General features: G+C 44.2%; 2 protein-coding genes across 23 annotated transcripts; both read left to right on the top strand.

Moving 5' to 3' along the window:
- The first annotated feature begins 14,479 nt into the window (after positions 1–14,479).
- Positions 14,480–228,874, top strand: Trerf1 (transcriptional regulating factor 1). 20 transcript variants are annotated; one of them, XM_040282664.2, is made up of 19 exons: positions 14,480–14,620; positions 15,470–15,554; positions 18,054–18,186; positions 100,810–100,892; positions 159,853–159,964; positions 186,928–188,670; positions 190,085–190,131; positions 191,093–191,243; positions 192,343–192,645; positions 196,291–196,672; positions 197,503–197,569; positions 198,969–199,108; positions 199,239–199,342; positions 201,012–201,087; positions 210,050–210,138; positions 212,673–212,786; positions 218,307–218,510; positions 221,556–221,803; positions 225,567–228,874. In XM_040282664.2, exons 6-19 carry the CDS (start codon positions 187,186–187,188, stop codon positions 225,889–225,891), a joined length of 3,735 nt encoding a protein of 1,244 aa, XP_040138598.2. In that variant the 5' UTR covers positions 14,480–14,620; positions 15,470–15,554; positions 18,054–18,186; positions 100,810–100,892; positions 159,853–159,964; positions 186,928–187,185; the 3' UTR covers positions 225,892–228,874. The 20 variants fall into 20 exon arrangements, with proteins under 20 accessions (XP_040138598.2, XP_077876136.1, XP_040138592.2 ...); XM_078020010.1 differs by lacking the exon at positions 18,054–18,186 and adding an exon at positions 95,287–95,397; XM_040282660.2 differs by lacking the exon at positions 18,054–18,186 and adding an exon at positions 14,792–14,844 and having other exon boundaries at positions 14,507–14,620.
- A 3,569-nt stretch (positions 228,875–232,443) lies between these two features.
- On the top strand, positions 232,444–241,595 carry Mrps10 (mitochondrial ribosomal protein S10). 3 transcript variants are annotated; one of them, XM_005318690.5, is made up of 7 exons: positions 232,444–232,553; positions 235,295–235,359; positions 235,452–235,524; positions 238,010–238,146; positions 239,098–239,206; positions 240,767–240,856; positions 241,315–241,595. In XM_005318690.5, exons 1-7 carry the CDS (start codon positions 232,506–232,508, stop codon positions 241,396–241,398), a joined length of 606 nt encoding a protein of 201 aa, XP_005318747.1. In that variant the 5' UTR covers positions 232,444–232,505; the 3' UTR covers positions 241,399–241,595. The 3 variants fall into 3 exon arrangements, with proteins under 3 accessions (XP_005318747.1, XP_021577586.1, XP_021577587.1); XM_021721911.3 differs by having other exon boundaries at positions 235,455–235,524; XM_021721912.3 differs by lacking the exon at positions 235,295–235,359 and having other exon boundaries at positions 232,456–232,553.
- Positions 241,596–244,740: the final 3,145 nt, after the last annotated feature.

The following is a 244,740-nucleotide window of genomic DNA, read 5'->3' on the forward strand; positions in this document are numbered from 1 at the left end:
AAACTTAAGGGAGATCAGTAAAAGAGAGGAAAGGGACCTGAGGGAGGAAGGGAGGGAAAGAGGAGGTACTGGGGAACACAATTGACGATATTATCAAATTACATTGTTTTATTGTGCGCATGTACAAATAAATACGTAACAAGGAAGTCCACTATTATATATGATTATAATGTACTAATAAAAATTTTAAAAATAAATGAGACTTTGGATTTCAGCTTTACAATTGATGCTAGAGTGAGTTCAGACTTTTGGGCTACTGGGATAGAATACATGCATGTGAAAAGGACATGAATTTTCAGGGTCCAGGGAAAAATGCTGTGGTTTAAATGTATGTGTACCTCCAAAATTCATTTTTTGAGATTATACCCCAAGATGAAGATATCAACAACAGGTGGGGCATTTGGGAGGTGATTAGGCAAGAGGGTTCTGACCTCATGGATGAATTAGTGTCCTTATAAAGAGCTTGAGGATGCAAGTTCATTCCTTTTCCCTTTTTGTCCCTCTTCCATGTGAAGACATGGCAAGCAGCCGTTCTCTTGCCATCTTGTAAGCAGACAGCAAGCCCTTTCTAGACACCAAATCTGCTGGCACCTTGATTTTGGACTTCCCAGTCTGCAGAATATGAGACATAAGTTTCTATATTTTATGAATTATTCAGTCTAAGTTTTTTTTTAAATAGCAGTAGGAACAGATTAAGCTAAGTGCTTAAAAGGAAATTTATAGTATTAAAATGTTCATAATAGAAAAAAGAATGGTCTAAATCAATAAATTCAGCTTCTACCTTAAGAAAGTAAGGGAAAAAAAAGGGACTTGGGGTTGTGGCTCAGCGGTACAGTTCTCACCTAGCATGTGCGAAGCCCTGGGTTCAACCCTCAGCACCACATAAAAATAAATAAATAAAATAAAGATATTGTGTCCAACTACAACTAAAAATTAAATATTAAAAAAAAAGAAAGTAAGAAAAAGAAGAGCAAAACAAATCCAGTGCTAGTATGTGGAAGGAAATCACAAAGAACAGAAATTGATAACATTGAAAGCAGAAAATGATAAAGAAAATCAATGAAATAAAAAGATCTCAAGCCTCAGATAATTTCAGTGGTGAAAATCTTTCTTTTCTTTTCTTTTCTTTTTTTTTTTTTTTTGTCCTAGGGATTGGACCCAGAGCTGCTTTACTGCTGAGCTACCTCCTCACCTTTTTATTTTTTGAGACAAGTTCTTGCTAACTTGCTGAGGCTGGCCTTGAATTTGCAATCCTCCTGCCTCAGTCTCCCAAGACACTGGGATTACAGGCATGTGCCAACCGTGCCCTACTCATGGGGTATTTCTATCAAACCATTAAAGAAAAATAGCACCAATTCTGCACAATCTCTTTGTGAAAACAGAAGAAAAATGAACTCTTCCCAATTTTCTTTTATGATGCTAGGTTTACCTTAATACCCAAACATGACAAAAACAATACAAGAAAACTGCAATTTAATATCCATACTGAATGGTACACAAAAATCTTCATTAAAGTATTGTGAAATCAAATCCAGCAATATATAAAGAGAATAACAGTCTGGATGTGATGGTGTATGCCTGTAATTCCAGCCACTTGGGAGACTGAGGCCGGAGGATTGCAACTTCTAGGCTAGTCTGGGCAAGTTAGTGAGATCCTTTCTCAAAATTTATGAAAAAGGGCTTAGAAAGCTTGCCTAGCATACATGAGGCCCTGGATTCAATTCCCAGTATTGGGGTGGGTGGAAGGAAGAAAGAAGAAGAAGGAGGAGGAGGGTAGGGGTGGGGAGGAGGGAGGAAGAGGGAAGAAGGAAGAAGACTACTACCAAGTGAGGTTTATCCTAGTTATGTAAGTAAGGCTGATTCCCTATTTCAGAAGACTAGTCATTATAATTGACCATATTAAAAAACTAGAGAGGGGCTAGGGTTGTGGCTCAGTCATCGAGTGCTTGCCTAGCACATGAGGCACTGGGTTCTATCCTCCTCACCACATAAAATAAATAAATAAAATGAAGGTATTATGTCTACTTACCAATAAAAACATATTTAAAAAAATACTAGAGAAAGGCTGGGGTTGTAGTTCAGTGGTTCAAATTACTAGCCTTGAATACTTAAGGTCCTGGGCATGATACCAAGAAACTAAAACTAATACACACACACACACACACACACACACACACACACACACTGCTATTTAAACAACTAGAGAGTGAAAATGAGAACATATCAAATCATACAGAAAAAGCATTTGGAAAAAACCCAGACCCATTCATGATAAAAACTCAGAGCAATCTAGAAATAGAAGAAACTTCCTGAATTTGCTAAAGGACATTTACAAAGTACCTACAGCTAAAATCATACTTAATGATCAGAGACTGAATGCTTTTCCCTCGATTGAGAACAGGGCAAAAATGTCCACTTTTACCATTCCTATTCAATATAGTACTGGAAGTCTGAGCCAGTACAATGAGGCAGAGGAAGGAAGCAAAAGGCCTATAGATTAGAAAGAAAAAAAATACTGTTCCTTTTTGCAGCCAACATGATTTTTTATGTAGATAATGCCAAGGAATCTTTTGAAAAGTCCTACATTAATAGATGAGTTAGGTATAGTCACAGGATATAAGTCAACTAAGAAAATTTTTCATATGTATATATACTTAACAAACAAATTAGAAAACAAAAAATTAAATAATACCATTTAAATTTTTCAAATGAGAAATATTTAGGTATGAATTTAGTAGAACTTGTGCAGAATCTATAACACTAACAATAACGAACGCAGATGAAAAAATCAAAGAAGACACGAGTAAATGGAGAGGGAGACTCTGTTTGTGGGTTGGAAGACTTAATTTAGCTAAAAATGTCAATTCTGCCCAAACTAATCTGTAGATTTAATGCAATTCCAATAAAAATTCTAACAGGATTTTGTTGATATAGGCAAAATTTATTTGGAAGAGTAAAGGGACCAGAGGAGCCAAAACAATTTTGAAAAAGAAAAATAAAGTAGGAAGACTCAGTCTACCTGACTTCAAGACTTACTATAAAGCAACTGTGATCAGGACCATGTGCTATTGGTAGAGGGATAGATGCAGTGATCAATTAACCAGGATAGAATGTCCAAAAATTTATTTACACAAATGTGGGTTGTTGAAAAAGGCAAAAGGGGGGCTGGGGATGTGGCTTAAGCAGTAGCACGCTCACCTGGCATATGTGCAGCCCGGGTTCGATCCTCAGCACCACATACAAACAAAGATGTTGTGTCCGCCGAGAACTAAAAAATAAATATTAAAAAAATTCTCTCTCTCTCTCTCCTCTCTCACTCTCTCTTTAAAAACAAAAAGAAAGAAAAAGAAAAAGGCAAAAGGGGGACTGGGATAGATCAATGGAACAGCCCTTGACTAGCATGCCTGGGTCCCTGGGTTCAACGATCAGTACCACAAGAAAATAAATAAATAAATAAATAAATAAATAAATAAATAAATAGCAAATAAATATAAAAGACAAATGAAAAAGGATGACTTTTGAACATATGGTGTTGGAAAAGTTGGTCATTTCTATGCAAAAACAATCCACAAAAGAGGGCTGGGGATGTGGCTCTGCTGTAGAGCGCTCGCTTAACACATGCAAGGTGCTGGGTTTGATCCTCAGCACCACATAAAAATAAATGAATAAAATAAAGGCATTGTGTCCAACTACAACTAAAAATATATTTTAAAAAACCCACAAAAGAATTAGAACAAAAAATCTTGACCTTAATCTAACATCTTACACACACAAAAAAAATTAATTAAAAAATGGGTCATATCATCTGGATATAGTAATCCCAGTTCCTCAGGAGGCTGAGGCAAGAGAATCACCAGTTTAAAACCACCCTGGCCTGTCTCTAAATAAATAAATAAATAAAAGACTGGGGATGTAGCTCAGTGGTGGAATGCTTGCCCCAGTGTGACTGAGGCCCCAGGTTGTATCCCCAGCACCACCAAAAAAGGTTTATAGATGTCAAAATTAAATATAAAACTTCTAGAAGAAAAGAGAGTAGAGATGTTTATGGTTTGGAATTAAAGAAAATGTCTTAGACCTGATATAAAAGCACAACTCATAAAAGAAAAAAATCAATATATTGGACCACTAAAATTGAAAACCTTGGTTTGGTGAAAGATAGTGTTAAGAAAATGAAAGCTATAGACTAGAGGAAAATATTGTACTTGCAATCACATATCCAACAAAGAACTTCTAGGAAGAAAAATTCAAAATTCAACAGTAGGAAAACAAACCAATTTAAAAATCACGACAATATGTTGTTATAGTTTAATTCTTATAATTCTTAAAAAATGTTGTCTATCATGTTGTCATACCAATGGCTTTTGTTTTCCACGCCTATTAAAAAACAGTATTTTTGGGGAAATTTATATCACTGTCCATGGTAATATAAGTAATTCAACTTTAAAAATTTATTTCTGGGCTGGGATTGTGGCTCAGCGGTAGAGCACTCGCCTAGCACAGGTGGGACCTGGGTTCGATTCTCAGCACCACATAAAAATAAAGGCATTGTGTTGTGTCCATCTACAAAAAAGATTCTCTCTCTCTCTCTCTCTCTCTCTCTCTCTCTCTCTCTCTCTCTCTCTCTCTCCTCCCCCATTTAAAAAAATTATTTCTGAGCCAGATGCCATGGTGCATTGGTAATCCCATTGATTCTGGAGGCTGAGGCAGAAGAATTTAATTTTGAGATCAGCCTAGGCAACTTAGCCAGACCCTGTCTCAAATAAAAATTGAAAAGGGATGGGGATGTAGTTTAGTGGCAAAGCACCTCTGGGTTCAATCCCCAAGGGAGAAACATTTTATACCTATAGTGTGGAGAAAGTATAAGTTAGGTATTTTCTTTGCTCTAGTTTAATTCAAGTGATCAGCTCTCCCAGAAAGCTTGCCTTGACCCTCCAGTCTGATTTCAGTGAACCTCCATTGAGCTTTGCTGGGTTCACTCAGTCTTTATCAAGCACCTTCCTTATCTCTCTGCATTAACCTGCCCATCTCATAGGGTAACTTTCACTTCAGTCACAAACCCTGGCATGGTAACTGACACATAGTAATGACTCAATGTGTTTGTTGAACAATTAAAGCCTTGTAAAGAACAGATTAAAAAAAATGACTGATGAAATAAATGACAACAAAATACATTTGATGACATTATGATGGGTGCCTGGTACAAAACAAGCACTCAATAAATGTTACCTCATTCATTCAACCAATATAGTTGGACATATATTATGTGTGAAACCATGTTATACATGACAGGACATTGTAGGGTATAGGTGTTTTAGGTTGTATTTGTTAGAACAATAAACAATACAAACCAAAATTCCTGCTTCCCCTCACAGAATTTATATTGTATTTTATTTTTGGATTGGGGGTTAAATCCAAGGATGCTCTACTACATTCCCAGCGGTTTTTTTTTTTCTTTTTCTTTTTTTGAGACAGAGTTTCATTAAGTTGCCAGGCTGGACTTGAATTTATGATTCTCCTGTCTCGGCCTCCCAAATCCCTGGGATTATAGCCTACTGCCACACCTGGCTAGAACTTACATTTTAACAGAGGGAAGACAGACAAAAAGCAAAATAAATAAGTAAATGTGTAGTTTTGTTTATTTAGTACTGGGGACCAAAGTGGGCACTTTAGTGCCCAGTTGGCACTTTACCACTGAGCCATATCTCTAGCCCTCATATTTTGAGATAGGGTCTCACTAAATTGCCCAGGCTGACCTCAAATTTTTGATCCTCCTACCTCAGCCTCTCTAGTTGCTGGGATTTCTGGTGTGTGCCACCATACCTGGCAAATATGTAGTCTTTAAATAGCAAAAAGAGGAGAGGTAACAAAAGATTTAGACCCTTCATCAAAGAAGACAGAGATAGAAAACAGCACATGAAAAGATTCTCAACACCATTAGCTATTAGGAAAATGAAAATTAGAATCACGATGAGATACTACTACCCACTTATTAAAATGGAAATAAACATAAACCAAAGTCTGACAGTACCTACTGTTTCCCAGTGAGCTTTTGGAGCAACTACTACTATTCTTTATTGCTGGTAGGAATATAAAATGATACAACCGTTCAGAAAAATCATCTAGTAGTTTCTTGCAAAGTTAAAAATATACTTATCATCACGATAGCCCGCTCGCCTGGCATGCGTGAGGCCCGAGTTCAATCCTCAGCACCACATACAAACAAAGATGTTGTGTCCGCTGAAAACTAAAAATTAAATATAAAAAAAAATTTCTCTATCTCTCTTAAAAAAAAAAAAAATATATATATATATATATATATATATATATACACCCATATGGGAGAGGGTTTGGGGGTAAATATAATACTCATTTCTCTAAGGCAATTCCTTGGAGTGAGATTACTGGGTTTATCATATGACCCAGTAATAAGAGAGAGAGAGAGAGAGAGGGAATTTTAATATCTATTTTTTAGTTTTTGGCAGACACAACATCTTTGTTTGTATGTGGTGCTGAGGATCGAACCCGGGCCGCACGCATGCCAGGCGAGCGCGCTACCGCTTGAGCCACATCCCCAGCCCTCCCATATGTTTATAACAGCTTTATTTGTAACTATCAGCAAACAATCAAATATTCATCAGTGAGTGAATGGAGAAACATTCACATGTATGCTATTCAGCACTAAAAAGGAAAGAACTATTGTTAACACATGCAGCAACATGAATGGATCTCAGGGAGCCAAAGAAGCCAATCTCCAAAGGTTCCATGCTGTATGATTTACCTAACATCCAGAGCAAATGGGGAGATCCCTGGAGAAGAGTTGGTGAGTTGCCAGGAGCTGGGGGGCAGGGAGTGGGGTGAGGGGGCAAAGAGTGTCACTCTTAAGAGGTAGGACAGGGATTCTGGGCAGGGTGATAGCATTGTCTGCATCCTGACTGTGATGATGCTTACATGTAGCACTTTTACACATGGCCACACATCCGAAAGTCAGTTTTTCCATTGGTTACTTTAAAATAAGAAAGACAAGACAGGACATACTTAGGCAGAGCCATTGAATCCTTCTGAAAAATACTTTGCCAAAATTTTGTGTTCCCTATTCAATTCCAAAGAAGAAAATGCATATTTTAAAGTCAAACAGATAAATAAACAAATAATGACAAGGAGAAAATAAACTAAGACCACCTTTCTATATGCAGATAACACAATGTCAGAGGTAACTTGGAAGGTAGATATTATTCTACATAATTACAAAATGTTGCTTTGAATTTTTAGAGTGGCAGAATTGAAAAAAAACTAGATGGAGCTGCTTTCTAACTTGAAATTGCTACTCTTCAAAATTTGCTGTATTCTTTTCTTTCATTGACTTAATTTCATTTTCTATTTCAGGCTAGCTCTATTGAGTACTCTGACTCCATTTTTGTTTAAAAATATGCATATCAGCTTCACAGTGAATTCAAAGTGATGTGTATATTCTTCTTTTTACATCTCAGTGTTTAAAAAGTGTCCCTAACAAGCATGTTACTTTTACAATTTTTTTTTTTGTAGTTGTAGTTGGACACGTTACCTTTACTTTATTTATTTATTTTTATGTGGTGCTGAGGATTGAACCCAGGGCCTCGCACTTGTGAGGTGGTCACTCTACCGATGAGCCACAACCCCACCCCAGGTAAATAAATTTTAAGAACTTAAGTCAATATCTAACTAGAATTATGTTTTAAATAACTTTTGTTTTTTTTTTCTTTTCGGTTCTGGGGATTGACTCCAAGGGTGCTTTACCACTGAACTACATCCCCAGTTCTTTTTATTTTTTATTCTGAGACCCGGTCTCTCTAAATTGCTTAGGCCTTGCTAAATTGCTAGACTAGCCTTGAACTTGTGATCCTCTTGTCTCAGGCTCCTGAGTTGCTGGCATTACAGGCATGTACCACCACCAGGGTCACATATAAAAAAATATTTTTTAAAATTCTTTTTTTGTAATTAAGAATGAGCTTAGTAGCCTAGGTATGACATGAATTGATTGTTAGTGCTTCTTAAAGGGTTTCAAACAGTGAGGTCCCTTCAAAAGATTACATGTAGTTTGACAGTTTTTCAAAAAATTAGACATAGCATTATCATATAGCACAGTAATTTCACTAGCTATATACCCTTCAAAATTGAAACCAGGTCTTCAAACAAAAACTTGTACATGAGGGCTGGGGTTGTAGTTCAGTGATAGAGCACTTGCCTAGCATATGTGAGGCACAGTTTTTAATCCTCAGAACCCTTTATTTATAAAAAATAAATAAATAAAGTAATGGTTTTGTGTCCATCTACAACTATTTTTTTTAAATTTAAAAATAATATTATATATAAAAACAACTAGTACATGACTGTTCAGAGTAGCATTATTCACAATTGCCAAAAGATGTCAACAACTTTTTGTTTTGTCCATCAACTGACAAATATTTTATATCCATACTGATAAATATCATATCCATACAGTGGAATATTATTCAGCCATAAAAGAATAAGTACAGATTCATGCTATAAGATGGCTGAACCTTTAAAATATTATACTAAAAGGCTGGGGTTAGAGCTCAGTGGCAGAGTGCTTGCCTAGCACATGTGAGGCACTGGGTTTGATCCTCAGCACCACATAAAAAAATATATATATATATAAAATAAAGGTCTTGTGTCCATCTACAACTAAAAAAAATTAAAAAAAGAAAAATATTATGCTAGGTGAAATAATCAGATATAAAAATTCACATATTGTGATATTCCATTTGTATGAAATATCTTCATTAGATAAATCCACTAGAAAGTAACAAATTAGTTTTTACAAGGGGCTGAGGTAGAGGGGAGAATGGGTATGCTACTTAATGTTTTTTCCTTTAGCATATGAAAATGTTTTTAGCAGTGATTTAGACCAGTTAGTCTATTTTTATTTTTGTATGGGATACAGAATCTACTAAAATATTTGTATGTGTGTGTGTGTGTGTGTGTGTGTGTGTGTGTGTGTGTGTGTGTGTAAAATATGACTTAAACCAAGAACCTTCTCATAGCCTGGAACTGATCTTCTCTCTGGCTAGAAACTTGCCTGAGATAGAGATAGTAATCTCTTGGTATTACTAAACATTCACCAGTTAGTCCTGTCTTGAGTAAGGCCAGCTCTCTCAACACTATCCGTAACAGACTTGGGGGTTGACAGGATTATCAGTAAATTATGTTGCCTTATTTATTTGAAAAGGGCAGTTCCATAAACTTTTCTGAGCTGTATTTTATTTTCAAGGATGGCAAAGAAATAAGAATTTGAGAAACATCCTAAAGCCTTCTTGTCTCATTGACTTCTTTCACTTGCCACTGACTCATTTGCACTCTGATCACCAAGCTTGTTTCAACTGCATTCATGATATTCATCAGGGGCTCCTAGTGCACACACTGGACCACTTCTTTCCCCTTGCTTTGGACCTGTTGCTCTCCCAGACTTCCTTCTGTGGCAGCAGATAGAGCTGAAGTAGAAGTGGTGCTTTTCACTCCATGCTCTTCTCTCCCTGAATCGCCATGCCTCCAGTTTCTCCTGCATTTAAGAAGCTCCATTTTTAATAAAAAGAAAAGCATTATAGGGGCCAGGGCTAGGTGTAGCTCAGTGGTAGCGTGCTGGTCTAGCATGTGTGAGGCCCTGGGTTCCATTCCCAGCACCACATCTCTCAGTCTCTTTGTCTTTATCTCTCTCTCTCTCTCACACACACACCATATATGTATTGCCCACCCCCTCCAAGCAAATTTTATTTCAAAAAAGATAAACTTGCATTTCAAATTGGGGTCATATATAAAAATAACTCCAGCTGTTTGAATCCAGAGGACAGGAAAAACTACCCCTAAAACAATACCCAAATGCTCACTGGGCCTAAAACATTTCCTTTGGCTGTGAATTGGATACATTTCCATTTCCATTGAGTTCTGATCTGTTCCCGAGATAGGCAAATAAGCAGTGTGGTCTCAGAAAGGTCCCTCTCTTGGAAAAGTCAAGGATTCTGGACAGTCTGAAAAGTGAGAGGCGCCAGAGAGTGTTTCTATCCAAGCTACAAATGAAGGAACTCAGAATCACAGTTCTGGACAGCTGGGGCACAACTGGTAAGCGCAGAGTTGAGAATTTCATTCAGTGCATCTGATTTTTAGTCTATTCGATTTGCAAGTAGCACTCCTTTTGTTGCAGCCTACTAGACTTTTTCCTGTGTTGCAGAGAGGAGTATTTAAGAGAGAGGACTTGGGTTTAGGGTGATCTAGTTGTAAATTGGTACAAGTTATGTAATCTTTCTGATCATCTATTTTTTTTCTTTCCTTTTTTGTAGTTTTGGGGATTGAACCCAGGGCCTTGAACATGCTGGGCAAACGCTCTGCTACTGAGCTACACTCCCAGTCCTTCTTTTTTTAAAAAAAAAAATAAATTATTTTTTAAGTTGTAGTTGGACACAATACCTTTATTCCATTTATTTATTTTTATGTGATGCTGAGGATCGAACCCAGGGCCCCGCACATGCTAGGCGAGTGCTCTACCACTGAACCACAATTCCAGCCCCCAGTCCTTCTTTAAGCTTTCAAAAATTTGAGATACGGTTTCCCTAAGTTCCCAGACTGGCCTCAAACTCACAATCCTCTTACCTCAGCCTACTGAATAGCTAGGATTATAAGTGTGTACTACCACGTCTGGTTCCGAGCCTCCATTTCTGTCTGTATTTGTAAAGTAAGAATAACAGTGGTGATATGGGGCAAATTAAACAAGATAATGCACATCTAGTATTTAGCACAGTGCCTGCAACATACAAAGTTATCAATAAATGTTAGTGATTGTTAGTGATTATTAGTGTAGAGGAGGAGAAAGAACCATAAAGTACTTAATCATTTGCTTTTGTCATTAATCAGGTGGTTTATCATTGTTAATAGAACCTGTTTAGGGTTGAGGCTGAAAGGGTGAGAATGATAGAGGTGGGACAGGAGTAGGATGATGGTTCTGACTATGATGGAGAAAAGACCTTTGGACATAATCTTTTAGTAAGCCTCATCTGGAAAACAGTTAAACATGTCTTTTGACTGCTAACCTTGGTTGACTCCACAGAATGAGAACAGGATGAGTGGTAGTTAAGGTGGAAGGAAAACTTCTTGCTGTTTTACTTATAAAAAAAATAGGCATTAAGCCTTTTTTTTTTTTAAAGGGTTACATTTAAAAAGTCTTTTATCATGGGGGGATGAGTGCCAAGAATGAGAAAATTAAGATCTAATGACAATAATGATAATCCCCGCCCCTTTTGTGCAGCCTGGGGAGGTTCTCATTCACACAGGGCAGATTTTGCATCAGGATGGGGACTACTGCAGGCTGACTTTGATTTCAAAGATCCAAGATAATATTTTAATATCAGTCATCCCTCCTCTAACACTAATTCTAAAATCTTCATGGATTTGGATTACTTGATTTATGGATTGCCTTCAAGAGTTGACCATGGATTTTATTGACTAAATTAGGTCTTTGTTTATACTCTGTGTATCTGCCCATGCTTTCCCAGTATTTTAGGTGCTAGATAATTTTTGCTTAAATCATTTAAGACTCAGGACCTAATTTTCTAGAGTGCTTGGGGAGGGGAAGAGGGCACATAACACCACTATCAACAACAACAACAACAACAAAATGCCTAGGTAACTGTAAAATATCATTCATTTAAACCTTACAATAATGCTACACTATAGGTACCATCATTCCCATTTTACAGGCAAAGAAACTAAACCAAGTGAGGTTAAGTAACTAGCTCAAGGTCAGAGTCTGTCTGCATGGCTAATCATCTGGCATACTGCCTCTCTTTGGGCAATAAACTCAGAGGGGGTGGCTTTGAAGGTGGCAAAGTGTCTTTGGCCTTAGAACCAGAACCAAATCTTAAATCCTCTGCAGCTTCAGGTTTAGGGACTCTAAAGACCAGGATGTAAATTTCTGCATTCACCCTGGGCAATTTACTTACTTTCTTGAGTCTCGGGTTCCTTATCTGCCCCAGGGAGGAGCTTTAGATTAAAAGACCTCTCCTCGAATTGTGTGGGTGTGTGCTGGGGTAGAGGTGGAGGGGCTGAGGTTTCTGGGCGGTGCGTGCTTTTCCCAGGTGTCTTGAGGAAACAGGGCGTCTGGAGGCTCTTTCTGTCCCAGCCAACTCCCTCTCAGGAGGTCAGGCCTCTGGGTGGTGGTGCTCAAGCTTGGCTGTTGCTCCTCTGCTTGGAAAAGGGCCGCCACTGGAGACAGCTCTGGCGACAGCCCGGCTGCCTGGAAGTCTAGGGTAGGTCTTTTTCACCCTAAGGGAGTTAGAGGTGAGCGTGTATACTCTCAGGAAGGCTTCTTGGAGGTCAGGATTGTTGAGCCATACCCTGAAGATCTAGCAGGAGTTATCAAGAGGTGGCAGGGGCGGGGGTAAGGATACCCCACCCTTCGAACAAAGAAAGCATGACGGGGCATACTGTGAACGAGGAAGAGCTGTGGAGAGGTCTGCAGAGGCGAAACACGCAGGGGCTTCGGGACGTGCTTTATTCTAAGGGCAGTGGGGAGGGGCTTGCTTGGTTTAAAGGAGTGTAATCACGAGTGTTAGAAAGACTCTAGTCGCTTGGAAAGAATTGTCGGAGGGACCGGGAAGCTGTCGCAGCAAGCAGTCCAGCTGGAAGATGACCAAAGACTGGGGAAAGAGGGGTTCGGCCATCTGAAGCTTTCCCAGTCCCGGCGACACTGTGCGCTGTCCCTCAGCTTTCTTTGCTTATGTGTAATGTCTCCATAAAGGGCTGGGTACCAGCCAGATGCTGATTAAACGACATAGAACAGAGCCCCCTCTTCTTTCGGGGACTCTCTGGTCCAGGTGCCTTAGAATTGGTAGTATTAGGCAGGAAGACTTCCCACTGCTGAAGATGGAGAACCGTTACCCCTCAAAAAAACACAAAAACCTCGGCTGCTTTTGGCCTCAGCCTCCTCCGCCCATGACCTCATGCTTTAAGCTCCCATATAGCCTTCCCCCGCCCTGTCCACACCCAGAGCCCGAGTGGGGGTGGGGCGGGGGGGACACAGTGTCGAAGGCATGGAGAGCGGGAGAAGCTGACTTATCCTGAGCGAGATTTGGGGGAAGGGCGCAACGATTCCCCGACACTGAAAAAAGAATGGTGTAACTTTCCCTCGTGCAAAAATACTCGCTGTCTTGAGGACCCTAGGAGAGATCGATACCTCGAACCCGGCGCGAGGTACTCTGTTTGGCTGAACTATCTTTGGCTTACGTTTCCTAGGACCAGAAAAGAAATGCTGGGTCACCGTCTAGGATCCTGGCACCTGGACTTAACCGCTGCAGTCCTTCGCGGGACCGGGTCTCGCTCTCGCCCCCTGCCCTGGGCCGCCGAGGTTTGAACCCTTGGCTCGCCTTTCAGCTCGCGCCCTGCCCCCTGCTCGCAGCTGCTCTCGGTTTGGGTGCAGCGGTTTCCCCCGCAGAAGAGGAGGAGGAGACAGCGCGAGGGAGCGACTCGGGGCTCGGGTTTCCGCACCAATGCCGAGCAGCCCCGGGCGGCCCCCGGCGGCCGTCCCTCCTCCCCGGCACCACGTTCCACAGTCATGGCGCGCGAGGAGGGGCGAGCGCCGCGGCCGCACCCGCGCCCCCTCCCCTGCGATCCCTCCCCTCCGCCGCCGGCCCCGGCCCCTCTCCTAGGCAACCTCCCCCCCAGCCTGCTGCGCCGCGGAGTGGAGCCCCCTCCCCTGAGAGCTGCATTTCCAGCGCCGTCTGCAGCACCCCTCCCCGCCCCCATCGGGGCGGAGGGATGGAGCCGCGCGCCTCGAGAACCTCCAGCCCCCTTCCCCGGAGCCCCAGGCCCTCTCCCGGCCCCACCGAGGCCCGGGTGAGGTGGGGGAAGGCGCAGACCGTCAACACCCAGCCCGCCCAGACCTTGGCATCTATGCAAACCCTCACAAAAAATAAACAAAACCCCCTAACCCAGTCGTTAAGATTGCAACGCGCGTTACAATAACCGGGACGGCTACGCAGGAAGCAATCCTGCACAGGTCCGGGTCTAAGGCAGCAGCTTCCCGGCCACGCTGCCTTCTCCCGGGCCTCGATTTTCCGGCCAAGCCGGAGAGTCGGCTGCACCCCGGGACTGACAGGTCCCGCGCGGGGCCGCAACTGGGCCCATGTCCCATCCTTGTCCAGAGACTCTCACGCCTACAAAAGGTGCAACCTCACGCACACGCAGAGCGCACAAATAAAGTCAGCACTGCACCGCCGAGAAGGTTGCGAACAATGCGCCCGGCGGCCCGCGCCCGCCGGAGCACGGCGCCCCGGGGGACAGGGGACGCGGGCGGGGGCCGCGGCGGAGGACCCGCCGGCCGCGGCGCTGGACACCTTACTTCCTGCTTCCCCGCCCGCGGCCAGACCCAGCTCTGCGGAGGGATATCTCTCCCCTCCTCTGTCCCTCTCCCTCCCTCCCCCCTCCTCCCCCCTTTTTGCTTCTGCTCCCCCCCACCCCACCCCGCCTTTCTCCTTTTGCAAGAAAATAATTTGACAGTCGATTTGCTGACAGGGGAGGAATTTGCATCCTGGATTTTAAAAAAAGGCCGAGAGGAGCTTGGGAACGGTTGCTAGGGGTGGGTAATGGGTGAAAAAGGGGGGTGCTGGAGAGAAGATAAGGAGGGCTAAGGGAGGGGGCGAGGGTGGGGAGCAATGCAAAAGGTAAGGCCAGGTTACCGCGGTTCGGCCCCGAGTGGGCTGCGGCCGGGGGAGGGGCGAGAGATACATATGTATTTCTGTCTCCCCAGCACACCCCCTTCCCTCTAAGCGATGGCTGAGAGGCGGTGCCTGCAGATGGGGAGTAAGTTTCCTGAAGGGGAGGGTGGATGCACGCGCGCAGCCCGGCGCTGCAAATTTCCACCGGGGAGGGAGAGTGGCTGGATGCGGAGAGTTTGGAGTTGCTTGCGGCGGAGGGCAGAAAGGAGAGCAGGGCCGGGAAAGGGGGCTGGCGGGCGCTATATCTGGGAATAAGTTTCCAGGATCAGAAGAGCCTGCACGCTTGCTTGCTAGTAAGTTTCTGGCCAGGGAGGGCGCGTGGGGAGGAGAAGAGGGAGGGGTGCATGTATATAGAAGGGGGAGGGGGGAGCAGATTTCCTGCGGGGAGGCTGAATGCATATGGAGAGTAGATTTCCTGGAGGGAGGGTGGAGGCGTAGACGGACCGAGTAAGTTTCTTGCTGGGGTGGTGGCGAAGGTGGTGGCTTGGTGCTTTGGAAACCCCGAGCTTCCTCCTGGGAGTGGGGGAGCACGCTGTTTGCTGGGGGGTGGGGGCGAGGGGCCAGGTTCCTTGCTGGGGAGAGGGGCTTGCATCTGGGGAGTATGTTTCCTGGCGGAGCGATATTTGTTTACAGGCTGAGGGCAGTACTGTAAGTGAGTAGCGCTGCGAGAAGGCGGCTGACATAAATTAATATTGAAATTACTCCATCAGCTCTGCTAGCCCCCCATTCTACCCCCCAAGCGGAGACTGGTCTTCCTGTCGGATTGCCCATGCACTTGTTGCAGAAACAGCCAAGGTAAGCAAGAGGCTTATTAAGTTTCATTTTTAAAAAATTAGTTGGGGGATGCTCCGTGAGAAGACGGGGGTGGGGTGGGAAGGGAAGAGTGGTGGAACAGAGGACAAGTCTCCTGCCGCCCCTTTACTTTCAGTATGTAAGCAGGGCCTTCTCCCTGCTTCCCTTCCTCCCTATTCCCTCTCTGGGCTGCACAGCATCCCAGCAAAGGGGGAGGGGTGAGGTGGGCGCTATAATTGGCAATCCTGGCTTAAAGGGTGAAGGTGGTGGGCTTGCAACGGAAGGTTGTGATGTTATAAAGCCTTCATTCTTCCAGCCAAGAAACCGCAGGACCCTGGGGATGTGCCTTTTGGGGTTTTTGACATGATGCATATGTGTATGTATGTGATCCTACGGGCTCTGTGGGGGCTGGGTACTCCCCAGAAGTTAGTGTGGCCACCCAGATGCTAGAAATGTGTAAAGGGGAGAACTTGCCCCTTCACTCCCCAACTTCAGTTTGGGAGACCGGGAAGTTACTGCTGGTGGTCTGAAGAAGCAGATATTACAAACAAAACAAAACCACCCATTCACCGGTGAAGGCAGAGAGCACCTGGCCTGCAGCCTCTGGCCAGCACTGGGCTGGATGGAGCATGTGCGCCTGCCATCCTTGGGTTAGAAGAAAACGCCTCTGGTTCCTCTGTGTGCTTTCTACCGGCCTGTTAGAACCAGCTTCGTGGAAACTCTTCCCCAGATGAGAGAGAGCTGCTTGGCAAGTGAACGTGTTGTAGAGGTTGCTAACTGTGTGGCCTGGGGCCGTCTTGTGAAGTGCGTGGAAGTCGTGCTTAGGAATGACCGGTCCAGGCATGGCCCTAGAGTTCATTAAAACCTGCCTTCCGAGAGAGAGCCGGTGTGGGTGCACCTCTCGGCAGGCCATGGAGACGAGCTTTAGAAAAGGAGTTTTAAGTTGTCTCCATTAGTCCCAATCTTCTGCATCATTCACCCTTTCAAGAAAGGAGTTTGGTGGTAGAAAATGTTGCTTTGATGACCTCTAGAAGGATAACAAGCAGGAGTACTCAGTTCTTAACTAGTTAACCAGCAGTCTTTGCCTTTCCTTGCCTCTGTTTTCTTGGCCCAAAGCCCACTGATTTCTGCAGAAGAGTTGTAGGTCTTCGCTGTCAGGTACCTTGATGGTGCTGGGAAATTAACTTTGCCAGGATAATTTTAGCACTAGGGGATACAGCCCGGAGATGTTCAGTAGGCTTAAATATTCAGTGGGGTTAACTGAAGTTGGTTTAGCCTTCCCCAATTCTTAAGACAGGCTCAGTTCTAGCAGGGGAAAAAAATGGGTTAAAAAAAAAATCTCTCTACACATTACTGATGGACAGTGTTTTTTTTTTTCCTTCCTTCCTGTCATTAAATTTCCAGATTGAGGGTTTGATATTTGGCAGTTGAGAGTTAGTTGGGAAATAAAATTATTGCTACTTATCAAATGTTCCTAACTAGGCATCAGTTAAACAAATTAGCTTTATTTTTATGCAGTGAAAATCTTGAGTCTAGTTAATGTATATGGTGGGAGGGTAAACAAAATCTTTATGTGTGTTTATTGCTGGGTGGAATTATTTACATGCCCAACCTCAAAGCCAAGACTACTCATTCAGTTTTCTTTCCTTATATTTATGAGATTTGTTTTATTGTCTTGCTTTAGCCATTAATCAAGTCACAGTTGCTTTTTTTCTCTTCTACTGAGAATGTTCTTGTGGTAATAAATGTTTGAAGGCCCATGAATCATAAGTCATTCTTTTTAAAATATTGTGGTGATTGTCAGGATTTGATTTATAGGAATTGATACCCAGAGTGACACACCTCTTTGGGCCCCGCCCTTTTAGGCATGTCCATTTTTGCCAATGGATTGTTAGAAGCCAGCTTGACATCTCAAAAAGAGTGTGTCCCTTATGCTTTATCAGCATTGAGAAGATTAATTTTGCAGGTTTCATGGTGAACATGGGTCTTTTCACAGCTTGGTAAGCAGGCTTCCACATAGCAGGCATGTGTTAATATCACATAGCGTTTATGTGAGCTTGCTGTGAAAACAGTTGTTCTGTGAATTGTGTAGAAAGTACTCAGTTTTGCCTCCTTTAACCCACTTGGGCTTGTGGTTTTTGTTGAGTTAGAAGCTTAAATTGGAAAGAAGAGTCTGAGTGTAGTGTTCTTTGCTGCTTATGTAATAAAATGTGTGGTCACAAAAACAAAGCTTATTTATAATTTCCTTTTCCTTCTTTTTTGATGGATGGGTTGGTCATAATAATCAGAGCATTGGTTTGGGGGAAAGTATAATGATTCTCCATAAAGTTGATTAGGAAGGAAGTGTTAAAATTGTTTCGCATTCGGTAGTTGGCCCAGGTTTACAGTATTTATAAAGCGACAAAGAACTTTTAAGACAGTTTGATGCTCAAGGCAGGGGGAAACTGTCACCAGAAAGAAAAATGGGGAGGGTACCAATTTCTATCCATTTCTGGGCTTCAGATTTTTTGTCTTAAAAATGCATGGTTGGATCCGTGAGCTCCCTTCTGGCTCTGAAGTTCTGTCTTGTGGAGAGAGGTCCCGGAGGTCTCCAGTGTCTTCCTGGGCCAATGGCCAAATTGCTTCATGGACTTGGGTGAGTTGATTAACTTCTGTTTTTGTCTTCTCATGGAGAAAGTGGATTTGTACCTTAGCATTCCAAATAGGCACTTGAGCGGCCTGAGAATCTTGACTATCCTATTCAAGCAGTTACTTATGAAAGTCTGTTCCTGTCTTGGACAAAAAAATTCCCAATTATGCATGCTGATAGAGAGGGGGCATGTAATCCTGGCATCAAAAGTAATTTTAGTTCATCTTAGAAGTTTCCCCTCCAGCCAGCTGGCTCACTGGTCTAATGCTTAGTCAAGTCTAAGGTTAATTGAGCTGTTATTCCCAGGCAGCAGGTAGCTTTGGGGAGGAAAGAAGGACCCAAAAGGCCAGTGTGGCCTTGCCCACCTTTTGTGGAGAGTTCACATGTGGGTAATTGGGATTTGGTTGAATAGTTGTGATAGTGTTTGATAATGATATTTGTCACTGTATATTTAACAATGGACATTTTGGGGAAAAGTTCTATTTTTATTAACTTTGAACACTGATATGAAAAGTAAGGATTCAGATGATTGGCCCAGACCCTAGGCTGCTCCAAGGACAGTTGGATTCATCTCATTTTTCTTCTGACCTCATGAAACCTGTGACTGAGAGGGCAGAGAAGATTGGAATCTGCTAGGATCTTGTGGATTAACCATATTTCTGGATTTTGACCTAGGAGGGAAACCAATGAAATAAAGGAGAATCTAAAACATAGTTGATTTCTTTTACGAGGAGAGGGAGATGATAGCAGCTTAGATTGCAATTACTGGCATGCTTTTTGATGAGGGTGTTGTGGCATTTTTAATGAATAGAATAATCTTCATAGCATTAGTTACCCCATAGCTCTCAGTAAATCATTTCTTCTGGGTTAAAGAAAATGCACAACAAAGGCCTTGCAGGTATTATCTAAGAATTTTAAATTCTCAGAGTAGTAACTTGTAGTTACTACTTGTAGTAACTTGGGTTTATGGAAGAAATAAAGTTTTTTTTTTCCCCTCATGGAGGACAGTAAGCTAGGAATGAGGTGGGATATATTGAGCTATTTGGGCTGTTGGTATATCAACCTTAATTTTTTTTTAATAATGGAGGAAGAGAATAAAGAATCTGTGTGCTTAAATGGCAGTGATAATTCTGGGCCTATAGGATGAGGTAATAGTCCTTTTCATGCCTCAAGAAACCGTGGTTTATTGATTTATACATTCAGTAGGAACTTATTGAGCACCTACTATTTGCTAGGCACTATATTAAGGGTCTGGGAATCTGTTGATAACTGAGATATAGTCATCTCTCTGCCCACCCCCACACTTCAGTCCGGAGCAAGCATGTAAAGAAATATACATTGCAATTTGTGATAAGTGCTCTGGTGAAGACCACAAGGAACAATTACTTCAACAGAGTAGCGTGCAAAGCTCTCTCTTAGGAGTGGGGGTGGGAGAAGACCCATGGAGCTAGGCAAAGGAGGGCCTATTCAGAATAATTTTGGCTTTTATAGGGGGCATGGGGTGGGGGGGCTAAAAGAGGCATAAAGACAAGGGGGTGGGAGAGAGGACATCGTGAGATAATCATGCAGCCCTCTGTGGGCCTTGAAAAGGTTTGGATTTCTTTTATAGCATAATGGGAAGCCATTGAAAGTTCATAGTGGAAGTGTCCATTGGAGGCAGAATGGACAGACTTGACATTGGATTTGAGGGTATGGGGAGAAGGAATGTAGGGTAAATGACATTTCTGGCTTGAGCATTTGGGTAGATGGTGGTTCTCTTGCTGAGATGGGGAAGATTGGGAGAGCGAACACAAGCAAGATTTTTCTTTTCTTTTTTTCTTTTTGGTACCAGGGATTGAACCCAGGGCACTTAACGACTGAGCTACATCCTCAGCCCTTTTTAATTTTTTATTTTGAGACAGGGTCTTGCTAAATTGCTTAGGGCCTCACTAAGTTTCTGAGGCTGGTTTGAACTTGAGATCCTCCTGCCTCAGCTGATATTTCCATTTGGGTACCACTAAGTTTGAGATGGCTCTTAGACTTGAAGTGGAGATGTTCACCAAGTACACAGTCTGATGTAGTACCCAGTGTCAAAAAAGCCCAATCGTCAGGCAAGAGATAAAAGTTCAGGAGCCATTATCAAAGAGATGGAATCTAAATCTAGTGGATGAGATGACTATATATAGAGAAGTGGAGGTTTGTATAGAGAGAGTGGAGACAGACAGACAGACAGACAGACACACACACACACACACACACACACACACACACACACAGTGTTAAGTGGTTCATGAAGTTGATAAGGCCACAAAAGAAACCACTGGACTCGTCAAGTAGAGTCCATTGGTGATCTTGGGAAAAACAGGTTTGGTAGAGTGAAGGATTGAGCAGGACAGACATTGGAGAAGGTTGGGTGGGAATGTGAGGGGAGGAACTTCCAATAGCATGTGTAGTCAACTTCTTGGCAAAGATTGACCATGTGTGGCAGGGAGAGCAGAGAATGGATTGGGAGCTGGAAGGACATGTATATAAAAGAAAGGGCTTGTTTTCTTTCTTTCTCTCTCTCTCTCTCTCTCTCTCTCTCTCTCTCTCTCTCTCTGGAGTGGTATATCTATGTGCTGATGGGAAAAATGGTGGAGAGGTAGTGATTGATCAAGAGAAACGGGTTGGGTCAGTTAAAAAAAGCCTGAGGGGAAGAGCTGGCCTTTGCTGGGGGAGGGACGCTGCCTCCATCCTCATGGGAGGGAACAGCCTAGAAGAGGGAGGATGCAGGTGAGTGGGCAGGCAAGGGAGTTCTTGGAGGCCTGCAGTGCTCTGCCTCTCCAGGCTGAGGCTGCACCATCTTTGGGAAGTGGTTTGGACTCTGGGCTTGACATCAACCGGAGAAGACAAGGGTTAAGACTGCATCAGAAATTATACTGCGTTTTTCTGTACATTTGACTGCATTACTGAGCTGCACAGAGGAAAGAGCAGATTCTTTTGCTTGGGAAAAAGAGTCTTCAGTTAAAGTAGTTTGGACCTCAACATTAGATTTATTTGCAAACTATGATTGGAAAAAGACTTCTGTGATTTTTTTCAGTCCTGTTCAAAAGTTGGTAAGCACTGTGTTATATGCTTTGAGCAAGAAGCTTAGGGAAAAAAAAAAAAAAAAAAAAGGAAAAGAGCCTCCTCTCCTTTCACAAAAATATCCCCAGCTGTGTCAGCCTTAGTGACCTCCAACCATGGAGTCTGCCTGGGAGGTGGGAAGATCTAGGTTGAGGTCCAGCTCTGCTCCAAGGCTCTAGACAAGTCAGTCTCTGAACCTGTCTTGTGTCTATAACAAGAGGGTGATATCATCTGTCACCTCCCCTCTTAGAGTTGTATGATAATATACAGATAGTGCTATGTAAACTGTAAGAAGTGTTGTACACAGGCAGCAGCGAGGTGACTTGATCTTCAACCCATCTCATTTTCAGATATAAAATCTGACAATCATTGAAACACTTCCCTTAACTTCCCAAAGCATCTCCTAACATCCTGTTTACTGTATCCCCTCCCACTGCTGTTCCCTCCTTGTGGCCACTTTCTGTTTGAGGTTTTCAAGTTCTCTGAGATCAGGTTAGTGAACCTGCTCGCACTGTCAGAAGGCTGCCATCAGAAATGCTAGCTGAGAAATGGCTAGTCAAGATAGGCTCAAGCCCAAGCCAGGTGTGGTGGCAAACGCCTGTAATCCCAGGGGCTCAGGAGGCTGAGGCAAGTGGATCAATAGTTCAAAGCCAGCCTCAGCAAAGATGAGGCACTAAGCAACTTAGTGAGACTCTGTCTCTAAATAAAATACAAAAAGGGCTGGGGAGGTGGCTCAGTGGTCGAGTGGCCCTGGCTGGGTTCAATCCCTGGTACAAAAAAAAAAAAAGGCTCAAACCTAGATTCTATGTGCAGAATTTTTGAGACTGTCCACCTAAAGAACCAAGCAAAGTTGGTTTGCTATCCCCCCTGAAGAACTTTGTGAACTAGGTTTAGGGGAATCTTTAACCCACCCAAGAAACCCTGCCTTAGTCCCCTGATCTTAGCAGTCTATATCTACATTCAGCATTGGTTTTGCAAATGAGGATTGTGTTATAAAGCTGAGTCTCCATAAAAGCAGTCAGTAGCCCTGTGGATGCTGGAAAATAGTTTCAAATTTTGAAAAATATCCATTGTTTTTCATTAATCAGACTCCTATCTTCTGTGTAAAAGGGTGAGGCTTGATTTATTTCTTTTAACATTATTTCCAGAGTGAAAAAATTTTTTTTAACCATATACAAAAGCAGATAGATTCGTATGATGAACTTCCCTGTACTCATTACCTAGATTCAGAGTTGGTGAGATTTTGCCACACCCATGAATAAGACTTCTTCCTGTATTTGTGTAATAAATACACGTTGTCAGTTTTGAAACAGCAGTGGAATCGATATCAGTTTGATTTCACAGAGAGGGAAAATAATCAAAGAAAAATCTAAGAGAGAGAGGGAGAAAATGGATGCCACGCTGATATGACTAGCGTTCACCTAGTATTTGTAGTTCTGAAGGCTCTTTGGCATGCCTTATTTATGTCTTCCAATAGCCGTAGGAAATATACGGAGTCTCATTTTACAGCTGAGGAAACCCAGGCACAAGATGTAGAATTGAAAAAATAAATAAAAACCTTGTTTTAATGCCAGAATTTGCATGGTGTCCAGATTTTGTTCACTCTTTTTTTTTAAATTGTTTTGGGACTTTTTTTTTTTTTTAAGATGTGGACAGAACTTTATTTTATTCATTTATATGTGGTGCTGAGAATCGAACCCAGTGCCTCATGCATGTTAGCAAGCACTCTACCACTGAGCTACAACCTCAGACCCAAATTATTATTGATTTTATGAGTATCATCATACCCTATGCTGGTATTTTTTTTATTACCAGTTTTTCACAGAAGCACAGTGTCTATGTGTGTGTGTGCATGTGTGGTGCTGGGGACTGAACCCAGGGCCTTGTGCATGCCAGGCAACCTCTCTACCAACTGAGCTGTTGTTCCCCGGCTGTCCGCTCTTGAATAGATAATGCTCTGCAGTATTAAATAATGTGTTACAAAATATGTGCCAAAGATCACAGAAAAGTTCACCTGAGTATCTTGAACTTACCCGTCTGATGATAGTTAAAAACAGATGATTTAAGCATGTTTTGAGCATTACATGTTTTAAAACTTGAATTATCCGGCTCTGTTGTTCTGGAGCACTGGGCTTACTGGCTGCCTGATAACCAAGGCCAGCATCTGAATTTAATAGACAGGCAGCCAGCTCTTTTGCATTCTACTGTCATCCGTGTGCCTTCTGTGGGGCCCCTCAGTGGAGGTACCTGAGCAGTGCCGAGGTCATTCCTAGGTGGTATGGCTTCTGGCCTCTGGGCTCCTGAACAGGTTGCTACCTGGGATAGAATCCCTCTTGAGAACTTCTGGGGGTCTTTGCTGTAACAGAAGCTGCTTTTCCTGGGTCTCTGGAGAACTGCCCCCAATCTATCTCCTTTGAAAGACTTTTTTAGAAAGGAAAAGAAAAAGATAAAGTTGATGCCCAGGGAGATTTAATAGAAGTGTCCTTTGGGTTCTCCTGTTGTCATTATCACAGGAGATACCAAACTGTCTTCAAATTCATCCCAAGGATAGGAGGAATGAGGCTGATTTTGAACTACTGGGGCTGGTTCTCTCTTTTTTTCATTGGGTGGGTACCTGCCAGTCAGGAGTTTGCAGATGCCCACTCCTTTAGTCTTTTTTCTGTGGCTCAGGGTGCCTGGTCCTGGGATGGGGCTGTGGGGTGGGCTGGAGAAAGAGAAATGTTCTTGGGTGGTTCTTGCCACCCAAGAACCCCTGGCTGATAGGGCTGTCCTGGGCATACTTACTCTGGGCGTGTCTTTCACCCCTTTTGCTTGGGGATAGCAGAACTGGGTCACTTCTCATTTGTGTACCCCCAGCATCTAGCACAGAACCTGGCAGTAGTTAGTGTTGTATAAATGCTTACTTATATAAGAATCAGCTCGCTTTTTTTTTTTAATTGTTTTTGTTTTGTTGCTGTTTTTTCCGCTGTTCTTGATGGAGGGAGAAATCCAAGCCTCTCTGCTACCAGGCCCAGCTCTTGCCATCCCTGAAGGAGACCAAACCAGAGAAATATTTCCTTCCCCCCTTGCCTTGCTGTGGCCTTGCAGCCTTTAGCTGGGGTGTTTTAACTGAGCTCTCGAATGCAAATGCTGTCCCATCCCCCATCCCCTTTAATAAGTGACATTTTGTTAAATCAGTTATTCAAGGCCTTATCTATATTTCTGTCTGTGCTGGCTTAGTCAAAATAGGAAAGAGAGGGAATATTAGATTTCTTCACCCGCCCCCCTCCTCCTTCCCCTTTGAGCAACTCTACGTAAGATTTCTGATCGGGGAGGGGTGCTGTGTCCTTGAAGAAGTAAATGCTGTGTGCAGAAAAAAAAATGTGGAGGGCTTTGACTTGTAGCGAATGCTGTTTTTCAGCAGCTGTGATTTTTCCATTTTTCTTTTTCTTTCTGTTTTGATTAGTGGAACTCATTGTGCTCCAGGGTTGGGATTGCGATGGGGGAGGGAGCCCAGGGAACAACATTTCCGGGGAGAGCTGGAGTTGGGGAGGGGCAAGGAGAGAAGGGATTTATTGAAAATATATGTCTACTTCTGCTATGATAAAGCGGCAGGCATGTAAAAATGCAACAGGGAAATCATTATTGTGGTAATGTAGGCAGAGCTCCGCTTTCTCATTAACAGAGCTCAGCCCACGTGGAGGAGGGGGCGGCCAGGCTGCTTTGAGAGTTGGGGTATTCAATAATAGCAGAAACTCAGGGGATTGTCTCCATCTCCCCCCTCCGCACCCCCTCCAGCTGCCTTCGCCTTTCTTTCTCCAATCAGTTTGTAACCTTTTAAAAGCTGCTTGTTGGATTTTATGGTTTCCTTCCTCACTCCTGCCACCCCAAAAAATGCAGTAAGGACTGTGTGATTTTTAAAGTTAGAGGGAATTAAAATAAATTTTCTCTTGGGAACTGGAGGAGAATTTTGGCAACATATTGTGAGTCAGAGATTGGATTATATTCCTTGCATCCAAGAGAACATGCCGAAGGGCCTGGATCGGGGTGCAGGAATTTGCAGTGTGTCTTGGGGGTATCAGGATTAGGGGTCTAGGTCATTTTAATGGTGTAGCTGCTGTTGGGGAGAACTTACTATGTGCCTGGCCTTGTGAGACATTTTAATTCTTTCATCCTCTTACTATGGATGCTCACTTACTATGTGATGCTCACTTTCTGTTTGGGGAAACTGAGGCTTGGGGTATTTCAGCAACTTGTTTAAGGACATTCAGGTGCTAATTTGTGTAGCTGATATTCAAACCCAGGACTAACCCCAAAGACTAGATCCTAATTAGGCTATGCTGCCTTTAAAAATTGACCAGAGGCACTTAGTACAGACCTCTAGATTCAAAGAACTAGAAAAATATCTAGAAACACTCTTTATAAGGGCTTCTGTTGGCAGTTATGGGTAGGGAGCTCAAGATGTTTAAGAGAATCTTTCCCCAGCTGCTGGAGTGAGCTGTCATTCTAAGAAAAATCAAAGCTGGGGTCACACATCCTCATTAGAAAAGGCAAATGCTCTGTTCCCATCCCTGCCAGCCTGCGATGACTGGTGACAACTTGTTTATCAAGCACTTATTGAGTACCTATCATGTAACATATGATTGTTACATGATAGGTAACTACCAGGAAACTACCAGGACGAATGAGAGAAGAAGCTCACGACTGTCAGGTGAACATAGAAGTATGAGACACAGTGACATCTTCCTGGAAAAAGACATCATTTCAGAAGAAGTAGTAGGTAGGAGAGATTGTCTAGAGCAGTCAGGGACATCTTCAGAGAAGCAGTACATGAATGGGCTTGTGCAGGGTCAGCTGGGGTTTGCCAGGTCAACAAGGGGAAAGGCCACAGCAGATTGCAGTGTCTGGCCTAATGAAAGCATCATGCATAACTTCAAGGCTCACCGTCTTAGCCCTTTTAAGCAGTGGTAACAAAAAATATGCCGTAGACCCAGTGGTTCAAACAACAGGCATTCATTCCTCACGGTTCTGGAGGTTGGGAAGTGTAAGAACAAGGTGTGGGCGGATTCAGTGTCTGTCCACGGCCTGCTTCCTGGTTCATAGATGGCTATCTTCTCTCTGTGCCCTCACATGATGGAACAGGCAAGAATCCTGTTCACGAGGCCTCACCCTCATGACCCAGTCACCCCTAAAGACACCACCCCCCTTGATACCATCACACAGAGGGTTAGGATTTCAACCTATGAATTCGTGGGACACAGCCCTTCAGCCTATAGCGCTATCTTACTTCATTTTCCATCACCTTCAGCTTAATGTTCTAGAACAGCACTGTCTAATACAGCAGCCACATGGCAATTTGATTTAATATTGACTTAAAAAATGAAAAAAGTTAAAAATCCCCCAATTAAAATGGCCACTTCAAGTGCTCAGTGACCACATAGGGTGGTGGCTATCCTATCAGGCAAGACAGAATATTTACGTTAATGCAGAAAGTCCTGCTAGCCAGTGCTACTCTAGGACTTGGCAGTTTCTTTTGCATGGAGTGTTTCCTCCTCTGTTTTTGGCCTGCTTCACCCCCACTTCCTCCAGAGCCCTTCCTGAAAGCCCAGTTGGATTTCCATCCCACTGTCCATCTGAATGGCAGCAGTCCCTTAAGATGTCTGTCTCCCCAACTGGACCACCACCTTCCTAAGGCCAGTGAGCCATGTCTTGCTTATCATCATGTCCCCAACACTGAGCCTGGGGTCTGGTATATACAAAGTCTGAGTAAGAGTTGCCAGGTGATGAGCCTAGAGACATAATCAGGAATTAGGCGGGGAGGACCAGATGTCATGTTTTGGAGATTGGTCTTGACCCTGTGGGCAGTATGGAAGTAACCAAAGGATTTGGAGGAGGGATGTGTGGCAGCATGGGACCAAGTCAGATTTATGTATGAGAAAATTCACTCTGAGAGATAAAGAGAACAGACTGGAGGGGGCTGTGTTGGCTGGCTTCTCATCACTATAGTAATTAACTGAGATAATCAACTTATTAAGAGAAAAAGATATATTTTGGCTCACAGTTTGGAAGGTTTCAGTTCATGGTTAATTGTCCCTCTTGGGTGAGGTGTCACATCATGGGCAGGACACATGCTCAGCAAAACCATTCACTTCGTGGCTGGGTCTCAAAAGAGAAGAAGAGGAAGGGGCTGGGTCCTAGCATCCCCTTGAAGTGCACGCCCCCCCTAATAACCTGAATACCTCCCACTAGGCTCCACCTCTTAAAGTTCCACAGCCTCCCAATAGCATCTGTTTGGGGATGAAGCCTTTAACATATGGACCTTCAGGAGACATTCCAGGTCCAGACTGTAGCAGAAGCTGAGCCTGTATGGCAATAGATGAGTTAGGAAGGTACTGGAAACACAGGGACAAGAGGGCTCAGGCCCTTTACTTAGGTGTAGCCGTGATGTGGTGAGAGAGGAGGGCATCACTGTCGGAGAGGATGCAGTCTCCTGCTGCTTTTCTCCATGGTGGAGGTCCTTTCAGCTTCTGAGGGGAACTGCTGAAGGGGATTCCCTTCCACTTCTGTGTCCCTCACTCCCTTTCCTCTTGGAGGCCCCCAGCCTCTGTCTACTCTTCTCTTGTTGGCAGGAGGCCCTCCACGCCCCTCACCTCCTTGCTCACTGTTAATTTCCCTTTGGGAGGTGTATCTTACATCCTTCTGATGCAGTCTGGGCAGAAGCTCAGAACTCAGGTGCTGGGTTGCAGCCTTCTGACTTCTTCAGTGCATATCAGGTCCTCTGTGAGGACGCTTTTGGAGACTTGAATTTAAAAGCTTTCATAGTTTTGGAAAGGCATCTTGGAAGTAATTGAGATCAACATAATAGTCTTTTTTTTTTTTTGAAGTAGTTCCTCTTAACTACTTCTTAAGTTGGCATAAGAGAATTCTTTATATTAGGAAGGTGAGACAGTGTACTCTGGTCACGATGTGAGGACTTTATGCACCTTTGGGGTCAGGATACCTTTCAGAATATAATAGTAACCTTCTAAAATAGTGCATGCTGTCACTTTGGGCACCTCATTTAACCCTCAGAGCATTTAACCCTTTATAACACCAGTGGGGAAAAGGGCAGCCCAAAGGGATTAAGAAGCTTGCTCAAGGTCACATGTAGCTAGTAAATAGCGAGGCAGACATTCGAACACAGGAACCAGACCTGGGCAACTGTAAAAGCAGGTGCTTTCCCCCCTTCCTTATCCTGTCTCCCATTAACTTTACCAGTCAGTGTGGCCTGAGTTTTGTTCAGAGGACTACTATAATATGGTGGAATGGACATCATACTGGCTCTCTTGGACTCTTCTTGGACAGCAGTCTCTCTCCTAGTTCCTTATTTTCCTTATGCTTAGCACCTTTGCTTCCTGCCAGAAAAGTTTTATTTTGAGAGTCAAATGAGATAAAAGACACAAAGTGCTTTGAGAACTATGAAGCTATACTTTCTCCTCTTCTGCATAATTCTAAAGTCTCTAAGGATGTTGGCTCCCTGCACTGTCCCAGGGCTTTGGGCATGATGTGCGTGTGAGCCCCATGATGCTTTGCTTCCTTGTTAACTCCCAGGAGCACTTGGGCCTCTGTGGTCCACCTGATTGGTTGGTGTGATTTAGGGGAATCTGGGGGCTGGGCTGCAAGTGGGAGGACCTTCCACTGGAGCAGGAGTGCTCCATTTGACCTTGGGAAAGTCATTTCATCTTCCTAACTTCCATTTCCTGAGATAGTCAAATCTACTTGGATAGAGTATTGGTAAGATTAACTAACTAGCTGCTGAATAGGTGTAAAATCAGCACCTTGTAAGTCTAAGGGTGATCACATATTTGTGAAATGAAAGTCTTGGTCATCATAGTCTCTGAATAAAACATTTTCACTGAAATTATTTAAATGGTGAATGAAAGTAGTGTAAACTTTTTATTTTTATTTTTTTTTGGTAGAAGGAGACTATAAATTATACATGGTGCTTATAGAGTACGAGGGAAATAATGACAGGAATAAGACAGAAAATAAAAATTGTCTTTAATTCCTTCAGGGTAAATTTGATTTCTTTTCAGTATTTCCAGGCAGTGGATGATGTGGGTGATTAAAAGAATTTAAACTCTGGAGTCAAACTACCTGGATTTGAATCCAGGATCCTTCATTCACTGGAAATAACAAATGACCTATAAGGTCTGAGTGAGATCAATTGAGTGAGATCACTGTGAAAATACCTGAAATCTCACCTTAATGCTTTGGTGTGTAAACTTTTGTAACTATGCCTTGCAGGTAGTAAGTTAATAAATACAAGCTATGGTGCTGTGTTTTAAAAATAGTATGAGGGTTATTTTCAATGTGATTTAATATCTTAATCATTAAATATTCTTTGGAAAATTTTTTTCTAAAATACTTAATATCCTTTGATACGGATTCTATGTCCAACCAATATTAATGAAGCACTTACTGTGTACTGGACTCTGAGTTCCATAATTTACTTAATTATTCCCTGTTATTGGCAATATAGCTTATTAATCATATTTAGCTACTATAAATAATATTTTGACAAACATCCTTGTATATAAATCTTTGAGCCCAACTCAAATTATTTTTTCAGGACAGATTCGTGGTAATAAAAATTACTGTGTGTTAAAAACAGTGGACATTTTAAATGTATTGATCATATTTCCTTATTCTTCAGACAGTTTTTTATTAATTTTCTTTTTTACTAACCACATTTGAGAATACCCACCTAATTTCATCAGCTTTAATGTTATTATTATTTTTTTAAGAAATGGGAATTCTCAGGCAGCGTGGCTTTCCCTCTAAACAATATCCATTGCTTCTCTGGGGCTCAATTTTTTTCTTGCTGCAGGGAGCAGTATAAACATCTAGTGAGCTTTCTGCTGCTTATTAATTTAGCAAGGTCTGTTGTGTAAAGACTATGCAAATGACCTGAATCATTATCCAAAGTGATGCTTTCTGCCTAGTTAGGCTTTTGGAGTGCTGCTTCTCATGGAGTGGGTGAGCAGACCTTCCCTGGCCAGAGTTCAGATTGTGTTGGGCATCTGGTGTGTTTGAACAGATGGATATCATTCTTGTAGGAATTAATGTTGCTAATAATTAGCTAAGGAGCTATAGGGTCTCTGTCCAACTTTGAAGGAATTTGTTCTTTCAAGCTTTGCAAGAAATGAAAGCTACTACATTTTTTGCAAGTATGTAAAAATACTATATTAGTTTTGTATAAAATAAAATATTGAGAAAAAAATTTGCCCTATCAGGCTGGGATTGTGGCTCAGTGGTGGAGCATTTGCCTAGCACGTGCTTTTACTATGCATGGTTCTCTTACTATGATATGCATAGGTGAGTTTGATTCTCAGCACCACATAAAAATAAATAAATAAAATAAAGGTATTGTATCCATCTGCATCTAAAAAATATTCTCAAAAAATGTGTCCTCCCCAAAATGCTGAAGAGTATTGAGAAAATAACGGCCAGTTATCATTCTGTCATCTAGATAGAACCTCTGTAATAAAAAATGACGTTTCCTTCTAGTATATTTTTAATACATATATCTTTGCATAGTTGAATCTTTGTATTAAGGTTTATATCCCTTTTTTTTAGCACCTGCCATAAATTAATATTTTTACCATTTTCTGGACAACACAGCCTACTTACAACACTTAAGCTTCTTTTACCTCCTTTATACCTTTTGATTTTGATTCTCTCTTTATATATTAAGACATTTTTTAAACAGTTAATGATAATCTAGGCTAATCATATATTAAGTTCTTTTGATGTTATTTCTTCCTGTATTACTGTGCTTCTCTGTGATGTTAATTTTTCTCTGTCTGAAGAACTTCCTTAGAGAGAGAGAGAAAGGAGAGAGAGAGAGAAAGGAGAGAGCATTGAAGAATGATGGCTTGTGTCACAATTCTGTCAGTGTATATTTATCTGAAGATGTCTTTTATTCGTCTTCATACGTAGAGGATATTCACTGGGTATAGAATTCTAGCTTATATTTTTGATAGAGGTGTGATTCCATTTCTTCCAGCTTCTTCATTTCTGTTAAAAAAGTCATCTGTCAATGTGATTGTGATTCCATGAAAGTAACATTGCTTTTTTCTTTGGCATTATTATTATTATTATTTTAAATATTTATTTTTTAGTTGTACACAATACCTTTATTTTTTTTATTTTTATTTTTTATTATTATTATTATTTTTTTTTTACTTTATTGTTGGTCGTTCAAAACATTACACAGTTCTTAATACATCATCTTTCACAGTTTGATTCAAGTGGGTTATGAACTCCCAACTTTACCCCGTATACAAATTGCTGTATCACATCAGTTACCCTTCCATTGATTGACATATTGCCTTTTTAGTGTCTGATGTATTACAATACCTTTATTTTGTTTATTTATTTTTATGTGGTGCTGAGGATTGAACCCAGGGCCTTGCACATGCTAGGCGGAGGGCTCTTCTGCTGAGCCACAACCCCAGCACTTTATTGTTTTTTTTTAAACAATTTTACTATGATGTGCATAGGGGTGGTTCTCTTAGTATGTATCCCTCATGGAATTTGGAGAGCTTATAGAAGTCATGGCCTGAGGTTTGGAATCAGTTTTAGAAAATTCTTGATGTGTTCTCTTCAGCTATTGCTCTTGCCCTATTTTCTCCTCTCCATCGCTCCCTCTCCACACGTGTTATCTCACAAGTGTCTGAAGCTCATTTCTTTGTATTCTGTGCTTCACTATGAATATTTTTCTACTGGCCTATCTATTTTCCAGGTTAACAGCCATTTCTTCTTCTCCTCCTTTATGCTGTCAAATCCATTTATTCAGTTCTTGATTTAGCTACTGTATTTCAGTTGTAGTATTTGTTGAGAATAATTTTTTGGGGGGTAATTAATATTTTTTATTTGTTCTTTTTAGATATACAGGACAGAGTGTATTTTGACATATTATACCACATATTATAATAGGGAGAATAATTTTTTAAATTTCTTTGTTGAAATTCTCTAAAAGTGCCTTTATTTTCTTGAGCATGGTTATTTTAAAGTTTTGTCTGGTAACTCCAATGTTTTTGTCCCTTCTGGGATTTGTTTTTATTGATTGTATTCTGCTTTTGGTTTGATTTTATTCCATGGCATGCCTGATGATTTTTGTTTGCATGTTAGACATTTTACACTGATAATGTAGAACTTTGAGGTGTTGTATCACCTTGGTTCACTTAAGGCTGATTGTTTTCCGACTTGCTCTTATTTTCAGGCTGGGTGCTTATTAGGGACCTCTTCCTCTGTAAGTCCTTTTCTCTGGTTTGTCTGCCACTGTGAAAATACCGGAAATCTCAGCTTAATGCTTTGGTGTTTTAATAGCTTCTTTGTGCTAGACTCCTGGGTTCTAGCTCTGTACACACATGACTTAGGTGCCAGCAAATGTCTTGAGGGGAAATTGCTTGAAACCTAGACTTGCTTCTGTGTGGTTCCCTCTTCTCTAAGATCTTGGCCTCTCAAATCTCTGATGTCATCAGAATGCTAGACAACAGTTTTTAATTTTCTCGGACCAAGGAAGAAACTGTTGCAAGCTTTAATTTGCAGTTTTCTGTTTTACTTCCACTTCCTGCACCAAACTGGCAAATATCCTGATGGGAAACAGTCACTATTAAAATATGGTGTGTCCCCCTGTGCTTCCCTTAGCTCTAGAAGTTTGGTTCTTCAAGTCCTAGCTGCTCTTGTACTTCCACATCCTCAAATAGTTACTAATATTATTATTTGGTGTTTTATCTGCCTGTTGTAGTTGTTCTGCACTTGAAGGTTTAATATCAACTATGCCATAATAGCTGACAGAGAAGTCTAATTTTGTATGCTTTATTATTTGACATTACAATTATTTTCCATGTCTTCGAAAATTCTTCATTAGGTGATTTTTAATATTTGCACAAAACTCCCTGTTATGGCTTTTAGAATCTATTTAGCCGTTCTTCTATTGTCAGATACTTAGATCATTTTCCATAATTTGCTTTTAGAAATAATACTACAATAAATATCTTGGTGTATCATTGCCAAAGCATGTTTTTCTTCATATTTTAAAAATACAGGATAGAAATGATCAGAGTTAAAAATATTAATTAATAGTGATTGTTCTATACATCTTTCATATAAAAAATAAAACTGTAAGCCATTTCACTCTTAGATGGTTCAGAGAGAAACTTTCTTGTTTTTTTTAAAGTGTTTTTATTTCTTTAAAAAATATTCATGTAATACTTATCAAATGTGTCAGACATTCTTTTATATGCTGTATAATATTGACTTTAATTCTCCTAAGAATGCTAGGACATAGATATAATTAATCATCCTGTTCTTGAAGAGCGGGAATTTATAGTTGTTCTGAGGCATGAGAGGGTAGGTCACTTGGCCAAGGTCACACAGCTCATCAGTGTCAGAGCTGAGCCATCCGTGCTTTCTGGTTCTGGAGCTTGTGCTTTTAACCCTACACCAGTCTTAGCTGCTTGTTCCGGTTCAGTATTACTTTCTTTCCACTGATCTGCGCTGATTTCAGGGCAGCCTTACTCGTCTCTTAATTGGGTATGGCTTTTTTTTTTTTCCCTCTGCAGTGTGGTTGTTGGAGGATGGATATGAAGATGGGGACAGTTTGGGGAAGGAGGTCCCATTGACAGCAGTTGATGTTGGGACAGAGGCTCAGATGTGGCAGCTGATGTTAGAGTATCAGGGTGGCCACAGGACAGTTGGTGCTTTGGACCTAATGAACTGCAGCGAGGGAGGGAAGAATGGGGACCCTCAGGCCCCGCTGAACTCCAGCTCCCTTGTCTTTCCGCCCCTTTCTGTACTTCCTGTGTCTCCTTCCTTGTTCCTCTCTGTCTGCCATTCTGTTTTCCTGGTACCCATGCCCCTCTTTTTTTTCTTCCTACCCCTTCCCCTTTTTCCTCCACCTCTCTCTTTCCTCCTTTCTCTTAACTGCTGATGATGCAGACTCTAAGTATACTGTATTGGAAGATGATATTCTATCAACTGAATAAACTTTATGTTCTGCATTGAATCTAAAACCAGGCTTGTAAAATGTTACTGCTTCAAGAAAAAAAAATCTGTTGAATGAAATGACTCTTTCTTTGCTTTTAGCTATTAATTAAAACTTCCTATTTCTTCTTTGGGTTGGAGGTTTTTCACAGAAAAAAAAGAGATTCTTCTGTTCCTTGCTTCTTGTAGTGAGGAAAGGGAGTCTCATACTGATTTTGGGGAGCAGTGAGCATGGGGCTTGGTGGTTTTCTTAGGGCTGTTTGAGTTCCTAATTTGTTGTGATTCATCAGAGCTGGGAGAGGGTTTGGTAAAAGAGAACTTTGAGCCACATTTTAAAAATGATATCAAAGGACGTTACCAGGAAAAATGATGGGGTGGCAGGGAATTGAAGGGCAGCTTGCCTCCCCCTGATTACAACACTTCAATGAAAGTCAAAATCTGTACAATGGTGCCCCCACCTTTGCCTCTGGGACACTGTCTTCCATCCCCCCCCCCCCCCATCTCTCTAGCCACTCTGGTCTCTTGGCTCTTCCTGGAACATACGCAGAATGTTTTTGCCTCAGGGCCTTTGCACAGCCCACCTTTGCGCTTCGATTGCTCTTCTGGGCCTTGATACCTGACTGTTGCTCACTCCCAGTCCACCTGCAAGTCTGCTCAGATGTGTTTTAGTCTCCGTGAGGCTTTCCTCTGTTTCCTGCCACACCTGCCATTTGCCTGAGTTACCCATCCCTTTCCCTGCTCTTGTATCCCCCAAATTCTAACCTGCTAGCATCCTAGTGTATGTTCTCGTGATCTTTATTGTGTGACTCCCGCTCCAAAAACTTGATGTCCACTGCAGCATCTCAAGTGCTCTGAAGAGTGCCGGGCACATAGTAGGCACGCCCTAAACGCACATTGGATGCTGTGTACCTGGGGGCTTGGAAGGGTCCCCAGCTTCAGAGACTTTTATCTCATCTTAAGATCTGGAAAATCTCTTTTGCCTGTAGGAATTTTTTTTTAATTAAGATTTTTATCATTGTCCTCCCCTTCCCCCTTCTAGTTCATTTAAGACTGTTATGAAACAAAACTCATTATGCTTCAAAATCTGACAGAGCTAAGGCCCCGGGGAAAGAGAGAGGAGGAGGCAGCGGCCAGTGCTCCCTTCCATTTCCCCTCCCTGGCTGTCAGGAGGCTGGCTCACTGAGGATGGCCTGCAGCCCTCTGGTTGAGATGAGCAGGGGCCGGGCCTCACAGGGCACAGCGGGCAGCAGGGGGAATCTGCTGTCCCTCAGAGAGGGGGATGTTACCTCCCTGCAGTAAAGGGTGTCCCCAGTCCTCAATGCTCAGGGTGGTAGATAAAACAGAAAGTAGGCTGGAGAGAGGACCAGAGAGAGAAGCCAGGGGACACTGACAGGGTTCCATGGGAGGAATGATGTCACAAGCGAAATTAGGGGTGTGATCCTTCTTAGGAGTGAATTTTAGTTTTCACTTAAAATAATGAGTATTTTCCTTCATTTGTTCAAGAGCATTTATGTAGTGCCTGCTGCGTACAGAGGGCTTGGAGGGCCTGTGGACCTGGGGATGGAGTTGGATCTCTAGCCACTGCTTAGCTGACTGCAGAGGGGACTTTTTCAGGGGACCCGAGCAGGACCCTGTGGCTCAGAGTCAGCACGTAGGACCTCTCTGTCGGTGGGTTCCCTGGAAGTGGGCAGCCTGCTGGGAGTGATTAATGTGTGTGGAAGGGAGGGAGGAGGAGGCCGGCTGGCGAGGAAGTGGCTTAGCCTCCTCCCAGTTTTCTTTTCTAAACATTCCTTAAATGAATCCATCTTCAGGCTTTTCAGACTCAGGGCAGACTGTCCTTGACTCTGACTCCAGCCCAAGGTTTGTTCTAGGCCTCGGAGCTTCAACTCTTTGAGCTGTGGTTTTCCTACATGAACAAAGGAAGGGACCTGGGTAATACTCCTGGGTCATTACAGCAATCGGCCAGCTGAACAAAATTATTGTATTGGTCCACTATCAATAGACAGTGGTGTGAGATGTGGGAACCTGATAACGGATGCCTGAGGAGTGCCTCAGCCCTAAAGATTGGGGTTTCACCCTCTACCCACCCTGCACCCCAATCTTCATGTCTCATCTGCTACCTTGACTAACAAGGCCAACTGATTTGAGTTTCACCTTCTTTCATTTCCTCTCTCTTGTCTTCTGGTACTGGGGGTATAATGAGTTTCAAAAAGCCACCAGCTGAATGATCAGCCCTGAATAGACAAGTCTGCAGAACTAAGAACATGAGTTACATTACAATGCAGATGTACGGATAAATTGAGGGGGAAAGAGTGGAGACTGCAGTTGTTTACTGATGCATTGTCCCGACCAGAAGGTGCATGGAAAATAAGTTCATCCTGGTTGATTCTGGGCCTGGAGCTTAATTGTTCCACATAGAAGGCCCAACTCCTGTTTTGAGGCCCAGTTGATAATTATTACAACATCTTGACCAGTAATTCAAACTTCTGCTTCTGGCCCCAGAAGGTGCGCCAAACTCTTACCAAGTGACTCCCACTGCAAGTCAGTGGCTCCAGGATATGATGACTCTACAGGGTGCCTAGGTGTAATCCTCTCCACCATGGAAGCAGCTAGCTACTCAAGACATACCTGGTCTCCACTGATAGTGTCAGGGCTTGGACTTTAAACACATGCACACACACAGATATGTGTAAAAGACCATATTTCTCATTTGCTAAGCATTTGTTATTAAATGTCCTGGGTAAATAAGGTCTTTGTTCTTATATATGACTTTGGTTTAGGTTTATTGAAAGTAAATAAACCAATAAACTTATGTAGGTGTTAAATTTATATCATAAGTTTATAACCTGAATTTATTAATTCAGTATTAATTTATTAATTCACTATATTCTGTATATCAAGCTAAGCATTAGATCAACTTTCTATAGAAAGCCCCAGAGTACATATTTTCAGCAATGTGGGCCGTGCCTCTGTTCTAACTACTAAACTTTCCCTTGTTGCACAAGGACGGCCATAGACCACGTGTACATGAGTATGCAGCGTTCCCACCCAAACTTTTTTTGGGGGGCAGGGATTAAATACAGAAGCTCTTAACTACTGAGCCACACCCCCAGCCGCTTTTTAATATTTTGAGATAGGGTCTCACTAAATTGCTTTTAGGGCCTCACTAAGTCGCTGAGGCTGGCTTTGAACTTGTGATCCTCCTGCCTCAGCCTCTCAAGCCACTGGGATTATGCACCTGGCTCCATCCAACTTTTTTCTTTTTTCTTTTTTTTTGCAGGCAGGCCATAGTTGTCTATCTCAGGTCGACTCCTTGAACCCTCCATTAGAGATACAGCTGTGAACAGGGATGCTCATGATCTTCGTGGAGTTTTCATTCTTGCTGAGAATAATTCTTTGCTACTATTAGTTGCATTGCTTTGAAATCACAGTTTTGTCCGTGTTGGGGTTTGAATCCAGGGTCTCACATCTGCTAAACATACACTGTCTCCACTGAGCAACACCCCCAGTTCCCCATACTTATTATGAACAGTTGACCAGTAGCTTTTGGGGGGGCATTGGAGCCTAAGTAACATTTTGAAAGAAAGATTCTGCTGAAAACAGCTCTATTTATATTACCTATTGGCACCTGGGGGTAGTGTTTAGGTACAGTGTGTGCTTATCTTTGGCCTGTAGGTATTATTTTTAAGTTTATTTTTTCCTATTTCACAGACTTTCACAGGCATTGGTCTTCATTGTATAATTTTCATGGCTACATAGTATTTCTTGCTGAGTCAAGGTGAGCTAGTCTTGTGCCTCAGGTGGGAGGGAGCATTTGATAGTGTTTGTTTCTAGTTCTAAGAAGCCAGTGGGAGAGCTACTGGTTTCTGCAGAACCCTCCAGATGCAAATGACTGACTTGGGAGCATCTAGGAGAGCTGGGCGTGGGTGATGTCCCCTTGCCAACCTGCTGAGTGACACCAGGGATCTTCCAGGTAAGTGTGTTGTCAGTGCCAGCATCAGGGACAGAGAGCAGTGCTTCCCCAGTGTAGGGGCTGAGAGCTTTTGTGGGTGGTGGAGAAGTTTGGAGTCTGAGGAGCTGTGTGGGAGAAGGCAGCCCGGGGCAGGGAGAGAAGATGCTCCGGGCGGGTGTAGTCGGGTGTGTGGGAAGGGCATGGACCCTGGAGCCAGACTGACTTTGAACTTGCTTCTTCGATGCTGTGTGATGCTGGCATTTTTCTTAGCCTGTCTTAGCCTCAGTGTTCTTGCCTGCAAAATGAGGTTGTTGTATCCATTTCATAGAGATTTTGTGAGAATTGGGTGAATAATCCAGTAAGCAAGGGCATGCTATGTAATGATAGTTGTGATTAGTTAGGGTGAAGTAAGTGGCCCAGGTTTGACTTGCAATCCACTACAGTGGTTGTTGTTTTATTATTATTGCTATTAGGGAGATACCACTAACTGCTCTGTTCCAAGGCTGAACTTTGGCACTGTCCTCATGGGCCCTGCCCTCTCTTCAGTCCAGCTGCAGAGCTTCTACCTCATCATATCCATCCTACCTGGGCCCATAACTCAATTGGGGGGGGACAGACCCTGACTTGGGAGCCCAGGCTTCTCATAAAATCAGGTCAGAGCCTGAGACTAACTGCACTGGCTCATTTCCTCAGTGATTCTGCATTCATTCCCTCAACACACCCAGGCCCGCCCTGTGCCAGTGGTGGAGGAGGCAGAAAGAGCAGAGGCGTGACTCACATAGTCCCACCGCGAAAGAAAAGTATAAGGAGTTGGGTTGGGAGAGAATGTCTCTTTTTATCACAAGACGGTTTCACTAGTAACCAGGGAATACAAATCGCAATGGGATTCTCTTTCATCCTATATGATGAGAAAACATAAAGAAATTCTGCGAGCTGGGCACAGTGGTGCCCCCCCTGCAGTCCCAGCAGCTCTGGAGGCTGAAGCAGGAGGATCATGAGTTCAAAGCCAGCCTCAGCAAAAGCAAGTGCTAAGCAACTCAGTGAGACCCTGTCTCTAAATAAAATACAAAATAGGGCTGGGGATGGGGCTCAGTGGTTAAGTGCCCCTGAGTTCAATCCTTGGTACCAAAAAAAGAAAGAAAAAGATAAAAGAAACTGCACTAGCAAGCATCGGAGAGGATATAGGTCAGGAAGGTCTCTCATGGGCCACCAGAAGGGTGTACATTGATACTAATGTCCCCTTGCCAACCTGCTGAGTGACATCCAGCTTGGGGAAACCGTTTGGCATTATCTTGTGAAGTTGTATGCTCACATATTGTATGACCTAGCATTTCTCCTTCTAGGTGTGTAATGATCATGAGAAACCTGTTTGTATGGGACCAGGAGACGTATACCAAGAATGTTTCTATTAGCACAATAGCAGTGCCCTGTTGTTATGAACCAGATGCCCATCAGGTGGAGAATGGGTAAATACCTTGAGGTCACATGATAGATTCTTGTCCAGCAGCAGCATGCGTGGACATCTGTGTGTGAAGGTAGGAGTACATCTTAGTGATCTAATGTCAAAGCTGAGAAGTCAAGATCCTGAATACTTCATACAGCATGGTGCCTTTTTATTCAATTTTAAAATCGGCTGGCTATGGGGGTGCATGCCTGTAATCCCAGCAGCTCCGGAGGCTGAGGTAGGAGGATTGTGAGTTCAAAGCCAGCCTCAGCAACAGTGAGGCGCTAAGCAACTCAATGAGACCCTGTCTCTAAATAAAATACAAAAAAAAGGTTGGGGATGTGGCTCAGTGGTTGAGTGCCCCTGAGTTCAATCTCGGGTACCCTCTCCTCCAAAACAAAACATTAAAATTAAATTTTAAAGTACCCAAACCCCAAAGTGGATGAAAATTATGTATAGTGGCGCCCTAAGTGTTGGATGGTAGGTAAGGTACTGTCTGTGGGATCATCTTTCTTGAATGAGTTTGTGATGAGGACCCCAGTGCTGGTATACAGGTGGCAGCCAGTAAATTCCACTCTGGTTTTTTTTTTTTTTTTTTATTGATTGTTCAAAACATTACAGAGCTCAAGACATATCATCTTTCATACATTCGACTCAATTGGGTTTTGAACTCCCCAAATACATAATACAGACTCACTTCTGTTACATACTCACATTTTTACATAATGGCATATTAGTGACTGTTGTATTCTGCTACCTTTCCTATCCCCTACTATCCCCCTCCCCTCCCCTTCCCTCCCATCTTCCCTCTCTACCTCCTCTGCTTTTGTTCAATTCTCTCCCCCTTTTTCCCCCCACCCCCTTGCCCCTCATAACCTCTTATTATTTTGTGTATCACTGAAGGTCTCCTACCATTTCCATATGTTTTCCCTTCTCTCTTCCTTTCTCTCCCCCCATTCGTCTTAGTTTACTGTTAGTCTTTTCCTCATGCTCTTCCTTCCTGTTCTATTCTTAGTGGCTCTCTTTATATCAAAGAAGACATTTGACATTTGTTTTTTAGGGCTTGGCTAGCTTCACTTAGCATAATCTGCTCTAATGCCATCCATTTCCCTGCAAATTCTATGATTTTGTCGTTTCTTAGTGCTGCATAATACTCCATTGTGTATAGCTGCCACAATTTTTTTATCCACTCATCTATTGAAGGGCATCTAGGTTGGTTCCACAGTCTAGCTATTGTGAATTGTGCTGCTATAATCATTGATGTGGCCGTATCCGTATAGTGTGCTCTTTTAAGGTCCTCAGGGAATAGTCCAAGAAGGGCAATAGCTGGGTCAAATGGTGGATCCATTCCCAGCTTTCCCAGGAATCTCCATACTGCTTTCCAAATTGGCCTCACCATTTTGCAGTCCCACCAGCAGTGAACAAGTGTGCCCTTTTCCCCACATCCTCGCCAACACTTATTGTTGTTTGACTTCATAATGGCTGCCAATCTTACAGGAGTGAAATGGTATCTTAGGGTGGTTTTGATTTGCATTTCTCTGATTGCTAGAGATGGTGAGCATTTTCTCATGTGCTTGTGGATTGATTGTATGTCCTCCTCTGAGAAGTATCTGTTCAGGTCCTTGGCCCATTTGTTGATTGGATTATTTGTTATCTTATTGTTTAATTTTTTGAGTTCTTTGTACATTCTGGATATTAGGGCTCTATCTGAGGTGTGAGGGGTAAAAATTTGTTCCCAGGATGTAGGCTCTCTAGTTACCTCTTTTACTGTTTCTCTTGCTGAGAAAAAACTTTTTAGTTTAAGTAGGTCCCATTTGTTTATTCTTGTTATTAACTCTTGGGCTACGGGCGTTCTATTAAGGAATTTGGAGCCCGACCCCACAATATGTAGATCATAGCCAACTTTTTCTTCTATCAGACGCAGTGTCTCTGTTTTTATATCTAGCTCCTTGATCCATTTTGAGTTAACTTTTGTGGCTGGCGAGAGAAAGGGATTCAATTTCATTTTGTTGCATATGGATTTCCAATTTTCCCAACACCATTTGTTGAAGATGCTATCCTTCCTCCATTGCATGTTTTTAGCCCCTTTATCAAATATAAGATAGTTGTAACTTTGTGGATTAGTCTCTGTGTCCTCTATTCTGTACCATTGTCCACTCTGGTTTTGAAGGAAGAATATATATATTTAATAACTTTGGAAACTTTTTTTTTAAAAACCCAGATTACAAAGTGTAACCCATCAGAGTAATGACACTAGTGTATGTGTGAATTTAATTTTTTGATTACCACAAGTGCATTTTTTGATGACCACAAACGCAGATAGGATATGGGAAACTGTGGCAGTATTTGATATCTATCATTTCCTGCCCAAGCAAGGTGGTGCTGGGAGATCTCAGCTCTGACAGCTGTGTTTGCAGCCAGGTGTGAGATTCCTTGTTGCAGGACTGCTTTTACCACTGAGGGACACAGATGCAACTGGGCAAGGAGGCCTACTTGGTGTGGTCCCAGAGTTGGCAGACAGAGCTTGTTCAGAGATGAGTAAGAAGGGGACACTTTCTGGTTGTAGATTTTGGCTCACATTTGCATAGCGAAACTCTTCCTCACTTTCGCTCTTCTTAATTTGATGTCTTGGGGCGTCCTAATTGTGCAAGGACAGAGAAGGAAGCAGACCTTTGTAATGAAAGTTTTAGTTTTCAGAGAGGAGTTAGGGATGGACTGGAAGAAATCAAGTGAGTTTGTCCGGGTACAGATAAAGCATCCAATGTGAAGTTTCAAAAAATAACTCAGGTCAGGCTGCTTGACCTGGGGCCGCACAGGAGCCACGAAATGCACAGTTGGCTGCTCAATGAGTGTGGCCCTCCTGGGTGTCAGCGATGGTGGGGGGGGGTGTCAAAGTGTAAGGAGGAAGAAAGGAATCCAGAAGAGAGGGATGAAGGGACAGAAGGGTATTGGGAAGCCAGGTTACATGCAGCAACTGCTTGAGAGACCAGGAATGCTTCAAATGCAAAAGTCTAACATGGAAGATGGAGTGGAGATATTTTTGTTGTTGTTCCAGAAAGTAAGGCTAGAATTGAGAGGTGGAAGCTATAGAAGGAGATAATAATTCAGTCTTAATATAAGTCAGTGTTTTTCAAACCGCAATCTGCAGTCCATTAGTAGGTTGTGTAATCTATCTAATGATCAAGCTCGGCAATTTAAAAAAATGAAATAGAATAGAAAGGAAGGAGTAGAATGGGGGGAAATTGAGTGGATCAGCATTGTTTCTTGGAAATATTTGTTCAGTTTAATGTATTTATAGGTATATATGGATATATATATATATATATATATATATGTGTGTGTGTGTGTGTGTGTGTGTGTGTGTACTGGGTTGTGATGTAAAGGATAATTTCTTGGTGGGATAAAGGTGAGAAAGCTTGAAAGCTTTCATTACAAGCCACCATTAATAGCAATACTTGCTGTTTATTGAACACTTAACACTGTGCTTGGCACTCTAGATACATTTGCTCTTTGGAATCACATGATGACCGGATGAAGCATCTTGGAGATGAGAGGGGTTTATGTTCAAAGAGGCTAAGTGACTTGCCCGGGGCCGGGGCCATGTAAGAGGCTGAGCCTGAAATTGAACGTAAGTCAGGCTAAGAAAAGTGTTCACATTAAGACTCCCCTCTACTGTAGGAAGAACCATTGATGGAGCCATCCCCCTGAGGTCCAGACTGTCTGGAAAAGGGCTGGTAAAGTGGGAAGTATTGGAGTGGAGTCAAAGCTGGGTGGCCACCTGATGGGGACAACAGGGACAGGGCTCCTGACTGTCTCCTCTCTGCTTCTGCCCTAGTGGGAGGCTGGATTGGATCACACTGTTCTCCCCTGACATTAGTGGCATAGCCTAGAGCTCAACTGGTGCAGTCACTGGAAGGTCAGTTCCAATCTTGGAGTTTCTTTGATTCTTGATTGGAATGTGATTTAATTAATAAATAGATTTAGATTTATTTACAAGTGGGATTTTCTTTTAATGAGTTTCCTGATTTCTCTGTAACAAAAGCACATTTTTATGATTTAAGAAAGTTATTAAAAAGGAAGCATTTTTAATTATCTGTAGTGAACATGAGTTCATTTTATAATTTATGTAATTTTAAAAAGTCATTGAAAATAAAATAATTCTGCAATGTAACAAAAAACTTTAATCAAGAATTCTTCCTGGCAAGTTTTCGAGAAGACAGCTGGAAGCTGGCTCTTCTTCCTCTTGTGTGGGCTGGGGAAGCTCAGTGCAGACCACGGGATGTGATTGGTGGGTAGGTTCTTCGTGGACTGCAGCCTCTTATCAGTTTCCTGGACCAGCCCATCCTCCCTGCACAGAGCAGGATGAGAGAGGGGCCATGGCGTGGGGGAGCCTCTTTTCTCTCCATTGATTCTATTGAAAGGTGGAAAGATCTTAGAAATCGTCCCCACAAACCACTTCATTTTAGGCTAGAGTCCTGAAGAGGGAGATGACTCTGCTTTGCTCTTGACTCATCTCACAGAGAGCAGAAGTAGGACCTGCTCTCAGGTGGGTTAAACTGTGTTGCTTCCCCAAAAGAAAAAGGGTACTGCAGCTAGGTGGAGATTGTGATGCAATAAAGAGCAAAGAAGTAGCACTTTCTAATTCTAATTTCAAAGAGGAGGTCCAAAGTGATGTGAAAGGAGTGAGGTTTATTTGAAAGAACCTATATTGGATGGTGGGGGACCTGAGTTCTGGTCTCAGCTTTAAAACCTGCTGTGAGATTTTGGGTGTATAACTTACCCATGGCGTTTGGAGGATGGATTGTTCTTGTTCCTCATGTATTGCTTAGTCCACAGATGCAAGAGTGCTTACCCCCAGCATAGCATGTCCTCCACCTGGTGTCCATCCAAACTAACGGCCTATTTTGCACCAACCAGTTGTCACTAGTTATGTTCTGTAGAACTTTTGGCCACTGGTATAGGAAATTCTCCAGATTGGTGGATGTGGGTGTGAGCCATTAGCAAACCAAAGTCTGGTTACTGCAAGAGCATGAGGGATATATCTTCTCTTCCACCAGTTCAGAAATAGGTCTTTCGAAACTCTAAAGCATGTAGAAGTGTGCTGGGGTGCTGCAAACATTAACTATGCATCATTGATTTGTTGGCACGTGTGGTTTAGTTTTGTGGGTCATGTGGAGTTGGCGCTTGGGTCTGCCTTTGAACATGTTTTGTGATTGTTTTGTTGACCTACCCCTTGTCTCATCACCATAGGACACATGCATGAAGCTCAGAACACAGGCCATCTCATTTTGGAATTAAGCAGGTTGCTTTGAAGTGGATCACTCTGTGCCTTAAGCAAGTGACTTGAGGGGAGAGGCTCTCTACTGAAGGCTTGGGGAGAAGGAGAAGCCTCTTCCAGTTTCCAAATAACTAAGGAGACAGGGACAGGAAAAAAGCTGCTGGAATCTTATCATGTCATTATCAGTTTCCAGAATCTTCTTGGATGGTTCATTAAGAGAGCTGATAAATTTCTCTGGAGTAGCTCTTCCTATGTGTGGGATTCTCATTGATGAAGCGCAGTTTTCCTTGACCTGGGGTGTGACAAATGTGGGTTTGACTGAGGACCTTAGCTGGGAGGAAGGCAGATGGATGTTGTTGCAGGTTTGTCTTCTGTTCTGTTATCAAGGCTAATAATAAGACACTTTAAGCCTGTATGACTTGATTAGTGGCATCAACACTTCAAAGACCTGGCTTAGGGCTTCTGTGAGAGGTTATGTGAAAGTAATTAGATGGTAGTTGTGAAATGCAGGGGGCGGGGCCCATTTACTAATGGCTTTAAGGCAGCCCTGCCTGCTACTGACCCAGCACCATGAATAGCAGCAAATGAGTTGGTTTGTGTGAGAGCTCTGCTGAGGACCCTAGGCAGCCTCCAGTTTTCTTTCTTCCTGTGGCTAATGCCCTCAATCTCGCTGTCTGTGAGCCCTCAAGAGCCTCAGAATCATTTAGTCCTTGGCTACCAAGGGCTTCATTCCTCGACCTGCAGCAGCAACTGCCACCTTAGGAACTGTTCAGAAATAAATGCAGAAGCTGGGCACTGTGGCTTTGGCTTGTAATCCCAATTATTTGGGAGGCTGAGGCAGGAGGATCACAAGTGTGAAGCTGGCCTGAGCAATGTAGCAAGACTGTGTCTCAAAATTAAAAGTAAACAAAAAGACTGGGGATGTAACTCAGTGGTAAAGTGCTCTGGGCTCAAACCTCAGTACCAAAAAAAAAAAAAAAAAAGCTGAATGTCAGGTCCCACTTACTGTTGTAGAATCAAAATCTGCATTTTTGACAAGACCTTCAGGTGATCAGATGCACACAGATTTTGAGAAGTGCTGGGCCAGTGCCGATGCCCCCTAGGTTGGAGATTTGTGGCAATGTGGTTTATATTGTGAAGTGCAAATAACAGTATGATTCCAGTCATCTCCGGTCTGTCATTAAAGCCTGGAATTGTGTATGTGTGTATGTGTGAATGTGTGTATGTGTGTGTGTTTCCATTTTACTTGTGGCATTAGCTTAGGGTTGTGGTTTACACACCCCCAGCTCCCCAAGTTCTTGGCACAGCTAGTCATTTCTTTGAATGGGAGTCTGGCATCATAGAATGTAGGGGGTGTGACCAAAACACCACTTTCTTCCTGTGCAGGAGCCCATGCCTGCTGTGTCATGCCTACACCTCTCCCTGGGGTTCCAGGGCCCATGAGTTCCATTGCTTTGTCCCCTCCCCCCACTTCCCCTTTCCCCCTGGACAGGCAGATGCCAGCCTTCAACCCCAGATGGCCACTGGCTTGAGGTGTCTTCCCCCATTGCTTTCCTCTCTATATTCATGCGACATTTCTCTGCTCGCTAGTTAGTACCTGGCCTTTCTGGGATGTTTGTTGGGGGCTTTTTTTCTTGTGGACAGGTCTAACAGGTGGACATACATTTAGGGAGCAGGATCCTTGTAATGCTAGGAAACTCTGTCTCTGGCAGGTGCTAGGTGAACAAACACCTGTGGGTTCCATGGTCCTGTGCATCAGGAGCAGAGGATTTGGAGGGAGAGGAGTGGGGTGGGCTGCTTCAGACATGGGGAAGGGCTAGGAAAGAAGCCTGGAAAAAATCAGAAGGGCCTCCTGCAGGGGGCAGGAGGGACTGGGCTTTTGACTGTAGAAGAGAATGTGAGCTGATCCTGAGCTGATCCCAGCAGTCCCTCTCTGATGGGGCGGAGGTGGAGGGCAGTGGCAGCCCCCAGCTTGCTTTGGAGTGTTTCTGGTTTGCTGCGAACCCGCCTGTCTTCTCTTTAAGGGAATCTGGTAGTGAGAAAGTGGAGGCCTTCAGAGGGGGTGACAGGGAGGGATGCGAACGTCAAGGAAGGAGGCCCTGACTAGGGCGTTGTCCTTGTAAAGTTTGGGGTGGTGACTGTAAAGTTTGCTTCTTATAGTGAGGCTGGAAGGATCTTTTTCTATGTTTAGAAATCGTTTATGTAATATGAAAGTATGTGTTCTTTAACAAATTTTTTTTAAAAGACACCAGAATAGAATACAATGTAAACAGACCAATTACCATAGAAGACATTGAGAAAGTTATCAAAGAACTGTTCCTTAAAATAGTCCTAGGACCAGATGGCTTCACAGATACCTTTTTTTCAAATATTGATGGTACAGGTGATTCTAATGCAAATTAAATTCTCTTAAAAAAGAGAAAGAAAGAACTGTTCTTTTTTTTCTTTCTTTTCTTTTTTTTTTTCCTTTCTTTCTTTATTTTTTTTTCCAGAACTGGGATTGAACCCAGGGCTAGGCAAGCACGCTACCACCAGCTCTGCCCACGCTGGACTCAAACTTGCCATCCTCCTGCCTCAACCTCCTGAGTAGCTGGGATTGCAGGCAGGTGCTACCATGCCCAGTTACTTAAATTTATTTTTCATAAAGCTAGTGTGACAAGGTGTGACAAGAGAACAGTGCTAGCACACCAGCCCACAAAGTGAGCTCAGTTTTTGAGAAGATGCAAAGTCCTAATCACATAATCAGCAAATAGATTCCAGCAGCCCCTCAAAAGAACTCCACAGTCACATGATTTTCAGAATGGGAATGCAGGATATGTTAATTTTAGGATTTCTATTAATAAAAATGTGCCATATTAAAGGATTTAAGGAGAAAATAAGATGCTGAAAATCTTTATGAAAAATTAAACATCTGTTTCTAATGAAAACTTCTATGGAAATAATCAGATACCTCCTTAACATGGGAAAGTACATCCTTGTCAAGACAGTGGCCAAATTTCGCTCAGTATTGAAACGGTGGGCACTAAATCCTTGTCCATTAAGATCACAAGTAAGGACCATAATCATATAATCTTTGTCTGGAGGGGGGGATAAACTGACATAATCAGATAGGAGAAAGAAATAAGAGAAATAAAAACTAGAAGGAGGAGACAAAACTAAAAGACAGACAAAAGAATTCAGTAAGGTAGTTGGATGCTTATTAATGCACAGAAGTCAGTGATTTTCTCACATAAATATCCAGCTTTAAAACCTAATGGAAGAAAAAAAATCCCACTTAGGTAAAAGACAAAAGAGATAAAATGCCTAGTTATAAGCTTCATAAAATTATAATAACATCAATACTGCAAAAGGATGTAAAAGACTTAGAAAGAAAATATCACCTTGGCTCAAGTCAGGGTTATAAAAATGTCACTTTTCCTATACATTCAAAATTTGATCACAATGAAATTACCAATTGGATTATTTGGAGAGTAGGAAAGCTGATTTCAAGTTCACATGGAAAAATTGGTGTGCAGGAAGAATATGAAAAACAAGGGAAGGGGTCCAGCTCTAGCAGATATTAAACATTTAAAAACTAGCATAATTAAGACTATTTGGTATTGATTGGCTGAACAAGCAGTGGAACAGAATAGAGAACCTTGATATAAATTTGTGATAAAAATAGTGTTTCCAACTTGGAGAAATATAGGGTCTTTACAACTAGATAGCTATCTGGGGAAAAAAAGAAAAGAGCAAAATCCCTAATTTGTACTTTAGATCAAAATAAGTCTATCAAAGATACATCAAAGATTTAAATAAAGAATAAGAGTAAAAAAGCACTAAGAGAGTTTTTCTAATGTCTTGGAGTTAGAGACCTTTCTAAATTTGTCACAAATCCCAGAAGCCAAAAAATAAAAGACTGATAAATTTGACAGCATGAAAATGAGAGCCACTGCCTGAGAAAAACACTATAAACAAAATCAAAAGATGCATCATAATCTGAGAAAAAATATTTGCAATGCATAATGATGAAAGAAGCTAATTCTTTTCATATACAAAGAGTTCTTAGAAATAAAGAAAAAGGGTCATTAACTTAATTAAAAATTGAGCAAAGAACAGGAGCAAGTATAAATGATTTAAATACATGAAAAGATGCACACACTATCTTATGATAAAAATGCAACTCAGAACTGTAATAAGAGGGCATTCATAACCTATCAGATCAGAATAGATCAAAACATATGACAATACACTGATTTGTTAAGTGTGTAAAGAAAATATTTCACACATTGCTGATGAGTGCAAATGGATACAATTGTTTTGGAAGGCAATTGGTGATATTTATTTAAATTACCAACAGTTCCACTCTTCCCTAGGAAAAACTTGTGAGTGTGCATGGTGTACATGGGACATCATTGTAATAGTAAAAAGCAGGAGATAATGATACAAATGTCTATCCGTAGAAGAAAGGCAAAATAAAACCTAGAATGTTTGATCATTAGTGAGTCAATAAATTCACTTAGTGGATTAGGATATGGTGTGAAATAAAGAATAGGGAATCAGAGTGACTTGCACATGGTGTGGGTAAACATTGGAGCTTTCCTTTTCTTTTGTATATGTGTGAGTACAGAGAGTATCTCTTAAAATGAGACTCAATCAAAAAGTCAGAAAAACACTGGAAGGAAAATTAAAAGGGATATTTTCAGTTGATACTTAAGCATAAAAATAGATCTCTGAAAGGTAATGTTGAGTGAAAAAAAAAATAAAGTTGTGGAGTTATATGTACAATGTGACACCATTGTACATTTATATTGCAAACCATAACACCCAAAATGGTGTCATATTTTTGGCAGTATCATGTTTTTGGTGGAATCATTCGTTCATATAAAAGAGGCTTTGAAAGACATGCACAGGCTTCATATCATATAGATTCTCTCTGGGGACTGGGGTGGTATTGAGAGAATCCTAGGCTTATTTATGGTCCATGCTTTAATTTGCATAAAAGAAAGTGTGAATGTTTGGCTGGGATAGTTCAGTGATTAAAAAATGTTCATACAGGATTGAAAGACTCTACAAGGATGCTATGTCAGGTGCTTTCAGCTTGGATGTTTTTGGCTTATCCTGATTCATTTTCTATAGTCGCACAGCTTAAATGTCTTTCCTTTTGCTTTGAGAATCTTATGAATTTGTGAGTATCATTCTGTTAACTGTTTTACAAAGTTGCTGATTTAAGATTGCATTTACAATTCTTTAAACATATCAATGACTTATTTTTAAAAAAATATTTATTTTTTAGTTGTAGTTGTCAATACCTTTATTTAGTTTATTTATTTATTTTCATGTGGCGCTGAGGATTGAACCCAGGGCCTTGCACTCACTAGGCAAGCGCTCTACCGCTGAGCCACAACCCCAGCCTCCCTCGATGACTTCTTTTGGACCTTTATGTTTCTTTTCTAACTTTTTCAGTTTATTCTTTTTTTTCTTCCTTTCAATTCACTTTATTTATTTATTTATTTTTTAAAAATGCTTTTCTAGTTTATTCTTTCGAAATCAATTGGGCCCATGGGTTATTAAATTTATTAGATTTCTCTTCCCAAAGACTCAACTTTCTCTTCCTTGACATTAGTTCACATTCTTTGGTTCCATTTTCACTTGTAATTTTCCTTTTAACCTTAATTTTTTTCTTGCATGAATTCCTATCAACACAACTGAGAATTGCTTTTCAAATTTCCTTGAGTCTGAAGATCTTTTTCTTTTTCTTTCTTTTTTTTAAAGCCTTTTCTTGGGGCTGGGGATGTGGCTCCAGTGGTAGCATGTTCGCCTAGCATGCAGGAGGCACTGGGTTCGGTTCTCAGCACCATGTGAAAATAAAATAAAGATATTGTGTCCACTTAAAACTAAAAAATAAATATATTTTTTTAAAAAGTCTTTTCTCTTTATAAGCTGATTATCTCAAGTATTTGTTACATACTCTCCCCACTGTAGAAAACCTGAACTTTTTTTAAATTAGTTTATTTATAGTAGAATAACATTTTGACATATAGTACACACATGAAGCACAAGGGCCTAAAGATCTTGTTAAAATGCAGATTCTAGCCTGGCGTGGTGGCACACACCTGTAATCCCATCAGCTGGGGAGGTGAGGCAGGAGGATCTTGAGTTCAAAGCCAGCCTCAACAATTTAGCAAGGCCTTAAGCAACTTAGTGAGACCCTGGCTCTCAAGAAAACATAAAAAGGGCTAGGTATGTGGAGGTATGTGGCTCCGTGGTTAAGTGCCCGTGGTACAAAAAAAAAAAAAAAAAAAAAGCTAGCTGCAGGTGGAGCCAACCTCTAAGGAGCAAGAAAGTTGAGGTAATATCACCTGCTCTTCCTCCAGCTCTTTTTTTTTTTTTTTGTACTGGGGATTGAACCTAGGGGTGCTTAACCACTGAGACACAACACCAGCCCTTTTCAATTTTATTTAGAGACCAAGTCTCACTGAGTTCCTTAGGGCTGTGCTAAATTGCTGAGGCTGGCTTTGAACTCTCTCAATTCTTGAGTACCTAAGTGTCCAGTGTCTAATGAATCCGTCACCTGTAATAAAGATTATGCTTCTAACTATTGGAATAAAAGACATCCTATTTTCCTTTGAAGTAGCAAAGATGGGGTACCCTGTCTCATTTAATTACTTGTTTTGGCTTCATTGGTGACCACGCACTTTCCAGAAGGCCCAAGAGGGTAGAAGAGCATCTGTGGCTGCAGAATTTCTTCAGACAGATTTGGTTGGTTGAGTCGCTGCCTCGGCCCAGCACCCCTGTGCAGCCTTTGCTGGGTTCACTGGACGTTTAGGTCCCTTTGAATGAGTTGCTCTTAGCCTTTTTGGTGGCTCATGGACCCCTTTGGGAATCTGAGAGAAGCCACGGACTTTCCGTTCAGATGCACATCCTCACCCCCATTTGTGCACAATGAAACCTCCAGTTTTTCTTTGGCCTGGGTGGACTTCAAGCCTCCTGAAGCCTCTTTGTAGACCACAGCACCCCTGACTTAAGGGTGCTGTCAAGGCACAGAATCCCAAACCGAGGAGCGGAACCCATGGTGCCTGCAGAAGCCATCTGCTCCAGCCCTGTTCACTTACAGACAAGGAAACCCAGTGCCAAGATCCTCCACGTGCTGGGGCCTCCCTTCCAGTCCGAGCACAAGTGGCTGTGGTGGTGGCTGTGGCTGTGGGAAGCCTGCTGGCCTAGATGTCGGTTCCCCTTGGGAGTCTGCCAGTCTGAGAGATGCCCGCCCACCCAGACCCAGCCTGCAGCATCTCTGATGAGAGCAGCTACATGGGGTACTTCCTTCAACTCTGTCCTGCCCTCAGCTCTATAGTCATGTCTGTCCTGAGGATGTGGAGGCTCATATCCCTTTCCAGCCAGGATTCGGGCTCAGACACCATTCTGGCTTTGACAGGGCAGGGCCTCCTGCTTTGTTCCTGGGTCCTGTTTCCTTTTCTAAGTCTCAGTTCTCTTGTGAGGCTTCTGCGTTGGTTCCTCTTCTGCTGATGTGCTTGGTCTCCAAGCTCTGTCTTGGGACCAAGGCTCTCTACCCTGTCCCTCTATCAGTCAGGGATAGCATGGTGTGGTGAGAGGACATCAGGTTGGACCCCAGCTGGCCACACAACTCTGAGTATATAACCTAAGTGGGCCTCAGTTTCTTTACACATGTGAAGGGAACAATAGAATATGCTTTAGGGGATGATTGGAAAGATAGTTGGTGGCTCATGGACCCCCTTTGGGTCTAGGAGACAGCTTTACAAGTCCTACTCCCAGGAATTGGTCATGTCTTATCAAGCCAGGAGGGAGGGTCTGCCTTCCATATGTGGTCTTATGCCTGTGTAACTGAGAATCACCCTTCTGGCCTTCCCCATCACAGGGTTTTGGCCACTAGTTGGAACTATTCACAACTTAATCCTAAATTGTCCTCTTCCCTGAGGTCTCCGTGAGCCCAACCTCCAGCTGTAGATGGCCATTATGTCCCAGACAGGAGGCCGGCCCACCTCACCACAGCTTCTGTGGATGTGCTTGGAACTGGCCTGGCTTGTCCATGTCCTGCTCGCCTTGGAAGAAATTACAGATCAACTTCATGTACAAACATTGGCTGCACAGATGATCAATGAAATAAATCAATAGGCGAATGACCTAACTTCTTTGGGAAAGAGCCATTGAGCATCTACTATCCCCTAGCCATGGTGCTAGAGGACAGTAGCACTGGAGTCCCGAGGGGATCAGGCACGTGAGGCATGTGACTGCTTGATTGTTGTATAGTCCCCTTGAGTAATGTGATGAAGGGAGGGGACCCATGGCAGCCCAGAGGAAGGAACCCTGAACTTTGCTCTAGGAAGGTAAGGGTTAGGAAGGCTTCCCAGAGAAGGTGACCTTTGGACAGTCTTAAAGGTGGATCTCAGTATTCTGGTGTATTACTTTTCCCAAATGAATTGTAAAGTCACCTAAGAAGCTCTTAAACAAATGAGTTGAGAAGTTACCAAACAAGGCTCATCCCAGGAATGTAAGTCTGGTTCAACATGAAGAGACTTAATATCACCAAAAAGAAGCTGTAAAAATATGAACAGCCAGTATTTAGCACAGTGCCAGGATTATAGCTGGCACTCAACAACTTTTGATGAATAAATAAATTTGGTCTCAGATGTATAAAAATACTGGAAATAATTATATATTATAAGACATCATACAACTAAAAATAGGTGTGTCCGAGGACTTACTGTTAAATGTTATAGAGAGGGGCTGCAGATACAAAGTGGAGAAATATTAGAAGCGTGCCCTGAAAAACAGGAACTAAACCCAAATGCTCCTTATCTCGACTCTTATTTAACAAAGTTTAACAGATGCTGTCATAACAATGTAGGAACAAAAGAAACTGGAGGGATTGGTATAGGGAAGGAAGAGATAAAAATATCGCTGTTTGCAGATGACACAATTTCTATTCAAAGAAAATTACAAAATCCTACGTGGCTGTTTCTGAACAGAAGTTAAAGTGTTAAGGAGTCAATACTACAAAGTTTATGTCTTGATTTCATGCCCTGGCAGGGAAAATTCCAATGAAATACTTTATAAAGCCTGAAAAACCATACTAATAACACAAATCAGTAAAAATTGGTGGGCAAGCCTACCAGGGGATGTTTTGAAAAAATCTTTCAGCAATAGGGTTCTTCTAAGCCAAGGAGGCAGGTCAGTAGAAGTTATTAAAACTTTGCAGCATTAAGATAAAGCAGGAAAGTGGGAGATTGTATAATAAAATAGATCTAAGTAAATGGAAGACTTTACTTTAGAGGGTAAATTTGGAGACAGACAATAAGGAAAGAAATAATTTTAAAGTAAATGGCTCTTGGGGAAAACTAGGTGACAATGTGGAGCAAATGATCTCAGATTTATGTCTCACATTGTATGTTCAGTTCTAGATGTATTAAAAAGTTAGTCTCAAGAACTCTTGAAGCTCAGAAGGCAGATGGAACATTTATCCTTGCTGTGGAGAGCAAATGCGTTTGAACATTTTAGAAAAAAATGATCACTAATGGAGTGGGAGGTGTTCTACTGTAAAGGAATAAAAACCGTAAGATAAAAGTAATGAAGTTGTTATGTTAAAGGGGAAGGTGAATGAAGAGGGAAACAGTTGTGATAAACGGATGGATAAGGACACGTCAGAATCATGCACAGTATTTGCCTTGAAGCGAAACATTCGAATGTGTTGGTGAAGAGTTGTAGCATGAGAATAGATAATTTCATAGGAAGTCCAGATAATATACAGAGATGTGGGAAAGGGTCTGGCTTCCTAAATACAAAAGATATGTACGTTAAAATGGCTCCAAGGTAGCACTTCAGTAATATCGGCCACAAGTGGGTCAAATGTGTGAAAGCTGTTGCTGAGGCCTGTGGGAAAGAAAATAGGGTACTACTAGCTACTGAGGGGTGAAGGATCTTTTTTTTTTTCTGATTTAAGTGAGATAATGTTTGTCTTGGACCACAAGAATAACCAAACTGTTCATTCCCCCTCACCAGCATTTTTACTTTTGGGAATAAGTCCCACAAAAATAATCCCAAAGAGGAAGAACTCCAACTTTCAAAAATGGAACAAAACAAAACAGGAAGTAACCTCAGTGTAGGTAATTAGGGAATGTTAGGTAAAGGCAGTGACAGCACAGAAGCCAGTTGACAAGGTAGACGGAATAATTTCAGGTGGAGTGAGAGGACCCTGGGCTGGCTCTCTGTGGACAGCTTACCTTTGCTGTGCACGCACATTGATGAGAATCTGGAAAAGTACCGGGCTTATTTGATATGCTTTGGATTAGATTTTTTTTTTTCCCTGTAAAATTGTTAATACGTTAGGTAATGCAGGTTTTTGGAAGAAAAGAGGGGGAAATTCTGATAGTAAAAAGAGGAATCATGGGCAATGAGTTGTGGTGGAGAGATAGCCCTGGGCAAGTCATCCGCAGGGGCTGGATTTGAGTCACTGAGTTGCCATGTGGTTGTGGGCAAATCATCTCTGTCTTCTCCAGCCCCCTTGCCTTGCCTCCACCCTGAAAGGAGGTAATGTTAATGCCCACAAATGAGATCAGAGGAGTTCTTGGATTTTGAGCAGACACTTTTTTTTTTTTGTAGCAGGTAAACTACTACAAAAAAGAACTTGAACTATACAGCAGGTTAATTTATTAAGTCATTAACATGTTAACTCCATTTTATTTTCCCCCTTTTACTATTCTGAAAAGGTGGCCAGGCTTTCACATTCTCCTTTTTTTCTTTCATTTTAAAAAAAACCTCTAATTTGTTATATATAATGGCAGAATGCATTACAATTCGTAGTACACATACAGAACACAATTTTTCATATCTCTGGTTTTCACAAAGTAGAGTCACACCATTCATGTTTTCATAAATGTACTTAGGGTAATGATGTCTGTCTCATTCCACTATCTTTTTTGCCCCCATGCCCCCTTCCTTCCCCTCCCACCCCTTTGCCCTATCTAGAGTTCTTCTAATCCTCCCATGCTCCTCCACCACTAGTCCTCCCCCCCCACCCCTGCGCCAACCCCTTTATGAATCAGCCTCCTTATATCAGAGAAAACATTCAGCGTTTGGTTTTTTGGGATTGGCTGACTTCACTTAGCCTTATATTCTCCAACTCTATCCATTTACCTGCAAATGCTATGATTCTATTCTCTTTTATTGCTGAGTAATATTCCATTGGGTATATACACCACATTTTCTTTATCCATTCATCTACTGAAGGGCATCTAGGTTGCTTCCACAGTTTAGCTGTTGTGAATTATGCTGTTGAGCAGACACTTTTCCATAAGCCAGTTTTGCAGAGTTTTGGAGGCCCTTGATGTCCCTCATTTCATTGCCATCTGCAAACTGTCTGTAGCTCAGTGGCAGATCTACTGCTCGTGTGACAGCAGAGACAGAAAAAGTACATTTTGTTGAGCAGACTCAAGATTTACCATGAAGAAGCAGCTCAGGAGGCTGATGCAGGAGGGTCATGAGTTCAAAGCCAACCTCAGGAACTTAGGGAGCCCTAAGCGATTCAGCGAGACCCTATCTCTAAATAAAGTATGAAAAGGTCTGGGATTGTGGGTTGGTGGTTAGGTGCCCCTGGGTTCGATCCCTGGTCCCCCCCCCCCCAAAAAAAAAACAACAACCATGAATTGAATCTTTTTAAAAGTCTGGTTTATGGGCAAGGCCAGGAAAGCTGCTCACCTGGTGTGCTTCAGACACTTTGAGGCCTGACAAAGTCTAGTATGAAGCTCCTCCAATGGGGATCCAGATGACCCTGAACTTTTTAACCCAAGTCATCGTTGTGAAGTAGGGATATCCTCCCTGTCTCACTAGTTCATTGTGAGTCTCACGTGTTCTTGTGTGAATGAGGTAAGACGTTGCACATAAATATTCTTAGTGCTTTCAGTTACGATTTGCCAAGGTTTGCTCTGGATGCATGCCAAAACAGACCCGAGGCTGGATCCACAGGGATATGGAGCTGTCTGGAGTATCATCTCTGTCTTTGGGGATCTTGTACAGCCTAGAGCGGGCAGTTAGATCCCTATAAAGAGGTAATCTTCTCGAGAAGGCAGCCTGTCAGGCAGGGAAAGGGGCTAGTGGCTAGTCAAGGTGCATCAGTAGGGATCAGGTGAGAAGTGGTTGATTGGGGGAAGGTTCCAGAAAACCTGAGGTGGATTTGCACAGCTCTGTAGGATGTGCTACACACACAAGTCTGTTAGTCCTGTAAGCCTGATAATAGACGGTGAGCTGAGGGGTCTGAGGTTTGCAGGGACTGAGGAGTGTAATCTCCCTGGCTGACTTGGGCCCAGGGCAGAGGGTGCTCCCGAGAAGAGGATGAAGCACAGGAATATATTGAGATGAAGAGCGAAGCTGAAGGTCATGAAGGGAGTCTGGCTGAGTCTCTGGAGGCAGTGATTGGATGTCACCTGAGGATCAGGTCCCAGCTTTACAGATGCCAGCCTCCCTGACCATGACCAAGTCAGTCAACTTTCCCAAGCCTCAGTTTCCCTCTTGGCCACGGGATGACTAACCAGCTTACCTCCCAGGGCTGTGAGGAGGAATGGAAAGTGGTGGAATTTTTTTAAGTCTTCCATTCAAACTTGCTGCTGCTCTTATCATTTTCTGCTATCACAAAGGATTCTGTGCCTCTTGGGTACAATGGTGGCTTTGTGTCCTCTGCTGCCTTGTGGTCAGTAACCCTTTCCTTGTAACTGGGTAGCTGGATGCTTCTCTCTGCCTGCTTCTTTCTGACTGTCTCACACTTCCTCTGCCCTCTCTACTTTTTTTCCCTTTGGAGGAGGGGGTCGCTGGCTGGGGATGGAACTGGGGCCTCGTGTAATGCCTATGTTCTGCCACTGAGCCCCGGAACCCTCCTGTTTTCAGTTTAAAGCTGCTCACCTTTGATGTGTCAGACATTTTTGCCCCGATATTTTACATACATTATCTCACTTAAATCCAGTGACTCTTCCAAGGCAAGGTTAATTATTCTGATTTGGATGAGGACATGGAAGCTTAGAGAGTCCCACAGGAGGGGATTCAAACCCTCTGTCCCTAGTACACATCAGTGGGTTGCTATATGCTTGGGCCTTGAATCTTAGGGCTGCGTGAATCAAATTTTCTGTTCCTACTGAGGGCTACAGCTGGGAGAGATCCTTGATCTCTGCCTTTTCCCTTCCTAAGGGAAAGATTGAATCATGGTACCCAAAGCCTGGTGCCTGCATTTCCTCTGGAAATGGTGCTGAGGACAGCACTTACTTGGTAGGGTTACCATGATGGTGACACAAGGGGACACCCATAGCTTTGGAGCACAGCTGTAAGTGTGGCTGCTGTTTCCGGTGGCAGGCTCTACCCATCCCCCAGGGGACCTGTTTGCTGACTTAAGCCTGGGGGTGGGAACATGAGCCTCCACTAAGAATGTAAAAAATGAAAAGTGTTAGTGACCCTGGGCCCACCTGTCTATGCCCTAAGGCCAGAGGAGTTCTAACCCTGTGAGTGGGAACTGGTCTCCACTCTTTTATTTGTATTTGTTCTTTTTAGATTCGCTGTTAGCATATTATACAACATGGAGTATAACTTTTTCTAAGGAGGATCCCATTCTTGTGGCTATACATGATGTGGAGTTTCACTGGTGGTGTGTTCATGTATGAGCATAGGAAAGTTATGTCTGATTCATTCCACTGTCTTTCCTGTTCCCACCCCCCCTTCCCTTCATTCCCCTTTGTCTAATCCAGTGGACTTCTCTTCTCCTCTCCCTCCCTTGTTGGTAAATGGACGGAACTGGAGACTATCCTGCTAAGTGAAATAAGCCAATCCCAAAAACCCAAATGCTGAGTGTTCTCTCTGGTCTCCACTCTTGATGAATGGTCTTGGAGCCAGAGGATGGAATCACAGGCAGAAGGAGAGAATTTTGGGGCAGGGGAAGACCGGGAAATGGGGTTGGGAAGGGCCTGTACCCCCACAAAGGCCTGTGAATCACCAGAGCCCGTAAGCTGGGTGCAGTGGGACTGGAGGTGGCTTTTCTGAAGGTGCTCTTGGATCTAGTTGTGTCTGCTGTGCTCAAAGTGGCTGGATTGGGGTGCAGATGCAGGGAGGAAAGAGGGAGTCCTTCTAGAGAGAGACGAAAACTCATGCTGCCATCCAAGAGGGAGATGATTACAGTTCTTCTGGGGAATGGGGCTGGAATGGGGAGACAAATTGATCATTCCCTGAGTGTGGAGGGGGCAGGAAAACCTAGGGTGACACTTCACTTCTCAGTCAGTGACCGGATGTTTGATGGCCCCATTGACAGGAAGGAACCCAACAAGAACAAAGCAGAGAGAAAGGATGTTCAGCATAGCTTACCTTTAGGCAGGTTGAGTCTGAGAAGCCCGCACTGCAGGTAGAAGTGTCTGGCAGGAACATCCTGGCTGAGGTCAGGCACCATCTGCAAACAGATGTACTGTTTAGTGCTTGAAGCCATAAAAGTGGATCCGCCCAACAGGAATGTGGGCGGGAAAAGCAGATGGACAGTGGAGCCCTGGAGGATACTAACGGTTATAGGACTGGAGTTCACAGATTGGAAGGCTGTGAGCTCCAGTTAAAAACACACTCTGGAACGTATGCCACTCTGTCGCTCAGAATCTGGCCCACGGCCTGCAGGGTGGAGTCCAAACTCTGTAGCACAACTATATGGCTGTCCAGAGCAGGCCTTAGATTAGCTCTGGAGGGCCTCCCTAACAAAGCCAAACCACTTGAACAACAATTTGTCCTCTCATGGTTCTGGAGGCTAGTTCTAGAAGTTTGCAGTCAAGGTACTGGCAAGATTGGCTCCTCCCAGAGGTGCTGAGCCTGTTCTGGGCCTCCCTTGGTCCTGAAGTCCTTGGTGATCCTTGGCTTGAAGGTGTATCACTGCAATTTCCGCCCAGGGTGTGGGGTGTGTGTGTGTGTGTGTGTGTGTGTGTGTGTGTGTTGCTGTTTTCTTATAAGGGCGCCAGTCACTGGTAATAGATGAGCTCAAGATGACTGTAATCTTTTGTTAACTAATTATATCTGAAATACTCTAGTTCTAAATAAGATCACATTCTGTAATATTTTCCCCTCCCCAATGGCCTCCTTTTGGGAACATGTCCAAGATCTGTGCCTGCTGAGGTTCACTGTCTGAATCTTATGAGCTTCACCCCAATACTCTCCTCCTTATTGTGCATGTCCTGTCTAGTCTCGAGCCCCCTGAGAACAGGCCTAGGCCTTGCCCCTCTCTGCTTGCACGAACTGGTGATTGAGAGTCCCAAGCTTCCCAGAGTGCTGTGAAAGTGGGTGTGAGTCCTGGCTCACCACTTAATTAGCTGTGTGACTCTCAGTGACTATCTTAACCTCTCTTTGCCTCAGTTTCCTCCTCTGTAAGATGGAGTTGTTAAATGAGAATTTAATAAGTTAAATGAGAAAAAATATTTAGAGCAACTGGTCTGGGACAGTCTTCACGAAGCTTTGTTTATTTTGTTTGCCAATAGTAGGTTAAGGGGTTGCCTGGGGAGACTTGGCTTCATGAGAAACGACGACACTTGTGTGTTTATGGATGCAGCCTTTCTTTAGAAGCCCCCCTGCCTTTGGTCCTCTCTGGGTAATTACAGTTTGGGTTTCAGCTAGATGCTGACAAGTGGCGGTGCTCAGGGGTCTCAGTTTGAGTCACACACACAGCCCCAGCACCCAGAGCTTCTCTTTCATGTGGATGGAACAAACTGGCTTATTACATTAGCAGTACCTATAGTGGCTGCAATAGATGAGTCACCATTTACTGTAAAGCTTTCAGATGCCCGGCAGACACACACCAGTCAGGAGGACCAGGGTCCTCTGCAAGACCAGCAGCTCAGCCTCTGGTGTCTAGCAAGCGACATAGAGCACTTCTTGTGTTCCGGTGTAGTAGGAAGGTCTTGGGTGAGGGTGTGCAACCTTCTTGGCTCTCTCCATCCCACTGGAAGTTTGTTTGACCTATATACAGTTGTGGGCACATTCTGAAGTCAGTTAGATGTCTGTGCACATTGGTGTTTGCTTGATTTTAGACTAAAAGCTTATGCTTATGTCTGCCTTTGTTTTTGCATAAACTAATATTAATTTTTCATGAAAAGAACTCACTTTTGTTTCTTTTTATTTTTTTGAGAATTTTAAAATATTTATTTATTTATTTTTTAGTTTTTGGGGGACACAACATCTTTGTATGTGGTGCTGAGGATCGAACCCGGGCTGCACGCATGCCAGGCGAGCGCGCTACCGCTTGAGCCACATCCCCAGCCCCTCACTTTTGTTTCTTAATTATGGGCCACTGACAGCGATGCTTCAAGGCCAGAACCAGAGACCATCTTTGCTTTCAGGTAGACGTGTCTTTGACTTTTTGCTGGCAGGTGATGGTTTTACTTTCCTTTTGAGATGAACCTGTGAGATTCCATTTGGTCTCCCAATGGAGACCAAATGGGCCTGGGTAGTTTAGTCTTTGGGGATGAACTTGGTAAAAATTGGAAAAGAAAAGACTCCCAAGCACAGAGTGTTCCCTCTTGCAGGGGAGTCATGGGGGACAGGATATGGGGGTACAGTGAGTGACTAGAGAGGTATCCTTAGAGTGCCCCGTATATGCCTGGCACTAGATGGGTGCTAGGTTCCCTGACGGTGGGCTCTGTGACAGGCCTGGGGTACTCATGAGATGTAAAATCTAGTTGGTCAGGTAGGACATTTTTGAGCATGTCTGTGTGCATATCTGATAGGAGACTTGGGTAAGTTATATGACCTCTCAGACTAGGTTTCCTCATCTGTAAAATGGGGATGGCAGTTTTCTTCAGTTGAGTGGTTTTAAGGCTTTGATGAGATTTAAGTTACCTAGTACAGGCCTAGCATGTAGCAGGAATCAAAAAGTAATCATTGTGTTTACAAGAAGTGCTGTGGATCTTGTGTTTTGAGGACATGGATGGTGGAGGGAGCCCTTTGGTGTGCAGAGTATGGAGGAGTTGCTTCCTGGTAACCAGAGGTCAGCGCGCTGTTTTCCGGTGGTCATGAATTCAGCTTCTTCAGTTGGCCTCTGTATTCAGTTGACTAGTTTCTGCCTCTTCACCTTGGCATTTGCTGTTGGCCCATGTGGAACCCCTCCTGGCTCGTAGTTTCCTCTGGGGGCTTCTTCTGTGACCGGCCCCAGCTCTTTTGACCGAGCCAAGCTTTTCCTGTGTGTCTGGAGCACAGCCACCGGTCCCTGCAGTTGAGTTCACAGCCTCCCTTCTGGGATAGAAGAGGGGGTAAGATTTACCTTTTCCAAGGCCCCAGTCAGCATCCGGGTCTTCCAGAGACTTGTGTATGTACGCTAGAAGCAAGACACTGTCAAGGACATCTATTTGGGATTCTAACATTTGACGCTGTCTGAAACACAGAGGGACAATGGTGACAGACTATTTGAAATTGGGACTTTTGGGGACCTTCAGGATAATGATTGCCATGGCTGGACGCTATCTTCATGAAGGTCCAGGAAACCAAGAGGACTTCTTTCCTTCTGCCTCCTCATTGTTGGAGTCTTCTCCAACAATGTCCCCAGCTTTCAGGGGAGGAGGTTATTTTGCTAGGGTGGAGCAGCCTTGCTTGAATTCACCCCACACTGGTATTGTGGCTTCTCTGGCCTGGTGCCCACTGCCCTCCTAGAGGGTATGGTCCTTGATGGCGGGGAGGGGGAGTGGAGGGACTCTTTGCAGTTGTATCCCCAGGCAGCCCCACAGGAAGCCAGTGTCCAGTCAGTGCAAATGCATGCAGTGCCAAATGAAAGCCCCTCAGGGTGAGGCAGGGTGAAGCTGCTGTCCCCCACCCACCGCCACAGGAAGCGAGTTATCCTTTGTTATTGTTTAGCCGCATTATTCTTTCTTCTGTGCCTGTGTTTGTGTGCTGAGCTGTGTAGCTGTTATTTGAGTTGTACATGTCGAGTGTGCAAGACCTTGGTGTAGAAATGGTGCAGGGTTCAGGGTGTGGCCAGCTGGGGCGAAGAGTAGAGTCTGTGACCGGGACCAGGAATAATTTTCTCCCCACAAAAGAGTCACAGCTCCTGTGACTTTTGTCTCAGAGAGGACTGGATCCAGTAGGGGAAAGAAAGTCCACTCAGGTCAGGATTGTTCAATTGAGTAACCTCTTGTATATTCTGATGAGGATTCTAACAGTTCTGACTCCAAAATAAATGTTCTTTCCATGACATCACACGGATTCCTGGGATACTAGAAGCTCCAACACTGGTATTCCATCCACTGTGCTTCCTATGAGAACACAAGGAGCGTAGATAAGCGGTGACATCAAAAGTCACTTTCTGTGTTCACTGCCATAATGGAGTGGATCTGACCGTGAGGGCTGGGTGGGAATTAGAAATCAGGTCAGAGAAGCTGGACCCCATTCCCAGAGTCCTCTGTACCAAACACATCCGGACTCTGCTGTTGTACCCTTCTGTTTGTCCTCTTTGTCAAGTTCTAGTCACTTCACAGCAGCATGAGCCCTGGCGTAGACTACATCAGTGCGTGTTACTGTTTTGAAAGCCTTAAATCTGAAAGAACTCTCTTGTCCCAGTGTTTTTGATATAAAGCTACATCAGGAGAGCATTTGCCAGAAGCCCCAGTGCAGGAGCCACTCTGAAGGTGTGGGTTCCTCTCTGGTTGTGCGTTGGCATTGGGAACAGCTTCAACAGTGTCCCCTCCCTTCTGTCCATGCAAGAAGGTGCTGAGGAAACCCAGAACCTCCATTTGTTAGGGGGGAAGATAAGACCTCGCTGTCGGGGAGCTGTGGGGTGGAATTGACTTTCTCTTTGGTGACATGCTCTTGTTGGTAATGGAAATCATAACATAAGTTGATTACTAAAATTTGACTATGGGTTTAATGAGAAAACTATGAGAGGGACCCACTTCCTCTTCATTTTTGTTTTATTTTTTAAAAATTCTGTACGTTCTGTTTCATTTCTCTTCCTGTGGACTTTTTTTTTTTTTTTTTTAAATTCTCCAAACATTCTACTATCAAAACCAAAACCATCTAGAAAATAAAACTAGACCATAGAATACACAGAGTGCTTTCTCTAGGCCGACCCTTCCTTCTTTCCATCTGGCTGATTCTCTGAGCATCTAATGGAACCAGTAGGGGTTGAATTGGAGACACTGGGACCCATTGAGGGGATGGGAGAGATTGGAGTCCACACTGGACTTGTGTATAAGTGAGACCATGTTGTATTTGTCTTTTTGTGTCTGGTTTATTTCATTTAACATAATATTCTTTAGATTTCTCCAGATTGTGAATGCCAGCATTTCCTATTTTTTAAGGTCAAATAAAAAACATTACACCACATTTTTAAAATGTAGTAATCCATTGATGGACACTTAAGATGGTTTCTGTATCTTGTCTGTTGTGAATACTACTGCCACAAACACTGGAGTGTAGACATCTCTTCATCATAACTGATTTCAATCCCTTTGGGCATATATCCAGTAGTGGGTTTGCCAGATCATATGTATGTTCTGATTTTACTGTTTTGAGGAATGGCCATAATGTTTTCCAAAATAGCTATACTCATTTACAGTACCACCAACAGTGCATAAGGGTTCCTTTTTCTCCATATCCTCCCCAAAACTTGTTATATTTCATCTTTTTAATATTAGCTAATCAAACAGGTGTGTGGTGATATGTCACTGTAACTTTAATTTGTATTTCTCTGTTAGAGGTGTTGAATTTTTTTTTTCATATTTCTGTTGGCCACTGTATATCTTCTTTTGAAGAATGTATATTCATGTCCTTGGCCTATTTAAAAAAAATTTTTTTTTAGTTGTAGGTGGACATAGTTTATTTATTTATTTATTTATTTCTAGGTGGTGCTGAAGATCAAACCCAGTGCCTTACATGTGCCAGTTGAGCGCTCTACCACTGAGCCACAACCCTAGCCCCTGGGCTCATTTTTAAATTTTTAAAATCTTTCATTTGTTTTTAATTTTTAAATTTGTTCTAATTAGTTATACATGACAGTAGAATGCATTTTGACACATTGCACACAAATGGAACACAAATTCTCCTTCCTCTGAGTGAACATGGTGCAGAGTCACACCAGTACTATAATCATACATGATTATAGGGGAAGTAATGTCTGTCTCATTCCACCATCCTTCCCATCCCCACACCCCCCCCTGCACAGTTCAAAGTTCCCATCTCCCTACCCCCATTATGGCTTATATCCACTTATCAGAGAAAACATTTGGCCTTTGGTTTTGGGGTTTGGCTTATTTCACTTAGCATGATATTCTCCAGCTCTATCCATTTACTTGCAAATGCTGTAATTTCATTCTTCTTTAAGGTTGAGTAATAGTCCATTGTGTATCTGTACCACATTTTCTTTGTTCATTCATCTGTTGAAGGGCCTCCATACTTTAGGTATTGTGAATTGAGCTATAAACATTGATGTGGCTGCATCACTATACTATGCTGATTTTAAGTCCTTTGGGTATTATCTGAGGAGTGGGATAACTGGGTCAAATGGTGATTCCATTTCAATTTTTCTAGAAATCTCCATTCTGCTTTCCAGATTGATTATACCAGTTTGCAGTCCTACCAGCAATCTATGAGTGTATCCCACATCCTCACCAATACTTATCGTTGCTTGTATTCTTGATAATTGCTATTCTGACTGGCAAGAGATGGAATCTTAAAGTAGTTTTTATTTGCATTTCTCTAATCACTAAGATGATGAACATTTTTTTATATGTTTGTAGATGGCTTGTATTTCTTCTTCTGTGAAGTGTTGTTCAGTTCCTTAGTCCATTTATTGATTGGGTTATTTGTTTTTTTGGTGTTAAGTTTTTTAGGTTCTTTATATATCCTGGAGATTAGGGCTGTATCTTGAGGGTGTGGTAAAGATTTTCTCTCATTTTGTAGGCTCTCTCTTCATATTATTGATTATTTCCTTTGCAGAGAAGAAGCTTTTTAGATGGATAGCATGCCTCTATTTTATTTATTTTTTTATGTGGTGCTGAGGATCGAACCCAGGGCCTCACAAGTGCTAGGCAAGTGCTCTGCCACTAAGCTACAGCCCCAGCCCCCATTTATTGATTCTTGATTTTACTTCTTGGACTTTAGGAGTCTGTTGAAGGAAGTCAGTTCCTAAGTTGACATAGTGGAGGTTTGGTCCTATTTTTTCTTCTATTAGGCTTAGGGTCTGTGTTCTAGTGCCTAAATCTTTGAGCCTCTTTGATTTTTGTGCAGGGTGAGAAATAGGGGTCTAATTTTATTTAGCTACATATGGACTTCCAGTTTTCCCAGCACCATTTGTTGAAGAGGCTATCTTTTCTCCAATGTATGTTTTTGGCACCTTTGTGTAGTATGAGATAACTGTATGTATGTGGGTTTGTCTCTGTGTCTTCTATTCTGTACCATTGATCTACATGTCTATTTTGGTGCCAATACCATGCTGTTTTTGTTACTATTGGTCTATTTTCTGACAACACGATCGTATATTTAGAAGATTCAAAAAATTCCACCAGAAAACTCCTAGAGCTAATAAATGAATTCAGCAAAGTAGCAAGATGTAAAATCAACACCTATAAATCAAATGCATTTCTATACATCAGTGATGAATCCTCTGAAAGAGGAAATAGGAAAACTACCCCATTTGTAATAGCCTCAAAAAACAAAAAACAAAACAAAACAAAACAAAAACCTTCGGAATCAATCTAACAAAATAGGTAAAAGACCTCTACAATGAAAACTACAGAACACTAAAGAAAGAAAAAAGAAGACCTAAGTTAAAAGATGGAAAGATTTCCCATGTTCTTGGGTAGGCAGAATTAATATTGTCAAAATGGCCATACTGCCAAAACTGTTATACAGATTTAATGCAATTCTTATTAAAATACCATTGACATTCTTCATAGTACTAGGAAAAGCAATCATGAAATTCATTTGGAAAAATAAGAGACCCAGAATAGCCAAAGCAATCCTTAGCAAGAGGAGTGAAGCAGGAGGCATCACAATACCAGACCTTAAACTATACTACAGAGCAGTATTAAGAAAAATTGGCCCATTGTCCTCTTGTTCTTGACTAGTTTGAATTTTTGTATATTTTGGATATTAGTCCCTTATCTGTTGTATGATTTGCAGATATTTCCTCCCAATGCATGGGTTGGCTCTTTATTAATTGCTTCCTTTGCAGTGCAGAAGCTTTATATTTTGATGGAATCCCATTTGTCTATTTTTGTTTTCATTTCCTGTGGTATTGGGGTCATATCCTTGAAATCTCTTCCCAGGCCAATGTTGTAAAGCTTTTCTCCTATTTTAAAATCTAGTAGTCTTATACTTTTGGGTCTTACATTTAGGTCTTCAGTGAATTTTGAGTTGATTTTTGCATAAAAGGAGAGATAAAGGTTTATTTTTCCTCTTCTGTATGTGGATATCCAATTTTACCAACACCATTTACTGCAGAGATTGTCCTTTCCCCATTGTGTGCTCTTGGCATCTTGGTCAAAAATCAGTTGATGTAGCAATAGGATCTCTATCAGGCTGGGACTGTGGCTCAGGGGTAGAGTGCTTGCCTCACATGTGTGAGGCACTGGGTTCAATCCTCAGCACCACATAAATAAAATAAAGGTATTGTGTCCATCTACAAACAAAAAAATCTAAATAAATAAATAAAATACAAAATAGGGCTGAGGAAGTGACTCAGTGATTGAGTTTAATCCCTGGTGCCAAAAATAAAAAAAAAGCATCTCTATCCTATTTCATTGGTCAGTGTCTGTTTGGATGTTAATACCATGCTAGTTTGATTACTATGGCTTTATGATATATTTTGAGCTCTAGTAGTATGATACCTTCAGCCCTGTTCTTTTTGGTCAACACTGCTTTGACTATTTGGTGTCTTTGGTCATTCTATGTGAATTTTAGGATGGTTTTTCCTTTTTGTGTGAAGAATGACACTGGAATTTTGATAGAGATGGCATTAATCTGTAATCACTTTGGGTACTATGGACATTTAAATAATATTAATTCTTCTAATCTAGGAACCTGGTATATCTTTCCCTATTTGTATCATTTTCAATTGCTTTCATCAGTGTTTTACAATTTTCACTATAGGAAACTTTCACTTCCTTGGTTAAATTTACTCCCAAGTATTTTATTTTTTTAATGCCATTTCAAATGATATTATTTTCTTAATATCCTTTGCAGATAATTTATTATTAGTGTATAGAAACACTACTCTTATAAATTGGTTTTGTGTCCTTCAAATGTACTGAATTTGTTTATCAGCTCTAACAGTTTTTTGGTGGATTCTTTGGGATATAATATATATGATCATTTGTCAGCAAACAGAGACAATTTAATTTCATCCTTTCCTATTTGGATGCCTTTTATTTCTTTCTCTTGCCTAATTGCTCTGGCTAGAAGCTGGACTTTGAAGGCTGAATAAATTTTAGTACTCAGAAAACTATGAAAAGGCACTTGGGGAGGGGGGGAGAGATAAGGACCAAGAGCATGTTATGACCACACACTTTGTTTCTTAATATGGCCTGAGAGCATCCCTAATCTGAAAATTTGAAATTCACAGTGCTGCAAATCTAAAACTTTTTTTTGGAAGGTTACGAAATATCCTTTAAAATGTTTTTAAATTAACACATATTAATTGTACAAATTAATGGAATTCACTCTGATATTTCCATACATGCATATAGTATGCAGGGATTATGTTCATCCTCCCTTTTGCCCCCTCCTACTCTGTTCTTAATCCCCCCTCCCTCTTTTTTTTTTTTTTTTTTTTAGTTTCCACCATATATGAGAGAGAACACACTATTCTTGTCTTTCTGTGGCTTATTTTGCTTAACATGATGACCTCTAATTCCATCCATTTTCCTGATAGTGACAGGATTTCATTCATTATGACCATTGTATACGTATACTATATATTTCTTATTCATTCATCTGTTGATGGGCACTTAGACTGATTTTGCATCTGGGCTATTATGAATAGTGTTGCAATAAACATGGGCATGCAAGTATCTCTTTTTAGTGCTGACTTCATTTCCTTTGGAAAATTCAAAACTTTGTGTGTCATATTGTCACTTAAAATGTTTTGGGTTTCAGAGCCTTTCAGATTTTAGGTTTTTGGATTAGTGATGCTTAACTGATAAAGTCTATGTAAATATTCCCAAACTTGAAAATTTAAAACATTTCTGGTCCCAAGCATTTTGGATAAGGGATATTCATCTTATACCACACTGCACAAACATAGAGGTGATCATATCCTGGGTTTAGTTGGCACTTGCCCAAATATGGTTTTTGCAAAATGTTTGGACCTGCTTCAATTCAGGGTTAGAGTTGGAGGTAGAAGGATGGGATTAGGAGAAGGTGGATACTCGTTGAGTATTTATGTACATTTATCCAATCAGCATACATCGCCTAGTCAAGAACACATAGCCAGCAAGTGCAGGGGCTAGGACCTGAACGCAGGATTCTGATCCTAGGGCCCTTGCTTTGCCCCTCCAACTGCCTTAGCACCTTCTCTTGGGAGGTTCTTGGATGATAAATAGTGATTCCCCCAAATAGAATTCAGGCTACAGAATAGAGTTGGTTCCTGACCAAAAGGAATGTTTGTGAACATATATCATTGTCTTAACTTACGTCACTCAAACTTTCTTTAGTGAGTTGAAGGAATATTGCCATTTTGGTCATTCTTTCCAGAGGACCCTCTGTGGTGCCAACTCTTTTATCATGCTATGCTGTAACTGGTTTATTAGATGAATGCTGCATATAATATTTCCTAGAGGAGCAGCTATCTTCTGACTTAACTAAGACTTGCCCAGTCTGGTAAGTCATGTGCTCTGCTTAAATTGGTTTCCTAATGAAGACAAGCTTTTGAGCTGGCAGAATTGGCTGGATTCCCTCCGTTTGGTGGGGTGGAGTTTTTAATTGGACAAAAGAATGATATCCATGAAATCCAAAAGGAAGAACAATGAATAGGAGGTAGCACTTCCTAGGCAAGGGCAGTAGATTAAGCATTGGGCATTTTGGATCTGTTGTTATCTCATGAGATGTCTTGGGACACATGGGATATATGAGATAGGTGAATGCCACCAGGAGGGTAGGCTGTGTGTCCAAATTCTACTAAATATCTGGTAGTAGTGGTATAATATTGTGATTCTGGAGTCTATCTCTAGTTGCCTCTGTCTTGTCACTTGGTCTCCCTGACAAGGGATTCGTAGAGTGAATACTGTCTGGAGAAGGTGCCCGAGGCTGTCAGTTTTGTCACATAAGTGAGGTGTAGTCCCCATGAGGTCCAAACTCTGTTTCGCGTCCAATTTCTTGTCGCCGTTCTCCTCTAGTGATGCCCTCTGCCTCCTTCTTCCCCCTTCTTCATTGCAATGTTATTTTAGTTTGTAAGATTCTTCCAGGGCTGCAGATGGGTTAATCTTAGAATGGAAGAGCGTCTTGCCTTTTATCTGTGTTCATTATGTTGGGGGTCTGTGATTCTACTGCCAAAAATTAATAAATAAATAAAACCCGGATGCCTAGAGCATTTCTGCAGTGTTCATTGTTTGCAAAGGTGGCCCATGACTGTGGGTAGGGGCCATAGCTCCTGCTGCACGTGGTGTAAACAGGATCCTTGGAAGCGGGAGGGGACTGAAGCGCCCTGTTGCTCTCCACTCTGCTTCCAAAGTCTGGGTCCTTCTAGTTCTGGGAAGACTCAGAATTCTTTGTCATTTCAGGCTGCTGAGGAAAACAATTTGTGGGTTTCATTGTGGAAATTAAGAAATAAACTCCAAGTGATATGTGCTCTCTCCTGTGACTGGCACTTCACAGAGGGCTTGAATAACTTGCCTGAGGTCACATAACGAGTAGGTGAAAGGGCCTAGATTTGAATCCAGATCTGATTTCAGAGTTTCTGTCTGCACCAGACGTGCTTTTACCTACAGTCAAAAGTACTCACTACTTCCTATCGTTTTCCCTCTTTGGGACACAGGCTGGATAATTTAGCACTTTACAGAGTGGTGTAATATGTGTTTCTCATTTTTATTCATCTTGAAAGTACTGCTGTTGGAGCGTTGGGCATTTGGGGCTTTGATGACTGGCATGATTGGCCTGCTGGGGGTCAGGTGGGCCCTCAGGCTCAAGGTTCTTGTGTCAGTTAGAGTCAAGTGAGAGGGAAGCCTGGGAGGTTTAGCTCCCTGCTCCTGAAGCTCAGAAGTCAAGTCACATATGTTTGCGTCTCAAAGCCGGAGGCCGTTGGTTTCCTTCTAAACTTCTTTCTCTGGTTTTCCTTCCGCTGGACTGCTGAGAGCATAGCTCAGCACATGAGAGACCAGGATGGAACCTGCCTGGATGATTCCAGGTGGGCAGAGGATGCAGGGCCTGAGGAGGCTGGAATTGCAGGCTTGAGTGCACACGCACATGTGCTTGTGAAGTGACCTCTGATAGATCCCGTTGCCTGACCAGTGATGGCAGGGATTGGGGCCACAGGCTGGATCAACCGTGTGGTTGAACCGTGGATCTCAGTGAGCAGAGTAGTTTGGTGTGTCTCTAATGTGGAACCGTGTGTAGGCATCTGTTTAGGCCATGTTTCTCCTTGAGTTGTTAATAGTAATTTTATTCTCTTTTGCCAGGGTGTCCCACACCTCTGCTTGAGGGGTGGACACAGACCTCTTATAAGGGTGAGATACACTCAGGAGACACTGGAAGGAAACCTTGAACCAGGCTACTGATAGAAATAGAAAAAATCCGGCCATCTTGCAGGTTCCTGATGCCCTGGATTCATCCAGGAAACCATGGAGAGTTTTCATTAGCCAGTCACATCCCTCTTGTCTGGTGGGCTCACACTTTAAAAAGTCAGGTGTAGTGGGGTGGGAAGTAGCTCAGTGCCAATGCATTTGCCTAGCATGCATGAGGCCCTGGGTTCAATTCCCAGGGGAGAGGGAGTCAGATGTGCGTGAGGAAGAAGGTATTAGGGACTCAGGGTTAACTGAGTCCAGCAGTAAAATCCCTCCAGGTGTTGCCTAGATAGGAGTAGAGGGCAGCTGCAGGGCTCTCCCTCCTGTTACCAAATACTTACCAAGATCTGGGTACCTCAGAGCCAGAGCCTAAGAACGACAGTGGCTCCAAGGCCTGCCAACTCCCTGGGTCCAGATCGCCCTGCATCACAGGTTGCTGTTCATTCTCTGGGTGCTGGGTTGGGGGCATTGCCATCAGGCTACTCCTGTGCACTCCAGGGTCCTAGGAGCCCTCGACCTGTGCCTTTAGATGGGCCTTGGTGATGGCTTTAGACAGTCCTGATGTTGTAGAGTGTTGGCTGAGGCCCAGAGAGGGCTTGTTGGCCGCCACAGACTCACCCAGCTCCAGGTGGCTGAGCCAGGCCACCAAAGTGGCTCTTGGTGAAGGGCCTTTCCTGCGGCCCGAGGAGAAAGTGCTGGAGTTACAGATGAGGACTTCATGACTTCATCTCAGAGACTGCGGCTGGGTACAGTTTGCCTGGTGGTTGCCTAAATTTAAACGAAGTGGGCTGGGGTGGGTGGGAGTGAAGAAGATTGGCTTGGTGCTTTCATTAAAGCACAATGTGTTGGGGGAAGGTTCGGTTTTTTATTTTTACTTCACTGAATGAGGGTTGAGCACAGAGCTGAGGGTTTTTCCCCCCCACCTTTCCTTTTCTTACTTTCTTTTTTTAATGATTAAGTATCTATATTTTTATATTCTCAAATGAGGACTGGTGGTGTGTTTCACTTTCAGCCCTAGTGTGAATTAAAATAGGTTGTATTGGGACGTTATTGTTTTGCATTATCATTACTATTTTGCATTTTGTGAGGGCAAGCTCAGTTGTTGGGCAGGCCTCCTGAGCTGTCTAGAGACAGTTCGAGTCAGACTTGGTTTAGTCCCATTCCAGGCATTCATTAGCTGTGTGACTCGGGATATCATTTTTTTTAATTAATTTTTTTAAAAATTGTAGACAGACACCCTACTTTTGTCTTATTTTTATTTATTTTTATGGGGAGCTGAGGATTGAACCCGGTGCCTCACACGTGCCAGGCAAGCACTCTACCATTGAACCACAACCCCAGCCCCTGGATATCATGTTTGGACTTCCTTTTCCTTCTCTCTGAAATGTTGATAGCAATACCCATCTTAGAATTGATGTATGTCTGCAGTCACTTTTGTGAAATCCCCAGGATGCTGCACTGCACAGAAAGGGTATTCATGAATTCCTGGTTGTCCTTCTCTACTGTGCCTCTCATGCCTTGTCCCCACCCAGCTGGGGGCAGATCCAGGCATGAGGTCGAGATGATGACCTGCTGAAGGAGCAGGCAGGGGGTGGCATGGAGGTGTGTCCTCCAGCTAACATGTGTTGTATGCATGCATGTGCTTGTGTGTGCAGGGGAGATGGAGTTTGTGGGGGCACCTGGCTTGTCTCTGGGAGCAAAAGGGAAAGTATTAGAGACTTGAGCACTTGGTTCTCACCCACGGGAACTGTCCCCTGGGGGGTCCACCTCACTGATTTTTTGTCATTAGTCTTCTCAGTCTTTGAAAATCCAGATTAAGGAAAAAAATCCAGTCTATTGTTTTATGGTACTAAAAGCAAGATGAAGTTGAAGAATAAAGAAAATCATAGAGAAGAAAGTCAGCATAGCCATAATTCTACCCTTCTAGAAGCAATGAGTGTGAAGAGTTTGAAGTCCATGTCCCCAGCCTTTTTTCTGTGCATATACACATTGGGAGTTGGCCTGCCAGTTCCTTTTTACAGAACTGGAATTATACTGTACATATTGTTATGTAACATGCTTTTAAAACCGTATATTGTGAGTCTTTGCTACTTGTTAACTGTTCTTCTAAAATATGAGCTTCTGTGCTGGTGTAGCATTGGATCATGTGGGGTATTCCATAACTTATTTAACCAACCCCCTTTGGTCAGTCATTTAAATTGCTTTCTTTTTCTTGGGCTCCCTTAATGAAGCAGTGGATTTGGGGATGCAGGTATTCAGAGTTAGGTCACTGGTGGAGCAGTCTGGACTATGTGGTTTCCTAAGTTTCAAGGTGCAGGATGCCCTGTGTGCTCCTGAGACCTTTGTGCTCTGCAGAGAATTCACCATCCAGGTGAACCCTTCACCTGCCCTACTTCTTCCTGCCCCTCACCTACTACACATCATCCTTCGGCTGCTTCTTCAGGAAAACTTCGTTCATTCTCAGGGGCTAGAGTACCATGAGAGTTCACTGCTGCCCTGGAAAAGCCTGGTTCAAGCCCTGATGATGCAGAATGACAAGGGAAAATTGGTAGTATTGTTTTTGACACTCATTTTCCCTATCCGCAAAATGGGGGTAATGAGACCTTTCTGACCAGAAGGTGAAGGTGAAATTCAGTCATGGGCTTGGATGTGCATTGCCACCTGAAGTGCCATAAAGATGTTAGTGGGCATTGACCGCTTAGCTCATGGCCCTTGACTTCTCTGAGAAATGTGGTGAGTGGGAGCTGCCTTGCACCATCCTGGGAGAATCAATTGTGCACAGCTCTCCCCAGCTCCATGTTCAGAGCCCTCACATTGGCAGCTTGAAATTGGCCAGGGCGGAAATTGAGACATGCTACAACTGGATTTGTTTTTTTTTTTTTTTTTTTTTTGAGAGTTGATTGTCATATGCTTGCCATTTACCAATACTTACAGGACTAATCTTGAGTGCTCTTATTCAACATTTGCTATATGTTGAGTTTGAATTTATTGTTCTGCTTCATAGATTAATGCCTCGTTTCCCCCAACTGGACTGTAAGGTCTTAGGGCAGGAATTAGGAATTTGAAGACTGTCATTGCTTGTGTCATGTCTGTGATGGAGACCTGCAAAGCAGCATTTAGGCAAACGAGCTCATGACTTCACATGGAAAATTCTACACTAAGACAAGCTCTGAGAGACCATCATAGCTATGCAGATCCCTGGCCCAGTGCTCTCTTAATGATTCTTTATAGATGGGTCTCACACATACAGAATTGTGATTTAGCCTAAAAACTGCCCAGGGTATAATAAAGGGGCTTTATTTCCCTGTGTTTCCATCAGTGACTATAATAAGGGGGGACAAGTAATAGTTCATATTCTGCCAGGTATGTCCTAAATGCTTTTACAGTTAATTTTTTGTTTATTCCTTGCTTAAGTCATGTAAAGAAGATGCTATTATTATCCTTTTAATCTTTTAATTAATAAAGAAAATGTGAGGGGCTGGGATTGTGGCTCAGTGGTAGAGCGCTCGCCTAGCACTGTTGGGACCCGGGTTTGATCCAAAGCACCACATAAAAATGAAGGCATTGTGTTGTGTCCATCTACACCTAAAAAATAAATATTAAAAAAATAAAGAAAATGTGAAACTTAGAGACATTAAATAACTTGGTCTCAATGGGGGGACATCCAGGATTGATGGCTCATTTCTTCGTTCATCATTCAGTGGACAGGAAAGCCCTGCCCTGTTCTGTGTGCCCTGGCTGCCAATATGTATGCCAGCAGCCCTTACCCAGTGAGGGAGACAGTGACATAAACATACTGCAGCACTGGGCATTGGTGAGGTCAGTGAAGATAGTTTGGGGAAAGAGGTGGCGACTGAGGGGGCGAGGTTGGCCTTTGACTGTTCAGATCCCACTCCGGATGTTCATCTCAGAGCCCACCCTGTACACAGCCGAGATTTTGCACACAGCTGGTCCCTGTCGTGTTGTCAATTTTATTTTATTTGGGGAGCACAGCTTTATTCCATTGGGAAGATCTGGGAAAGCACACTGAGGGATCCCAGTGAACTCAAATCAGGTCCAGATCTACATGGAACCTCCAGGGTGCTGATCCACACTCTGAGGGCTGGCAGATGGGCCAGGCAGGCAGAGCAAGCGGGAGGCCTGGACGGTGAGGGTGGGAGGAGGAAAAATGAGCTCTGTGGTGGTCGAGGTGGAAGAGGATGAGGTTCACAATCAGAGATGCTCAGGGGAGCAGCCTGCTGGAGATCAGTGTTCTCATGGCACCCATGGGTGCAGGAAGGCACAGAGAGTTGCATGACTCCCCAAGGCCACCTGTGAGACTGTGTTCACGGAAATGGGAGCTCAGCTTTCCATTCCCAGTTCTGTGCCTTGAGCTAACCTCCCTGTCTCCCAGGTTTGACTTTCTTTCCCCTCTGACCCGGGAGGCCTTGCAGAGGGGGTGCAGCAAGCTAGTCTGGGCAGCTGTGGAAGGGTAGTCTGTAATCCTCAGCATTCAGAGCCAGAGTGGGTTGTGCGGACAGGCTGCTCTGTCTTCCATCCCAAACATACTTCTAGAAGATGTGATCTTCTTGTCAAAGGTCAGACAAAAAGCATTTTTTTAAAAAAGTATTTTCTTAGTTGTAGATGGACACAAAACTTTTTATTTATTTCTTTATTATTTTTTAATGGGGTGCTAAGGATTGAACCCAGTGCCTCACACATGTGAGCCCGACAAAAAGCATTTTTAAGGATTGGCCTCTCTGCTGTCCATGTCTTGGGGGACCAGCCAGTGTCCATGGTGGCTGAGCCAACATTTATTATACGTAAGATCTTAAAAAGTCCTACCCTGGGAGATGAGAGGACTGGAATCTAGTACCTGCCCTATGGTTAATAGGTGAGCTCTGTGATGCAGGTCTTGGCCTCAGTTTCCTTCTCTGTAACTGGAGCAGGCTTGCCACATGGTGTCCCTTTTTATGTTCCTTTTTGCTCTGACCTTTATTCTAAGTTGGAGGATAGACCAAGTTCTACTCACAAAGCATTTAAATCATTCAGTTCCTCCTCCGAGTGGCAATCATCTCCCAGAGTTCAGGGTTTGGTTAAAGATCAGGAAGGGCTTGAATAACCCAGAGATCTGGAATGCGTCTGCTCTGGGGTGTTTCTTGGTCTGTGGGTGCTGTGTATTTTTTCCCCTGGGCTCCCAGTTCTAAGCCACCTGGTATTAGCTAGTGGTTAAGTGGCCATTGCCCACACAGGATGCTACCCACAAAGTAAAGCTCACCCACAAGTGTTTTCCTAGCACCCCCACTGTTGACGGGAGGCTGTGAAATTTTGGGTGTACTTTCCTGATGGTCGGGCAGTTGTGATTTCTGTCTTTGGTACAGTCCTGTGTCTCAGAACAGTACTGAGCCTCATCCTGGTCCCTCCAGCGGCCTCCCACTGAAACCTTACAGTGATACCGATGCGAACACATAGGCTTCAAAAATAAAAAGTTATGAGGTGAGGAAGCAACAGGAAGTGGGGAAGCGAGCAGAACAAAGCTTACGATATGTGCTCAGAACGATGAGGACCTTTTTTTTTTTTCTTTTTTTTCTTTTTAAAATCATGTCACTCTTAACGTTGGGGTAGACACTCTTGTTTGTTTTCAATGGCTTGGCCTCTTAGAGTCCTGTGCAAGGAGCTAGGGGTGAGCAAGTTTAGGGAAGATGTATATCCCTGCCCCCACCCCCACCCCCCAACTCAGCAAAATTGACCCCAGTTCTTATCAGGGGCTGTGGATCCTCCTCTCTCCTTTTCTTGACTGAGGGATGGACAGAGCTGTTAGGGCTGCTCTTCTTGTGGACCTTCCTGTGCAGGACTAGATTGAGCTCTCCTTGGACACGGGGAAGGTAGGGAGTGGGATTCTGTCCCCTGTCCTTTCTCTACTTCTGTCTCAGTCTCTCCTTTCCCACTGATGATGACTGATAAAGGAGAGAGAACCAATTCAAAAATCAGTTTCCAGGATGGTGAAGGCCCCATGTGGACTTGAACAAGACCCTGTCAAACCCAGTGAGAACTGTCTGTCACTGCCTGAAACGACACCTTCCAGCCAGGGCACATTCACGTGTCCAGGGGCAAATTGCTGGCCAGCAGGTGGAGAGAGGGATTGTTAGTTGAGACAACCAGCTCTTGATTTGAAGAGCAGACGTGGTCCTGAGGAAGGAAGCTCCTGATAGGTGTTGCTTCTGCTATTTCAGCCACATTAGCTGGGCTTAGAGAGGGTTCGTGCTCACCTTAACCGAGCTCTTGATAAGAACTATGTGTTTGTACAAGTGTCACCTGCATGGCCTCATTCCTGTCAAGCTTTTGAAGATGGGAGGTAGGAACTTTGGGGCGCCTCATCAATGGTGGCTGGATAATATTAATAATAAAATAATGTAATCAAGAATGATTTTGCTGGGGACGTTCCTTGGGTCCAAAGCCCCCAGTGCTAGGTCACAGGTATTATCTTAATTAATGCTGAGGAACAGCAATGGAGAGATTGCCAATGGAGACCTAGAGCAGTTGGTTCAATGGCTCAAAATGGTGGAGGAGGTGTCTTCTGTCACTTTTGTCCAGCCTGTGCCTTTCATGTTATCCTCTGTTGACTGACATCCACTTCTGGGATGGCTGGGCTTGGGTATGCCTGCATCCTGAGAGGATGACTCTCTGGGGGCAGCTCGCCTGTCCAGGGAACCTCCTGACCATACCTCTATTAGCATTACTGCTGGATAGGCAGTGTGGCCTCTGATCCACAAGATGTGGCCTCAAGAGCCGCATCTTGATTCCCAGAATACAGCCTGTATACTATTGGAAATGCACCCAGGACAGCCTGTTTTAAAGTACAGTTAAAGATTTTCACGTCTTTTTCTTTCTTAAGCCACCCTGTCTCCCCGACTCTGCGTTATGTCCATCCGTGGTGTTCTGGCTTTGCCATTCTCTGGTGTGTTCAAGGCCTGCTCAGAGTGCTGGAGTCCAGGTCTTGGAGGATGGCTTTGTGACAGAGGTTTGCAGGACCTCCAGGCCACAGTCAGCTCGGGTGTGCTGTGGCCTGTGACTTAGGTACCTTGCTGCCTCTGGGGTCTTCTTTTCTGTCTTGTTTTGTGTTTGCTCTAATCTTGTTTGGTGCAAGGCTTACCCTGGACTCTTAGCTAATTCGGTGAAGTTGTGTGTGATGAATGGAGCAGATAGGCCACAAGAAAAATCGTTTTTAAAAAAAAACCAAGCAGGATTGTCTCCAGGCACCATTTGACATTCATGGATTACTTTGGGGGAGTTCTAAACACCTTCCTAGCAGAACCCCCACATCCCCGAGGAGCCCAAGTCTTGAAGGTCTCTTCCTCTGGCAGTGCCACATGCTGTCTAAAGGTGTGCTGGTTGGTGATAGCAGTTAGCTGGTATTTTTTGAATGAATGAAACTTGTGAAAGTTAAAAGCTTTAAGGAAAATCTCACAGCAGTCTGGTTTTTAGGGTTTGGGTTTTTTTTAATCAAAAATTCAGAGAAGTCGGTTTGCATGATTGGAAATTGTACCTGCTAGAATGTGGTCAGTGGCCACTGTGTAGACTTGGTGCAAGGCCAGCCAGTGCTGGGCTGCGTAGGTGGCCCGTGCAACCTTTCTCCTACTCATCTGCTTTTGGGGGTTGGACACCATCTCACTGCTTGATAAAGAGACGAGGATGAATAGATAAAAAAAAATAATAATAATTCTGGGCTGGGGTTGTAGTTCAGAGGTAGAGCACTCGCGTAGCATGTGTGAGGCCCTGGGTTCGATCCTCAGCACTACATAAAAATAAATAAATAAAATAAAGGTATTGTGTCCAACTACAACTAAAAAATAAATGTAAAAAAAAATAATAATTCTAAACCAGCTTTGTTTTCATATTTTCCATCCTATTCTAAAACTGCCTTAGTAAGGTTGCTAGTTTTTTTTTTAACTCTATAATGAAATCAAAGCTGAAACTTTTAACAGCATTATTTGAGTCCAGCCCAGATTGTATTATCTCCCAATGGGTTTAAATGCCTTGATAGCTTGGCAGGTCGCTGCGTGGAATCTCACTGGTCTCACATAGCATCTTGGTCTGCAGTGGGAGGTATGGCACCAGATGTGCATGTATGAACTTGGGCTTTAAATTTTTTTTTCCAAATTAAAAAGTGGTTCACTATTTTTGATTATGTAAGTATTGTAAGGAGTTCAGTGTTCAGCACTGGGGAGGAGTTTCCTCCCCAACTCGCCCACGAACAGGGAGAGTGCCTTAGAACATAAAATTAATAGTGTTTGTGGCTCGGAAACCCACCTTGTCATTAACCACCAGTGCATGCCAGCCTGAAGCATGTTCTTGTGCCCAAGTAAACCACAAGGTTGTGGAAAAACGTAAAGGAAATGGGGGGTGACTTCGTAATGAAAGGTGAAGCCTGGTGGGTGGGGGACATGTGGGAGGGGGCTGCAGAACAGAGAAGGGAGGCAAAGTCTGCAAGTTCCTCCATGGCTCATGGGCAGACCTGGACTTCCCTAGTGAGGGAAGGTTGGCGGCGTGGGGACCAGTACTGATGCTCAAGTGTCTGCATTTCCTTCTGTTTATGTTTTGAAACTTCAGAGAAAAGGCAGCACAAAGGGAACAGATGACACTTGTTGGGTGGAATGGGTTTGCCTCCAGCTGCTCACCTTAGTTAAGTGAGACTTAACTCATCCAAGGGCAGCAGTTCTCAGATGCACCTGAACTTGGCTGCTGAAGACATATTTGGTCTGGAGACATTGTTGGCTGTCATGATTGGGGGTAGCGGTGGTGGGGTCAGTACTAGTAACTAATAGACAGAGGTCAGCGATGCTGCTAAACATTCTCCGTGACAGGAGGCAACCCTCAGCAGAGCATTATCAGCCTGTGGTGTCCACAGTGCCGAGGTGGAGTAACCTTGATCTCAGGGCTGGGTTGTTGCTCCTCTTGTCCTAAAAGAGACATGTTTGGGCTCAGGCTGTGAGAAGAACAGACTTCTGCTGATGTGCCACCACCAGGTCTGGAGAGCTCCCTGCTCCAGGGACCTGAAAGGACCCCAGGCGTTGACTTCTTCACCTGGCTGTCATCATTTTGCAGCTGAGAGACATTTTTAACCCTTTGCTTGAAACAGTTCTTCATCTTGTCTGGTTGTTCCCGGGTCCTGTCTCCTGACGTGATTCTTCTCTCCATGTGTTAGGATTTGCCTCTTTCTTGCTTGCCTCTCTGTATCACTCATCAGAGGGCTCTTTGGTCCTCTTTGGAGAATCTGCTTTTCTCTACCCCAAATTAGATGCTAATGAATCTTTGAATTGCTCTTCTGCATAGGATGTGTTTTTTTTTATGCCATTTCCCCATAAGAGAATTAAAAAATATGAACTATTTAATAAACTATAGACTTAATGTCAGTCAACTGTAAAACACATGCCTCTTCCAGGCCACTTTTTGACAAGTTTTCAGGTAAGAATGATAGCATATTAAATTATTAGGCAGTTTTATGACTATGCAGGGAAGATTTATCCTTTGATGAATAAATATTGCTGTAGCCCAATTTAGAACTTGACAAATGCTGATTTACAGCTTAAAATATAAGGGTTATTTTATGATGAAGTGGCAGTGGTGGTGGGGTGGGTTTAAAGTGGTGTCGGTGGCACCTTTGAGTAATACGCCATTAAAACATTGCCGCAGGCAGAGCTGCATTGCGGATCCTTGGTGGCTACTGGGGGTTCCCGCCACTTCTGATAGGTGTTGGGGTTCAGGTCACTTTGTGATGCACAGTTATAGCCCAGAGTAATTTGAGGCACTATTGAAAGTGTGGGTGCCCCCAGGTCCCTGGCTGTGGATCCTGAAGTGCACCTTCTAAAGGATTCTGCTTGCCTATCCTTGTAGCTCCAGGGTGATGGTGGCACTTGGTGTCAGTGACTGTGGTTTTTCAGAGGAGGGAAAGATAATTTTGAGGATGAACGCTTTCAAAACCTTGTTGAGGAAGGAAGCTGGTGTTCTGAATGCGCTGGTCACCCTACTTTTGGATCAAAAAACCAGGGACAGTAAAACTGACGAGTATGGGGGCTGGGGATGTGGCTCAAGCGGTAGCTTGCTCGCCTGGCATGCTTGGGGTGATAGGTTCGATCCTCAGCACCACATAAAAATAAAATAAAGATATTGTGTCCACCTAAAACTAAAAAAAAACAAAACAAACAAACAAAAAACCAACCCAAAACTGACAAGTATGGTTACTTGGAGGATTAGAAGATTTAAAATGGATACTGACCTGTAATGTCTGTCACGTGCCTATGCCCCCAATGATGTGCCACCACCAGATCAATGACTTGTAGTCTTTTCCTCTGTGCTTGCTTGTTATTTATTGACTGATGAATTGATTGAATAGTGCACCTGGTATAAAGTATGCATGTTATAAAGTGTCTAAAGTGGGGTAAATAATCCTGCCCCTTGCTGACCAGTTCTCTTCTCTAGAGATAGCTACAGTTATTAGCTTTTTGGGTGATTATGCAAAGACATCTTCTCATATGTGAGTAGATGGTATTTCCCAACAACTGTTGTTCTACTGTTCATGTCTTCATTGCCTTTCCTGTTTTACCCTACCACATGTCTTGAAAATTATTCCCAGATCATGGAGAGAGTGCCTTCATTCTTTTGTATGGTTGCATAGCTTTCCATTTTGAAAAAGAATCATGATTTATTGAAGCACTCCCCCAAAGGTGGATATGAGGCTATTGGCAATCTTTTTTTCATTACAGATCAGACCATGATGGGTAGGTATCCTGGAGTACACACCATTTTGCCATATGTAGGAGAAATCCTGTTGGATAAGATCCCAGAAATGGAAGTGCTGGCATAGGCATGTAAACATTTGTGATGTTGGTAGACGTGCATGTGTACCTTTTCAAGGAGGTTGTAGTGTTTTATACCATCAGTGAATGAGGCACCCTCGCCAACTCAGTGAGTTATCATAGGTTTTGATCTTTGCCAATCTGATGGATGAAAACCAGCGTCTCAGTTAGTTTTAATTTGCATTTCTTTTATGAGTGTGGTTGAGCATCTTTTCACAAGTTCAAGATCCATTTGTGTTTCCTTTTCTTGCGATTCATGCTCTGCCCATTTATCTGTTGGGTTGTTGGTCTTTCACAGACTTAGATTCGGTTTTCTTTTTGACCTATTTTCGGATTTGGCGTAGTTCACTCTGAGGCAAGCTGTGTGTTCAGATGAGGCTTTGGGGAGTATAATGGATCAACCACACTGGAGATTAACACGGGTCCCTTTTCTTGGGTGTGGCCACTGCTGCCTCTGAGGCTGCTGGAGTCCCCGAGCCTAGTGTTCTCTGGCTCTCACCCCTGCAGCACTCGGTCAGAGCTGACAGTTACCCACCCAGGTGGATAGCTAGTGCCTGATGGCGTGTTGAGCACGTGAGGACGGGTTGGTTCCAAGCATGAATGTGACTGAGTGGGAAGGCTGGGGCTGGAAGTGGGGATAGCATGGGAATCTGGGGCACTTGTATTTAGACACATTCACTGGAAGGAACCATGGCAGCTACCTGGAGAGTTTTCAAATTCATGGCGTCCAAGGAGTCAGGAAAAAATTGGATATGCTTATTTTTAAACAGTTTGTGGATTGTGTTTTCAATGCTTTGTTCAATACAGTGGTTCTCAGCTGGAAACCATTTTGCCCCCCTCCAAGGGCACCTGTCAGTCAATGTCTGGAGACATTTTTGTTGTCACATTTCAGTGAAGGGGAGGGGGACAAGGCCAGGGATGCTGCTGAGCATCCCATGTGGAGGACAGCCCCCAGGTCAGCCCAAAATGCCAAGTGTTCGTATGTGAAGCACCCTGCAAATGGCAGGTCCAGTTGTTCATCTGAAAAAGAGTCTGAGGAAGCCACTATTTATTTCCTTCGGTTTCCAGACGTCATGGAGACTCTTGGTGTCACAGTGGGACTCACTGATGTACATGTAGATGAACTTTTCCTAAAAAGATGTGAAGCCTGAAGAAAAACACAGGGGGGAGTTTTAGTTGAAAATGTAACTAACACACTGTTTAGAAATGATCAAGGGCTGGGGCTCTGGCTCAGCGGGGAGCACTTGCCTAGCATGTGCAAGGCAGGGATTTGAACCCTTGCACCAAAAAGAAAAAAAAAGTTTATATTATTTTGGACAGTGAGAGCTGAGACGTGTTGGGGGCCACTTTTTCCTCCTTCCACACTCCTCTCTTTTAAAGCTTTCTTTATTTTTTTGCAGGGGGTACCAGGGATTGAACTCAGGAGTGTTTAACCACTGAGCCACATCCCCAGTCCTTTTGGGTCTCGCTGAGTTGCTTAGTGCCTCACTCTTGCTGAGGCTGGCTTTGAACTCACAATTCTCCTGCCTCGGCCTCTCAAGCTGCTGGGATTACAGGTGTGCACCATTATGCCTGGATTTTTTTTTTTTCAAATAATCATGACTTTTGTGGGAGTTTTTCTAAAAGGATCACTCTTTCCCTAAGGATACTTAAAATAAATTATATATATATATGGAGAGAGAGAGAGAGAGAGAGAGAGAGAGAGAGAGAGAGAGAGAGAGAGAGAGATAGTAGATGGACACAGTACCTTTATTTATTTTTATGTGGTGCTGTGGATGGAACCCAGTGCCTCCTATGTGCTAGGTGAGTGCTCTATCACTGAGCCACAACTCTAGACCCTCTAAGAGGGACACAGGAAAGTAGGAATTTTCTAACCTGAGGCTCCTGAAAGGATGTCATAAAGGGTCAGGGTGGCATTTTCAGTGTACCCAAGCTTTTGATGCAGTGCGACTATGCTGGGTTCCACCTAAGTTTCCCAGGCTCTCAGGATGTGGTGGCTGGGTGGCTTTCCACAGTTCCACCTTGGAGTTCTGGGGAACCAGTGGAACTAGCAGAGGCAGTGCCCTTAGGCTTTGGAGAGGGAGGCAGCCGAGAGCACATGTTGGGAACCATATTCCTGCTTCATTCCTCCCCATGAGTGACCTTGGACAGGCCTCTGTTGCCTGGTCTTTAGGAGGGCAGTGGTATTGCATGACTGGCGGATTGGCGTGTGGGAAGGACCTAGAACAGTCCCTATGTTAGTGGAGCCTACGATGGGGTGATCGCCTTCAGCCATTGCAAGTTCCAGCCTTCCTGTCCCTTCTCTGCACGTCTGCGGAAACCCTTTGCCAACGTGAGCCAGCACACTGCATGCCAGGGGAGCTTCCAGCAGCTTCCCCGAGTCCCCATGTGTGCAAAGGTCCCTCCTTGGTGTCTCTGCTTGCCCTGTGAGGTGCGGAGCTTCTGCCGAGCCAGGCCCATGCCTGCTGTCCACCCTCACCTCCTCTGCTGTCCACCCTGCCCCTGAGATGAGTCTCCTCCCCATCCTGGAAGCTGAGGGTGCGGCTGATCCAGAGCCTGCTTAGGAGCCCGCTTGGATTCTGGGCTCCCTGTCCTCAGGTGCATTCCAGCTGGGCCAGAGCCTTAGTCACCAGCAAGGGCTGTTTAAATGGGGACAGCCTTTGGGCAGAGCCTGTAAACAGTCTCGGAGAAGTTGTGGGGGGGACAGTGACTTTGAAGATTTGTCTGCTCCTTCTGCCTGGAGGTTCATATGCAGGGAGTTTTCCAGCTACAAGGTGCAGGGGTGGGTGGCTTGGCCCTGGACAGCATGTTGTTTTAAGAAACCACTAGATAGGGCTGGGGCTGGGGCTCAGTGGTAGAGCACTTGCCTAGCATGCATGAGGCACTAGGTTCGATTCTCAGCACCACATACAAATAAATAAAATGAAAAATTTCATCAACAACTAATAAAAATATTAAGAAACAAAAAAAGAAACCACTAAATATAGGGCTGGGGTTGTGGCTCTGTGGTAGAGCACTTGCCTTGCGTGTGTGAGGCGCTGGCTTCCATCCTCAGTACCACATATGAGTAAATAAAGGTATTGTGTCCATCTACGACGAAAAAAAAATTTTAAAAAAGAAACCACTCAATATATTGAGACGCTTGTGGGATTCCGTGTGGTGGCAGAATCAAAGGGCACGTGAACCCTGAATTCAGATAGCTTCTAGTCCAATGGGGCTGGTGCCACCCCTGCCATCAGGGACTCCTGGGAAGACACAGTCTCTGCCTCCAGGAGCTCCCAGTCTGGGTGGAAAGACACAGTGGGGAGCCCCGATCTGATGGGGAAGGCGGAGGAGGAGGCATAGGATGAGCACCCCCATCTGTTAGGTGGTAGAGCCCATCTTCGCATGGAGCTCCCAGTCTGATGGTGGAGAGAAGAGCCCTGCTCACGCAGCCTGGTGGGGGAGGCTGTGTCTTGCTTCCTGACCCTCCAAGAGGTGGATGGGGTGGAGCCATTGTGTTTTGTTTGGCAGTGCTGAGATGGAACCCAGGGCCTCGTGCGTGCCAGGCAGCGCTCAACCACCGAGCCATTTTGCCAGCCCTGGAGCAATTCTTACACCCAGAACTTTGTCCCACCCAGAGGGTAGATGCAGGTGGCAAGAGAAACCCAAGAGACTGGCAGCCCTGGCAGAAGCTGACTTAGGAGCTCCCTGCTGGTTTGGCCCCTGCTGGCTGCGCCCCACTAACATGTGTGGGGGCTGCGCTATCTTTAGTGGTTGCTCTTTATAATCGGTGGAGGACGTTGCTGACGTGGCTGTTTCCTGGGCTGGACCTTTCTCCCTAGAGAGCTGTGCCTTTGGGGCAGTGAGAGTTTGCTTTGGGGTGGGGTAGGCAGTGGGGAATAGTTGGGGGCTTCCAGAGACTAAGACCGGAAGGGCAGTCAGTCGGTATGAGGGTCAGAAAATTAAGAATTTCTGTAGAAAGGACACTAGACATCTTCTAGTATGACCTTCCCATTTCACAGAGGTGAATGTGGAGGCCCGGAGAAGGGAAATGTGTTCTCAGTGTCATACAGGATTTAGAGGCTGTGCTGGGCTCCGGGCCTGGTTCCTGAATCTGGTCCCCTCATAGATGTGCCTACCATAGGTTGCTTGGTAATGACAGTGGTTAGGAAGGTCATGTGACAGGCTATGGCAGATCAATTACTGCTGCTCAGAACATGCATACTACTGTCTCACTAGGAGAAAAGCCCAAAGGGTTTGCTGTAACTTCAGGACCTGCTTGCTCCAGCTCCCTCCTCTCCCCACACCCCTCTCTGCATCTCTAACCTGCCCTTCTCCTCATCACTCACACCATGCTGGAGTCTTGGTTGTTCTTGACATTCCTACCCTGGGGCCTTTGCATTTGCTGATCCTTTGGCCTAGAATATCTTCCCTCGATATCCATTTGGCTCCCTCCTCTCCTCCCTCCAGAGACCCCTGTCCTGACTCTCCTAGATAAAATAACTTCATTCCCTGCCATTTCCTATCCCTTTTATTCTGCTTTATTTTATCCAAAGCATTTGATGCCCTCTGACATGGTACACAATTCATTTCTTTTAACTCTTTGTTTCCGCCCTTTAGAATGTAAACACCAAAACTTGTTCTGTTTTGTTCACTGTAATAGACCCAGCAGATAGAATATGCCCAGCATCTAATAAGTGCTCACTGTTGATTTCATTCAAGGGAAAAGGTGAGGAAAAGCAGAAGAAACACAAATTAAACTAAAGGAATCCAGGTGGGTGTTGAGGAAGGTTTGATTTAGATAGTGTGCTTTATAGAAAAGGGACAAAATATGATGGGAGCTAGAACCTCCACCGCATCCCAGGGGCCACCTGGATCCCTCTCTGGTGCAATGGACGGCCAGCCTTTCCTGTCTGCCCTGAGCTCTTTCCCCCTTGTGTGGCCCTCACCTATCCCTGGAAAAACTAGGGTGAGACTTCAGTTTTCCCAGGAAAGGCCAAGTTGGTCAATGCCCTGGACCCAGGAAGCCCCAGGACTCTCCTGGAGCTCCTTGGCCCTTTGCCAGGTTGTGGGACAGGGCTGGGGGTTGGGGGCAGGCAGGTGCATCTTCTGCATCAGGCTTTAGGAGTCTTAAATCTAACCAGACTCCTTTTTCTGAGGACCACAGGTGCTGGAAGACTTGAGCTGAGGATCCAGGGAAGTTTGGCAGCATGTGGGTGTGAATTTGGGTTGTTCTCCTGAAATTGGGAGGTGGGGAGGGAAGCTAAAGGCTTCCGGGTTCTGGTCCTGCCCCTTTCTGTGGGTAACCTTGGTCAGTTACTTCCCCTCTCCTGCCTCAGCTTCCTCATCTAAAAAGTAAGAATTGGAGTAGATCGGGGTGTGGGGTCTAAGCTTTAGGGATCCCTGCAGATGAACTTCAGGGGGCTCTTGCCATAAAGGGACAAGAGCCAGTGACTTAGGTTGTTCCTCAGACCCCTGCCTCTCTGTGGCTATCTGCCTTGAAAACTCACCTTGTGCTCTCTTTGGATCAAGTACCAAGTTTTTGGTGAAACGATGAACTTCTCTGATATACTGGAAATAAAGGTGACAGTTGAAAAAAATAAAGCAAATGTTTAACAAGTTTTCTCAGTGCCGGTTACTTGAGTTAATGTGGGTTTCTTCTTGCTTTCTTTCCTCTTCTTGCTCTTAACCTGTAAGTGAACACTAGATCAAACAAGTTTCGGTTTGAGTGCCCCCCGCTTTACAGTCTAGGCCTGTATCTTCTCCCCTTATCACGTGGACTTTCAGCCAGTCTGTTTCAGGGAGCCCTTATCAGCCAACTGCTCAGCCTTGGGGTAGGAAGATGTGGTCTCAGGCAGTTTGAGAGCTGGGTTTTCAGCATCAGCGTAGCCCTGGTACCCTGCCTTGGCCCACCGGCCCGGCCCAGTGAGTGGTAGCAACAGTTCCACCAGCTTTGGGAAGATTCGAGTCCTTCCCTTCCCCACACCCTGGCCTCTTGCTCAGAACCAGCTTCATAATTGTGGGGCCCAGTGCCAATGAAAATGTGGGGCCCCTTGTTTTAAAATTATTAAGACTTTCAAGACAGCGACGTAGTGCATTTAATCAAGCATGGGGCCCTGAGAGAGCTCGTGCCTGTGAAGCCAGTACTGCTCTTCCTGCTTCCATCTTTCCCTACCAGGACCCTGGAGATGTGGGGAACACATTTTCAGAGACTTTAAGAATTCACTTGGCAATCCTAGGAGCTCGGGAGGCTAAGGCAGGAGGATTGCAAAATCAAAGCCAGCCTCAGCAACTTGATGAAGTCCTAAGTAACTTAGTGAAAACTTGTCTCATTAAAACAAACAAACAAACAAACAAACAACAACAACAACAACAAAACCCGGAGTTGTTCCCATCATGGCCTGATTGATTTGGGGCTGCTGGCCTGAGCCAGTGTGTGTTTGGAAAGTCAGTGACTGGGAAGGGAGGGTTTGTGCCCTGTGGAAGGAGCAGAGGAGGATGATACGTATGTGATTGTGCTGCCCAAGCATCCCCAAGGACACTGGAGGAAGTTTTCTTTGGGAGCATCTTGCCCTTTAAAATGTCTTCTGATGGATAAATAAAATGTGGTATATCCATATAATCCAATATAATTTAGCCATTAAAAGGAGTTTGGTACTGATGCATATAGTACAAGTGGGTGAACCTTGAAAGCATTAGACTAAGTGAAAGAAGCCAGACTCCAAAATCTATGTATTATTGATTCCATTTATTTGAAACGGCCAGGATGGGCAAATCCGTGGAGAGAGTCCGTGGTTGCCCGGGGAGGAGGGGCACGGCATGAGGAGGGCCTGCTAATGGGGGCAGGTTTTCTTTGGGAAGATGAAAGTGTTCTGAGAGTAGATCGTGATGATGTTGTGCCATCTTGTGAATATGCTAAAAATCAGTGAATTGTGCATTTTGAAAGGGCAAGTTTTACGGTATGTGAATTGGATCTCGGTTTTGTAGCAAGAGCAGTGGGGCAGGGGCAGTCTCAAAGGGCTCTGTCTTTAGCCCTTCCCTCTGCCCTGGTTGGGTGCTGCTGATTGGGTGCAGAAGTCCCCTCCTTCCTTCCTTCCTCCTCTTCCTCCTCTTCCTAACTCCCCTCTAATCCCAGGTCATCTCCCAAGCATCCCTTAAGCAAAGCCTGTTTCCCAGGAAAGGTCTCTGGAAGTCTTCTCGCCAAGCCATAGGTGGCTGCTGTGATGTAGCCTCTCCCAGGACATTTGCATATCAGCATAGAAAAGGAAAAAGCTTTGAGGTGAGAGGAATGAATGTCTAATTTTAGAATTCCAAGTAAGAGCAGGCGTGCTTGGAGGGGTTTTTATTTTTTCTGGGGTGGGCGTGGATCTCCGTGGAGACCTGGGGCGGCTAGGTCCCTCTCCACATGGGGATTCCACCCACTGCCAGACCCTCAAGACCAAGGGGGTGATGGTGAGTGTCAGGCTGAGACACCCCCCTGAGGACAAGCACTTTGCCTCCCCCCCGCCACTGCCTTTTAACCCCTTCTGAAAGTGGGGGCGTTTGGACTTTGGAGGCTGCTGGAATGAACCCTTCAGACCAGACTTCACTTCTGCTCTATGGAATGTGCTTGGGTCTTGAATCAACTGGTCTCCGTTGGAGACAGACCCCTTGTCCGGCTCTGTTCTGTTCTGGCCCTGGACAGTTCAGTCCTGCCCCTGTCCCCACGTCACCAGAATCACAGCCCCGTCCTTCAAGGCCCAGTTTCATTCAAGCTTCTCTGTTCCCCGAGAGGCCCGCTCTGTTGGTTGTGTTGAGCCTTCCTCCTTCTTGATCTTGGTGGCCCCTGGACCCTGAGATCTTTAACTCGATCATCTTTGCATCTCTAGTGCAGAGAATCAAGATACTTGTACACAGTAAGCACTTAACAAATGCTTTTGTATTGTACCGAACCAAGTCTTTGTGAGGGAGAGAGGGGGACAGTCAATTCATCAAAAGAGACAGTAAGGAAACTCTGAGGCCCCAGCATGACTTGCTAAGAGAGGTGGAAATGGAGTCTGTGGTGTGAAGGACTGGGACCTGAAAGCCTGCTGGGGGTGGCTGGGGTGGCCCGCGTCACCTGGGAGAGCGAGCAGAGGGCATCTCAGAGGCTGCCCTATGGAGTAGCTGCTGCCCTGGAGTATCCTTTCCTGAAAGATCTTTTGAATTTCAGGCTAGAAAGACCTCCATGAGCAAATATGGAGTCTGGAGTCTGTGGCTTCCTGCATGCTCCAGAGGAGTTCTGCTACGAGGTGGACCTGGGGGAACCTCTGAATGTACCCTACTGGGGTTGGGTCTGAATCTCCTGGTTTTACCCAGCTTCCTGGGGGTGTTCAAGTCCTGGAGGATCCTTCTTGAGCAAAACCCTTGGGTGTTCTGTCTTAAGAGCTGCCATTCACTTTCTGCCTAGGCCCGAAGTGGGTGGAGATAGGTGGGGCTGTGGTCTCAGCCCCATCTGTCTGGTGGATGGATGTGTGTCCTGGCTGTTAGTCAGAGACCCAGCAGGAAATGATGGGTGCATGCAAAATGTACCACTAGAGAGATTTTAATGAAAGAAGGCTATTTACAGAAAAGTGGGCGGTGTGAGATAAACCATCAAAGGAGGGTGAAGAACCCCAAGGCTGGCAAAAGAGTGGGTGGCCAGAAGGAGGGAGCCCCCGAGTTGGGGAGATGGGGACATGAGTAGAAGCTGTGATGGTGAAGGGCTGGGCTGAGACGGGGGACATGGGAATAAAGGTTCTTCGTTTGACTAAATCCAGCTGGAGGGAGGCCTAGGGATGCAGTCAGAGGTCCCAGAGAGCAGAGAGCAGAGTGTGTCTGTGGGGCATGCTGAGTTCCCTCTCTAGATGCCTGGGCATTGTAACGCTCAATTGGCTCTTACCTTTCTTGGGGTATTCTTGGTGATAAGCATCCTGCAAGTGTTCACTTCTTTCCAGCATCATGACTGTGAGAAAGAAGACAGAGCCCTGGCAACATCATCTGGACAGTTAGTTTGGGGTACTTTTGATAGAAGTTAAAATAACATTTATTGATGGCGGGCAATGAGTATCCTAAGCTTCTTAAGCATCCTGTCTTTAAAGAATAACCCTGGGGGGTAGGTACCAGTACCCTTGTCTTCATAAGTTACTGCTGAGGAATGGGATCCAGGATGGGTCAGTCCCAGTCACACAGCTAGATCAGAGGCAGCAGTGGGCTAGACCAATGGATCCGACTCCTACACCATTCCTCATGGCGTGCCCCACCCACTCTGTGGTCAGTGCCACGTGTGTGCTGGCTCACTGCTGGGGATGGTCTCCCACTTCCTCTCCACTTGACCCAATTGACCCTGGATTTTGAGACCCAACTCAGATCTCACTTCCTCCATGAGACTTTCTCCCGACCACTCCCACCTCTCACTCTCCTTTGGCAATGGGTGGCAGGTAGCTCTCTGCCGGGCCTCAGGATGTCATCCATCTGTTCTGAATGTGTGTAACTCCAGTGTTCTTAGGTGCAGATCTTAGGTTCTGAGTTATCTTTGAATTCTTTGCTCAAGAGGTTTAATTGAAGGAACTTGAGTAAAGTCATTATTTATGGAGCTAGAGGAGGGTTGCGGGAGCTGTCTGGGATGGAATGGTGCATATGGTGCAGGGATGCATCATAGGAGAAGCTATTACCAGGTCAGGGCTAGAGGGAGCCAGTCATGGGAGAGAGGCCCATGATAGGGGTTGGTAGGTTTGAGAACTGGTGGTCTACATGGTTAGTAAGAGCTCACTGGCTAACAGGGAGGGTTTTTAAGAAAGAAAGGGAAGCATTGGGCTTACAGTCCAAATGGTTGCAGAGAGAAGACAGGCACATACCCCCACCTGAAACAAAGGACACTTGTACATGGTAGTGACTCCCCCTGCTTGCACGGACTGCCATATGTCAGTCAAGTGCAGTGAAGGGGAACGCTGAGCCCGAACTGTCCAAGGCTTCCTTCTTAGAGCTTTGGAGCTGCAGGCTGGGTTGGTGGCCTCCATGAGGATTTCCCCACAGGCCTTGGGCTGAGTATGAAGCTCAGTGGTAGAGAACCTGCCTACCATGCATGAGGCCCTAGGTTTGACCCCCAGCACCATAGTGAGGACCACCACACACACACACACACACACAAATGATCTCACACAGGCCACACATCATCTGGATCGAGCGTGAGCCAGTCTGTTTTGGCAGTTGAAAAGTTGCCAAGTTCTTTAAAATTTACTACCTTAAGGGCCCAAGAAGTTTGGGTCATTGGCAGACATCCTGCACCTCTTCACCTTTGGAGATGAGGTCAGGAGGAGACTGAGCCTCCTCTCCCACATCTCAGGAACTGCCCCAGACCACTGACCACTCCACGTTGCTCTGGGAGGGCCCCAGCCCGCCTCAGTGTGGTGTTGCTTAATCTCATTTCTTTTTTCTTTATTCCTATTTTTTTCCACCCACTCCTGTTGGCCTAGATCCTCCTAGACCCAGGAAGGGTCCTCGGAGCTGTGGGGAAGCGGGTTGAAGAGGTGGAGCCCACAAACGGTTGAGAGTTCCTCACTTGAGCCTCTTGGGTGTGAATTTTGCTGTTCATAGTATTTGGGGATTTTTCTCTGTTCAGCCTTGGATGTGTCAGGAGACACTCCAGATGTCCAGAATGAATGCCTTGTACTTCTCTGTACATCACACCCTCTCCGCCTCTCCCGGGTTCTCTCGCAGTTCTGCTTTTGCTCCTTCACCCCTCCTTTCCCATGCGAGGCTTTAGGGAGCCATGGGGACTGTGGAGAATCCTCCAGCTTACACCCCATCTCAAGGGTTTGGGGGCCTCTGATCTATAAGTTGTGGGTTCGACTGTTAACTTGGATCGTGTGGCTCTTTGCCTTCACAGAGTTTCAAAGAGGCTGTGGGGGGGCAGCCTGGGAAAAATAGGGACAGAGAAGGGGGACACTCAAGAGGACAGTGGGCCCACCTGCTGCAGGACACAACCTCAGCAGGCCAGACGGGCTCAGCGTAGGACTTGAGACTCATGGTAGGACCTCGCTTCCCCTTCTGTTCTTGGGGACCCGTGTGGCTGGGGAATGGCTCACGTCAGAGGCCTGGGCAGGGCGCAGAAGCCCTGAGAGTCTGATGGGGAATCTTCCATTTTACAAAAAGGAGGTGATTCTTTCTCTCAATACCGTGAGGCTTTGGAGATCAGAGAATGCTTTGCCTCAGGTTTTAAGCTCTTTTTTTTTTAACTCTTTTATTATGTAAGTAAAACATAATAAAGAAAACAAAGAGGAAAGGGAAGTGTAATTAATGTCACCTATAATCCCACCACTCAAATATCATTTATATTTTAAACTTCCTAGATAATTCTCTGAATTCACAAAGCAGAAACGAATATACATGTATTTTGCAACCTGCTGTGTGTGTGTGTGTGTGTGTGTGTGTGTGAGATTTTTTTTTTTTTTAAAAGAATACTTGCTTGCCCTAAATTCAAACCAAAGGGTAAAAAGAGAACTGCCCTTGCTGGGACTCCATCTGTCACCCCCTAGTTCTATTCCTCAGCAGTAGCCAGGATCAGGGAGACATTTAGAAGGGAAAAGCTGTAAATATTGGTTGTTGTAACTTGGAAAGATGTTGTGGGCAGGTCAGGGTCAGGGGGAAGGTGAAGTGTGGGACTGGGAAGTAGTCTGTGGGTGGAGTCGGGACTTTCAGAAACAGATGTCTATAGAGTTAAGGAAAGGAGGAGATGAAGAATTTTTTGAGGACTGGGTTTTGGTTGGATTTGTCATAAGGAGCAGGGCGAGTGAAGGTGAGTGAGACTGTGGACAGCGGCCTGGTGATCAGCTTTTACCTTCTGGGTGGGGGAGGGATGGGGGCAGAGAGGGTATTAGGAAGGCAAATAAGCCAAAACATGTCAGGAAGTGGTGATAGTAACTGGTAGATATTTGTATACCTTTACTTGATGAAACTAAAAATTAGCAACTCTATATTGGTTCCCCCATTTTTGTTAAAAAAAATTAAAAAATAATAACAAATTTGTGAATACCAAAAACCTGAGCAAAACTGCAGACCTGGACTAGGAGTTGTCGATAGCAACTTTGGTTATAGCAGATTTGGTTCTGGTTTTGCCTGTTACCGGATGTGCAGTCTTGGACTGCTCCTTAATTATTTATTTTAATTTAATTTATTTATTTGCTGTGCTGGCAATCAAACCCAGGGTTTTGCACATGCTAGAGAAGCGCTCTATCAGTGAGTGACCCTCCCAAGCTCTCCTTAATTTTTTAGATCTCAGTTTCCTTATCTGTGGATCAGAGATTCTCAACTCTAGATTCACATTCAAATCACTGGGACCAATTTCAAAAACAAAAACAAAAAGACCTGAAGCCAGAGCCCCATGACAGACAAAATGTTCCAGAATTTCAGGGGGTGGGGGTGGGGAGCGCCTGGGAATGTAAGGAAAGGCAGCCAACAGATGTCTATAGAGTTGAGAACCCCGGATTCTGCTCATCCTGATGGCTTGTCCTAGCCTGGTTTTATTCAGGCCTCTTGGTAGCCCGTGCAACTGTATGCATCGTATTATATAATCTGGGCCTTTCTCCTGTGCTCGAATGTTGTAAACATCTCACATACCAAGAAGTCTTGTCTTTTAATGAGAAACTCCCCAGAATTCTCATTAGGCTCATGATCTAATGCCAATATCCTGCATTAATAAATCAGAATCGTAAATGTAGTAAAACATCACATCATTTTTTTTTTGAGCCCGTGGAAAGCATCGACTTTAATCTTTAATTTCTCCTTCCCTCATTTTGCAAAAGCTACTGACTGGAGGCCTGAGGCCATCTCTCTGTCTCTGTAAAGAAGACACTGAAATGTAAAGAGTTGAAGACATTACTGGAAGTGTTTTTGCTAGAAGACTTGTGTATACCGTAAGTTCCAAATGAGGAGGTCCAGTCTGGGGACGCTTATCGGATCTCAATTCTGCATGGAGTGGGAGGTGTTTAAAGAGTCTTGGTGCCGTTTTATCTTTACCATTGAAGTTTTGGTTTTTGTCTCTTCCTAAATGAGTCACTTTTAAAAAAGGAACCTAATTTGGGGAGGGAGTGGGGAAACCACTGCTGGAGGTGCTGAGTGGGGGCAGCTGTGGAGCCAGCAGTCAGGTGACGGGGTTTATAGTGGGGCCACCTGTTATGTAGGGGGTGGGGTGGGACCAGGGCTATGACCTTGCTGAAGGTGAATCAAAAACAAGTGGGACATGACCTTGCAGAGGTTGGGGGGAGACAGTAGGAACAGTATTGATGTTGCTTTTTAATTACCAAGTATCCGTGGGTACACATGCACCTTGCAGGTTTTCTAGAAGCAGATTCCGGGTCCACAGGGGCTTGGGAGATGGGGAGCAGAGGGGAAGGAGCCCTTCTAGTTTTCCCTGTAGTTGTGGCCTGCACTTCCAAATATAGTGACTGGATTGAAGATCCTCAGACTGGCACGAAAATACAAGTGAACTTGTTATTGCCAGGTGAGATTTCAGAAGAGAAGAACCCGGCAGCCTGAGATCTCCTAGGGAGCACTGGGGGGCCCCGAAGAAATGTGCACCAACTGGGTAGCCAGACAGAGATGCAGGCCCCCAGCCCTGTGGGGCGGCCGGCTGCGTGTCACTTCCTCTTTCTGTGCTCAGATCTCCCAGCTGAAAAATAATCCTACATGCCTAAGCTCCCAGGCCCCTGATAGCCGTTTCGGGGCCCCTGTTGATGCCTGGGAGGAGACGGAGGGGACAGATCCTGGCCTTGGCAAACCAGCTCAGCTCCACACAGTTAGCTCAGAGCTCTCAGGGCCCGGAGCCTGGGGCAGGGGTGCATCCTGACCCGCGCGAAGAGCAGGGTGGTTGGCGCATGCGCTGTGTGCTGCTCTGGTCCCTCCAGGAGGACTGGATTTCGTGGTTGTTAGTGGTGTGTAGCCCCCTGCAGCTGTGTGTACATGTTTTCCAAGTTTGTCCTAAACTTCCTGTTTGGGTGTGGGCTGAGGCCCGGAGCATTGTGAGCATTGACCAAGATCTAGCGCTTCTCTGGTACCAGCCATGGGATGGACTGTTGCAAACCTTTTTGCTGGGAAATGCTGTATAGCTTCTGGATTTGTTTCATGAGTGCTGAGAGAACCCTGAGGTCTGAAGGCTTGAAGGAGGGAGGGGAGCATCCAGAGGGCCCCTTATGGGCTGGGGATACGTCTCAGTTTTGGTACTGGTTCCTATTGCCAGGGACCGTGCTGGGTGTTTTTGTACACTTCTTGTTTCATCGAGGACTCACATTAGCTTCTGTAGAATGAGGCTCAGAGAAGTTGAGTGACCACCCCAAGGTGCAACAGCTGCTGGGTGGCAAGGTCAGGATTTGATCCCAGGCTTGGCTCCAGGACTCCTGTTATTTCAGCTAAGTCAGGAGGCGCGCACTGCCCCTTTGGTAGATCTTGACAGACAGGGCCTTGACTGCCATAGTTTCTCCCAGAGCCTGTTATTCAGGACCACCCTCCTCTCTTTGTGGGGGGATTTGATGGGCTTTGGGTGGTCTGCTGAGTTCCACCTCCCCCAGCCATCCTCCCTTTGTGGCTCTGGGTTTCCTAGAATCACTGGGTGTCGCTCCGGCGTGATGATCGGAAGTGGAGTTTAACAGACCGGATTTCCCAGAAATGGAGTAGTCTTTTTCCTACTAAAGAGGAGAGCCCCGACTCTTCTGGCCCACTCAGCCAGACTGGTCACTGGCAAGCTCTTCTCCTGAAGAAGACAGGCTGTGAGCCAAAGTGAAAGGGTGGCAAGAAAGACACCAGGACCTTGCTTGGGCCAGTGCAGGACCAGGTGGGAGGAGCCAAATCCAACCATCCTCCTCAGCAGAGTAGTTCTTAGAAGGTGCCAGACCCCCACACCAGGAGGCATGGGGTCATGCAGGACAAATGCAGAACAGGTGTGCCCCCAAAACTTGAAGGCCAGTGTTGCTGGGCATGGTGGCACACGCCTGTAATCCCACTTGGGAGGCTGAGGCAGGAGGATCTCGAGTTCAAAGCCAGCCTTAGCAACTTAGTGAGGCCCTGAGCAACCCAGCCAGACCCTGTCTGAAAGTAACACAAAAAGGGCCTGGGGATGAGGCTCAGTGGTTCAGCGCCCCTGGGTCCCTGATAAGAAACAAACAGTGTTCTTCCCCCCCAGCTATCACAGTTCTCCTGTGTTTTCTGAAAACCCTCTGAAATTCTGTCACCTGAGCATCATAATTGTTCTGTGGATCAGGTAACATTTACCATTGAGATATGGTCGGGCTGTGGGCTATGGCAAGGGTTTTCTCCACACCGTTACTTACCCTCAAGGGGTTTGCAGTCTACATCAGCAGGTGGAACGTTAGTCAAGGGAAGGGGGAGAGGTCCCTGCTCAGTGGGCCTCCATAGAGGGCCAGGAGCCAGGTAGAGAGAAGGGTGGGGCGGTAGGGTGAGGGCCCCGGGGTGCAAGGGGTGGGGGGGGGCAGAGGGGCATGTGGGAAGCCAGGTCGAAGGCCGAGTGCATCATTTACAAACGATGCCAGGGGATGCCTGTGGGGTTTGAATAATCCTGTATCTGGGAGCCACCGAAATGGATCAAGTAGGATGGGGACAGGGTAAAACCGTGCCACAAAAAAATTCATCAGGAGGTGTGGACTGTGAAAAGGATCCAATAGGAGGCGAGTGAGAGGCGATTATCCTGTTGAATTTGAAGCATGAGATGTTGGGGATGTTGAGGACTTTGATTAGGTTGGTGACAGTGTATAGAGAAATGAAAGTTTAAGCCCCAGCTCTGTCACTTGCTGCCTGTTTTGACTCTGAGCGAGTTAATCTCTTTGAAACTTGGTGTCATCCTCCAAAAAGAGGATGGAAAAACACTTGGCAGAACGGCTGTTGGAGGTTTTTGGCTTTGAGCACACCCAGGACTTAGCACGTGCTCAACAAACAGGAGTCCTCTCATATAAGAAGAGTGTGATTTTGTGATGATTGACCGGGAGGAATCAGGGGGGCACAAGGCTCTGCATCTGGGCACCTGGCGTATGAGGATGGCTGCCCGGGCAGAGAGGGAGCTTTTGGGGTCCTCGAATTCCCCTTTAGGAACACTCTCCTCCTGCACCCTGGCTGCTAAGGGCTGCGCCTGCGTGACAACCCCACAGTGGCTGCCCCTCGCCGTGCCTCCGCCACCCTGCCTCGCTTAGGAGGCAGCCTGGCCTCAGCTGTCCCCACAAGGAGCTGCTCAGGGTGAGCCCGCCCAGGTGCCCCCCACCCCGCGCCTCCCCCTGCACCTGGACCCACCCCAACCTGCTTTCCTTCCACTCAGGCAAGAGGCGGCCTGCCCCTAGCCAGGGGCCCTCCTCTGCATGGTCCCTCCGCCTCTTGGGGACCTGGGACTCCGCCCCCTTGTGGCCCTCTTGCCTTCGGCCATCATCTCCTGTCCTCGCAGCCCGACACACTTGTGGAAGGTAGTCCAGCGATTTGCCCATTCACAGACCCGCCCGCCTCTGCCTGTGGGCGATATTCCTGGCCCCGGGCAGGGACTTGGTGGATTTTGCAGCCGAGGGCTCTTATGGTCCACAGGGACTGCCTCATCTAAGGTGCCCTGGGGCCTCCATATGGCCACACCCAATGGTCGCTTCAGCCCTTATCTTTCTGGATTCTTCTACTTTTTGATACCCAACTTCCTCCTTTGTGCAGTCTCCTCCTCTTTTCTCTTGACTTCTTTGATGTAAATCAGTCAACAACTGTTTCTTGAGCACGTACTATGTGCCAGGCTCTGGAGCATACCACAATACAATGGTGTGAAGGAAGAGAAATTTAAAAAGGAAATAAATGCCAGGTGGTGACAAGGGATACAAAGAAAAATACAATAGGGAAGCGGGGGATAGAAATGTGATGGGGTGGAGTGGGCCTCTCTGAAAAGGGCATTAGAGCAGAAACCTGAAGGATGTAGAAGGGTGCCCAGGGAAGAGAACTCCATGCAGAGGGAGAGCAAGTGCAAAGGGCCTGAGGCAGGAGCCTGCTTGGGATGTGTGAAGAAGCCATTATAGCTGGAGGAAGTTGAGGAAGGGCAGAGAAGGAGGAGAGGTCAGGGAAGAGATCAGCCAGGTTATGTGGACTTGGTAAATGATTTCAAAGACTTTGTTTTACATTGGAGGAGGTGAAATACCATAGAAGTGTATTAAGCAGAGGAGTGATTGGGGGTGGGTGAAACCAGGGATTGATCTCAGGGGCACTGGACCACTGAGCCACATCCCCCACCCCATTTTGTATTTTATTTAGAAACAGGGTCTCACTGAGTTGCTTAGCATGTCACTTTTGCTGAGCCTGGTTTTCAACTCGGGATCCTCCTGCCTCAGCCTCGTGGAGCCACTGGAGTTACTGTCATGTGCCACTGAGCCTGGCTCAGAGGAGTGATTTTTAAATGACCATTTAGGTTGTTCTGGAGAGCATGGTATGTATTAGTTTGCTCAGACTGCTGTAACAAAGTTCCACATACTATGTGGCCTAAGTAATAGCACTCCATTGTCTCAGGGTTCTGGAGGCTGGGAGTCCCCGGATCAAGGTGTCAGCAGGGCCATGCTTCCTTTGAGGACTCTAGGGAAGGATGAATTCCAGGCTTCTCTCCCAGCTTCTGAAAATTCCTTGACTTGAACTGAATAACACCAATCTTTTCATGCTCTTCTCCCTTTGTATGTCTCTGTGTCAAAATTTCCTCTTTTAAAAAATAAGGACACCATGGATATTGGTTAGCCCCCCCCCAATCCTACAATATGACCTCATTTTACATAATTATATCTGCAGTGACCCTGTTTCCTAATACGACCCATTCTGAGATACACGAGGTTAAGGTTTTAGCACAGGAGCTTTGGGGGACACAGTTCACCCCATAACACAATTCAGCCCAGGATCCATAGGTGATGGAAAGGTGAGTTTCAAAGCAGAACCAGCAGTGAGTGGGGCTTCAGGGAGGCTTGGACCAACACGGTGGCGGTGGCCGAGGTAAAAATTGATGATGTAATTTGAAGCTAGAGCTGATGTCATTTGCTGGTAGTTTGCGGGGAGGGAAGGGAAAGAGGGGGCCATGATGACTGGGTTTGGGACCCGAAAACCAGAAGAGTGGAGCTGGATGTCTTTCTCCCCTGAATCCTCTTCTCCCTCAGGGACCCTCCTCAGCAGCCCAAGCTGGGTCCTCCTGGCTCAGCCCAGCCGCTGTCAGGTTCTTCCAGCTTCTGTCCCCCGTCCCTTTTCTAGCCTCTCCCTGATTGTCACTGACTGTTCCCATGTTGAAGCCAAATGTCCTGAATGTGCTCTTTGGGTCACTCCTACAGGCCTCGGCTCTGGAGGATGCTGAAGGAGGAAGACGCTGAAGCAGGACGGCCCTGAAGGAGTGACCCCCTTACTCCTCAAACAGGTAGCGCCTCTGAGCTTCTTGGTGTGAGGAGATTCTGTGACAGAGGTCGTAAGATCCTTCTTTAACCCCTGTGCTGTGGGAAGACGCCCCAGAAGGGGCAGAGGGCTGCCCTGGGCCTGGGTCCCCCAGAGACTTCTGGAAAACCTTCCCTGGGAGATGGTCAGTGGATCCACATACTGGTTTTCAGTGTCATCTGGAGTGAGGCCGGGGGCATCCTGGTCTTGTTTCACTTTGCAGAATTGTTGTCAATGCTTAAGACTTGAAGGGATGTCCCTGGATGGAGCCCTGGTAGAGTTTAGAAGGAATAAAACAGGGCTGTATGCACCTCTGGAGAATTGTAGGAGAGGCCACAGAAGCCAGCCCTGGGGCATTTCTAGTGTGTTCGTCAGCTGTGGCCCTGTGATCTCTTCCAGTCTCAGTTTATCCCTTCAGAAAATGGGCACACAGCTGAGTTTCTTTTGCCAAGTGCAAAAAAAAAAAAAAACAAAAACAAAAACCTCTCGGAAGGGTCAATAGGTCTGTAATGCAAAATATTCAGAACAGCTGCTGACATCCTTCATACTCTATTATCTACGGAAATGAGGTAAAACCTTACTAATTTGGACTCATTATTAGGGATAATACTGAGAGGAAACCCACTCTTCCCCCCCACCCCCAATACTGGGGATTGAACTCAGGGACACTGAACCACATCCCCAGCCTATTTTGTATTTTATTTAGAGACAGGGTCTCACTGAATTGCTTAGCAAATCACCGTTGTTAAGGCTGGCTTTGAACTCATGAACCTCCTAAGCTGCTGGGATTAAGGTGTATACCACCGGACCCAGCAGGAAACCCATTGTTAACTAGCAAAAGTCTGAATTTTAGAGTGTTTTGATATAGTATAGTTTTGGGCAGAATCTTCCCAAACATTTCCATTTGGGAGCAATTAGCATCTGATTTTCAGTAGGTCTTTAGATGCAGAATCTTCCTGCAGGTTAACCAGGTCTTTTGCAATCCTCTTTAATTTCTGATTTGCTTATTCAACCTTTTTATAGCCATCAAACTCAAATTCTGGGTTGGTGAAGATTAAATTACAGTAATGAGGTTCCTCATTTATAACCACATCTATAAAATGGGAATCAGAACAGCACCTACTTTATAGGTTTGCTTCAAGGATTAAGTGAGGTAATCCAATAAAGTGTTTAGCCCGGTGGCTGGCCCAATAAACATTACCTTTATTACCATCATATATCTCAAAATATCGTCACCTTTATGTGTTTATGTGCATGTTTTATCTAGGAAATTAACTCTCTTCACAAACAAATATATTATCAGCCCCTGATTAGCTTTGTTAGGGATGAGGTAAATAAATGTATTAAAACATTCAGTGTTTATGGATGTTTTAGTGGGATTTTTTGGCTAGAATTCATTTTTGGGGAAAACATCAATAAAGAAAAGTCTAAGTAGCTTACAGTCAAGTTATAAATAGGTATAATCCCTGTGGGGGGGCGGGGACTGGGGATTAAATGCATGGGCACTTGACCACGGAGCCACATCCCCAGCCCTATTTTGTATTTTATTTAGAGACAGGGTCTCACTGAGTTGCTTAGTACCTTGCTTTTGCTGAGGCTGGCTTTGAACTTGCAATCCTCTTGCCTCAGCCTCCAGAGCCGCTGGGATTACAGGCATGTGCCACCACACCCATCGAAAATAGGGATTTTTAAATTTCATGGCAACATGCTAATCTGTTCTTGCTTGAAAAATCCTTTAAATAGTTGATGACCTGTCCCAGCTCATTGTCTCTCTCTGTTCAGTTTGGTGTGTCCAAAGGGATGGGCGAACCTCTTTGGATTTGAGTTTCCAAGCCAGTTGCGCAGTCACCCTGGGTGGATGGTTTTGGGGATGACCTGGAGACGGTGAGATGTTTCAATAGTGAGAAGCTAGGATTGGGCATTGATTTCAGTGGAGTTCTAGCCACAGGAAGGATGCTGAATGATTCTTGGACCTCTCAGCATCTCAGGAGGCTCTAGTGTCTTTGAATTAGGGTTCCCAGATTACTGATGAAGGACACACAGATTAGTACAGGGCCTCAAAGCTTCCACACTTCAATTCCAAAACCCAGAAAGAGGTCATTTTGAAGGGGGAGGGAGGGTGGGGCACAGGAGTGCAGCAAAAGGAGGGTGCTCTAAAATGATCATGAACCCTAAAGACCATGTGTTTCCACCCATCACTCCTTGAGGGTGGACTGGAATTAGACTTCAGTTTTCTGTAGGTTATTTGTTGCTCTCCATGTTTATGCCATGCAGATGGGAACTGATGGACCCTTAAGTCATTGGCTGGAAAGGTACTGTGGACAGTTGGTTCTCAAATTAGATGAGCCAGACCAAGATAGTACAAAAAAAAAAAAGAAGGGATTTGGGGGATTGTCCAAGGGCTACCAGTTTTGGTTGGTTGGTGGTTGGTTGTTCTTTTGTAAAGGTAGAACATTTTTTAACATCCAATCACCAACATTTTATAAAAAGATGAATTCAGGCTAAAATAATAGGTAGGAGATAATCTAAGAACAAACCAAGAATCTTTGGATTGAAAACACCCAACTTTAAGAATAATTTATTACACTGTTCTTGTTTCTCTGACATGACCTCTGAAAACTCCATCAGGTATGGGCATTGTCCCGAATCTGCCAGTTAGTGGTGTTGGGGAACCACCTGGAGATGGGGAGCTATCTATGCAACATGCATCCCTAGGAGGAAAAAATAGTTTTTGAAGCCTTGCATAGAGCCTAGGTGTTCTCTAGAGTCATGTCATGATTGGATTTAAAGGTTAAAGTTGGGGGGAAATTCACTTTAAATACTGGTCTTGACAAGTCCCATTCATTTTATAAAGAAGGAACCATTTACTCTTCAGTCGTTAAGTAGACTCGTTAATTTTCTAACAGCAGGAGAGAAGAAGATCTTGCAGTACCTAAATAGCTCAAATTAAAAGATGTATCAATAGCTTTTTCCCTTTTCCCCAATCCCCTTTGATTTGATTGGCCTTTAGTTGTATGGTGTGCCTCTGTGGGTGAGAAAGTGCACCCACCTCCATGGAGATAGAACACTTGGTTTGGTCTAAAGAATCCCAGAAAGGAAGGGACACTCCTAAGAGGAAGCAGCGAGCTCATCAGCCAGTTGGTGGTGTTAGTTCTTGTAGAAAAGGCTTTATCTTGGAATTTTATGTCTTCCAAAGATGCCTTTTGGAGTCATTAAAAATCCCCAAGCATACACCAACCCCTGAAGAATCCAGAACAGTAATAAACACTCTTTATTCTGCTTTGATGAGCATGCCTACTTGCCTTAGCCACAAACACATTTTTCCTTCTAACCAGAGATTAAGCTTTCATGTTAGTCAATGACTGCTGTGAAAGCAACCCCTCCATCCTTGCTGAGAGAGAAATACTGCTTGCGTAACCCTGTGAAATCCCAAATGACATTCTGGAATCCTGAGCTGGGGTGGGTGTCAAGCTCCTAATTACCTTGACTGGCAACAGGCGTGATAATCCTAATGTCTCATTGATCGCTAATGTTTCATGGATCCTCAGGAAACAAGGGCATGAACTTGGTGGTGACTTCTCGGTAGCACACTCATCTGTACTTATTGCCCTGTTAACTGTGTCCTTGGGCATGGTGTCACTGAGTCCTGCTTGTATCCTCTTGTATGCTCAATGGCATGGTTTTTGCATGGGCTAGCAGACAGTCTTAATTTGCTCAGACTTCTTACTCTTCGCTCTCTCAAGGTATAACTCACTCTCCAGCAAACTAAGAGATCTGCAGAACTGCAGCTCGGTTCTTTTTGTTTAATATATATTTTTTAGTTGTAGATGCACACAATATCTGTATTTTATTTACTTATTTTTATGTGGTGCTGAGGATCAAACCCAATGCCTCACATATGTAGGCAAGTGTTCTACCACTGGGCCCCAGCCCCAGCAGCTCTGACAGACGCTACTAGAACATTCTTGTCTCGGTCAATTTGGACTGGAATAACAAAATACCACAATCTGGGAGGCTTAAACAAAAGAAATTGATTTCTCACCTTTCAGGTGATTGAGAAGTAAGATTGAAGTGCTCTGTGAGGCAGGTTTCTTTCTGAGGCCTCTTCTCTTGGCTTGTGGGTGGCTGCCATCTTGCCTGTGTGTTTTCCTCACCTCTTCCTTGGGCACTGTAGGAGAGAGGGAGCTCTGGGCATTAATCCCATTATGGGGGCTCTACCCTCATGACATCATCTAAACCTAATTACCTTCCAGAGGCCCTACCTCCTAGTGTCATCCTGTTAGAGGTTTGGCATAGGAATTTTTGGGGGACATAAATACTCAGTCCATGAACAACTCTTAAGTTTTTATTTGCAGTCGCCTTGAAGTGCTAGCAGGGGCTCTATGTTAGAGAAACTTTTATTGCTTGGAAAAGAACTATTCTATAGACGAGATACTCCAGGGAGAGGTGTCTCTTGGAAGACCTTTACACAGATCTAGAGGTAACCTGGGGCTAGACAGGTGAGCTCCTTGTCTATCCAGGTCTTGGGTCTCCTGGTACCATATGCCAGAGCTAAAGGTGTGGTTGTTAAACTTGATCAGCCTCACTGAAATTTGGATGGTGCAGCATTTAGTATTCCCTGACCACCTTCTATTGCCTTCTTTCTATCCTTCTAAAAAGGACTCTTGGAACCCAAACCTGGCAAAATGGTCTCTTCTGAATCATCCTGGGCATTTACTCCCTTTTCATGGGGGGAAAGAAAGGCATTGATGAAAACAAAGCTATTCCATTAGAGATGAGTATCTCACGTGTCATTTTGAAAGTGTACAAACACATAGTAGTGTCCACATGGAGGTACACATGCGTGCACGCCCCTGTGCCAGGTGGAATACTTTACAACATGAAAAGGCTTTTGAAAAATCCTTTAAACTTTCAAGGAACAGATAATTCCTGTGTTATATAAACTGTTCTAAGATTCAGAAAAAAAGATGGAAAACTTCCAGATCGTTCTTTCAAGCAAACATGACCCTGATATCAAAGCTGGCGAGTCCCCAAAGGGAGGCTCTATACCAATCTTGCTTAGGAATGTAAAAATTTGAGATAAAATTCTAGCTAGTAGACTTCAATAAGACAGTACATGAATGTTCCACCATAATCAAACAGATTATATTCCTGGAATGCAGTAGTGGTGGCTTCATATATGTATATAATCATAGGATTTATATAAATTAATTAAGTAAAAATATGTAATGATCTCATTAACTGCAAAAGTTCATTCAGTGAATTTCCAATTTTTCATGAGCCACTGAAAAATAAATATATAAAATGACCATTCCTTAATATAATAAGGAAGATTGAGTTGATATAGTCCTAGGGAAATACTATCGTGGAATGAGATCAAAACAAGACTAAGCTGGACACAGTGGTGTATACCTGTAATCTCAGCAACTCGGGAGGCTGAGGCAGGAGGATTGAGAGTTCAAAGCCAGCCTCAGCAAAAATGAGGCACTAGGCAACTCAGAGACCCTGTCTCTAAATAAAATATGAAATAGGGCTGGGGATGTGGTTCAGTGGTAGTATCTGGATCCCTGGTTACCCCCACTCCCCCCCCCCAAAAAAAAGGACTAAATCTAAAAGCATTATTTATTTATTTATTTATTGTTCTTTTTTTAGATGCACATGACATTAGAGTGTATTTTTGGCATATTACACATATGTAGAGTATAACTTATTCTAATTAGGATCCCGTTCTAAGAGTTGTAGTGATGGGGAGTTTCACTGGTCATGTATTCATATATGAACATAGGAAAGTGAAATCCAAGTATTGTTTCTTTAAGGGTTAGTCAATAAAGGAAGTCGTGGGGAATATATATTGTCAAGAAAGTGATAGTTATTAGTAACGGATTGCTTAGTTGTAGCCCAAGAAGACTTAAAGAGCTTAACTGAAAATGCTGTTTATAGTCAACAAGATGAAAATGAAGTATTTGGATTTTTCAGTAATTAGTTTGTGAGTTTAATGCTATTCCTCTGAAAATACCATCAGGATATTTTAAATTTCACAATATAGTTCTGATTCTATTCGGAAAAATAAGTAGGTGAGAACATCAAAGGGAATTCTGAAAATAGTTTGGGGGGAAGGGACTTAGATCTAATGGATATGAAGGCATGTAGGACTATCGGGTATTAAGATGCACTGTGAAGCCTTTGTAATGAAAACAGCCTGCTGGCGTGAGAGGAGGCAGCTAAGTGAACTAGGAGAGCTTGGAAATAGACCCTTGCATAAGTAATTTAATAAATCATAAAGCAGTCATTGCAAATCAATGGGGAAGGGAATATTATTCAATAAATAATTCTGATGCCTCATTAGCAATTTGGAAAAAATCATTTTGGCTTCACCAAAATGAATTACAGATGGATAAAACAATTGAAGTGCAAAATGTAGAGACACAGGAAATCTATAGAATTGAATATTGCTTAGAAACAAAAGAAAATCTTTCCAGAAGGAAAAGGAACAGTTCATCAACTTAAAGGAAAAAGAAAGATTTCTTTTAACGCCAACAAGGAAACAAAGACTGGGGAAGAAAAATCAGAAGTAACATGACAGAATTTGTATCTTTATAATGTGAAATACTCAAATTAAAAAGAAAGGTGCTAAAACCTTGGTAGAACACTTGAATAGATAATTAAATACAACACTAAGCAAATACATGGAAAATGTTCAAATTCAGTGGTAATAAGAGGTACGCAGACTAAAATAGCTGTAAAAGTATTATTTTAACATATCTGCCAAAAATACTTTTTAAGGATAATTTTCAATTCTGGTGGTAATTGCAGTACTGTAAAGCAATTTTATGATGTATTAAAGACCCATGTTGTTTATTCATACATATGAATGTAGTCGTACCACTGTACATTTTCCCCACCCCCCATGAAGGAATAATACAGAATATTTAACAAACAGTTTAGATAGAGATCCTCTCTAATGCATTATTTTCAAAGCACACACACACACACACACACACACACACACACACACACACACACACACAGCTAGTTCCAACAGTTGAGTAACTAGCAAAATATTTATCTCAGCACAATATTATAATTAATAATCATTTTGCAATATGTAGCACTGTGACAAAGATATTTACAAAACAATTTTAGGGGCAGAAATTACAGTATAAATGATGGTATAGTTTTTCCAAGGAATATAGCCGTATAGCTCTGCTCTGAGTGCTAGCTGCATACAACACAGAAGAATTGCAGGAATATAACATTAAGCCAAAAAGCAGGCCACAGGGTACATAAGGTATGATTTCAATTTTATTAAGTTTAGGTGCATGTGACAGCGTTTATTGACATCCTTATGCACATGGCAAAACCTGAGTGAATCCAGGCAAAAATGCAGAATAATGATGAGGGCAGAGGATGACGGAGGAGCCCTCCTCAAGGTGGGGAGAAGGGTGCCTAGGAGATTGGTGCAGTTCTCTTCCTTAAGCTGGGCTATGGTTACACACGAATGTGTTACTACTCTTTTTCATGCTCTTTGTGTATTCTGTACACACACACACACACACACACACACACACACACACACACGTTTATTTATTTGCTGTCCTGGCCTCATGCATGCTAGACAAGTGCTTTACCATTGAGCTACATCCCCCAGCCCTCTATAAATATTTTTGAATGTATTTAATGTTAACTAAAAGGATATTAAAACTCATTTTCACCGATTTATGATTATGAACAAAAACATATGTCTTTAGTAAAGGAGAAATGGAAATGCATAGATACCAGGGAATTGTATGCACCTAAACGGTGTGTTTGAGGGTGAGACTATGCGGGATTTAGTCTTTCATTTTCTCCAAATTGTCCCTCATATGTTTATATTACATCCGTGAAAGAAAGGAAAATTGAAGACACTTGCCATCTTGACAAGGAAGGCTTGCATGCTCTGGAAGGCTACCATTACCCAGAGGGTGATGTGCGTCACCACCGAGGCCAACAGGGAGATGGATTTAAAAGGCAAAGGGGCTGGGGCTGGGGCTCAGGGGCACAGTGCTTGTCTAGCTATGTGTGAGGCCTGGGGGATGGTCCCCTACTGGAAAGAAAAAAAAAGGCAAAAGGAAAATGTTTGGAAAAATAAGTCAGTCCCCAGATAGTCACTGAATATCTCTCAGTATCTTGTGTGTTTGAGAAGGCATTGGCCGGGGATGTAGTCAAGATACATTTTTGGATCTGAATTTAATTAATTGCTAAAATGGATGAATTAGGCTGGCATTTTTATGGGTTCCTTTTCTTTCTTAAGCTGTACTGTTTTGTCTGGTTATCAAATAACACAATATTGGTTCAAAATATTATTATGAAAATTAATAGAACTTGAAGTTGATTAGACACTAGTAATGAAGCTCAGTTTAGAGGAAATACAGGGGGATCATGGACCAAGTTAAAAGAGGCCACTGGGATGCATTTGGAGGTAATTGGGGAAATTAGGGCACTAGATATTTGGTAATATCAAGAAATTATTAACTTTCTAGGTGTGATATTGTTATAATGCTTTCTTATAAAGGTACATATTGAAGTGTTTATGGGTAAAGGAAAATAGCAGATACTTATATTAAAATAATCTGGTGGTAGGTTCCGGTATGCTAAGTATAAAAAGTCTATGTGTGTGTGTGTGTGTGTGTGTGTGATATCTATCCAGGATTTATGTGAAAATATTCCAGGGATGTGAGGCATAAAGTTGAAAAGGCTCAGCCAGGTATGATAATTGAAGCTGGTGATGGGCATGCATATTCTTGCTACTTTTGTATATGTTTGATTTTTTTTTGTAATAAAATATAAAAATAATACATGTTGATAGTTGAATAAAATACAGAAAAGTATAAAGAAGGAAATGAAAGTCACTTATAATTCCTTTCCCTAGAGATAACTACTATCAACATTTGGATAAAAAAATACTTCTACACTTTCTCCTTACAAATTTATAACGTGTTCTTATATATATTTTTAAACAAAAAAATGAGATTATACTGCCTGAATTGCTTTGTATCCTGCCTTTTTTTGCATTATGAGTACTTTTGTGATTTATTACATTTATATCTTAAGCATGACTTTAATATCTTTATTTTTTAATTTTTTAGTTGTGGATGGATAATGCCTTTATTTATTTATTTATCTTTATGTGGTGCTGAAGCTTGAACCCAGTGCCTCACACATGCTAGGCAAGTGCTCTACCATTGAGCCACAACCCCAGCCCTTAAGCATGACTTTAATGGCTGAATTTTATCCCAGTACATGAACACACATACATGCCATAATGTATTTAACAAGTTCCTTACAGATGCATACCTAAATTGTTTTCTTTCTTTTTTTTTTCTATTCAAACAACTCTGCCACATACTTGTTGGATTAGCTAAAGAGTTTTCACCATCCCTCTCCCCCACCCCATCATGCCAAATTGCTCATTTGAAATGTGGTAATTTTAAATTTCTTTCTGCAGTGTATGTATTTACCCAGTTTAATCATAATCTCAGCAACCTTGTTTCCTATATTCCCAAACTATTAAATGTTTAACAGTCTGATAGAGGATCACATTTTAATTTGCATTTATTTGATTATTGGTGAATTTGGAAATCTTTCTGTGTGTACAGGTTATTTCTATGTTTTATGAATTCAGTGACTTCGTATGACTAGGTGTCTATATCCTTTCCCCCAGTTTTAAAATTTATCCTTCATTTAATTGATTCACAGGTGCTCTTTACATATTAAGGTATTCTAACATTTTGTTTATTATATAAATTGCAGCTTTTTCTTCCTAGTTTGTTTTTTGTCTTTTAACCTTGAATCATTTGATCATTTGTCTAGAATTATCTTAAGATATGGTTATTTTTGCAGTGCTGGGGATTGAACTTATGCTATGCAAGTGCAACTCCCAAGAAGCTATGTCCCCAGTTCTGGAATTGTTTTAATAGATTATTCTGAAAATTTAAAAACTATGTTTTTTTCTGTGAGCCATTGTAATTTTTATAATTTAATGTCTATAACCTTAAGAGATTTCCTTATATAGTATTGTCATCTAAAGTCTGCCTTTTTATTCTGATAATTTCGGTTATCAAATAAGATGTTTGTGATAGAAAAGAATATGTTTAAGAATTTTACCTAAAATTTGACTATTATATAGTGCATCAGGTAATACTTCGTAGTTTTACTTCCAGTAGTTTTTCCAGGTGTGCACATTGGGGTAACACTAGCTGAAGAAACCATTAAAACTCCATAATAGAGGGTATTTCTCACTTGTTCCTGGTGTAGGTGCTCCTGGTGGGTGACCACTCCATTGGTGGGCCCTCCACGGAGCAGTTCAGCTCCTTCCATCTTACGGCTCTCCCATTTTCTAGGCCCCAGAGCCCTCTGAATCCTTTTGGCAGATGGGGGAAGAGAGCATGGAGAGGACACACCACTGTCTAACCACTTCTGCCTGAACATGCCCATATTACTTTCACCCGTGATCCACTGGTGGGAAGTCAGTGGGCACCAATTAGTTACCAGGGGTTCTGGGAATTGTAGTCCCTGACCTCGTAGCTGCTCCTCAGTGAAAACCTCTACTGTAGAAAGAGAAGTGTGAATATTTGTTGGACGTTTAGCAGAATCTGCCCCCAGATTCTACAAAAATAATGCACATGCTTCTTTATGAAATGTAGTCATCTGATTGAGAGTTTTGAATTTTAGCATCATTTTGTGAGCATTTTCCTACCTTTAAATCTTTTTCAAGTGCAGAGTTTTCCTTGTGTTGGTGTATCATAATTGATTTAACCATTTTTCTTTTGTGGTACAATTAGATTTTTCTAGATTTTTAATATTATGAATATTGCTGCTTATGTCCTTGTGCATAAGTTATTGAGTATTCCTGTGATGATTCTCTATGGAAAATTCTTAGGAGTGAACTTGCTCAGTCACCAGAAATGTCTTCAGAAATGTGGACTAATTTAAACTCTTAACAGTAGTATCTGAGGATTACAATTTCAGACCACCCTTGACTATCTTGGGCATTGTAGTTGTTTTCAGTTATCAGTAATGTATGTGTGTGTGTGTATGTGTGTGTGTGTGTGTGTGTGTGTGTGTGTGTGTGTGTGAAAATTACCTCTTTGGGTCCTTTCTCATTTTTATTTTACAGTATTCCATCTTTTAAAAAATTTTTTTTTAGATGTTGGTGGACCTTTATTTTATTCATTTATTTATATGTGGTGCTAAGGATCGAACCTAGTACCTCACATATGGTAGGCAAGGGCTCTACCATTCAGCTGCAACCCCAGCCCTGTGGCATTCCATCTTTTTTCTAATCATTTCCTTGTTGTTTTTATAAATCTTTTAAAAAATAATGTTATTATATTTTGTATACTTTTGTTTTATTTATTTATTTTTATGTGGTGCTGGGAATCAGACCCAATATCTCATACAAGCCAGGCAAGTGCTCTACCCTGAGCCACACCCACAGCCCATTTTCCAGTCATTTCTAAGGGAATTTTATGCAGGTGTGTATTAACTTGTGATATGTTGCAAATGTTTTTTTATCTAGTTTCTCCTTTCCTCAATTTTGTTTTATAACTTAATTTTCTCAAATTAAACTCTGCAGTTCAAAAACCTGTTGTATGATATCATACCCACCTAACCTGCCTGGTAGCAGTCCTCCTGAGCTAATATCATTTTAAGATGCAAAGCAGACTATTTTTTTTTCCTGGCCCATCATATGGTTTGGATATTCTTAATGTGAATTTTCATGATTTGGGAGTGAAGGGATTTAAAGGAATCATCAAGAAAATGAGACATGATTGGTAGCTACATGCAGTGGCACACACCTCTAATCCCAGCAACTCAGGAGGCTGAGGCACAAGGGTCACCAGTTCAAGGCCAGCTTCATCAACTTAGCCAGGCCCTAAGCAACTTAGTGAGACCCTGTCTCAAATTACAAAGGGGCTGGGGTCGTGGCTCAGTGATAAAACGCCCCTGGGTTCAATCTCCATTACCAAAAAAGAAAGAAAAAAAGAAAATGGACTTATTTGGGGCATTGGTCCAAGTTATCCTTGGCGATAGTGAGATCAGCTTCTTAGCACTCTGCACCTTCTCTGGAAATTTAAAAGAGGGTTAGGGACCTGCTGATAGGTAGATGGTATCTGATCACTCCATGCCTCAGTTAAGTGGGTAGCAGCAGGGCCTCAGAGGCCTCTGGCTGTTGTATGTTAGACCTTGCAAAGCCTACAGGCGCTAGAGTGGCAGGCATCCACACCGGGGGACAGGAAACTGAGTTGTGCCTCAACTCTGCCACTGACTCATTGATCTATGACCCAGACCAAGTCTCTTGCCCACTTGAGGCCTCTACTTACCCATCTGTCAAGCATGAGGGATTGTTCTAGGCGATGTTGACGGGTGCATGGCTTCTAGGGCGAGGCAGTAGCTTTTTCCCAGAGGTCTCTTTGGTATTCATTGCTGGTGCTGACCTTTATCGGTGGGTAAGCAGAGTGCAGGATAAGGTTAGTCCCTTTGGCCTCCCAAGCAATTTAGGGAAGAAATCAATTCAGTATGTATCTGTCCCAGATATAATGTGATCTAAATATGATAGTCACCTAATAAGATTAGATGACTCTAATATGGTTTTCCTTTAAAACACAAATACTGCACCACTTTTAATTGTAGTAGCCAAATGAAATTACTCATCTCAAATTAGATTTCCATCAAATTTAATTTGAACATGAGCCCAGTACTTTAGGCCCCGAGTAATTTTTTTAAGATAGAAAATAAATCAGTGGGGTAGTAATATTGTTGCCCTAGGCTCTTCAGGGGTTGCCTTAAAAGGAAATAGGTAAACATTTGGAGAACTCATGAGGATGTAGAGCTGAGAGCTCATCATTGAGGGTTCCCTTCCCCCATCAGTGCAACCCTCACTGGTCTTAGAAGACAGGAAACAAATAATGGCAGACCCAGTAATCCCTTGTTTTATTGCTAATGGTGGCCTTTCTTCTTTCTGTTCCTTGAGGGAGCCCCTTTCTATCTGTACCTCCTTCAGGACACTTTATGGAACCACAGGGATGCAGTGAGGACCTAGACGGGTTGATAGCATGACTTTAACCTCATTTCCTCTCATTCTCCTGACGCCACTGTTGATGGATGGCCTGAAAACCAACCCAAACTGATTTAAGCAAAAGAAGAAAATGTATTGGTTTACGTGATTGAGCAACATGGGAGTAGAGCCTGGCGTCAGGGATACTTTATCCAGGGCTCAAACGAGATACCCCAAAGCCAGTTTTTCCCCTATAGTGTGAGTTCCTTTCTGAGGCACCATCTCCCCTTCCATTCCCAAGGTGACTGTCCCTCCAGGGCCTATGCGTCTCCTTGTTCTCATCCAGTGGGTTAGGAAAAAGATGGGCTGCTTTGATGGGTCAGCCAAAGACCTGGAATTGAGTTTGGTTGTGTTCCACTGAATCAGTTACTGTGTAGAGGCGATGAGACAATTTGGGAATTTCTGGGGATTGTTGGGAAAGTAGACCAGGTCGTTAATGAAAGCTGGAGAGATAGGTATCTCCATACTGTTACTGGGCATTATGTAGAGCTTTTTGTTTTCCCAAGCACTTAGGCATGCATTATCTCACACAAGTGACCCTACAAGGCAGGGAGGACATGTTTATGGATAAGGGAACGAAGTTCACCATGGAACCACTTACCCACAACCACTCAGTGATGGAACCAGATCTGGATTCAGTATTTTGTGAGTCTCCCATTTCTTTTGGATGTATTTGCCTTCTTCCCCCCCTCCATTTGTTATTTTTAGATATATATGATAGTAGAGTGTATTTTGACATACAATTCATAACACAGAGTATAATTTAGGATCCCACTCTTGTGGTTGTACATGATGTGGAGTCACACTGGTCGTGTATTCATATATGAACATAGGAAAGTTCTGTCCGATTCATGCTACTGTCTTTCCTATTCCGATCCCCACTCCCTTCCCTTTATTCCCCTTTGTCTAAGCCAGTGAACTTCTATTCTCCCTTGACGTCCTTTTATTGTGTGTTAGCATCCAGGTATCAGAACATTTGGCCTTTGTTGTTTAGGGACTGGCTTATTTCACTTAGCATGGTAGTCTCCAGTTCCACCCATTTATCAGTAAAAGTCATAATTTCATTCTTCTTTATGTATCTGCCCCTTCCTCCTCTTTTCTCCCACTACCCTCTCCTTTCCATTCTTTCAACACCAGTGCAGGGTTCTTCATTAAACAGACAGTCAGTCAATAGTTGTTAACTTGTTATTGACTGACCAGTGTTCCATCAGACCAAAGGTGGCCCTTCTGCTCATACGTTGTGAATATTATTATAGAAAAGCCAATGTGGTCGATTTCCAGTTATTAATTTGTGGATTGTGCCTGATAATTCAGTTTCTCTTTCCCTGAATTATGGAGCTCTTCAATTGGAGGGATGGGCTTTGTATTGCTTGAGGGTGGACTTGTAAAGAGAAGCCAAGGGAAGTGCGAGCATGCATGGAGGGCGCAGACACACACACAATTGCAGCACAACTTTTCATTTCACCTGCATTACAAAAGCATTTTTAATTCCCCACCTTCATATTGTGGACAGCTGAAATTAGATTGCATGCCCGTCTTTCCATCTAAATGTAACTTACATTTGTGAAGATCACTACTAGCAAGGTCCCTGCTGACTCAAACCAAGGACCTGTGCGTCGGTGTGCCATTTAGAAACCTTTTGAGGAATTGGTACCTGTCATGTCCCTCCTGCTTAGAAAACCATTGCCCATCAATATTTCGTCTTGTATTTTATTTCCACTCCCTCTCAGAAGCTCTGAGGGGTTTCTCCACCTCTGTTTTCCTGTTGTCTGTGTTCCACAGTTAGCTCTGTGCTTGGCGGTTTGCTAATTGATGATTGGTAAGAGTTTTCTCTTCTGGATCATTTGGTGCGTTCTTGGAGGTCAGGGCCTTGGACTCTCCCCTATTTCCTTAGTTCTTGGCAGCATACCGCACTCAGTGCTATGTGAGGCAGAAGTGATTGCCTGGTATTCAGATTGGGGTAGGTACACCCCTGCTCTCATGTGACCATCCTGTGCTTAAATATGGTTTTGTAACTGTCTACTTATTTGTTATGCCCCCTCCATACAGTTATGGGCACATATTTAGGGGAAAATAAATATACATAGAATAACTGATTCTTGCCGTAGCAGTCCCACCTGAACCCCTTACCCTCCTTCAACTGAACCTTTAATTCACTGAAATGATAGACTTCATCCTACTGTTCTTTAGTTTCTGGATGGTGCCTAACAGAGTCTCCACATAGTGCAGGCTCAATAAATCCTTGTTGAGTGGAAGGATTACGTGGGTGGAGAGAAGCCATCAATACTGTAGAACCTGTCTTTGGGAGAGGAGATAGGAACTGAGAGGGAAGAGAGTGATTGAACCTGGATGGACATGCTTTCAAGAGCTGTGTGCCAGTTCCTTTTCATTTCCAAGTTCATATAAGAGGCTTCCTTAAGGATGATGTGCTGTATCTTTTCCCTGATGGGTGGCTGATGAGGTCGGGTCTGAGAAGCAGCTGAGTAAAGGATATTAGCCACAATTCTAGATTTTATTTCCGAATGGTACTAAAGAATTCTCTCTTTTGCCTGAGCCCCTTTAAAAGTCTGCATGGTTGAAGTGAGAGGACACCAGCTCTTAACACTGAAGGAGGGGCCCAGTCCCGCCTCCACGGGTTGCTTCCTCTTCCTTCGTCTGGCCCCCAAGGTGTTAATGAGCAGTGACAGACTGAAAAAGGAAGAAAGAGCGAGCACCTAGGGGTCAGACAACATCTTAGCCTCTCTGAGTATGGTACCACTGAGCTAACCAACCTGAACTGGTTTGCCTGGAACTGTTATGATTTTATTTTATTTATTTATTTATTTATTTATTTATTTATTTATTTATTTATTTATTTATTTATTCCAATTAGGTAAACGTGACAGCAGAATCCATTTTGATTCATTGTACACAATTGTAGCACAACTTTTCTTTTCACTAGTTATACACGATGTAATGTCGCACCATTTGTGCAGTCACACATGTACCTAGGGTAATGATGTCCATCTCATTCCACCATCGTTCCTACCCCCAGGCCTCCTCCCCTCTCCTGCCTCCCCTTTGTCCCATCAGAGTTCCTCCATTTCCCCCATACCTGCCCCCATTATGGATCAGCATCCACTTATCAGAGAGATCATTTGGTCTTTGGTTTTTTGGGATTGGCTTACTTCACTTAACATGATATTCTCCAACTCCATCCATTTACCTGCAAATGCCATGAGTTTATTTTCTTTTAATTCTGAGTAATATTCCATTGTGTATGTATACCACAGTTTCTTTATCCATTCATCTATTGAAGGGCATTTAGGTTGCTTCCACAGTTTATCTATTGTGAATTCAACTACTATAAACATTGATGTGGCTGCATTACTATAGTTTGCTGTTTTTAAGTCCTTTGAGTGTAGAACAAGGAGTGGGATAGCCAGTCAAATGGTAGTTCAATTCCAAGTTTTCCAAGGAATCTCCATACTGTTTTCCAGATTGGTTGCACCAATTTGCATTCCCACCAGCAATGCATGAGTGTGCCTTTTTCCCTACATCCTCGCCAACACTATTGTTGTTTGTATTCTTGATAACTGCCATTTTAACTGGCATGAAATGAAATCTTAGGGTAGTTTTGATTTGGATTTCTCTAATTACTAGAGATGTTGAACATTTTTTTATACATTTGTTGATCAATTGTGTATCTTCTTCTCAGAAGTATCTGTTCAGATCCTTAGCCCATTCATTGATTGGGTTGTTTTTTTTGTTATTGAGTGTTTTGAGTTCTTTATATGTCCTGGAGATTAGTGGTATATCTGACTTGCATGTGGCAAAAATTTGCTCCCAAAATATAGGCTCTCTCTTCACCTCACTGATTGTTTCTCTTGCTGAGAAGAAGCTTTTTAGTTTGAATCCATTCCATTTATTGATTCTTGATTTTTATTTCTTGCTCTTTAGGAGTCTTATTAAGGAATTCAGGACCTAATCTGACATGATGAGATTTGGGCCTACTTTTTCCTCTGTTAGAAGCAAGGTCTAATTCCTAGGTCCCTGATCCACTTTAAGTTGAGTTTTGGGCATGGTGAGAGATAGGGGTTTGGTTTCATTTTGCTGCATATGGCTTTCCAGTTCTCCCAGCACCATTTGTTGAAGAGGCTATCTTTTCTCCAATGTATGTTTTTGGCATCTTTGTCTAGTATGAGGTAACTGTGTTTGTGTGGTTTTATCTCTGTGTCTTCTGTTCTGTACCATTGGTTTACATGCTTATTTTGCTGTTCTGGTTTTAGTACTGAAAATTCTGAGTCCTAGCCTGGTTCAGTAGCACATGCCTGTAATCTCGGGAGGCTGAGACAGGAAGATCGTGAGTTCAAAGCCAGCCTCAGCAACAGTGAGGCCCTAAGCAACTCAGTGAGACCCTTTCTCTAAATAAAATACAAAAAAGGGACATGGCTCAGTGGTTGAGTGCCCCTGAGTTCAATTCCTAGTACTCCCATCACCCCCAAAATAAACCTATGCAAGTTCTGATTTCTGGGACAGTTGGGGTTTTTTAAGATGCCCTGGACCTTCCCTGGCCACTAGCAGCCACCTTTTTCAGTTCCTTTCCCCTTCAGTGCCCTTGACTTGCCCCTCTCTGTCGTTTCCGCTGCTTCTACCCCAGAGTTGCTGGCATTTCTGCTGTTAGTGGCCTTTCCACACCAGTGTTCTGAATTGCTGTGGACTGGCAGAGCTCTTGGGAGCTGGACATAGTTGCAAGTGCTTTTCATCCTCTCTCTGGCTCCTCAAGTCCACTGAGATGTGAGAGCTCTTCTCGAGAGTTGGTTGTCTGGCCCCAGGACACTGTTTCTGTACATGCAGTGCTCAGAGAGTGGCTGAGCAAGTAACTGGTCAGAGCAGCTCCCTCTGCCAGGAAGGCAGGAGGAGGGAAGTCGGCATAAGCTGGGCAGCCCTGCCCAACTCCAGTGTGAGAGGCACTGAGGTCACCTCCCTGACCAGCTCAGGCCCCTCATCTTCTCTCCTGTCCTCTCCTCTCCACACCCCGTGGCCTCCTGCTTTCAGCCCTAGCTGTCGTCTGCCTGCTTCCTTGAAGACTTCTTGCCTACACTTGCCTCTTTTTTCTCAGAATTCTTGTTAAACATCTAGTAGCTGCAGTACTGTTAAGTGAGTGTAGTTGTTTTCTTCCGCATTTCTAGTGCATTTGAGAAGGCTGGCTTTATCTTAGGTTTCTGCTCCTCCCACCTTATAGTGCCTGGCCTCATGCGAGGCCCAGAGTTGGTCCTCACTTGATGCATATTGTTGATTGGCAGCACCTGGTGATTTATGGGTGACTGGGGAACGTGTAAGTGACTGGATTAGTTCCCTCTGAGCACCTGTATGTTGTCATATATCATAAGCATGGAGGAGACTAGGATCTATACTATACCCTGAGCCACGCCCAGAATCTTGGTGGAATCCTGTTATCCCAACCTTCTTATTAAGGCTGGTGTGGAAAAAATGGAGACTTTTCATGCAGAGAGGACTTTTCCTTGCAGAATGCTGCACTTCATGTATCAGGTTAGCTTTATATTTTCTGGAACATTCTAATGTAATTTAAAAAACAATCACAGGATTAAACAATTCTGAGACTGCTCTGGAGAGTTAGTGAAGTAGCATTGATTTTTCTAAAATTTTCCTGTTTTGAAGGAGTTCTAAAGGAGTAGCTGCTGAGTCCCAGGCCCTAGAGACCTAATTCTGTTGTTTCTCTCAGCATGGCTGGCCTGCGGGGAAAGATGTTGTGCTGGCCCATTGTGGGGAAGGTGGGAAAGCTGCCCACAGTCCCAACCTCTTGTGTGGGTCTCCTGTAACCAATTGCATCCTTCTGTGAGTGTGCATGTGAGTGTGTAGTTGTGCACACGTGTGCATGTGCAGGGATACCTGCATGTCCAAAGCTTTTTTGCATTCAAGTATTAATACATAAGCACTTATAGCAATAGTGTGTATCTTTGTAATACATTTAGAAGGAAGTTAAAAACTATCTTTGCTTCTTTATACCTCTTGTGCCACAAAGAACATTTTCATGTATATTTTTCTTTTTCTTTCCATATTTTTATTGGTGCATATTATTGTACATATTGATGGGATCTAGGTTTACATATTTGTCCTTGCACATAATATAGCAATATAATTGGGCCAGGGTCACTCCCTGTCATGTGTATCTTTCTAGACTTATTTTTCTGTGCTACTCACACAGATGTACAGACAATAATGTATTTACTTAGATGAGATCATTACATATGTATAATTTAGAGGCCTGCTCTCTTTTGCCTAATAACATACTTTGGCCATTTTTCTCCATATCAACATAGACTGATTTGTTCATTCAGCAAATACTTACTGAATTCCTACCACGTCACTAGCACTGTTCTGGGTGCCGGGGATATAGCATTGACGACAGCAGATGAGATTCCCTGGGGTCATGAAGCTCATAGTCTGGTTGAGGGAGACCAGCAAGCACAAAATGCCTGTGACTTGGAGTAGCTTAGCAGGTAATAAGTGCTGTGGGGAGAAGCAAGATGCAGGTGCAGGGGGCATTTTGGAGTCTCAGGGTGGTCGGGTGAGGAGGCAGCTCTTGAGCATGGTAGTTGGTGACATTTAGCCAGTAGCACATACAGCTGAGTCCCACTGGGACTGGGGCTGGAGCTGACACATCATCAGAGCCTTAAAAGGCTCAGTGGCTCCTGTAGTGCTCCCGTGTAGTCTCAGCTACTCGAGAAGCTGAGGCAGAAGGATCACTGGAGCCCAAGAATTCAAGGCCAGCATGGGCAACATAGCAAGAATTTCTCTTCTCTTTTAGAGTTGACCACTCAAGCATCTTCCTATGTTGATCACTGATAATAACAAGGACCACCATATATATAACATGTGACAGCATCTGAAGAGACTTTCTATCTCTGTCCTGGTCCTGTTGCTGACTAGTTAGCTGCATGGTTTTAGAACTAACTCACCTTCTCTGGGCCTCAGTTTCCTCATTTATGAGCTGATCAGACTTTTGTGCAGTTGAAACCAGTGAATTCACACCATGTGCATAAAATAGTGTGGGTACGAGTGCAGAAAGTTCAGCTGTTATTACTACTGTCTGTCAGTGATCACTGGCACAAGTCAGTCCTTCGAGGAGGATGTGGAATGTAGAGATGAGGGACCTGGGGTTTGGGAGTTTGTCTACTTAGTAACTTCAGAGCAGCAGTAGATCAGAGCTGTGGAGCAAGTTCTCAAAACTCTGGCCTTCAGACTCCAGGCAGCTTGGTACCTAGGAACATCTAGCTTTCTCCAGGTGAGCAGTGCTCCTCCTGCTCCAGGTGGGCTGCCCAGGGAGACAGAAGCACACATTCTATTCAGTCCGTTTTTGATTGTCTCCTCTTCCTTAAAAAAGAAGGGCAGGGCCAGATGCGGTGGTGCACGCCTATAATCCCAACGGAAGGCTGAGGCAGGAGGATCTCAAGTTCAAAGCCAGCCTCAGCAACTTAGGTCCTAAGCAACTCAGAGAGACCCTGTCTCTAAATAAAACATTTTAAAAGGGCTGGGGATGTGGCTCAATGGTTAAGTGCCTCTAGGTTCAATCCCTGGTACAAAAGAGGGGTTGGGTAGGGGTAGGGGCTGGGTGTGGGTGGTGTTAGGGATGCTTGGGGTGGGAGGAAGGAAGGCTATAGAGCTTCCATAAGGAGGAACTAAGGCTTTGCAGTTCTATAAGACATCCCTACTGCCGTCAGCTAGGTGTCTGGACATGCTCTCTCTTATCACTGTGAACGCTGCCTGAGGATACAGAGAAGAAAAGTTCATTTGTGACATTTCTAGTTTTGCATCTCTGACTTTGTGGAAAACCCTGTCCTCTTGTCTGTAGTGGATTGTTGAAAAACAGCAACCCCACAAACCCACCAACCAACCTCAGAGCCGTTATCACGTACCACCTTCCCGACATTCTGCTGGCTGCAGCTTCGTGGCTCACTTGGTTCTAACTGGCCCTTGTGTATGTAGACCAGATCCTCAGCACAGCGCACTTTAAAGGACCCAGGGACCTGACTGGGCCAGGGAGCCTGGTGTCCAGAATCAGCTGTCCTCTGAGGCCTGCTTGCCCCCTGACAACTTGGTAGAGCAATGCAACATTCAGCACACCCTTGCATCTAGTTCTCTGAAATGGAAGGCAGAGTGCATGTCACTGTGGAAACCACCATATGTAGTATGGTGGCTATGTTTGGTTAAAATAGCACTGTTAGTTTTATGCTACAGGTACGTTATTAGTTCAAAAGGCTTTTGTGGGTTGGCCTGGGAGGCTGACCATCATTTAAAATATGTTTTGTGTGGCTGCAGGTTGTCAGCATTCAAAAGAAATTACTTTTAAGGAACCCTTTAGAGCAAGTTGTTTGTATCTGGGAAATTGGCAGTCTGTAATTTATATTGTGTTTTCTTACCATCTTGTGGGTTTCTGGTCTCCCAGGACTCCAGATGGAGTGGAAGCTTTGGGAAAGTCCTGTGGCAGATGGATGCACTTGGGGCTCAACAGAAGCATGTTCAGAAACAGCATCAGGGTGTTGGTATGAGTCAGTGTGTGTGTTGGGGGGTGCTGGCACCCACAGATGCTACAAGAGAGTAGAGGATCCACCAGGAGCCCAATGACTGGTGTGAAAGCCATGCTGAGCACCAGATCCCAAGGGCCTCAGGAGACATAATAAGACCAGGGTGGCACCTCAGCTTTACATAAACCAAGTCATGGAGTAAACAGTTGAAGAAATTGGGCCTGGAAAACAGACGACTTGAGAGGAGCTTAAAAACTGTGTTTCAGCCAGGTATGGGTGGCGCACGCCTGGAATCCCAGCTGCTTGGGAGGTGAAGGCAGTAGGATCACAAGTTCAAGGCCATCCTGGGCAGCTTAGCAAGACCTTGTCTCAAAATAAAAAGGGCTGGGATGTAGCTCAGTGGAAGAGCATCCCTGGGATCATCCCCAGTGCCACCAAAAAAACCTCCCCAAAACCCAAAAAGTTTTATTATTTGAAGCACCGTCATGTGGTCCCCCAAAAGAGATTGATGAGAGAGACATTTTAGGAATTTAAAGAATTTAGGAAGCGTGACTTTAGGACTAGAGGCAGGTAAGGAGAGGACACTTGTGGAGGGTACTGTGAAGGGGATTTAAGCTCTGGGTGAGTGATGACATTAGACTTTGACGTTCTTTTCTGGCCTGGAGCCTCTATGACACTCAGGCATAGTTAGCAAATAGATGTAATTCCTCAAGCCTCCTATATCCTGAAAGCAGTGCCTGGAGCTCCGATGAGAAGGATTTGGAGCTGAGCAAATGGAGCTCCTTGTTCTCTTAGCAGGTGTCTGCCATTAGCAGGGGCTAGGGCTGCAGGATACCTACTGTTTTCCATCTACTTTACAGTGGTGACTGTCCAGGGATGACTTTGACCCAGGTCAAGCAGCAGAAGTAGTGACCAACCATCCTAGTTTGCATGGGACCAAGGGTGCTCTTAAGACATGGACTTTCAATTTTAAAACCAAGACAGTCCCAGGAAAGCTAGGATGAATTGGTCACCCTAAGGAGAAGGGGATGGGTACCAGTTGGGCTTCGTTTCTGCCCATGGTGTGCAATGTACATCTTTATTTTCTCTGAGCACTAGCATGGGCCTCTGCCCTCAGTAGGAGCCCCAAAGACACATGCACAATAAATGAGTTGGATACAGTTCCTGGGAAATGGTTGCGATATCCTTGCAATTAATTAATTTGTTTAATTAATTAAAATGACTTCACTAATTATATGTACAGGAGATTGCACATTTCATTAGGCTGAGCAGATGGCTCTACTAACGATTACCAAAGCCTGGGACTGGGGAGGGGAGTGACTGTGTGACTTGATATGAAACATTCACATGCGTCCTTCCTACAAATAACATTGAAACTCCCACCCCATCATGTCCAAAATGAAGCAATTTCTAGTTTTCTCCTGGTAGTGCCAGTGGATTGGGGTAACTTGCCTTTTGACTGGTGATCCTTTTCTTCATGGAACAACTGCCCAGTAATGGGTATGGACTCCTTTGCATTGAATGACTAGGGGGTTGCTGCAGGGTTAGCCCTGGGGCCTTGGCATGGTTTATCCCAGAATTGTGATGGTCAGGCTGATCTCCCAAAAAAAAGAACAGGCACCACCTCTGAAGGGAACATGCCTTCCTAGGCTGCATTGTCCAAGACCTTGTTCTGTGCCCACTTCCTCCCATCCCTGGGGTCTTGGACTCTAAGGCAGACCCCTGCACATGTACACTTGTACACCAACCATGGGATGAAAACTCTGAACAGATGCACACACCATGTGTAGTACCTGTTCTTGGCTGATTCCATGGTTGCAAAGTTGAATGTGTTTTCTAGAATGTTCTTACTAGGGTCCTAAGAATAATGATTATTGATAATTGACCAGTACTGAGCATTTCCTCTAGATCAAAGTTTCCTCTGCTATTTGTAATCCTTGAAATGCCCCTCCACCGGCAGCTGTTAATTTACAGATGAGAAAAAACAAGGCTTGGAGAAGTTAAAGCTTGGGGTCACACTGAGCAGGGTTCAAAACCAGAGCTTTTGGTCTATAAAGTCCCTTGGTTTTTTCCACTCCTCTATTTACTGGTAAATGATTTGAGGTCATGAAAAATCACACACCCAAATTCGGAAGGATGTGAGGGAAAGCCACCACCAAGCTGGTTCTCCACTGTACACTGGGGACAGTTTTAGAGACGTCAGAACTGATGGGCTCTTGGTACCTCAGTATAGACAGTGCTTTGAAGAAACTGGTTCCAAACAGTTTCCCAGCACCAATAGACAAGTGTGGGGTGCATAAAGATCACCCCTTAAAATCCAGTTCACTAGGACTGAGGTTGTAGCTCATTGGCAGATCACTTGCATAATATGTGTGAAGCACTGGGATTCTTAGCACCACATTAAAAAAATAAACAAATAAATTAAAGGCATGCTGTCCATCTACAATTACAAAAAAATATATATTTTTAAAAAGAAAATCCACTAGGGTATTGTGAAGGACTGGGGCACACTGGTCAGAGAACATTCTAGAAAGGAATTGATCACTTCAGGAAAATCCTGAGAATATTAATTCAGTGTGATCTGATAAGAGCATTTTCTTTTTTGCTTATATGTATTGTTGGGGAAAGGTAACCCTTCTGAAGTTTCATGTGTGGTGTGTGATTAAGAGACAAACACTCTATGCTCATGTGTACCTAAAAAGAACAAATAAAGACAAAGTTAACAATGGGGGAAAATACCGCTTGTAAAGAATAAATAGATCAGTCCTTGGGCTGATGAACGGATGCTGAACGTGGTAGCAGTGTTCCTCTTTTGGCAGTGGAGCATTGCCATTAGAAAGAACTGGCTTTAAAAAAAAAAAAAAAAAAGAACTGGTTTGACCTGTGGTTGATCCTAATAAACTCCCAGTCTCTTGCGTGGTCTGCCTGCCTGCCCACTAAGGTAATCTTGGGGTGCTTGTCCATCTCCACACTCCTTATGTGCTAAAGTAGGAATGGAGTGGCTTATCTGAGTCACAAAAAAATGTGAACCATTCTTGAAATGAGGGAGCCCTGAAAATGTGACTCATTTCTGTAGCATGTACAGGTAAGAAATGGCTGTTTGGTTGTGACTGGCAGCTGCCATGCAATTTCAATTTTGACTTGGTTGCTTTTGTTTTGGGGATGGTAGCAGACTTGGCTCTAGGGTAGGTGCATTGTGGAAGGACACAGTGCCCATTTGGACAAAGTTCTTGCCTTTGAGCACTTTACAACTTCAAGGAGGCCAAGACATGCCGATAGTTGCCGAAAACATGTCAGTTTAAACATATGCTAAGTGGTAAAATGAAAGATGGGAATCTTAAACTTATTCAAGATTAAAATATACTTTTCTTGATCACATATCTGATTAGACTCTGGTATTAGACTCTGGTTCCCTGGCTCAGCTAGGTAGTGTCCAGATTTTATCAGTCTGCATTGGAAAGAACACTGAGCTAATTCATAAATTATATTTCTGTTTACACATCTGCTCTCAGGAGTAGCTACTTTTGTTCAAGGCCTTCTGTCTTTGTTGATGTGTCAGCCTGAATGAGTTTGGCTGAGTTTTGATACCTGCAATGAAATTCATGGTTTGTTAACTATAAATACACTGGAGAAATATCCTTATGTGCTTTTATTAGCTCATAACAGTAATCCAAGGTGTGAAGAAACATAATAATGGAATTTGCTCATTGTTCTTTACAGCTCTGGGTAAATTTGGAGCGATTCTGATGTTTTAGTGTTGAGAAGAGATTGCTGCCTGAGGATCAAGGATGGGACATTAAGACTTGACATCTCAGAAGTGGGGGCTAGTCGTATGACTCTGCTGTTATTTTGTCAGTTGGGGGCGAAGCATTGGAATAGAAGAAGAAGAATGCAAAAAGGAACAGTCTGGAGATTGGTGCAAAAAACTCAATAGGCATGGAGGTGAAGCAAAAGGAGTGAGAGAAATGGAGAAGACTTTTGTCTATCAGTAACAGAAAATGAACAAATAGTGATGTAAGACGTACGTACATTTTCTCACAAAACAAGAAGCTTGGGTGGAGGCAGTGGTTATCTGGTGTTGCTCTGAAGTTCCACGGTGACATCAAGGACAGACAGGAGTTTTTTCAGTCTTCTGCTTTGCCTTTCATGGTTCTTTGGTTTTTTGTCCTTGTGTTTCTGGTCAGTTCCAGGAATAGTGTGTGGTCATCCCTAGATGTAGGAGAGGCCGGGAAAGGGATTAGTTAGCTTTTCCAGCTGCTGTAGTGGTGGGCAGGAGGTTGAGGAATCGCTGGTGAGTTGTGTGGTACAGACTTGTTGTAAAACACAAATTTAAACAAGACCAAATATACACTGAATCATCACCACAGAAAGCAGACGCACCTGGGAAGTTCCTGAGTGTAGGAGGTACTTGGAGTCCCACATGCGAGTCCTAGTGTTGTGGTGTGGGAAGGCGTCTTTTAGGTCCCATTCCAGAGATTTGGTGGATGACTGCAGAGGCCTGGGGTGGGGGGATGGCAGAGGAAGCCGTGGTAAATCCTGGTGGCTCCTAGGAATGGTGCTAAAGGAAGGGAGAACACAGAGTCGCATTATGCGGCTGACCATTGCTCTACTTGTTAGCTCTGAATTAATTTTCAGAAGCAAGAGTGCTATTTTTCAGAAGAGTGGAGTGCTTAATCATTTCTTTGGAAATTCCATTTTAATGAGCAGATGCATTTGATTTAGGACCCTTGGCTTCCGGCCATAGCTCTTAAAGCCTGGCACATCTTCAGTGCCATTTTGAATTTCATACTGTGTGTGTGAGAGTCTTCTACCCAGTCACATATGCGTGGTCCAGGTGGCTTTTTCTTTACGTGCCTCACAGGATTCCAGCCTTCCTCAGAACACTGGTTTGCACATTCCCCTCCTCATTCTTTCTTTCCTTTCTCCTGTCCCTGTGCTGTATGGGGACCCTTCTTTCAATACCCCACAGTGTCCTGCAGAGGCCAGCCGTCTGATGCAGGACCAGTGCTGCCTTTGGTCATCTACTTTCCTACGGTAGTGAGCCAGGTGCCTTTGATCAGAAAAATGCTGTCCGGATGGTTTTAATGCTGCTCCTCACTCTTCCTCCCATGCCCTAGAGTAGGACTTCTCAGGCTGGAATGTGTGTACAGATATCCTGGGACCTTGTTAAAGTACAGATTCTGATTCAGGAGGCCTGTGTGGGGCCTGAGGTGGTGAATTCCTAACAAACACCCAGGTGATGCTGCTGCTGCTGCTGCTGCTGCTGCTGCTGCTGCTGCTGATCCAGGTAGTAGCCCTCAACCCCCAGGGAGCATTTAATAAATACCGGTGTTTGGATCTCACTGCAGATCAACTGCATCAGAATCTCTGGTGACAGGGTCTGGGCATCTGTCTGTTTTTAAAAGTTTCTATGGTGATTTTAACATGGAGCCTGAGTTGAGAACCATTGATCTCAGACTTTTGTCCTCTCTTTTACTTAAACCTTTTCCCTGTTCCCACCTGTTACAATGCTGTACATCCTTCAAGGTTCTGCCCAGAGGCTGTGTCTTCCTGAAGCCACTCTGGATCTCCGCTGTTGGTGTCACTCCCACAGCACATGTGCCCATCTGTTGCACATTTTGCCTCACAGATAGGTGATGTGTGCGTGACTGTCTCTTCCAATACACTAGGCAGTCCCTGAGAAAGGGGACTGTACCCATTCATCTCAAGTGAGGACTCAAATAGGAATGAGTCAGATGGTTCCTGGACCCAAGTGACAAACCACAGGGGCCTCAGACCTGCTACGGCTAATTTGCCCTGTCTCTTTGAGGAGCAGGAATGGAATTAGAACTCCAACCTAGTTTTTCTCAGAGGAGAAGGCCAAGGGGAAGGAGATGCTTCAGATGTTGGAGAAGGTCAAGGACATTAACATAGTTTGCCCTACTACCTTCAAACTTCACTCAGTTGGTCCAGCCCTACCCTGAGATGGGTCTTTTGGTCATCTCCTTATTGCCCTTCTCTGACCAGCTATTTCCCTTCTGGGCTTTGGGCAGCACCTCTCAGGAAAGCATAGAGATCAGGGTCTTTCAGGTCTCCTCAGTGCTCATGCTTCTGGGGAGCAGCTCACGATGCCCATAGGAACATGTCAGTTGCCATAGTGTCTCTGGCATCCTCCTACCTCCTTTGGCTCCCTCTCCTTTCCAGGTGCCTACTCTCTCACCGCCCTCCCCATTAAGCCATTTTCAGTTACTATAATTAAATGCTTGGTGCAGGTATTTTATAAAGAAAAGAAGTGTAGCTAGCTCTCCCTTTTGGAGGCAGAAAGTTCAAACAGCACGGCATAGGTTTTTGCAAGTCCCACCTAGCTGCATCACATCACGGTGGATGGCATCAAGGTGGGAACACACCAAGAGGGAGTGATTGCGTGGCAAGACAGAAACCCAGGTAAACGGTAGAGTCAATCTTGCTCTTTTTATGACAAATCTCTAGAGAGAAATAACTCAGGGTCCCACAAGAACAACCTTAATCCCTTGGAGGACATGCTCCTCAGTGACCTAACAGCCTCCCATTAGGCTCCGCCTCTTAAAGGTTCCATCCCCTCTCATATGGCCACACTGAAGACCAACACATGAACCCTTGGAGGACAAATCATATCCAAACCACAGCATCCCTCACAGCCCACATTGTATGCTTTTCCTTTGGCACTTGCTAGAACCAGTATCCTGTTGAGCAGAAACCATAGTCACCTTGTGCCCCCAGATACTGCCAGCACCTCACACACAGCCTGGACACAGCAAAAGCTTCATAAATAAGAGCTGAATGAACACTTAGCAGCAGCTCCTGAGGCAGGCCTGTGAGGCTTCACCATGCCATGTGACATTTTTAGTGGCAGAACTGGAATTTGACCCCAGGGTGCCGTGAGTCTGCCCTGAGTCATGTAAGCCACTGTTTGTTCCGCTCCTGCTTCTCCGCCAAGTGTCGGAGGCAGGCAGCCTGATAGGACACATCGACACTTGCCTGGCTCTGTCTGTGTAGAGCTGGGAGCGGGGATGCAGGGATGATGATCCCTCCCTTGGGACAAATAATCTTTATTGGAGATGATTACTTGCTTTACCCTTGTGCATTTCCAGTCCATGAAATAAGGCAGTCTGCAGAAGACGTGCTTCGTGGCCGGTGTGGGGAGTAATAGAAACAGGCATTTATGGCTCCTGATGCCCACGGACCAGAGGCTGTCGAGGGTAGAGCAGCAGGTCACTCTTACAAAAAGCCTCTCAAGACCTGGGGGATGAGGCATGATGGTCAGGGATGGTGGCACCTGATAGGCCAATGGGACAATGCAAGGAAAGAATTTGTCCTGCTTAGATCCTGCTTCTTTCTCCACCATCAGTGCCCTCTTGGGTATTCTTCCGTTCACCCACGTGTTCTTTCCTTGTTCATTCATTTCAAAAATGTGTATTGCATCCAGGGCTCTCAGTCTCTAGGAGATTACAACACCTCATGGACCCTTCCTTCTGAGGATTAGGCCTGTGCTCTCCCGTAACTGTAGCCACTAGACACATAGGGTTTTTAAATTTAAGTCCATTACAATTAAGTAATCCAAATTTCAGATCCTGAGTTACAGTAGCCAGATTTCAAGCACTCAACTGTGACACGTGGCTAGGAGCTACTGCCACAGCAGACAGTGTACACATGAAATAGTTCCCTTTATTGCAGAAAGTTCTGCTGGACAGAGGAGAGTCTAGCCTGGGAGAGAAATGTTTAAGTAAGCAGAGAAGCAAATGAGGTCAACTCTGGAAAGCAATGGGAAGATGAAGTGGAGTGGGCTGTCTCAGCCAATCATGGAGTCAGACTTTGTTTTGGGGAGTCGGAGACAGTGTCTCTAAGGAAGTGATGGTTGAGCTAGAGTTGGAGCAGGTGTTGACCAGGCAGCAGGGTTATTGAAGAGGATGGCAGAAGACAGAACCCCAGAGCTGGTGCACACAGAGGTGCCTCTGTGTAGTGCGTCTCTGGCACTCAGCAGGTGGCATGCTCTGTCCACACTCACACTGACTCATTAATCCAGACCTGTGTGGGAGCACAGGCCCTGGCTGTCCTTGGTGAGATCCAGACTGCCTGGGTTTTCAAGTCTACTTACTGCCTGGATTTTCTCATCTGTAAAATGGGCATAAGATGTACACAACAGAGTTACATTGTAGATTAAATGAGTTAATATGTCTAAAACAACTAGGCATGCCTGGTGCAGTGTAAGTGCTGTAAGTGTTGGCTGCTGTGGTTATTGTCCCCAGGACCCCAGCCCTGTCCACAGAGGGAATGCCCTCCCTGTACCTGCTTGCGGAATCAAGCAGTGCCTGGTCTTGCCTCCAGCACCCGGGGAGGTGCTGGAGCCAGCAAGGCAAGGACCCTGGCTCCCTCCCTGGTGTGTGCTTCCCCTGCTGCCCTGGCCCTTCTTCTCCATTTCAATCTCTGCAGTTGACCCTGTCAGTGCTTAGCCTGGCTGTGCAGAAGTCACAGCAGTCAGTCACTTCTGTGGCCTGTGTGTCAATGCAGCAAGGTTATTCCTGATGCTGACGAGTCAGGTTCATGTCGTTTTGGATGAGAGGACCCTAGAGGTGGAAGAGACCGTCTGAGCTAACTGCATCGTCCTGAGTGAGCCCCAGTGCCCAGACCAGCCAGTGCCTCCACTCGGGCACAAGCAGGGCATCCTGGTGCTCGGCCACTCCTGCTTCATGTTACTCACTGGCAGCTGTGACACATCCCCTTTTTGACTTTGTGGCCCTAAGCCTCTGGTGTGATGGCCTTTGCCTGGGTGGGGTCTTGGAGTTAACTCCTTTTCCCCGTTAGAACATTGAGGCCATAGAGCAGAGCCATGGAATGTTCCACCCAGCCCCTCTCACAGGTCTGCCCAGTTCTCAGCTTAGGGCCAGCTATTTTTTGTCCCAGAAAGTGACCACTGTAACTGGACAGGTCCCACAGAGGATTTGCTCTATAGGATTCATTCCCAGAGAGGCTTTTTCACTAACCAAGTCAAAACGTCACCATGACTTGGCCCAGCTTGATGAGATGGGCCTGTATAATATGGTTAGGAAATAGAATTGTTGAGAATCTTAGAGTTGAAACTTCAGTTACTTTAAAACTTAGAAAGAGGGGCTTGAGACAGCAGGTGCTTTGCAAGGAGGGGCACGTCAGTGTTTGCTGCAGATGCATCTCCTGGGGTTCCTTTAGCTGCGACACCACCGTTCAGTGCCTTCAAGTTATCAGTCCCACCTGCCTTCCCACAGCTTCCTTTTGTTTTGTTTTATTTTTAGATTTTCATATTTATTCCACCAGGAGTTCTTGATTAATATATAATTATTTAATTTAATTTATTTATTTGGTACAGGGATTGAACCCAGGAGGCACTTGACCACTGAGCCACTTCCCCAGCCCCTTTTTGCATTTTATTTAGAGACAGGGTCTCACTGAGTTGCTTATTAGCACCTTACTTTTTGCTGAGGCTGGCTTTGAACTCATAATCCTCCTGCCTCAGCCTCCCGAGCCGCTGGGATTACAGGTGTGCATCACTGCACTGGCTCTTGGCTTATATATAAAACATCACACAAACATACAGACGTTCATGTGTGCACATATATGCATAAATATAAACAAATCAACATATATTTAAATACATAACAATTCATATAAATTAATATGTATGGTGTGTATGTGTAGTTTTGCACATGTGTGTGTATGTGTATAGTGGCCCCAAGTGAAAAGTCACCCAGAACCGATGGACTGAGAGAAAATAAGTATTTTTGCTCCATTGTTGAAATTTTTCCATTTCTTTATGACCAGGAGGTGGTTGGAAGTGGCCGTTGGGATTGTCACTGCCCTTGGCCTTGGTGTCTTTGTATCCGTTGATGGGTGTCTGTGGGGCAATTTCCTCTTGGAGTTAAGTAAGCACCAGCGGGGCCCCTGTGGCCCTTGGAGGTTCCTATGTTTTCTTCCCATAGAGACTGAAGTCAGTAGTGGGGTCTCCTTTGGATCTTGTGGTTATTTTCTACCCCTTGACCAGTTGGAATGGGAGAGGGGGTCCCATTACCTTCGGATGGTGGGAATCCTGTATCCTTGCTCAGAGAACAAAGGTTGGTTCTTGTCAGGCGGAGAAGAAACCTTTTTCCACGCTGCACCAGGTTGAAGGGCCACTGCTGCCTCTGACATCCATGTCTGCTGTGGGACAGTGCAGGGCAGTGGAAGCAATAAGGTGGCCAGAAAGTCAGGTGCCTGGTAGAGCCACAGCACAGGTCCTTGGAAAATAGAAGAAATATCTCCTTGGATGCCCAGTTTATTTCTCACAGAGGACTGTGCCTTTGTCACTGAAGTAGCTCAGAGCATTGACAACTGTGAACTCCTGAAACATAGCCCCCTCCCCCACACCCTGCGCTGATGTGTCACCCCAGGACCCCAGAAAAGCAAAAGCAAGATATATGTGAGATGAGCTTTGGAAAATCAAGATGCATTTTCATTTACTGGTGATTTTAATTAGAAATCATTTTGGCACCAAGCAGCTAAGGACTTCTCTCTGTTATCCTTTGCAACTGAGGTGCACCTCTGTGCCAGCCACGGGCTGCCAGTTCATTCCACCAACCCACACACTCAACTTCCATTAACCTCTAATCCTGCCACCTAGGAGGATGTCCCTAGGGGCAAAGAATGTCATGGCTGCTCTATACTTATTTTATTTGAGAAATGACAAAGGGACAGGTCCTTAATAGTAGGCCAGTTTCAGACTTGGGATCTAGCTCCGTAGTAGAACACTTGCCTAGTGTGCATGAGGTCAGTTCTGGGGAGTGAAGGAGAGTAAACCAGTTCCTCTCAGCTCAAAAGTAGAGGATGGCAATTCTGAGGAGCTAGCTACTATGTAAAAGGCCCTCGACTTACCCAACTGGAAATGTTTTCCTTTCTTGACCAGGATCTTAATAGCCACCGCTTTCTGGAATTCTTAGAAGTTAGCACCACTGTGGGAAAATCAATACTGATTGTCTTAAAGAAGCCAATGGAAAGGTCTTCACTGGATGAGCCTGGGTAACTGTGAGAGCCCTAAGTACTTGGACAGAGGCGAGGGAGGCCTTAGGAAAGTAGCTAGCGTTTTCTGCTTGCCTTTAGAAGAGACCATTCCCTCTATGAGGGAGTCAATGCTGTTGACTGCCTACAAGGCCAAGGAAGATGCTCCTGCTCCCCAGCTCATGGTATGAGTCCTCTCCCTCTCAATGTCACTTATAGCCCAAGGAGGTGAGATGACTTTGCCACCAGGTTCATCTCTGGGAGAGCCTTGACCATCCAAGAAGATCCTTAATGGCAATCTGTTTTCTGAGCTGTTGTTCTTTCTTTGTAAAGAGATTGGAGTATGCCTGCTTTCCTGGGTTCAGCCCCACACACTATACCTCATCCAGTTCCTCATAGGGACCGTCCCTCCTCTTTGCAAGAATGTTGTCTTCATCTGTTTTCTGTTGCTGTAACTAAATACTACACACTGGGTAATTTATAAAGAATGAAGGTTTATTCAGCTCATGGTTCTGGAGGCCAGGAGATCCAAGGTTGAGGAGTTGCATCTGATGAAGGGCTTCTTGCTGGCAAGGACTCTGAAGGATCCCAAAGCAGCACCTGGTATCACTTGATGAGACAGAGCAAGCACACGACCAGCAGCACACTTCTATAACAAAGCCACTTGATCTGTGGATCCATTTGTGAAGGCAGAGTTCTTGTGACCCAGTCACCTCCCAAGGTTCCCCTAGCTCTGCCTCTTAATATCTCACAGAGGGGACTAAATTTCAACATCAGTGTTGGTGGGGACATTCAAATAGTTGTCATGCCTGTTATAGTAGATGCCATTCCTGGTCTAATTTTCCTGATTTTTAGGAGAAATATAGCTAATGGCACATATTTTACTTCTCTGGACACAAATTCCCCATTCCCAACTTTTTGGCACAGCGCACAGCCAAGGGAAAGGGGTGAGGATAAAGGTACATGGCCAGCCCTGGCACATTTTGCTAAATTTCTCTTCATAAATATGAAACTAACTGGAGTTCCCAAGAGCAATGAACGTGGCTGCTTCTCTATAGTCTTGTCAATACTGGGAATCTTTGAACATATGATTTCGTGCATGTAACGTGAGCATTCTGCAGGATTGATTCCCAGGTCAGGGTGCGTGCACATTGAAGTTTTGATGGATATTGTTCCATTTACTAGTTTCCTTCGATTATCAGTATATGAGCTTGCTTGTTTCCTCCACATTCTTGCCAACACTGCATTATGATTTAAAAATCTTACCCAATTTGATAGGTTATTTGAATCTGCATTTTATTGATTTCTCTTGAGGTCAACTATTCTTTTATGTGTTCATGCCATTTGTATTTCTTATTTTGTGGATAGTCTATAACTCCTTTTTCTCCTTGCGTAGTTATCATTTTCTTATTGATTCTGAAGCTTTCTTTATATATTAAGAATATTAATAAGTGTATGGAAAATCATCTTTTCCCTTTTTTTTAACATTGAACTTACTCCCTTTTTGAGTTTACACACAAAATTAAGACATTTTAAACAGTAAAATTCATCCAGCTTCTGCATTTGTGGCATGCTTCCAGAATTAGCTGAATGAACCATTAGATTCCCAAGTTTCCTTTGCTACTTGATTTGCTGAGCCTAAGGAATGGGCTGGCTACAGACGTTTCTGTGCCTTGAGTTCCAGGATGTGGTTCTCAGTTCCTTCAGAAGACAGTTGACAGTTCTGGGGATTGCTTAGCCATGGTAGGGGTTGGAGGGTGCAAGGGTGGTTCTGGGGATGAGGCAGTCAGTCCCCACTGGGATTCCACACATTCATGGGTGCTGCTGCCCAGAGCTTACTATTTTGACTTGTCTCGTTTGTCCCCATTTACCAGATTGACTTCTTGGTGAGGCCTGCTGGGGGAGGAAGCCAACTGGGGGAGGATGCTGGGAAATTGCTCTCAGCAGCTGTGGCTGAGCATAAGCCGGGGACTTCCAGGATCAAGGTGACTTGAAGCCTCATTTTCCCAGTCAGTTGCTTAAGGCCTAAAAAGTATTTTTAAAATCTATGAACAGTGCTGTAGAAAAAAAAACAAAACAAACTTTCAGGAGCTGGGGTTGTCGATCAGCGATAGAGCAATTGCCTAGCACATGCAAGACCCTGGGTTGGATCCTCAGCACCACATAAAAATAAATAAATAAAATAAAGATATTATGTCCAACTTCAACTAAAAAATAAATATTAAAAAAAAACTTTCAGCAAAGCAGGTATTACAGATCTATTTGAGATACTCTGATCAAACCTTTGGAACAGCCCCTAAGGACTCTGCCTAAGATGGAGCTCCTATTCAAATGGATAATCTACACTGCCACCTAAAAATTAGGGGTAGAAATTGGGACATAAAAATCATTAGATTGCAATAATCACAAAACTGCCACTTCCTTCTGGCCTTCAGATACATCAAGTTTATGGCCCTGTATTTCTAAGCCTTTACTCTTGCCAGGCCTCCTGTCTCCTGTGCTCCCCTGGACTTAGCTGAGCATCGTCTTCTCCTTTGCTTAGGTCTTGGTCCAGTGTTGGATCCTCAGAAAGATCTTCCCCAGCAGCCCTTCTCTCTTATGTTCTCTTATTCTGTGTTCTTCGTAGCAGTTCCAATCTGAGTAATAATAGCAGTAGCTTATATTCCAGGGTATCACCTACCCCCCCAGGCAGTGCTGTGAAAGCTTGGCATGTGTGGCTGCATTTTTTTTTTTTAAGAGAGAGTGAGAGAGGAGAGAGAGAGGAGAGAGAGAGAATTTTTTTAAAAATATTTATTTTTTTAGTTCTCGGCGGACACAACATCTTTGTTGGTATGTGGTGCTGAGGATGGAACCCGAGCCGCATGCATGCCAGGTGAGCGCGCCACCGCTTGAGCCACATCCACAGCCCTGTGTGGCTGCATTTGATCCCCATGTTAACTGTGAAGAGGGTGCATGGCTCACGCTTGTAATCCCGGTACCTCAGAAGGCTGAGGCAGGAGGATCTCGAGTTCAAATCCAGTCTCAGCAATTTAGCCAGGTCCTAAAGCAACTGAGCAAGACCCTGTCTTTAACTAAAATTTTAAAAAAGTGAAAAGTCTAGGGATGTGGCTCAGTGGTTAAGTGCCCCTGAATTTAACCCCTGGTATCAAAAACAACAACAACAACAACAAAAATATATACACACACACACACACACACACACACACACTACAAAGAGAAGACTATCCTTATTGCACAAATAGAAAAACCAAGTTCAGTGAGAGGTTATTGCCATGGCATGACACCGGGAGTCATCTATGCAGTAAACATTTATTAAGTACCTACTGGGTACTCAGTTCTAGGATATGGCGATACAAAAATGAGTTAAGTCATTTTCTTTGTATTCAGTCATCAGAAGACTAGCATCATAAGAACAGGGTGGGTCAGTGACTCCTCTCTAAGACCCAGAGCTGGTTGCTTTAACTTTCCAACTGTGAAAGGGTAATGGGGCACCTGCCCAGCTCCTCCCCTGGGTTGGTTCTTGTGAGACAGGTTGGTGAAACCACTTTAGGATGTGTACAGTGGTTAGAGATGCAGAATGTCGCTGGACATCCTCATTCTGGGACCAGGAGACAACAGGCATATTCTTTCTTCCTACCTGGATGAAAGAAAGAGACTTAGCTACCACTTATCCCTGTCCTGCTGGTACTACATTTATCAGATTCTGTTCCCCCACTTGTATAGCACTAAGAGATTCTTAAATGTCTCAATAATTCCAGCTAAAACCTTGAAATCATTTTTTGGTCCATGGATATAAGAGATGCTGTGATTCTGTTACTGGCCAATAGGAGTGTTGGATTTAAGACGGCAGCTGCATCTGATTGGAAGTGGTGAGTTTTGTTGTTTGGGGAGGTGACCACTCAAAAATCCCTTATTGACTACTGACACCCTTTAAAGGAAATGACTCTTATTCATTATGAGGCCATCAGCCTGGCTGTTTAATTCCAACAGCTGCTGTTATTCTGGAACCTAAATGTAAGATTTCTGTTTTGCTTTATATCATTTTTTGCCAAGATGATTAGTTTAAAAAAGCTGTGGTAATGGATGATATGTTGATGCATGGTGAGGAGAAAACCATGGAAACAGACTCAATCCCTATTATCCTCCAGAGATGCCCTATGCAGAATGGACTGATCAAAGCCTAAAAGTAAAGCAAGCCAACGTGTCTAACCCCATCCTCCTAAATAGTACCTTAGTGCTTAGAGGGGCCTTTGGTTCTTGCCCAGAGTCCCCACCCACCTCCCTCTCATTCATAGTTTATTTCCTGTGTCTAATTTGCTGCATGATCCGTTAGTAACCAAACATGCCCTCGCAAGCTGGGGAATATTTGCAGAGTGATAAAGCAATTATGTTATAATCTTCCACTTTCCAAGAAAGACAGGCGTCAGACCAGCTCACTCTGGGAAGCATCCAGGCTTTGGGTCCTATTGATTGATTCTGCTGTTTTAGTCAACACAGTTGCATGCTACCACCCTGGTATAGACCCCTGTGCCCCTCCATCCAGCCTGTGTAGCACTTATTTTTGAGTGCTAATTACAGACCAAACTTTGTGCCAGGATCTTTGCAGATGAGTAAGCCACTATCCTTGCATGCAAAAGATTCATACGCTAATACAGCAGAAGATAAGAGTTCAATGAGGTGTTTGGAGCTCAGTTAGTGGGACCTCTTTGGCCAGGAAAGACTTAATAGAGGAAATGACCTTGTAACTGAGTCTTTCAATCTTGAGTTAGGTGCTTACCTATGTCCACTCTTCCTCCCTCCCCCTCATCCTTCTGCAGATATTAAGCACCTACTGAGAGCAGGTCTCCCACCCCATGTCCCTACCTTCTTTCTCTTTGACTTTGGCTGAGCAGTTGCCAAGCACATCTCACCCCTGTGTTTCCCTATTGCCTCAGATGTGTCACTTGATCAGAAAACCTTGACAATATCGTGTTCCAAAAATAAACTCCTGGCTCCTGAGCCTTGCATTTGGATCCCCCCGTGCGCTTCCCCAGTGTGACCAATAACCTGTTTCTCCTTCCTGCTGTCTTCACACAGGTCTCAAGGCTGCCTTCTCCCATCTGTCTGAGTCCTTCAGTCCTTGTCTCCCCTACTCGTGAGACAAGTTTCCTCCAGGCTTGGAACTTGGGAACACGAGTGACAGCACTTCCCCTGGGGTGCTCATGTCACGCTATATCTTCATCTCTCTCTGGGGGCCTGTTTGACCTCCCCAGTTGTCAAGTGGGTGGGTTCTTGCTTCCTAAGTCTCTTTCTTCTCTTCCATGACAGGACCCAGGGCTGACCTATGGTGGTCACCCCTCTATATTGATTTACCATTGAAAATGGGGGGAAGTTGGACCTTCTTCATCATTTCGTTCTTGTAGTCCCACAATTCTGTGCTGAAATAGAGGAAGTCAGAATTACCACTCTTAAGCAAATGTGTGTTTTTGTCTAATTGATTTTTTTTCAGCCTCAGGTAGGTCTTGGAGCAGGCTGGGTAACAGAGAGTGAAGGTGCATGCTGGTGATTCTCCATGGTCACCCCCATTGCCAGTTCCGTGCTCTGCCCTGCTTTGTCCTGGCAGACTAGCCTCTAGGAATCTCGTGAATGGGCTGGTTTTCTCTGGCTGTGGTTGGCTTGGCCAATAGGAGGCATATCAGTGGGAGATTCAAGACCAGGAGAAGGAGAGGCTGGAGTACCGATCCTCTGCTCTCTCTTTGCTTTATTTGATCTGCGTGTGGCTGTCTTTTAAAGCTACAACCCCTTCTTAGTCCTCCAGTAACACTGCTCCCTCGCCTGGCCCTGTAGATGTAGGGGTGGGAACAGCGTCCTGCTGCTGTTTGTTAGCCTTTGGGTGCTGCACCGTATATTGCTGGTTGCCTCCATCCTCCCCACACCTCCATCACTAGTCCATTCATTCAGTCAATTCCATTTAAACCCCTTCTAGAGTATCTCATAGAGAGTCAGCCTTGCAAGGTTCATTATCTGTCCCCATAGGCAACTCCATGAGTGGATCTGTTTGATTTTCTTGAAAAAGATTGGAGGGAGGGGTCAAAAGAGTTTATGATAAACTTCTCTCTCTTTCCTAATGCAGTTCCCACTCCCTTGAGGCAATCACTTTTAACTGTGAAATTATTTTTTCTGTCATTTACTTCCATATACTGATACATTTTAATTTTACCCCATTTTAGAAATTATCAGCTGACTTCCTGTTATGATAGATGGCAATTTAGCCCACTTGTACCCCCCACCTCCCCTCCCCACATCTTCACAACAGAATTATGTCAGTATTTATAGCTCCTCAATTTTGTTACCTTTATAAGTGGGATCCTTGCTGTCATATTTCTTGTTCCTTAACAATACCTCCTGAATCCCTGTTCAGTAGGAGGACATTACTAGCATCCTTACCTAGCGTGCCTTCCACTTTCCACCTTCTGTCACCCCTGTTTTTACTTTTATATTGGCAAGATTTATAGCATTTACCTGCCATTCAGTCTTTTGTGCTTTCTCTGCAGGTTGATGTCAAATCTGAAGAACCAGCAGATAGGGCTTCTGTTGTTGGGAGTGTATAAATGGCATGTTGTACACTGACAGTTTGCCCTTGGACACACTTGTTAGATTTGCTCACTGATTTTTTTTTTTTTTAAGGTTTCCAACCAATGCTTTAGACATGGTATATTGCTATGTATGGTCTGAGTTCTCATATGACAATGGTACTGGAGGCTGGCTCCAGTTTGCCACAATCCCTACCATTCACACAGTGTGTCAGCTCTGACCTGCCTGTTTATTTACTTCCTTGCCCGATCCTGAAAGCATTTAATGCCTAATGTTACTGTCTTTTGGAGCCAACTAATGTGACATGAATAATTTCTTTTAGAGTTTTTGTTTTTCCAGGAGTTTCTCATTGCCTTTCTTTCTAGCTTTCCTTCCTTCCCCCCGACCTTCCCAATATCCTTTTTTCTTTTTCTTTCTTTCTTTCCTGCTTGTTATTATTGTATCATTATTTTTTTCCTCCCCAACTCTCTAACCAGTTGGGTATTTTTATGTGTCATCCCCCCCACCCACCCCAGTCCTCTGTACTGAAGTTTAACCTGGTTGCTGTTTAGGTCTGCCATGGAGCTGTTGTCTGGGGTTCTCTTCTGTCCTGTTACTAGGTTGGTTTTTCTGCTCCCTGGACCTTCAGTCTTGGGTGGGACGGGGGATAGGGTGGCATTCCATTTCTTTTTAAGAAGAATTTTTTTTTTCTCCCTACCTGGAAGAGTAAATACCTGGCTGCCTCGTGAGTTACCAGATTTCACATGATTCTTCCTATTTCAACCTCTTGTGTGATTCCTGCCCATCATTATTCTGGCATCTCTTGGTCATGAACCCCCATGACCCTTCTGCTAGACGACAGACTTCCCAGATGTCTGAGCCTGTCCCGGCCCAGGCATCCTGTGCTTTCATCATCAGTTTCTAATCTTCCATATTCTCTCTGTTTTCCCCAGAGTTGCCCTAGTCTCTGTCATAAGCAGCCCTCACCTGCACCCTTTGTTGTTTGAAGTTACATTTAAAAAAAAAAATCTTTCACTTTCCTCTCACTGATGTGTCCAGATGGAGAGGATATAAATGAATGAAGTTCATTTGTTGCCCTTTTATAGATTGTAACCATGAATTGCTTTCAGCCTCTCTTGAATCTGGCTAAATTTTTAGCCCATTTCAGTCTAGAGCTAACAGGCTAAAATGCTTCACCACCTAAAATAGGGGCTTTGAATCCTAAATTTACCTCGCTTAGGATTAATGAGAAGATTCCTATTTATAATATATGTCTAAGAAATCCATCCCTTTTTTTAATAATTGAATTCAGATCTTGTATTGGATAGGGCAACATTAACTTCTATAATTATTTCCCAAATTTCAAGAGTTTAACATGAAAGAAGTTTATTTTTGCTCTTCTGGTTATCAAATGTAAGTGTTCCTGGTTGTGATTGGCTTCCTCCACCATGTACTTTTAGAGACCCAGGTGCCTTGCATCTTGTGACCTTGCATCTCCTATGGGGGGGCAATATCATTCCCAAAGAGGTAAAAATATTGGAGGCTGAAAAATCTTATATTTTGCTGAATAAAACACAGAATAATGGCATATAAGCAAATAGAGTATACCTGTAGTATTGAAATTTAATGGAGGAAACAATGTCTAAGACGGCTCCTTAGAACAATAATGAAACAAAGATTTAGAAATGCTGCCCCTGGCCCACAAGTCCTCTGCATTCAGATGGAAAGGAAATGGAACACAGAGAAGGCTTCACCTACTCAGTGTCACTTGGCCCAACTGTGACACACATTCCTTGGTCCATATTCTATTGGTAAGAACTAGTCAAGGGAGTCCCACCTCACTGCAAGAGGAGCTGAGGAATGTGGTCCATGACTGGACAACTGCTTTTTAGTGACACTTCTTGGTTAAATAAGGAGGAGAACAGATTTTGGAGGAGGGTTGACTTCCAAACACAAGAGTCAGCAAACTTTGTCTTATAAAGCTACATACTAAATAGTTTGGGCTTGCAGACCATATAGTCTCTATCACATTTACTCAACTTTTCAATTCTGCTCTTGGTGTAGCTCAAAGCAGCCATAGACAGTACACAGATGAATGGGCACGGTGGTGTTCCGATAAAGCTTTATATGTATCAACACATGGCTGGTTGGCTTACAGGCTGTCATGGAGCAACCCCTGAGTATCCCTAGACCTGATGACCATTCTGGAACTTTAAGGTTGTACACATTGCCTCTGCTTCTGGAGGCCTACTCCCCATTCCTTCCTTTCCAGTGTCTAACTAGAAATCCAGAGCTTTCTCTCACCTGAAACAGGAGGGTTAGACTCTGGTGTTTGAGTAGGAAGAGTGGAAACTGACCCTCCTCCAAGTATAGCGGTCCCAGGGTGAAGAAGAGGAATAAATTTTTCATGCGACAGTCCAGTGTTAAGCCATCCCCACAGCCACTCAGTGTGGTGGGGAAATGCCTGACACACAGTAGTAAGTACTCAGAAAATGGTGACGATTCTCGTATTTACTGCTGGGGGTTGGCTTGAAAATACTTGTATTATTTGAAATAAATCCTAGGAGGGAGTGGAACTCTGAGTTAGTCATGTTCCCATCACTATAAGAAATACTTGAGATGATTAACTTATGAAGAAAAAAGGTTGATTTGGCTCACAGTTTTAAAGGTGTCAGTCCTTGATCTAATGGCACCATTGTTTGGGGCCTGTAGTAACATCATAGAGGAAGCAAATGGCAGAACAAAACCACTCCCCTCATGGCTGGGAACCCAAGTGGAAGGGAGGGACCAGGGTCCCACTATCCCCCATGACTCAAAAGACCTCCCACTAGGCCCCACCTCTAAACCACCTCCCAGCCCTGCCTATCTGGCGGCCATGCCTTTAATACATGGGCTTTGGAGGACAATTAAGATCCATGCTATGGCAGAGACGCACCCCAGCTTTCAATGGGTTGTTATTCAGTGGTTGAAACGAATATTTACAAAGAGCTTTTAATAATATGGCAAAATGCTTGCACTCTAAGCAGGATACAAAATTGTGTATACACTATGACCTCAACTAGAGTGTGTTTAAAAGTGCACACACAAACGAGGACCCAAGGATGCCATCAGAAGTTCTGTTGAAACAAAGTGCGAGGCAGCCGCTCTTTCCCACTCTCCCTCCAGAGTAGAATTTTTTCTTCCGGTAGAGACCAGGAAAGGACGCAGTCCTGCTTCTGTGCTGAGAATTGTATCTCAGTTCTAAATGATGAGGATCTCTTCTAGATTCTCTTTTTAACTAGGTGAGCCCAGCCTCTCGGGTGGGTCAATGAGACTATCAGTAGGTGACGAGGAGGGGCAGCCTTGGGGTGAGCTCCTGTCACTCATGGGTCATGTCAGCCACTTCCCCAGACCTGTAGACTGACTTGACTTTGGGAATAGCTTGCAATCTGAAGTGTCGTCAGGTTGGCCAGTAGCCAGGTGGCCTGACCTCTTAAGTGCCACCGTCCCCAGCGGAGCAGAAAACAACACACTCTGTGGCAGTCACCAAATCTGAGGTCACACTGAAACAGCCTCCTACTTCCTAGCACCTCTGGGTTCCTCGTCGGCACCCTCCAGGCATTATGTGGTTAGGTTTGATGGCTTCTTCCTACCTTACTTGGACTCAAGCCCCTCCTGTTCAGCCCAGGCTGTGTTTCTCCTGGCGATTTCATTCCTGAGCCCTGAGCTGTGTATATATGGCCTCAACTGTGCCTTCCACACTTACCAGAGCTGTGCCCTTAGCCCCCTTCACTGTGACACTTGGATCCAAGGCCCTGTCTTGAGTTTTTCAAGGCATCAGCTGCAAGAAAACGGCCGTTTGTGGCATCTGTGTGCTTGAAGACAGCCTCCACAGCCACTTGCACTTGACCTCCTTTGTCTCTGTTCCGGGAGCTCCCTCTTAGCTCCACGTTAGGTTGGAGTGACTTCATCCCAGCTGAGAGCCCATCCTAACCCCATTCCCTTTCATCCCAGCACACATACTCTGGCCCCGGATGGGATCCCCTGCCGTGAGTCAGGCTCACACTCTGGCGTGCACAAGGCATTAGTAGGTCCTCAGCGTGTGCCTCTGGGAGTACACAAACTTCTTTCCCTTACTCATAAACTCTGTATCCGGGTTTCTCGGCCCTGGCACTGTGGACATTGTGGGCCGGAAAACTGCCTGTGCATTGTGAAGTGTGTAGCAGCATCCCTGCCCGCTGGATGCTAATAGCAGTTCCCCAGGTGTGACCCCAAAATGCCTCCAGACACTGCCAGGTGTCTTCCAGAGGGCAGAATCACTCCAGATGGAGAACCACTACCTTACACCATGGAGTGCCAGGCTGCCACCCACTGTGCACCTGCCACGCACACAGGCACATCCTATTTCAGTCCGCTTTGCTTGGAGTGTTCACTTCTAGGTCTTCACATGACACTCATTTAAGTCTCAGCTGCGCTGACGCCTCCTTGCCAAAGCCTTTCCTAGGCACCCTCTGTGACCAGCCATCACCTTATTCTATTTCTGATTCTCTGGTTTAGTCAGTAAACCAGAGAATTGAACTCAGGGATTGAACTCAGGGGCACTGGACCACTGAGCCACACCCCCAGCCCTATTTCGTATTTTATTTAGAGACAGGGTCTCACTGAGTTGCTTAGCACCTCTCTAAGTTGCTGAGGCTGGCCTCTGACTTGCGATCAATCCTCCCAAGCAACTGGGATGACAGGCGGGCACCACCAGGATCTTTTTTTTTTTTTAATTTTTCATCCCTCCTTATTCCTGTTATCATTTTGCTTTTCCTGTCGTGGGACTCTTGTTTCAAAGCCCCTGGCCTTACCTCCCTGCACTTGAAGACCAGGTCTCCCAGAAAGCAGAGAGCAGGGGAGTCGGCAGCACCACCCGCCTTAGAGCCCAGGAAACCCTGAATTTGACCAGGAGTGTCCAAACCCATGGAGCCCCCAGGCTGTGGAGTCCAATTTTTCTAACATTTTAAACTCCCAAGTTCTTTCAAGGAAGTCCCACCACATATGCCATCAGGGACCTGGCCAGCCCTTCTGGCCTCCCTCTCATGGTCACAACGCCAAAAATTCCACCCCGGGGCTCCACAGAGTTTCCTGTATCTTCAAGGAATTCCCTGTCCCAGGGCAGATAGGCCAGGCAAGAGCACAGCCTGGGCCTATTTCATCCTGGCAGTGGTTACCAGGAACAGGAGAGCAGGGTGGGGGCCAGAAGGGTGCAGGGGAGACCCTCTCTCTGCTTATGTAATTGCGCCAAGGAAGGGGGAGGGGACGGCTCAGCAGAGTGAGCTCCTGGCTGGTTGTCATGTGAAGGAACCTGATATGAACGACACTTTCCTCCTCTGCTTCCTGCCCTGCTTTTTTGTTCTTTGTATCATGAATTGTATGAATAGAGGGGCCTCATACTTGGAGTTATTTTTACAAGGTCTCCTCTCTGCTTCAGATGACTCACAGCTGGGGCCTCTCTTCTAGATGTTCCTTGGGAAGCACTGGGGAGAAGCCGAGCCCCAGGCCATCTCGGGGTCAGGAGTGGGTGTCCCGGCCCTCCACCCCTCCTGGTTTTCTTTTGGTCTTGCGGCCTGGTGTCCAGTGGAGGAAGAAAGAAAGGGCTGGAAGGAAGGCCTTGCTGAAGGCAGACCCTGCTCAGTTCCCCCTCTCTGTCCTGCCAGCTCTGCCTCTTTCTCGCCATCTTTTTCTGCTTTAGCAGAAACATCAGGCCTGTGGCCAGTCTGGAGATGAGCAGAGGACCTCAGGGTCAACACTGTAAGCTATAGGTGACAAGAGGGATTTGCAGAGGCTAGTGGCTCTAATCTAAAGGCAAGGAAATGATCTGGGCAGTGGCCTCCGGGCACAGAGAAGAAGAAAACTTAGTGGGACCTGCTTCATATGTGGGACCCCACTGCCCATGTGTTGCTGGAGGGTAGAGCTGCCTCCTACTGAGCCAACCCCATGGGCTATGGCAGGAAGCTCTTTGTCTGCTCCAGAAGGTGCAGATGTCCACGTGGACCACAAATGGTCACCCACTGTCATCTGTTTGACCCACCAGGACCGGTCTGGGGAAGCAGGGCTGCTGTTTCCATTTTTCAGGGGAGAATGCCAAGGTCCAGGGAGAGTGGGTGACATGCTCAGTGTCCTGGTATATAGGAAGGGGCACTAGTAGGTTATTCCACTGTAAATCTGATGATAACTCTGTGGTGCCCTGAAACCTCAGAAACCGCAGAGGCTCTTACAGAACCCTCCCTGGCAATCTTTGGATGCAGCTGTGGTGCCGTCCTTCTGAGAAAGGCGGCCCTCCTCCTCCTCCTGTCTGCCTCCCGCAGCTGGGGCCCATCCATCTGCTGCCCAAGCGTCCTGGAAAGAGCGATGCCAGGATGGCCCCCGCACACTGCTCTCCCCCTGGTGCCATTGAGGGCTGTTGCCCGTTCTTGGAGCTCCTCGCTCACCCCGACTCCCTTCCCTGCTGTCCACATGCTCCTCAACTTCAAACTGAGGCTGATGGGGAAGGTTTCAGGTTGATCATTTGGAATGCAGGATGCGTTTCCCTGTAGAAGTTGCTTGAACATGACACTTGGTCTCCCCATGATGTATCTGAAATAGAATATTAATAGCATTGACCAAGTAGAGAATGAGTGTTAATATTAATTATTTGGTTAATTAATTAATAATAAGCCATCACCATCCTTGCCACGAAGTCTGCGGGAGCCTTGTAACTCGTCTTGCCCCCCCCCCATTTTATTGGTGCATTATAATTATACATAACAGTGGGATTTCTTGTAATATATTCATACATGTACACAATAAAACAGGATAATTTGATCAACTTCATTCCCCATTATCTTCCCTTTCCCTCACTTCCCTCTCCCTGATCCCCTTCTTCTATTCTACTGGTCTGCCTTCTTCTTCTTTTTCTTCTTTTTCTTCTTCTTTTTTTAAATTTGTTCCAATTAGTTATACATGACAATAGTATATATATATAGTTGTTGACAGACCTTTATTTTATTTATTTGTATGTGGTGCTGGAATCAAACCCATTGCCTCACTCATGCTAGGCAAGCATGTTACTACTGAGCCACAATCCCAGCCCTAGAATGCATTTTGACACATTGCACACAAATGGAGCACAACTTCTCCTTCCTCTGGCTGAACATGGTGCAGAGTCACACCAGCAGTGTAATCATACATATATAGAGATTAATAATATCTGTCTCATTCTACTGTCCTTCTCGTCCCCACAGCCCTACCCCTCCCCTCATTGCCTTCTGCACAATCCAAAGTTCCTTCATTCTTCCCTACCCTCCCATCATTATGGATCAACATCCTCTTATCAGAGAAAACATCCGGCCTTTGATTTTTTTGGGATTGGCTTATTTCACTTAGCATGATGTTCTCTGGTTCCATCTATTTACCTGCAAATGCCATAATTTCATTCTCCTTTAAGGCTGAGTAATATTCCATTGTGTATATGTACCACATTTTCTTTATCCATTCATCTATTGAAGGGCACCTAGGTGGTTCCATAGCTTAGCTATTGTGAATTGAGCTGCTATAAACATTGATGTGGCTGCATCACTGTAATATGCTGATTTTAAGTCCATTGGTATGGTCTTGCCTTTAAAACCCTTGCCCTCCTGTCGTTTAAGCTCTGTGGCAAGTTCCTCAGACCCTAGCTCTTCTCTGCCCACAGTCCCCCATGGTTCTCTGGCCTTCCCCACCTCGCTGACTTCACCTGCCTGCCCCCTCCTTAAACTCATTCCTCTGAAGGGCTCAGCATTCTCTGTTTCTCTGCCTGTGACTTTCTCCCCTCCCTCAGTCACCTAGTTCAGACTCAGGTCTCTGCCCAGAGGCCACCTCCTCAGATGACCTCAGATAGACCCCACCCATCACTCCTCAGTTCCTGCTTTATATTCCTTCATAATCCAGCTGCTGCGTTTGTTTGCCTGTGGGCTGTTGATCCCCTCACTAGAATGCCATCTGCAAAAGGACAGGGACCTTTTGTTTACTGCTGTGTTTCCAACACTAGAAGGGCACCCAACATGTAATAGATGCTCAGTAAATGCTTCTCAGTGAATCAATGGATGATCTGTCTGCATCTGACCTGCAGCAGGTTACGATCTCTATGCAGAAGTTACCACACATTCCACATCCCAATGCCAAAAATGAATTCCGTTCTCTCCTGAGTCTTTGGAATTTGAAAGCATAGGGACTTCATTTTAGTAATGAGCTCGATTACTCTGGAAACCAGGACTTCATACTATGAATTCTTGGCAAAAATAGGCATCCTTTTGCTTAGACAGTAGCTTCTCAGGGTTCTGAGTTTGGCAAAGGTTGGGGCGCTTTGGTTTCATGAATCTCCTGCTACCACTTTCACTAAGGCTGACCACGTTTCTTGATTTCTCCAAGGCAGTGTTACTCAGCCCTCAGCACAACTGACATTTTTGACCTGGTCATTCATTGTTGTGGGGATCCTTCTGTGCCTTTCACCATCCCTGAGCAGCATCCCTGGCTCCTGTCCATTAGATGTCACTCATAGAACCCCCAGCAGTGACAACCAAAATGGCCCAGACATTGCCAAGCACCCCTGGATGAGAACCACTGCTCCACTCTGTACAGGGTGCCCTTCTGTAACAAAACAGGATCCACCTGCAGTGTCCACAGCGCCTGGCTCAGCTGCCCTCCCCTGAAGAGCTCTGTCCTGCTGAGCTCTCTGCCCCCATGAGCACACTCTACTCTGTGCTACCCACAGTGGCAGCAGCTCAGCCACACGAGGCTATCAGGCATCTTCAAACATACTCTGGTTTGGATGTGATGTGATGTGTCCCTCCAAAGCTCATGTGTGAAACAACACAAGAAGGTTCAGAGGAGAAATGATTGGATTGTGAGAGTCTTAACCCAATCAGTGACTTAATCCCTTAATGGGGATTAACTGAGTGGTAACTGAAGTGGTGGGTGTGGCTGTAGGAGGGGGGAATTGGGACGTGGCTTTGGGTATAGATTTGCATCTGGCGAATGGGAGTCTCTTTCTTTCTGCTTTCTGATCATGATGTGAGCTGCTTCCCTCCACCATACTCTTCCGCCATGATGTTCAGCCTCACCTCAAGCCCCAAGGAATGGAGCCAGCCATCTATGGACTAAGATCTCTCAAACTGTGAGCCCCTAAATTAAACTTTTCCTCCTCTACAATTGTTCTGGTCAGATCTTTTAGTCATAGTGGCGAAAAAGCTAGAACACATGGCTAGTGTAACAGAAGAATTGAGTTTAATTTTAATTTAAATAGCCAGTGGTGGTCTCTAGACTAGTGATGGTCACAGTTCAGCACATGGATTATTCCCCTTAGCAGAGTCTGAATCAGCAAATGGGGTGAAGATTGAAAGTTTCCATAAATCCTTGGGGGATACTGAGACCACACTTGAAGTAAAATGGTCTTGGTCTCTAAGGAGCATTTTTGTGCATACGAGTTGAGTATCCCTTACTTAAAAAGCTTGGGACCAGAAGTCTTTTGGATTTCAGATGATTTTTGGAATATTTGTATATACATAATGAGAAATCTTGGGGCTGGGACCCATGTTAAACACAAAATTCATTTGTTTCATATATGCTTTATACACAGGGCTTGAAAACAGTTTCATACAATATTTTTAATAATTTTGTGCATGAAACAAAATATTTTGGTATGGAAATTTCCATTTGTGATGTCATTGATAACCCCAAAGTTTGGGATTTTGAAGCATTTCAGATATTCACATTAGAGATGCTTGAACTTTATAATACAGAAATGACATTTCTGGCACCTGGAAGAGCTTGTTAAGGTCAAAATGGCATAGTATCAGACACATATTGGTTTGAATCTGTTAATCAGCTGGGTGCCCTAGGCAGTTGACTTAACTTCTCTGAGCCTCCATCTCCTCAGCTGTAAAACAGAACAGAGTGCATCCTGACCTTGAACTGAGACTTTGAGACAGTGTATTGGAAAGTACCAAGCCTAGTGCCTGTCACGAACATCACACTCAGTAAATAGCACCGGTTTTTATTGACTTGTCTGAAGTAAAGACATTTTTTATTTTCTGCCTTTTGGAGTATGTCTAAGAACCACACATCCCAGAATCAAGAAGGATATTCTTTTGAAAAACAGGTCCTAGTGCCCAGCCCAGGACTGAATCAGTTTCTCATGGTGGGGACCAAGAAGCTTCATTCATTTTTCTAAACTTTGGGTAAAATTTATATAGCATACAATTAACAGTTGGCTATCTTTTTTATTTAAAACTTGTTTATTCTAATTTGTTATACATGACAGCAGAATGCATTTCAATTCATAGTACACATGTAGAGCATATTTTTCATGTCTCTGGTTGTACATAAAGTAGAGTCACATCATTCCTGTCTTCATACATGTACCTAGGGTAATGATGGGTAATGATGTCCATCTCATTCCACCATCTTTCCTACCCCCACACCCTCTCCCTTCCCCACCCTTCCCTTTGCCCTATCCACAGTTCCTCCCTTCCTCCCATGCTTTCCCCTACCCCCATTATGGATCAGCATCCTACCCCCATTATGGATCAGCATCCACTTGTCAGAGAAAACTTTTGGCCTTTGGTTTTGGGGGATTGCCTTATTTCACTTAGCATAATCTTTTCTATCCCCACCCATCTACCTGCAAATACCATGATTCTATTCTCTTTTAATGCTAAGTAGTATTCCATTGTGTATATAAACCATAGTTTCTTTATCTTTTATCTATTGAAGAGCATCTAGGTTGGTTCCATAATTTAGCTATCATGAATTGTGCTGCTATAAATATTGATGTGGGTATGTCACTGTTGTATACTGTTTTTAAGTCCTTTGTGTATAAACCAAGGAATGGGACAGCTGGGTCAAATGGTGGTTTCATTCCCAGTTTTCCAAGGAATCTCCATACTGCTTTCCATATTGACTGCACCAATTGGCAGTCCCACCAGCAATGTAGGAGTGTGCCTTTTCCCCAAACCTCACCAACACTTACTGTTGTTTGTCTTCATAACAGCTGCCATTCTGACTGGAGTGAGATGATGTCTTAGAGTAGTTTTGATTTGCATTTCTCTAGTTGCTAGAGATGATGAACATTTTTTCATATATTTGTTGATTTGATTGGATATCATTTTTTGAGAAGTGTCTGTTCAGGTCCTTGGCCCATTTACTGATTGGGTTATTTGGTGGGTTTTTTTTGTGTGTGTGTGTGTGGTGTGTGTGTGTGTGTGTGTGTGTGTTTAGCGTTCTGAGTTCTTTATATACTCTAGAGATTAATGCTCTATCTGATATGCCTGTGTAAAAATTTGTTCCCATTCTTAGGCTCTCTCTTCACCTCACTGATTTTTTTTTTCTTGAGAAGCAACTTTTCAGTTTGAACCCATCCCATGTATTGATTCTCGATTTTATGTCTTGCGCTATAGGAGTCTTGTTAAGGAAGTTGGGGCCTAATCTGACATGATGGAGATTTGGGCCTACTTTTTCCTCTCTTAGGTGTAGAGTCACACCATTCTTGTCTTCATGCATGTACTTAGAGTAATGATGTCCATCTCATTCCACCGTCCTTCCTACCCTAGGTCCTTGATCCACTTTGAGTTGAGTTTTGTGCATGGTGAGAGATAGGGGCTTAATTTCATTTTGCTGCATATGGCTTTCCAGTTCTCCCAGCACCATTTTTTGAAGAGGCTATCTTTTCTCTAATATATATTTTTGGCGCCTTTGTCTAGTATGACTTTATTTATATGGGTTTTTCTTATTGTCCTCTATTCTGTACCATTGGTCTACAAGTCCCGTTTTGGTGCCAATATACCATGCTATTGTGTTACTATTGCCCTTTAGTATAGTTTAAGGTCTGGTATTATGAAAATGCCACCTGCTTCACTCTTCTTGCTGAGGATTGCTTTGGCTATTCTGGGTCTCTTATTTTTCCAGATGAATTTCATGATTGCTTTATCTGTGTTTTTTTTTTTTTTTTTTGAGGAATGTCATTGAGATTTTGATTGGAATTGCATTAAATATGTATAATGCTTTTGGTAGTATGGTCATTTTGACAATGTTAATTCTGCTTATCCAAGAACAAGGGAGGTCTTTCTACTTTCCAAGGTCTTCTTTAAATTCTTTCTTTAACGTTCTATAGTTTTCATTGTAGAGATCTTTCACCTCTTTAATTAAGTTGATCCCCAAGTATTTTATTTCCTTTTTTTAAGGCTATTGTCAATGGGGTGGTTTTCGTAGTTTCTCTTTCAGAGAATTTGTCACTAATGTACAGAAATGCCTTTGACTTATGGATGTTGATTTTATGTCCTGCTACTTTGCTGAATTCATTTATTAGTTCTAGAAGTTTTCTGGTGGAATTCTTTGGACTCTCTAGGTATAGAATCATGTCATTGGCAAATAGTGATAATTTGAGTTCCTCTTTTCCTATTGTATCCCTTTAATTTCTTTCGTCTGTCTAATTGCTCTGGCTAGAGTTTCAAGAACTATGTCAAATAGAAGTGGTGAAAGAGGGCATCCCTGTCTTGTTCCAGTTTTTAGCGGAATGCTTTCAACTTTTCTCCATTTAGAATGATGTTGGAGTTGGCTATCTTAGAGGACAAAAGTGGTGCATTCACAGAGCTTTGCAGTGTCACCTCAGCCTAGTTCCAAGGCTTTTTTTTTTTTTTTTTTTTAATACCCAAGGGCGCTTAACCACTGGGCCACATCCTGAGCCCTTTTCTATATTTTATTTATAGACAGGGTCTTGCTGAGTTACTGAGGCTGGCTTTAAACCTGCGATCCTCCTGCCTCGGCCTCCTGAGTTGCTGGGATCATAAATGTGTGTCACCTTACCTGGCCCCAGTGCATTTGCATCTCCTGGAAAGGAAACCCCTGACTGGTTAGCCATCACTCCCCATTCCCTTCCCCAGCCCCTGGCAACCTCTGATCTGCTTTCCCTCCCTGTGGACTTACCTGCTCTGAATATTCCAGATAAAAGGAATCATACAAGGATGTGTCCCTTTGTGTGTGACTTCTTCCACTTAATACAGTGTTTCAAGGTTCATCCGTGTCTTTGCCTGTGCCAATATTCAGTTCCTTCTTATGGCTGAAAAACAGTCCGTTGTGTGTTAGTGGACATTTGGTTCACTTCCACCTGTTTGGCTATCGTGACTAATAACTGGTAGCAGTGTCTATGAACAAGTTTTCGTTTGAGAACCACCTTCTAGTTCTTGGGAGCATATGCCTGAGAGCAGGATTGCTGGGTCACATGTGTTTGCCATTTCGAGGCCCCAAAGCGTTTTCTACAGTGGCTGCAACATTTCCATATGGGGATGGGCAAGGGTTCCAGTTCTTCACTGGTTTCCTTTCTTTGACTGTGGCCCGTCTGGTGGGTGTGAAGGGTGTAAAGTTCCTCTCCATGGACACTAAATGTGGAGCAGTGTGGCCTTGGCGAGAGCACACCCTTCCTTTTGCTGACTGAGCCTCCTTCTCCCAGTGTCCTGGGACTTGCTCTCACAGGTCTTTGGGCTGGGAATGGGTCAGGGACCTGGGATTATTACTTCTTGTGTGTTCCAGTAGCAGATTTCTTGACACATTGGCTCGTCCTCATTAGTGAGGGTTTCTGGGGAGGAAGGGACAGTGCCCTCTTGGTTTGTCCTCGGAAAGTCTGGTCAGTGCATATGCCCCCCCTCCCTTGAGAAATCTCCTCATGGGAAGTGTCTCTACCTGTCCGCCTGGGGCTGGCCTGCAGGGCCGGGCCCAGCATGAACTGCCTTTGAACTCTCCTGTTTTGATAAAATTTAATGTGAAATTTGAAGTGTTACTGTGTAGGATAGCCCGACTTATTTTAATTAAAAATTAGAGATTAAGGCTGTATCAGTAAATGTGTCAGGCTAGTCTTGTGGCTCTGAGGGTGAAGGTGACTGGCCAGGGTAAGGGGTTGGGGGAGAGGCCGTATGGGGCACCTACTGAGAGGAGTAGTATTCCTCGTGAACAATGAGGATCTTGTTTCCCTCTTCCAGAATTTCCTCAGAATTAATCTCTGAGGTGGAAAACAGCAGTGAAGTGATACATTGTATGCACAGGCAAAGGCCGCAAGGTCCTACTGAACTCCCTGAGCCACCACAGGCTGCTCTAGGACACAAGCCAAGGCCTCTTCTTAAGTCAGAGGTTCTCAGCCTTGGCCACAGTACGGCCACCTGGCAGGCTCTGAACACCCTGGTGGAATAGGTTTGTGGTGTGACCCAGGCATCTGCCTTTTAAAGCTCCCTGGATGCATCTGAGGTACCATCAGGACAGATGCTGTGCTGGGCCAGTGGAGAGTGGTGAAAAATACCTGACATAGTCTCTGCCTTATTGTAGCTTATGATCCAAATGGGGAGACCAACAGGTTAATCCCATAAATAACTGATTGCACCTGTGATAAGTGCTGGTACTCGCTTTGGGGGAGTTGGAGACAACTCACAGATGCTATAACCTGAAATATGAACAGATGTTAATGAGAGATCTAAGAAAGGAACATCCTAGCCAGAGAGGCCAGCATGTGCAAAGGTCCTGCAGTAGGAAAGAGCTTCAGGTATCTCAAGACCTGAAAGATAAGCTGGTTGGAGTAGTGAGCAAGGTGAGAGGCTTGAGGTTAAGAATAGAGCGTGTCTGCCATCCACTGTTGGCCTCTGAGTGATTTTGTCTTGACAAACTCTAGGTGTTTGAGAGGCTCTGATATTGATGTGAAAGGCCCAGCCGTCCTTACTCTTGAATGAGCAGATGCAGGAAGGCTGTATCTGCCTGTATCTCAGGAAGGCCTAGCTGGGGCCCTTTTTCTCTAGTTCGTAAAAATTGTTCTTTTCTCAGTTTCTGTGGAACAGGGTAGGGTATAGGATCAAAAGAAGAGAGCTGCTGGGAGTTGTCCTCATATTAAAAAGTTTCTGGGTCTCCCTTGAACATCAGATGTCCATACCAGGCACGTGGCACACACCTGTAATCGCAGCAGCTTGGGAGGCAGACGCAGGAGGATCCCAAGTTAGAGCCAGTCCCAACAACTTAGCAAGACTGTCTCCAAACAAATCAAAAGGGCTGGGGACGTGGCTCAGTGGTTAAGCCACCCTGGGTTCAATCCCTGGTACCCTCCTCTCCAAAAAAAAATTAGATGTCCTTCCATCCTCTCCACAGAGGAGCGCTCACTTGACAGGGGATGGTCCCCAAGTGGCTGGCGTCTCGGGTTTCTCATTGCACTGATCACCCTGAGCACTGTTTCGTAGGTGCGCTGTAGATCCTGTTTCACATTTAATATTTTTCTCCTTCTCCTCCTTGTTTTTCTCCCCTCCCCCACCACCCCTTTTCCTTTTTAAAATCTGTGCCCATTTGTGATTTATTGTGGGTGGCATAGAGGGACTTCTTCACGCTTCATTTGGTCCTGCTTCCCCTTTCAGAAGCCCATGGTCTGTATCCCATGTCCCTCCCTCCCCTGGCCGATGGGAAGTGAGCTGGTCTCTTCATTCCTGCAGTCTTGCGGCTCAGGGGAACCCTTCCTCTTTGATTTGAGCTTCTGTGTGCCCAGCTTTGAAATTTATTTATGTATTTGTTTGCGGTGTTGGGGATGGAACCCAGGGCCTCACCAGGCCAGGTCGTGGCTCTGCTCCCGAGCCACATCCCCAGCCCCTCTGCGCCTGTTTCTATATGTTGATTGTTTCCCTCTTCATTTCGCCTTCACTCTGAGGGAGCTTCTGTCACCGCCATGGTGCAGAAGGGAACCTGAAGCTCGGACAGCAGTGTGGAACTTGGGCCTTTCCTGGTGGCTTGCAGGCTGTGGGCCCTTGGAGTCACACAGCCTTCCGGGCATTTCCTCAGTGGTCATGTGGGAAGACGAGCAAGATTCCCATAAGGAGGTGTGGCGATGGGGTAGAAAGGAAGGACTTTGGGCTTCAAGACAGTTATGTGGCCTTGGGCAAGTCACCTGTAAAATGATGATCCCCATGGGGATTCTGCAAGATTTTTTAAAAAATATTTTTAGTTGTAGATGGACACATACCTTTATTCTATTTATTTATTTATTTATTTATTTATTTATTTATTTCTATGTGGTGCTGAGAACCAAACCCAGTGCCTCACCCATGTTAGGCAAGCGCTCTACCACTGAGCCACCACCCCAGTCCCCTGCAAGATTGTTTTAACTGTTAGAGGCCCCAACTGAGAAGTCGCAGCACCATGCTTGGCCTTCAGAATGTGTTAGCTGTATCACCTCCTTCACCATCTGGATTTGGCCCTTTGTCCCTGGGGACCTTTGTCCTGAGTGGGGGAACTGGAGCTGGAACTAGAACCCAGGTGTTCCAGCCCTGAGCTCCTGGGTGGAGCACTGGGAGCCCCCCAGGTGGTATCTGGATTGGCTGGGATCTGTCGGTACAGGGCTGAGGATGCTTGAGGATGGAGACCAAGAAAGGGTGAGTCATCAGGACCCCTGGTCAGAGATGTCTGTGCCCCTCACCCTTGCCAAGCTGCTCCAGGACTGACGGGCCATCCTTTGGGTTCCTGATGATTTTCACATGAAAGGAGAGACATGGTTGCCCTGCCCACTGGTGGAGTGGCAATAATGGCTGCTACTTAGCCAGGGAGCCAGCGAGCACGGAGCACCTCTTGTGGACCTGTGTTCTCTTTACCCCTGGAGACCCCGGGCCCTGCCAGCCCCATTTTCCAGAAGAGGAACGAGGCCATGGAGCCGGTGAGGACAGGTCCAGCTCCGAGTCCAGGTCTCTTAGCTGCAAAGCCCATGTTCTCTGCTTGAAATTCTGTGACCTTCTTACGGTATCTTCCACGTGAGGCTGCTCCAGCAATAATGTTATTAATAGCATGCCCAGCCACGTCCCCAAACCCACACTCCCTGTCAGTTTTATTTCAGCATTGACTGATTTTACCCCTGGCCAAATAGAATTTAACCAAGTTGCCACTGTTGCAGGAAAGAAATAAAAATGGATAAGAATCCTAAAACTTGAAAAAGGAGGGCTAGTTGGCCCCAATTTTGGATGCCTTATGCCAGCCTAGGAAGAAGGAGAAATTAATTATTTCCCAAGGTAACTTCTTGGGTGCCTTTATAACAGAGAAACAAAAAACACTTTAATGACTGTGTTGACTACCACAGTGACTGGAGCATGAGGTAAGATCAGGAACCAATGTGCTCCTTCCTTCACGGGAAAGCTGCTGTGCTCCTGCCTGTCACAGGCCCTTTGTACAAGCTGTCCATGGTGTGCACGTCCCCCTTTCTCTCTATCCTTTCCCTCCTGCCTTGCCTTCTTGGCTTCACTAATTGATTCTTAGGGCTTAAATTAAAAACTAACTCAGGAAACACACTGGCCCTTTTCTATGCCAGTCTCCATTATATGATAGGGTTATTTTTAATTTCTGATCTGTTAATGTTAACCTCCCCCACTAGACTCTAAGCCCCATGAAGGCAGGGAACACATTGATCTTATGTGACTCTTTTTTTTCTTTGTAGTTGTATATGGACAGAAAGTCTTTGTTTTATTTATTTTTCTGTGGTGCTAAGGATTGAACCCAGTGCCTCACACTGCTGGGCGAGCACTCTATCACTCAGCTTCAGCCCCAGCCCTCACGTGACTCTTGAAGGCCCAGTGCCTCGTGCTTGCCTAGTACAGTTTAGGTACCCAGTTGACTTCAGAGAGGTGAATGGAGCCATTGATTGGATGGATTGAGCTAGTTTTATTTTCTTTGCCTTCACTCTAGCCAATAATCTTTTCTTCTTGTAGGAAAGGGGGGGAGGTAGTAATGATTTGAGTATATGTCTCTCTTGAGCCTCTTTGAAGAAGAATCCATCTTTAGAAACCTAGAGTCTATCCCTATATCTGACACTGGGTGAATAAGGAATAAAAGTGACTCTTATCCATGAAACCAGTAGCTCAAGGGACTCAGGCTGCTTCTGAGGAGCCTGGCCAGTTATTTTCATACGTTGAGGGCAAGGACGGTGAATTTATTCCTAGAAACTGAGTACATTCCTGCTTCCAACCATGCTGTGATTTGGTCCCCAGTGAGGTCTGTGACTCAGTTGCCAGCTGCCATCTTGACTTATTTGTACATAAACAGTTTTCCCCCATAACCTTCTCTTCCGCCAACATTCAGAGATAATGATATACAATCTTTGTAACATTGCAGACACTGCTTCAAAAACATTCTGTTGCTATAGGAATGTTTGTGATGTGCTTATCGCTAAAATTTCATGAGCAACAAACTCCAAAATTGCAGATGATTTAGTGTTTGAAGCAGAGAGTAAGTGTCTATGTGTTTGCATTTAAAAAAAAAAATACAATCCTTTGAAAAGGGAAGTTTTCCTCTACAGAGTTATCTTCTACAGTTGAAGATAAGAACTACTTAAAGGCTGAGAGTTTAGAGTCGTGAGCACCTTCTCTTGAAGGTCCAGATGGGTGACAGTGACTTGGAGTACCTCAAGCATTCAGGCAGGGGGCACATAAAGGCTTTTTTCTTGGCGCTGGCTGTCACAGACAAAGGATTCCTCAATTAAAAAAAAAAAACATCATTTGTAGAGCATTAGCCGGAATGAACACCAGCAGCCCTCTTGACATTTTGAAAATGATTTCTTTTCTCAAATGTCCCAAATCCATTTTAATAGGTGACTCTTTGTTCTCATATGCAGGGAGGTAGCCTAGGGTTGGGAAGTCCAAGGGCAGGGTGGACAAGGCTGCCAGGACAGAGCCTCACTCTTTGTTAGCTGAACCCATCTCCAGACAACCATACCACTCCCCCAAAGTCCTTGTGCGGTTCTTCTTCCCACAGGGACACCCCCTGAACTACTTTTCTGTAGTCCAGAGAGGGACTTTGAAATCATTTTTACTTCTGGCCTCCCTCCATGAACCAAGATGCCAGCCACACATCACATCCTAGGAAGGTTGAGCGTGTGTCCGTAGCGGTCCTCATGCTGCTTTCTAAGCCACGATCCACAAGAGGAGGACAGAAACGGCGAGCAGACACTTAGCCACTTCACTCTGACTTGTCTCAATAGTCTGTTCTATCAAATAATAATTTTTAAAAAGTGGGCTGGCCAGGCGTGGTGGAGTGCATCTGTAATCCCAGTGATTTGGGAGGCTGAGACAGAGGATGACAAGTTTGAAGCCAGCCTCAGCCACTTGGTGAGACACTCAGCAACTTGGTCAAAACAAGACAAAAAAAGGGGTGGGGATGTAGTTCAGTGGAAAAGCACTTCTGGTTCAATCCCCAGCATCCAAAAAAAAAGAAAAAAGTGGGCTAGTACTGTTTATTATTTTTTATTTTTTCTATCAGTTCATTTTTATCAGATTTCAGAAGCATATTTATGATGGGTGAGAAATTAAAACAAAATAGACCTTCATTGTGAATAGTTTTGAGAAGCCCCATGCTATGGTGCTTCTAAGCTGCCGCAGTAATCCAATAAAACAAAGAGGATAGTAGTGGATGAATTTTGGGAAATCACAGCACTTACCAGATTATATAGTAGTGAAACGTGTGCACTCTCCCCACTTCTTGGGAGCAAGGACTGCATCTGTCTAATTCATCTTGGTGGCCTATTCCTCAGTGCCCGCTGGGCCTGTTAAAGGTCTTGGGAGAGGTTTGCCCAACACACTTCTGCCCGCTCCCCTTGTCTGAGGGTAAGGGCAGCCTTGGGACCTCCCTGGGCTTCCGGGTGGCATCCTCCATAGGACTATAGAGACAAACTAAGAGCCAACGATGAGGAAATGATCTTTCCTTCTCCTTTCCCTCAGACCCAGGTCTCCTCTTCCCAGCCCAGCAGCATGAAAGCAGCATGACTGGCCGGCCGCAGGAGAAGCCCCCAGAGCCAGGCCCCCAACTCAGCCCTCTGCTGCCAAAGTCAAGGTGAGCTTGCCTTCCTCCTAGGAGGTGGAGGAAGTTTCATTTTAACAAATTCTACCATGCTTTTGTGATCCCTTGTCATAGTGGGGTGTCCCAGAACGAGGGTGGAGTTAGTGCATAGCCTTGGATATGTGCTCTTCTTAGTGATGGAGTGGCCAAGGGGGCGCGGGAAGGCCTTGGAGCTGAGTGTCTGAGTGGAGCTCTTGTTCCTTATTCCACCTTTGGAATCTGGGACTTGGATGGGTCTTTTAGGGAATGTTGAATGAAAGAATCTGTAGAGTAGGACAGAATTAGAGACTGTTCAGTCCACAGTTTGAGACTCCTGTACATGCCAGACAGACTCCTGTCCCACATAGACAAAAGAGACATTAGATCATGAGCCAGGCCCACTGCACACCAATGTGGGCTGTTACTTGTTGGGAAATTCTTCCTAACATTGGGATAGATGTTGCTTCTCTGGAACTTCTGTCTGCTGATCTCTGCTTTGCCAAATAGAACCACAGACTGGCCTTTCAAAGACTTTTCCACATGCCTCTGTCTTTGGATTTGGAGATAGTTGGCATGCCTGTGACTCTGCTTCTTGGGTTTTGGGGGATTTTTTGGTGGGGGTACCAGGGGTTGAACCCAGGGATGCTTAACCACTGAGCCACATCCCTAGCCTTTTTTTGTATTTTATTTAGAGACAGGGTCTTGCCAAATTGCTTAAGGCCTCACTAAGTTGCTGAGGCTGGCCTTGAACTTGAGATTCTCCTGCCTCAGCTTCCTGAGATGCTGGGATTACAGGCCTGTGTCGCCACTTTTTTTTTTTTTTTTTAATAAATTCTTCTAGAGACTGGTGCCAGTCACTTTTTCCTCTCCTCCCCTCCATGTTGGAAGGGGCTTCGTTAACTCCACGGTCTGCCCTGCCACTTGCCCACTCAAGCCCTGTCCTCAACCCTAGAGTCATTCATTCACCATTCCCTCTTTAGGGACTGTTGAGAGCTTCCTTTGAAACCAAGAATGTGCTGGACCCTGGAGATACAGCAATGAGCAAGAAAGACAGGGTCTCTCTCTTTCCTAAAATGAAATAGATTGGATTCTTGGAGAGAGTTGAAATCAGTTGAATTACTTTTGTATATTCCCTCTTTATCTTTTCAACTTTTTTCTTTCTCTTTTGGTGCTGATTGAACCCAGAGGTGCTTTACCACTGAGCTCAGCCCCAGTTCTTTTTTATTTTTAAATTTTGAGACAGAGTCTCAATAAGTTACAGAGAGTCTTGCTCTGTTGCTGAGGCTGGCCTTGAACTTATGACTCTCTTTTTGCCTCAGCCTCCCAGATCACTGGGATTACAGATCCCAGTGAGCCACCATCTCACCATTCTTCTGTGAATCTGGAGTCATTTTCCTTTGGCCTAAAATAAATCCTTCCATGTTATCCTTTGGTGGGGGACTCTTGGTGGCACACTCTAGGGATTTTTTTCACTTTGGTTTTGTTTTTTGTGGGTGGGAAAATATTTTTATTTTGTTCTTAGTTTTGCAAGGTGGCTTTCCTTATATCTGTCTACACCATTGGAGCCATTGTTTCAAAGCCTCTGGCATTGAGTGTTGCTACTGAGAAGTTGGCTGTCAATCCAAATGCTGTGGTCTGTCACTTCTCTCTGGCTACATGTGTCTGCATGTAAATTTGTCTTTATTCTGCATAAGTTTCATTGGGATTCCTAGAGCTAAAGATCCCTATCTTTCAACAATTCAGGAAAGTTCATTTCTGAAGTTCATTTCCCTTCATTTCTGAGTATTGCCTCTTCCCGCTGTCTGTGTCTTCTGGAACCTCGGGTAGACTCACGTTGTCCCTTCCTACTCGTCTCCGTGTCTTGTAACCTCGGTGCTTACCTTTCATCTCTTTGTCTCTCTGTGTTGAACTCTGAATAATTGAATAATCTCTTAAAAATCTGTCTTCTCGTTAGTTCAGTTATTCTGGGTCTCAAATGCGGTTTTATCCATCCATTAAGTTATTTTCTTTCACTCTCTTTATTTGTCATTTCTAGAAGTTCTGATTTTATTTTTCAAACCAGCTTAGTGATTTTTCTGGTCTCTCATTACTTGTACATATTTGGAGACATTTAGACATTTACTTCTTTGAAATGCTAAATTAGCTACTTGGAAATGTTACAGTCTCGTCTGGCAGTTCCAGGGTCCTTGAGGTCTGCTTCTGCCACCTGTTGTTTCTGCTGGCTGGGTTCACATTTCTTGTTTTTTGTCATTGCTCATTCTCCTTGGAAGTTTATCTTTGAGAACTGTTTGAGGTGTGGTTTGAAGTTGGTTTTTCCAGAGAAGATTTGCTTTAAGTACTGCTGTTTTTGGGTTGTTTTTTTTTTTTTTTTTTTTTTTTTGTGTGTGTGTGTGTGTAGGTGGGGGGTGGGGGACTAGGGGGCACCAATAAAAAAATTGCTTTAAATTAATTATCTGCTTCAGGATTTTCTGGCCACACAAGTAACATAATTCAGACTGCGAAGCTGTGTGAAGTCCAGTTTATGGTTCCAAATTTTCAGGAGATTATTTTCCCAGCCCAACATCAAGTTCACTTGCAGTTCTCTCTGTGCTGTGGATTTTTTTTTTTTTTTTCCTCTTTGAGAATGGAGCCACTTGGAGTCTTAGCTTTATGGGTCTCTCTAGGCTTTGAAGCCTGTGCAGCTATCATTGGGAAACTTACAATCTTCAGGATTCAATGGAAGTCCACAGAGCCAAAAGCCTTCAGGGTAAAGGCCAGTTTTGGTACTAGCTTACCTTCCAGGAGTCCTGCTCTTGTTATTACTAGGTTGTTTTTTTGTTTTTTTCCTCTTTGGTTATGGTCTTTGAATAATCTTTCCATTTATACCAACTGTCCACATGTGCATACAACCTTTACATTTATTTATTTTTTTATCTAATGGATTGGTTGCTTCAATTAAGAGGATGGAGTCATCCACCTATTGCTAGATGACATTTATCTTATTTCTTGTCCACAGTGGCCCTATTGGTTCACACAGAAGAGTGAACCAAACGGGCCAGGGTTGTCGCTAAGAGGAAGAGCGCTTGTCTAACATGTGTGAGGCCCTGGGTTCGATCCTTAGCACCACATAAAAATAAATGAATAAAATAAAGGCATTGTGTCCATCTACAACTAAAGATATTAAAAAAAAAAAAAAAAAAAGTGAACCAAAGCTCAGAGAGGATATAACCAGCACAGCCACCAACCTAACAGGACAAGAACTGGGAAGAAGTGTTTTCCTCTCCTCCCACCTCTCCCCTTCCTCAGGTAGCTGTTGACCATTTGCAGGGCTCGTAAAGAATATGAGTCTCTGCCAGGATGCTTTAAATAGCTGGACAGCTTTGTAAAATTTGTTTATGGCTCTATTGTTTATCTTCCTTGAGAGAGGAAATGGCGTCTGCATATTTTGTGGTTTGTTTCTCCAGCATCACCAGCAATGTTCCTGCTGTGTTCCACTCTGTGAAGGGTTCCTGGACCCAGAGCAAGGTCCCAGTCCTCCTCCTCCAGACCCTCACTGCCTCTCCTCCCGTGCTGCTCTCCCCTCCTCCCACTTTCTCTCCGCCTTGTCCCTGTCCCGCCCTGTCCTGCCTGCCTTTGGTTTTTCTGTTTCCCACCTTGTGCCTTTCCTGGAGGGGAGCCTACCAAGCACTCTAGTTGGGCATTTGGGCTTTGGGAGACAAGGAGAAGGAGCTGAGATTGACCCCAGCTCCAGCTCTTGCTAGCTTCACCCCCCTAAGCTTCAGTCTCTCCTCTGTCACCCGAGGGCAGTGGACTAAATGAGATAATTGTAACAAGGAGTTTGGACGCAGTCATAAGCCCTCTACCATCCTGTTATTAGGACTGAAAACAGAGAGCTCCAAGGCCAGGGCTCTTGTTCAGTGATGCTTTTAAATGGCCAGAGCTGTATTACAAAGTGGAATGCAAGTGGAGAGGGGCATCAGGTATACCTGTGGGACTCCCAGCTTCATTGTTACAGTTCAAGGATTGGAGTATTACAAAAAATCATCTGAGGAGGCAGGCACAGGGGTATAGAAGGGTAGTCCCAGCCAACTCAGGAGGCTGATGCAGGAGGATCACTCAAGCCCAGGAGTTTGAGATGAACCTGGGCCACAGAGCAAGAGCCTGCCTCAAAAACAAATAAAATGAAATAATCTGAGGGAAGACAGAACATAGTCAGGCCACTGTTTGCAGAGGATCTAAGTCATGGGTTCTGGAGATGAGGCTGAGACCCCTGTACTCCAGGATGACTATGATGAGACTGGAGCCAGGAGATGCCACTCACTGTTAATGTTCCTCTTGTGGGAGCCCCCAGGTCAGGGTACAGCAGTGACGGGAGGGAGAGAAGGGTCTTCGACATCCATTTACTTCCATTCTTTTAATTTTTATTTATTTTTTGATACTGGGACTGAACCCAGGGGCACTTTGCCACTGAGCTACATCCTCAGTGGTTTTTTTTTTTTTGAAACAGGATCTCATTGAGTTGCTGAGGCTGACCTCTAGAGTTGCTGGGATTACGAGTGTGCTTCACCATACCCGGTTCATTTCTTTCCAATCTTATAGTTGACATGAGACTTTTTACTTCACCTTCTAGTAAGTGGCTTTATATTGCTCCCAGATTTGTATCAGATCACTTCCTGATTTGATATCTATCAGGCAGCAATTCTTATCTCAGCACCTTCTATTCATAGTGACTCTAGGCTCTATAGAGTGGGCAAATAGTATTTAAAATGTATAAAGTTGCTATGAACCTGTAAGTCCTTTAAAAAATTAGTCTATTAGCTGAGCACAGTGGCGCACGCCTGCAGTCCCAGTGGATTGAGAGGCTGAGGCAGGAGGGTCCTGACTTCAAAGCCAGCCTCAGCAACAGCAAGGCACTAAGCAACTCAGTGAGACCCTGTCTCTAAATAAAATACAAAATAGGGCTGGGGATGTGGCTCCGTGGTCGAGTGCCCCTGAGTTTAATCCCCAGTACCTCCCCCCCACCAAAAAAAATTAATCTTTTAATAAAACAAACTGTAACAAAAAAGGACATAAAGGATAAAACATCTTTGTAAGACTATCAGGCATTCAGAGTAGATTTCCAAGGAGGGAAAGCTGTGCCTTGTGTGGTCAGGAAGGCTTGCCGGAGGAGGAATTTTGCTGGTTCCATGGGACAGGCAAAGGTGGGCGGCTGCAGTAGGGGCCTGGTGCATCCTGGGTATTCTAGTGGTGGAATCTGAAGTTTAGAGGTGCGTGTTCTCATAAGGCAGTGAGACCCAGCAAGGTGCTTCCAGCCTCACAGATGACCTCTACTGCCCTTCTTAAAGAAATATCTCCCATAGTAGAAGGAAAGCCCTAAAAGTACTGCAGTTAATATTTGACTGTGTCACTAGGCTCCTGGCTGAAGGACACGCCGCTCTTGAATGGGTTTGTGTAGGGCATCTGTCTCTCTATCTAAGCTTTAGTACATCGGGGCCACCAACACATCTTTGTAAAACAGAGATTGGCACCTTCGTCTGAAAGTTCAATATGTGAGTACCAAAAATTATTTGGAGCCAACCAGCTGTCTTCTTTCTCCATGTGTTTGCTCAGATGTTTGGAAGGGCAAAGGTTACTAGGGAGCCTGAGTGTGGAGGTGGTTGGAGTAGGGACAGGCTTCTTGCTCTCTCTCTGGGCTCCAAGATGATGTCCCCTCAGACCAAGTGGCCAGGCCTGTGTGCTTGGGGTTAAATGCCCAACCCCCAGCAGCAAACCTCAGCCTCTATTAACAGCCTCTATGATGATTCATGCTTCCTGCCCCTCCTCATCTAGTTACTCAGAGCTGCTAGCCAGGATTGATTACTTACAACATCCAACTGGCCTTGCCGGGGGAGAGGGGGACTCAACTGGTAGGTTAAATATTCTGCACTGGGTGACTCCGTGGGGCACGTTGTCTTTGCTGATGGTACAGTGAGGGGTGGCCTTACATGCAGATGTTGAAACCAATCAGGGAATCAGGACACATCACATCTGGGCTCTCTGAGGGGTTGGGGGTGCTGGAGTTAGTGTGACAGCAGGTGCCCCGGGCACAGGGCTCCAGTGCTTTGAGTCACATCAAAGATGATGGGAATATGTTCTAAACTGAATCATTTAGTGCTGCTTTGGAGATTGGCCATCGGTTCCTTCTCACTGATGAGAGGTTTCCCTTCTAGTAATATTTTAATCACCTTTATTATACTGTTCATATGCATTATTCTATATTTTTAGTTGCAGCATTATAGCTAGAGCCTAAGTCTGCTCTGATACCCTCCCCCACTCTCTCCTTCCCTCTTCCAAAAGATGGCCGAACAGACTGAAGTCCAGAGGTCCTGTTTCCCAGTGTCTTTCCCCCCATAGGCTGGATCTTGAGAGATCACTAAGGTATCTGGGGTGGGAAGTGCTACTATCTTAATATTCTGGTGCAGGATTGTTGCATGTCCTGGGACAGAGTCTGGGGAGGTTCACCTCAATGAGCCTTAGCCAGTCAGAGGCAGGGGAACATTGGAGCTCACTGGTCCCTTTACCTCCTCATTCTGCAGAAGTCCGAGGTGCCAGGAGGGGAAGTCATTTGCCCAACTAGGTCACACAGCTGGGCTCCTTTTATGTTTGGTCCAGGTTATTTTTTTTTTTTTTAAGTTGTAGTTCAACCCAATACCTTTTACTTCATTTTTTAAAATGTGGTGCTGAGGATCGAACCCGGGGTCTCACAAGTGCTAGGCGAGGTCTCTACTGCTGAGCCCCAGCCCCAGCCCCCCGGTTATCTTAATATGGGGTTTGCATTTCCTGAATACACAGCAACTGGGTGGGGGGTGGGGAGGAGGGCAGGGGAAGTGGGCTTAAAAGAACACGTCTGAGAATGTATAAATTTCCTGTGGCAGGGAGATAATCTGAGAGCATGTAATCAAGAGGAGAGGGGGAGATTTTGTTTGGTTCCCAAAGCCCAAGAATGGAGGGGGAAGAGGGGGCAACATGAGTACTATGGAGAGAAAGCTGGGACATTTTTATCAATAAAATAGAAACAATAGGAGTTTGCTCTTTGCATCCCAGTAATATCTTCTTGTCTGTGTTCTTAGAAAGCACTTACTCATGCATGTGAAGGCTTAGGGCTCATCCTAGAAGCAGTGGTTTGTGGCCCTTGGAAGCCTGGGACCTGGTAGGTACCCTCAGATCTCATCTCCCTGAGTTGGCCTCTATCAGCACATGGGACCTCTGAATATCTCTTTCTCCCTGGGACTCCCATAGCTCAGCCTCAAATGAGAATACAACTTCTTGCTGGAACTGCCTCATAGGGAAATAATGGGTGTGAGGATACCCCCAAATCGTTAGGAAAGGGCTGGCCCCATTTTTTCTTTTCTAAAGTCTGCCAGACTGGCGGGAGCTCTGAGGAAGTCAGGAGCTTCTGCCAGGGAAGGCCACAGAGGCCACTTCAAACCTGCTTCCCTGGGATGGCCCTGCCAGGCTGTGTATTGCAAGGTTCTCAAAGAGGCTGTCATTGGAGGACATTCTGCAACCAATTGTAGGAAAATGGTGACTACATTGCCAGTTTCCTGGCATCTGAGATCTGGGACTCTTGGAACAGGAAAACAGGTAGAATATTACCTTCTCTGGTATCATGGAGGGACTACAATGACACCAGAGTGACTTCTTAGTTTTAAAGATGTCAAAACTAAGGCTCAAAGGACTTTAATTTTCATTAATGATAACCATGGGTATTGTTGTGCTTTCCATGGCCACTAAATGACTTCTCTTTTCCTCTCCTGGGGGCATGAGCTGCTTGACAGCTGGACCCCAGAGAGCAGAGTCCCATCTCATTACCAGTAGCTCTAAGTTGGAGCACTCAGCCTGACCCATGGCCACACTCAGATTCGCTCTGTGTCCCCCCTGAATTGCACTGACCCATGTAGACCCGTAGGCCCCAGGGAGCTTCTTGCAAAAATGTGCAAGTCACGTGGGCTTGTGCTTTCTTCTGGCTACTGCTCTGTTTAATGAATGCAATTGAGCCTTTCCATGATGCCTCTGAAGCTTTATTCTGGATCAGAGTGAAAGTACCCTGATGCACTGGTCCTTCCAGAGGGTGCTGGGCTAAGTCAGGTCATTGATCCCTGTTCCAGAGCACCCCTGGCTCCTGAGTTTCTCTGTCTCTTCCCTCCTTTGTCCATTTCTGGCACTTTCTGCCCCAGCACCATTCTGTTAATTGAAACAGAGGGAGGGTGAAGGTTGCCCAGGAAACAAATAACCAAACCAAAGCCATCACGACTGAGTCATTGGACCTAATCTAAACTATACTCATGACAAAGTCAAACAATCAAAACCCCACCCAGGCTGCACTTCCCCAGTGGGTGCCATGCTTGTCCCGTACCTTCTGGTTTAATCTTCACAAGAATCTGGAACAATAGTGTTGTTCTTTTACAGATGTCAAAACCAAGGTGGGATGGGTCTGCTGGGGTTACTCACTTTTCTTGTGCAAGATTGGGATTTGAACCCTGGCTTCCAGCTCCAGAAGCAATGTTCTTGAGGCTTGACATGTGAGCCGTTGTTTTCTCCTTAGAATGTTCCAGATAAGTAAAAAATTATCCACTTAACTGGAGCTTGGCCCTGTAGGCCTAGAATTTTTTTCTTTTCCTTTTCTTTTCTTTTTTTTTTTTTTTTGGTGTATCACTTCCCACTTCAAGTTCATGTCTCAGTGCCCAAGTGCTGGAGGGTTGAAGGTTGCTAGGAGCTGACGGCTAGATTCCCACGGCATGTCTGTACTATGGTATAGATCAGCTCTGGTTGCCCCTTCAAAAGTCAAAGATAAAAGCTGGAAGGATCAAGCAAGGGGGAAGTAGCCTCATGCTAAGAGAAATGCAGCAGGCAATTAAGGGAAGCTGCCGAGTATTAGAGGAAGCCCTATCCTTCAGCATTGGGGGGCTGAGGGCCTAGCCCTTTGTCACCAATGGTGTGACCATACAAAGGTCATCCCTCAAGTGTTAATTTCCTCATCTTTGAAACAGAGAAAACACTTCTGACCTCGCAGGTTTGTTGTAAAATAGTATGTGTCCATATGCTTTGTATAGTGCTTTCTAGAATGTTTCTGTTGGCCATGAGGACATGCACACCTCTTACAAATGCCTCTATGTCCCCTACTGGAGTCGGAGGATATGTGGCTGTGACCTAGGGAGACTGGTCTTCCTTGAGCTCCACTGATGTCAAGCAAACCCTGGGGTCCCCAAAGTTGAGCACTCTGCACCTCTGCATCTGGGCATTGGGCTTCACCTCCCAGGGCTGTTAATGAGGCGGAGCCATGAGCTTTTTGCTTTTCTGTCCAAAAACAGAGAGGAAGGAAGTAGAAAAGTTAATTTTCTTTAACTTGTGGCTTTCCCCCCATCCCCTTCCCTGTGAGTGGGATTGCCACTTAACTTTTTTTAATTAAAAATAAAATGATGTTCTGGGTGATGAAACATAATATTTTGACATGTTGAATTGACAGTTGATGGGTGTGTTGTCAATACACCGTCACCGCAGATCATCCTCCCAGGGTTGACAGGGAGAGAGAGAGTGTGTGTGTGTGTGTGTGTGTGTCTACTTCGATGATTTAGGGTGGTTGGGGAAGGGTTCGTTGACCCTTATCAGAAGCGGTTCTTGTGGAAGATGAGCCAAGGGAGTGGGTTGACCCCTCAGAGCAGGGGGTGGCAGCCTCCATTGCCAGTTGAAGCAATCTGCTGTTTGTTATGGAAGCAAAAGCTCTCCCCATTCCTGGTCCCTTTCTTCCTCCCTGTGACTTGGGCACCCTGTGTGTGCAAGGGGTCATGCCAACCCCTAAAAACAGCTGAATGAGACACTCCTTCAGTGAGAGGCCAATCTAAAGGACAAAGTAGACAAAACAGTTGGGAATGATGTGGTAGGTGGTCTGCATAGATGGGACAGGCCCATTCTGGAGAATCTGGGCATTTTTCCTGCCTTCTTTAGCACCTGTTGTCAAGGGGACCCATAGACCTTTTCGGACCTTGGAGCCCTCAGGGTAGCATCCTTGGGACAACTCCTGTTGTAGGTCTCCAATGAAACTGAGTGTTCCCAGTACTCCAGTCTCCCTTTCCAAGACACCCAGATGTCACCTTGCCACTCCACCTCTGCACCCAAATCCATCATAAAGTCCTATCAGGCTCCCTCCAAAATATTCCTCCATCATGTCCCTCATCTGAGCTACCTAGTGAAACCATAGCAAAACCAAGTGTCCCTCCCCTCACTCACCCTCCTCCTGCACAATTTCTGTAACCAGGGATGACAACCTACAGTCCATGGGCCTGATCCAGCTTCTGCCTGATTTTGCCCATGAGGTGTACATCATTTTCACAGATGAGCATTTGATGATATGGAAGCACTGACCTTGACCCTAATGAAATAAAATGTAATCCCTCCAAACAATTCTATTTTCCCGGTAGTAAATCTAGTACCAAAAGAAAAGTACTCAATTATTATTACTACATTTTGAGGTTCCTCCAAGAATTTGTAGAAGTTTGTTCTTTCTCTTATAGGATATAACTACTTATGTAAGAGCCTCTTAACTGCAAAGCCTGGAATATATACTGTCTGGCCCTTTCCAGAAAATGTTGCTGAGCCTTGGTGTAGACAGTAATAAGAGTGAACTTTGCAAATAGAAATCGGACCAGTCACCCGGGTTTGCTCACGTACTCACAATTCAAGATACTTCTGTGGCTCCCCAGTGCTCTTAGGATAAAGATAAGGCTCCTGTCCATCAACCACCTTGCATGGTCCATTTCTGCCCCTTCCTAGTTCCTCCATTCTGGCCACCCTGGCCTTCTTCCTACCATGTGCCTGCCTTCCACAGGGCTTGGCCCGCATTGTCCTTTACTCTATTGGGAATATACCTATCCACACCCTGCTTCTCCTGTTTCTTTCTCATCTTTCTGATCAAGAATCACAGTGATTTCCTCAGAGGATCCTTCCCTGACCTCTTTTCTGAGATCAAGGCCCTTTATTATAGGCACTCAGCACATTTTAAAATTGCATTCGCCCACATGTGAGATACACACCCTGGGCTGCAGGCCCCACCAGAGCTGACCCCTGTCTGTTCCCACCTCTGTTACATCCACTGTGCTTGATGCATAGTAAGCACTCAAGAAATGAATGTCCAGGATCAGACTTGTAGACTGAGAAGATGGAGAACGGGAGAAAGAGATGGCAGGCAGAGCATTCTGGAAATGTGATTTAGCTCCATAGGACAGGTGCTCAGGGTGTCTCTGGGTGGGTGGGAAGGGGAATTCTTTGGAAAGATAGATGAAGCCAAATCATGAGGGGCCTCCTGTGCTAGCTGTTTGGACCCTTGGCCTGTTGGCGGAGGGAGCGCTGGAGCACTGGAAGTTTTCAGCAGACGGTGACATGGGCAGGGCCATTGGTTGGAAAGTGAACTAGAAGGGATGAGGCTGGAGGAGGTAAGCCAACTAGGAAGGTGAGGCCAACTGTGTCACAGATTAGGTGAGAACCTGGCACGGGAATGAGAGGAGAAGATGGCCTGGGAAATGCCAGGAGGAGACATTGACAGGAACTGAGTAGAGGTGAGCTCTTGGGGGCCAGTATCTGATGCAGGCTCCTGGGAAACTGCCTCCAGTCATTGCAGATGGGAGAAGAGCATTTGAGGAAGGATGGAGGGGTGAACGTTTAGAGTACATGAAGTAGAAAGTGCCGAGGCCTGTAAGCCCCCATTGTCTCTGTGAAGCAGGGGTTGGGGTTATCTGCTGAGACATGGGCCTTTTGGATTCAGATCACTTTGGCCTTTTACCCCTTTTGTGAGTAGAGCATTCTCCATCGTCCTTGAATGGTGGGCCGATTCATCCGTCAGGAGCAGCTGGGGACATTGACATCCCAGATGCCTAAGGAGATCTTACTGACCTGCTTTTTCCAAAAATGCATAGTCTAAATGTTAGCTTTGTCAGAAATCCCACCCCATAGGCCTTCGAAGAAAACAGATCTATTCATTTCAGAAAATGTTTGCCAAGGGCCACTCAGCTCTCCCCTGCACCCCAGGAGCCTGTGTCTGACCTGGAGACACATCCCTGGCATTTGACATGCATGGACAATGCCAGGAAGTATAGTTCAGTGACATCTGGTATTTTTTGTAGCGTGTTAAAGTTGGCAAGGCACGTTGACACATAGGTGAAACTGTCTTTAATCAGTCTCAGCATAACCAAGCAGCAACTCATCTTCTGCACAGCTCACTAGTACCCCACAAACAGAGCACCCATCTCCCCCGCCACAACACCTGCTCTGCAGGGGCTGGGTGAGCACTGACTGTGTTGGTTCCTAAACCTACTTATGCCAGTGTACTTATTATTATTATTATGTAAATTAATTAAATGTGATATAAACTGATGAACTATGAATGGAAAAAAAAAGAAGTGCTGTTTCTATGAAAGTAAATGTCACCCTGTTCAACCTCATTTAACTGAGAATGTACATCAGGCAACTCAGATTTTACTGCTGAATGTTTTGAAAAGAAAAAAAGAATCACTAACCAGGCTCAGTGGCGCATGCTTGTAATCCCAGTAACTCAGGAGGCTGAGGCAGGAGGATTGCAAATTCAAAGCCAGCCTCAGCAACTTAGTGAAGCCCTAAGCAACTTAGCGAGACCCTGTTTCTAAATAAAATATTAAAAAGGGCTAAGGATGTGGTTCAGTGGTTAAGTACCCCTGGGTACAGTTCCCAGTACCCACCCCTCCAAAAACAACGACAACAACAACTAAGAATTGCTGCCAAATTAGGTGTGAGCAAGACAACTATTAAAGACTGGCATTAGAGAGAGAACTGTAGGCATGTCAGAGGATTTTGTAGCACAATTCCTTCACTAGCTTTCTCAACCTCTGACTCCTTTTTAAAGAAACCAAACTGAAAAATGGGAGATTATACATTCTATGTGCTTGATGCATTAAATACAGATGCAGAATTCTGTTCAGCAAAATCTGTGAGTAAAGAAAGGCCTAGACCCTGCCTCAAAGTTTTGTAAGATATTTGTGTTTTAGGTTAAATTTGTAAAGCATGAAAGTACTGCTTTTAAGTATACATACAAGGGTGTTTTTCACTACTTTATTTTCTGAAGAAGTAGAATATTCATATGGTTCAAAAAGTTAGAAAAACATAAAAAGCTATGCAATTAAAAAATCTACTTACTCTTCTTTTTCCTAATCAAACCAGTTTTCCCCACCACCACCCCCATAGACTACTGTTACCAGTTTTTGGTTCCTTCCAGATTTCTTTCACATATTCATGAGCAACTATGAATATACTGTCGATCTTCCTTTTTTCGTGGATTCCATCTTGCAATTTTTTTTTCCTACTCTCTAAAACCTATGTAACTGCAAAAACCAGTACTCAAGGCTCTTCCCTAGAGTTTTGAATGGTGGTGAATGTCCTCAGGAGCCTGGGCATGGTCCCAGTTTAGGCAGGACAAGGCCACTCTGCCTTCTTATGGCATCTCTTGTGCTAAACCCTATTATGCTTTTCACAGACTGAGAAGGGCCACATCTTTGTGCTTTTTGTTGTTGATTGTACTGTGTCACATGGTCCCCAAGTGTAGAGTGGGGAGTTGTCCATTGTTCTAAGCAGAAGACTGTGAGTGCCTGACAGAAAATATGTATGAGAGATGTCCTGTCCAGACATGAGTTATAGTACTGTTGGCTCCATGTTCAATGTCAATGAATCAACAACATACATTAAATAAGACACCTTTAAACAGAAACACATGTAAAACAAGGTTATGTATTGATCCATCAATGAAAATGTGACCAGAGGCTCAGTATTCATAAATTCCATGTTCTGTTTTATGCCTTATTTTAATATGTTCTATTTTATTTAACCATTTTACACAAAAGATAGCATATTAGACACACTGTTCTGCATCGTAATTTTTAAACCTGATAGATCTATCTTTATCACTTCATAGAGTTTCCTGTTCTTTTTAACATCTGTGTGGTATCCCATCTTAGTTATGCCATAATTCCCTTTAATTCATTCTGTATTGAGGGGCATTCAAGTTGTTTTCAGTCTTTGGCTGTTCAAACAATGCTGCGGTGGATACGCTTGTCTTAGGTCATTTGCATGTATCATTTGTTAGGAGTTTCTGCTTTAACTAATTTTCTAGAAGGGAAATCCTGAGGGTGGTGAGTCAGCCTAGCCAGATCAATACTTCAAAAGCCATCACACTAGCCAGGCAAGGTGGCAGTTGCCTATAGTCCCATCTTCTCAAGAGGCTGAGACAAGAGGATCACTTGAGTTCAAGAGTTCAAGACCAGTCTGGGCAATACAGCAAAACTCTGTCTCAAAAAAAGCCATCACACAGTGTTCCACTCCTGAGTGTAGATACGGAAGAAATTCTCAGATACACTGGGTGTCACTGGGAGGGTGACGAGATAGGGAAAGGTGACTGGGTGTACGTACCACCTCATGGGGTTACTGGGTGGGGCTTGTGCAGGCCCTGACACCATGCCTGGCTTGGGGTTTGTGCCCAGTACACATTAGCTGGTTTATTCCTGGGCATCTTGGCCCAGCACATGGACACACCACTGGTGTCTCTCCTGCCCCGCCTCTGTAACCCGGCCCCCCAGGATCCGCCTCCACACAGCACTGGAGATGCCTGGTAGTGTCACAGTGCCTTGAGCAGGTCTCCTAGGCTTCACCCTGGACTGTATCACTTCCCCAAGGGCTCCTTCACCTCCTGATCTTTAGCCACAAACCTGGTTGCTGTATTCCATAAAGGTTCCCAGAATTGGCTTTGGGTCAGACCCTGCTGTGGCACCGGGGAGAAGGGAGGAAGAGATACAAAAGCAGAAGTATTCTGACACCTTTCTGCTCCTGTGGATCTTAAAATCTAGTGTTGGTTGAAAAATAGAACACGGAGGTGACTGCGCCTGGTGGAGTCATGTTTCCAACCCAGAAGGCTGCGTGCCTGGGCCTGTGCAAGCTGCAGGGATGGTGTGGACCTCAGCTCTCCCTGCTGTCCCCAGGCTGTTCCCTTCTGTCTTTTCTCAGTTCTGCTAAAGGTTCTCCTGGTGGGGTCGGGGTGGGGTGGGGGTGTCCATTGCTTTAGTCTTCAAGTCTTATAGCAGCAAAGGGAAGTTGTTTGGAGACCTTGAAATAATGGGGGTCAGTGACCAAGGATGTCTGTCTTGAGCAAGTCCAGACAGGTTTGGGGGCTTCTTATGGGGGTGTGAAGGATAACCAGAGGAGGCAGCAAAGCCAGAAAGGGCAAGACATTGTCTAAGACCCCTGAGGCTTTCTGTACTGGAAGCCAAACTCTGTGATCCCTCCCACCATCCCAGACCTGGGAATCTCACGTGATGGGGAAGGAGGGGATTCTCACTTCCAACTTTATTCTATAGTCCAGAATTCTTAGAAGCGTTCATAAATGATAACAGATGGCCCTCCTTGACCTTGGCGTACTGTGATTTGGAGTGAGGCCCTTCTGACTCCCTGTCCTCAGCAGTCCCAGTGGCTTGTCCCTTCCAGGACATCATCCCCCTTTGTTCCCTGTGTCTCTCCGCACCCTGCTCTCTCCTTTCCCTCAGAGCTCTGCCGGAGTCCTGAGAGCTTGCACAAGGTGCCACCAGGGCAAGGCTCCTCCTGGACCCTCGAGTGATCCTTCTGGATCTCACTGAGAAGGTCAGTCTCCCATGGCACAGTGAAGACAAAGGAGCCTTGCGAGGGGCAGCCAGATTTCGGGCAGCCAGTGTGGGGCCTCTGCTTGGCCTCACTGAGCCCCATTGTGCCTGCTGAGAAGGACACTGCCAGGCAGGAGATACAGGTTGGGCCAGAGGTGAGCAAGACCGGCCTCCGTCTGCACAGAGTTCCTGCCTGTGGGCACAGGATCGAGGCTCACAGACCACCAGGGCCTCTAGGAGGCCAGAACTGGATCCACAGGGCCCTGGAGCAGGGAACGACTCAGGAAGTGCCTCTGGGAAGGCCTCCAGTCCAGATGCCAGAGGTCCCTCTTGTTTGTTTGCTGACTCCCAGAATTCCCCAGAAGACCTTAGAACTCTGAGCCAAAAGAGGCCACCGCAGTGGCTTGTCTTAGGTCCCTTATCTCCCAAGCGAAGAGGTTGGGGGCTGTGGCATTGCCCAGGATGTGGTTCTGGGTGTCTGCCACTGTTTACAGAATGCCTGAATGGGGCACTGATATCATAGCCTGGGGGACCCTGAGCCTTTCGCTAGGGGCTTCCTGTCTGAAAGCTGTGGGGGAGCCCAGCAAACACCTCAGAGCGAACTGTTACTGTCCACACAGGAGTATCCTGGCTGTTACCCTGGGAGCTGGGAGCTGCTTTCCAGAAAGACAGGGAGTGGCTTCCCCCAAGATACCCACCCCTTCTCTGGGGCTTGGTGTGACCCAGGCATTTTTTTTTTTTAAATACAGTCTAATGTCTTTGAAGACCATATGACAAAGTCAAAGTCCTTTGGGGAACTGAGGTCCTAACCCTAGCAGCCTACCTGCAATCCTGGGCCCTGGAGAGTTTGTGTGACTGGTGCTATTCCTGGTGCTTGGCTGGGACTGAGCAAAGGCGCCAGCCACACCCCTCCCCACTGTCCCCTGCTGGGGAAGCAGTCTGTGCTGGCCACTTCCCGGGAGGCTTGGCTCCCAGGATGTTGGGTGTGGGGCTTGAGTAATAGGAATGGAGCCTTTGGGTGCTTGTCTTGTATTCTCTTAGATTAATAATTCACTCTGAGGCTTTGGTGGGGCTAAGGGAGGCCAATCTCCCTGCCAGTGCCCTTTCCCCACCATCTTAATCCCCCACACTCCCGGGGCTTTGGTGGAACAGCCTGAGGGAAATCTCCTCCCATTTGCCCTGCCCTGCCCTGCTCTGCCCTGCCCAGCCCAGGACAACTTTGGGGATAAGGAGCCTTTTTTTTTTTTTTTTTTTTGGCTATTGTCCCAGTGTTGATTCAGAAGATCCTGGGCCCCAAGTCCTGGGAGTAAGAGTAGAAGATCCTTTTGGGGGGCCTCAACTCAGACCCTTCTTTCCTGCAGAGACCCTCCCTCAGGCCCCAGCAGCAAGGGCCTGCTCACTGTACCTCCTGGGCCCTGGCTGAAGTGATCTCACCCTCCAGAGAGGCCTGAGCGCTCTACTGTGGCTCCCACTCTGCAAGGCTGAGGGGTTACCAGTTGTTTCTCTCTGCCTTCTCCTTGTGCAATTCTTTGGGACCTTTGGAAGCACCCCCTTTGCAGACTGCAAGCCCAGAGACAGAAAGTGGTGGGGTTTTTTGGATTTTGGATTTTTAAAAAAAATTTTTAGTTATAGATGGACATAATACCTTTATTTTATTTATTTTTATGTGGTGCTGAGGATCAAACCCAGTACTTCACACATGTTAGGCAAGTGCTCTGCTACTGAGCCACAACTGCAGCCCAAGGTGGTGGGTTTTTAACCTTTCATAGGAGCCCCTGGCACAGAAAGGCCAGGTGTCATCTTGTGGGAAAGAATATAAAGGGCACAGATGCTGGTCTCCCATTCACATGGACCCCAGTCCATTCCACTGAAGGCCTCAAGAGGCCAAGGGTCCTGACCTGATCATCTCCCCTGGCACGAAGTAGGTCTTCAGCATGATTGCCAGTGAATTCTGAGATTCTCCTAGCAGCGTCTCCTTAGGAGAAGCATGTAGCTGTGAAGTAGCCGGCATTCAGATCACTCTAGGGCTCACATGTGGATTGATTGTTTTGGGGTATCCCCTTCCTGCCCTGTCCTCTCTGCAGAATTCTTCTCTGAATCAGCTGTCAGTCTCACCACTGCCAGGAGATTAGAGAAGGGAGGCCAACTTGGGGTTGGGACGAGGCTCCAGGCAGGCTACAGTGGTCCTTGTCCCTGGCACTCCTTGTCTCAGAGCCCGTTGCTCTAAGGTGCCACAGGTTCAGTTGTAAGTTTCTTATGATGTCTCTGCAATTTGCATTTCTCCCTGGAATCATAGGCCATAACTGACTTTGTCAGTACTGATGTGAAGGACAGAAACTATTAGAGCATGTCGCACACTAGTCTCAGAGCCTTTTGTCATACAAGAAGTACTTGAGCCAGAACTGTAATCCCAGTGGCTCAGGAGACTGAGGCAGGAGGATTGCAAGTTTGAAGCCAGTCTCAGCAACTTAGTGAGGCCTAAGCAATGTAGAGAAACCCTGCCTCAAAATAAAAAGGGCTAGGGATGTGGCTCAGTGGTTAAACATCCCTGGTTCAATCCCTGGCACACAAAAAACGGGGGGAGGAAGAAGAAGTGCTTGGTCACATCAATTATATCAGTTTAACCTTGCCTCCCCTCCCTAACCTCTGTGTATCCTGAAAGTAGAAATGGAAACCAAGTGGTGTTTTCTTCGCTTTGTGCATCTGCCCCCTACAAACCAAATACAGAACCTTGGATTTTAGCTTCTGCAAGTCAGTGAAGGATGAGGCCAAGATCGTATGGATTTTATTCACACTCTCTTAGAAAAATTTTACTTCAATTATTTGTATATGTAAAAACATGACCAAAGTCCATAAAGGGCAAATGATTTCCCCAGGGTCACACAGTCGACAGAACCAAAGCCCTGTCCTGTCTTCTACTCCAGTCTTGCCTGTCTTCTACTCCAGTGCCCTTCTAACCACACCACACTCAGGAATCAGCTCTGACACTCCTGATCTCACTACCTAGTCCCAACCAAGGAAGGTGGTTTGAAAATAGACCCAGAAATATGTCAGTCCGGCCCATCCAGACCATGGTCACCTGCTCCAGGAAGCTGCTCTGCATTGCTGTGGCTCCATTTCCCTCCCAGGTCCTCAGCAGCCACACTACTTCATGCAAGCTAGGGAGACAGAGAAGAGGAGGCATATAGCAGTCACAGGGAGGAGAAAGCAAAGAACTACTGAGAGAAGATAGTGCTGGCAGTGAGGACCGGGAGCCTCTACACCCAAGTGAAATAGCTCCAATCTCCTGTTTCCCGGTGCCTTCAGGAAGCAAAGTCCAAACTGCCCAATTTGCAGGTTCCCAAACTATGAGTCAGGCTCCTAGAACTTGGGAGGGAACATAGGATGCCACTGAGGTGGGAGAAATAAATGTCCCTTGGAACCCAAAGGGAGCCTGGAAAAATCTTCCCACGGCAGAGTCAGCCTGCAGCCCAGGCAGCAGCAGCAGGTCCAGAAAGGAAGAGGGAGCCAGAGCCAGACACAGCACCGGGGAGGTGCAGACGCTAACCGCCATCACTGGCAGAGCACATCCATGGTAATCGGGTTACTGGATTATAAAATAGCCACCGGCTTTATTTAGAAGACTAATCAGAAAGCATTTAAAATAACAACATTGCTTAAAGGGAACCATGAACCATGAGCCCACGTCTTGGAGAACCGCCCTTGGCTCCTGCCTCCTTTTTGGGGGAGAACTAGAGAAAAAGAATCCCAGGGGAATCAGTTAAGCTTCCTTGAGAGACCTGAGAGGAAGGCTGGACTAAAACACAAGCCAAGGCAATTTGCAGAATTGTATATATACAGTCTCTAAATGACGGCCCGGTCGGGAAGAGGAAAGTCATTTTGGTTTTTCTTCCTCAAACAAGCGGTGGTGGTCTGGCAGGAGCAGGGTGTTACCCTTTCGGAATTGTAAGCAAACACAGAGACCTCGGCCAAAGTCAACTTCCTCTCCTAATGTCTGTCTGTCTGGTTCAAAGGATGTCCTTAGGACAGATGTCCTCCTTGCAGACTGGGCCCCTGTCTCCTGGTGCCCCAAGCTGGGAAAGGACTTTGATGCTCTAGAACAAGGACCAGGAAACTATAGCTATGGCCAGGACCAGCCCGCACCTGTTCTTGTAGAGCCTGTGAGCTGAGAAGGATTTTTACAGCCAGACTCAGTGGTGCACGCCTGTAATTCCAGCTACTCAGGAGGCTGGCAGGAAGATCACAGGTTCAAAGCCAACCTCAGCACTTGAATGGGGATGTAGCTCAGTGGTAAGGAACCCCTGAGTTCAATCCCCAGCAACAACAACAACAGTAATAATAATAATGTTGTATTAAACAAAGCCGCATCCACCCACAGGTACATTGCCTGTAGCTACATGTTACAACAGCAGAGATGGGACAGAGACCACATAGTCCCCAAAGCTGAAAACATTTGCTACCTGGCCCTATCTGTGCAGTGTGCCAACCCCTACTCTAGGAGGTCTCAGTACAGCCTTGTGATTATCTGCAGCACTCCATAGATCTGGGGCTTCAGGGCAAAAGGCCCTCTGCAGAAAATAGTAATTTGTGTCGCTTGTTGGTATCAGAGGCATGGAACCTGGGGGTGAAGAGACCTGTTCCTGGTCTCCTTTGCCTAGCTCAGTGTTTGAGTTTGGTGTTTAGTGAGCATCTTTTGGATACTAGTCTTAAGGGACATAAAACAGGTTGGCTGCTATTCCCGCCTCTGGGTGACCATCAACCGTGGGGAGGCAAGCCCAGAGAAGGCAGTGTGGTCAGTTTGGCAGTCAGGCTGTGGGGGTGGTGCAGGGGAGGACCTTGGGTTCTGAGTGGCATGTGTGGAGCCTACTCCAGAGTCCTGGAGTCTTCCTCTAAGGAAGGAATTCACGAATAAATGTGAAAGTAGTAGTTCCGTTCATTAGTTCATGAATGAAAACCAATTACCCAATAGGAAACGTACATAATGAGCAAAGCAGTTGCCTTATTAGAAAAATAATGAAGACTTAAGTCCTGAGTTGGTATTATGGTAATTCTGCAGATAAGCTAATCCACCAAGAAGAAGGGTTTCTAGGATTTAAATGATATGTTTTAAAGTAGTCTTTTGGCAAGATGCTGAACTATGGGCCTAGCATGCTACCATTTGCACATAAGGGACTGTGTCCAACTGTTGTTGTGTGAACATAAATGTCTCTCCAGGAGGATATGCAAGAACCAGATTGATTGTCCCCAAGAGGGGTCCCAGGTGGCGGGGGAATGAGACAGGAGGGAGACTTTTCACATATACCCTTTTTAAAATTTCTGCTATGATTTTCCACATTATTTTCAGGCATTTAGGTGGGATAATTTTCACTCTTCTGAATTTTGGACCACTTATTTAAAAATATACAAATTTAATATGAAATAAATGGCACATTTATTTGGTGTTTTGGGGAAACTCATTTTCCCTTCTTTCTCATTGAGAAATTGGGGTTTTTTGTTTTGTTTTGTTTTTTACGGTGCTAGGGATCGAATACCAGGGCCTCGTGTGTGCTTAGGCAAGTCCTTTAATGCTGAGCCACGTTTCCAGACCAAGCAATTGAATCTTGATTACCTACTATGAGCCAGGCCCTATTCTAGGCCCAGAAGGTCCATCTCTGGCTCTTAGTTTCTTCCTGTGTGGTGGGGAGACTAGGTGATCTCTGAAGCAGTGGCCTCAACTTGAGCTTGCAGCAGATTACCAGGAACTCAGATTTTGGCTTCTAATCATTTCCGATTAGAGAGTTTCTGATTTTCTGATGATTGGGTCTGAGGGGTTGAATTAATTAGCATGTGCAAGAATTAATTAGCATGTGCAATAAGTGGCCAACTGTGTTAGTCAGCGTTTTATCACTTCGACCAAAATACCCCGTCAAGAACAACTTAGAGGAGAAGTTTATTTGGGGCTCACAATTTCAGAGCAGATCTTGGTTCACTGACTCCATTGCTCAGGGCCCAAGACAAGGCAGAATATCATGGCAGAAGGGCATGGCGGAGGACAGCTGCTCAGTTCCTGGCACCCAGGAAGCAGAGAGAGAATGCAAGGATCAAGGGACACAATATATTCCACCAAGGCACAATATATTCCACCAGTGACCTACTTTTTCCAGCCATGGCCCACCTGCCTAAAATTATCACCCATCAAACAGATTAATCCATTGATTAGGTCACAGCTCTCATCTAGTAAGTTTACCTCTGACCATTTCTGCATTGTCTCTCACAAGTTTTCAGGGAACACCTCATGTCCAAACCACTAATGGCTGATAAGACTGATCCTGCTAACTCAGGAACCACCACCTAGGGTTCCATCTAGGTCTGTGTTGATAAAGAAACTACATTTTCATTCTAAAAATACCAATGAATAAAGAATAGGTTCCTCTAGCTCAAAATGCAAAGGAATCCCTCTCCCCACCAGTTTAAGAGGACTTCACAAAACAAACATATCAACAAAAGTTAAATGATGCAGTTTCCATTCCATCCATGGGGCCATGGTGGGGGTTAGGAGTCTCAACAAGTCATTCTTCCTGGGACGGGTGACTTAAGGCAGGGCTTTTGAGGAAAAGAGAGACATACACCAGGAGAGGCATTCCAGAATCACCAAGCCCAAGGCCCACAGGATATTACTGTTGGGTGCCACATAACAAGGTGTCCCACCTTTCAGATTCCATCTGATGGTAGAGGAGTTCCTGACATGAACATTGTATCCCAGCCTGGACACCTGTGCTGGGCTCCAGGACCTTGTTTATGCCGTTCCCTCGTCTGGAATCCCCTTCCTGGTCCTCTCCACCTCTTTAGGTCTTATTTGTCCATCAAAACTGTGGTGAAATCTAACTATTCTCCAAGAGGGCTTACCATCTGCTTGACCTATACAGAATTTCATTTTCTGCTTATATTGGGGACTTGATCATTGTTATCTGTTTTTTTTTGTTGTTGTTGTTTTATATGTGTGGTTTTCACATTCATTGGTTGATTCAACAAATATTGCCATTTCTTTTTTTTAATATTTATTTTTCAGGTGTAGATGGACACAACACAATGCCTTTATTTTTATGTGGTGCTGAGGATCAAACCCAGGTCCCACCCATGCTAGGCGAGCGCTCTACCACTGAACCATAATCCCAGCCCCAAATATTGCCATTTCTTCAGCAAGTCTTATTAGAGGGCCTGTGGTGTGATGGACATTATGACAGGTTTTGGAAATAGAATCAAAGGTTTAAAAACCAGACCTGGTTCCAATAGAGAAAAATCTACTAATCAGATAATTACACTGGTGGAAGTACAATTGAAAACTGAGAAGAATGTTCTGAGGAAGAATGGTCTGAGGAAAAGAGTATTATGAGAATGTATAAGAAAAGGACCTGGTGTAGACTTGGGGTCACGGTGGACTTTCTGAGAAAATATAGTTTGAACTAAGATTCAAAAGTGAGTACTGGATAGATGGAGAGGAGGTGGGAGAGGGAAGAGTTCTTTAAATTAAGAAAGGGAGAGGACAGCGTGTGCAAAGGTCCTGTACCAGGAGAGAACATAATTCAAGGAAAGAGATCCTTGATACAGCATCCAGTTTGGGGAAGTTGATGTTGAATTCCCTTGAACATGGCAGTGGTGAGGTGGATTAGGTAGCTGACTAGGAGCTCAGATCAAATGAGCTGGGGTAATCACTGGGAGTCCACAGGGGATGGGCCATGGATGAGGCCACTAAGAAAGAGAGTCCATGTGAGGAAGGGAGGAGGTGTCTTCTCAGATTGTCACAAGCCCCGGAAGGGCAGAGCATTTTGAGGAAAGAAAGTAACTTCCTAACAGCAGCATAGGGGAAGTTTCCCTCATTTCTCTCTCTCCTTGGTCACTGTTATCTGAGTTCAGGTTCTAACTCTCTCACACCTGTATGCAGCAAGAGCCTACTAATCCAGTTCTCAGATTTTAGATGTCCACGAATCACTTGGGGGCAGGGGGTCCCTTGATAAAATGCAGATTCTGATTCAGGAGGTCTCGGCTGGAGCTGTGGTTTTGCATTTCTGACCTATACCTTTTTGGCAGCTGGAGAATTGGTCTCCCTGTTTCTGGCATTCTCATACCCAGCGCCCTCATGCTCTGTGGCCATTCATTGCTCCCAGCGTCACTTTGAGCTCAGGTCCTGCCCCAGCTGTCTCTGGCCATCTTTGATTCTTTCCTCTGCTTCCTTCCATCCCCTCTTCATCCCATCAAGCCAAACCCCTTGAGCACAAATTTTCTATTTCTTTCTCTTTACAGTTCAGAAAGGGACAGAGACCAACACAGCTCACTCCCAGGTGGAAGGGGACAACTGCAGTAGTTTCCAGATTTTTCTGCTTAAAAAAAATTCTCCCTGAACCCCTCACCTTTAAAATATATATGTAATTGAACCCAGGGGCACTTTACCACTGAGCTAAGTCTCAAGCTCTTTTTATTATTTTATTTTTGAGACAGCAACACTGAGTTGCTTAGGGCCTCAGTAAGTTGTAGAGGCTGGCCTTGAACTTGAAATCCTTGCTGCCTCAGCCTCCTGAATCACTGGGATGACAGGCGTGCGCCATCATGCCGGGCTCCTCTCTCACCCATTTTTAAGTTTACATTTACATTTTTTTTATCATGTGTTTGCAAAAGATACGATCTCTAGAATGTTGTAAACATTGATATTTTTAAGTAAAACTATGACGTCACTGTTTTAATTTTATCCAGTGGAATCTAAACACCGCAGCAACTCAGTACCCACTATCCTCCACTTCAAAAACCGCACGAACACGCTCTTCTTTAATAGTCTGTGTTCTTTTTCTCCTTAAAATTTTATTTCCATTTCAGTTTCCTCGTGGAATTTTATCCTAATCTTATATATGTAATATATTTTTATGCTTGAAACTCTTTCATTTGTGTCCCCGTCATATTTCTCTGGGATGACTTATAAAGTTGAAACTTTTTTAATTTCCTAAAATCATAAAGCTCTATGCATTACAATTTTTCTTCTGGCTTGAGTTATCGTTACAATTACTAACAGTACATAATTGATCAGAACAACACAAATGTATTACTAATTTGGATAACTAATTAATAAACATAAAAATAAAATTATATTGAAAATATTTCTCTTAATGAGATGGTGATAGTGGATGGCTTTTTAAAATAGACTTATTTATTGTTATACAACATGCATATCTGTATCTGACCAGATTGTGTACAGTTTGAATTATCACAGAGCATGCATGCCCAGGAATTATCATGCAGGGTTAGCGCTGGCATGTTTCTGCAATTTATTTATTTATCCATGTAAGACCATTATTTATTGCTAGCATGAGACAAAGATCAGCATTGTTATATTTCCATTTTTCATTTATGTAGGTGTAAACACTGAGAACCCTCATTCACATAGAAATACAAATTTTGTCAGAGCAGGGTCACTTGACTCTTTGATCTGCTTCTGGGTTGTATACCAAAATTCACAAAGTGATCCATCACCAAAAAATCATATTTGAGGGCTGGGGCTGTAGCTCAGTTGGTAGAGCATTTGCCTTGCATGTGTGAGGTACCAGGTTCCACCATATAAATACAAGTAAATAAAATAAAGGCATAAAAAATCATATTTGAATTATTTCAATTAGAACTTTCCAATTAAAAAAAAAAGGTGATGCATGCCTATAATTTCAGCTACTCTGGAGGCTGAGTCAGGAGTATCACAAGTTCAAGGTCAACCTTGGCAATTTATTGATACCCTGTTTCAAAAAAACAGAAAGAACTGGGGAAGGGGCTTGATAGTAGAGCACCCCTGGGTTCAATCCCCAGTAGCCATCCCCACCACCACCCCCAAAATTAGAAACTGTCCCTGTTGGAGAGATTGCATTATTAGTCCTGTGCTTGCTTTCTTGATTTTCTAAGTGTCCTCTTGTATGGCAGCCAGTGGAAGTCAGATCAGGGACATATTTACTCTGGACCAGTAAATCTGGTTAAAATTTGGAATTGGATGGGTGAGTTTGCTTCTCTTTTTGTAAAAGAGGAGAGCAATTATGAAAGAGCAGGTATCAAAGGACTATAGTACCTCTCTCATTCTCCAGATACAGAAAGGAGCTTCCAGAGAAGTTGAAGATTTGGAAACCGATTCTCTTAAAACTTTAAGGGTGTGCTGGGTTCTGTGGTGCACACTTATACTCCCAGCTACTGAGGAGGCTGAGGCAGGAGGATCACAGTTCAAAGCCAGCCTGGGCAATTCAAAGAGACCCTATCTCAAAGTAAAATAAAAAGAGCTGGGGATGTGTAACTTAGAGGTAGAGCACCCCTGGGTTCAATCCCAATGACTGCAAAAAACCATACACCCAACAAAACTTCAGGTGTGTGTGCAGTGCTTGGAGAGTCCTCCTGTGCTCCCAGAAGTTCACAGCCCAGTTGGAAGTCGATACTCAAAAACCCAAATGGACTCAAACCAGACCAGACCAGTCTCTCCAGTTTCCTGTTCAAGTTTCTCAAAGAGAAAAACTTATTGATCCAGGCAACATTTTTATGCCAGATCATGGATGGCATAAGCTTCTGGCCAGGTAGAAGCATTTCCCTGAGCAGGGACCACAGAAGCCAGGCAACTGTTAGGTTGAGCTGATGATCCATCTACTCCTCCTTCCAACCCCTCTCCATTTCTATTCTGCTACAATGCAAATAGGCTCTCTAGTCTCTGAATTCCCAAATCTCCTTTTGTCACCTCTACTTTTTTTTTTTAATCACATACAGGTCTTTCCTCTTTGTGTTGTAGTGATTTATGTACCCCATCACCTTTTCTAATTATCAGCCCCTCAAGGTTAGGTCCATGTCTTAATCATCTCCCAGCATCAAGCTTATACTTGGTAGGTGTCTAAAATATTTGTTGAACAAATAAATTGCATGTCCTAAACTCCTTCATATCCCCCACAGGTCCCAGAATAGTGCCAGATTTGCAATAGCAGGGTCCCAGAAGAACAGGTGAATTAATCAATGAACAAAACAGTAAATTAACAAATCAATAAACTAATGAGCCATTGAACAGTGGCTTGAAAGTAAGAGAACTCTTGACACCTCATGGGAGAGTCCAGATCGGCAGAACCATTGCAAAGGATGTGAAATGTATGACACCGGCTGTTTCTAATTGAATGTCCTATTTTATATATATATATATATGTGTGTGTGTGTGTGTGTGTGTGTGTGTATGTATGTATGTATGTATGTATTTTATAACTGGTAGTATTGGAGAGAATTGCTTGTCATGAAACATCTAAGTAAACTGTTTCCTGTTCTTTGTGTCTTGTCTTACAGGTGTGAGCAGCGTCTCCTCACCACAGTGGTGTTTGGTCCATACCTCAGCTCGGGTGAGGATGTAAAACCCCGGGCTCTGCAGATGAGTGGTACAGGCCAAGAGGAACCCCTGGCTCCAGCCTCCTTTACAGAGATGTCAGCCATGGAGTAGTGTGGACGCTTTCTCTCAGCTTCTCAGGGTTTCCGTCTTTTTGGGTTTTCTTCACTTACCTTTTTTTATGGTTTTGTGGCTGGACATTCATAACCAAGGCAGACACCATGGGAGATCAGCAACTGTACAAGACCAACCACGTGGCCCATGGTGGTGAGAACCTTTTCTACCAACAGCCACCCCTTGGTGTCCACAGTGGGCTGAACCACAACTATGGGAATACAGTCACAGGGGGTGGAATGGATGCCGCTCAGGCCTCGCCCATCTCCCCCCACTTCCCTCAAGATACTCGGGATAGTCTGGGCCTACCTGTTGGTTCCAAAAACCTTGGCCAAATGGATACCTCGAGGCAGGGAGGGTGGGGAGGCCATGCAGGGCCTGGAAACCATGTCCAGCTACGTGGCAACCTGGCCAACTCAAATATGATGTGGGGGGCACCCGCCCAGGTGGAGCCCGCTGATGGCTACCAGTATACCTACTCCCAAGCCAGCGAGATCCGGACCCAGAAGCTCACCAGTGGTGTCTTACACAAGCTGGACTCTTTCACCCAGGTGTTCGCCAACCAAAACCTGCGAATTCAGGTCAACAATATGGCCCAGGTGCTGCACACCCAGTCAGCAGTGATGGATGGAGCCCCTGATAGTGCCCTGCGCCAGCTGCTGTCTCAGAAGCCCATGGAGCCCCCAGCACCGGCTATACCTTCCCGCTACCAGCAGGTGGCCCAGCAGGCTCACCCTGGTTTCACTGGGGGATTGTCCAAACCAGCCTTTCAGGTCGGGCAGCACCCGTCCCAAGGGCACCTGTATTATGACTACCAGCAGTCACTGGTTCAGATGCCAATGCAGGGAGGACAGCCGCTGCAAACCCCACAGATGCTGTCACAGCACATGCAACAGATGCAGCAGCACCAGTATTATCCACAGCAACAACAGCAGCAAGCAGGGCAGCAGCGGATCTCCATGCAAGAAATACAGCAGCAACAGCAGCAGCAGCAACAACAGCAGCAGCAGCAGCAGCAGCAGCAGCAGCAGCAACAGCAACAGACTCGCCCACCACAGCCTCAGCCGCAGCCGCAGTCGCAACAGCAGCTACCACTGCAGCAGCGGCAGAGTTCAATGCAGATACCTCAGTATTACCAGCCCCAACCCATGATGCAGCACTTGCAAGAACAGCAGCAGCAACCAGTGCATCTGCAGCCCCCTTCTTACCACAGGGACCCTCATCAGTACACCCCGGAGCAGGCGCACGCTGTTCAGCTGATTCATCTGGGCTCCATGCCCCAGTACTACTACCAAGAGCCCCAGCAACCCTACAGCCACCCCCTCTACCAGCAAAGCCACCTGCCCCAGCACCAGCAGCGTGAGGACAGTCAACTGAAGACTTATTCTAGTGACAGGCAGGCCCCGGCCATGCTGAGCTCCCACGGGGATCTGGGGCCTCCTGATACAGGAATGGGAGACCCAGCAAGTTCGGACCTGACCCGGGTTAGCAGTGCCCTCCCCCACCGACCACTCCTCTCCCCCAGTGGGATCCACCTCAACAACATGGGGCCTCAGCATCAGCAGCCGTCTCCCAGTGCCATGTGGCCCCAGGTATTCTCACAGTGGAAGTGTCTCCCCCATCTCAGTTTGCTACAGGGCTAGCCAGGGCTGAGCCTCTGCAGTACCCAATCCTCTGTCCACCTATCAACCTTTTTCTTCTTTATATGTTTCATAAACATTAACCTACATGTGCCAGACACTCACTGTGCAGGATGCTCAGTTTTGATTCAGTCCTTTGCCCATAGAGCTTATAATCTCACTAAGGTGATGGTCAAAATACTGTATCATATCCTAAGTGATTCATGTAATGATCAAGACCTTGAGTCACACGCCAGGGATCACACAGTGAGGATGGGTGTCTCACCCCCTTAAATTTGTATCCTCTGGGTAATCCCTATGAATCTGATCCCCCCCTTTGGGACCATTATGACAGCATTTCTCAAAGTTCAGAACAGCAGTTCAACAGAATATTAATGGATATTGCTGGGGAAATAATGGATTTGTTGGATAAATTTGGAGTTTCTCAGGGTAGAACAGGTTGCTATATGTAGGGCTTCTCAGAGCCTTTAATGTGCCAGTGTGCATTGTGACTCTCCCAAAGGGGATGCTGCATATAGTTGCAGAAATGAACCTTAGCTGTCACAGAATCTAGGATGGTAACATGAATAAGCAAAATGGCCTGTATGAGACAATTGGTAGTGGTGGAGACTGTAGTAAACTGGACAGCAGACACCCTGTCTCATTCAGAATTTTTTAAAAAACAATCTAGCCAAATAAAACATGTCTGCAGGCCAGATTGAGTCTGTGAGCCATAGTTATTAACTCTTGGTTAGTTCTGATAATGACCACTGTGTGCACCGAGTACTTAGGCATGTTCCAAGTGCTACAGACTTGTGCGACAGGATCTTGGACCCCAATCTGGAACTACTGGGGTGGAGAAAGGGCTTAAGGGAAGCTGAAGGCCACAGGTGAACTTGCTCTGGACCTTGTTTCATCAGGGACACAGACCAAGAAGTAACTGGGTCTGTGAGGGCCTTTGTGAATACAAGGATGAGAGTCCATGGCCAGGGCTTTTAAAGCTTTTATAAAAGAAACCTGCATGTGGTCTTGGGGCCTGAGGCTGAGTCATCCAGCTTTCCTCTGTGTTCCTTGTGGGCATGAGGATGGTGCCTGGTCTGTGCACAGAGTGGATGCACTGGGAGAAAGGTGGAGGAAGTTTGCATCCTAGTGGGCTTGTGGCTGCTCCAGGAAGAGGGCAGTGGTCCCTAGTCAGGGGCATATAAGTGAAGGAAATGAGGTGCAGAAGAGTGAAGGCTTAAGTGGGCATGAGCAGGGTCATTGGGAGTGGGAAAGCTCTGGAAGGCTAGGCCCTAGTGTTCACATGGGTCAAAAAACCCCACTTCAGAAACACAATTTTTTTTCTCTTTCTTCTTTTCTTTCGGTGTCCTGCTTGGCTCACAATTAGATGCACCTACCTGATGGGAGAGCCCAGCCGGGGTCCCCTGAGTCAAGGTAGGATGAATGGAGGCTTGGTGGTATTTTCGGAGACTGGGAGTTTTACTGGGTTGTTTCTCATGATTAATTTTTAAATTCAGAGTCAATTTTTCAAAGAAGCATAGGAATAATAATAGCAGTTGTGTTTGAGCAGTGATTGTGTGCTTGGCACCGTGTATTGTGTATAGTGAAATAACACAGTGGTTATCATGTGCCTTGTCCGTAGGAAGCCCTCCGTGGTAACGCATTTGCCTTGCGCGTGTAAGGCCCTAGGTTCAATCCCCAACAACCACCCCCCCCTCCAAAATAGCAAGCATTCAATAACCATTTAGCTCATACTGTTTTCATTTTAGAAATGAGAAAACTGAGTCTCAGAGCTTAAGGGTATACATTAAGTAAGTAGCAATGTTGGGAATAACTCCAAAGCCCTTATTCTGTCCACTATCCATTTAATCAGTTAGGATTTATTGAGTGCCTGCTGTGTGCCAGGCACAGAGCTGGGCTTTGAGAATGCAGTGGTAATACCATAGCCTGGCTCTCTCCTCTCATAGCCATGGTGAAAAATTAAAGACGAAGCCAGATCCTGGTAGACTGCTGAAACATGCGGTACAGACTACCCAAGGGGACTTACCCCAAGGGACTTAAGTGTCTCTCAGAGAAGCCATTCAGAGGAGATGTGCTCAAGCTGACTCCGGAAGGGCAGTAAACCCTTGGTGGGAGAACCCTAGTTCCTGAAGGCCTGGGATAAGGAGGATGTGTTGGTCAACTCTCATATGCTTTTAAGAAAGCCCTTTCCCACTCTGAGCCTCAGTTTTTCATCAAGTTGGGCTTGGTTCTCTGAAGGGTTCTGGGCATCAGACAGGGGAGCATTGGATGAATAAAATGGGTATGCTGTGGGTGAGAGGTCTTGTGATAAACTGCTGTTTCTCCTTCCTCAATGTGTGTGTGTCCTCTCCATTTGGCCCTACCCCTTGAGTAGTGGCCAACCCAAAGGAGTGTTTGGGGAACAGTTTGATGCCAAGAGCAAGCTGACATGCTCCATCTGCCTGAAAGAGTTCAAGAGCCTGCCTGCCCTGAATGGCCACATGCGGTCCCACGGTGGAATGAGGGCGTCCCCCAGCCTCAAACAGGTTAGCAGGACCTAGTCCCTGGTCCTTCTCAAACCATGTGCTGCTTGCTTTGCTTTGCCGCCGTCAGAAAAACTGTGTGAGAAATTGGGATGGGAGCCCTATGTGGGCACCTGGGGAGGCATAGTTCTCCCCGAACCAGATAAGACTTCAGCTTGGATGCTGGGAACCAGCCAGGTCAACAGCCCTACTTCCCTGGCCTTACGAAGAACGATCAAATAGGGGCCTCTCTACTTCCCAGAGAAGACAGGAAAAAAAAAAAAAAGACCCACATATGTAAATGCCACCTTATTTTTAATTTTTGCTACTTGAAGGACCCAAATCGACAGCCATTAGAGCCTTCAAGATCAGTGGTCAGTGGCCAAGGAAAGAGGATGTAACCATCAGGCACTCAGCCAGAATTTTGTGTTTGCCAGTGCAAAGGTGTTTGGTTCTAGTATCCAAAGAGCCTTAAACACCCTCTGGATTATCCACGTAGAATATCTAGGTAGTATACTGTCCATGAATTAATTAAGTTAATTAAAATTCAAAGAATTTTCTCAGAATTTCTTGATCTTAAAGTCTAAGAGATTATTTCTGTGTTAATCAAAATGTGGATTACCCAGATCTGTTCATCTCCTGGCCAGGCCAGATAAAAGAACTTCACTTTTTAAAAAAATAACAGGTTTTGCATTTTCAGTGTGATTTCTTAACCCAAATAAAATATAGGATAGGTGGCCAATTTCAGCCTGACATAGAAAACTGAAGCCCATGGAATTAAATGCTCCTACAGAAGATCACGTATTTTGTTTTTACTGATTACAAGTCAGTGTCATTGTCCTTAAAAGCAATGACAACCACAAAGTTTTTAAAAATATTTTAACATACAAGTGATATATGGTCAAGATGTTTTAAATGTAGAAAACAGAATGCATGGCCTTATCTACCTCAACTGCCATTACTAAACCTAGGGACCCAGGCTTGTAGGAAGGAAACCACTGGCAGCAGTGGTTCCCTGTCACCCACACCTGATGTCCTGGAATCTTTTGGGAAAAGCAAGTGCATCATCCCCTTTGGGAGAGCTGCTCTCAGCCCAGGATCAAAGCCTTTATTGTCTGTGTAGGAGGAAGGAGAGAAGGCCCAGCCGCCTCCGCCCCAGCCGCCACTGCCGCCTCCGCCTCCACCGCCACCGCAGCTCCCTCCCGAGGCAGAAAGCCTCACGCCTATGGTCATGCCCGTGTCTGTCCCTGTCAAGCTTCTCCCGCCCAAGCCCAGCTCTCAGGGGTTCACCAACAGCGTCGTTGCCGTCCCCTCCGCCAGAGACAAGCCAGCCAGCTCGGTGTCGGACGACGAGATGCCTGTGCTCGTGAGGATGACCCTCTCTCCCCCTCACTCCCCCCAGGGGGCTGCCCCCCACGCGCCTGCTGTGAGTTGCTGCTCTGCCCCACCTGCCTGGAGTGGGGACATCCCTTTGCTTTCTTGGAGATGGGGATAGCTCTTCCAGAGTCACTGACCTGACCTCCTCTTGGGGCTGAGCCCCCCCTGGCCACCTGCCCACTGCCCTTTAAACACCTGTTACTCTTCCAGGTTGATGGGCTGCATTAGACACCTCAAGGTGTTCCCAGGTTTAAACAGAGGATAATTTGGTTGGAAGTCACCAATACAACCATGCCAGTTATTAAAATATGGTATGATTTATCCAGGTAATATCAGCTGTTGCCCAGGGCCCTGACTATTTCCCAGGACCACTAGACCTCCCCAAATCCAGCCACCAAAGAGGTAACCCCTGGAACCGCAGGGCCTCAAGGCTGTAGCCCTGGCATCTATTCTGATGATCAGCCTTAACACATGCTTAATATTTTCAACATCATATCTGAGAACCCAATTTGTTCAAGTTCCCAAAGTAGTTCTACTGAGAGCCACCTACCCCTAATCTCAGGAAAGCAAAGTGATTTGTGTTTCTCACTGAACTGTTAACGTTCTCCTTCCCTTCCTCAAATTCCTCTCTTTCTCTCTCTCTCTCCTGGGGAGACTGACTGTATCACACTTGTCCCTTCCCACAGAGTAGTGTGTTGGGTCCTGTTTCTCCTTAGAGAATAGATGGTTGCTGAGAATCCAGGAGGCAATGAGAGTAGAGCTGAGCTAGAATAGGATTGGAGTGCACAATTAAGGGAACTAGGAACGTCCAGAAAGAGACAGTTTGGTTCTGTGTGATACCAAGGCCTCAGAAGAGAGACCGATAGAGAACCTCCAGAGGTGAAGATTCTCAGAAGATGACAGGAGGGCGTCAGCAACAGGCAGAGATGAAATGGCATATCCAAGCCACCTCTCTGCTCAGGGAAGTTCCTGATTTAAATGCACTGCATTTAATCTTGGAGAAATCTCAGTCAAGGGTTCCTAGTCACACAGTAGTCACAGTCCAGGCAACACAACCAAGACTCATTCATTCAAGATGGTGGCTGAAGAGATGGATGGCAATGCAGACAGTCCCCTTACAAGTTTTCAACTTTACAGTGGTACAAAAGTGCATTCAGTAGAAACCATACTTTGAATTTTGAATATTGATCTTTTCCTGGGCTAGCCATATGCAGTTCAGTTCTCATTCACAATGCTGGGCAGTGGCATCAAGCCACAGTGCCCAGTCAGCCCTGCCATCTCTAGGGGAAATAACTAAGACTCCATAGTGCGCTATGATCCTAAGGTAGGATGCTCAGTAGGTTAGGGGTGTTCAATGCATTTCCACTTAAAATACTTACAATGGGTTTATGGAAACATAGCCCCATCATAAATCAAGGTGTGTTTGTACACCAGGTGGCCTGAAGTAATGAGGCACTAGGGACAGACAAGGGAGTTTGGTGTGAGTTTGCACAGGAGATCATTGTAGGGAAGTTCTGAGCAGGCTTTGAAGGGAGGGATGAAGTTGGCTTAATTGCAGGGTAAGAGACTTTCTAAGTCGAGAGATAGGCTGAAGTGGAAACATGGGGGTGGAATTGAATGAATGTGAGCAAGATCCTGGCACGCGATGTAAAGAAATTAAAATGTCTTAGAGGAGCCTTGAATTCTGAGCTCTATGTCTCACCAAATAGGACAAGGGCAGTTGAGCCCCTTACCCTCTGAGAGTCTTGATTTAATCCCTTGAACTAGAGAAGGTTGGACTCATCAATAGTTCTCCCAGTTCTCTGTAGCCAGAAGCTCTTTTATTTTATTATTTGTTCTTTCTAGTTATACAGGACCATAGAATGTATTTTGACATATCATACCTACATGGAGTACAGTTTTTGTGGTTGTACATGATGTTGTAGCCAGAAGGTTTTAAAAGCTCTTGGTGCTTGTCCGCACTTCCAGAATCCAGATAGCTTAGTGGGGTGGAACATTGCAAATACTTCCTGTCACATGACAGCCAAGTGTGACATTCTGAGTAGCTTCTCTGGTCCAAGTGGCTCACAGCCTTGCCTGGAGGATGAGAAAATCCTAGAATAGAGGTGGAATAGCAGGACAGGAGGCTAGAGGAGAAGGCCAAAAGGGACCTCAGGCCCTGTGATCTAAAGTCTAGATTCCAGGGCAGAGCTGAGATCACTGTGAGGTCCACGTGTACTTACATGACCTCATCAGTCACCCAGAAACAGGGCTAAAGTTTCAGGATTGCTCCTCAGTTGGCATTGAGCAGGGAGTTGTTGAGCCTCCTTCCTCCATTCTCCATAGCTGCCTCTCTCCACCTCAGCCTCCTCTCTGTACCTTGGCCTCCTCTCCACCTCAGTTTTCTCTTTCCACCTCAGCCTTCTCTGTCCACCTTTCTCTACCTCAACCTCTCTTCATTTCAGCCTCTCCCCCACAGACTCAGGCGGTGAGGAGCCCTCTGGTGGGGAGAAGAGGTGGGCTATGGAGCTGTGGCCTGAGAGCCCCCTGTGGCTGAGGCAGGACTTAGGAACCTCCACACTGAAGCCTGGAGCCTGAGACCCTCTGCTGCCTTCTTTCCCCAGCTCTCTGCCTTCCTAGACTCCAGTCTTAGAAGTTGGCAAGGCACCTTGGAAGACAAGGATGCTGAGGGAGAGCCTGTTGCAAGCAGGAGGAGCTCAGAGATAAGGGGCCCAGTGGGGCAAGTCACATGGTCTGGAGGCAGCCAGTCACATGACCATGGCCAGCCCTTCCCATCACCCCCTGCTGTTGCTCCTATCAGGCGCCACCCTGGGCTCAGGGGTTGCTGGGAACTGCAGCTGTGACTGGCCCCTGACTTGCAGTGCTCAGGAGGGTACCTCAGACTGCTCAGAACCTTTCCACAGGTATCCCTGCCGCCTCCCCCACCCACATCAGCCCTTGACCTTTCAGGGCTGATGCTGGCACACAACCCAAGTCTGTTTCTGTTTGGCTTTGGCATGCCCTGCTTCTCTATTGACGTGCATGTGTTTACTTATTGAGTATATATGTATCCATGTGGCAGATCTTCCTTCCAGACTAAGCTTGGTTCCGTTGCCATAAAATAAACTAACTCTGCTGACAGGAAGCCGGCCCAGGAGGAGGGCTTGCTACAAGTGAGCTGCAGTGCAGCGCAGCAGTGAGGGGTGGGCAGGGGGGGAGATTGAGCAGATCCCCAGAACGGGGCCTTCAGGGTCGCAGCAGGCCTGGGCCTTCAGGATCACAGCAGAGCCCAGGGAGGGTCGCCGGCCCTGGGAGCCCTGCCAGGCTGCGCCCCTCTGCCCTGCTGCCCTGAGCGGATGGTTCTGCCCCCTTCTCAGAACATGGGCTCTCTGTCCCCGCGGAGCCCACTCAGCTGGATTCCACTCAAGCAGATGGGAATGTAGTGAGAAGCCAAGAGAATCTGAATTGATTTCTTTGGCCCACCCACCCTTCCCGTCACCCCCGGCTCGCTCCGGACATCAGGGGCGGCTTCCCAGACCCCCCGATTTCTTCCTGGCCCAGCCACCAGAACCCGCCTTGGCCGAAGCGGATGTGGTGGGAGCGGGAGGGGGACAAGCGGAAGGGAGTCCGTCCCCATAGAGACCCCTTCCCCGCACCCGTGGGGCTGGCCTGTGGCGGGGAGCCTGTTTGAATCAGGTCGTTGTCCCGTCTGTAGGAAATCCCCCGGAAACACCAGCCCGCCGTGGCCAAGGCTGAGGAGCCCCTCAAGACCGTGCAGGAGAAGAAGAAGTTCCGGCACCGGCCCGAGCCCCTCTTCATCCCACCTCCGCCCTCCTACACCCCGAACCCCGCCTCCTACTCCGGCGCCACCCTGTACCAGAGCCAGCTGCGCTCCCCGCGCGTCCTCGGGGACCATCTGCTGCTGGACCCCACCCACGAGCTGCCCCCCTACACGCCCCCGCCCATGCTGAGCCCGGTGCGCCAGGGCTCGGGGCTCTTCAGCAACGTCCTCATCGCGGGGCACGGCCCTGGCGCCCACCCGCAGCTGCCCCTCACGCCCCTCACGCCCACCCCGCGGGTGCTGCTGTGCCGTTCCAGTGAGTCGCCTGTCAGCCCCATCCCTGTCTGTGCTGGGTGCTGTCCTGCCCGGGGGCAGGGTTGGGTGGGGGGGTGTCTCAGGCTCTTCAGCTGTCTATGATTGACCCCACCGATTTATGTGGAATATCTGTTATATGTACCAGAGACGGTGCTGGGGTGCTCAGATATTCTTAGATACAGCCCTCATCCTCAAGGGAATCACAGTCTCATTGAAAGAAAAAAGTGATGTGATCCCTACCATCTCTTTGGGATGAGGAAATAGTTTTAGGTGCACATGCTCAGACTGTCTTGGATGATGGTAGAAGACATAGAATAAACATTTAGTAGTGATTAGGTATGATATGCAAGACCAGGCCTTGACATTTTAGCAGGCTTTATAAAGATCAAGCATGAAAAGTTGGGTGTCATGGTGCCAGCCTGTAGTCCCAGCTCCTCAGGAGGCTGAGGCAGAAGATCACTTTGACTCTTTTGAGTTCCAGGCTACTTTTGAGCTACTGGGCTACATAGCAAGACTAAGTCTTTACCAAAACAAAACATGAGAAGCCTGTGGTCAAGATCTCTTTCTAGAGCAAGAATACTTGCACAGGAACCACACCGTAGCTTAACAGGCCAGTGTGGGACAGGTTTCTCAACCTGTGTGAGAAATGGCTGGCCTTGAGCCACTAGAACCACATTGCATCCAACTCTCTGGTGAAGGACATGGGTTGGTGGAGGAGCAGGCCTGTTATGACTGGTAGGCTAACAGCTCATTTGCTTCAGTTTCTTCAGCCTTGCTTCCCTGTTGGCCAGTAACCTCAGGTTTTGTTGTTGTTGTTGTTGTTTGTTTCAGATAGCATTGATGGCAGCAACATGACGATCACCCCAGGGCCTGGAGAGCAGACCGTGGATGTTGAACCGTAAGAAAAAGCCAATTATTTTTTAGGACAGAAGTCTCAGCTGAAGAAAGGGATCAGGGGCTTTGAGAAGAGTAGTCAGTACCTTTAAGTCAGAGAGGCCAATGATAGAGAAGTTGTGGAAATGTAGGACTTTGGTATTTCTTCAGTACTCTTATTTCCCTGTAGTTGCCAATATTTCAAGATCTTTGCCAAAGCCTAAATGCATAGTGAAAGAGTAAAGCACTGGATTCAGAGAACTTAACATCCCTGTCTCTGGCTTCATAAGCTAATCTAGGTGGACCACCATGCTTTCACATCCCCAGTGACATTGAGGCATGTCTAGATGTCCAGACTTCTTAAGAGACTCCTCCTGCTTTCCCAATTCCTCTGTCAGATTCTTGGCCACGCTTCCAGATGAGCTTGTTGAGTACTTGAATCATGCATGGGCAGTACGAGGTACAGTAGTCCCTGCTTATCCATGGAAGATATGTTCCAAGACCTCCAGTGGATGCCTGAAACCTCCAATAGTACCAGACCCTATATACAAATACTGCAATGCCTCAGTACTCTAGCTGATATCTTAGATGGCTACTAAGTGATGAACAGAGGGGTGGTGTATACAGAGTAGATACTCTGGACGAAGGGATGATTCACATCCTGGGGGGGGGGATAGATTTCATCACATTACTCAGAATGACATAAAATTTAAAACTTATAAATTGCTTATTTCTGGAATTTTTCCACTTAATATTTTCAGACCTCAGTTGACCATGGGTAACTGAAACCACAGGACACAAAACTGGAGATAAGGAGGCACTATTGTATTAGGGAAGGGAAAAGTTCTTTCAATGGATAATCACAGAAAAGGCACTAAGTAGTGGAGTATACTGAGTCAGAAATCAGAAAACTCCAGTTCTGGCCCATTTTGGTTTTTATCTGTATCAAGTTAACCTTTCTAGACTTGGGTTGACTCTTATTAAATAACTATTAGTGTCTTGTGTACATCACAGATCTCTGTTAGGCTAAGAGAATAATGTATTTAAAAGTGATCTGAAAGGGATAAAAAATTATATACAAACCTTAACCTTATATGTCTTTCCTGATGAAATGGTACCATCAGCTATGCTCTGGGCAGCTGTTTTCTTTGAATTAGTCCCCTTTCCACTCCAGTTACAGAGCACTAGAAAGGCTCCAGCTTGCTCCCTCGCTCCCCCTAACAATTCTCCCCAATCTTAAAGCTGTTCCTTATCTCAGTGAAGAAGCCATGCCTGGAATCTTAGGGTCACACTGTAAGGAAATGCCCCTGCGTTCTTCTTGCAGAAGGAACTGGTTTCCTTCTTTTTCAAGTTCCTGACAGTTGCCCTTGGCTTAGGCCATCAAATTCAAGACCACACTGTTGTTTTTCTTCTTGTTACTAAAGACGCATCAACATTGGCTTGAGATTCCAAGCAGAGATCCCAGAACTCCAGGATGTCTCTGCCCTGGCCCAGGACACACACAAGGCCACACTGGTATGGAAGCCTTGGCCAGAGCTGGAAAACCAAGACCTCCAGCAGCGAGGTATTGGCATATGGGAGAAGCTGGGTGGGTGAAGCTTGCTGCTCTCACTGGAACCTCCGGCTCCAGGATGATGTGTTTTTCTGTGATGCTGAGCTTTCTCTGATGCACTGGTTCTCTTTATTCCCAACAGTGGAGAATCTTCTGAATTTGTGCTGTTCAAGTGCATTGCCAGGTGGAGGGACCAATTCTGAATTTGCTTTGCACTCTCTCTTCGAGGCCAAAGGTGATGTGATGGTAAGGAACCATGAGAACGAGGTGTCACAATTAGAATTCTGAATAGTATTTCCCCAAGTGTCTGTATTGCCCCATGAGCCATACAAACAGTTTGTAAGATGATGGCCAGTCCACATGCCTCTGTGTTGCTTATCTCAGTGAGAAGTCAGGATTTAAAAGCCTGCAGAAAAAAAACTCCAGTTGGACTTCTTTTCTACACATCTGTACTTAAGCAATAATTGTGAGCACATCTGTCTTAGGAAATTAGAATTTCTTTTCATCTGTCTTGTATTTCATATCAGAAAAACTATTACTGTCTTGTGTACAAGTTTTTCTCATTATTAAAACAAGAGTTTGCCCAAAGTAGCCTGTCACACTTGCAGATGGTCCTCCTTGCTATGAAAATCAGCAAAGTTTGGTGTTTACAGAATCTTTTTACCTCTAACCCAATGAAAAGTGTACAGTTCACCAGTTGGTTCCATTCTTCCATCTTTAACACAGTTTTACAGGTGTTCCCTTATTTCCTTCTGGCTAGATCACTCCATCAGTAACCTCATTTCCTCTCTGTATAAATACATGGTTCTTCCTCATACTGGATCCAGCTTCCTACTTTTAGATTTTATGAAAATGTAACAGTAAACTAATGTCTCAATGCCATGATACCCTTCAAGTACTTGTGTAGAATAAGACTACACTTAGGAGGAGTTGGAGAACTCTTCTTCACCCTTTGAGGTTAGGGTTGCAGAGTAGCACTCCTCAAAGTTTTAATGTGCACAAGAATATCTGAGGAATCTTGTTAAAATGCTTATTCTGATCCAGCGGGTGTGAGGTGGGACCAAGGTTTTGCATCTAAACAGCTCCTAAGTGATGCTGGCACTGATGATCTGTGGGTCACACTTGGAATATCAAGATTCCAGGCTTTGCTCCATACACTGCTCAACTCTGCCTGCAGTGTTTTATTGTAGTGGTGGTGGTGGTAGGTTTTTGTGGTACCAGGGATTAAACGCAGGGCCTCACGCATGCTAAGCAAGTGCTCTACCACTGAGATACACCCCCAACCCTTTTTAAATTTTTATTTTGAGGCAAGTTCTCGCTAAGTTGTCTACACTGACCTCAAACTTGTGATACTCCTGCCTCAGCCTCCTGAGTAACTGGGATTACAGGTGTGCGCCACTGCACTTTAAAAAAAAAACAACACTTCCTGCAGTGTTGTTTTTAAAACCCATCGAGGCAGATCTAAAAGGTTTAATTTACTTAGTGAGGCTTTCTAGGGGGACTACTTGTAGTTATTCCTAATACAGCTGCTTACGTTCAGTTGTAATGAGACATGATTTTTGTGTAATACAATTACAAATCTCCCACTCATTCCTTTGAAGACCTTCCCAGAGACAATCCCCGTCTCTCTGAGGCTGGTGGGCCTTCACCTAGGAAGGAGTGAAGTCTCAGTCGCTGCCTGAGTGTGACATGTCCAGCTGTCTGCCAGCATGGGCTGGGGAGGGTGTCAGAATGAGGAGTCTTGTTGGGGGCTGAACAGAAAGCAAGCCCAAATTAGAGTAGTCTCTCTCTTCTTTCTAGTGCCTCCGTCCCTGGGCTCAGCAGGGCTAACCGCTTTCCCCTTTGGGTAGATGATCTCTGTAGGATACACAGACCTGTAACTGACTCTTGCCTTTTCTCTCCTCTGGATCCACAGGCTGCTCTGGAAATGCTGCTGCTGCAGAAGCCAGTCAGGTTAAAATGTCATCCTTTAGCAAATTACCACTATGCCGGTAGGTTGCCAGGAGCTCTGTGCCCCGTTGATACCTGAAAGCAGGCTGCTTGCATGTTTGGCTGTGTCGCTTTTTCATAATTTTTAATAACAAATAACACTGGTTCTGTCCTAATCACCATTTGTGATCTCAAGCCTCCTGGGACCCAGCAGATGGATATGTTTGTGTCGTTGGCCCAGCACTGTGAGGCCTTTGTCTAGGTAGGCACTCCTGCTTCTCATGGGTGTGCCAAGACCTATGTGATAGTAGAATGTGCTTGCACAAGTGGAAGTGAGGCCCGTGAACTGGTGAGGATAGAGCCACAGAGGGTACAATACAGAGCTGGTGCCCATCAGCAGCCCCCAGGGATTTGGAACCAGTAGCGGTAGGTCCAGACCTTGGCTACACCCTTGACCAAGTCCCTTGGCCTTCTGCAGCCTTATTTTGTGCAATGCTGAGGATTGAACCCAGGGCCTTGAACATGCTAGGCAAGCACTCGACCACTAACCTTAAATTTTTTTCCACTGTAAAATGGGATTCATGTTCTATCCCTTGTAGAGTTGTTGGAAAGGTAAGAGGTAGTATTTGTAGCCCCAGGTGTGGCACATTCTTTTTAGCTGCTGTTATTCATTTATTCATCTGTTACTTATTGAAAATTTACTGTGTACAAAGGATTGTGCTGAGCACTAAGATACAACAGTGGCTGTGACAGACATTGACAGAGTCCTGCTGTGCAGCTTAGAGGAAGCAGTTCTTAAACAATGGGTCACTCTAATGACAGGAGAAAGACGTCATACACACAGGGTTTGGGGAGTGTGTGGATTAATGGTAGCATTACCAGTAAGAGGGAAGAAGATGCCTTTGAGATTTGAATGGAGTGTGAAGCATACAGAGACAGGGAAACTAGTTGGGGAACCTGAGAGGTGACAAAGAAAGCTGAGGTCAACATCTTTATGTCCATTAACTCTGGTAAGCCTGTTCATTCTGAGGTCTTCACAATTCTGCCCTGGTTCTCTATATTTCAGAGGGGCTGAATCTCAAGTGCCCCTTGATTTTTAGTTATTTCAGGGTTTCCTTGGTGCCTTGAGCAGAACCTTCCCAGGTAGATGCTGAACATCTGGGCATTCAGACCTAGTAATACTCTTTCCAGTCCTTGGTACAGGTGACCAGATGTGGCCTAAGGTGAGGGCTTCTTTTTTTTTTGAACTCAGGGTTACTTAACCACTGAAACACATCCCTTTTCCTTTTTTATACTTTATTTAGAGACAGGGTCTTGCTGAGGCTGACTCTGAACTCATGATCCTCCTGCCTCGGCCTCCCAAGCCACTGGGATTACAAGTCTGGCAAGTAAGGGCTTCTTTACAGATACTGAAGTGTCCACCATTTGCCTTACTCATGAGTTGGCTTTCTGCCTGTTGTCACTAGGTGGAAAGTCTTGAAGTCCCTCAATATTTACAGCAAGCCCAGGCCAGGCTTCTTCATTAAGCAGGTGTGGTGTCACATGCCTATAATCCCAGCTACTGGGGAGGCTGAGGCAGGAGGAGGGCAAATCCAAGTCCAGCCTGGGTCACTTAATGAGACTGTCTAAAAATGAAAGAAAAAGGGCTGGGGATGTAGCTTAGTGCTGAGCACTCCTGGGCTTAATTGCCAGTACCACCAAAAAGAAAAGAAATCTATCTTTGAACCAGTGTCCTAAGTATTTGATTTCTTAATATCATCTCCATTGTTTCCTGTCTGTCCCAAGAGTGGGTTGAAAGATGTGGGAGTTCTCTTTAATCTGCCATGGAAACAGTCCCATCTTCTCTTAATTTCCACCATCATCTGCTGCCCATTAAGCCCTGACAGGCTGTCCAGCCTCTTGGAGCCTGTCCCAAGCTTCTCTGCATAGTGGACTGGCTAAAAGGAGCTTCCCAACTGTGGGCTTTGAGATGCTGCCTCCCTCTGCCTCAGTGTGGCTGGAGTGGCCAGAGCCTCAGGGTTAGTCATGTCCAGTTATAAACAACTTCATATGACACAATTCCCCTTCAGTCCTTCCCAGTGTGTCAAATAAATATTATTTTTATGCGTGTCATGACATGAAAAAGACTGGAAAACTATGGGCTAGAAGCCCCATGTAGTCCCAAGCAAAATAAGTTAAAAGCACCAAGACATTACCAAGAATGTGAAACCAGAAGGTCCAAAATTCTGCTAAAATAAATTGATCATTTGGGGTTGGAGGCCCATAACTAATCTCTTACCCATCTGCCCTCTCCTTCCTCCCCAGGCAGACAGGGAAAGACTCTTGCTTTCTGGACTCATTTGAGAGTGAGAGGTAATGAGAGGTGGAGCTGAGGAGGTGAAGCTGAGGTATGAAGGGTCAGCATCTCCAAGGAAAAGAGTGCTCACCTATATCTGCTAGTCACTTGCTTTCTCCAGGAAGTGACTGCAGACCAGGCCCCAGAGAATATTCTAGAATTTTGAACAGAAAGGGCAGAGGTCACTGCTCCCTAAAGTCTGACCAAACTCCATGCCCTTAGCAGTAGAGAAGGTGGCAGAGTCCACCCTATCCCATATCCCACCTCCTTCCCTCCACTCCTGACCCCCCCTTGTTTGGTTCCTTGGTGGCGGTGAATCCCACCCCTCATGGCCCCACACTGTCTTGGCTCTTCTGTTGAGGTCCATCCACTTGCTCCCCAGTAGGACTGTCGGTTCAAATCCAGCCTCACCAGAACACTGTCTTTTAGAGCTCCTTTAGCTTCCAGCTCTGCAGCTGTGGCCAGTATCACCCACCACAACTCCTGATCCTGGGATTGTATGTTAGGCTTCCAGTTACCGAGAGAAAGAGGTCAGCTCTCCAGGGCCTATCTGTGCCCTGGAGGGGAGGCAGCAAGGCTGAGCTCAGGGAGAGAGGCTGTAAGTTTGAGGGAGAAAGACAGACCTGTGAAGATCACTTCCTGGTTTGCTCATTACCTTCCCTTTCCCACTCCATCCCAAGCAATTCAGTAAGAAAAGGAAAAAGTGATCAATGCTGGGAGCCAGAAGAGACATGCCAGGGGATGAAGGACCAACCAGTTGGGGTGGGCTGCTTACTACCGTGGTCAGCTGAGTCCTGTACAAGATTCTCAGAGGAAGGTACTGCAGCAGTGGCTCCCAGCACTCAGTTCACTCAAGGACACATGGTCCAGCTCACTGTCCCTCTCTTGGTATTGCCCCCCACACTGTCCACCCATGTGTAGTTTCCAGTGATTCCCAGTTGCCACTAAGTGGGGAAGGTCTAAGTGTGGGGAAACCAAAACAGGGAGGTGCCTGACTGTGATTAGTTGGCTTGCAGCATCCTTGGTTTCTCCACTGAACTGGTCATTCTGCAGATGGGCACAAAGTGGAGGGGGCTTGAGATCTGGCCCTGGCGTCTTGGCCAGGGTCATAGAGACTATCAGCTTCCACCACAGCCAGGGCACCTACTGAGTCCTAAAACCCTGCCCTGAGCCCTAGAGATGAGGGAAACCTAGAGGAAACACCCATTCCTTGGGGAAGGCCTGTTCTCTGCCTTGGAAGCTGCCCCAGTTTGATGAGGAGACAGAATTACATTCTCAAGAGAATACTTTGTAAGAAACACAACTGTGGTTTCATTTTTCAGGCATTCTTTACCCATGTCTCTAGCTGCATAGAGACACAGTCCCCTCAAGGCAGGAATGGAATTAACACTTGTCCTCTTGCCTTGCCTGACATAGCACTTGTGAAGAAAATGTTTAGTGGACAAGTTCAAAATATAGATTCAGATTGGGGCCTCCCTCCCTTTTGTCCTCAGGGGGAACTTTGGTAGCAGCTTGCTTCATCCTGTACCCTAAAAAAATTATCTGCCTTTCACCCACTATGAAAACCCTATAGAGAGGGGAAGTCAGGTATGAAACAATCCTCTTTTACTATGACGAACCAGTCTTTCTGGTGTAACTACAATAACAGCATCAAAAAAGTTTTTAAAATCCTGGAGGGAAGACAGAAAGGCCCTCTAAAAGATACTGTGTTCAAACTTTCTCTCCCCCTCTATGTCTCTTTTTAATTGCCTGGGTTCACTGTAGATGGCCCCCAAATTAGCCACAGTCCAGAGCCTGTTTCCCAGCAACCGAAGCTCAGAGCATTTTTCCTCTGGATACTGTTCCAGCACCAGTTTTATCCAGTTAATTAGGCTCTTTGTCATTAGCCTTAATCGTCTTGTTAGGGGCCCCTGCTGATAATAGCCCAATAGCCAGGAATCCCCAGGTGGAACAAATGAGTTTGGGGGGATGTCAGCCCACTAACCCTGGGTGCCTGCTGAGTGGGCAGCAGGGATCTTACAGAGAGGGGAAGGACAGAAGGAGAGGGGAGGATTTGTGGCAGTCCCCTGCCTCGGTTTTGCATTTTATCCTGGACTTTGTCCAAGATGCAGAATCCCAGAAAGGTTGGCGTAGATTCCTGTCTAAGAATGAGGAGAGTGCTTGTGTGCTGATAGACCCCAGATCACAGAACCGCCTGAGCCTTTCCTTGATGTTTGATTCCAGAGGGATTTTGGAGGCAGGGAGTAGAAGAAGAGGGAAGTAACAGGAGCACTGTGGATTATAAATACTCAGAGTAAGGAGCACACACAGGAACCTGTGGTCTTCATGAGGGCCCCTGGGCACACATCAGAGGGGCAGTGTGTGGCCTGTGACCCTAGGCTGATTTGGAATCTTCTCTCCAAGTGGCCAGTGAAGATCCAGAGCATCTATTGGGCACCTACTTAGGATCAGTCAATCACAGGGCAATGGCCACCATCCTCATGTCATAGGTGAGAAAACAGAAAAGTAGACTAGCCTGGGGTCACAAAAGGAGTGAGTGGCAGAATCACGTTCACACCTTCTGGAGGTGCATTCAGATGTTATTGTATGTGCCAGACTTTGGCTTGAAAATTCTACCTTGGAGCCCAGAGATGGAGACTCAATCCCTGTGGGTAGTCCTGAGATTAGGAGGCCAGTTGTAGTGTTGAGTGTGAGAATGGATTTGTTGCCTGGCCCAGCCTCTGCCCGTCACTTCATGGATGCCCTGTTGGACACACACACAGAGCATTGTCATTTGCACGTGAGCACAGATCCTGGAATTATGCAGAGAAGCCATCTCTTCCTCTCTAGACTGTGCTTCCTGCCCCAGCCTCGGAGTAAGACAATGGCACAGAAGAAAGGAAGCAAGCAGCCCGCTCCCCTTCAGGACAAGTTATGCAGAATGCACTCTGGGATCTGGACAATGAAAGATCCCATCACAGAGCAGCAGCCCTGGAAACCGCCTCGAGCTCTCCTTCTCCCACGGGGCCTGGGGATCCTCCATAACAGATGGGCCAGCAAGTCAGTTTGCCTCCTGTCAGGTGGCAGCTGATAGGCTATGTAGAAACATGAAAGGATGTGCTTTTCAGTAGCCGAATGACCTGGAAACCAGCTGCTCTTTGGACCAGAGTCAGGTGGTGAGCCTGACATGGAGTGGAGAAAAATGTGTCAGCTGGAGAGACAGGACAGTGGCTTTACAAGGCTGATGGCCCTGTGAGTGTCTTATTGAGTCTTAGTCTACACTAACTCAGGAAACTTACAGTCTGGTTGAGGTTGGAAAGATTCTCATTGATGTAGGGAGAGGTTTTCCTCAGCTCTTTTTAATTTTTTTTTTGAGGGGGGCGGGCAGTACTTGGAATTGAACCTGAGGGTGCTCTACCACTGAGCTACATCTCCATCCCTTTTTATTTTTTGAGACCAGGTCTCACTAAGTTGCCCAGGCTGGCCTCAAACTTGCACTTCTTTTGCCTCAGACTCTCAAGTAGCTGGGATTACAAATGTGCTCCTCCACATGTAGTGACTCTTCTTCTCTTCCTTCTCCTCCTCCTCTCCCCGCCCTCCTCCCTCCTCCCATCTTTACCTTCCTTCTCTCTTCTCCTCCCTTCTCCTTCTTCCTGGTGATTAAACCCAGAGGCACTTAACCTACTGAGCCACCTCCCTCCCCCCATCCCAGCTCTTTTTATTTTTTATTTTGAGACAGGGTCTCACCGAGTTACTGAGACTTGTCTTGAACTTGTGATTCTCCTGCCTCAGCCTCCTGAGTAGCTCGGATTATAGGTGTGTGCTTTCACATCTGATTGACCACCTTATAAGTTGGTGTGACATGTCACTGTGGTAATCTTCCATTATTATTATTATTTATTTTTATTTTCTTTTCTGTTTGTTATTTTTATGGACACCTAAAAGGAACCATGACTTTTTGGTCAGTCAGCTAATTTTTTTTTTAAGGTTTCTTGCTTTGCTAGCAAAAGAGAAACATAGGGGACTCCTGTATCAAAGACTGTGATTCTTCCATCCACAGGAACAGGGGGTGCTTTTTTTTTTAATATTTACTTTTTGGTTGTAGTTGGACACATACCTTTATTTTATTTATTTATTTTTATGTGGTGCTGAGGATCGAACCCAGGGCCCCTCGTGTGCGAGGTGAGTGCTCTATTGCTGAGCTACAACCTCAGCACGCTTTTTATTTTTTTCAGTGTTCATTTTTTAGCTGTAGGTGGACATAATACCTTTATTTTATCTTCATGTGGTGCTGAGAATCGAACCCAGTGACTCACACATGCTAAGCAAACGCTTTTCCTCTGAACCACAACCCCAGCCCAGTCAGCTAAATTGGTTGGTTAATCCTCTCTCTCTTCCTCTTTTTGTTCTACTCGTGGGAGCAGTTGGGAGAGGGGACCTCAAGGCCTGGGATTTTGGAAAGAATCTGATGAATGGTGATAGAATGGCTGAAGAGCTCCAAGCCTCACCAACCTCCTCTGCTCATGTCCACTCCACAAGATGTCTCCAAGCCCCCCTTCTCCTTCCTGTTGCTGGCTTTGCACAGCCAAAGAGGTCCAGGCCTCCAGAACCTGTGGAATGTGCTTCCTGCTGCTGAGGATTCACTGCAAAGCTTCTTTCCTTCTAGAAGTGAAAAAGATAAACTTGCAAACCAAAGAAATTGAGTAATTACTGTGCTTTGTAGAGGTTTGAACTAGCCCAGCTACAGAGACCATATTCTAAGTCGAGAGCCAGAGCTTTGGCTAGAGGATCCATCAAGGAATCACAGAAAAAGTGTTGGTTTACATCACTGAGGCACTTATTCCCTCAAGGATCCTAGGATCCTTGCCCAACACTTAAGGAGGCACCTGCCTGCTCAAAGTGGTTTCACCTGATTTGCTGATTTTACTTGAATCTTCGAAGAGAAGAAACAATGCAGGTTTCCTGTTCTCCATACCCATCAGTTGCAAAATGGAAACCTTGGACTAGCCCTGAATGGGAGAAAAGATTCTGTGGTTTGGGGAGCCAGAGCTCTGAGAAGTGGTGGAAGAATGTCAAAGGCCCAGCCATGAACCATCTAAAGAATCAGACATGTTGAGAATGTGGCAAGCCAGAATAGTGGGGTTGAGTTTTCTGTGAACCACCCACAGTAGCTGAACCTTCCTTAGAGATCCCAGGAGATCACTAAGGAAGTTTTCTCTTGCTATAGTGAAATAGCTGAGGCTGAGTACTTTTTATAAAAAGGTACTTAGTTCACAGTTTTGGAGATTAAAAGTCCAAGATTGAATGGAGCCATCAGTTTGGCCTCTGGCAAGGGCCCTTTTACCATCACAACTTGTGGGATGGCGTCATGATATGAGCACATACAAAGAGAACCCATGGTGAGATGGGAAGCCAGAGAGTGACTGGGGAGGAGCCTCCAGCTCTCAAAGTTTCCACCAACTGTTAATATGACCACACTCCTAACATATGAACCCTTGGAGAACACACTCAAACCATGTCCAAACCATAGCAAGCACCTTTAGATGGTGGCTTCATTTCTTACTCCACACAAGCCAGTACCATTCTTTATGTCATTAGCATATCTGACTTTCTGTTTTGTGGAAGAAAAACATGAATATTTAATTTCACCAGCAAGGCACTGCACCAGCCCAGCACCGTAGACTCCCTCATCAGTGCAGATCTGTTAAGAACTGATCCCTCTCACCTCTCCAGCCTCCTCCACCTTCCCTCTGCCGTAACCCTGTGATTGAACCATACTAGACTGTGGTCTAGTATAAATAAATGGAAGACACGTTTCCTCATCTGTAAAATGAGACAATAGTAATTCAGTCTTACAGGGCTGTTAGTAGAACCTAATGATTAATGATATAGGACACTTAGAACCTGGCATGTGTGCTAGCTCTTTCTTGTTGGCACATCGTTTGCTTATAGTAGACACCTAGTAAATCTATCTCAAGTGAATGAATGAGTGGATGAAGTGAGCGTCTCTGTTGCCTCTGGCTTGCAGCTTGCAGCCTGCTGCTTCCTCTCCCCAGAATCCCCGTCATCCCCTTATTGCCCAACTTGCCTCTGTGGGTCCTTTAAACTCCACTCAGGTGTTTTCTCTACCTGGAAACTTTCCCTATGGCCCTGACCCCAGTGTGGTGTTCCTGCTTTCTGCCCCATTGGAACTCACCTTTACCTTCAAAATTGCAGTTTTTACCTTGAACTCAATATCCTACTGGTTTGTCTCTGCACTAGATTGTGAGCATCGAGAATCCATCCACACTTGAAGAATGCTTTGCTGCATGACTGCTGACTCTCAAAAAAAAAATAATGATTATGTAAAAGCTAAACAATAATTATGTAAAAGCTAAAATTCATTGAGTGCTCACTATTTCCCAGTTATTAAAGCTGAGCATGCTTGTGCATTATCTTCTTTAACCTTCACAAAAACCTAGAAACAATTATAACTATTTTCATTGGTAACAAAACTAAGTCAAGGTCAAGGCCATAGCTGCAATTTGGAACTCCAGTGTCAGCTAACCATTACACTATACCAGCTTTTTGTTCTCAGAAGTTTGATATGCATTATATAACTTGCTAGGCTGTTGTGTTGTATAACTTAACTAAACAAACCAGCAACTAAAGGTGGGGAGAGGAAGCAGCAACTGTGAGCTGTTCTTATAAAGTTTTTTGTTTCCTTGTAGGTACGGACAAGTGGACCTCCCTAGAAAGAAAACTGTTTAATAAAGCACTAGCCACTTACAGCAAAGACTTTATTTTTGTACAGAAGATGGTAAGAATGATTTCCTCCATTGCTTACTTGAAATTAAATTTGGAAAACTGTGCACCCATACTCAGTATATACCTGTATTCAGAAATTTTGGTTTGCAGGTTTAGCATCCTCACAAAAAGCCTGTCTTTTTTGCTCACTGGTGAAGAAAGGTAGTTGTTATAGGTGACCTAGCCCGAATGTTGGGGTGACGGGAAGAAGATGGAGGGAAAGAAGACAGATTATTTGGATGCTATTGTATTGGTGTCTATCTTAAGAAAAATGTGTGATTCCTAACTCTGTCAGAAGAACTATAACGGGGGCTTCTGGTTCACAGCTCACCTAATTTACCTCAGATGTATCTAACCAAGCTATGTAACAAATCTATTATGTTTCTGACGGAATCCTCCTGGGGTATTGTGGAAGGGAGGACACGTAGCCAATCCAGTAGCAGAGTGTCTGGAGTTAGATGGCAGGAAAATACCTTCCACGTACAACATTTTATAGCAAAATAAAACTTTCCTATAAGTAAACATCACACTTCATACAATAGATATTAAACTCAGTAGGCTTTAACTGACTGAGAGGTATTTTAGGCTAAAAAATTAAAAAGATTCAGTGTTTCAACAAACTGATGAATGATGGGGCCATATTGCATTATGAAGGATAATTAAGGATGTTCCAAGTATACAGAGAGCAGGGTTACATATGACAGCTCCCACTGCCTCCTGGTTGGTCCCAGTGTCCTAGGGTAAAGTGTCTCCAGCTGTTAATCCAAGGCCTTGTCGTGCCTTTACTGCTACTACCTCCTTGGCTGCCCCATGTGCTGAAAGGTTCCCATGCTCCCATCTTTCTTGAGCCACCTTTCCCCAGGACCAATCTGGTGTCAGCTTTTTTCATTACTATGACAAAATACTTAAAGCTGGGAAACTTTATAAAGAAAAAGTTTATTTAGCTCATAGTTTAGGGGATGAAAGCGTAAGATCAACCATGTTGGTTCAGCCTCTGGTGAGAGCCTAACTGCCGATGACATCATGGCAGGAGCACATGCAGAAGTGGGAGGTCTTGTCCTGAGGCAGGAAGCAGAGCATTCTTACAGCAACTCGCTCTTGCTCTTTGAGAGTCACCCCTTCACAGGGGAGCACCCTCAGTGACCTAGGTCCTCCCACCAAACCCCACCTCTTAAAGATTTCAGTCTCCTAACACCATCCTGGCTTCTGAACCTTTGGAGGACAAACTACATCCAGACCTGTGCTCATTGTGACAGTGAATTCGTGTGCTGTGCTAGCCAGGAGATGTAGATGTTTATTTGTTTTGTTTGTTTGTTTTTGGTACCTGGGATTGAACTCAGGGGGAGTCAACCACTGAGCCACATTCCCAGCCTTATTTCATTTAGAGACAGCATCTCACTGAGTTGCTTTAGGGCCTTGCTGTTGCTGAGGCTGGCCTCAACTCTCAATCCTCCTTCCTCAGCCTCCCAAACCACTGGGATTATAGGAGTGTGCCACCACACCAGCCAATGCAGGTTTTTAAGCAAGACTCTCTGGGATAGTGTCCTAACTCCCTGAGGTAATTCTAGTAAGAATCCTAGATTTCAGCTGCATGTTGAAAAAGACAACCTAGAAGAGAATAGGGCTTTTCATCTCATCATCACCCCCACCCTGAGGATAGCGCCACCCTTTATTCTGCATCCAGAAAACCCACCTGATTAAGCCCCACCTGAGCTCACACTTAAATAAAGGCATGTTTTCACTTTTAAATACATATACAGGTTGAGCAGCCCTAAGGATTTTGGAATATTTTAGATTTTGGATTTTCAGATTGAGAATGTAGAACTAGTAAAGTCTATGCAAATTTTCCAAATTTTTTTAAATCAAAATCTGAATATCTGGAGTGCTTACAGTTCCACACCTCTTGAATAAGGACCAGCCACCCTTGCCTTTTGAGGGATGAAGAGGGCAAGACTTGTTTCCTGCAGAAACCAAGCTCTATTATCATAACTCTTGCCTTATATTCCTATTCTAATACACACTGTTTATAAATAAATTTTGAAGGTCAACAAGTCAGAAAGCTAAGCACACCTAAGCATGTTAAATGAAAAAGCAACTATTAACCCAAGTACTATGTGTAACTATAAAGTTCTAATAAAATTTAAAAAAAAAAAAAAAAAACAACTGCTTTTTCTGGGTTAAAAAAAGAAAATGAAAGTCTCTGAACTGATCTCTAAAACTCTCCAAGTGTCATTTTGAAAGCAATCAAGTTGTAAAAAAAAAACCTCCAGTGTGTTTGCTACCTCTTGTCAGGAAAGGTATGGAGGGAGAAATGCAGATTTGCACTTATTGGTACCTACATAAAGAAAATTCTGGAATTGTACCCAAGGAACTAGGAGGGGCTACTAGAGTTGCAGGGGTGAGGAGTGAGATCAGGTATGCGAGAGACACTTTTTGGTGTATTCATTGTTTATTGAATGTAGAAGCCTGTTAGTGACTGAACAAAACCAAATATTCAAAAAAGCTTCCCCGCTGCTGGAGCTCATCTCAAACGCACTCTCCTGACAGGTGAAGTCGAAGACGGTGGCTCAGTGCGTGGAGTACTACTATACGTGGAAGAAGATAATGCGGTTAGGGCGGAAACACCGGACACGACTGGCAGAAATCATCGACGACTGTGTGGTGAGTGAGGCGACTAAGTCAGTTGCTGCCTTGCTGGCCCCACTCCCACCCCACCCCCAGGTTAGTTAGTGGCTAGGTTTGGTTCGGCTTTGCCATGAAGATAAGTCAGACAGAAGTGGGTAGCAGTGTGTGGATAATCTCAATCTTTCCATCATTATTTAACCCTGGCCTTGATTTCCTTCATTAGCAGACAATCTAAAGTTTTCTGCATATTAAAATTAAGTACATACTAAAGACCTAAGATGGAAGCAGTCTCTGAACCTTTATTGTGTGTGGCTTTGGTAATTACTATCACTTGAGATCCTTATAAACTAACTCCTTCTCTGCATCCATATCCAGAGGAAATCTCCTTTCCCCACTTTGTGGAAAACATTATCTTATCTATCATGTATGTGTATGTAAAATTATGTCTTAGAACAAATTACTAAACTATAGTCTTTATCACCATCTACAGAGTGTCTGGGATTCATGCACTATGTGAATATTTATAATCATATTCTTAGTCCCAGTTGTGCCCAGTAGTATTATTAGCACATATATGGGTTATTTTCTTTAACAGCAATTTAAACAGCATGTTCTGTGTGTTTGGCATTGTGCCAGACACTTTGCAGATATTATTGATTCATCTAATCCAATACAATTTATCTAATACCAATTCTGTAAGGTAGGAGAGTGAGACATGGAGTTTAAGTGAGGAGGCCATGGTCACCCAGTTGGTGAGTGTGTTGTTGGAGCCTGAGTCCCTTGTGGAATACTTAAGAACAGTCAGATGCAAATTTTCTTAGAGAAGTATAAAAACACTTGGGCTCATAATGCATTTTAGCTAAGAATTGATCCTAGCTTGTGGAATACACATGCATAGATACATTTATTGGTGGGCCCAAATGTCAGAGAAAATAAGAGAACTGCGTATTAGATTGGTGTTGCCATTTTAAAAATCAGAAGTGGCAGTATTCCATATTCAGGATTTCCTGTGACCAGGGCTTTTGTTTAAGTTGTGAAGTCATAACAGAATATCCTCTTGCTCATCTGTAGCCGAACGTTCCAAAAAACAGGGTGGCCTCCTCTAGTTCAGTCAACTAAAAGCTGTTGGTCCCCACAAGGTAAACAGTAACAAGTATGGATGTAAACAGCAAGGAGGTTAAATGGTATCTGCCTTCTCTCCACCCACCTCTCAGAGTATATATTCTGGTTGGGACATGCAACATATACAGGTGGAAACTTCACCCTGAACCCCAAGGTTGTTTAAAAGCAGTATGAGTTGAGAACCAGAATGTCTTAGATATAGATGCTCATCCAGCCTCACCATTTCACAGGCAGAAGGTTGAGATCCAGAAAGGGAGGACTTGCCTAGGGTCATACAGCATTGCTTTCCCAATGAGCAGAATAGACAGTAAACAAGGAAGCACAAAGAAGCTTGGCCTTGGAGACCTAGGACCTAACTTGTAGACCTGCTGACCTGTAAAAGAGGGCAGGTGATTTCAGTGATTTGGAAAGTCCCTTCCAATTCTGAAATGTTCTGGGCTCTGTCTGAGTCATGTTTTGGGAGAGGGCAAAAATCAATAGATATGGTTTCCCAAGGTAAATTGGTGTCTCTTAGACTTGGGTGTTAAGAAATGCCTAGGACAATGTGTAGTTATGGTACTGCCAAAACAATAAATAGCCATTCAGTGAGTGAGTGAACATTTTCTGAAATAGGAGTCACTCTGGTTCACAGCAACATTCCCTCTGAACTCCCTGGGGGAGGTGGAATGAACAGTGGGATGTTGACAGAGTGGTGCCACTAGGAACATGTTAGGCAGAGGCCCATCTTGGCTGGTGTTGCTTTAAAGGTGGGTAGAAAGGCCCAGGCCAGCACGTAGCCTCAGAGAAGGAGTGGGGGTTAAGACAGTGCCCAGGGGGCCACACCTTCTTGGGCTCAATCCCCAGGAGTCAGTATCAGGCCAGGTCAGGAGCATCCACACCCTCATTGATGAGCTTAAGAAGAGCAAAAAGCTTATGTGCAGAGATGACTCAGGCCCAAAGAAACAAGAAAATCTTGATATAAGGCCAGCAGGGTGCTCCCAGTTCTTTCATGGGCACAGTCAGGCTTCTAAGCACAGTTCGCCAAGTAGAGATGAAGAAAGGGAAGGCTGGGAAGGTAGGGGAGGCACAGTCCTAGGACATGGTCCTGCTCTTTGTCCTCTCGGCCTGTCTGGCACAGCTGGGACAACTCTCCTGCTCATGTAACCTCAGTGTTTTAGTAAAAAACAGATGAGCATTTTCCCTCACCTGGATGGAATGCACAGGAACACGCTCAGGAGCCCAATTATTGAGGACTTAAGGGGTTTGTAAGGAACCATCGCTGTTCAGTAGGCCAGGAGGTCACCATAGCAAGGTCAGCCAAGGTGGTTTGACTTCCATCCTGAGCCCTTGCAAGGCCCTTCCTCCCTTGGAGGCAGAAAGGAGTTATAGGGGTGTGGGTTTCTGTTAAGGAGGTTGGAAGAAAGCATGCTACCCACACCGTCCTGCCCCTGCGCATGCTCATGTTCCCCACTCAGGGCATATCTGGGGCTGATTATGACCAGAACTCAACACAATCCAAGGAACCATCCCAGGCAATTAATTGACTTTGGAAACCAACCCTCGTATAAGGGCAGGGAGCCTGAGTGGGCCAGGAGCAGCTAGCTTCAATGGCTAGGGAGTTTAGGATCTCTAGGCTAGTTACAGATGGACCAGTGTCCCCCTGAGGACATTTGTGGCAGGACCAAGGGTGAAGAAGGCTGAGATTTTGGAATCAGACAGGCAAGATTTTGAATCTCAGTTCATCAGCCATGTGACCTTGGGAAAATTTCTTCTCTGGCAAATTTCCTCATTTGTTTAAAAAAAGAGTTTTTACATGGTTGTTGTGAGAACTAGAAGTGTGTGTGTGTGTGTGTGTGTGTGTATGTGTGTGTTGCTTGATTGGCACAAGCATTCCATACCTTGTCACCATTATCACTAGTGACCATAACACTCAGATTTTTATCTGAGCAGACTTGGGTTGCTGACATTTTTTATCATGTGAATTTCCTTTGCATGCCTGAGAAGTAAAAAATACTTTTTGTACTCAAAGCTTGGGCACCATATTAAATATACAGCCTCCTCCCCACCCTATATTTGACCACTTTCCTCTAACTCGGGAATATTACTACATGTTTCATTTTGCAATACATCATAAAGTGGCCAACTTGTTGATACAGAGTTCTACATGTTAGGATTTTTGTCCTCCTATCTTTGCATCTCTTAGTCACTCTGTTGGGCCATATGGCTCGATGATAAATCATTTTGTGAACTAGTATAGATTGCCAGTTGAAATAAAACCTATCTAAATTCCTGAGGCATTCATAATCACAGTGCGGAATAATTTAGTCCGTAATTTTGTGGCTACATGGAGAGTTTCTTCTAAGAGTTTTTAAGCCAAAAAATGGCATTGTGGGAAAATTATAATTACAACAAGTAACCATGAAACCATTTTCATTAAAAGTTATTATTTAATTCATTTTAAATGCCAAAACTGTAGACCTTGGTCCACTTACTATTTGAGATCACAAAATCCCAGTTGTGTAAAGAAATGGGGGAAACCTTTAGAGTTGCATATAACATAGTGTTGCCAGAAATTCTGGGTTTGAAAAATAGTGGGTTCCTATAGGAATAAGACCACCTCAGTGAACTCTCCTTTGCATGTTCTGTACCCATAAGAGACCTATAGCTTATATCATGCACCACTCTGTAAAATGTATAAGGCCAACATCAGTGTTCATTGAAGTCTTCCAGCAAATATAATCTTTAATAATCTTAATTACCATACAGAAAATCGGGACCATTTCTTAAATATACCTTGTTAATACATCATCTCAAATGTGCACATACATGATAATTACCAATGGATAATACTGAAACAGTCAGAGAGTGCTAGATACCTCATATTGACTGGTATTGTCTTTCTCTCTCACACACCCCAAAACCGACTGGAGGGAGGATGTTTGTGGTTACTGGATCTCAGAGTACCGCTACTCTTCAGAAATTATTCTTTTTGGAAATTTGAGTTTCTGGGTTCTAAGAATCATGGTTTTACCAGTTATGTCACTCCAGGGAAAAGCAGACTAGACTATATGCTCTAAGCAGTGGGTTTGTGAGGAGGGCCTGGTAGGGACAAATGACCTGCTGGGGTCAGAGGCAGCCCGTCATGCCTTTCGTCTCCTCCCTTGTAAAATGGGAGGACTGTTTACGGCCTATTCAGTGACATATCACAGCCCCTTGTTACTGCACACTTTTGTAAACTGTAAAATATACGCTGAAATGAGGGGACTATAACATAGAATGCCTTTTCCCTGGGCCACAGCCCTTGCCCCGCCCCACAAGGACAGAGAGAGAAGAATAGTTAAGCGAGAGGTTGAATGAGGGGCTCCTGGATCCCTGTGTCCCATCCCAACCAGCCAGGCACCCACTCCAGGCTGCCCTGGGAACTTGCTCTTTTATTAACCTTGAGGCAGGGAGGGAACTTTGTTTAATTCTCTGTGTGGTTCCTGTTCTGAAGTAGAGAAGGAGCAGAGTAGCCAAGAGGATACATTTTCATGGAAAATGTCTCTTGTTTATTTTTTTTCTTTTTATTTTATAAAATGTCTCTGGAAGGAGATAATAAATAAACAGAAACATCGAATACACTCCTTTCTGCAAGTCCGCAGCCAGAGAAAAAAGAAAAAGCACATGACAAATAAAAGGGAATCCCCCCTCCATTTTCTCCTTTTCATTCTATTTTCTGTTAAGAATGGAGGAGGAGAGCTCTGAGCCAGGCCTGCTTTCTGTGCATCACAGGGCAAATTGGGCATCTCTCTTGGAAGTATGATATAAAGCCTATAAATCAAATCATTATGGGTCTCTATAGTCTCTCTCCAGAGACACCCTTCCCACTGTTGGGAGGGGAAGGAGGTCCTCAGGAGCAGGGCAGCCTACCTGAGTTTTAGTCATTTGTAAGGTCTGATGATACCCAACAAGGAGGGGAATCTGTAGATAAAGAAATCTCTCCTCTCTGCCACAGTATAATTTTGTATAAGGGATGAGGGGACCCAAAGCACAGCAGGGAGACTTCCTTGACCTCAGACTCCCAAGTGTCCAGAGACCAGCCTTTCAGAGATTGAGCCCTACGGGCTCTGTCAGCCATTCCTTGTGTGGAAAAAAGTGACACAGCAGCCGAGCATGGTGGCACTCGCCTGTAATCCCAACAAATCAGGAAGCTGAGACAGGAGGTTCACAAGTTCAAGCCCAGCCTCAGCAACTTAGCAAGACCCTGTCTCAAAATTAAAAATAACAAGGGCCAGGGATGTGGTTCAGTGGAAAAGTGCCCCTGGGTTCAATCCCCAGTACCAGGAAAAAAAAAAATTTTTTTTAAAGTACCACAGCCTCAGCACCAGCCCCTTGCTGATCTACTGATCTGTAAATTCTGTTCATCACTAAAAATGTTATGTGGGGATGTCCCCTTCTTGCTTTTATTAATACTAGACAAGTGAAGAAGAAGAAGAGTTAGAGGAAGAGGAGGAGGACCTGGAGGAAGACAGGAAATCCACAAAAGAAGAAGAGAGTGAACCCCCAAAGTCCCCGGAGCCACCACCAGTCCCTGTCCTGGCTCCCACCGAGGGACCACCCCTGCAGGCCCTTGGCCAGCCCTCCGGCTCCTTCATCTGTGAAATGCCCAACTGTGGGGCTGTAAGTGTCTGTGTTGTCCAGGGATCTGGAACAAGTGAGGGCCATGCAGCTGCCCCTAACTGTAAGAGATGATGCATTTTTGAAAGGCTATACTTTGAGCAATGAAAATTTGGTAGAGGCCACTCCATGTGGCCATAGTTCTCTTATTCATTAAGTCAAGATATTTATGGCATGTATTTTTTGTTAAGCATAATGCTATGGTTAGAGGACATAAAAGAAGTCCCTAACCTGGCTTAATGGCCCATGCCTGTAATCCCAGCAACTAGATAGGCTGAGGCAGAAGGATCACAAGTTTGAGGCCAGCCTCAGCAACTTAGCAAGATCCTGTCTCAAAATAAAAAATAAAAAGGCCTGGGGATGTAGTTCAGTGACAGTGCCTTCTGGGTTCAATCCCAATACCACATACATACACATTCAGTCCTCAGGCTGATTCCGAGCTCTGTAGCAGGGCTAGGGAAGTTGCTCAATGGTAGAGCATTTGCCTAGAATGTTCAAGGTTCTGGGTTTATTTCCCAACACAAAAAAAGAAAGAAAGACACAGAACTAACCAGGTGAAGTGGAGCTCGCCTATAATCCCAGCAGTTCAGGAGCCTGGGGTAGGAAGATCACAAGTTTGAGGCCAGCTCAGCAAGATTCTGTTTCAAAATTTAAAAATGACTGGAGATATATCTCAGTGATAAAGTGCTCCTGGGTTCAATCTTCAGTACTGCAAAAATAAATAAATGAAAAACTTCAAAGCAAGCTGTGGCCTTCAGAAAGCCCACGGTTTCTTAGTGCCTCTGAACCTCCTGGGCTGCATGTCACCCAAGGTCGTGCCCTGTTGGCATGCATTTAAATGAACAAGGGCACCTCCAGACAGAATCAACCTTTTATAAATGCAATTACTTGCCCCACTGCCTGTAGTTTTACCTATCTGGAAGGTTTTGCATCTCATATTCCATAAAATGTTACTAATTCAAATGTCACTAATTTGAAATTTGAGAAGGTTGTTATAAAGATTTAGCTAAAGTTTGTCTTTGTACTCTGTGGGGACAGAAAGATTGACCTAGCAAACTAATCATGCAAACACCTGAAAGGGAGTCTGTGTAACCACCTAGACTCATTCCCTGCACTAAAGGAGGACCTTACAGAAGCTACACCAGACCATCAAAGGCTCCATGCATATTTTAAAGGAAAATTTTAAAGGTTCTTTTGGACTTCAGGTTTCCACCTGCCTCCCCCACTAGTATAAATTGGGGAGCTTTTCCCAAATCAGGTTTCTTAAAGCTGGGCATACCTGGACAGGCAAATTTTAGAGATATTATCCCAAAATGAGGATGCTGTTCCTTTACAGTGACGCCCCTTGTCCTCAAGTTAGTGCTCTTGTCTTATGTTTGTTTAATATAGAGTGTATCAAATGCTGCTTATTGAGTCTGTCACTTAGATGAAAGAAGCAACAGTCTTTAAAATATTCATATCCTAAAGCAGAAATGTATTGATTTACATTTAAGGAAAAAAGTTTTTTAAAAATGTATACATTTTGCATTAGCTGTGAAGAGAATGGAACCTGCCAACTTCTTTCCATCTGGGTTATTTAATGACCCAATCTCTTCACTCTGTCACTGCCATTTTGTATGGAGAGCTTCAGTTCAGGGATGATTAAGATGTGACTTTAAATGACAACATCTCTTGGTGAATTTGTTCAGAAATTGGATACTTCCTCAATTCATAGTTAGAGTGTACCGTAAATTTTTTACTGAGCGGGAAGTCATCTTTTACTCTCAGCCCCATCAGAAAAGCTCAGCAAGATAGATATTTTTTAATGACTTATTAAAATCAAAGTGGGGAAAGCATGCTGGTGTTTTTCTTTGCATAACAATAGAGGCTGTAGTTGTCAAATCAGTGATAAGATTTTGTTTTTGTCTGTAAGACAATAAACACAGCTTGTGGATGAACACAGAGCAGCCCCTAGAGCTGGGCAGCTTGATGGGCTTCCCAGTTAGCGGTTAACCTTCATAAGCTGGAAGTCCAGGCTCTTGGGATTCAGGGGTATGGATTGCAGTGGTCCTGAACTGAGGACCCAAGAACATTCCATTCCCCCAAGAACATTTGGCCATGTCTGGAGCCATTTTCATCAGGACTATGGAGGTGCTACTGGCACCTGGTGGGTAGAGGCCAGAAGTGCTGCTAAATATCTGGCAGTGCACAGGACAAGTCCCCACAGTGAAGAATCACCCAGCCCCAGGTATCCGTAGTGCTGAGGCTACAACCCCTGCTTTATGGAATCTTGAAAAAGACTTGCAGATTCTTCCCCTTTGTATTATCCTGAATTGAAATGTGGGGGTCTTAAACACTGCTTAAACAATGGGCTTCTGAGATTGGGGTGTGGCTCAGTGGCAAAGCACCAGCACATGAGGTCCTGGGTTCCAGCCCTTGCACTGGTGGTTGGGGGAGGGGGTTAAGCAATGGGCTACTGATTGAGGCTATACATAAGGTACAGAGTGTGCCAGAGCACCTCATCAATGTCCTTCCCACTCTTCCTGGGGGCGCTAGAGCTTCCTGGACAGAGACAGGGCTGAGAAAGTGGGCTGGATTCTGGTCTGCTCCGTTTCAGCCAGAGCATCTCTGCTTTTCACCTGAGTTTGGGGTGAGACCTAATTCTTTAATAAAAAAGGAAGGAATTGGCTTTTAGCCAAAAAAAAAAAAAAAGTTTGAAAGCTGGTCCAACCCCCTCATTTTACATATGGGGGAAAAAAAATGAGATGTCCCAAAGGGAAATGGCCTCAGAGCCACCTGTGAGTTAAGACAAGCTGGATGTAGACCCCTAGTTTCCTGAATTTGAGATGGTGCCTTTGTCCTTTACACATGTGCCACGTTGCCTCTTAGATTATGACAGTGATGGGGTGTGGGTTGGCACAGCATTTGCGGTTGTGGTATTTGAGCTTGGCTTTCTGTGGCATAAGCCCAGAGTTTGCTTAGATAAAACGCTTGTGCCTGTCATTAGACACTGTTTCATATATCACTGTTTTACCAATGAGTAACTAATAACCCTAATTTCCTTTTCAGGACTGTAGATGTCATGTCACTCCCTTTCTTCCCCAGGTGTTCAGCTCCCGACAGGCACTGAATGGCCATGCGCGCATCCATGGTGGCACCAACCAGGTGACCAAGACTCGAGGTGCTGTCCCCTCTGGGAAGCAGAAGCCTGGCGGCACCCAGAGTGGGTATTGCTCTGTGAAGAGTTCACCTTCTCACAGCACCACCAGTGGCGAGACAGACCCCACTACCATCTTCCCCTGCAAGGAGTGTGGCAAGTAGGTGCACTTGAACCAAGGTCTGAACCACAGTGGATGATGGCTCTGTAGGGGCCAGGCCAACACAGTCTGAGGTTTCATCAGCTAGAGGAAGAACCTAGAGTCTCAACTCACCTTCATGCCATCTTTAGAATCTGTAAGGTGAACTGTCTCTCTGACTCAGAAAATGGCCATTCTGGTGTCCTAGAAGGACAAACATCTTCAGAGAGCAAACCTCTAGTGACAAACTTCATTTCTTTGCAGAAAAGTGTGGAATGCCAATTTCCACTTTCTCCGTGCATACCCAAACTGTATTCACTAATGTCACTTATCTTTGCATCCCCGCTAAGTTTTTCTTTTTTTTTTTTTTTTTTTTAAAGAGAGAGTGAGAGAGGAGAGAGAGAGAGAATTTTTAATATTTATTATTTTTAGTTCTCGGCGGACACAACATCTTTGTTGGTATGTGGTGCTGAGGATCGAACCCGGGCCGCACACATGCCAGGCGAGCGCGCTACCACTTGAGCCACATCCCCAGCCCCCCCCCCGCTAAGTTTTTTGAGAATGGCTCCAGAACAGCTAATCAGGAGCTCTCTATAGCAGAGGTGGGCAAAACATCACATGCCTTCCACCACCGCTCGCTCCTGTTCCCAGGGCAGACATCACTAATCAAGCACCACACTCACAGCTATCACATTAAGACAGAGCCTCAGATTCTTTTGATGATCATGCTTCAAGTTTATACAACCAGTTGATTAGAGTTGATACATGGATAAAACCTATTTGTTATCCCTGCCCTCTTAGGGATAGTTTATAACAACTAAAGGGGAAACTTGACAGTAGGTAGTAATAAAAACAGCTTTTACTGAGTACTTACTTCATGTACATGAACTCAGTTTTCACACAGAAACTTCATATGATGCATTCGCTATCTTTATCCTTGTTTTACAAATAAGGATTTAAAATTAGGTAAAATGCCTTGCCTCAGGCCACACTGCCAGTGAAGAACAGAACCAAGATTTGAACCCAGCCAGTCTATAGGCACAGCCTGAGTTCTTGCAGTTACTCTTTCCTTTTGGTTTGCTTTGTGTGCTTACCTTAGGAAGAAAATATCATTGATGGTAAGGTGCATAGTTCTCTCATGGAATTCTAGGAGAGTTCCAGTTTCCTTCCCAGTGAGTGACTTGAGGGCATTTCATGGTCATGCCGATCTTTCAGGAGCCTCACTGAGTTTCTCTTCCCATAACCTCCAATGCCTCAAACACAAGAAATGTCACCTAGAGAGACACCAATCAGGATGAGGCTGAAATTGCCAAGAAAGCATCTCTAGTTACATAAGTAAAGCCAGTTGGAGACCTCTCCCTCCACATCCTCACAGAATGTATCCGGCAGCATTATAGTAGCTGCCATCAATCAGTCAGTCCTCGTTATTTGCCTGGCACTATTTTAAAGAATTTTTGCATGTATTGACTCATTTACTCTTTAGAATACCTTATGAGGCAGGTGTTCTTAGTCACTCTTAGTAAGCTGAAACTAAGGCACGGAAAGTTTAGGCCACATTGGGGTACAAAGCACGCTGTCTGGCCCAGCCTTGTGTGCTTAGCCTCTAGGCCAAGCTGCCTCTGTGTAAACCTAATTCGGTTCTGGGGCACCCACTACAGGGCACTGGACCCATATCTCCCTTACCCCTTGTGGAGCCAGGGATGGGAGAGGAGGATTTAGGTGTTGGTCTCCCCCTCTGTGCTTTCAAAGCATGGAAATGATGTCATCTTTTCCCCCCAACCCCCAACACACACACATTGAGGGAGCTACAGATTGAATGAGTCCACAGACTGATCATCATGCTTATTTGCTTGGAAGAAGGTTACACCACTTACACCACCCCAAGCTCAGTTCTCTCCCACTTGTCTAAGAGTAGAAGTGTGGGGACAGTGGAGTCTTGCCATCCCCTCTGAGAGAAGCCCATACCTTCCACTTATTCCGTTCAAACAGGTTATAACTTCTTATTCCACCAGGTGGAGACAAAGGACACTTTAACAAAAATTCATACAGATTGATCATACCTAGTCTGAAACTCTGAAATCCAAAATCGTTAAAAATTATTGTATAAAAATACCATCCGGCCATGTGCGTAAGGTATATATGAAACAAATGAATTTTGTGTTTAGACTTGGGTTCCATTCCCAAGATATCTCTTATGTATATACAAATATTTAATATATATATCTCAAAAATCTGAAACAATTCTGGGCCCAAGTCTTTTGATAAGAGATATTCAACCTGTATTTCATGCTTTATGACTGTCTTTCAGTGGCATGATTAAAACATTCCTCATTTTTATGTTGCTTGGGTTCTTTTTCTACCAAAAGTCCAGTTAAAATTTATGGAAAATAGAACTACTTTTTGTGGTTTTTCCATCCTGGGAATGATATTAAGTAAATGTTCACAGATGCCTCCATTAGTTCCTGGAATTATGTTTATTACATTAAACAATTTTCATTATGTCTAAATGGAATTCATCAACCCTGTTTAACTTAGGCTTTAGAAATCAGGCTTTTGGGTTTGTTGTTTGTTTGTTTATCCTTCATGAACTTGGAAGTAAATAATAATAATAATAGAGTACTTATGTACCCTATTCATAAACATAGTCTCCCTTCTGGGCAAACTTTTTTCTGGAAAATGTTCCAGATAGTAAATACATTAGGCCTTACAGACCATTCTGTCTGTGCATCAGCTACTCAGCCCTGCCCTGGTAGCACAAAAGCAGCCAGAAACAGAACAAAAAAATCCACATGGCTGCATTGTGTTAAAAGTTTATTTATTAAAAAAATAGGCTAGATTTGTTCTGCTGACCATAGTTTGCAGGCCTCTGGTTAAGAATAACCCCCCAAATATGATGGCTATCCTTTTATCCTAGGACTTCTCAACCTTAGCACTCTTGACATCTGCATATGGTAATTACTTGCTGGGGAACAGGCTTCTTCTGCATCCCTAGCCTCTGTCCGCTTAATGTCAGAAGAACTCTTTCCCCAACCAAAAATGTCTCCAGACATTGCCCAGTGTTGCCTGGGAGGGCATAATCACCCCCACTTTTAATCTTAGTAGAAAATTATATATGATGGCCAATAAGAAGGGGTTTTCAATGAAAAGACGTGTCGATACAGCTCAGAAGTCAAACATCAAGAAGACAGAAGTGAGACCACTGAAATTGACCGTACAGGGTTCCCTGTGACCTTGAGATGGACAGTCAGGTTGAAGTGGAGAAAACAAGAGGTTGATTGGAGAGGGCAGAGGAGAGAAAGGGGGATGCACCAAGTATGTGCAGAAAGATCCTTCCACTACCCTAACCAGAAGAACGGGGACAGAGGCCAGGGCAGATGTTGGGTTGTTTATGATGGGGACTCTCAGAGCTCGAGAGTATGATCTGGGGATTCTTTGTTGGAGAGGGCATGGTTAGTGATGTGGAGGCAAGGAGGCTGAAGGAGGAGAAAGAGCACTGTTCCAGACCCCAGAAGGACCCAAAGTCCTTCTCAAAGGCTTCGGGCATTGTCCTGGGAAGGAGCCTAATCATGCCATCAGTGTGCTCCTGTTCCCATTCCTCTTCCTCTAATGCTTGGAGAGGAGGAAAAGGAGGTAGTAGGCCACAGCAAGAGAATGTCCTAGAACTCTGTCAAAGCCACCCCAAGCCAGATGTCCAACCTGCACCCCCATTCCCCATAGGAAACTGGGATCTCCAGGAACTCGGATCTCTTGTAAATTTTACATGCTGCTTTTTCTTCATTTTTAGAGTCTTCTTCAAGATCAAAAGCCGAAATGCACACATGAAAACTCACAGGCAACAGGAGGAGCAGCAGAGGCAAAAGGCTCAGAAGGCAGCTTTCGCAGCAGAAATGGCAGCCACAATCGAGAGGACTACGGGGTCGGTGGGGACGCCAGGGCTCCTGCCTCTGGACCAGCTGGGTCTGATCAAGCCCATCAAGGATGCAGATACCCTCGATGACGACGTGGTCCAGCAGCTGGGAGGCGTCATGGAAGAGGCTGAGGTCGTGGACACCGATCTTCTCTTAGATGACCAAGATTCAGTTTTGCTTCAGGGTGACGCGGAACTCTAAAGCCCTGTTTGTTGCTTAGAGACAGTGAGAACCCACTGCCTCAGTCTTTATTAATCAGGAAACCTGGACTGCCCGCTTGTTTTGTAACCCTTTTAAACTACCTGTTTAAAAAGTGGTCGTTTTATTCAGGTTTAGAAAAAAAAAATCCAGTTTCTTTTCCTTTTTTTTTTTTTTTAATTGTTGGGGAGGTTGGGGGAATAAATAATTGGCACAACTATCTTTAAGAGGTGTTTCATCTGGGCTACATCCTCACAAGATCATTCCCAGCAGGGAATGGACTTGGCATCCTGTTCCGTTGCTTTCAGATGTCAACCATCCTGGTTGCCTTCTATCCCAAAGCTTGCCATGCGTGTGCGTGTGCGTGTATGTGTGTGCGTGTGTGTGTGAAGCAGGCTGAGCTCTTCATGCTGGGGCCTTGGGCCATTTTTTCCCACCAAGAGTTATTTTTCTGTTCAGATCTGTCAGGAATTGTTCTTTTTCCTCCACCAAAAAAATAGATCAGAAGAACCTATTCTTTTTGCAATGCTGTTCACGGTTAGTGGAGTTCTGAAATTACTTTGTGCCACTTGAAAGATCGATGAAAACAATACTCACTGGGAATTTGCTGTAATTCGTGTCTGCTGGACTGAAGTTTCCCTAGATACCAGCTAAGAGAGGGTTTTCTAACAGGTCATGATTTCAAATAGGAAGGAAGTAGCTTGGAAGGCCAACAAAAATAGTTTCAGATACACTTTTGCTTCAATGTTTGCATTCAAACAATGAATGTATTCATTACAAGTCACTTACCAAAGCACTTCGAGACTTCACAAAGCTGCTTGACTTTGCTCTGCCTCCTCCTGCCCCTGTCAGCAGGGTTGCTGTTTGTACTTGAAGGCAATAAACTTTGTAATCCTTCAAAAATGTCAACATCCGGGCTATTGAACTGAGTCAGACTGACCCATCCCACTATTAGCGCAAAAGTCAGACCGGGACTTAGCCCTGGCAAGGAGGGGATCTGCTCCTCTTGGCCCCTTTTCAGTGTTAATGCCACATGACCTCTGGAGCAGGTGTTCTCAGGCCTCTCCCCTCCCTCGGTAGCTACCCAGCTCCACAGAAAGGTGGCTGTCACTCTGGGCCACTTTGCTGGCTCAGTAATAGCTGGACATCAGACAGAAAATCAGCAGAGGCATGAGGACAGGACCTGAGCATCCTTTAAATTTGACTTTGCAAAAACATTTAGCACACACTCACGGGGGCCCACTGTGACCTGTCGTAGCCCCACACAGGCAGTGGTTTCTGAATCTCAGGAAAGCCACAGACAGAAGAAAAATACAAAGATTTTCTCATTTCCAGCATTCTGTTTTCAGAGAAGATGTCTTGGAGATTTCCTTCCTCTTTAAGGAAAAAAAAAAAAAAACTGCTTTGTTTGCTGCCATTTCAACAGGTTAATCTATCCTGTTGTTTTATCTAAGCAGTTCTGAGTTAAGAACTGCCTGGGCATCAGGCACCAGCTTGGTGGCAGAGTTATTACAGAACCATTGCAACTGTCATGTCATCAGCAGATCTTGAAGTGACCTCCTTCTGGTCTGAGGGTGAGCCTGGAATGGTTTCTGCCATTGGGTCTGTAGAAGCTTATCAAAAGACCAAATGCCCAGAAAAATGTTTATAAAGCAAATGTATCCCTTCTATTTGGAGACTTGCTCGGCTGTTCCAGTTTTAAACATTAAAAATAAACTGAGTTGTCACAGCAAAAAATATAATGCACAATTTAATTTTAATTTTCCATGCAGTATAGGGTAAGGATCTTGGACTTGAAATAACCAAAGAACTCCTCCTTAATGAGACAGTTCAAATACCTGAATTAGTATTTCTTGACTATCAAAGAATCGACTTCCTAGTATAATATATTGCACTTACTTTTTTTTTTTCTGGAATGATCTGCCTGCATGGATGTATTGTGTTTTTGCGTCCCCCACCCACCCACCCCAAAGAACTTTTCTTCCTAATGGTTAATGTCTTCAACACGGTTACTGTTTACTATCAGATGGTTTTTCATTAGTGAATTTAGACCTCTTTGAGAAAGCTTGTATATAAAAAGTTAACAGATATATTTTATGGAAAAACCCATCTTATTTTCAAATATATTTAACTGCTGTTATATTTTATTAGAGGAAGGTTGTAAATATTTTCTAGGAGTTCTATTGTAAAGAAAAGTATTTTTGAAAAAAATTAATGTAATAAAAATGAAAACATTTTTAAATAGCGGCTGTGATTGCTTCCTGTTCTGGCTTCTTTATGTTCTGTTCTCAACAGATGACTTGCATGCCTTCCATATCGGGATGTAACTTATTCAGGTTTGCACTATTATCAGTTGACATCTTAATATTCAGTGTGCTTAACTGTATTTTCCCAGAATGCAGGTCCCTTGGTCCATATCAAAGCACTATGTATAGCATATTCATAATTTTTCTTTTGTAATGTGTGTATTTTTAATAAGGATTTTATGTAACATTTTGGCAAAAAGAGGACAGTATTTTCTAGTGAATTTTATAATAACATTTTGCTAAAAATGTTTCTTCCTAGGTCAGTTTTTGTTAAGGTGAACCAAAAGTCTTATTTTACCAGGGGTTTAAAAAAGTTTGAAGCTTGAAAGCAAAGTTATATTTAAACATCATATGTAACAAATAAATAAAGATGTTTTATAGACTTGTCCTAAAAAGGTGCATTCCTTAATAATAATAATAACTGGGGCATTGTAGGTTGTTTCCCCACCTGAGTGTTAAGCATTTTTTAAAATTATCACAATACTTTTTCAGGAAGAGAACCAGGAGAATTTTACTTCAGTTTCAGTCATTTACCTTAGAAATTTATTACAGTTCCTAGAGACGGGCATTCATCAAAATAGAAATGTAACCAAATACATGCTGTCCTATTTATTTGTGAAAACCTGATTCAATATTGCATCAGCTGCTCTGAAAATAAAATATTATCTTTCTGAGTTTCATTTGGCTTAAATATTTCTTTTTTCTAGCCACTGGAATGACTTTTCAATGCCGAATAAGCGCTAGTTGGTTTATGTTGACACAGATTTGAGAGGCCGGCTGGTCAACATTTCATTCTCATTGAAGTACCCCCCTCCAGCCCTACTCCAGAAACCAGGATGCACATTTCTGCTCCTCAAGCAGTGGATGGGCCACTTGAAGATGTGACATACTCTAACTAGTATTGTTCAAGCTCAGTATTACCTATAGGAGTCTACAATAAGCCACAGCATTCATGTCTGCCCTGATTTATTTCCATTTTATATGTGGATTTGCAAATCAATGTGTGTTTGCTTTTTTTTGGTGGAGGGGGCGGGTACCTGAGATTGAACTCAGGGGCACCTGGCTGCTGAGCCACATCCCCATCCCTATTTTTTATTTTATTTAGAGACAGGGTCCCTCTGAGTTGCCTAGTGCCTCACTTTTGCTGAGGCTGGCTTTGAACTAGCTATCCTCTTGCCTCTCAGCCTCTGGGATTACAGGCGTGTGCTACCTCACCCGGCCACTGCAAAAAAAATTAATATCCAGAAAGAACAAACAGGTACCTGGGAACTGATCCAGATTCACTGTTGGGAAGAGCAAAAGTTCAAGCTTTCTTAATATTCTGAACTTCCTCACCTTCACCCACACATTTGCAGCAATTTACAGCAGATGCCCAATAACTATTGGTTAACTACCTTTCTAGTCTTCCAGGTATGCTGGGGGGCAGGGGGGACAACCTCAAATCAATTCGGTGTTCCGTGATTTCCCAGTCTGCCTTCCTCAGCGACAGCCAGTCCGCTGAGTTGTATGTGTTCTAGAAATGTGGATGAATTTTAATGTTGACAAAAACTAACCCTAATTAGACATTTTAAGAAATTGAATAACACATTCCTAAATGAGTGGTTAAGTGATCTTTGTCTTATTTTTGCAGTGCTAGGGATTGAACCCTGGGCTTTGCAAATGCCCGGCAAGTAGTACCCTTGTGCTACACCCCGAGTCCTGTATGGGATCTCTGATCACAGATATCCCTACATAAAACAGCCATAAAAGGGCCCGACTGTTTCTTTTATGTAAGAGATAATCTTTTGAAATGGCTCCTTTTAAGAACAGAACTGGTGCAATCAAAATACAATTTTGTTGTGTGTGCTCTTTGTCTTCGTGCAGATACAGCAAAATGCACCTGCTCAACCATCTGGAGCCTGCTCTTCTCCATTAGGTCAGATGTTTGAAAGTCTAGGCTGTAGGAAAGAGATCCACAACGGATAGGCCAAGCTTCAGAACGCTGTCTATCCCCACACTGTCAAAGAGCCCTGTCCACAGCCCTACTGTTGGCAAAACCTGGCCCCCTTGTGTGGTGTGAGGGTCAAACCCAGGGCCTTGCCCTTGCTAGGCAAGTGCTCTACCACTGAACTACATCCCCAGGCCTCTTTTCCCTTTACAATGACTGTCCCCTTGCTCCCAGCTAACTGGACCAGGTTGACATGGGACCCAAAGTCATTAGGCCAATAGGCCAGTCAGTCACATATGATATGGCTTAGCCAAGAAAGATGAGGAGACTGAATCAAATTCCCACATCTGAGACAGAACAAATGAAGAAACTTGATGAGCTAGAGGCAGCAAGCCATGGCAACAAGCAGGGCAGAGCCCTGGGGGAGCAGGAACAAATCAATCCACAGGAAGGTCATCAGAGGACTAGCAAGGACATCAGTCCCAGACTGACTGTAGCACAGTCTCTGGGGCCCAGAAGAGTTTGGGCCACCATGTCTTTAAAAGTAAACCCGTTTTCTTTTGTAGTAGGGTGTGGTGGAGGATGGGTGTTTGATTCCTTTAATCCAAAGGAGACTCAAATAGAACTGGGCCTCATCAGAGAATCAGAACAAGCTCTCTGCTGGGGCAGGAAAAGAAGGCATTGAACTAGGATTTCAAAGATGGTTCTTGGTTCAGTTGAAACCAAGCTTGAGTGAGTTATTTCCTCTCTGAACCTGTTTCTTCACCTATAAAATTAGGAAAAAATTCATGTCTGAGATTAAGTTAACAAATTTTTTTTTTTTTTTGTGTGTGTGTGTGTGTGTCTGTAAAATCTGGAGAGAGAATCGTAATATTACCATCATTGTGGCTACAGAACACTTTCCAAACTCAGGCTACTCAAAGGAGCAGAGGCCAGTTGAGGAGTCATTGAGAGACTGATGCAAACTTCAGAAGCAGCGAAACAGATGGGGGTTGGGATGGCGGTGGGGGCAGGAGTGCTGCTTTCAGGAAAACCCATTGGCTGAGATAGACCACTTCCAACCTCACAATTAAGACAGCCTAATGTTGAGGAGGACCCTGGGTGGTCAGCCATGATGGGGCACAGCTGAGCCAAGCGAAGTGCGCATGGGTGAAATGTGTGCTGTTTCCATACCATGCTGTAGGACCACTCTGCCACCCTCACATGGACTACATTCTACTGAGCAGAGCCCAGTTGGAGGGGCAGAAAAACTGGTTTCTGCTCCTAAATCTCTCATTCATGTATGAAATGTTGCACAAATTATTCTACCCTTTACTTTGTTCTCTTGCCTGCAAAATAGAGTAAATAAGGAGAAATAACAACTTGTGAGGTGAAACAACAACTACATTTGTATAATGCTTTATTTAGATGCTTTGAGTGTTCTCATAACCTTGATCCTCTTAATCTTCTCCACGACCTTGTGAAGCAAAAGATACAAGAAACTTTAAGTTGCAAATGGTAGATGAAATTGATTGTATATTATGTAGCAGACAATGTACTAACTATCATACATCAGTATCTCATTTAATCATAGACACTATTTGAAGTGAAATCTATTATCATCTCTATTGGACGTATGAGAAAATAAGCTCAAAGTGGGAAAGAAACTTGCCCAGAGTCACTCAGCTAAGTGGTAAACCTGAGATTACAATCCAAATTTCCTAATTATAAATCTCGAGTTTTCCATTAAATTGCCTATGTGAAAGCACTTTGGAAAACAATAAAGCTTAGAAATTTGCACAAATGAAAGAAAATTTTATTACAGCAAATCTGATTCACCAAATTAAACTACTGTGGACATTAAGTACTAGGCACTATTTGGGCTCGTTTTAGTAGGTGAAGGCATTCATTGTAGTCTCAAATACTAGAGTAACATAAGAAAATGAATGATTTAGGAAGATTAGTAAGATGGAGCTATATAAGATACCTGGGGCACAAGAATTTCAGTTGGTGTAGGGAAGGAAAGTAACTTTAAGGAACAAAACTACAAGTCTGTTGCAATAAGATAAATGGTTAGGATTTGGGCTCAGTAGTTGGTAGTTGTTTTTTTTTTCCAAGCTTTTGCTGTGTTGGCCTCCAGCCTCATGGAACCCCATAGAACAAGCATGGTTTGACGGTAAAAATACTGATGAAACTTGATTACTAGGTAGATGTGGGCTCAAGCAATTCTACTCAGACGCGATTGCAATCAGGAAGCCGATCCAACCCTCAAAAGCAAGGAATCACGTCTCTATGGTTGTTCCTGTGGCGGAACACGAGGACGTACGCTCTCCTTTCATCGAACTCTATGGTCTTAGGACGCACCTGTGACCCCGGAAGCTCTTCTGGAAGTTCGGAGCAGCAAGATGGCGGCGCGGACAGCGCTTGGCGCTCTGTGCCGGCACCTCTGGCAGGTAAGGAGAGATTTGGGGAGACTGGGCGGGCCAACGGGGACAGTGGTTAATTCCCGCTGCCACCCGCTGTTCAGCCCATCAGGAGTCTTCCCCGATATCTGTTACTCGTCCCGGGCAGCTGTTTGCAGAAAGGTGATGAGAAAAGCCTTGGTTTTATTTCTAATTGTCGCGCAAAGATAGGAACAAGAACGTTAGGGCTGGAAAAAATAGTGAACGTCTTATGTTCCACAGGCTCCGAGAAGACCGGAAACCTGCCTCGCGAAAGTCTGCCGCTGAGCCGGCTCTAGATTTCAGTCCCCAACTAAAATGGGACATCTTCCTGACACCCGGGGATTGGGAGATTTAGGGGATGGTCTCTGAAGTTGGCAAAGTGGTTTAGATATCCTCCACACATTTCTTTGGAAGAGAAACAAAAACTTAAGCAGCGGTTCTCAGGCTTTTTAACCAGAGGACCCCGTCCCACTTTTGGAGATAAGGACTCCAAAGAGATTTTCAGTTTTGTGAATCTTAACTACCTATGTTTTGGTTTGCAAAAATAAAACTGAGAATCTTTAAAATACCCGTTTAAAAAGTAACCCTAATAAGCCGGGCGCGGTGGTGCACGCCTGTAATTCCAGCTATTCAGGAGGCTGAGGCAGGAGGATCACAAGTTTGAGGCCATCCTAGGCAGTTGAGCGAGACCCTGTTTCAAAATAAAATATAAGAAGGTCTGCGGATGTAGTTTAGAGTTAGAGCGCCCCTGAGTTCAATCCCCAGTAGGGGGAGGGAGGAGTAACACTAAAAATTCTTTACATGTTAACATAGTTAACATTTTTTGGGAAGTGTGTTCTCCAAAACAAAAGCAGATTACCTGAGGAGTGGCAATGTTTTTCACTTTTACAGAGATCTCTAATATTTGGCTTAATAGAAGACTGCTGGATTTTCATATTTGTTTTTTGCATTTTGTTTTATCACACATTATTCATCCTTGAGAAAATGCCACTGTACACTATGAGAGAATGAGACAAGTTTTAAATAACATTTTAGTGTTATTATGAAAATAGTTTTGATTTCCCAAATCTGGAAGTGTCACAGAGACATCCCCCTACGCCGGTCTTCAGACCACACTTTGAGGACCACTGTTTTTTAGATGGTGTTAGAAGTTGAGATTTTTGAAGTGCTAAAATGAACTTATCCAGACAAAGTTCCCCAATCACACGCCCTTAAAAGAAAAAAAAAATTTTTTTTTTTTTTGTACTAGAGTTTAAACCCTGGGACACTTTACCACTGAGCTACATCCCAGCCCTATGTATATATTTATCTATTTAGACAGGGGTTTGGTAAATTCCCCAGACTGGCTTTGAATTTGGATCCTCCTATCTCAGTCTCCTGAGTAGCTTGGGTTACAGGTGCATGCCACCACATTGTGCCCTCTCAAATTTTTTAAAAAGAGAGCAAAAAGAAAATTTAAGAACTTAAGTTGATTGGTGGATATAACAACACTTTAGGCAGCTGTTAAAAGCTGAGATTTATAGAGGAAGAGTATTACTAAGAAGTGTCATATTCCTTAGATTTCTCCTTTTTTGCACAACTGGATTGTGTGGTCACTGGCATAGATGCAAGAAGGAAGTTTTCTTTGGGATTGTGTGTGAAGAATGATACATACTTCTTGCTACCTTGTATTTGCCTAATTTCCTTTTTGTTTTCTTTTTTCTCATGAGCCAAGGGAGAATATGAAAAGTTTTGAATTGTCTCCAACTTGAGTAAAGAGAAGAAAAACAATAAAAATAGGCTTTTAAAACATTTAAGTCAGGGCTGGAGTTGTGGCATGTGTGAGACCCTGTGTCCGATCCTTAGCATATAAATAAGTAAATTAAATAAAAGATCCATTGACAACTAAAATACATTTTTTAAAAAAACCACTTAAATGACAATCGGTTATTTTAATTAAGCTTTGCTTGTGCCAACTTGTTATTTTCATCTTCATTGTATTTTGAGGATTCTGTGCTCCTACTTTCTCAAGGTACACTTTTAAATATCAGGAAAGCTTAAAGGAAAAACAGGTAGTATAGAGTAGCATTTAAGTTTCCTAAAACAAAAAAGTTTTGTTCCACTAGGGGGTGCTCACAAGAAAGGATTTGGCATTGCTGAATTGTTGCCTTGTGTGGCATAGCAGTTAGTAATGGGTGCAAGTTCCAGTGTGTACTGTATTTCAGTTACTTTATAAGCTAGTTATCCTAGCCAAGCCAAGAAATGCATATGCTTGAAAAGATGCATGAGGCTTCAAAAGAAGGGTACTTATTCCAACTCTTAATAAATTAAATAGACAATAATAAATTAAATTATATATTCAATTATTTTACTGCATAAAAATATTTGTTCCACCAGGGGGATTGTGTTCACTGGCACAGATGTACAGTTAATCTGTAAAAAAAATAGTGGGAAAATAAAGTCACGTTTGATGCTTTTTTTTTTTTAATGTCCACATGTTTAATTCATAGATTTTTTTTTTTCCTTGTGGGAGTTGAGATTCTAGTGTTTTGAGAGTGCTTTTTAATTTTCAACCATTGTCCTCTTATTTATTCTGAAATTAATCTGTCCCTTTTAGGTATCCAAACTTCTTCATTTGAAATAATCAGATATCCCTTTATTTGAAGCATCATGTATCTTTTAATTTTTAGTGGAAACTGAGTGGTTTGGAAATTGACTTTAATTCTAATATATGCCCCCCCTCCCACTTTTTTTTTTTTTTTTTTTTTAAGGGCTTGGGGAATTTGTCTGTAAACAGTTCTAAGAGCAATACAGCAAAGAATGGTGCCTTTCTTCTGTAAGTATACATTGGACAAGCCTAATTGAATTAAAAAATGGGCCTGTGTGCTTTTTAACTTGGTTTTCTCTTTTTTTTTTCCCCACTCATAGCAGTACCAGCATGAAGTGGGTACAGTTCTCAAACCTTCACATTGATGTTCCAAAGGATTTGACCAAACCTACTGTATGTATAAGAAGATACATACATTAGCATAAGAAGATACATCATCAATAACTTTTCCTAATGATTTCATTTGGGTTTGTTTTCCAAACACATTATGAATAAAAACAGATTATTCTGGAATACTAGCAAATGTACAGTATGCATATTCTTGCATATTCTCCAGTGTCCCTGGGTGTTCATGTGTTATCTTTCAGAGTATCAAAATAAGTTCTAAAAGAACACATTATTTAACCCAAATAACTGTGGTAAAGAATAGTTTTACTCTTAGCTCAGCATAATTGAGGAGTTGTAATACTTGATGTTATATTGTGGAAAAGTACTTTTCTTATAAATTTCACATCTTTGTTTTCATTTTAAGTTACTGAGTCTAGGCCTGGACAGTGCTTTATTTTTCAGAGTGAAAAAGAACACAAATTATGGAAATCCAGAAGGAGCTATGTAACCTTGTAGAAGCACTGATTCCATCAGCCCAATTTTTGTGTTATTTGTAATTTTAAAAAATCCTTTCAAGGGGCTGGGGATGTGGCTCAAGCGGTAGCGCGCTCGCCTGGCGTGCCTGCGGCCTGAGTTCAATCCTCAGCACCACATACAAACAAAGATGTTGTGTCCGCTGAAAACTAAAAATAAATATTAAAAAATTCTCTCTCTCAAAAAAAAAATCCTTTCAAATTCTAAGTCCTTTCATTTCCACCTATTAAAAATACAGTTTTGTATGAATCCTTTTAGACATTTGTCCATGCACATTTTATTCATGCAGGTACACACCAAAATAAAATTGTGTTATACTAAATTTACTTAGTAGATACTGGCTATATCTCTGTGGCAGTACATTTATTTATTTATTTATTTATATTTTTAAGATTTTTTTTAGGTGTAGATGGACACAACACAATGCCTTTATTTTTATTTTTTTTTATGTGGTACCAAGGATCGAACCCAGGTCCCGCCCGTGCTAGGCGAGCCCTCTACCGCTAAGCCACAATCCCAGCCCCATGTGATAGTACATTTAAACAGTGGTCTCCAACTCGGATGACTGCAGGGGCCAGGCTTGGAAGAAGAGGTGGCAATGTGGGCACAGTGGCATACTGTCCTTGTACTTCTTACTCTAGCCACAGTGACCATATCAGAAATCAGACTTACTGATGCCTAATCACCAAATCTCCCAACCTAAACTAATATCCAGATTTTAATAAGAAATCTCCTGATTTTTAACATTCATAACAAATTAAAACCCTACAAGGGCTTTAATTTAGTGGTAGAACTCTTGCCTAGTGTGTATAAGGCCCTGTGTTTTATCCTCAGTACTGCAAAAACTAATATTTAAATATAAAACCCTACAAGAATCAATCAGAACACATCTTTGGACTATATTTGCACTTCCACATTGTCCTCCAGCTTTAGGATATCAGTATATCCTGTTTTTTTCAACAACTCCATTTGGAGTAATTGAGAGTAAATGTCTAGCTTCCTGGTTAGTAAGTCGATCTTTTTAGAGATGAAGTAATTTAACCCTGAATCATAGGATTAGTAATATAATTTACTGGTTTAACAGGTGAATGAAATACAGATAATTCACCTTTTGGAAGACAGACAGAAATGTCAAACCCATTATTTCTAAGGTCTTTGGGTATTAGAGTGGAAGAGAGAGAAGTTATAGGTACAGTCAGTGTCATAACATTTTAATTAGACATGAGTAATATATATATTAAAGCAGGCAAAGCATACATGAAAAAAAACCTAATTAAAAAAGTGAATAGAAATAGCTTCAGTTCGTATAACAATGTTTAACAATTTATAAGCACTTTAATTTGTGTTTTCTTAGTTTTTCCTTCCTATGAGCTATAGCAAGGTCTCTTATTACTGTGTTTTATATATGAGAAAACTAAGGGGCAGTGAAATAAGGTTTGCCCATGGTCCTTCAACTATAAATAGAGTGTAATTCTCAATCCAGATCTTTTGATAAGGTTATTTTTGTTAACAGACCCTGAGATTATTTCTTATTGTATATAACACAGTTCCATTTTGGTGTCCATGTACATGATTAAAATGACTACATATGGGACAAATGTCTAGAAAGATCATAACAAATTGTTAATGTGAATATTGGGCTCAGTAATTATTAAGTTGGCAGGGCCTGCTAATGATTTTGTAGGTTGCCTTGAAAGTTCTTTTGATTCAAACTGTGTTTTAGCAACTTCCGAGGGTCATTGTGCAAATCTAAATGTGCTAGCATGTAGGTAGTTAAATAACAGTGTTAAGATGTTCCTCAGCATTTTTCTTCCCATTTATTAGTAAACTAAAGTTTTTTTGTCAAGGATAAAATGTTAAGTTTTCTAGTTGTAAATATGAGAGGAAACACAATTGAATTTTTTTTTTTTTTTTTTACAATGCTGGGGGTTGAACCCAGTGCCTTGTGCGTGCAAGGCAAACACTCTACCAACTAAGCTATATTCCCAGCCCTTGAAACTTTTCTTTTTCATTTTAGATAACCATTTCTGATGAACCAGACACATTATATAAACGTCTGTCGATTTTAGTAAAAGGCCACGATAAGGCCGTATTGGACAGTTATGAATATTTTGCGGTGCTTGCTGCTAAAGAACTTGGTATCTCTATTAAAGTGTAAGTAAAACTTTTCCTAATCTGATCTGGTAGCTGCTGTAGTATAATAACGAGGAAACTGGTGCTGATCCCAAATCGGTCTGAGCTCATAAAGTGGGGTACAAGTCATGATGGGTTGTTTAGGTTTGTCATGTTATCCAAAACAGGATCATCCCTTTCTGTCTACTGGAACTTTTAAATACTGGAATTAGTAAACAGGATAATGAAAGAAATCTCACTGACATTAAGAGACCCAAGAAGCCTATGAATCTCCATGAAACAGGGAGGTAAATTAGGTGAACAAACAAGCCTTTCAGACCCTTTGGATGTGATGATCTTTTTGTCTGCTGCATCCATTGTTTCCACTCTGCCCTAAGGAACACCACTCACCCAGGAGTACATGCATGTGTAAGGAGCTTCATATGGCTTTGGAGTCACTCCAGGGTAAAGAAGAACTGCCTCCTTTGTCTTGTCCCCTGCTCCTTCTTTGTTGAACAGGACTTACTTGGGGCTATCCCAGTCTGACAAACAAAAACAGAAGGCCAGACTTTTTCCCAAAACAAAATACAATTTTGTGGTTATCAACATAATCTGTTTTCCTCAAACAACACACAGCAGGCATGACCACTGTATTCACCACACTGTTGTGCTCTTCACAGGTCATGCATTTGGTCAATAAGGGACTCAATAGGCATAAAAACAGAAACCATGAGTGCATGAATGTGTTCACAATTTGTTTCCAATGCTTTTGAGTCTATGGGAAAAGCTTCCCATTGTTATCTGTGGTGTTTGTTTTGGCCTGAGCTTTGTAACAGTAGTTGTTAAAGATGACAGTCTGATGAATGAAGTTAGTAAATACCTATAATTGAGTTTGAGCCTGACCTACAAAATTGTGGAATCATGATTTGGCATCAGTGACATGGGTTTTAATGTCATTTAGCTTAAGTTTATTATTTTGTCTATTAATTTCAGACATGAACCTCCAAGGAAAATAGAGCGATTTACTCTTCTCAAATCAGTGCATATTTTCAAAAAACACAGAGTTCAGTATGAAATGAGAACACTTTACAGATGTTTAGAGGTGAGTTTATTTCACCCATTAAGGCATTTTTTAAATATCCAGAATTTAAAATAATATGTATCATAAGTTTCCTTTAACCATGACTTCCTTTTAGCCAGCCTCTACCTTTTAGTTGTAGAAGGCAAATGTCTTTTTTGGTGTTCATGGAAGCCACATAGTAGAAAAACCAAACTCCAAGCCATCCTTTATAGTAGTAAATACTCTAATGCATAAATGCAGATTATACTAATTTTTTTCTCTCCAGTTTTTTTTTCTTTTTATGTCAGCTAATTTTTATATAATCAGATAGCACTGGAATAATTTTGCTCCATGCTTCAAAATCCTAGTTTTTAATACAACTTATAATTATTTCCACAATCTAATGGGATTTTTCTGTGAAGATGATATACAGCATTAAGTTTTTCTTTCAACTGTTATCATTCATTTATGTGTTCACTAGAGCTAGTATAGTTTTATTATTAAAGGAAGCTGTGAGATCTGGAGTCAGACTGACAGTATTAAAAAGTTCAAGTTTTGGTGCTTACTAGCTATGTGATGTGTGCATCATCTATAAAATGAAAATAATAATGAACCCAGCTCATAAAGTTAGCGTGAGGATTAAATGACATATTTGGGTAAAGCACTTAGAATACTTCCATCACACAATGAATGATTAATAAGTGTCATTTTTTAAAAAAGCATATGTGTTTTACATGAAAGCACTGTACATTTAAGGGTACAAATATGTTAGCAAGGCAAGATAGTACAGGCAGACTGAGGAAGGAAGGTCTTAAGTTCAAAACTAGCCCTGGCAACTTAGTGAGACCCTGTCTCAAAAGTAAAAAAAAAAAAAAAAAAAAGGGCTGTGGATGCTTGCCTAACATGTGTGAGGCTCTGGGTTCAATCCCCAGTATGGCAAAAAAGGCTCAGTGGCAGAGCACTTGCCTAGCATGCATAAGGCACTGGGTTCGATTCTCAGCACCATATAAAAATAAACAAATAAAATAAAGGCATCGTGTCCATCTACAACTACCAAAAAGTTGTTTTTAAAAAGCTGGGGGGCGTGGTACACAAATATGTTAAGAAAAGGTTCCTACTTTTAAAGGAAAAAGGTCTAAGTAATCCTTTTGTTTTTCTTCTTTTGTGATATTGGGAGTCAAACCTACGGCCTCATATATGCTAGGCAAACCCTCTACCACTGACCTATACCCCCAGCCCTAAAGAATAAAGAAAGACTCAAAATTTTATCTATGTCAGCAGAATCATCTTGCTGTAGTGCATAATAAAAATCATAAACTAACTTTATCTGGTAATCTAGTCTTGTTTCTTTTTGGTTTTATTTGGTGTTTTGTGGACCCCTGGCTTTTAGGGTGGCATCTGGTAAGAAGCAGACTTCAGGGCCCCATATCTAGTTCAGCCAAAGGATATACTTTCTTTTTTTTCTTTTTTTAGTCTGTTAAAGATTCTTAGGGGAAAACCAGGCTTCACTTTTACCAAAAAACAAACAACAAAGAAAAAGACTTAACAAAGATTTCTGCTTTAACAGCATAGCATGAACTGTTTTTATGTCTGATATTTTAGTTAGAGCATCTAACTGGATGCACAGCAGATGTCTACTTGGAATATATTCAGCGAAACTTACCTGAAGGAGTTGCCATGGAAATAACGAAGGTAGGACTTGAATTTCTACCTCTTTGGGGGATACCTGTGTTGTATCAGCCTGGTATATCGCAGCCTGGTCTTGGCCCCTGCAGTGGAGAGGAAGACCTGTCGCACTGGAAGCTGTGTGTGCACAATGGCTGGGGGTTCCCCCATTCCCGTGCAATCTCAGAATCCCCCCACATCCTCATTGAGCCATCTCTGAAGTCTTCCACCCTACTAGTTGTCTGGACTTGGTGACCACATTGTGTAGCGTTCCCTGGAGATCACTGAGGATCAAATAAATTATTTATATATATATATATATATAAAAATTATTTTATATATATATATATAAAACAAATGCCTTACATATATCAAGTTGCCTTCTCCCCATTTTAGACTCCTACAAAAAGGCAAAGGGGATTTAAAAAATTAACAAATTCACTTTGTAGCAAAGATCATTTAAATAGTTTTGTTTCTGTTTTTAGACACGGTTAGAACAATTACCAGATCACATCAAGGAGCCAATCTGGAAACAAGTACCAGAGGAAAAAGAAGAAAGCAAGTCATGAAGCTTCAGGGAACCACTTTGGACTTGAAAGAAGAGTGGGCCAGATATGTGTGTTTGAGTGGAGAGTGCTTGCAGCTGAGGCAGTCTGGAGTTCTCCTCACTGCTCTGTTGAGTCCTCTTGCCCAGTTCAGTTGAAAACAGGGAATGGAAACTTAATGACAGGCTGAAATGGAGTAAAAGACATTTTGTTCTTTTTTATTCATGTCATTGTTTCCGTTCCAGTTTTAAAAACTTGAGCAGCTAGCCATGGTGGTGCACATTTATAATCCCAGCTGCTTGGGAGGCTGAAGCTGAAGCAAGTTCAAAGCCAGCCTCAACAACTCAGTGAAAGCCTATCTCAAAATAAGAAAAGAGCTAGAAATGTGATTTGGTGAGAGATTCCCCTGGGTTCAATCCCAAGTACCACAAAAAATAAAAAGTACAAGCGAACCACTTGGATACTCTGGGCCAAGAGTCAAATTTTATATTTTGTTCTGCTATTGTTCTATTATTAGTTTCTACTGATTTTAATTTATAGTATTTCACATATTGGAAAATGAGTGGTTTTTTTCACACACTTTTTTAATTTTAAATATCCTCAAAAGAGAACCTTTGGTTAATTTAACACTGAGCAGTTAAAGGTTTTAATCTTTACTTTCGTACAGGCTAGCATATGCTGCCTTGGCGGTAATGACCAACAAATTGACCTTATTTAAACATTACATTTTTGAATGTGGATATACCTGCAGCAGATGAAGCACATTTATGACACACACTAAACTCTCATAACCCAAACACCTACAGGGTTGCTTCCAAGGTTCATACAGTGGAGTTTATGCTCTCAAGAAATTACTATGTGTGTCATTTCATTCATCCTGTGATTCATTCAGTAAGCTTTTATTTGTTAAACTTTGCACTCACTACTGTAGTAAATACCAGTAATTGAATAGAATTAATGTCTTTTAAACATTGAAGGCCCAGATAAATATTTTTCCTTAATATCGTCCCCAGTAGGAAGCCCTTTTGGTAGTTTTCATTTGCTTTATTTGGAGATGTCTACTTTTCCATGAAATTAAAACCCTGAAAGATGCAAGAGTACAATGGACTGAACAGTTGGTATGGCAACCTCAGGAGGGTGCTTTGTTTCTTTTTTACAGCAGAATCAGGTCTGTGTCTGTGGTTTCTTTCACATCTTTGGGGTAATTATGACTTCTCAGTTTTTTTTCCCTTTAAACTGATCTGCTATCAGGTATCAGTGTTTTGAATACATCCCACTTATGTGTCAGACTTACTTTATTGTGATTAACATGAAAAGAACTATAGCCTGTGCCCCATGACCTCCTTAGCTCAGTTATTGACTGTCATTCACAAATGTGTAAAGCATACTCATCCCAGGTATAAGCCTCAGAATTAACTAGTCAATCAGACAGAAGCAATATGATAATGACTGCATCTAGCAAAGCAGCAATTTGTGACACACTTTTATTTTAAAAGGCAGGTCTTTAAAAATAAGTATAGGTCCACATGTAAGTTTTTTTTTTTTTTTTGGCATGTGTACACATACACACTCACATATGCAATGTAAATCACTTATAATTGTGCTCACCTCCAACAATGACTCTGAGAAAGGACTCCTTCAAAGGCTATGTCTATTTCTAGATGTTTTCATACTAATTATGCTGTAAACCAGGTTGCTTATCCTAGCACTTCAACTTTTATGTTAAACCCTTATTTTAAGGAAAATATTCAATTAACTACGGATGTAGCAGAAATTAGCAATATTTCTTTTGCAACAAAGTATTTGGCATGTTCAAAGTCTCTTTGGTATAAGCAAGGTAATTTCTTATCCTGATAGGCTGAAGAAGAGATTGGGGGGGGGGGATTTTTTTTTAAATTTGGTCCTGAGTAAAATGCATATTCTGAAAATTAGAAGCAATACCCGGGTCTCACTTTCCATGGTTTCATGAGAGAAGTGGATCTGATGGTAGAATGAACCAGAAGGCAGGTAGAAAGTAAGATTTATTTTTCATTAAGGTGTAGCCCTAAGTTCATTATTGCTTTCTCTCATGTAAAGCATATCAAATATAATTATTTTCTGCTCTGTTCAAAGTTACAGATATAACTATTAAACAAAACTAGTTCAGTGCCAAGTTTCAGTTTTTTCAAAAAGAAATGATACATACTCATAACATTAAATATATAAAACAGTTATTTTAAAACCACTAGTCCCCTAACCTTTCTACTTGCCAACAAGCATTCCTTTCCTGCGTTAAACTAAATTTATTTCACTATTATTGAGTAGCAGAGTAGAGAAAATGTGGACTTTGGAGTCAAACAAGCCTATCAGATAAGAGTTCAGACTCACAAAACTGCTGTAAGCTCAGGCAAGGTACTTAGCCCTGTCAGAGCCTTAATTTACTAATTAGTAAAATGTGAGAACTAGTATCTACTTACCAAGATTGGAGTATTAAATTAGATAACTGATAATGCATGTTGTGCAGTGCTGGGCAGATAATAGACATTGGGTAAATAATCATTGTTACTAGATGCAGCACCACTGTGATGAAGCCTTAGATGTTCGTGTGCTGCCTTGTTGAAGAACCAGCTGGAAAGGCCCTTGGATTGTCACCCAGGAAGGGACAGTACTTACCTTAGAGTATGGCTGTGAAGTTTAGATGGAAACAGTCACATGCTTATTATAGACACCATGTATCATGCTAAACTTCATGTGGGCCATCATTTACTATCTGATAACTCATTAGCAACCCAATAAAGTCATTCCTATTATTATCTGTCTTTACAGGAGGTAAAAAAAAAAAAAAAAAAAAAACCTTGGAAGAGTTCTGACTTGCCCACTCAGTTGCCCTTTCAGTGGGAAGATAAAACAGGCCAAAAAATTGGTGAAATTAATTTAAGTTCAGGTTAGTGACGGGGACAACCCTAGAGTCTACTTAAAGGGGCTTTGAGAAACAAATGTCAATGTGTTAAATGCAGGATTTTTTGTGCAGGGGTTGGGAGTAACCTGGGATTGAACCCAAGAGTGCTTAACCCCTGAGCCACATCCCCAGCTTAGTTGCTGAGGCTGAATTTGAACCTGCAATCCTCCTGCCTTAGCTTCCCCAGCCACTATGAATGCAGAGTACTAAAACCTAAATCCCAGGTTTGATTCCTTTTCACATTAGCAAAATATATTCATTTCTTCTAAGCTTAGAAGTAAAGAGACTGACTAGGGGAAAGAACTAAGGGATAAAAGTTAAATGTGCAAAAAGGCAAGAACCAGAATACATAGTTTGTCCCCTGCTGCTGGCACAGGGCCAGAGTGTGAAGGGGCAGCATGAGAGTTTGAGCTTCAGCAAGGCAGGTC

The sequence above is a fragment of the Ictidomys tridecemlineatus genome, chromosome 8, assembly GCF_052094955.1.
Source record: "Ictidomys tridecemlineatus isolate mIctTri1 chromosome 8, mIctTri1.hap1, whole genome shotgun sequence".
In the NCBI taxonomy this organism is placed as follows: Eukaryota; Metazoa; Chordata; class Mammalia; order Rodentia; family Sciuridae; genus Ictidomys; species Ictidomys tridecemlineatus.

Bases quoted from the DNA above. Each gene is read 5' to 3' on its own strand.
- Trerf1 (XM_040282664.2), top strand. From the start codon at position 187,186: ATGGGAGATCAGCAACTGTACAAGACCAACCACGTGGCCCATGGTGGT. The intron at 190,132-191,092 runs GTAGGATGAATG...CCCCTTGAGTAG, and splicing joins CCGGGGTCCCCTGAGTCAAG to TGGCCAACCCAAAGGAGTGT. The intron at 199,109-199,238 runs GTATTGGCATAT...TATTCCCAACAG, and splicing joins CCAAGACCTCCAGCAGCGAG to TGGAGAATCTTCTGAATTTG.
- Mrps10 (XM_005318690.5), top strand. From the start codon at position 232,506: ATGGCGGCGCGGACAGCGCTTGGCGCTCTGTGCCGGCACCTCTGGCAG. The intron at 235,360-235,451 runs GTAAGTATACAT...CCCCACTCATAG, and splicing joins AAGAATGGTGCCTTTCTTCT to CAGTACCAGCATGAAGTGGG. The intron at 240,857-241,314 runs GTAGGACTTGAA...TTCTGTTTTTAG, and splicing joins TTGCCATGGAAATAACGAAG to ACACGGTTAGAACAATTACC.